The following is a 287,519-nucleotide window of genomic DNA, read 5'->3' as shown; positions in this document are numbered from 1 at the left end:
CGGACTTTCAAAGACAATAGAGTGAATTGGCCCTCTCTGACGGTCTCCCTAAAAGACGTGATTATCTGCAGTGGAGCTGAATGGGCAGGCACTGTCAATGGGAGATCAAATGATGTCTTCAACTCTCTAGCCTGAACAAAGAGCTTCATTCAGAGCCCACAGAATATCTGTATTTTTGTAAAGAGGGAAGCTTTTCCCCCTCGCTTCCACCATTTCTACTCGAACCACAGAGGATTCGTCGTCTTTAATTAAAAAGGAATTCTCCTAGTTTGGTTATTCTCTGAATCTCAGACCTCTGTGCTTGAATGGAGAGTGGCTACATGTTGGGTCAGTGAGGGTTTTAGCAAATGTTTTCTTAATGAAAAGGCATAGAGGACAGGCGTGTGTTTGTGAATAAAAACAATCTACAGCAGCACATCACTAAGGAGAACTGAAGTCAACATGCCCAGCCGCGCACACACACACACACACACACACACACACACACACACACACACACACACACACACACACACACACACACACTGCAAAGTAATTTATTAACTGAAAGGAAGGCTCTTTGTTTTTCTACATTGACCAAACAGGAAGCCACTTCAGCGAGCCTGCGTTTAAGAGGGGAAGTGCCTCCCCGCACTCTCTCTCCAAGCTCCTGCGTTACACCTTATCTCACATCAGCGTTCCTGCCCTAAGACCTCAGTAATAGGCCAGACCTGGATCTGTGCCAGGGACAAATCAGCATCCACACAACAAGAGCATGCCTGCAGTACACCACCAGCATTACACAAGCCCAGCTCAGACTGGGCCCATTGAGAGAGCAAGGCAGAGAGAAGCTTGTGTTGTTGTGTAATACATTACAAATGTTTAATTTACTGTTACCACTTTGTATTTGTTGTATTATGTGTCAGCTGCACCTAGTGAGAGAGTGAGTTTCAGAGCTCACCCTATACCATCTACTCCAAAGCCTAGTACATTAGGTGCCAAAAATCAAAGCACTTATGCTGAGTACCAGATCATAGCCTAGATCCCAAATACACAGAACTAAACCAATCCATCAGCTCCACATCCAACCTTTAGACCATTACTCCACGGATTAGTCATCCCTAAACATGAGTAAATGCACCTGAATGTTGGTGGCATAACCTCTGGCAGAAAGAGACGGCCCCGTGAGAGAGAGAGAGATGGCCCTGCGCATGAGAGAGAGAGAGAGAGGGGTAGAGGGATGACAATAACAAGAAGCCTGCCCTTGCCTTCTGAGTGAATTTGTACGTATGTGGTTTGGTTGTAATTTCTCTTAATTTGCCATTATTGTGTCCTCTGTTTTGTTTTTAAATATACAGTAGATTTGAGATAAAACATGGCTAAGCCGTCTCCTACTTTTAGCCTTCACACCTCAGCAACAGACAGCATAATTCCACAGGAGCAAAACCACCAGTCATAGCTCCAGCCAGCCCCATGATGAGATTATAATACCTGACCACTCCCCAGGTAAAACCCCCAAGCACACAACCTCAATCAAAAACTACTGATCAAAACATGTGGCCCTCCTGTTGGGCCATAGACAACATGTCAAACACACAGAGATGGGATGGGACAGGATTAGAGGGGGAGCAGAGATGCTGTCTGCCTGTCTGGGGCAGGAGGGGCTCCTACCCAACTAAGCATATGCTATAGTCTAGGGATCATACCAAACAATACAGTGTCCTGAAAAAGCCTGCAGCTTCAACAGTATAATGAGGTGAAGTAAACTAGAGGGATTAACATAAACCCAAAAGGAACTCATCAACCCTACGAAGGGCAGTTAATGAGACATCCCACTGGGGAAGAAGAGCACTGTCCATGATCTTAGTAACAGTAATCTAGACCTACAGTAAAACATCACCGTGACAGATACTGGCAACATGTTTTTCAATGCATGAATGTATAACAAAACCACGCTGAAAAGCATGAGAAAAAGGGGTAAATTACATTGCAGCAAATGGTTACAGGAACAGAGAGTGCTTGGGCAAACAACTATTGGCAAAGTGTGAGATATTAGCAGTACGAAAGGAGCATATACTATACATAATATACAGTATATAATATGCCTCAGTTTGATCTGTTAAGCCTCACTTCACCTCACACTATGGTCCTTCAATATGACGGCTTGAAAGGCATTCCTACATGTCTTCTACGATACATGTGCAGTACAGAGGAAACAATGCTTAGCTCTCAGCTCTCTATTGACTCTATAACCAGCAGCACCCAACATCAGCAAACACATCATCTGAGGTCTACAAAGGCCTTGGCCTGAACACAATGAGATGAGAAGAGAAGGCTGCGCATGTCTCAGTCTCACTAAACCCAATGAAATCACTACTTTACCACCCAGCAGTGGATCATGCTCAAGCTACTTTGGCTTTTCAGATGAGATCTTTTAAACTGAGCAATGTCAGGCAGAACCCAGGATGCGCTGGGCTGGATACATTAGTTTGGGGGGTGGGGTGTGGGGGGCGGGGTGGGGTTCGGTGAGCATGTCTGGCCACTGAACCATGGGTTTCCTCATCATGCCAATGTGGCCGAAAAGGGCAAGTAGCGCCAGCTTCTCCAAGTAGCGCCAGCTTCTCCAATTAAAGAGGGACCATTGTTAGTGCCCCTGTTGCTCACTCTTTCTATTTTGGGACAAACTGTTGTTGTTGCTGAGAGGGTATACTGTAATGAATCAATAATAATGTCTAATCATAGCCAGAATAATCACACGTACAGCCAAAGAGATGTATAGCACTCTGTTTCCTACAGTGTATACTGCATTACACACCTTATATTGGACCAATGTATAGCATGTAGTGCATCGTATTATAGCCAACAACACCCTTGTTAGTGCTTTCAATGTGTCATAATGCAGAGGCCTTTTCTGTTCATACAATGTACCGTAATAGTGGCCCATGGGATTAAAAAAAGCAAAAATGTAATTAAAGAAATGTGCAGCTTTTGCACTTCAAAGTAAGGGTATGTGTGTGCACTGTAGAGTGGTGTGATATGTGTGTGTGTTTCTGCGCTAGAGTGGGAGAATGCAGCTGGGATGCAGACAGTATGACAGCTGCTGAGTCGTGCTCTGGCCTCACAGGACTAGAAAGCCTCAAACAGGATGAATAAAATATGAAGTGCACATAGCACTCCAGTCCCAGCTCCAATGAAAGGTCTCTACAGAGAGAGAGGGAGGGAGAGAGAAAGAGGTAAACTATAGTATACCGTAGTAGAGAGAGGAAAGAGAGACAATCATGTAGAGATTGATAGAAAGAGAAGAGCAAAGGAAGGGAATTGGACAGAGTTGTATTAGGCTTTTGGGCTGTTGAAATGTCTTTATCGAGCCCCAATAGTTGCTACAGTATATGGCAACACCAAAATGACTAGTGTTTTAGTTAACATCGTTTTCAGTATGGCTAGGGTGCAGTGTCCTCCCTGAGGGTTATAGAATCATATCCACTTTATCATACTAGCCTACTTGCGGTTATGTTTCCCATGACTAATACATATAAACAGTAGCTACAGTACATAGACTACCATAGCAATAATTCTCCCAGCCAAGGCCTCAGTCTAACCTTGCAGTGAGGCCTCATTTATGTTAGTGATGCTGGGGAGAGATTTCCACCAGAGAGTCAGTGAGGTCCTGAGCGAGAGAGAGAGAGAGAGAGAGAGAGAGAGAGAGAGAGAGAGAGAGAGAGAGAGAGAGAGAGAGAGAGAGAGAGAGCTGAGTCATCGTTGAGGCACCTCTATAAGGAACCTGGCACCACCACAGACTCATTCACCATCACCCCAGAGAGCTGATAAGAGTGGACATGGCATGGCTCCTGCCACGTGGCTGACCAAGCATGGTTCAATGGCTCCATGTGACAAGCCTCACACATCTGAGCAAACCTGGGTGACTGCACTGACAGATGGAGAATATTAGCACTGTGGAGGAACCCTGCACGTGCTTGCCACCAGACTGGAAAGTAAGGTAATACTTAAGACATGCTTAGTGCCTTATCCTATTTGATGCTTCTAGCGCTGGAGTTAACTACGACAATGTGGAACTGTAACAACGGAAGCCCTTACTTAGAGTCTCTTGTAAACAGACACAGCTTGGCTACAGCACCAGAGTACATTACTTAGCCACAATCCTAGTAATTAAGATAATTAAAAAGTATTAAGACAACTGAGGGCTAATCATTTAGCTGATGTATAACTACTTATTCCATGATAATTACCTAGTGGCAATCGGCCTACTTACTATGGAGATTAATTGCAGTTACAGTGGGATGCAACTCTTGATGTTGCCAGGAACTTCACTTCACAGCAATCTGACAAATTTCCCTAGCAGGTTTGACAGCCCAATTAGGGCCAAGTGAGCAGAGAGGAGATCTGAGGTAGCTTCTGACACTCACTGTACATGCTGACAGACCCAGAGGGGGCTCTCCTTCTCACATTCTTTATTGAGATGCTGCATTATGAGGAGAGGGCTTAGACAAATCTCTTGCCATCCTCTTTGATTGAAGCCTGTCTGATTCCTCACAGAGCTGTCTGAATATAAATGTGTGTCCCCACTGTGCATCTACCGCTGCTAAACACAAAAAATTCACCACATATATCTACAAAATCAGCCCTTGAATCAACATTATTGTGAATGGAAGATGTTTCTGAATTGTGTTCATTGTGAATTGAATAGAGAGGAGGTATACTGTACATACTGTATGAATAGCTCATGCTATTTTCTTTCTTCATCAAGCAAGCATATATTTACAACAAGTTCTAAATAGAACCAATATTCATCAGGCAGAAACTCAAAGTCTCAAGACCCAAATAAATCATTAAATGAATGCTGTGTTTATCTTTTTCCCCACATGATCCACTGCTCATCAGCCTAAGAAGCCATTAATTACTTTAATATGGGAATTAATTTGCAGAATGGAGCATAATACCGTGGAAATCGCTAGGCTCAGGAAGTTGTATGTTAAATATCAATGGGGCTTTGGTTTGAGGCTGAGCATTAGCCAAAGATAAATGGCTCAGAGTAACACACTGGCGCCAGTAACAACATCCCTCCGCTCTAAAATTTGGTGAAAGGGGAGCCGGCAAACTAGTCTCTGTTTTAGGGGATGGGTGTTGGCAGGTGGCGCCCTTTTGACAAACCAGGTACTGAAGAGAAAACAGGGTCTGGTAGTTTGACACAGACAAAGGCTTATTTGTGGGTTTGAGTTCAAGAACAAACAAGAGGGTATGCTATGCTAGGTAAGCAATTACAGTTTCCTGATGTGCTAATCCCTATGACCGGCTTTATCTCAAGGTCAGTCATTGACTATGTAGTAGGCAAGCACTGTTCTCTCCTTGTACCCTCTCCACATCTCTATTTCTCTCATGTATCTCTCTCTCTCTCTCTCTCTCTCTCTCTCTCTCTCTTTCTCTCTCTCTCTTTCTCTCTCTCTCTCTCTCACACACATACACACACACACACACACGCACACACACACACACACAAACACACACACACACACACACACACACACACACACACACACACACACACACACACACACACACACAGACAAGCTCAACACACACACAAGCACAAGTGTCAAGCACTCTGACTCCGCTGGGCAGTTAGTGTTAGTCATTCACACTGATGTGAGAGTGAGACTCAATGACACAGTAGACGGCAGGTAGTGGAGTGGAGAGCTGGCGAGACTAAGGGGAGCCAGAGCTGACACCATACCTAGGACCCTGACCAAACCTGACCATCCCTAAAACCCCCAGCACATCTATATCCTGTATGCATTAAGGAAATATACACTACTATATACAGTACAAGTGACCATGAGTAGGTAAGATTTAGATTTTTCTGTGGTGCTCATATTTGTCTGTTTGAGTCAGTGTAAACATGGAGGGATAGAGAGTGATAGTGTTGGTATTGACCAATGATTAGTACTGAATGTCTTCTGAAGTCTTTTGAAGGTCTCACAGTGCCTGTCAGACCCACTTGGAACCTGTTAGTGAACCATTATGTATCTATTAAGCATGAAAGTATCAGAATGGGGACTCATGGGCACCCGTATTATCTACCTCAATTACTCTGCCAGCTGAAAACCTGGTATTAGCTTTAAAATATTAACTGATTGATGAGTTATTTAAATGATGGATATGAGGATAAAGGATATGACCTGTCCTGATGATTGCCCCCATCAAATACTACCTAATAAATAACTAAAATGTCATGGTAATTATCAAATCACCATACCATACTAAATTCAAGGATCCAGAGCCTCCAATGTTTCAGCTCTCAGATTACCACATTACAGTATATCAACAAGGCACCTCTAAACACAGCTCAAGGAGTGGAATAATTGTGTCCCAACACTGGATAGCAGTGTTACAGTAATGACCTTGACTAATCACTGTAATGACGACATAAAGTCTCCTCTCTGTGACAGTGCTGACAGTCCCAGAGTCCCTGCCCTTTCTGTGGTGTTCCGTTACATCCATCGCCGTTGGATGCCTCTACCACAGCTGATCCATCATCCCCCCGTGGTGGATTGACGCCAGCACTAATGGCCAGACGCACTTGGAGATGTTGACAGAAAGGAGTGACAGACTCCACATCACGCAAGAAAACACACTTGTGATACACTAGCAGCTGTATTCCAGTCCACTGGGCCCCACAGCCACAAAAAAAATAAAAAAACACACACCTTCTTCAAACCGTATGCTAGTCACGGGCAGCCCAAAAAACATCCTCGCCCTCAACAGGGTGTCCTGCTCTGTCTGCATCTGTGGGATGATGCCCAGCAGTGAAGCAGGTGTTCTCTGAGTGGGCAGACCTGGGTTCACATCCGTCAGACACGGGTGAGTGAGAACATCTGTCCACAGACCGTTCCTTAAAACTCGGTGCATCCACATTAACATAATAACTATGAGAAAGCTGATGGGGATACAAAGTGAATGAAAAGCACAAGGCACAGACGAGACATATAGCATAGAGAGAGTGAATAAGAGTTCAACAGTTGCACTGATCATATTCATCTGCAAAATTCTTCACCCTGCCTTTTCCATTTCCCAAAGAAAAGACAGAAGGGACAGTCCACACACTCAAATATAACACACATGTGCAAATGTCAAACCTGCTTAAATCCTTTTGTAAGTGAATGGACTTGTAGAAGAGTATGGTAATTTGAGTTTTCCCCATAGCCTGGCCTCTCTCCACACAATATTGCCCCACCACCTGTCCAGGCAGCGATTACTTGAGTATTATTTACTGAAAAAGCCCAGTGTTGCGGATAATCCTGGTCTAAGCTGAAAATCTGGCCAAGATATGCATGCAGCAATGCTAACCCGCTCCTCTGGCCTTCCCTGTAACTAATCAAAGAGTCTTGAAGATTATCCCCACTCCAAAATGATCTTGTCCTTTGAGGAAACATCATTAGGAAAGGAGAGCGTTTCCCTCTGTGCAACTAAGGGGTGCAAAAAGCATTACGTTTAGCTGTTGTTGTAGGATGTTCAGTCAGATTCCCTGTTAGACATGATGCAATTGAGCCTTCCCAATTAAACACTGCCTGCGTCTCTATCTCTTCTGACTATTCATTCAGGTCACACACAATAATTATCTGAGAAATGTGAGGCATGTACATTAGACTTGACTTAAGTCTTTGATTTGAGGGACACGCCTTTTCATTGTTCTGTTTTTTTATTTGGTGTTTGACAGGCCTTAGATTAGATCTGTTGTTTTATCTGTGCCTCCACTGAATCCTGCAGGGTTCTTTGTCTCTAAAGCAGTATTCAATAACGAATACAGAGACAACCATGAACTCCTTCTTTTACTATGGTACTTCACTGAGGCACTGCACTGACAAAACCCAGGAAAAAATGAGGAACTGTTGTCCATATGCCAGAGCTTGTTTAAACACTCCACTGACGGTCTGTCTAAGCTCAGTGTTTATTGCCAGGCTATTTCTGTATTGGATCTAATGAGGATCTTGGCATCCTTTCATGATAATGACATATCGATGGAGAGACACATCATCAAACATACATACTGTACAGCACCATCCCATAATGTGTTTCATTGCTATGACCACCAACTCAAGCATGGATGTTCTAATTCATGTCAGCTCCTCTGGTGATCTTCAAAGACCATGGCTTGGTTATTATGATCCATGAAGAGTCATTGAAAGGTCGCTAGGAGGATAAGGAAGGCACATAAGCTCTGGGGGAGCTCAAAGCTTTCTCACTGTGCTGCTGCTGTCCGTGGCTCCACAAAGGCCTGCATATCTGAGGGGGTACTAAGCCTCCCAGCCAGAAATTCCTCTCAAATTCCAAATGAAATTTTGAAAACCAATTTTTTCAACATTCTTGCAAGCTTGACAGGAACAAGCGTTTGTGTCAGGCAGCTAAGAGGGTAACTCAAATGAATCCCCTTGATGCTCATGGCTTTGATATTGAAGGAGACAAGTGGGATATACAGAATACTTCACCTTTCAACTGTTATCGCCATGGTTAGTGTCCTTATCACAGTTGCTGGGAGCCCCTCCCTTCACTATGTAACTGCAAGGGGAGGGGGGCGAGAAGAATAATATGTAGATATATTGTTGCTGTTTGGCACAGCCTCTGTCAGAATCCAACCCCCTGGGTGTCCCTGTCTGAAGTCTGTCCCCTTCTGCCTCCGGATACAATATGTAGAGGAGAATGTCTGTAGGGCAGGATAGCTACTGTCAGCAAGGGTAAAGCTAGATAATGATTTCATTTGTCAAAGTGAGTGACTAAGAGGAAATTCTTGACACTTATCATATAGAACCTGTCATTATTCCCACTTTTACACCCTTTCTCCAGAGTGTGATGACATACACTACCATGGAAGCACTGAGAACAATGTGGAATATCAATTATTGGGAATTTCAGCAGCCTTGTGTTATTTTAAACTAACATTACATGTTGCGCTACAGCTCTTTTGACTCCAGACCCCAAGTTATTCTATGTGGGAATCTTAGCTTGCCTACAGTCCATATTGAATGAATGTGACTCTGGGGTGCATCTGCTGTTGGCTAATAATTGGTTTGTCACAGAATATTGCCTAATTCAATATTGTTAAGGTTGTCCCAGAGCTGAGTTGCCAAAGGGATAAAAAAAAACCTCACAGGACATCACTAATGATTTGATTAGCTTCAGTAACACACATGGGGGGGGGTGAATGGCGGCAGATTCTCTCTGATCTCTGAGTCGGAGTTGCCAGTCATTCTACTGGTTAAACATTAGCGGGAGGGCTCTCATGAAAGTCCAGCTGCTTCACACTGTTGGTCAATTGGTGAGAGTGACAATGTGTTGGTTCTCAAGGCCACCTTACATCTGAAAAGAACCCTCTAGAACTGAGTAATAATTACATCTTCGCTGACCTAGTGAAAATGATACACACTGAAATTGGAGAGCAGAGGGCACCCTCAAATTTTATGAGCACAAACTGACGAGACAGCTCTGCATGTATCAGAAAGTATTATTATGAGTTCCAGGGAAGCTGAGAATGTTCTATTCACCCTTTCCTCCACTGTCACACACCTCGTGACTATTTAATACCACATAGTATTTAGTGGTGTTTGATTTAATAAATCCCAGAGGAATAATCAAGTGATGTATAGGTTACTATTGTGTAATTATAATATTTAATTTCTAATCAAATAACCAGTCATTTATAAATTGTGCTTCTGAAAAATAAATAGGCCAACTGGATGAATTGAGTCTAATACAACTACTCTTACTGTACAAGTCTCATAGAATGAAAAAACAGGCAGTCTAGCTTAGCCTTAATGACGGGCACACCAAAAAGAAAATATGGTCTGCTATTTGATGACCCTAACCCTAACCCATTTCAATAAGGTATTTCCTCACCTCACCGAACATATAGAAGACTGTATACATAGTTAAATTAATGAATTGATGCTTTAATAGTTAAATCTTATTAGAGTGGCATAAGGAAAGTGAACCTCTGACAGGCAAGTGAACCTCTGAAGACGTTGATAAAGACTCCAATAGGAGAGAGGGGAGGCCAAGTGGAAAAGTGGTGAAGTCGCGACAGTGCTGGGTTTGCTAGATATCACACTGTCTGAACGTCAGAATGTTGTGTAGGCCTTTTTCATTGTATCTCAATTAATGCAGGTATATGCTGATAGAAACACTGACAACATATAGACGAAGATAGACTGATAATGAAAATAAGATCCTAAAGAAGGCCCTATAAACTGGCCTATTAGGAGTGAGTTCTTCAGGTGAACCAATTTTGTTTTACATTGTTCATTAATAGGCCTAATGTGGCAACATTTGCTTATTTTTCTAACAATGTTAACTTCCATAAACTCAGGGATGATTGTTTCCATAACCTACCTCAACTGGAGGTCGTCGGAAAGAGATCGAAAGAAGAGGGGTGCATTACAATCCCGATCCCGCAAATGTGGAAATCTTTGGCCGCACGAGTAGCGGGGAGACGCAACTCTTAAATATGAATTGGTCCGATAACACCTCTCGTGAACAATCTTGGTTCCCTCTGCGTGAAAATCGAGTACAATAACAAAACAATATAATCCAGTGGTAAATATTGATACTGAATAACCGCTTTATGAATTCACAGTGCGTTCTTTGGTCGACTGAGTTTATCAATCCCGTTAGAAATCCGGGTCCAGTTCAATACTGCGTTTAGTGGATGCCGCTGTCGTGTCAGGAAGAATATGGACAAATTAATGTAATCACCGATACATTCATGGAAAGAGATCCTTCACGCTTTTCCCTTCATCTATTTAGGTCAGTCGGTGCTCCGGTTTGATGCAGCCAGCGTGTCGCGGTAAGGCGACCTGTCTATTCTCTCGGTCTACAGACCGCCTGTCAAACAGCCCTGAGGATCGTGCACAATAGGCTACACACACAACCACAGCATCCGAGCTCTGCGCTTTACATAGGCCGACAGCAGTGCCCACAGTATTTAAAGAGACACAACTGACGCGCAAAGCGCAAAAGGGCGCAGTGACTGTGCATTTCACTGTGCGTTTTACAAGGCAAATAACTGCTTCAAGACAACAGTTTTATTTCAAAGAAAGGAATAAAGATGTGTACAATTTTGGTATTAGATCTCAATGTTTGGTCCATTTAAAGAATGGCCTATTTATACCACACTAATTCACACGAGTTTTGTCACACTTGGTAGAGGCAATATTTGAATGCATTATACAGGACAGATAATACTAACCTTGATTAACTTCAGATTAACAGATTAACTTGTGCTGTATAATGTCATAGCAGAGCAACATTCCTAAAGATTTCCCTCCCTGCCTACCTAATTCTGTTTTATGAAAACATAACATCCAAATCCTCATTTGTGGTAAATATTTTCCTTTGAACCAGCATCGATTTCGTACATTGCAACACATCTATAGTTGCCAAAGCAATAATAACCTAATAATGAAAGTCAATGATGTGGTGTGTTTGTTTGTGTGTGAGTGTATGTTTGTCTGTCAATACTTTGTGTGTATGTGTGTGTGTGCGTGCGGGCGTGCGTGTGCAGGTTTGTGAGGTGGTCTGATCGACCTGTGGCTGTGTAGATAACAGGACAGAAGTCTCTCTTATGCAAGCCTATACACAGGTGGGCCATGTAACCTGATCCCCCAATGCTTTCATCACTGCGTGAATCTAAGAGCTGTTAGAAGCCTTCTGGCACTGTATAGGGTAAGGCCAGAGACTTATTGTGATCCTTTATTCTCATCTGTTGAAAAATGTCACATCGCCGTCAACATTAGTCGTCCCTATTTTGAGGGGTGTTCCTACTTTAGATCACAATGACCCAGTTTTTGTCTATTGTTTTACCTTTTTTTTTTCTTCTACCATCTGTCCCCCTGACCACCATTTCAACCACAGGGCACTGACTGTAGATTGGGTAAAGCAGAGACTTTGTTACTGTTGCTCAATTCAGTTGCAGCCACTCAAGAGCACACAGTCCTTGCCTCACCCCTCTCAAATCCAAGTCCAGCTGTTCCACTGCTGCATCCTAAACCATCCTACAGAAGGATCTCTTGCTTTAGAGATGAGGATGATCGTCTGCTCTGCTTACCAACGAATCTCTTTGCGTGTAAAGCATTCTCAACTCACAACTACACCCACACATACTGCACATACACACACACACACACACACACACACACACACACACACAGGCATGCACGCAGACATACATGCAGACATGCATGTGCGCACACACACACATACACACACACAGGCACACACACACACACACAGGCACACATACATGCACACACACACACACACACACACACACAAACACACACACTGTATTCACAGACAAACATACACTCACACACACACAAACATACACACACACACACACACACACACACACACACACACACACACACACACACACACACACACACACACACACACACACACACACAAAGTATTCACACACAAACAAACACACACACACACTATCGGAAATATGCCCCCTGAGCCAATAAGACCAGATAAGCAGAAATGCAGGCTTTGCATGCAAATGTGACATCCACAGCACATGAATATGCAAACAAATAGCTTGTGTAAGCAAGCCTGTTTGTTAATCAGAGCTAAGTGAATAGATATATTGAGCTCCAGAAATAGCTCAATATATTTTCAATTGAGAGGGATAATTCTGTATAAGGAATTATGCTTGTCTATGAGAATTATTATCATTATAATTATTTTTTAATCTATGATGTGTCTTGTTGTCTGTGTTTAAGTAAGTTATCTTTGCATGGCTCAAAACATTGTTTATATATAAATAAACTTCATATCACAGCACCTTGAGATTTCAGGTATCCTCTATGAAGGTCATATTTTGAACATCACAGCAACATCATATCATTTCAATCATATTACATAAAACAATCTTGTTATTCCCGAAATTGAGAAATCACAATCTGCATTCCTGACCTGGCGAACACATTTGGCGTGTTATTGGTCATACATCTGCAGGAGCAGTCTGCTGACACCACAGACATGACACTGCACATTCCAACCGAGTCATTGTAGGGGAGGGGTTTCTCCCTATGCTCTGGCTCCTGGCGCTGTCACCACAGATTAACATCTCCTTCAATGGTGGCGAGAAAGCCTGTGGCCACCCTACAGGGACATTCTTGACCCTGCCATTGAGTCCCAGTGATATTATTCATGCTAAAGCTGGCAGGGTCATGCTACTGTCTTAATGGCTAGATTCTAAAAGTCACTGGGACTGAAGACAACACTACGTTTATGGATATGGTTGTTTGATATTTGAGAAAAGTAAAACATTTTTGTTGTATGAGCCTTCTAGCAGTTCAACTGCAAAGGCCACATAAACCTAGGTGGATCAGCAGAAGGCTGAAAATGCCATATTCTTACTTTCACAGTAAGATGCTGTTAAGATGCAGCACACAACATCCTGTGCTTTTCAGCATGGAGATGTTCCACTCCATATTATGGGGGGGGGGGAACTAATCTGGCTCCAAACCCTGTTTCTGTGAGTAAAATAACAAAAAAACCACTGTGTGCGTGCAAGCGTGCGAACGTGCGTGAGTGTGTGCGTGCGTGCGTGCGTGTGGAGTGTTTGACTCTGTAGCAATAAGGACCTAGGCAAGGTCAGTGCCCATCTCTAGAGGGTCAGGCATACGTCATAAGTCAGTGGTTAAAACATTGTCTACTTTAATGGGTGTGTGCGTGACCCATGGTTTGGCTGCCCCGCAGACACAAAGATAAAAATGTAGAAAAGATCCGCTCTCTCAGCTTAAAATGCAGTTGTGTTGGTAGTGGTGGTAAGATAGGGATGGCTGGAGAGGCTGTTCCTTGATCCTCTCTCTTCCAGAGGCCCAGTGAAAGCTGTGCAGTGTGATTAGCCTTACAATTTTGCCTGATGAAATGGACCACATCAGACCTTCACAGGCAATTACCGTACTTCATTTTTTCGTTTTCTGGTCTGTTCCGGTGGAAATTGGAAAACTATTATCAAGGACAGCAGAAATCACATTCTGTATTCTGTGTGACACGATACACCATTCTGATTTGAATCAGATGTGAAATAGTGCATGTTTATCGTGCAGGACACTGGGGAACATATAGCAACCATGTCTTACAATCAGCCACAACAAGCAGTCAGGGAAAATCATTCAACATGGTGGGTTTCATGGCATTTTGATTCAATCACATGGTTTTCCAGGTTTCCAAAGTTGAGTCATACAGAGTTTCAGTTTTTACTCTCCTCCTCTGTTTTTACATTTTCTTCAGGTGGTGGTCTGAACTGAATATTATGAGCCATAACCTTCCCGTCACACACCATACATCATTCAGAAACAAAAGATGATTCAATGATTTGATGATCATATTTTTTCATGGAGAACTACATTCATATTCGATTGGCATATACAGTACATCCTCTTATATCCATGTAGCTCATACAATACAGTGCATAATAAACTACAGTATGCAGGTACATCTTTCAAACCAATGTCAAATTCTATCAGGGGAGAAAATGATATCTATGCTTTTATTTACCATTAGTATTCAGAGGGAAGTCCCCATCAAGAATCCAGTTCTGCTTTTATCCAGTAAACCTTGGTCTCCTGGGAAATCGGAGTGAGCAGCCATGGTGGAACTCTATACACACAGAATGCAAATGGCTCCCCAATGGCTCCGTGGCCCAGTGTGAAAGAGAAAGGCCACCTCATCTGTCTTTATGCCTTATAGCTTTATAACAGTAAGTATACCACATGACCATTACCCCTGAATAAAGTCCTACCGGTAAGGTATGATCATGGAAATGATTCCTGTGTCTGGCCTACACTCACCGAACACTTTATTAGGAACACCTGTACACCTGCTCATGGTGAAGGTGGTGTAATGGTGTGGGGAATGTTTTCTTGGCACACTTTGGGCCCGTTAATACCAATCAATCATCGTTTGAATGCCACAGCCTATTTGAGTATTGTTGCTGACCATGTGCATCCCTTCATAGCCGCAATTTACCCATCTTCTAATGGCTACTTCCAGCATGATAATGCACCATGTCACAAAGCAAAAGTTATCTCAAACTGGTTTCATGAACATGACAATGAGTTCAGTGTTCTTCAGTGGCCTTCCCAGTCACCAGATCTAAATCTAATAGAACACCTTTGGGATGTGGTAGAACGGGAGATTCACAGCTTGAAAGTGCACCTGAAAAATGTGCAGGAATTGCGTGATGCAATCATGTCATCATGGACCAGAATCTCAAAGGAATGTTTCCAACATCTTGTGGAATCAATGCCACGAAGAATTGAGGCTGTTTTGAGAGCAAAGGGAGGCCCTACCCAGTATTAGCATTGTGTTCCTAATAAAGTGCTCAGTGAGTGTATCTGTCAATATTACATACAAGGCACAAGAGACCTGATATTGATGTAAACATTACAGGCTGGTATCTTGCCGTTTTGGTAGCCCTCACAGAGTGAAAATACTAACAAACCCCTTTACCCTAAACGTCATTGTGAGCAGTAAAATAGAGCAAGTACTATTCACCCCTACTTGTAACCTTATCTTTCAATAACACTATTGTCACGTGAGATCTGGGTAAAGTATACAGTGCCTGTTCCTGAAAGTCTACACCCCCTTTCAAAATGTTCACCTTTTGTTGCCCCAGAGCCTGGAATCGAAATATATAATTATGATTATTTTTTTTCCAATGATCTACACAGCCTACTCGACACTTCCACAGTGATTTTAATATATTTTGATTCTAGGCTCTGGTGAAAATGTTGAAAGGTGGTGTAAACTTTTTAGAGGCACTGTATGTACCATAGTCTTGCATGAGAACTCCACTGTAGCCTGCAGCACCATAGCAACAGTGACATCTCATTCGACCTCCACATATTAAGGGTGGATATGAGTAAGTCTTAAAGTTGTAACACTGCCGCTTTTCTAGAAGGTTTTTTGGCTGTACATACTGTGTATCTCCCAGGAGTCACTAGCTTCTACGCTCCTCCACACGCAACCTCCCCTTTTTTGACAGTACCCTTGAAAAATGTGCTGGTCCTATATAACACTTTCCCACAGAAGGTAAAGAGGCTCCAAGGTCTAGGGACATGTTTTCACTTAATATGTGCTGTTTCCCCATTAATGAAAATCACACACACACACACACACACACACACACACACACACACACACACACACACACACACGCACGCACTCACACACAAACAGTTAGTGTGGGACGACCAGCTATCGTCAAACAGGCAGGGATTATTTACAATGGGGATGTAAGAGGTGCAATCTTCTAATGGATTCCAGGAGGCTGTGGATTTAGGGCCGTGGCCTCCCATCCATAACCCCTCTCTCTTCCCATGTACAGAACATTCACCCAGCACACAAATGAAACAGCTATAGAGGTATACAAAATGTAGGTTACTTTTAAACAACACATTTCATTACAGTAAGAATTTATCTTTCACATGTTTTCACACACCTATCAGTGCAGGATTAACCTATTTTGGCCCAGCACTATAACGTCCCAATTTAACTGGGTTTTTTTTCTGATTCTCCATGATGACACTGTTGACTGCACTTGTCACGCCCAGCTGATAATTAGCTGCCGTGTTTATTGATCAGCTGTAGGTGTGAATGATCATGTGTCTGTTGACCTTTCTCCCTTTGGGCCAATCAGTAACCCTCACTGGGACCTGCTGCAGTAGGCTATGTAACCTCAAGTCAAGTCCAACTCTAATCTACACATTAACTATTTGTCACATCTAGAAGAGGAAACTGTTGCACCATATTTTGTGTTAGGCATTGCAAGTATGGTATTACCTTAGACAGAATATATGTTCATCAGCTATCTTATTTCACTCAGTTCCTTCCTCTCCCAGAATAGCTCAGATTGATTCAAAACAAGGATGATGAGGAAAATTCAATCATCCCCTCTAGTATGATTTGACCTTAAAAACAACCAGAGACCTGCATTGCTTTGCATTTCCATTTGGTAGCATTGTTTAGCAACATGTAAGACAGGCATACAATGTTTTTTAATCATCCATACTTTTACAGTGTAATAATTGCATTGACAAAATAACCCCATATTCCCTGTTTAACCCTTTTCTTTCACCCTCTGGCTCTTGGACAGGTTATGCATTGGCTGCAGGCAGTTAACACTGTTTAATATTAGGCATCAGTTATAGCAAGCAAAAAACAAGCTCAAAATAAAAGCCAATTTACCCCTTGTCCCTGTGGCATGAAGCTGCTGATGTGGTTTCTTATCGTTCTCATCTTGTCAGTGCCCCCTGCAGGGTGAAGAGAACAAGGTGGAAGGAAAGTGATAAACCTGGGCTTCATCCTGAGAGTGTTGTCGGAGGAGGAGCATGGATTTCTCTGTTTACTGTCAATCCAAGCCATGGCACTCTGCATTCCTATAATGGCAATAAACAGAAGCATGTCCAGCGAGAGAGAGAGGCACTGCTGTGCAAGCAGCCATTGTAACAGCTAAAAGGGTTTCAAGTGAAGGAAACTGAAGAAGAAAATCAATTGTTGGATATGTTTGTACATCATTTAAAAAACTCCAGAAAAAACTCCTCAGACCATGAAACACACAAACACATAAAATAGTGTCCAACAACTGTTTCAATACAGATACCATCTCAGTTAGCCAACACTGACAGATTTGTTTTGGGGTTTCACTTTCAACCACTAGTATTCTTTCTCCACATGCAAGAATGTTGATAATCTGTGATGCTTTGTATGGGCAAACTGACTCACTGAGTGATATGCATTGAGCAGCAATGACAATTATAACAGACACAATTTCTTTCATGGCACATCATTAAAGGCTGTGGAGGCAGTGTACAATGCCTTGAGCAGAGTTTTCTGTTAAGAAGCTCTTATTTCCTGAAGAGCAAACACAAATGTGTTGCATTAATGGTTTCTGTCTAAATTGACATAAATTGTTGGAGGGCATGTGTAGTTCAGAGGGATGATCTCTGGTAAAAGCTGACTCAGAAACACACTACATATACAGTAGCACCAAGAAATCCGACCGACACTGTCTATAAAGGTATTGTACATGACAGCAGCATGATATACTGTAGTGGCATCACTTTAATGAAATGCCCACAAATTAGGTAAACTTCCTCTGTAAGCTCAATGGAGACAGAAAAAAACAGTAGGCTACATGTACAGAAGATATATTCATATTTAAAACAGGCTCTGGACTGCTGTTTTACAGTCAGGAGCCCATACTGTAGCTGGAGTAGGAGGAGAAGGTTAACTGAAATAGCAACCCACATTTATTAGACCTGGAGAAGGCTGCTAACATGAATAATTCACCAGGCTCTCTCAGAAAACTACGAAAAATAGACGCTGCATTATTAAAGGGACATGCAGAATTAATTAGCAGAGATATGAATTAATAATGAGATTATCCTAAGCGCTTGACTATAATCCGAGGCTTTAGCACTCCAGCAATCAACAGAAAAATCAGGTATTCGATTTGACTGAAAGTTTCAATGGGGAAAATAAGGTAATGAATTCAACCTTTATTCTTATTCAGGGAGTGTCTATCTGCAATGCACCCTGAACTAACATTTCAGTACATTTTTTGACAAGGCTATTTGGTCACTGAGAAAAATATTAATCATTCAAATGAGTTTCATTTGATCCTTCCTATCTCTCTTCCTTTGGTCTCTCATCAGTATTGTCTGACGCTGAGTGTGATGTTGCGGTAAGTAGCCTCATTTCCTGTGCACTGCTATCACTGAAGCCCTCAATGGTACATCAAAGAGGAGGAAACTAAGAGGTGGGGCTTTTAGCATTTTGGGGTTACGCTGCTAATGGCTAATATCAGAGTGCATTGTGGTATATGGGGTGACTAGGTGCTAAATAGAGGCCAAGGAAAGTGAATGAGAAATGCACAGCAAATGGTCCTCCAATGGACTTTTGTAAAGAAAAGAGCTTGATAACAAGCATATTTTCTTAATAATATCATACAATACATTTGTTTTCAAACTAACTTGACATATATCAAGTTGTTTCAACCTTCCGTTGAGGAGAAATGTGAGTTTGAATGAATGGAGCGTACATGCCTACCAGTAGACAGTGAAGCAGCATGTACGGAATGGTCAAGGAATGTAATAAGAGGGTTGCTAGTCAATAGCAACTTCCGCTAGCGGTTGGTATTACACAATGCTTTATGGAAAATGCTAACAGTGCCCTCTCTTTCCTACTAACTCTCCTTGGCTACATTTAGCCTTGATGGGTTCACTCTCAATGAGAAAGGAAAATGACATGTAAAATGAACTCTAAAAAGCACATGATGTTTTACATGGTTACATCATCATTGATCCATGAATGCTGTAAGACCTTATGTCCTGTGGATGAACCTGAGACTGGGCTGGCTGTAATGGAGTCCATATGGGTGTTGCGGCTCTGGGAGAGAGTGGGGAGTAGAGATACAGCTAACATTACACTAGTAAAACAACAACTCTAGGCCTATCAGCCATAACCATCAGTCCGGGACAGAGTCACCATCAGTAAGATGGGTTTGTAGTCTAGTCTCCCCCAGGCATGTTTGAAGACCCAAGCCCATTAAGGAGAGTGAGTAATCATATAAATCAAGAGGATGGATATGATAATTGCTTGTGAATTCCCTTGTTTCAGCCTTCAAGATGCCTGACCACTCCTCCCCTATACTCCTGAGCAACATTGGTCCTCCATTGCCACTGTAACAATTACAGTGAAGTCAATATAACACAACATAGGACTGGAAAAGGGGGAAATTAAGGGGGAATAACTAAGAGAGAAAGAGATAGAGATTGGGGGAGATATACATACATACATTAGAGATAAAGAGAAGCACCTTGACTCTCTCGTCTACAAATCTTAGGTCAGTGTTTTAAATCATTCGTCTATCCATAGGCTGATTCACAGCATCTTATCTTGGGTCATTTGTTCATGTCCAACAGAAAGCCTCACGATTTTCAACTTCAAAAACAAGGTCTGCTACTCTGCCATACTGTAATGGATATCAAACTAACAATAAGACTCACATATTCATTGACATTTTCATACATTAATTCATCAGGGGCTTTGATGACATTGGACTCAATTCAGTGTAAAATATCTCTCAAGTTTGCCTTTGGGGATAGCAGCTAATATTAAACTGTCTCAAACGGCTATTCAGACAAACAGCTTTTTGTGCAGCTCTATGCTCCCCCCAGGCTTTGTGTCAAGACTTTAAGTTAAATCCAGTTTTGAAAAAGGCTTCCCTTTTTTCCCAACAGTCACATTCAGGTCTCCATTGGTTTGCTTCCCTTCCCGCATATCATTTTTAATGTTCATGACTCAGTCCCAAACAAACAGGGAGGTGCTAAATATGTCTAAAGTGAGAACCAACTTATTATGTCCCAGAACGATGTCCTTATGTATTAAGTGCAACTTGCAACTTGCTCCTGTAACACAAACCTACTCTGATAATTGGAGTTTGTTTCTCTACAGGATATTACACAGTGTAAGTTTGTTTAGCATCATCTAGGGCACCAGCCTGTTAATGATGGTGAAATTTCACTGAAAACCCTAGAGGCCATTTCCAATGCTACTGTTTAATCAACACCTGTCTCTTGGCTGCATTGCAGTTTTATATTGACTTGATTATTCCAAGAAGGCCCAGCCTAGCACCTGAGAAGGCCCAGCCTAGCAAATCAAAAGTGCGTGTACACATTCATACTTTCATGGTATTAGACAGAATAAACCTGAAAAGATGAGTTGAATGAGAGTCATACTCGTACATTATATCCAATCCAATCTCCCAGGATACACTGGGAGGATACATACAGTTCTGGTTCCCTCTCAGGTCATCTTTCCTGACATGTCATCTCAGAGTCCTCGAAATCCAATCAATGAGCATTGTTTTATTAGCGGCCCTCTGTAAATGTCTTGTGAAGAAAAGGCAGCTCTTTGATTGGGCATTCTGATCATGTATAGGGGACAGGGGTATGACTAACTCGGCTCATGGTCAAGTCAGTCTCAGTGACACACTCCTGTACGGTGTCTCCTTCTGTCTCCTCCCACCACCCTCCACCTTTGTCACCCTGGGAGGAGGAAAGCACAGAGAAGGCCAACAGAGCTCACCTGACCAGACTACACAAACACAAACACAAGGAAGCCTGCATCAAACAAACTAGAAAACACATCCACAGCATGACATTGTTCCAACACCCCTGTGTCATTTCTCTTTTTCATACAGTATATACAGTATGTACTATAAACCCGCTTTGTCATTTCGTGTACAGTGATCCCACTTTCAGAGCTGGTATAAATTCACACCCAGACTCAACCAAAGTTCTCATTATTTAGAGACCCATCAATCCTAGGCTCCAGAGTTCATGCATATTCAGCTGCAGACGTCTGCTGCCCTCCCGCCGCATGGCTGCAGGCTCACACAGCCCCTGGCTCCTGCTCAATCAGGGGGAACAAGAAAAACACATTAATCTAGTGGCCTGGAGACTAGACTACTCAGTCACTTTCTGGACTGGTAGGAGTGAACAACCAATCTTATGACACTACATGCATTGGGGGGAAACCTGCCTTTACTGCAATGGCATAGGGAAAATTGGGTAAATCAGCTTAAAAGCTGATCGTCAAAGATATCAAGCATTGATTTCAGATCAGGTACAATCTCTTCTTTGAAACGCCTAGGTATAAACTTGATACTGCATATGGAATGTGCTGACAGTCAAATCCTAGTTTTGTCTAATCCACCTTTCTGTCTTACATACATTTTCACAGGGGATACCATTGTTTGGCACAAATGCATTGGCATGCACTATCTTCAATGGGGTCAATTAGGAATTTACACTACAAAGGAATATGAACACAATTCATATTTGGGAGAAGCACCTACTGATGCCTTGAGCTGTGCCCTCATTACCCAGTAGGAGGTGAGGCTCTATTTTGGGACAGGCTTGTTATGTACTGTATGCACATCCCAAACAGGCTCAAAACAATCACTAAACCCTCATTAGACTAAAGGGAACGTGCTGCTGTAGAAGCTTGCCTTCAAAAGCTCATCGCTGCATATGAATGGCTGGCAAGGTTTGCTTATTAGCATTTTAATAGGTAGAAAATGAAAATATAAATAAACAAATGTGCTTATTTAGAAATGAATGATACAAGCTGTGTTCATGGGAAAGGGAAAGAATACCCAGGGATTTGTGTCAGTGGGATGAGCATACGGTATGCTCCTGGTCCACTGGTTCATCCAGTTATATGAGCCTACAAATGGTTGAGCACAGACCCTTCACTTTGTAAACGCAGGTCTCTGGTGAACACCAGAGCTTTGGTCTAGATGTTTTCTCAGCTAATTGCATTGCGTTGTCTCCTAAAGTAGTTGCCTTCACACACTGCATTGATGCTCACCAAGGAATCTACAGTTAATTGAATATTAAATGCCATAACTCCATTAATTTTCCACCTCCACTGGCTGGCAGGCTGGAAATGTGACATCACAACACAGCCAATGCAGTGACCACTCTGCCAACACATAACAGAGAGAGAGAGGCTGGCATTACCATTGATCCTTTGGCATTAGATATTGTATCTGGGATGTAATTTCCCATTATTGCTGATTTCGTCTTACACAGGCTATGAACCCTCTTGAATACAAACACAGTTGTTATCGAATACCTGCAGGGCTGCAGGGAGCCTAAAGCAGGGCTGATCAGATGGACTGAGAGCGGATGTGCTCAGCCTCTCTGTCAAATGACTTTGCTCCCCACCTCCAACCGTTGTCTGTAGGGAGAGTGTTTGTTTCCACAGGCACTGCAGAGGTCAGCCAAGGCCTGGAACAGCTCTACCAGGGGTCCTGTCTGCTTTGAATTCCCCGCTTTCTCTCCTTACCTCCTCACTCTACCAGAGGTATACATCACACTGTAACTGGCTCTTCCGTTCATGTTGCCCTTGTAGGCAGTCAGACCAATATACCACTGCCCCTCCCTGCAGAGTCATATCATCACACCCTATACCCCCTCCCCTCATCATGTCACACCATCTAGTCCCAGACAGACCTACACTTCCGCCCATCTCTTCAGTCTACATCTTAACTGTCCCTCCTAAAGACCTCTTCATCCCCACTACCCCCATGTACAGTTTCTCTACTATAAATAAATTAAGAAATTAAAAAATTAAAAAAGTAATTCTTCCTTCTTCTAGCATTGTGACTGCCAATGGCCCCTGGTCCTAGCATAGATTACTTTTTCTTATGATGACTGATGGATAGATGATTCACTTACTTAGACATATGTATTTATTGTAAGTCGCTTTGGATAAAGGTGTCTGCTAAATGCCATAAATATATTTTAAAAAAATTAACCTACATACACTGCTGCCCACCCCTGCCTGCCCATTAATTTACTGGCCCGTGGGCTGAAAAGTCTATGGCTATTGATCTAGCATCCCTGCCAGCAGTAATTTAGTGACCCTGATACATTTCTGTCACGATGGGGGCAGGAAGAGGATATCGATTAGAGTACAGACCCCACTCAGGGTGCTACAATACTCCACCATGAGTCTAATTAACTTACCAACCTCCAAACGCACTGCAGTCAAATGTGCTCTGGCTCTGCTCCCCTATGCATGCACACAGAGATCTGTCCCCCCATGGTATGCCTCCAGAGCATGAAAGTTTGTGTGGCCAATGCACTCAGAACAGGTGCGTCAACCAAAATGTACTGTAATAGAACTCCAGAGCATGCAATACAAATGTATCAAATGAATCATGAACATTGATTTGTACTTGAGACAATTATAGTTCACAATAACTAATAGGACATATGAAATACAGAATTGAGTGTGCGTTGGAGTGTTGTCTAAAATCAGGAGGATTATGATTTGAGTTAAAGATATTTTTGTACACAATGTTACTAGTATGATTCAAAACAGTACAGTATTTTGTACTGTTCCTACATAGTTGCATGCTAGACACTTACCTTTAAATGTACAGTGGTCAAAAAAGGTTCTGTTGGTATGGAGGCAATAAGCAGAACATGTCATAGTGGACCATGGTGAGGTACTTAATTCAGCCTCACGGCAAGCAACACAAGGGCCACAAATACAAACCAAAGGTAATGAAAGGGAAATTTGCTACACATGTACTAATGACAACATATCCTATAACAATGAATTATGTTAAGATCTGTCTAAGCTGGCAACAAGCCATACACGTTTCTTATAAGCTTGCATTATCTTCTTATTGTACTGTACTGACACCTAGTGGTATACCATCCTCTTCAAAACATCTGTGGAGCACTGACTACTACTACTGAGAGTTCAGGGCACATATTTGCTAGTATGCATGTTCTTTATTGACACAAATACAATATTGCCAGAAACAAAGGTATGTAAATCACCTTTTCTTGACAATGTTTTTTGTTAAAAAATACTAAAACTAACTAAACTTGAAAAAAATTAGATGAATACATGTGGGAAAGAATAAGTCTTCATGTAAAATACATTTTAAGATTGACAAACTTGATAGCTTAATGCATATATAAGCTTACACATTGCTATCTTTTCCTTAAAAAGCTTAACAAACTAATAATCAATGCAGCACTACTACTATACTTGTGTGTTTTAGGATCTACTGGTATGTTTGCATTAACGGAGAAAATTAAATAAATTACATTTCAAATATTTGCTCTGAATACAAGATACAGATTAAAACTATACAAATGAAGAGACAAAAGCAGTAGGCATGCCCTTGTCAAACAAATCCTAATGATTTAAAAGGCCAACAACAACCAAGAGATTTTTCCAGTACCATGTTATTGGTTTAGAAACATTTTTAACTTGCATTCAAGGGTTTTTACCGGGAGGTTCACTACTCAACAGTATGTCAACTCATATTTGATGTGGCTCTATTGCTAGACGTAAATGAAGTAAATAGTTTACAGTGGAGTAATACAAAATCATACAACAAATGATAAATGATACTGCATAGAAAAACAAAGTCACTTATAGGCATGATTATCTTTTATCCTGAGTGGATCTCTGTGTAGTCTGTGCAATGACTGAAAATCAGAAACAGCACACATTTTTCATTTTGACAATTTGTCATAATTGTAATTGTTCAAAATTTGCAATGCAATATCTACATAGCCCATTGATGCAATTCAAAAGTGATCTTGTTTTTCATCAAAATAATTAATTAAATAAACACTGCTCTACACAGTGTGATTTTGTGTGTTTTTTAAAAAAGGATCCTCTCACATTCAAGCATATAAACAAAAACCCCTGACACAACATGGGACCAGTATATCATCTCTGAACATAATTCATATTTGATTAAAAAAACAAAAACATTATCATATTCATTATAACATAGGGCAATTGAGGTAGGTGGCACACATCTCCACTAAGTCACAAAATATAACAAATATTTTGATTAAAAAAAGGAGAATACATGTGACTCCTCAAGAGACATCCCGTTCATTCATATATATCTAACACATACTAATTTCAAATGGATCTCTCAATGACAAAAGGCACTACTGGTAAAGCTGAGCTTCTATTGTTGTTGTAAACAAGAGGCCCAGATCAAATCAACTAAAAACAGAATTTCAATGTACAGACCCTTATGCATTATAAAATTCGAAGCACGGAAGAGGCCATGGGTAGCACATAACAATTCTTCAACTGACCACAAGGGGGTGATGTTTATTTAGTTATGTATTACCAGTTGCTCAGTAGTCAACAGTGTGCATACAATCTCTATGACTTACCCTCATCTAAACCAAGGAAAACATTTTGTTGTGGGAGTTGATTCTCGGCTCAAGTGGAGAGTACAATCAAATATTTTAGGTCATAGAGAAAGAGGAACTGGTTGAAGACAGTGAACAGAGTTAGAACACGGAGAAAAGACGTCCTTCAGAGTCCACAGTCTCATGACATTTTGATGCTGTCTTTAATCATAGGGATGTTCTACTTCTTTAACATTTTTACCTGGTTTAGCCAAAACACCTTGCAGACACTTATATCCAACTCATATTATGACAGACTCCCTTTTTGAAGAATTTGTCTGCATTACTTTTCTGAAAAGTCACTTTGTTACACTGCAATACCCTTTTGCATGCAAAATGCTGAAGTGGATTATCATATGGGGCCCAAAATATGACTACTCAGTATCTAAGGAAGCAAGTATGTAACTAAAAACTGTCTGGATTAATCAACTACAGCCAAGGCCAGGGCCAAACCAGTAAAACATCTTAAAAAGGTGGACTTAAAGTACCTCATTAAGGTCAATAAAATACCTTAAACTCAAGGAACATTTAATCTCTGTCATGGTGTTTGTTTAGTAGGAGAGGTAAAATGAATTAGAAAAAAACATTTCTCATTTGACATATCTATCTTAGGTGTGGTTCAAAGAATAAATATACAGTAAATACATATAATTTATTTACATAAACTGCCCAGCACCCACACTGCCTTTACCTCTAGTCTACTAAACACCCTTCATTCAAGACACACAAATCCACATATAGTCTCAATGCACATACACACACATACCAGGGACGTGCACAGGGGGGGCAAAAAGGGGGCACTCACAACCCTTGGCCTGCCACTCACAAAGTGCCCTCCTGGATGGTGTTTTTTTGTATAAAAAAATAAGTGCATGGCCCTGACACACACGCACACACACACACAGGTTGTCACGGGGAAGTGATAAACAAGGCCTCAGACTCCGGGATGTCTGCTCTCTGTTTCTCTAGCAGATGGTCAACAGGGTCCATCTCTATGGTCGGAGTCATAGCGGTTTTTATCCTCTGGGGGGCGTAGGGGAGAAAAATAAGAAAGGGTTACACAAGGTGCAATGCATCCTGACAGAGCCTGGACTGCAACTAAGTACAGAAAAATGTGTACCCTTTAATCGTGTGTGTGTGTGTGTGTGTGTGTGTGTGTGTGTGTGTGTGTGTGTGTGTGTGTGTGTGTGTGTGTGTGTGTGTGTGTGTGTGTGTGTGTGTGTGTGTGCGTGCGTGCGCATGCATGCATGCATACCAGTTAAGCTGTATCCAGTTAACCAGTTAAGCTGTTTACCTAAGAATGTGTGTACTGTAATAGTTTGGTTTCCTGTAGTGACGCTCACCTGCAACAGTGAACCCTTGTTGCGGCAGATCTCTTGCAGGGCTCCCAGGGGGATCCACACTATGGAGACCAGAGAGATGCCCCAGCCCACCACCTCTGCCCACACTGGGTATGTGTAATTTTTCCCATAGCGAGCTGGAGTGTACTGGACAATACTGGAGATCAATATGCACTGCAGAGGGAATGGAAGCACACAGTGTCACACCAGTACAGAGTTCAATGTACTAAGAGTTCAATGCACTTTGGTTTTAACTGTGGCAATTATAGAGGCATAAACTAGTATTTCCAACATGAATATACATATGAATGTCTACAAATGCTTGTATGTACCACTATCATACCACAAAGTATGATGACTATAATTCTGTAATATCAGCATGCAGACGTAACTGGGATACTCACCAGGACCAGTATTGGGGAGAACACCATCCAGCAGAGGTGGAAATACATGTTGGGTTCCTTTCCCAGCATCCTTTTCACCATAATGTTGATCCGCCTTAGTCCTGGAGAAAGACCTTGCATTAAGCACTTACCATAGAGACTAAGACAAATACATTCAGAGAGATTCACAACCATGCCTGTTTGTAGGGAGCGTCTCTCATGTACTCATAAAGACCAGACAGAGCAGAACAGAGTCATTATTGGACTCAGTCATCATTAGGTTATACAAGGTGACATGTATCGATGAATTACCAAAGATCCAGCAGATAGCGAGGACTTCAAAGAAGGCCAGGAACATGAGGGAGACCACAGCAGTGTAGTGGTCCATCAGTTGGAACACAAAGATGCCCCCCTGGGAAAGGGGACAGGGCATTAGCTGGTCACCTAGCCCAGACTATACATCACAAGCCTACAGTATATACAGAGCTCTGGAGATCCTGCCTTTACTTGTCTGGGAGAGAGGCATGGGAGAGGCTGGGAGGCTCACTATACAGTGAAATGTGCAGGTCCTGATATTAATATCTGTGGTTATCAAAGAGGGGAGGGTGAAACAGACCCAGTAATAGCGCTTATCTGTAAAGGAAAGACAACAACAATGTTGGTGATTCATAGTTAATGTATAGCTCCCGGGTGAGGAAGTGCATGCCTCATTGCTTTTTTCAATTCCATCTGAAAAGTTAGTTAGCTTTACTGTAATAAACGTATAGCATCTGAGTTTGTAATGAGTTTATTGCTCACACATTGCACATTTATTGCAGTAGTTTTAAATACCACCGGTCTTCACCTCACGAGAGAGGTGTGTGTTTACCTTAACACACATTTAACCCCCTGTTATCTGATCATCATTTACCTTGGTGATGTGAGGAATCCCCAGGAGACAGCCAAAGACACACACAGCCAATACCAGCAGCTCCTGTCTCTTCAGGACACGCAAAACCTTGGGGCCAAAGCCATCCATGATGAATGTCACCGCCACCTCCACCATGGCAAACTGCAGAGCACAGGGGGACAAGTTGAACACTCAGGGTTGTGTTTGAGAAAGGTGCCTGCCTTGTGCTGGACATTCTAATGAAGTAGGTCTGTCATTTACAGTACATGTCTGTAATCTATTAACTAAACCTTCCTTAGCCCAATGATCACCTATTCCATGTACAATCACACGCAGACAGACTCTAGAGGTGTCGTACAGCCTTAGTGTGCTGAATGTTATAACAGTAAATCATTTAGTACCTCAAAAATACAGTGCTGCTTGAAAGTATGTAAACCCCTTGTGCAATTATAGATTTTTTTAGTTTTTACCATGAACTTTAATCAGAACCAGTCTTTTTTTATCTGAAATAACAGGTTTATATTTACCAATTCCATATGTTGGTTTAGAAGAAATCATGTGTGTAGTAGAAAAAAAGGTGAATGCAAAACACACCACGCCCAGAGGAAAGGAGACCTCAGAGGACATCAGGAAGAGGGTTGTGAGAGCACCTGGGGAAGGCTATAAATCATCTCAACAAGATTTGAGCTCCATCAGTCCACTGTGAGGCAAATAATTTACAAATGGAGAGCATTTAACATGACAGAAACTCGGCCTAGTGGATGCCCTTCCAAAATATCCCCAAGAGCCACAAGAAAAGTAATAAATCAGGTAAAAGCCAACCCAAACATAACATCTAGAGATTTGCAGACCTCCCTTACTACATCTCAGGTAACTGTGCATGCTTCAACAATAAGAACACTGAATCGAAATGGCATTCATGGGAGGGTTGCTAGGAAGAAGCCTCTACTGTCAAAAAAGAACCAAACTGCCCGTCTTAACTTTTCCAGAGACCACCTGGACAAGCCTGAAGGTTTCTGGAAGTCTGTTCTCTGGACAGATTAGTCAAAAATTGACCTTTTTGGTCACAATCAAAACCATTAAGTTTGGCGAAAACCCAACACTGCCTACCACCAAAAGAACCTTATCCCAACAGTCAAGCATGGTGGTGGGAATGTCAAGATCTAGGGCTGCTTTTCCTCCTCTGGACCTGGACGACTCCACATCATTAAGGGAACCATGAATTCTGAGGTATACCAGGAGATTCTTGAACAGAACGTCAAGCCACCAATCAAGGAGCTAAAGCTGGGTTGAAAATGGGTCTTCCAACAAGACAATGAACCAAAGCATTCAAGCAAATCTACCAAAGAATGGCTCAGGAGAAAGAAGATGTGTCTTTTGGATTGACCAAGTCAAAATTCTGACCTAAATCCAATCGAGATGCCTGTGGCAGTTCATGCCCTCAAACCTCACTCAACTGGCTGAGTTCTGTAAGGAGGAGTGGGCAAAAATCCCTCAAAACAGATGTCGAAGACTGATTAGTGGCTATACAAGACATTTACTCCAAGTTATTGCTGCTAATGGAGGTGCCACAAGCTATTGACTGAAGAGGTTCACATATTTTTGCACACATGAAATCTGAGTTTTTGTTAAGTAAACAAATGAAAAGTAAATGAAAATATATCATATTTTTTGTTTGTGTCCTTTATTTGGAATTGGGGTTTAGATAAAGATTTTATAAGTTCATTTTAATATTTTATACAAAAATAATGACAATCCCTGTAGGGAAAAAAACATTTCAAATACAACTACAGTAGAAAGTATTGTATATAATCATATATGAAAAACCAAGTACATTAAAGTCAATCAAAGTAAGAGAGAGTGTCTTTATCTTCATATTGTACCATGGCCACAAGCTATATGTATAATACTGTGTTTCTGTCTGTATTCCGTGTTTGTGTGTGTTATGTTTGAATGTGTGTCTCTAACCTGGCTGTCCAGTCCTAGGCAGAGGAGCATAAGGAAGAACAGGGGGGCCCACAGCTGAGATACAGGCATTGTGGAGAAAACCTCAGGGTACACAACAAACACCAAGCCAGGACCTGCAACACAACACACAACTCTGGTGTCAAACATGGAACTGTAACTTGAAAAGAAAGAAGACTCAAGCACACTGGTGTTCAATGCAAAACACCTGGCAAACGGTCTGTTGACCAGATGGTTTGTTTGTTTGTTTTGCTTTAAATACCAGTGCATTTGAGTCTCCTTTCTTTTGAAGTTACTACTGTACTGTAATTTGGTACTTTTAAGCACCACACACACACACACACACACACACACACACACACACACACACACACACACACACAGAAGGGATAACGTGACAACAGCAGATAAATGACACCAGTGGTTATCTTAACCAGAACAAGGAAGCCGAAGTGTTCAAGAACAAAACAAGGAACAGGATACTTTTTCCATCCTCAAAAGTCATCAATAATTGACGTGGTTGACCTAATCGGTACAATGGACCTAAAAAAAACACATTGAAGGGCGTGAAGTAGGCTATGTGTATCAACCCAAGAGTCCAATAGAGGCCTGAAGATGATTGCAATAATTCATTTTACAAACATTACGCTTTTTCTGAGTCTGTTTTATTTTATTGAGAAACTTTAAAATGTTATACCACCCACAGATATAATATTAAAAATGTTCTTATAATTAACATGTTGTTATAATATGCAGTGTTTCCAGTCAACAGATGTTAGTCCTACACAGCCAGTAAGACAGCCAAAGAGGGAGTATCTTGTGACAACACTTGTCTGTTTCAAAGCTGGAATCTAAGCCACAGTTGGCTTGTGGTCAGCCCTGAACAGGTGGTCAGCGATAAAGGTTGGCAAGAGAATGACTTCACAAGGTTCATACTGTGCAAAATGAATACATTTGAAATAACACCTGAGGGCTAGATTTGAGAGGAACATTGTAGTCTAGTCCAAGTGACTCAGGCCATGAGCAATGTCAAGTATTTTGACTCTATAAACCAATAGATCAAATAGATCTAAATGTCCTATTTACTACTCTGACACATTTTTTGTTATTTTAGCTGTTTACCAAAACATATTCAAGTTACAGTTATATAATGAATATGGGCCTAAAGTGCAGACTCTCAGCTTTAATTTGAGGGTATTCACATCCAAATTGGAGGAAGGGTTTAGGAATTACAGCTCGTTAATATGTAGCCCCCTCTTTTTCAAGGGACCAAAAGTAATTGGACAATTGACTCAAAAGCTGTTTCATGGACAGGTGTGGGCTATTCCTTCATTATTTATTTATCAATTAATCAGGTAAAAGTTATGAGTTGATTCCAAGTGTGGCATTTGCCTTTGGAAGCTGTTGCTGTGAAAAACAAAAAAAATCGATCAGAGAGATAGCGGCAACATTAGGAGTGGCCAAATCAACAGTTTGGTACATTCTGAGAAAAAAAGAATGCACTGGTGAGCTCGGCAACACAAAAAGGCCTGGACATCCATGGAAGACAACAGTGGTGGATGATCGCAGGATCCTTCACATGGTAAAGAAAAACCCCTTCACAACATCCAATCAAGTGAAGAACACTCTCCAGGGGGTAGGCATATCATTATCCAAGTCTACCATAAAAAGAAGACTTCACGAGAGCAAATACAGAAGGTTCACCACAAGGTGCAAACCATTCATAAGCCTCAAGAATAGAAAGGCCAGATTAGACTTTGCAAACCCATCTCTTCAGGCTACATCTTAACAGTCCTTCCTAAGACTTCTTCACCCCCACTACCGTCCCTGTACTAACCCTAACTCCAACCCTTGAGACCTCTTCACCCCTGTACAAGTTCTCTACTGTTAATAAATAATATATATATATATTTTTAAATGCCTTCTGGCATTATGACTGCCAATGGCCCCTGGTGTGAGCATTGATTACTGTGTCTTATGATGACTGTTGGATAGATGATTCACTTACTTAAACAAATGTATTTGTTGTAAGTCACTTTGGATAAAGGCATCTGCTAAATGCCATAAATGTAAATGTAAATGTAAACTAAGATCAACCTGTACCAGAATGATGGAAAGAAAAAGGTATGGAGAAGGCTTGGAACGGCTCATGTTCCGAAGCATACCACATCATCTGTAAAACACGGTGGAGGCAGTGTGCATGGGCATGCATGGCTTCCAATGGCACTGGGTCACTAGTGTTTATTGATGATGTGACAGAGGTCAGAAGCAGCCGGATGAATTCTGAAGTGTTTAGGGATATACTGTCTGCTCAGACTCAGCCAAATTCAGCAAAGTTGAACGGGGCTTCACAGTACAGATGGACAATGACCCAAAACATACTGCGAAAGCAACCCAGGAGTTTTTTAAGGCAAAGAAGTGGAATATTCTGCATGGCCGAGTCAATCACCTGATCTCAACCCGATCGAGCATGCATTTCATTTGCTGAAGACAAAACTAAAGGCAGAAAGACCCCCGAACAAACAACAACAACTGAAGACAGCTGCAGTAAAGGCCTGGCAAAGCATCACAAAGGAGGAAACCCAGCATTTGGTGATGTCCATGGGTTCCAGACTCCAGACTTCAATGGATTCTAGACAAAGTATTAAAAATGAACATTTAATTTATGATTATGTTAATTTGTCCAATTACATTTGAGCCCCTGTAAATAGGGGGCAATTCCTAAATGTTTCATATGATATTTTTGTTCAACCCCTTGAATTAAAGCTGAAAGTCTGCACTTCAATTGCATCTCGATTGTTTCATTTCAAATCCATTGTGGTGGCGTACAGAGCCAAAATTATGAAAATTGTGTTACTGTCCAAATATTTCCGGACCTATCTGTATATGTGTAACCTCACCATGGTGTACATTCCAAGTTTAACATATTGTGAATTACTATAATTCACAATATGAATCAACTATGTATGCATAATACTGAGCCAGCAATAAAGACCTGCGATGAGAGAGATCAAGACAAAGAAACAAAAGGGGGGTAGTGAACAAGACGACAAAAATAACAATTTCCTGACCACATCTTGGTTTCAATTACCCAGGGGAGCAATCCTGCTGAGAGACTTTGAAACCGGCTATACCTGTGGCCATGGGGAGACCCCTGCGCATTGCAGTGGGCTGGTGCCAAAAATAATGTTTTCCTATCGAAACCCACTTTAAACAGGCAAACAGCTGAGGAATGGGGCTGGAGAAATGTAACCTCTCTAAAATTAATAGACAGGGCTATGGATGCAAGGACTGATCATCCATGAGATAACATGTTTTAAAAAATATGTTTTGAAGCTTGAGAGTTTTTGTTTACAACTACAGTGTTTACAAACAATGGAGTAAAACAAGCCTATATTTTGGGTTCTAAGGGGTTCATTTAGGCTCATGAGGCATTTATAAGTTATTTTCTTCAAGAATCAATGGCTATATGTTATTAATTTAAAAGAAGAATATGGATGTACTAATCCCAGATTGCCCCTTTAAACTTTGTATTAAAATACTTTACAAGACTGCTTTGGACAGCGATTTCGGTTTCCATTGTGTCCTACTATTATATGTAGTCTTCTCCCTAAGATCAACTTTTGTTTCATAGCCCAAAAGCCACATCTTTATTTCGTATCAAATTAAAGGAACGTGCATGGGTGAGTATGTGAACCCCATGCAGTTCACAAAACCCGCCTCTACTGCGGACCGGGCCAAGGTTGGTGCCACCAATCAGTGCTATGAACGGTATGACAATGCCCCTGGATTCAATGCGCCAATCACATCTCTCATAAGGAATCCATTAGGCGGTCAGTAGTTCACTTCATCCGGTTACAGTATATACAGTATACACTCACCGAAGACTTTATTAGGAACACCTGTACACCTTCTCATGGTGGAGGTGGTGTAATGGTGTGGGGAATGTTTTCTTGGCACACTTCGGGCCTGTTAATACATCGCTTGAATGCCACAGCCTATGAGAGAATTTCAAAGGAATGTTTCCAACATCTTGTGGAATCAATGCTACAAAGAATTGAGGCTGTTTTGAGAGCAAAGAGAGGCCCTACCCAGTATTAGTATAGTGTTCCTAATAAAGTGTTCAGTGAGTGTATATTATCCATGCAATTACCTTACTGAGAAACAATAACCACCAATGACATAACTGACACATGTATACATGTGGTGATATAATTATAGTTCCATGTTGTTCTAGTGTTTATTTTGGAGCTGGGCTGTCACATTTAGACACATGAGCCCTGCCTCACCCCAGCCACCCCCACCCAGAGAGAGTAGGCCACTGTTTCCCAAATGTTGGGTGGTGGGACAGTACTTTATGGGTCACAGCTTCAGATGAGCTATTTGGCTATGTGAACCACGGTGCAGCCCCCTCAGTGGCATTATAACTGGCAGGGTCCCCCAGATCTGTCACTGTGATGCAACCCAACCACATGGACTGTCTCACTCTGAGTGGGAACTCTGTCTGCATCAACAAACTCCACACTGTAGTTTTCCACTGTGGCTCTCCTACAGAGAAGTGCATCTCTGAATTAACCTCTTTGTACCCTTCTCCAAGTCCTTATTTTCCCTTGAGAAGGAGGTGACACCGTGTTGCCAGAAAAGGCTAAAACAAATGTTTGAAGGGACTAAAATGAGCTTTTCAAAAGTAAGAAGTTTAAGTTTAAGGTTCAAATCATGACAAGCCAGAACATAGAAGAAGCTTCACAAGCCTATAAGCCTCCATTGAAAATAGAATACTTACCTACTGAGGAAATGAAAAGGCTTTATGTTAATCATAAGATAAGGAAACCACAAGCAAAACAGCAGGAAATACTTACCATCTGTGGCAATGTTGTCAACAGGGAGGTTGTGGATGTGAGCCATGTACCCAATGGCTGAGAATATCACAAAGCCAGCTAGGATACTGGTGGCCGAGTTAGCTAGGGACACAATCAAAGTGTCCCTGGGGGGAGAAAAAGAAAACAAACACAATAATGGGATTTCTCATGGTCAAGTGGCTGACAAAGAAAAATACTCCAAGGCCTAAAAGTTTCTCTGTGGTGAATCTTTTTGAGAACTAACTGGCCATGGTTGAGCATGTGATGTTTGTTTGCTTCAGAGCAGTTACCAGGCATTTGTGTAGCAACCATTTCTTCTGTAAATTTAAGACATTCCTTCAACACATCTTTTGTAACACCATTGTTGTGTTTTGTGCTATGTCTGTTTGACTGACTGTAGGAACCAGGGTACATGTTTTACCAAGGTCATATGCACAACTCATGTAGGGGTTCAGGGAGAATCGTTCCCCAGGAGAGAGAGTGAGAAATTTGCTTATTGAGAAACATGATAAATACATGTATTGTAGAATTTACCATTTTAATCACAAACATGCCATCTGACCATTTGAACACGCTATAGAAGAAACAGACAGGTCGGACTGGTAATTAACAGTAAACATATCCAGGTGACCTCGTCCCCACAAAACTGTGACTCTCCCCTAGCAATATTAACATTGCTGGCTGTTGCCAAAAATGTGTGGGGTGACTCCAGTTATGTTTCCATTTGCAGTCTATGAGCAGGTGGACTTTCATAGTGTATATGACCAATGATGTATACATTCCCCTATGAAATATATACTGTATATATAATATAATAAAGACAGGGAATACTTCATGACCAATGGTCAATGGTAGTTATAACCCTGACTGACTGTACAAAGTATGATGTACAATTTTTATCTGGATGTGTTGTCTGGTGCTCGTATGAATGTAATCTATTTTGATCCTTAATATTGGGACATGCAGTACACTGCTCTTAATCATCATAGAACACTATGTATGTAATAGTGTTCTGCTGAGACAAAGACAATGTAGTATAGTGGCAGAAAAGACTGTCTAACCTGAGGATGTTGTTATTGAACTTGTTGTAACTGGCCATGGAGATCATGGTGCCGAATCCAATTCCTATGGAGTTGAAGACCTGAGCAGCAGCATTAACCCATACCTGCAGTGAATTGAGAAGAAAAAGAAAATGGAGGGTCATTGCAGACTCCCAAGCACACACAAATGTGTGCCCACACACACACACACAATTCTGTCATACTGTACACACACTATAAAAGAAGACACCAACTGGTTTATTCATCATTCATACTCTACTAGCACACCTGTACTTCGAGCAGCTTGCTCCAGTTGGGTTTCAGGAAGAAGAGGATGCCATTTTTAGCTCCAGGAAGCTGGACATTGTTGATCAGCAAGGCAAACAGAATGAAGTATGGGAACGTGGCTGTGAAATAAACAACCTGTAGCACAGATAGTGAAGAGAAACAATGCATGTGTTTAACAAGAGTGAAAATCTTTAGTACTGTAGATCAAAATATTCTAGAAAATTATATTTACGCAGAACAATTGGTTCGCATTTTAGTTTGACAAAGAGAGGAATTTGATCAAGATCAGTCATACTGCAGTTTAAAATTACACACTCTCAATGTCAAACTCTAATATTATGGAAATTCGAAAACAAGTGAGAACAGGAGCTCTGCATAAATGTACACTGCTGAGTACAGAGATTCTGTGTTGTGATGCTTGGGCTTGTCCTATCCTAACTGTCTCCATACTGTCAGGACTACCCATAAGCAGTGATTGTAAAAAGGGAGAATACGCTCTGACCTTCCCAGTGGATTTGATGCCTTTGAAGATGCAAAAGTAAACAATGACCCAGGCCATGATAAGGAGGCCAAAGAGCTCCCAGCGTAGGCCACCGGCCTCCTCAATGCCATTGGTTATCTCCAGAAGCCTGTGACTGAGAGAAAAATGACAAGATGAACGAAAACAAGGATGAATGGCTCATCATAACAATAAACATCAATCTGCTCTTCAACTTCATCCTTTCATTGTCACTCTCACCATATGATTATGGAGATCTATGCCAGGGTCTCTTTGTCCTGTGACTGCAACCATAATAATGACCAATGGCATCATCAAACATATGATAAATTGAAGATTAGTGGTACTCACTCAAAGAACTGCTGGCTGGCAGATCGTAGGTGGGTGACGTTGCCAGGGAAACCGTTGGAACAATTGCTTACAGCATTCCAGGTATTGTTGCAGGACTGCCAGGGGAGGGAGGCTCCGAAGGAGTGGAAGAAGTAGTAGAGCGCCCAGCTCATGAGGACGTTGTAGTAGGTGCATAGCACAAAGGAGATGACCACTGTGGCCAGCCCCACACCTGCAGAGTGACAGGAAGGGCAGAGGAGGAAAAATCAGACACCTTCCTACTATGGTGCTGGCCCAACAGTAGCTTCTGCACTGCATTGGTGTCTGGTGTGTGTGGACCTCCTTCGGTAGTGTATGTGGATCTGTTAAGGTAGGCCTGTGTTAATCACAATGTTAGCACTCCCATTTCCTATTAGCTGTGGACAAAGTATGGTTCTGACTGTAAGGTACATTTATATCAGAGGTTAAAAGTAAGTCTGCACTAAAGACCAAGGCCTCCAAAGAGCATGAGAACCTGCTACAGTGTGGTGGGTTTTGGACACATAAGCTGCGCCAGTCCAACAAACACTTTCCTGCAAATCCAAGGCTTCATGAAAAGAAGTCCTGGGAGCTTACTACATAATGAAATAAACAGGGTTGACCTGTTCCATGGAAAGGCAAAGCCAGAGGTGGAGTAGAAGGCAGTATTGGCCTAGAACGGGGTCATATATAAGCCTGTTTCTAACTGGAAATTCCACTCTGTTTTTGTGGAAACCAGAGAGGGGTCATATGGCACACCAACCCCTACTGATCATGTACATTCAGTTTATTCTGTGAATATAATGAAGTATTTCATTTAGAAATTTGGAGCAGTGTAATGGCTCATAAAACATCCCTAAGAGTTGACCTCTACATCAATCATTAACAAGAGAGGTTTTCTGAAAGTACTGTAACGAACGGCGGGGTAGAGCAGCTTGCCTTAAGCGGGTATCGAACTCGCAACCTTCCGCTTACAAACCGGCCGCGCTAGCCACAACACCAAGAGAGTTAACTCACTTGGCGGAGCTGCTAACGGGCCTTACACAGGGTCGTTACACTATCCCCTCCGTTCGGGAGAGCGTGCCCTCACGCTTCACTATACAAGTCTCTCACGTGGACACGCCTCTCCGATGGCCTCACGGGCGCCATCCCACTTCTGACACCAATGTAACGAACGGCGGGGTAGAGCAGCTTGCCTTAAGCGGGTATCGAACTCGCAACCTTCCGCTTACAAACCGGCCGCGCTAGCCACAACACCAAGAGAGTTAACTCACTTGGCGGAGCTGCTAACGGGCCTTACACAGGGTCGTTACAGTACTTACTAATCAAATAAGATAAGGTTAGATAACAACGTGTTGGTTTCTCTTCTCACAACAAACTATGAAAAAGTAATGTCATTCTTAAGAATTATGAAGCTTCCACTGGAGCTCTGAATTGAGAGGCTAGATGATGTAGCTACATTCATGTAACCTTAGAAACAAAGGGAATCTTGACAAACAAGTTTGACAAGTTTCAGTGAGGGCAAGCCTTTAAAAATGTAAAAAAAAAGCCTTTAAAAATGCAAGTGCAAGAACTCCAAATGTTCTGCATGCCTGTGAAAGTTTGAAATACGTTTACATTGTGAGTATAGAAAGGATGCCGGAATGCTGTGCTCCACTTAACCCACTGTCCTGACTGACAATATGGAGGGTGGGCCGACTGGAAAACACCTCTGTGTCAACACATTGATGGAGCCCAACCTGGCCACACTGAGCTCTGGGATCAGTTAGAACTACTCCATGTGGTGTGCCTTAAGCCTCCCTTCCTTTGTCGTCCCTGCGCTTGCTGTTTTTCTATATACATCTAATTAGGAGGGTTGTCCGCTCTATTGGTGCACCAAACACACTCAGAGTGGCGTAATGGTGTTAGTGTTCTCTCTGTCACATCATGTTTAATCTGCAGTGTTCAATAACATCCCAGTACAGCTAGGCTGTGAGGTCAGCTTGAACACATTCAGTGGGAGTGGTCCATATCTTGAACTAAAAAGGTTATAAGAATGGCTTCATTATGTGTTTATGTTTTAAGTGAAATTAATTGTGTGAATGGTAAAGGGTAATAAAGTGTGCAGTAAATGTAAAGAGAATGTAAAGATTTTAACAAACTAGCATATGCTTTTCATTTATATTTCACTGTGCTTCTTTTAGTACAGCATCAATATCAAAGCCACAGTCTGTAAGAGTTCCAGTATTTTCAAATATGGTAATGGAATATACCCTTTGATTTTGATAACTTACAAAACTAGTACAACAGTCTTGCCTTGTCATAACCAAAATACTTAGGACGTAATGCTCCATTGTTTACATTTTGTTGTCAGTCATTTGTGAACAGGATTATGAATCTAATCATGATTAAAACATAATGCTGGTCAGTTTTGAGCACTACAAAAACAGCATCAATACGTTTGTGTTTTTGTTGGTGGCCAACATCTTACAGAGTGTGATTTATCCTATATTCAAATATTAACTCATATCTTTGCATGACCATGGTTTCACTGTGTGTGACTCCTACTACTGCACCTGTGAAACTATCATGTTGGCTGAGTCATTGGGCCTGCCTGGCATACCTCTGATACATCCATCATCAAAATAGGCAAATTTTGAATTTAAATAAAAAACTTGCATTCATACTCTATTAACTACTTCAAACAAATGTGAGTGGTACAAATAATCCCAAATGCTTAACAATTAGTATGAGAAGCAATCACACTCAAAGTAGAAGGTACCACATAATTAATTCACATTCAGCAAGTATTAATAGTCTATTGTGTGTTTCAAAGCAAAATGGCTGGCTGAAAACTCGTTAAACAAAAATCAGTAATGTACTGTAGGAGTATTGTCTATACAAATTCACACACAAATATGCAAAGACACTCACACAAAAATTTACTGTATTAACACACACACACACGAGGGAAAAAAGCATACACATATGGGTTTTTTCAGCAGTTGTTAACCATCCATAAGGTACGGTAAGCTGTGCCTCTCTTGTTTGCCCATAGGGAGTCATTATGAATCGGAGTTAACAACCCCACTCAAGCTTTTCCATCACAATCTCCTTGATGGATTAGGAGACGGATTTCAAGGACTTTAGGAGACAATCAAAAACATACAACAGATGATGCCTCTCAAAATATAAATAAAACAATGAAAGCAAAGCTTACTCTATCATGGGACAGTTTGCTCCAAAACCCAGGGGGCATTTATACAAAATAATGCATTCCTTGCAAGAAGAGTAATTGAAGAATGTGTGAAACTAGAAGAACAACCATGAAACATGAAAACTAGCTAGAAAAAAATATTCAGTTCTTTAAAAAGTGAGTTTGATTGATGACCAAATTGATGCATTGAGAAGGTTTGATCGATAACATAAAAATCACCATTACAAAATTAAGCTATTTCAAATATTCAGTACACAACCTATATCATACAATAATAAATATGTAATGATGGGTCAAGGAGAGGAATGGGGAACAGAGTTTTACAATGATAAATTAATTAACTAGGAGTAATTATACTGTAGGACATGAGTCCATAGTGCATACAGTATATTGGTTTGATGAGCAGAGGAAAAACGTATGAGCATTTTGTGGACTGATGACATAAATATCACAGTTACTGTACCATGTGGCATAGTAATATTAATCAAAAGAATATACAGAAAGAACTACCTGCTTTTGGCCCTCGCTTAGCACAGAGCCATAACCAGGCTGAAATGAGCGATAAATCAAGTGACGGACCCATAAGTTTTGACCGGGTAGACTATCTCTGTCTTTGAGGAGATAAAAAACTATGGAGAAAAGTCTTCAGTTAGAACAGGTGAAAGAATGCCTTTTTAATTCAAACCCAAGACAGGTCAATGTATGTTGATGGCTGGGCTCTTGTCTGATAAAACTGCTTCAAATGGAGGAAAGTGACTGCTAGTGTTCTGTAAATCCACACATTTCACCATAAAAAGTAAATGCCAAATGTATTATGTCAACTTATATCTGATCATGCAATAAATGTTGCTATTCTCACAAGCTTTTGGGCCAATTACTGTAAGAGAATGACAACATTCTATAGGAGGGTTTAATTCTCAACCAACTACAAGATAATCCAATTTAAGGACAGGAGTGGTTATGTGTTATTAACTATCTGCGATAGGAGTGGCCTAAAAGTCAGTCGCAGTACACTTGAGTTAATCTGTGCTGTTTCTGAATTCCAGCCTTGGAATGTCCTGCCACTAACAGCCTAGAAACATACCGTTATATCCTCATCCACATGCGATTGTTGAGAAATAGAGCACATTACATTGAAGATATCCGCTGGGAATAGTGATCCACTAACATCATTTGATTTGTCAAAATGATTAGACATTTTGATTCTGAGAGCTTGCAAATATTGTGTGTTTTGATCAAAAGAAATACTGTGGATATCAAGAACACATGCTAAATTACCCATATTATTTGATTTCAAATTTTTATTAGAGTTGGTTTCTTATTCGGAGGGGGGGGTAATCTTTTTTGTCAAAATAATGTTTAATTATTTCAGCCCTGAGTAGTTTTCAATCCAAGCAAAACTTCCAGACAAGCAAGGGCAAAATAATCTGAAGTTAACCTTGTACAAGGTCTCAGCCATCACCAGATCATCTGAAATCATTTGGTTTTATGACAGACAGATTTTATTTCACAAAATAACAGATACAATATACATATACAATACAAATACAATACAAATCATTGATGAAACAAGCAGAAACATGGGGCACTCAGGATCATGTGAGCACCTACTATATTACCACAGTCCAGCAAAATGACAAATGAGTGCTTTCAGAGACACAACCCAAATCATGTCAATCATGTGATGACTGTAACCAACTCACTATCCATCAAACATGATTACCATTGTATTTTAAGGACATATACACTGTAGGAAACACTTCTACTACAGATGAACCATAAGATAATAGACTACACATGCTTTATGATATGATACTAACCAACATCATAAGATCTTCTAGTTAGATACATTTAGTTGTGTATTATAATGCCCTGCTATATCTGATGATATAAAGACTCTAACCGTACATCATTACTACCTCCTCACCCTGTAATTAAGGACTGATTATTAATTTAGTGTACATTCTGACCTAGTCATCTTTGAGCTCTCTATCTTTTGGCATGCCACCTTTTTTTTCTTGCACTTTTGCAAATTAGGCAGACTCTGGGAAGCTTGGATCTTGGTACAGTGCTGTTGGAGCATTAATGTTAAGAAAATGTACATAATCCATTACCGTAGTGTACAGGCAACATTTAATTTCTAGTGTCATACATTATCCCTTCAAATCATTATAAACACAATATCATGAGACGTTATGACCAATGCATGACAGAAAAACTGCCATGAGGTTCCTTCATGTGGATTCTTTAAGAAAAGCTATGAGAGCACAATAATTTCAGACATGAGTCTGAGTTTATATGGGACCAAAGATTAATAGATTAACTATCAAAAGAAAATGCATGGATCTATATGAGAATTTACAACCTTACGTGTGCTAATAAAGATGTCTTGCAATACTTGACAAATATGCCACTAGATTACTAAAGAACATATGTTTGACTCTGAAAACAAGGTGTATTTGAGACCAACTAGGGATGGATATGAGAACTTGAGTAATCGAACGGACGTTGAAACTCGATGTTTAACCAGAGATCATATTTTTCCTGCATTCTAGTGTAAATTCTAAACATGTTTGCTATTGATTTTGCAATGGAGATAAGATAGGTTGCTCTATGTATTGGTTGTGACACAAAGCTCAGTCAGTGGTGACATTAAAATGTGTGTCCCCCTCCATTGTTGGGCTATTAAGAGCAAATATGTTTGCCTCACGCATGTAGGCTAAATCTTTAGAGCGGGTGCACAAACCTTTAGAGTGGGAAATATTTTGTGATGTGCTCATTCCCTAAAAGGATATACTACATACTGTTACCTAATCTAAAAATTATTTGCAGAGAGGAGAGTGACTAACGCAAAGTCGAAAAGTCTAAATGCCTGTCCCTAAAACAAACCCATAGGGCAATTAATGTATTCTCTGTTTGCACCCTTTCATGAAGATTAAACCACAGGGCACACTTGTTTTTCAGGTCTCTCTTGTGAAGAACACTAAAGGTTAATTCATTCTCACAAGTGGTACACTGTGAATAGTTAAGAGTGGGAGTTGATTGAGTGATTTGTATTATTATTTTACAGTAGTGAGTACATCCAGACCTGAAAGCTGTCAAACTGTATGCCTTGTTAAGACTTGAACAACCTGGGCATTTGTGTGTTTATAACTCTACCTCTGCACTGTATTTGCACTCATATTAAAACATTGCCTCTTTGCTGGACTGTTCCAGGTAGACTAAAAACAACAAAACAACTTGAATGAAGCTAAACCAAGCCGGTCCTGCGATTCTGTACCTCATGTGTGAGACCTTGGCATGTGGGTGTGACTCACCTTTTAACAAGGGGCAGATTTTGGCCATGGCATGTACTGGTCCCAGATGGGTGTACTGCCCAATGGCAAACTCCAGGAAGAGCAGAGGGATGCCACACAGAAACAGCATGATTAGGTAGGGAACAAGAAAAGCACCTAAAAAAGGGGCAGGATGGAGAAAAAACTAATTAGTAATAGGAAGAGTTTTGTTTCATTTGCAGTTCATTTACGCTGAGAATCTATGTGGATCTGATGATCTGCTTGTATGCTTGTGAAAAAGATTACCCATACTGATCAACGGGTTAAAGAGGACATACAGTAAATTACCTGGTTAGAATGCACATCAGACGACAAACACGACTGTCAAAGATAAACTCCCTTGGCAGCTGTTACTCTGCATACAGGTAACAATGAACTCTACCATGCCTCAACCCATGGAAATAATATCTCTAAGCAACACTTGATGCCGGTCCACATCAAAGCATAGATCCATGGGCAACTAGTCAAACAGCATCTCTATTTACAAAATAGCGCATTTCAGTAACTGGAGGAGATAGCACAAGCCAGTCAAGCTATTAAATGGAATGGTCATGTGATAAAAAATAAAACACTTTTCATAAAGTAGTTGCTTAAGATGAATATAGGCAATAGAGGCTTTTTTTGTTATGAACAGAAGTTAAACAATTGTTACAAAACAATTATTTTGGAAAACTATAGTTGAATTATATTTGGGGAGAGAAAACAGATTTTGATCCAAATCTGCCCATACTCATGCCTGATCATTAGTCATCAGTGCCTGTTGCTTTCAAGATAAGGTCCTATGGTTGTGTTGATATGTTATCGTTCTATAATGTGTGCTAAATACCTGAGCTAAAGCGAGCAAGTCATGCCACCACATTGGCACAGACTGCTTAGTCATTGTGGTATTTCTTGGGGACAGGCTAAGATATTTGAGACAACCATTATTTCAGTTTCGGCATTAAACATTCTGGTTCCTCTGATCATTTTGTGGTGTGCCAGTTGCATTTACCATGTTTACTGCATACTATACACTGGAAAAATCTATCAAAGAGTGTTAGTTTTTCTCTGCAAGAACAAAATTGACAACACATTATCAAACAGGAAGAAGGTATTGTTCCTCTTTAGCACTAACCAATTCATTTTGTTTAAACAGGTACAGGTATGAGTACATTTCAGCAATGAACCGGTCATGGAGCTTATAGGATCAGAAAAAAAAACATATAATCAACCATCATGGGTCCACAATAATTGAAACTAATAAGTCATCAAATGGGGTGCATAGCGGTATAGATGGGTAGCCAAGTCCCAGAACTTTCAGGGAGTCCAGTTCATAACAATGTCTTATTGTACAACAATGTCATAACAATGTCCTATTCTAAATTAGTTGCCAGTGGATATGCTTTAGGGTATTTGGCTTTCAACCTTTCATTAAAGTAGAATCCACAAGCTCCGGTCATTTTCATTTTGTGGAGACCCTTAAAGGGATACTTCACCATTTTTTAACCTCATAGTCATTATCTCCAGCATCATACCAGTGTCTACATATGTGAAAACTGCGATTTTCTATGTTCTGTTGTCAAAAAGATAAGAGAAAAGGTCCTAAGGAAATTACACCCTATAATGTCATTGGGAATAATTAATTGTTTTATTCAAACTACAATGAGTTTCGAGTCAGGGAGAGTGCGTTTTGGCTGTAGTTTTTGAAAATCATTGAACAAAAAAAAAACATTAGGTCTAAAAATGCGTTATCTGTAGGGCTAAGGTAAAACACTCAACACTGTGAATCAATGAGTGAGGCCATTGTTCTGTCAAAAAAGCATTCATATAAGCATGTGGGACCGCTAGTGGTCTGCAGTCTTCACGTGATGGTGTTTATGCTGTTGGCAAACTTGAATACGATGTGCAATGGGAAGTGTGGTAGTTTCAATGTACATTAAGGTCGGGTCGCATGTGTGCACGAGAAACACAAAACCTCCTACTCGATTTAAATTCTGCTTTAACATTTCCTAACACCATTTAGGCACTATGAAACAAGATTTGGTAAACACACTACAGATACACACTCTGTAGTACACAGCACATTGCGAAATGGACTATGTACTCAGTGAATAAACGCGCTTACCTCCACCGCTCCTGTAGCAGAGGTATGGAAACCTCCAAACGTTGCCAAGTCCCACTGCATACCCCACTGACGCGAGGACAAACTCCAAGCGGCGACTCCAAGTACCCCTTTCTGCTGTGGCTTTCCCAACTTTCTTTGGTATCATACTATCTACGTGTAGGGGTGATTTCAGAGCCACATCTGTCTCCTCTTCGTAGGTTTTATGGTCAATGGAAATATTCGCGGTCGACGCTGTATTTTCGGCCCCTACTCCCATTGTAACGTGTTGGCTAAATATCAAATAGTAGTGTGTGTGTGTGTGTGTGTGTGTGTGTGTGTGTGTGTGTGTGTGTGTGTGTATATCTATATATATATCTATATATATATATATATATAGAGAGAGAGAGAGAGAGAGAGAGAGATATATAGATATATAGATATATATATCGAGAGAGCGATATATATATATATATATATATATATATATATAGGTTATAAGGCCAATATAGCTTGAGATATAGGTTATAAGGCCAATATTAGGTAGCCTACAAAGCGGTATCAGATAACGTTAGAAAAGATGCACCGATTCAAAACGCTTTGTCGAGGAAGGACCGTTATTTTCGGAAACATCACTAATACTGTATCCCGTACATTCTACAAACCCTAAGCATGAAACAGATAATAAACGTGCGTCTATGTCTACACCAATGTCAGAATACAGCGACAATTTAACTTCAACTTCAATAGGCTATCTATGCGCTCGTTCTATAAGGCATCAAGTGAGACCTCATTCAACGACCGCCAGCGTCACATGCAATGCTCTGATCTACAAGTCTGAGTTCAAACAGTCTCACACCCAGCTGCAGCCCCGCTACCCCTTGCGCTGTCCCGTCATACGGCTACTTGCTTATGTACCATCTCGGTTTCCACAAATGTTGGGTAACCCGCCCCCGCATGCCGTAGTGAATTTCCGGTTACACAGTTGTTCAATATCCTTCTGAGTCAAGCTGGAAGCATAGTGACAACACAGCGAGACCCTGCCCCTTATCTAACGTCACTGTCGAAAGAGCATTTGGCGCTCACCTCAAAAGATCAGGAAACACACTTTAGTACCCAGTGGACATCCGTTGAGGTCGTTGAAAATACTTATTTTTGGGTCTCTTTCAACGGTGACATTTCAAACCCATTTCAACATGCTATATTAATTATACTATTAATATATAATTTATTCTAATTTATAGTGTACATGCCCCATACCCATTTCACAGCCTCATTGCCTCTTAGGCTCGCACAGCCTACATAATGTATTGTTTTTTCTATTTTTGCTATTTTGTTAATATTTTGCTTATATATATATATATATATATATATATATATAGTTGTTTTTTATGTCCCATGCGCCAACCTCACCAAGTCAATTTCCTTTATGCGCAAATATACTTGCCAAATAAAACAATTCTGATTCTGAATACATTTTAATTGATCTGTCCAACAATTAGTTAAATATGTAAATCCAGGAAGCCTAAGAATGCATTATTTATTCTGAAAGACCGATCTGTAGGGCTAAGGTAAAACATTCAATATTGAATCAATGAGTGAGGCCATTGTTCTGTCAAAAAGGCATTCATATAAGCATGTGGGACGCTGGTGGACTGCACTCTTCGCGTGACGGTGCTTATGCTGTTGGCAAACTTCAATACAATGTGTTATGGGTGGTGTGTGATGGTTTCAATGTACATTAAGGTTGGGTCGGCTCCACCTTGCCCTCTGATAGGGGAATTTGTCTTACAGTATTTTCTATACCTACAGTATCCAATGTTTCCAGGTATACAGTGTACAGACTAGGCACACACACAGAAGATGAACATGAATGATCAAAATTAAGGGAGGAGGAGGAGGTCTGGGTCTGTGTCCACATTCTATGAGATCCAGTCGAAGTGGCCAGGTGTGGACAATGAAAGCTACTTTCCAACGGAAACTGATCAAAATGGAACACATTTTAAGGCAAGGTTGGACAAAGATCTAGAATCTAAATGCTTGTGGTCCGATCACAGAACCACATTCCTAAGACAGCCAAGGGGTGGGAGAAGAGGAGGGATGGAATGAGGAAGTATCTCTACATACATATTATACCGTGAATTCACCTTCATATCAACAGATCTTCTGATTTACTTCTTTACTACCAATTGTATACCGTTTTCTTTGTTGATCATTCGCATCTTTGTAGGCCTGTGAGACAATGGATCTGATCCAGGACCCAGCTTGTATCATTTAGAACAATTAAATTTAAGATGCTGACTACTGCTTCCCAAACAGGTTAGGTTGGTTGATTGGATGGATGAATGTATAGATGAAAGATAGGATGGATAGATGAGAGAGGGGAGGTATAGAAAGATCAAAACAATTAAGATGTTAATCAGTATGGGTTATACTGAGTGAAGCAATAGTGACTGGTGAAAGGAAGAAAGGATGAACGTTCGATAGATAGAATATTAGATAGATAAGTGGAGTGGGAAGAGAATTGAGAGGTAGAGTTGGTTGGTTAACTAGATGAAAGTTGGATTGGTGTGAATATCTTAAAAGTTGTAGGAGTAGCAGGTGGAAGAATTGGAATAATAATAGCTATCATAGGTCATCAATGAATACTTATTTGTGCCAGTTTGCTTGCTATGCTTCTACCCCAGGAAAGACGCAGGAGTCAAGGTTTGCAATAATCCAAAAACCGTCGGTACTTTACTTGTAAACACAGATACATCCAATGGTGAAGGCTCAAGACAGAACAAATAGAAAAGACAAAGCCATGCTTATAAACTGATGAATCAATTACCTAGGTGCAACCAATTACCCAAACCAAGTGGCACAAGGAACATAACACAAAAAGGGTCCAAAGTGGCCACCAGTGGAGGAAGCAGCAGGTGTAATCCCTTACAAAAACAAGCATTGGAAACAGTTAATGATCAGCACTGGACACCGACTTTATCTGATCAGTGAGTTTACATTACATTTATGGAATTTAGCAGACGCCTTTATCCAAAGCAACGTACATCAATACATTTCTTTATTGGTAGGCTAAAATTTTGCCGCGTCATTCCTGTGATACAGCAAGTAGGCACGTCAGAGATCAAAGACTGACTGCGCTGATGGCTGTGTTACGCGGAAACGTGCTGAAAAACATTTACAGCGCGTCAATCGTTTGATTAACATCAGGAAACAAATGTGAAACTTAAAATGGTAACAGTTGCATTGGGATTTATGAAAAACCCCCTCAGACAGATCCACCGCCCCCAGGGGCGATTCTAGGATTAGAGGTTTAGGGGGACTCAGCCTCCAGAATGCGGCGCTCTGCTCACGCCGAAAGTTGTAATTAATAAATTAATTAACTGATTACAGTATAATTGTCCTTAATTTGACTGGACTGGAAATTTAGTGGGCTTAAGCAAGTCCAACTGTTGTTCTTTGACATGCTTATTATCATTATTCCAATTCTTCCACCTGCTACTCCTCCTACAACTTTTAAGCTATTCACACCAATCCAACTTTAACACGAGATCTAACTCGCATTGTTATAACTTTAGTTTTTGATACCTATTAAACTTTTTAAACGTTACAAACTTGAAAGTGCACTTTTTAACATGGAGGTCTATGGAAACTCAACCAACCAACTCTCTACCCACTCCACTGAAGTACCCCTGGCTCTTCGTATCTAACATTCTATCCATCCAACCAACCAACCAAACCATCTCTAACTTCATCCGCTACCACCAAGACTCTCACTTTCTTTCAACTACCCAGCAAATCTATCAAAACATCTTTAAAGCTTTTCCACTACCAAAATAATACTTTGCAAGCCCACAAAGTTTCTTCTAGAATTTTTTTTGTAGTTATTATTATTATTATTATTATTATTATTATTATTCCAATTCTTCAGATTCTTCGGTATACTACTCCTACAGCTTTTAAGCTATTCACACCATTGCAACTTTCAAACTCATTATATATGTTTTAATATTCAGTTAGCGATTATGTTAACACGAGCCTCGTAGGCATTTCTATGCTGGGGAGAGGGGGTAGAATACATTTAGAGTGTAAAGTGTTTCTTTCATACAAAAGAGTGTATATTTATTTCAGAACCCATAATGGAAGATATCCTCCAGTGAAGTAGCCGCCATCTTGTTGTGAAATTTTTGATCTGTGTTCTATGAGCTCTAATAGTGGAACTCCACCCATCTACTTCCGATCAATATGAATGAGGATTTCTTCAAAATAAAAGCACCCAAGTTAATCTTTATTTTGCATTTAAATATGGTAAATCGGGATCAAGGAACCACAAACAATATGCTAATCAAATATTATATTTCAAAGATGTCAATACATCTCTGGTACCACTCTACTTGGGAGCACTTCTAGAATGCATATCAGGTAAATTTAAATCTAAAGCGATGTAATTGCAAGTGTTGCTGGCTATTTACCGCCCCCCCCCCCCCCCCCCACACACACACACACTCCACTGAACTACCCCAGGCTTATCCTATCTATCTATCTATCTATCTATCTATCTATCTATCTATCTATCTATCTATCTATCTAAAATGCTCTTTCCAATACTTATGGAGGGCAATGTAGTACTGATACTGAGCTCAGCGACAGGGCAAAGTCACTAAGTGTGTGTGTGTGTGTGTGTGTGTGTGTGTGTGTGTGTGTGTGTGTGTGTGTGTGTGTGTGTGTACAATAGTTGGAATGTATAATAGTTCGTATATTCCATGCATGTTTGCATTTCTGAATCATTAATCAGGAATGCCTTTTACACACAATGGTACATCAGTACAACAGTACTGTATGTACGTGACAAGTGCTTTCAACTTCTGAGGAATTCTTGCTTATGCCGAAAGTTACCTCTCCTCTCTCATCTATCCATCCTCTTTTTCGTCTAGTCATTCATCCGTCCAGTCAAACAACCTATCTCACTTTCTTTCAACTACCCAGAAAATCATCATCATCCCTGATAAAGGCTGATATAGCAATATATTTAAAGCTCAAAATTGTATATACTTTCTGGTGGGTAATTTATCATTATTTCAGCAAAAATAAGAGAACATATTGTGATCCCATCACTTTCCATTCATGTTTTAATTCATGTTCTTTTATTTTGAAACCGCGAAAACGGCGATAAGCCAAACCGGAAGTCTTAATGGAGCTAGATTGAGCTTATTGGAGCTCAGAGAACACAGATACATTTTTGTTTGTCCGGCCCCTCCGTCAATTTCATTGGTTTCTTGGCCCAAGATGTCGCCCCGAGACCACAAATGATGTGTCCCTCAATAGTAACGTCTGCTATTCATTACTTTTTTTTTTCATACCATTTATACTTTTTGCCTGAAATCCTATTAGTTACTATGGCTATTTGCTCTGCATAGGGACATTTCAAAATGTATCCACTTTCATATTTTAAGCTTGACACCCCAATTAAACTTTAAAATGTGTAGACTGACTCCACTTAAACAACTTGAATTCAGAGTTTTGATACTATTTGGACTTTTTAAACTTTAAGCCTTTTTAAGTTGCATGAACGAACATAGGGTTCCTATGATACATTCTATCTATACCTAACCCTCTCTAATCTATCCATCCTCTCTTTCAGCTATCCATTCATCCATCCAACCAAACCATCTTCTATCTATCTATCCTTCTCTCATCTATCTATCTTTCCCTCATCTATCTAACTTCATCTGTCTATCTATCTACAGTATCTATCTATTTAACCTACTGTCATCTATCGATCAACAGTATCGATCATCTATCAATTCATCCATCTAACAAACCAACCAACCATCCATCCACCCAACCTCACCAATCAAATCATTTTTAACACTATCCTCGACTAAAACTCTCACTTTCTTTCAATTACCCAGCAAATCTATCTATCGTCCAAACCATCTTTAAACTTTATTCTACTACCAAAATAAGACTTTGCAAGCCCACTGGAACTTCTGGAACTTCTTTTTCTAGTCTATTATTGTGTCTAAATTCTGGTATTGATGCTAATTAAGTTATACGTTGGATCTTGTTGTCAGATTCAGATTAGCAAAACCTATTTGTTTCGAAGCTGTATTAAAGACATTTCACGAAGCACATTACAACACACGATTTATATGTTTTAGCCCTATCTGTGACCAATATTATAAGGGCTATATGTTTCTGATCAACAGTATCTGCACTGACAATTGAGATACTGTAGTAGGCTATCTCAGACATTTCAGGTCACAGAGCTAAATTGACTCTGGATTGAAAGTTCAAAGTCCACGCCTTTGTGCGACTAGTGTGAGATACAGTAAATACTTTTTGGCAGTAGATGGTGCTGCCGTTTCAGTGCAGTGGATATCAGTTGTTGGGCTCTCCTCAATGATTTGCTCCTGTTCCAGGTGTTGCTGTTTGATCCCTTCCGGTCTCCGTACAGGAATTTCAACTGCATGACGTCAGTTATCCTGCCAACAAGAAAAGTTTAGTCAAAACCGAGGATATTTACCCCATGTAGAAAAGTAGACGGAATTATAGTTTACAAGAATTGGGATAGGAAAAAAATCTTTGTTGCGTAGAATGAATAACCCTGAATGTAACCCATCATACTGGATCAGCTTTAGAACTTTCTGAGACAAAAAATATCGACGACGCACTCAGCAATTAGATGGAAGAACTGGAAGGTGAGCAGCCAAACTTTCTCATGTAGCTACACAGTAGTATTCATTGTATCAATTTGTAACATTTCACGCTAACAATATAGCCACATGTTGTAACAATGTTCACTCTCCTTTATGTACGTGTGATGAATGATTCGCGTGAGTGTAGTGCACGATATCGAGTAGGCTGCACGATCTTACAGACTTGATGCGCTACTGCTGTTAGTACAAATAAAAACATTTTATGTCGTAACATGAAAGATTGGATTGAGTTCTGATTAATATGCACATTAACTACATATGAGGTAGTTTGTTCTGCTTTAATCCATTCCTTTTTAAATCATCCCGTTTTCCCATTAGACAACTAATGTCAATTTCTATTGAAGAGTAGAGTGTGCGCTAGATCAAAATATCCTGAAAACAATCAATGGTTTGAAATGAGGTCGGAGATGTAGATGATGGGAAATATTGCGTGTTCATTAATGAAAAAGAGCTGCTTTGGAAAAACTGACGCATAAACTAAAGACCTTTTTTTGCGATGCCAGGGGACCAAATCTGGGTTAGTGAGTGTTGAATATGTAAAAACAATAAAATACATTGTACAGGAAAGATGATGCATTAGTATCTCCCTTCAGGTGCCGAAGGACGCCACTGTGCGGGTTGCGGGGGGGGAATTCAAGACACTTTCCACGTGAAGGTTCTCCAAGACACCTGGCACAACGCTTGTTTTCAGTAAGTCTTATACCCCTGTGGGCTACTGTTGATCTGGGCTACTGTTGATCTGGGCTACTGTTGATCTGGGCTACTATTGATCTGGGTTGTATTTGTTGTTTATTGAAGATCGCACATACCTGTGTGGTACTTGCCAAAGTTCACTAGCTTACATATTTAAATGTGACTACAGGGAAATATGGGCAAATGGTAGGCTCAGAGAGGATGCTCTTTGTTTCCTTTTGACAGGGGAAATGGGCAGCACTGAAATCACTAGAGACAATTGATTGTTCTGTTGGTCTAAATGAAGCTTTTCACTCTTTCAGGCATTCATTGTGGTCAAATGTTAGTGCTCACACATGCTTAGAAATGGAATGGGAATGGGTAGTCCTAGAAATTTCAACCTGTTGGATGCTGATAATTGTGAGCAGGAATCTATCTGTAAGTCAAATAGAGAGTTGATTCACAATCATATTCTGTTTGCTAATACCACCATTGAACAAATGTTCATTCACACTTGAATTTGGATTGTGCCCCGAGACACACAACCATACTCTGTCCCCAGCCATGAGTACTTTGTACCTGGCAGTCTCTTTGCCCTGAGGCTTAATCATTGCCAATATGGACACTGACATGATCTCTCTGGCATGCTCAGGTTACTGGCCTATTGTGAGATGTCTGTGGACCTGGGTTTAACACAGAGGTCAATACAGTTAGTAATATATGAAGAGGATTACACATTAATTGTACATTTACAGACTAGTTCTCTCTGTGAAATAAGACAGAATATATGAATGGGCTAGTCATTGCTGAATGACAATGCACCCAACAGAGTTTTTTTTCATGGCATCTCTGTCATTGAGACAAGGAAAGGGAGTGTGTTTCCGACACTCAGTGCTCATCCAACACACAGGGTTACACAACTTGGGTGAAAGAATCATAGTTGAACCGCTGAATGGGATTGAATAGAGTAGTAATGAAGTCTATATGATGTATGGTGAATTTGGCATCGTAGCATGAGGCATTTCCGAGAATGTCTTGAGAAAAGAAAGGACTTGACGGCCTCTGCAAGTTTTTTCATTTTGTTGGAAATTAGCTCAAGTACTCACATTTTCAAGCAAAGCTTTTATAGCAGCATAATGTCCTTACATAACCCAGGATTCTGGGTCTCTCTTTCTCTTTCTATAATTGGCTGTTTTATAGCACCACTGCACCTCCTGTCAGTTAAAAAGCCAAGTCCTTGATGAAGCTGTGCGGCTCTCCTTCTCTTCCCCCCCCCTCTCTCCCTCTCTCCCTCTCTGACTGTCCCATTCCCCCACTGCTTCATCTGTCTGAAAACACCTCACTAATTTTCTGTGAAATGGATCCTTTAGATGGAGCATCTGCTTTGGAAATGGATTTGACGAAGCCAGACTACTGTACTGACGCTCAGCCAAGTGTGCTGGAGTTCAGCCCTCGGTGGTCAGCCCTCCTGGCCCAAAATCTGCCTTTTCCTTAAAAGTGTGTTAGGCGCTCTCCTGCTTTAGAACTTTAGACTTTCAACTTTTCTCTTATTTTTTGCATTCATTTTATTCATGGATGAAGTAGAACTTCCTTTCACTCACCATGTGACATTGTTAAACTTAAAAGAAACGACAGAGGTTTCCCTTTTCATGTTACCCCCTGTTCAGTTCTATTGTTCATGCAGAACCCCCCACCTGCTCTGTGGTATGCAGCATTGTAAAAGGCTGACGTTATCCCTGCTCCAGTAAACCTGACGATGTCAGTAGGACGTATAGGCTAGGTAACAACTAGATCCACTGTGTTGTGTTTCCCACTGCCGCATTCCTAGACAGCGAATCAGAGTGTTGAGCCCGCCATCTCAGACACTGCACAGGGTTCTTTCTTTTTCCCCCCAAAACTCGATCCTTTGTTGTCCCAATGGAATTTCCTTTTTATGAGTGAATGTCATTCTTCTAAGAGAGGTGAAGCCTTTAAGCTCAGGTCATAGCATAATGATGCACAATACTTTTCTTAATTGTTTGTTGTGTCAAATAATGTATCCTTATGTGTTTTTTTTGTTTCTTTTACTAAATCAGTTACTCTCTTTTCTCACATTGGTCCTTTCGGAGAGAATGTGTTGCTGATGACCCAGTGGTCAGCATTCTCAAGCCATTGTCTTGCTTTGTATACTCCCTTGATGGAAGATGTCAAACCCTGCCTTGACTCAAGCCAGTCACATAACCAGTGCTATTGTGTTCCTGACTTGCTCTTATCAAGTAATCACATATCTAGGTTAATGAACATAGATACTGTAGAGTTTGGATCCAATCCAAACTATGAATAGACAAATTGATTAAAATTGATGCATATATGGCACTTTTCTTTGTTCCTACAATACTGCTTTCCTATTGCATACAGCCTCTGCTTCTTGGGAGAAATAGGTTCAATTCTCTTTCTAATGCAAGGGTCTCTTGAGGCCATGCTGTAGAAAAATGTAACATTGTGCCATTCATTTACTAATTATTATTATTATTATTATTATTATTATTATTATAGCCATATACAGTGTATGTTCTGCAGTGTTATATAGAGCTATGATCATTTGTCTCCCTTTCAGAAACAGGGTAGTGTGTAACATGGGAGCACAACCGACACACACCCTGAGACAAGGACCTGTTAGTGGTGAAAAGGAAAAACCCCCTCCTTAAGTCTCTAAGGCCGGTGTAAGAGCACTGCCTGTGTCTCAGGAGCCTCTAATTCATTCCAACAAAGGAATTCATGTTGGTGTTCCTTTGTTAATGTGGGTTTGAGGAAATTATCATGTTTACCCAATCCTCTCAGAATAAGCAGGTTAGTCCATTGCATTGTATGGAGGACCAGTCCTTCATCCTCCCACCTGAGACATGTTTTTCTTTTCTTTCTTTTTTCACTGACGTTGTTTGCTCTGCTCCTCTGATTGGGAGTAGGATTAGCAGGATGTCAGGTGTTTTTCAGAAGGATAGGTCAGATGATCTTTGTTATGGTCTGTGTGTCTTCAGGGACATAGCTCTATAATCCTCAGTTATTACTTACACTGCAACCCATGATTTCCAGAGATAGGAGTGGACTGTTGTGATATTAAAGAAGGGATGTACAGTGACTCAACAGGGCTCAGCCAAAGTTGCGTTTGCTTTTGAGGTGAAAGTGTTTGTCTCCCTGCACACCTGGAGATCCTGTGTGTCATTCACAGTCTGACACCACATTCTTCACAACTGTCGCACACAAAGGGAAGGTTTTCCATGACTGTTACAAAAAACACACCAGCTTTTGCACACACCAGGGTTTGATGATGTAAGTGTTTCAGAGGGGCTACTCACAAATACACTCATGTAGTGCCGAACAGACACAAATAAAATACTTTGACAACACATACATTATTGCAGTCTACAGATCACATACAGTATGGCATCCCTGAGCATAAGTAGGCTGCTGAGCTTTTGCCTACAGATACCCGCTTGAGTGCAGAGGAGGGAAGGGCTGGTGTTATTCTTAAAATGTAATTCCTTTTTGGTCACTTGTTTTGTCTCGTTCTGCAACCGGAGTGTATGATCTGGTCAAATCAGACAAAAGCCTGAGATTGGGCAGGTTGTCAGGTCTGGCCATTGGGGGGGCATGGTTCCCTGTGCTGTATAGGGCTCCCTTCACTAATGTGATCTTTATCTGACCAGCCTTTCAGCACCACTCTGCTTCTCTAAATCATCCCACTGTGCACAGGAAGGGCCAAAAATCACTATTATTATTATTATTATTATTTTTTACCCTTTTCCTGCTTTACCTTTTTGGATTTGGAGCATTCTCTTCCTCACAGTGTTTTTTTTTAAGAGTTAACTGTTTATGGTAACTACTAATATGTTTTGAATAACAAGTTGAAGAATGAGTCATTGTCAGAGTATTTTCTAACCCTCCTAATCTCCAGGATTGGGGTTTTTGCTCTGGGCAGTTCCGTGTAAGAGGACCAAATGTGAATCAAATTGGGTGTCAAAGAGTATATTTTGGGGAAATGAAGTAATAAATACATTTCTACACCATATTCCATCGTAATAATAATGATAAGCAACGGCTTTGACTTCTGGTCAAAAGCGTCTATGAAAACGTATTTAAAAGTGTTTAGAAAAACATCAAACCTCATCTCATGCTCCAATAAATGGACACTTCATTGTTGACTACAGTGGGAAAAGTAAAGTCAGCAAATCACACAAATGTTGCTCAAATAACTTTCATTGAGAATGATGGCATACATGTTGTACGCTTCTACAAAAAGACAGCAAGGGGATTTGTCATCATTAAAGAGTGAATTGACACACGTGGTGTGGTGTCCCTAAGACAGATTCTTAGGATCATTCCCCCACTGGTTGCAGACAATAAAGAACATTGTCATTTTGAAGAGGCAATTGTATATTTCTACCTTGGTTTCCCTATTTTAGCTAAATCATCATGTACAGAATGACCTTCAAATCCAGAAATGATGCATTTCTGTAAGGGACCCATGCAGTCATTCTGTTACCATCATTTTGTTACCGGATGTAAATCCACTGCACTCACTGTAGCTCAACAACCAAAAGAGATATTTTCAGTTATTATATGATATGTAACACCCCACTCTTTCTGCAGACATATTTGGAGCAGATATTTAAGAGTTTTGGAGAAACGTGCATGGGGTCCTGCCAAAAGACCCAATGTTGCCAGTGCTTGGCCCTTCTAACATATGATTGAGGGCAAATCTACATAAAATCCCCAGAGGGGCAGGTGGTTTGGATATTTGTTAAGTTTATCTTACCTCAGTGCCTGCATAACTAGTGTCCTCCTTATGAATATCTGTGATTTTGCTTCTTTCACAGGAATTTCTCTGTGGGTTGCCAGTTCAGTAACCTGATCTCAGGGAGGTATAGCATTGATTGTGTGCTTGGCAGCTTAACCCAGTGTCACCGTTTTGCATAACCCGTGCAGCCAGTTGAAGGTATGCTCAAAGCCTACAGGTGCTCGCTGATGTCTTGGCAACTTCAGCATTCCTGACTTCAGACATTCCATCTCCATTGTTGAAGTCATAAATTTCCCCTTGATCTGCAAAATCTCATTCCAGTCGAAGATGCGGATCGATCCGCTAGGTCTAAAGAAGTACTTGTGTTTAGCAAACATCATGCAGAAAATGATTCAATCTGCTTGCTAAATATGTCAACAAAAAGCTGTGATCCCTTTTGACTGATCCTTGGACTTTGCCCCTGCCGGTGAAAATGACCAAATTCACCACATTTTTGTTGTTTATCCCAATTCAACAGTCTGTGTATGTGTGTATTTATCCCAATTCAACAGTCTGTGCCACCCGGAACAAAACTGGAACACATTAAAGATGCAAAGAGGGCACTCTTTGGTAGTGGTTAGTGGTATTCAGTACTAGTGTAATCCACCGTCTCTTTAATCACTGTTTGCCCCCGCCCCCCATAGTATAGCCCACCTTTCGTGGCACACAAATGAGTAAAAAAGTAAAATAATAATAATAATTTGGCTTCTGGCATTACGACTGCCAATGGCCCCTGGTGTATGCATTACTTTGTCTTATGATGACTGTTGGATAGATGATTCACTTACTTAAAAAATTGTATTTGTTGTAAGTCGCTTTGGATAAAGGCATCTGCTAAATGCCATAAATGTAAAATGTAAACATGGCTTGTTCCAAAAACAAGCTACTACCTTGACGATCGCTTACAAAAGTACATACGGTCATCCTGAAGAAACGCTCAAAGCAACCGCTGTATTCTAGTGCAACCTAGAGTGATGATTAATGAAGTCTCATTTGACAGGCCCTCTCATTATATCTATCCTTTCACCAGACTCTCTTTGTATCCAGTATTGGTTGTGGGAAAGTGTACAGACAGGTCAACTGCTTGGGCACTGGTTCAACAGTTTTTAATATCACCTGACTGAAATTGTAAAAGTCAGTTTTAGTTTTGGGTCAGGCCCCAGCTTTGTTTGTTTCTCTGGTAGTTTATAGGCAATAAGAGAGAGCTCAGAGACTCTCTGCTATTGTATGAGAGATGTCGAATTGGTGCTCTATGGGTATCAGTCAGAAATCACCCACAAGCCTTTGAAATTGTCAACAGGCCTGAAATCATATACCCAGGATTTGGAGTCTCCTTTGAATCACTTGCTTAAAGTAGATTGAAATAGTTGCGACTGAAAGACTTTGTCTCTTCACTCTTCTTTCTACATTTTCATTGTTCCCAGCAGAAGTGATCAAGTGTGTTTATTTTCTCATGCACAGGTGCTCCGAGTGCTGTGACCACCTGACAAACTGGTACTATGAAAAGGATGGCAAGCTGTACTGCCGTAAACACTACTGGGAGAAGTTTGGGGAGCTTTGTCATGGCTGCTCTCTGCTCATGACTGGACCTGCCATGGTGAGTCTGCTATGTCCCATTCCCCACCTCGAGAGACTGAGGATACGCTCATTGGGCCTCATACAGGAAGCGATAAACTAACAAATATCCTCTTATTTTTGTTAGTATCCACGATTTGTTCTTATTTTGTTAATACCCATAGATTTCTGGGATTCACCAATGTTTTCTTATTTTTGCTCTTCTCTTAGGTAATAGAACATTTTACGAGTAGTCGAGAGCACTCTTACCAAGATAAGAAAAAAACATCTAGTTTTCACAGTCCACAAATTGTTTGTCCAACGCAAAGAAACATAAGTTTAAAATTTGAGGAACATAAAAAAAATGCATGAATATAATAACATTTAGATTATCATATGTTTTAGAGTAATTATAATGATTGGATTATTACATTTGTGGGCTAAAGAAATATTATTGGTCCATTGATCCCAATTAAGACTATAAAAACCCTTGTATGATATTGTGTGCGTTCAGCTTCTAAATGGCTTACATACTGCTCTTAGATGCTTTGGCCATCCAGGCCTTACGCAGAGAACGCGTTTTTAGAGATCACACAGATCTATTGGATGAAACGGATGAATGGCTGCTGAGCTGTTTCAGATTGCCAAGAGCACTGCTTTTAGATTTGTGCAATACTCTGGAGCCTCAACTTAGGCTAAACACACGCCGGTCAAACCCTGTGCCTCCTCACCTGCCCTTATATAGTGTTTAGGAGGCGTTATCAATGCTAATAACAAACAATCTGCCACGCGCCTCCAATGTATGATCAAGTGGGGTTCATCATTCAGCACACCTGGGTAAGAGCAGATTTGGATGGCTAAGAATGTTTGGTGCATCTGGATTTGATGTTGCTGCATGAGGCCCATTATGACAGACTGATCTCCACACTGGAACATTTGTATTGCTGTTCTCTTAGATCTCAAAGATCACAGTATTAGCATTGAGGACATTTCAAAGAAAGCTGAACATCAGGGCAAAGGTGTTATTTTACAAATGAATAATTCCCTGTCAGGGTAACTATTGTGTTCAGAGGTTAAATGTGTTAAATGTGTGCAGCTCAGATAACACCAATGCAGAGTGATTCACTGTTCTTTGAAAGAAGCTCAGAGGGTTGTGCAGTAATAAGATACGTTTTTCTGTACAAATGAGGGTAATGTCAGCTTTGGAGACCTTTCCCTTCTACTCAACAGTAACATTTTTCCTCTTCTCAACTTTCAGCAAAATCCCCAGAGGGGGCCAGAGCCCCCTGTGTAATAACAAACGTTTCGTTCAGGGCAACACTTATCTACATGAGGGGTCATAGGGGTTGGGCTCTGCAGTGATTACCCACATAGTGCATCGATGCTTTACATCTAAGGTAGCTCTGAAAGATGGCAGACGGGGCCTAGACCTCCTCTCTGCATCTTATGTTCACCCCTCACGGCCCCACTCAGCTCTCCTCTGGAGATAAGGTCTCCACAGTTCACTTCCCCAAGCATATAAAGAGAAAGCAGAGAACATGAAGTGGTTTTGGAGCCATTCCAATACCTGATTCAGTCTTTGCGGTGCAAAGGCAATAGATATTACCCACACTGCACCGCCACCACCACCACAGTGTTTATTGGGTATGGTTTTGGAGGATCCAGTGTCTGTTATTAAGGGAGGGTTAGAATGTTTTAGCTTGACTGCATTTGTCAAATCAATATTTATCTTCCAGGATTAGACCATGAGCTCATGGTTATGCTATGGAAGAGTAACTGAAGGCTGGATGTTGGTTATGTTTTTTTGTAACTCCATCAGTGCTATGGAATGCCCATGCATGCGGTTGGAGTGCTGTGCATTTTAATGAAACTTTATTTTAACAGTATTTTGAGTCTAAATACAACAGTAATTGTTTATAGCACTAACAATTGCTGGTCACAATAGGGTCATTTGTCTTTAACTGGACTAATGTGGCCTGAAAGTTTTTTTTAGAACAAAATGTTTGCCAGTAAGCAGAACACATAATGGGCCTTTCTTTTTGGTCTTGGCCACATTGGCTGGGGAAGTGAGCTGCCAAGTATTTTTGGCAGGGTTGAATTGGCAGCCTCTTACCCAGCAGCCAAACCAACACGGCGTAAAATCGTCTGGCCATTGGACTTGCAGGAGGGGGAGAGCAGTGCAGAGCAGCTACTTATGGCTGTTGTCGTATTTGCAGAGCAGGCAATGGCACGAAACACCATTTTGGATTTTAATGAGGAGATTGTGGCAAGCATTTTTTTTATTCCACAGTGTGCCCTCTTTTCACTGACTGCTGGGATGTTTTATAGTTTTGACACAGCTGTAAATCCTCCTAAATTAGACCTTTTGAAGATCCCTCTTTTGTTCCCTTTCTCTTTGTGAGATGGAAAATGAAGAGTGTGAGCAAACTCTAGTGAGTTGTGTAAGTGCAAAGGCATTACCTCAGTAGCCCTGTTGCTGACTCACACACTAGCCCTCCCTCTCTCAGAGCCCATACTGCCACCTATGTACTATGACGCAGCCGTGTCTAGCTAGGGTTGCCGAAGGCTGTTTCTGACTGGGGTCACTGGTAATGTTCCAGCCTGGGGGCAGATAGTCACAACCACAGACTGCTGGGAGCTCTCACTCACTCACACACAAACACGTCTTGCATCACCATTATCTCACTGCACTGGGAAAAAGAAAAGTCCTTTCCCAACACTCTCACTCATAGCCTGGGGAGAATGGAGAAGTTTTACTTTAAACAACACCGGTTTTAATGAATGTATTCACATTCTTTCAAAGTTATCCTAGAGGAGCTTGACTATTGGTATACCATAGCTAGCCACAGTTGAAAGCAAGAGAACACCATGACTCTTTTTTTTACTATCCCAGGCCTAGTCTTTAAGGGACACTTCACCCAGTTTTAATATCACATTCATTTTCTGGCATTTATAAAAAATAAATTAAAAAATAAAATAAAAAAAAAGGTTAAACTCCAGTCTGTTAACACTGGTTTTGATTATCTTCACACACTCTCCAGGCCTCACATATAGGAGCAGATTTAGATGTTTCAGCTGCGAGTTCACATGCAATCACTTCAGATCCTGTGTGTGTGAGAGAGACAGAGACTAAGTAAAAAAACATGCTTAAGGGGTGGATACGTTGTGTCATTTTGCATGCGAGCAAGACCAACAGATTGGGATTGTATGATTTGCAGAAAGGGAAATCAGTCAGTGAGTAAGGCAATGTATGTGTGTGAGAGAAACAGAAGGACCAAGAAGGGGAGCTTGTCTGAGTTAGTGAGGGTGTCAGAGACACAGCGTCAGTGATTGCAAAGGGCAGGGCTTGGGCCCTGGGAGGTGGATGACATCATAGCAGATTCCAGACAGGCTGAGAGTGAAGCAGGTGTTACTGACTGACTGTCGAGAGAGAGAGAAAACTCACAGCAGAACACAGCATAGCTAATGTAGCAGGCTCACCTTCAGGACCTCTCCTCCTCATGCTGGAAAACCATGGAAAAACCATGAAAATCTCTCAACTGTACCTGTGCTTCCAGGTGGCCGGAGAGTACAAGTATCACCCCGAGTGCTTTGTTTGTCTGAGCTGCAAGGTAGTGATCGAGGACCAGGACACCTACGCCTTGGTGGAGCGCTCCAAGCTGTACTGGTGAGAGACATGGACTGATATTTTACATAGAATCATTTTGGTTTATTTGTTTAGATAAGGTATACTCAATGTACAGTACCAGTCAAAGGTTTGGACACACCTTTCTCATTCAATGGTTTTTCTTTATTTTTATTATTTTCTACATTGTAGATTAATATTGAAGACATCAAAACTACGAAGGAACACATATGGAATTATGTAGTAAACAAAAAAGTGTTAAACAAACCAGAATATGTTTTATATTTTAGATTCTTCAAAGTAGCCACCTTTTGCTTTGATGACAGCTTTGCACACTCTTGGCAAGGTGTGTCCAAACTTTTGAATGGTACTGTATGTATGTACATTCACCGAACACTTTATTAGGAACACCTGTACACCTTCTCATGGTGGAGGTGATGTAATGGTATGGGGAATGTTTTCTTGGCACACCTTGGTCCTGTTAATACCAATCAATCATCTTGAAATCATCTTGTGGCTTGAATGCCACAGCCTATTTGAACATTGTTGCTGACCATGTGCATCCCTTCATGGCCATAATTTACCCATCTTCTAATGGCTACTTCCAGCATGATAATGCACCATGTCACAAAGCAATGAGTTCAGTGTTCTTCAGTGGCCTTCCCAGTCACCAGATCTGAAACCAATAGAACACTTTTGGGATGTGGTAGAACGGGAGATTCACAGCTTGAAAGCGCACCTGAAAAATCTGCAGGAATTTCTTGATGCAATCATGTCATCATGGATCAGAATCTCAAAGGAATGTTTCCAACATCTTGTGGAATCAATGCCACAAAGAATTGAGGCTGTTTTGAGAGCGAAGGGAGGCCCTACCCAGTATTTAGTATAGTGTTCCTAATAAAGTGTTCAGTGAGTGTATGTACAGTGCCTTCGGAAAGTATTCAGACCCCTTCACCTTTTCCACATTTTGTTGTGTTATAGACTCAATTTAAAATGGATTAAATTAAAAGAATTTGCTATCACACAATACCCCAGAATGACAAAGCAAAAACATTTCTTTTTAAATTTCTGTAAATTTCTGTAAATTTAAATACCAAAATACCTCATGGACATAAGTATTCAGACCCTTTACTATGACACTCTTAAAATTAGCTAAAATGCAAAAATGTCATCAACAAATCACTCAATAAGTTGAATTTTAGTCCATCTTAATGCAAGGGTAATAGTTCATGTAATTTTGGAATTAATGTCTTTGCATACAAATCAATTACACACTGTGTAGATTAGGATGTGGAAAAAGTGGAGGGGTCTGAATACTTTCCGAAGGCACTGTATGTATGAATACCATTTTGTTAAGGCAGATGTTAACTCAAGGTTCTATGAATGAGATATTTCATTGCAAACAGTCAAAAAATTGTGATATGTAATTGTGATAGTGATGTGCCTGTCATACCTGAGCCCCCTCTGCTGTCAGACTCCCTCAGCCCCCTCCTCTCAGCTGTTCTCCCCTCTCCTGTCTGTTTCCTTACATATGTTTAGAAACAGTCAAATCTTTATTATTCCCAAATGCCAATTTGTTTGCTGCAATTTACTAACATATATATATATAGTTAAGGAAATTAAAAGACATACTGACTTTAGGTGAAAACTGTGAAAAACATTGTACATGATATTATCTCTTATTTCTTGTGTGCAGTGGGAAGTGCTATAAGCAGGTAGTCCTGACACCCATGTTGGAGAAGCGTTCGCCCGACTCGGCCCTAGACTCTCTGCCCCACACAGTCACCCTCATCTCCATGCCCTCCGCCACCAACGGCAAGAGGGGCTTCTCCGTCTCCGTGGTGGGGGATGTGGCCAGCGGCTCAGCCAGCGTGCAAGTCAAAGAGTGAGTGGGTTCATCCATCACAGCGAGTCTGTACACCACTGACTAGTGTCTGAGAGACGGAATGAGTAATGTGTTGCGTAACAGTGATTATGGGTTTGCTTAATAACAGGGCACTAGCCAACGGTGCATATACAGATGTTTGTATCATTGACTAAACTACATAACCTGGATTTTATAGTTAAATCCCACACATCCCGATTTTGAAGGTGTTCCAGTTTGTTCCTGGCTCAGCCAAAGGAATAGGCTCACTGCTGGCTGGTAGATAGGACCAGATGTTCTCTGACAGACCAGAATGCTTCAGTTCATAGTTTGTACTGATGTTCTTGTACAGGTATTTAGACTGATCTATGTGCTGTATTTCTTTCAGGGTTAGAGGGATGCATATCAGCCCGGAGGTTCGGAATGCTATCCATGTTGGTGACAGGATCCTGGAGATCAATGGTCTTCCAGTGGGGACATTGATGGAGGAAGAGGTGATTACATTTGGACAGATGCATATATCATTGTTTCGTTTCAAATCAAGGCAATAACAATAGAGGAAAAAAAAGTCAAACATGTAGAATCTGTTTAGTCGCTAAATGTTTTGTAATTGTGCTCATTACAGTAAAATGTAATGTGACTATTACTCTAAGACAGAAAAGGAACATGTGATCACTGCATTCCATTAATTCCTCCATCATTTACACATTCTTTAGCTGGGAGAGGATTGTATCTGGAAGAACTCCAACACACAATCTCACCACCTCACCCTCAACCATGTGCATTCCAATTGTGCATTCATTCACTGATTTAATTTTCAATTCCCACCTTTCCTGTTTTCCCCAAGGTGCATTCCAATTATAATTCTTCAGCTTCATTCAAGTCACATTGTATAACTCAATTTGAAACCTCTTCGGGTGGTCAGGATCCTGTTATCATTGGAATCCTGCCTACTAATTCCATCCCCTAGTCCTTGTAATAGGCACCGGTCACACTAGTCCGTTGTATTGTTAATTCTAGGTTGAGCCAATGGTTTCTCTATGGGAGTCATTTGTTGTAATCAACGGAGATCACAAGGGTCTGTACGTGTCCAGTTGTCGGGTTTTTTTTACGGACAAAAACGTTTGGAGGAGTTTAATGTTTGACAGTCTGTTCGTCCGTTTAGCCAATTAAAAAAAAATGAAGAAGCGTTGTTGAGTTGTTAGGCTGTTTCAAACATCACGCTGTAATTCCACGGATCAAAACAGATAGTGACTTCATACATATACATTTTGGGCCGTTTTCTGATGGACTACTGTGACAGGGGTAAACCAATACCTCTCTCTTAATTTAATGTTACTGCTTAAGTTACCCCGGCAGAGGAGATGTTGTCCTAGCACATGCTATAATCTGATTGGTGTTTTCAGGTAGATGACCTCATCCAACGGACCAGCCAGACGCTGCAGCTGCTGATAGAGTATGATCCAGTCAGGCAGCGATTGGACAGGCTTAGACTGGGGTCCTCACAGAATCGCCTGGGGGTCCCCGCCACCTCCCGCATGCGTCTATCCTCACCGTCTGGTGCGGTCCTGGAGAGGACGGATGTGGTTGATGATGGCACGCTAAAGAGGAGGTCTCTGAGGTATGTTTTAACTGAGCATTTGTTAAAAAAAATGGAGACACAAAGACAAAAAAAAGAAAATGATGGTTTGTCCCCATAACATTTGATCATGTCTAACTGACTTCTGTCCCTCTCTATCAATCTTAGGCGCAGCAACAGCATATGCAAATCCCCTGGTCCTACCTCCCCTAAGGAGCACCTATTCCTGACACGTGACATCGGGCGCTCCGAATCCCTGCGCTCCTCCAGCAGCTGCTCCCATCGGATCTTCCGCCCCTGTGACCTCATCCACGGAGAGGTGCTGGGGAAGGGCTTCTTCGGCCAGGCTATCAAGGTCAGCCTCACACCCTACCATCAACTCATGCTCTACATGAATCTCAGTGTTCCACATCCACCCCATCCCATTGCTCTAGACAGATCTCTAGCTTTGTTTTGATTCTCTCCACATTGACAGGTGACCCACAAAGCCACTGGTGAGGTGATGGTCATGAAGGAGCTGATTCGCTGTGATGAGGAGACCCAGAAAACCTTCCTAAAGGAGGTCAGTTCTCTAGTCTAGGAGTCCTGTGCTCTCTCCTAGGAAGAATACAATAATGTGGTTCTGCATGGAGCCATGATTTATAATACCCACAAATTCAGAGCTTGCCAAATGTCCCCAGATTTGCCTCTTAGACGGATTGCTTAGGGCCTTGTTATTTTCGAGAAAGGATTTGTGGCAGTCCTCAGAGGAAAAAATAAGCTTGTGATTTTTATACAGATGAAATGTCTTCAATGTGAAAATTGATTGCAGAGATGATATGGATGGCTTGAAAACACAAAGGTGGGCTTAAATCTCTCCCTCCCTCCCTCCCTCCCTCTCTCTCTCCCTCTCCATCTCTCCAGGTCAAAGTAATGAGGAGCCTGGAACATCCCCATGTTTTGAAGTTCATCGGCGTGCTATATAAGGACAAGAGACTGAATTTAATAACCGAGTTTATCGAGGGAGGCACACTGAAGGATTTCATTAGAGACATGGTGCGTTTAGCTAGTTAATTCACTTAACCCTCTCCTTTTGCAATCCCACAGCACCAAAATAGCCTTTGGTGGCCTTAAATCTACTGTTTTCCAAAAGGGGCCTGAGTGGGATAGGGTTGACCTGAGGTAAACTCTGCTCAGTTAAAGGCAGTGGGCTAGTTGGCACGTACACCAAGAGAGAGTTGCAAAGGGAGTAAATGTAGCGAGTGTTTCCAGGTGAAAATTCACAAGGAGTTTATATTCCCCATCTCCCACGGCAGATCATTTGAACAGCAGTCCAACACATGGTCGACAGCAATAAGAGGGAACAGAAGTTACCCTCCCCCTTTTTAAAATGGGCTCAAATTGTCTTGCATCAGCTTTGTGTTGAGTTTTAAAATATTAATTTGCTACTTCACTACTACACTTAGGTTCCAGTGGTAGGTTCAAGTATGTTTTGTATGTACTATGAATCTGCTGCTCTATAAAGAAGTAATTTTTTTTTGTGTCGTGATATTGTGTATAACCATAAAGGCTAGTCAGGGGGCCACCTATTCATGTCGTGTTTTTTGTTTTTCCCCTGGGTTGTGACAGGACCCATTTCCATGGGAGCAGAGGGTCAGCTTCGCTAAGAGCATTGCTTCTGGAATGGTGAGTTGGCCCCTTCCAGAGATATTTACCATTGGTAGAAAAGCACTCCCCATATAGACATTGCCTGCTTTTTGTTCAGCTGGTGCAGCCTTCAGTATGTATGGTGGCCATACGCACTGTGTTTAAAGGCACAGCACTTAGTTTCAGTTTTCGCATAGTGCACTCACTGTTTATTATTCTTACCCCCAAAATGTGTAACTGATTTTGGTGAATGGCTTGGATGTATTATCTCAATCTTGATATCTTTCTAAAAATAATTGTGGCTTACAGCCATATAAATGTACATCTAACTTGGCTCTAACATAATCTTTGGCTTGAATTGAGCCACTTGAGTCGGTCGTACTGGAATCTGATCATCCCTATTCTGGACAGTGACACAGACAAGCCATGTGCTCCAGAGACCATAGTGTGTTTTTGCCAGCAGGCCACCCCGTTTCCCTAGAGATTAGCTCTGTGCTGTCAGTAATCCTCATTGCCATTCCTGAGAACTCACATCGTCCCACTGAAACACTGCTCTGTCCCCTGTGTGATTCCTATTTTTCCCCACTTAAGGCATTGTCAAGTTAGTTTTCCCTCTGCCAAGCTGTGTGTGTGTGTGTGTGTGTGTGTGTGTGTGTGTGTGTGGAGGAAGATTTGGTTTGGTTAATTTCTCTGCTTATTATTTCAGGCCTACCTGCATTCTATGAGCATCATCCACAGAGATCTCAACTCTTACAACTGCCTAGTTAAACTGGTAGGTTAGATACGTATTATGCACCACATACCATGATGCATGCTGATTCACAATAAGGGATTACAGAATACACTGCACAAGACTAGCCAAACATTTGTTTTCCCTATAAGAAATGTAACTCCAGTTTCATTATCTCTCTGTAATCATACATGTTTTTCTCTTAAGTTGGGTTTGTCTCATAAAACTGCAAAACAACATGTACTGCGTATTTGAGATGAGCCTGAACCAGTGTGTTCTAAAACATGTTTTATCCAGTCGGGTGACTGGATGACTTCCCAGCTCCCCTGACTAAGCCCAAGGCAGCCTTGTCTGTACAGGCCAGAGCTATGCTCAACTGTAGCAGAGCACAACTTATAACAACACCTTGTATATGCAGTAACACCATCTCTCCTTTTTGGTTATTTGACCCTTATTTACTGAGTTACTATATGTAGTATAATATTCCTCCCCTGCATGAAACACCTTTCACTGTTACATTGTTTCTATGGTTTCCATATTCCCCTGACCACTTGACCGATTTACCTCTCTCAGGACAACACAGTGGTCGTTGCGGACTTTGGTCTTTCCCGGCTAATAGTGGAGGAGAAGGTTAGACATCCGCCTCCTGATAAACCGAACACTAAGAAAAGGGTGTTCAGACGCATCGATCGCAAGAAGCGCTACACGGTGGTGGGGAACCCCTACTGGATGGCCCCAGAGATGCTGAACGGTGAGCAGGGACACAGAGACTTTACCACAGGGATAGGTAATAGTTTGTGCTCATAGTATGTGCTATTCAGTTCATTAACTCTTCTCATTTATCTCAGGTAAACGTTATGATGAGAAGGTGGATATTTTCTCCTTTGGGATTGTGCTCTGTGAGGTAAGAATGCTGTGATTTAAAGTCCAAGAAATCTTTGGAAATCACCCTCTCAATTTGTACACCATATGAACAATCTATTTATGCATTCAGTAATTATCAGAATGTCCACAGTTTTAGTTATCATCTGCAATCTGCAGTGTTTAACCACTATTAACTCTGTCCTTCATTTCAGATTATTGGTCAGGTCTCTGCAGACCCAGAGTGCCTCCCCAGAACCCTGGACTTTGGCCTGAATGTAGTCAAGTTCATGGAGAAGTTCCTCCCTGAAGACTGCCCGCCAGCTTTCTTTCCATTGGCTGTGGCTTGTTGTGACCTCATACCTGAAAACAGGTGAGTTTGGCCTTTGCAACAGGTTAGTGTGGAGACATAACTGTACAAGCTTACAAAAGGAGGGTTAAAAGTTGCAGTGAGAGCAAGTGGAGAGAGACTAGGGAGGGAAAGAGGAAAGCAGAGAAGGGGTGAGAGATAATCAGAGAGAGTTTGTGGGAGAGTGAGCCAAGTGTTTGCAACAGAGCAAAGGGGCCACATGTGGGAAAACTCTGCACCTCCTCCCAATGAGATTATACCAAGGCTATTCTCTGCCCTCTAGACCCACAGAAGCCAGTGGAAAAACCACACCTTAGATAGCATCTCTGCCTGCTTTCCCAGGGACATGCCTTGCGAGGCAGATTGCTTCCTCATGTTCCCTCACCCTTGCCTGCCTGCCTGGTTATAACCTCTAACCTCCCTCCTTCCCAGACCGAACTTTCAGAAGCTGGAGGACTGTTTCGAGGCCCTGACCTACAACCAGGAGCTGGGCATCCCTCTGCCAGCTGAACTGGAGGAGCTGCACCAGAGCCTGTGTCGACTCCACGGGTCCAAAGACGGCTCTCTGACCCCGAGCACAGTCCCCACGCCATCAGCAGTCTCAGCCCCTACATTAGCCCCCCCAGAGGAGCCCAGCCTGACTGACAACGGCACCTAGCATACACCCTGCCATCCCTCTGGACCCCCAACCCAGCGCTCCAAGACCAGTTTGAACTTCTGCACTAACACAGGTGGAGGAGGAAAGGGGAGGAAAGACTGAACTTGTGCCGTTTGGGAACTGGATGAACGGAGTTGGCTGGACAGAGCTCATCTCTGTGTGGAATGTTGCTGTGATGTGTAGTGGAGGTGTGGACATACATGACAGGACAGAGAATGCCAGGGAACTGAAGTGGAGCTGAGGGAGGAGCCACATTTCAATGAGAAGAGGCTTTTGGGATTTACTTTTCTTTTACCCCCAAATGCGCACACCAGGACATGCAGGGTTTTACACATCTGTTTACCATTTATTACATGAACTTACTTACGTTCTCGGTTTCTATAAAAGGAGGAATCATATTGAAAGAGTAATCTCTCCAGCGTTTAATACCAGTCCTCATGTGAAAGTTGTTTTGTTTTGAGTGGACTGTTTTTATCTCATAGGCTGGGTCTGAAGTTGTTGTCTGCTATGTGAAGAATGTGGAGATCAGTCCTTGCCCATGAGAAGACTCCCTCAGCGGCAGGCTGCAGAGAAAACAGAGCTGTGTGACAGGCGGGGTGATTGACGTCTCAGAGTGAATCGAGGCCAGGACTTTGGAGTGAAGTTTGTTTACCATCAGGCGGACGTGTGAATAGCACAGCCGTGGGGACCAAACACTCTGAGGGGTTGGGTCACATAGGAAGAGGAACATGAACATATTGAGCTTATTGACCATGAAAATCCTTGTTGAACTTTACTTTTACTCAAGTCCCCTAATTATAGAGATTACATTTAAGCATATTTGACCCATTTTACTCACAACTGTTAATTGTATTAAGTGCACTTATCCCTTTGTCTTATCTTGGTTGATGGTCTGTGGGCATTTAACACAATTTAAATTAGTTTCTCTTCACATTTGTTAGGCAGTAAGGCAGTCGTGGTCAATTTAGATTACTTTTGTTAACATTTGCTTATTTAGAGCTGTTGATTTACCGGAGATTGTTATTAGGATGACTAGTTGTCTTTTAGAGACAGCCTGAGCCTTGGTACCTGTCACTTGGGTACACTGAACACCAAGCCCTTTATACGCTCCAGAATCTCAGCTGCTGACCTTCTAGTGTGAAACCGATCTGTGTTCAATGGGGCTGTGCTCTCAAAGGCATTGTATAATTTACTAAAAAGTGATTTGTATACATAAAACTGGATTTATATATTTTTTTGCTGTCTGTGAGAAATGTATAGAAATGTATATATTATGCCTATATCAGATGGCAATTTCTTATGGGAATCAAGGGTTTGTAGATTTTTTGCAGACATTTTGTCGATTTACACAACATTTTTTTTATTTTATTTACTAGCATCATCTTTCTAAGGTACTGACTTGTACAAATTGTAACCACTATCACTTTTAGCAATAGTGTGTCGTGAATAAAAAGTTTGAAAGCAGGTTTTCTTATCTATTTTTACATCAATATACTGCTGTAATTTTTGAGATATCAGGTCCTGAATATCTAATGGAATTACCTCACCTTAATTTGATTTATTGGATGCATAGGCCTACCATGACACTACCCACTCTTTAGTTGGATGGATGCGCATTACCACAAGGGGGCGCTAGTGTATAATTGTCCTCATGGAATGAGGGTATCCTGTCAAAGGAACGCATCTCTCTTTGTTGAGCTTTGGTTTTAACTGGCTTTACTCACTGTCTTTTGTACAGTCATCAGACCTCAGATGTCAATTTATCTATTGCCTATTCATTTGAGCACAGAGATGATGCAGGTACCCTTTTTCTAATTAGTTTTATTTCAGTCAAAGCAGTAAAAATCTGCCAAACATACAAAAACTAAATTTTCAATTGATGAGCAAGAGTACTTTGATGCATTGCACAAGTGAACAAAAACAATATTTACAGAACATACAGTGTACATAATGTAGATGCACCACAATTAAGGAACTACAATGATTGAAAAGCCAACCAGTGATACAGATTCAACAACCATTTGAATAAAAAATAAATCACTGAAGACAAGACCATTTGGAGTGATGCAAGATTGAGTTAGCAGAACTGTAAGCAGAGAGAGAAAACAGTCAATGACTCAGATAACTAACTAACTCTGCCATTATTCTCAGCATCCATCTCAAAACACTCATTGAACAGTTGGATCATTCTGTACACACAATGTTACAGTACCTGTTGGTACTTCAATAAAACCTCAGCAAAACCATAGCCATTGAGAAAACATAGTCAACTCTAAGCTTTGGACTGATATACCATTACACTCATTTGTCCTGAGGCCTGGAGTTCATGATTCAATGGTCTAAATTAAATCAAATTCTTTAGGCTTCAGGACTTCAAAGACTGTTCTGCACAGCGTAATTCAGGATCTCTCTGGTTCTGTCCAGATCCCAGATTGATGTGTTGTATGATGTGCTGCGGCAGTGCTGCTATTGTTTGTCCTCAGGACTGACTGTCTCTCTGATTTACAGTGAAGTCTCTCTTTCCCTGTCACTCTTAACCTGTGGAACCAGAGGGCCTGTCCTGTGTCTTAAGTCAGCCAATGACTGCTGTTGTACCTGCATTGTAGTGCATTGGTCTCTCAGTCACAGCCTTATAAATTTAACACAAAGGTGGTCAGGGGAACAATGAACAAATACATTCAGATGCATCATGCTAAGGCAACATCTGCAGCTTCAGAGGGTTGGAGAGGTTCCCTTGTCTTTGTGGGTCAGCTTTCGTCTGCCTTCAGCCTATTACTGCTGAGGCTGGCTGTTCAAGGAATTAGATATCTTCACATCTGTCCCGTTATCCAAATACTGTCTCTCAAATTCAAAGGGTTAGGGTGAGGGATGTCTTAGAGTGCTGTCCTGTGTATTTAGATTACAGGTTTCCTGCCCTTCCCGTATCTGCCTCAGCACAGCCACAGAGTCAGGGGAAGTGAGTATCACTTTCATCTCCAAGCCCAAACTGGAGCACACTGTCCATTCCTCTGAGAACATACTCAATATGAATAAAAAACAGAACACAAAAAAAGGCTATGAATTTCCCACCTCTTTCCAAACACTGTCTCTTAACCCAGAGCTCCTCAAAATCACACACCATCATTAACATTGATTGATGCACATCCATCCCATTCACAAGACATTCATACAGCTATTACAGGGGGATTGGCCCATGACTATATTTTCTTGGATATCAAATGCGATATTTTTCACAAGCATTCCTGACATGCACTTCTGTACACAATCATCTCCAGATTCACCTGATGGTCTCCACATGGAGGTAAACATCTCCTCCTCCACTACCATTGTGTGTCATCTTTTTCCCCTGTTTGTGACACTCACATGTTAAAACAAGGGAATTAAGGACACAGAGTTCAGTCTTTGGAGCTCAGCCCAACTCCCCTTCTCCTTGTGGGACTTTAAAAAGAGGGGTCAATTTGGGGGCAGACAGGAGTGTTTTGGTCCTCATATTGGTCATGGTCCATTCCCAGGCCTGTGGGGTGGTCCGTCCGTCCTCAGGCTCAGGCTCCTGGGGTACCAGCCTGCTGGCCCATCAGGGGGTCTCCCCCCTCCACGCCCTGGACGGGGGTCTGCTCCTCAGCCATGACGACGATGGTGTTCTCATCCACCAGCTCACAGGTGGGATTGGAGAAGGCCGACAGGGGCAGAGTGATCCTCTGCATCTCCCGCTCATACACACGCTGCTCATGCTGCCTCTTCAGGTCCTGCCCCCTGCAGACAAACAAAACACAGCGTCATTAGACAGTTTATCATATTAGAGTGACACAGACAGTTTAGAAGAAAGACATGTTGTGGAGAGGGATCATCATAATCAGGGGAGATGGTGGTATGGATCATGGTTAAGCAGCATATACTGTATACAAGTAGCATATATTTACTGCAATAAATGATGATTATCCTGTTATGCCTTCAGTATGTACTAAGAAAACAATCCACACCTGTGGAATACACACCTGTTATAAACCTAGAGAGTTGTCTACAGCTATGAGAGTTCTCAGTATATGATTTCTATCTATTACCAAAGTTCATAGACTCAGTGGCAAGTGGTGAGTCTCATTTCACTGGACGAGGGTATTTTTAACAGTAGCCATTAATCTTGTAGTGCAGTAACGACAAGGCCAGTTCGAGGCTGTGTCTGGTCTCTAGCACATGGAGAGGAAACATGGTGATAGAGGGAGATAGCAGATGCCAGTATGCCAGCCAGCGCTATCAGCTGATAGAGAGCCAGCATAAGGAACATGCCATACTGTTGGTCTCCTGCTTGCCTGGCTGTCCGCCTGGCCGTCCGCCTGGCCGTCCACGTGCCTGCCTCTATGCGACACGTTACGCAAATCTCTGCTCCGTTCCACTACCCCCCCCCCCTCTATTTTAGGTACAGGCGAATCCCCTCCCGCTCGCCTCACGTTTTCCCACAACAATTTTTTTTCTAAAAATACTTGTGTGATTGGATCAACTTCCAATCTCACTTGAGTTCATTCAAACTTCCCTCAAAGAGGCCGTTGGCCTTTATACATAATATTCTTTAAATAGATTAAAAAATTATTATGTCATGCATGTTGACTATATAAGCATCACATTACTGAGTGTGATGCCATTGTTCTAAGCAATGCTGCTTCTCTCATTTTGAGCTCCTTAGAATAGGTAACGATGACAGGCCCCAGCTAATCAGATTTGATAACCAAACATAGATCTCCATCTGATGCTGTGCCAGGGGGAATCAGTGTCCCCACACACAAACAACACATACACATACTTCAGCGTTGTGGTAGTCTCTCTGCCTGCTGCACTACTGCAGTGGATTTGCTATCTTCCCCACCTCCCCCCCAGGCCTCTTCCCTGCTTTCAACTCTCACAGAAACATCAAACGAGGGTGCCCAAAATATCCATGCTGCAGGCGTTCTCTTTCCCTCTCTTTCCCTTCAGTTTTGTTGTTGTTGTTGTTGTTGTTTTTGTGGCAGAGGCTTTTGAATGGCCCTCATCATATTAGAGTGACACAGTTGAAAGGATGGATAGGGATGGCAGCCATGCCCTCCGTTCCCTAGTAACATTCTGTGCCCAGTGCCACACATGCCCTTCCTCATCCCACTGACATTCCGCTTGAGTGGTTCCGGGAACTGAGAGCCGACTGTGTCATGGACACAACAAGAGTAAGCTGTGCCAAGCTTGTGCAACACCACATTAGAGTGTCACGACTTCAGAGAAACACTGCATAACCTGCAGCAATGTGTTTTGATGCTGTTTTGATGCATCATCTGTTACCAATAGATCTATGCTACAGTACTCGTACATATTACATGAGGCACATGGAACAGTAGGACAGGACTGGTTGGAGTTATAACCGCCTGTTATAATACCTGGTGAATGCCTGATTTTGAAACTGACCTCTTGTAAAAGTAGCCGAACGTGATCCCCACCCCCAGGAGGATGATGATGGCCATCATGAGGATGCCAATAACATAGCCTGGGAGGAAGGGGAAACACAGTCACTATGGTTACAAAACTGAATTGACAGAGGAAAAATCTATACACTTCAGAATAAGCAGGTAGCCTCACTTGCAATGTAAAGAAAACAACCAAGGGTAGATTATGAAATCATGTTAATCTGAATAAGAATCTTTACATCTGTCCGTCTACATCCTATTCACACTATCACCATGAACAATACTCTACAAGAGGGATGGATGTAATGCCTCTGTAGAGGTATTTCATCTTTAGGACTCATTTTCCTCTATACAGTAGCATCCCTCGAGCCTCAATGAGATCAGGACATACCCAGGGTGCCCAGGTCCTTCTTCTTCTTGGGTCCTGTGCGTACCCGCTGGCTGATGCCCATGACTGGCTGCACAGCAGCACCTTCTCCCTGAGCAGGACCAGTTTTGGCTGGTTCAAATATCTGTGTTTGCGCTGTGGTGGGTGCTAAGGGGAGGGGACCTGCTTCTGCTGCCACAGTGGGAGCTTGGTCTGTGGAGACAATAAAACGATGAACAATTGCCCCCAAATACTAACCCTCATGTATTTGGTTTTGTGTTATATCTACTAACGACACATCATAGTTATTGTGGCTTACATGGCTATGACTGTGATTTAACCTCCCTCTTTGTGTGTTTTTGATTGAAGAGGAAATAGGAGAGGAATCCACATGGTGAATAAGACCACATGGTTTCTAATCACTGCCTTGTCTGGTGCCAATACCATTAAGTGACAGAGGTTATCCTTACATCGACAGGTAGTGCTCTAGGATTACTCTCATGTGTACAAAACAAAATTGAATAAAATGAAAAGTAATATAATATACTAAAAAGAGAAGAACATTTCATTGCAAAATGGGGCCAAAGTACACGTGATTCCACAGTCTCACAGGACTGAAAGCCGTAGCTGCGGATGTCAACATCTGCTCCTAAGCTCAGCTGAGAGTCAGGCCCTACCCCCCTCCAAAAAAAAGTTGTTTACGAACTCTGCTGGAGTTAAAGGGTGTGGGATCATAGCCAGCAGGAGCCAATTATCTGCTGTCTCCATGCAAAGAGTGTCACTCTCTGCCAATTAGGTAAGGAAGAGGGCAAGGCCTACACCTACCCCTAGGCAGTTGCCTCACAAGTTTGCAGTCTCTATGGAGACTAGGCCCTTGTTATTGTTTGACTTGAGCTGCCTTCTCAGACAATAAGGAAGCAGAGGTCAAACCCTAGGAAACAGCCTCCGAATGGATTAAGTGGCCTAGTCCACTCTCAAAGCTTCCAGTGTGGGAATGAAGACCTCCACATGCCCAATAAGCATAAAGAGAACGGCATGATGCTTTGTAAACCTTGCCTTTGATTACTCTAGACACAAACTCATGCAGGTGCTTGTCCTCACGCTTTCCCATTCTGACCATACCACTTCCAGAGCCTCTCACTTTACTGTTAACAATAACATTTACACAACTCGAAAAACTAGTCCTCAAAAGATTTACATTTCATTCACATTACCTCAAAGAGTTAGAGATTTCACAACTAGGGAAAGTTCCCAAGAGCTCCAATGAGAAGAAATATCTAGGGAGGGGCAGGGGGAGATAAAATGAAGTGGGAATTGAACAAACCCTGGTAAAAGGAAAGTGTCTGAAAGTGGAAAAGGCCCATGTGATATCAGTTCATTACCCAAAAGAGACTGATCAGCTCTGGGGTCATAAAAAAGTGAGCAATGGCAGACATAGACATACTCCTTATTTCCATACAGTGATGTTTGTTTCCAAACTAATTTGGATGTTCATACAAAATACATCTTCACTTAACCTGCTATGTATTGTATGAACAGCACTTTGCATACATTCTAACAGTGCAGTGCATTGACCCATCATACATTTATATTTTCCATTCATAGATGTGATACCTTTGCAGGTGTTGATGGTGCAGGATTGTCTCTGGACCTCTCCATCTGGGCTAGAAACATAGCACCAGGGCTTCTCAGAGGAGTCTGGGTTACGGCAGTAATTGTGGTCCCCAACACCTACAGTATAGAGCATAATCACAAATACATATTAATGTCTTAACTGTCCATCACTGGTTCCCTATGGAAGAACTCTATATCTGCATCAGTCCTGGTATCTCTGTGTCAATCCTGGTGTCTCTGTGTTTGTCCTGGTATCTCTGTGTCTGTCCTGGTGTCTGGGCAATCACTGGGCTCATTAATCATTTAATTAATCACGGTAGAATGAATAAAAATCCAGCATGAACACAAAGGCCATCAGAACATCCATGTTATTATGGATGAATAAAGGAAACTGGCAAAAAATAAGTTATAATGTGTGTATAATGATTATGGACATGTGTGACATATCCAAGTGCTGAGAAGCACACTCTGGCTCTTTATTTCTCCAACAATATTCCAATACTTCACCCCTGAACTTAACAGCAGAAAAATATATTTTACCAAATAGACTGTGTTTACAACGACAACAAGCGTGACATTTAAATCCCACAACAGTAGGATGAGGGCTTGAGTGGTATCAAATCAACTTGACAGTGTACTGCATGTGTAATTCTGTCATTAGTACTCCCAGATCCAAAGTAATAGAAAATTAGTTTTACCCATTTGAGAATCTGTGTGGCTTGTAACATCATAGTCCCGGGTTATGTTGGTCCAGTTTAGACAGGTTTGTCCTGTGGAAGAGCTTTGTTGTTCCCCTCTGTACTCCACACCATTGGATCGAATGCAGCCTGTGAAGAGAGTGAGTGATTTAACGGAAAATTCACAAATATAGAATTGAAAATAACAAGGAATTAAATAAATAATGATAACCTTCATTAAAAGTTTAAAGTATGTCTAATACTGTTTTAAAATAGGGGATTATAATTATAACAATTCAGAAAGAGGTTATGGTGATCAAAACACATAGACATTGATAATAATAATCAATATGTAAATTGGATACTCTCCTTAATGAAACAAACACATTTCTGACTCAGTTTTCCATTACAATGAAACTACCATGAAAACCCATTTTTAATACGGCATAATCGTTTTAAACCAAGCCTTAAGATTGATTGTAATACAATTCCACATTGTATCGAATAAAATATAACATAAAATGCTGTGAACAAAAGCATTGCTCTAATACAGTATCATGTTACCTTCAGCATTTGATGTGCTGCTGTCCACAAAAGCCACGCTCAGCAAAACAAAGTGCAGCGAGAAAAACATTTCGTAGAGTTTACGGGATGAATAAAAACTAAAACAAATAATAGTGCACAAAAAAAGTTAAGCAATTATATCTTTAAAAATGTGTTTTGTGAAGAAGAGCCTATGCTGAATAGTTCAGTCAAACTGCTCCCCTCGCTGCAGACCAGCCCTTGTTTTTGTCGAAGCTACGGATCTCAGCTTTCTTCGTAAACAGCCTCTCTCTGGGAGAAGGAACTCCCCTTTGCAGTAGCGGCGGCGCGTTCCATCTTCAAGGTCCTAGAGCCAAATGTGCTCCTTCCAGAGAAACGCTTTCAGTCAATTGGGACCATTGGTTCGGTCGCGTGACACAGAAGTCGGTGGTGACAATGTAAAAATAAAAATGTTGACGCACAGTTGGCCCTGGATGACAATCCGCTGCAGGTTATTCTAGCTAAATATTTTGTAGCAATGTTTTTGGACGACTGTCTTCTTAAACCCATAGTGCTTTTTTTTATTACTATTATTATTAGAGTAGAAGCCTAAATGTAATGCAACATAAATTGGATAACCCACTGTGGTTTGTCCTGAGAATGAGGACAATCTGATTTCTTTACAAACTGTACAGTATGAACAATTCAGTAGCAGTACGGAAATGCACTTCATTGTGTTTATTTTATTTACTTTAACATTGAGCAGACCTGTTTTCTAATAGTATTTTGTGTTGATGAGCCTTGTGTGAGCTCCACCTGTGGCAGCACTAATGTCCTGCCAATCAGATTACACTGCACGATGCACAGGAGACAGGCTGTGTTCTTGCACTCTGTCTAGAGCATATACCGTACTTGGTATAGGCTCTAGATACAATGCAAGAACGCATTTTGGAATACAGTCATACAGTACGTGAAGGGAAATTAAATGCAGAAAAAGATCCTTGTAACACTGAAACTCTTCTTTCTACTCGACCCTTTGTTTGTTCCAGATTTAATAGGGCACACAAGGCCCAGTGGAACACATTACTCAGAAATCATTTGCCCCACTGCCCTAATTTCACCAGCTCCCAAAACAAGATTTTGAAAGTAAAGACTGCCCAGACCCTGTCCAGTCTCTCCAACAGGATCATCCTAAATGACCCACTACAAATCTTTCAGCATTTACAGTAAGTACAAAAACAACAACTTATTTTTAGTTTAACTAACAAACCACCCAAACCCATTTGTGTGTATTTGTCCTAAACACAATTTTCCTGTTTGGGTTATGCTGCTTTCCCTGACAGAAACAGTAACTTTACCATAGCTTTTTAATTGCAGTGGTGTGATCCTATCAAACAAAGACACTGTTTAAGAAATTGTAAAACTCAAAATCCAAGTCAAAATAAAAATTAACTTAAACTGAGCCTTTAATGTACCAGGTGAATTGTATTTACAATCCGACACACTGATTGACACAAGAGGATACAATCAGAAACCGAAACTTTCATACTTGTTCCTCCTAACCTCCCTCCACCACCCATCACCCGACTGGACTTGGTCATTGACCCATGTTGACGTCACTGATAGAACAGAACTTCATAGGGCCATGAGGGGACAGGGCCAATATTAAAAGCTGCCCCCTGTCTGCGCAGGCAGCTGGATGCTCAAAGGAGAGAGGCCCCTGTCATTGTTGGCTGACCCCAACAGAAGGAGGAGGACACAGGCCACTGGCAGTGCATGACTCAGTCGGTGTTCACTCAGCCGCTTTTCAAACAAATGTCACCCTGCTTTCAGACAATTACCAACACAAGCACTCTCTCTCTCTCTCGTACTCTCTGTCCCATTCTACAATGGCTCGTTCTTTCACTACCATGCCAACACAAACACTCTCTCATGCTCTTTTTCTCTCTGGACGTTCATGCAAACACAAATTAAATACCCACCTGCACTCTTTCTCTCTCTCAGATGGTATCCATCGTACTCTTCTCACTATACAAAGACCAGTTATATATGTTCTAGTTTCACACAAGCACAGAGAATTATTGTTCACTTTGTTTGTCCAAATACAGTACATTCCTCCCAGGTTATTAAGAACTGGCAGTGATATGTCAGTGGAAAAGTAGATGATTCTTTGTGACCCCAATGGAAGCCCATAAAAGCCTTGATGTTTACTTGGCCCTCTTCCTCACTGCCTTGGCTAATCATTTCATTAGCTGCAACCCCAGAGGCCGTATCCAGGTAACCCTGCAGTCTCAGGGAATGACAACAAAGCCTGTAATCAGGCCAGATGTTCAGCTTCCAGGTTCATATTAGAACCTCACCACAGTGCAGGAAACATATTTCCCCCACTAGAAATGCCCAACTTTCCTTTTCTTAATTATCTACAGAAAGTTTCCAATGGAGAAACATTTGGCCGTTGCATATGGGTCATAGTTAGAGCCATATGAAGGAAGAACACTGGAATTAAAGAGAGCAAGAGAATGCTGAATTGCTGTTCACAGCTCAACTTTTCAAGTCAATTCAAAATACATTTTTATTGTTTCATTTTGGTATGTTCATACATGCTCAAGGGCAGACATTACAGCAGTATGTAAGTGTGCCTTTGTCTGGAAGTAGTACAAAGTTCAGTTTTCTTTTTTTTCAGTTTGTTTTCAAAGCACTCCCTAAGACCTTAATGGAGGTTTCAGAACTTGCAAGTCACTGGACCTGTTTTTTTGGTTCTGTTCAAGTGCTCTAGTACTAAGTCCCAGATATGAATCATTAATAGAAACTGATGTCATATGATTGGTTACAGTTGTCTAGTTTTGCATTGGGGAACCTTATGTATGTATCATGCCTCCAGGTCAATGAAGGAAAACACTTTAAACTTTTTTTTTAACTTCAAAGCATGGCTTGTAAAAGTAGGTAAATGTTGCATTACAGCAATAGAATGAGGGGCAAATACAAATTGGGCATAGTACGGATCATCTGCTGTGGGAAAATGGTTCTTTAAATCAGTGTTCTGTAATTCAGTAAGATACTACAGACTCTGTTGTCTTCTTATCACTACCGTCTTTGTCCGCTTCACTTCGTATTATGGGGTAACACAATCAGTTCTTCCAAGGGCAACAGAGTCAATCCATCTATGCTGATGGCAGGCAGCATGTTTTGAATTTGTCTCATTACTTTTATCATGTCTGATTTTACAGTGAGTTCGCTTTGCCCTCACACTACAGTACATCACACATGATCAACAGACCTCCAAGTACATCTGCGAGGACACACTGGAAAGGTCACTCAGTCCCAAAGTACACACCATCAACACTTCCAGAATGGTAATGTAGCCGTAGCCTAATATCAAATATTTGCCTGGCGCTAATTGGAGCACCTCTCTAACAAAAAAAGTGGGCTGCTATTTTGACGTAAGACTGCCTTAGTGTGTGGTGTGTTGCGGGGCAACCAATAGCCGCCCTACAGTGCAGTCAATCATCTCTGATGTGGTCTGAAAATGACACTTATCCAGGCAGAAGGCCTCTAATGGAGCATTAAACCTTGTATTCCCCTGCTGTTCACCAACCCTCCTGTCTCTACTGCCGCCGATGGCATTACATCACTGTCTGAGTCCTGCTGCTGCAGATGAAACCCAATAGGACGTGGCTAATGTAGGAAGATGAACAGGAGAGGAGGAAAAGCTATGCTCTGTGAATGAAGGAGGGCGCCTTACTCTGGTTGATGGTGGTATTACAAATATAACAGGAGTGGTGTGAGGCAGTTGGAACCGGCCTGGAGAGTCAAGGCTGTACTGCACATCCACAGAGGGCCTTTGTTAAGAGTCTAGTCCTCTACAACTCTGAAAAGGATTTACATTTGGTCAACAGGTAATACAATATGTCTAAGTATAAAAGGCAACAAGAAGGCAATTCCACTTTAATAGATTATTTAATCTATAAAATTAAAAAACACAATTTTTCAAACAACATTTTAAACATACAAAATATTAATTGCATCTTGGTTGCATCATGATTACACAGACATGCAAATATAAGGACATACAGCTAATAAAACAAAACAAACAACAACATCAATTAAATTGCTCTTTGGGTGTGTCACATGTGACACTTCAATCACAATCATACTCCAATCAGTATAGGCACTCTTAGTTCAGAGCATTGTGGTAGAAGGGAGGCATGTCTCCAACGTCCCCCCACATGTCGATCAATACCCAGCAGGCCTCCCAGCAACAGTAATGTGATCATGCCTTCATCTCGCCACAGTCAGTCAGCTCTTACATAACTCATCTCTGTGAGCCAGCCAGATAATACTGTACTGCAGCATCAGCAGCTGCAGAGAGTCCATTCAAGGCCAGGGTTGTTTGTAGCTGCCTTAGGCATTCATGCAGCACTCATGGATTAATTTACTCTTGTCTTGATCATCAACAATGAATCCTGAGGGGATCTGTTGGGGTGGACAATACTACTCCATGTCTCCATCACACAGACAGGTCGCCTTTCAAAGCAGCTGTGAAGGTAGAGGGTAGCTGGACACCATTCTGACTGAGCAGATGATGAACTTCCTGTATATTCCTGTGTAGGGTCAAGGGGTCACAGATGGGTCGTAGGTCATCAGACACTTCCAGCAGCTGCAGGAGGAAGGCTGCCCTAGCAAACAGGCCACAGAGGGCGCCATGGAAACGGGAGTCCATGAGAAGAGCCAACCAGGCTGTGTCCAAAGTGTCACCTACAATAGTGGAACAGAAATTATCATAACACATACCATTATGCTCACGTAATATCATTACTATTTTAGACAAATGGCTGACAAATGACTGAGCACAGGTCTGTGTGTGTTACCTGGGTGGAGGTCTTTGCAGACCCCAAGGCTCTCCAGAACCTCTGTAACATTCCCCCTAGCCCACACACTCAGGCGCTCTGCCAGAGCTGAGGAGGCTGGGTATTTATCAGCAAGCTGAAGCAGGAATGGCAGCAGACATGCAGACATCACAGAGGGCTCTGCAAACACGTTGGCATCGTCCTGCTCATACAGACTCACACACCTGTGGAAGAAGGAGGTGTAAAACAGCAATAAAGAAAACATGACAATAGGAGAGACAAAGGCAGTATTATGTCTGCATGAGCTCCTTGACTGTCTATGAGGTGACTCACTCAGTTTCCCTGGCCTCCCTCAGTGCAGCCCTCAGGTCAGACTCAGGCAGATGACACAGCAGCACCTCCAGAGTGCCAGGGCTATCCCAACATTCCTCTAGTAGGAGCTCCAGGAGGAAGGGCAGGGCTTGGTTGACCTGCATGAGGTAGACACTCCTTTCCCCTCCTCCTCTCCTAGCATGGCAGAGTGTGGAGGCAAACCCAGCCACTCTCATCCTCACCTGCTGGCTCTCATCCTGCAGCAGGTAGAGCCCTGTGTTGATCAACCTACACAGGAAAACACAAACAATGGACATTATCATATCATCAATTGTACTGTGTTGCACAATGTGTAAGGCACAAACTGCTGACAATTGTGACATGGCCATTATGCAGAGCCTACTTGAATCCTCAACCTACTACCCTGTGTTAGAGCTGTACCTGCTGCTGAGGGCTGAGAGAGGAGTGCGTTCCCTCAGGGCCTGGGTCAGTAAGGGGGCCCCAGCCAGACACAGGGCCCAGGCACAGGCCATCCTGAGAGCCTCAGGGGATTCTGGGGCCCGCTGGACCTCCAAGACACTGCACCAACGTGGGAACAGAGATGACTGAAGGCTGAGATACAGACAGAAGGGAAGAGAATGACGTAGACAGAGAGGTTGATAAAAACAGTAAAAGTTCAAGTTAACTATTGACTTGCTATTGCACAGTAAGATATTTCCAAACTGTAATTAATGAAGGGAATGTGAAGACTGACCTTTGGGAAAGCAGCAGGCTGGCCGAACACAGGGCCTGGGAGAGGAACTCTGGCCCCCCTCTGTGCTCCTCCAAGGGCCTCAGCAGCAGCTCTACACACTCCAGCTGGGCTGGGACCTCCAGGGTGGGGGGCAGAGGGGGCCCCTTGGACACAGCAGGGTCAACTCCAAGAGTCATCACTGTTACCAGGGCTGTCAAATATGTCCTGCTGTACTCCAGACTCTGGTCCAACAGTGCCTCCCTCAGGTTGGCCTGAACACAGAGACCACTGTTAGACGCCTTTCATTCAGTGTGAAATTAAATGGACAATGTGTGATTAGGCCTATGGGTGGTATGTCAAAGAGAAACAAGTTTTTTTTTTTTCCACCTCCTTTGTAAGCTGGAAGTATCATTTCTTATCAGACTATGCTACAGGAAACATTTGAGGGCTGAAGGACCGATCACTATTAGGTCACCACCATGTTATGGAAAGAATGTAGTGTGGTATTAAGTTTGTTGGCATTAATAAAACAAACTCAGTGAACCCATAACAACTTCATAAAACACCATAGAAAAAGTACGGATATCCTTGACTTGACCAGGCACACCCATTTCTTGTAAGGGAGAAAAAAAGGTTCTCAGTCTGACTTCGCCTTCATATAGCATTATACTCAAGCATATCTTTACTGCCTGGATTTCCTCATATTGTGTTTTATCAAAGTCAGACACTTCTTGTTGAAAATGAATTGTTGAAAATCAATGGTCAATGTTGAACAGGGGTCACTTTCCCAGCATGAGATCAAATCTCACCTGCAGTGCCATCTCGATCACCTTCTGCACGCTGGTTCCATGGCACCCACGCCCCTCCGCCACCCAACTAACCAACGACAGCCTTAGGTCAGTGCTCTTGGTGGAGAAATCCCCCCACACCTGCCACGCCCACCTAGGGTCTGCACACAGAAAGTGGATGGCGCTCTGATGGAAGGAGGCGGACCCAACCTGTGTGAAGACCAATGGGAGTGTCATAAGCTTTATGTTTGGTGTGACGGCTGACACAAACACAGCTCTAGGGAGCTACCATATAATGACTGAGTATCAGTGGAGAAGAATGGTGTGTGTCCATGGGAGATGTTTGTGTGTGTGTGTGTGTGTGTGTGTGTGTACCTGGAGCCTGTGATGTGGTGTGTGGAGCTCTGACAGGAGGGCATCGCTCAACTGGTGCAGGAAGCCCTGTGAGCAGAGCCCTCTCAGCAGACCTGCCACACCCAGGTAGGCCCCGCACACCAGAGGGCACTTCTGGGCCCCCGTCACCAGCCACAGCCTGGACTCAACACTTCTCACCACGCCATGCAGGGCATCTGCGGGAGCGCTGAGAAAATAAAAACAACATGAATTTGTAGAACCTAAAAATGCCTCTATTGAATCTTTCACTGTTCCCTTGTGAAATCCCTTCCATACCTGTCTGTACATGGAGCCCTGTCCAGAATGGATCTGATCTGCAGTAGCTGTCCATGCAGGCGATTGTGACAGCAAAGGTCCTGAGACTCTGGCAGCTCTCCTGTCAACCTGTAGAGGATGCTCATGTATTCCGAGGGGGGTGTCATGGCAACCAAGGCTTTGGAGGCCATAACTCTCACACTGTAGATAGGACTGGCAGCCAACTGGAGTAGAGGAGCCAGGAAGTCAGACAGAGCCCTGGGGTATAAGGTTATAGACCAGCGTCAATAGGGAGAGGAATATATGACTGTAAAGGAATATATGGTACTGTTCATAAATACAAATACCTATGATGTGTTTGAGTACACAGGTGCTTAATCATGAAACAGGACCATGCACTTAATTTGCTTCACTGGGCAGATGATGTTGAAATGTAGGGATGATATAGTTCAGGAAACTGCAGGAAACTCCATAATGATATGAAAACAGTAATTACCCTGTTTGGTCTTGGACACCTGGCTGGAGTTTAGCCAGGAGGGTGAGAACAGGGTAGAGCGAGGGGTGCAGGCGCAGTCTGGCTTCCCCAGAGGGACCCTGAAGGTCCCCCGCTGCTCCCCTCAGCTCCCCCAGGAGAAAGGGCTTCAGGGAGGGGTAGTGGGTGAAGAAGGCGGGGGGAGACATGCCATGCTGAGAGGAGCCCTCCTCACCCCCAGACCGCTGTCCCAGCATCCGTGAGCACAGAGAGCCTGCAACCAGGGTTAAGAGGTCAGAGAACACACATAAGTAGTCTAAAAATAGACATAGTCAAATATAAAACATGTATCCCTAAAACATGCCAGAAATTTGATCAGACTTCTACAGTTGGCTTTGTAGATTCCCACCCTGTCAATATAATCTAATTCTGACTCAAGTTTCAGAGGAAATCTAACACATGAGTTTTGAATATGTCCACACTTCACATTATCATCTTACTATAAAGCTGCAGGGCAGCATTCCTCATGGCCCAGCAAGGGGAGCTGAGGAGTGTCAGGGATAGGATGGCAACAGCAGCAGCAAATTGCAGGATAGCTACACCCAGCCCAGAGCCTCGCACCAGGGCCTGCAGAGTGTGGACCGCACACACCTGGAAGAGAAAACAGTTACATGAGTGTATATGACTAATGTGTGTGTGTGTGTGTGTGTGTGTGTGTGTGTGTGTGTGTGTGTGTGTGTCTGAGCATTTCTAATGATGTGCAGCACCTGTGGCAGGTCCAGTGTTTGGTCCCAATTCTGTGGCAGAGGGGATCTGGATGTCTCCAGCAGGGTGTGTATGCTGTGAGCCAGAAGGGGACGGGCTTTACTGGACTCTTCTGCTGACAACACACACAGGATAAGCATGGGCAGCCCTGCTGCCCGCCGTGTCACTGACCTATTGTGAGGGGACTGCAGAACCTGTAAGCCCTGGAGAGAACCACAAGTGTCAGCCAAATTATAATCGCCTTACATGGTTTATTAAAGGGTGAGCCCTTGTTGAGCCATGTCTGGGTGATAGCCTACCTGCTTCAACATGTGGGCTGGGATCTGCCTGAGCTCTGGCTCACAGCTGCTCAGGAGGGAGGCGCAGAACTTTGTGAAGCCCACACAGCAGCCCTCTACTGCCCCCTGGTAAAGAAAAACAACAAACACGGCAGGACTGAAGATGAGACTCAAAGGGAGGTTTGAATTGACGACTTAGGATGGATGTGTCATTGTCCTTACCCAGTGACGACATTTGAGAAGAATGTCCTTGAACACTTTTGATGCTCTGGTCAGGTTCTCCACAGTTAGAGAGGATTGTTTCTGTCTGGAATCAGCTAAAATTCTCTCAACAAGTAAGCCTAAAAAAATGCCTATTTCCTGGTGAGGTAAACAAAACAATACAGGTTAAAGAATAAGCAACATATGCAGGAAAGGAATGCCTCGTGATAATTTCTTACCATTAACTATTAATATGCCTTCAACAGTACCTTGAGGGACACCCAGCAGCAGGTGAGGACCAGGCTGTGTTCCTCAGACAGCAGCACACACTCCTCCTCCTCCTCTTCCTGATCCTCTCCAGATCCCTGAGCTTTCAGAGAGCGGATGGCATTCCCAATATCGCAGAGAGATGGGGGCACATCTATAAACAAAACAGAGAGGTTCAGAGAAGTTTGAGACAACAATTCCACACATGAAATCTTCCCTCATCCCCCTTCTCTCGTGGTTGGTAGTGGTGGTACCTTTCTTATCAGAATACATATCCTGATCTCCATACATCACACCCAACAGGAGCAGAGTGATCTTTTCCAGCAGAGCCAGTATCTCTTTGGTCACTGTGCTGTTGACCACATCACTCAGGGTGCTTGGTACCTCAAGCACACATCTCTCAAGAGCACTCAAAATACCTGAAACAAATTAATCATTAAAATGAAGGTTGTAACTTCATCTGAAGCTATACTCTCATACTCTGAGATGGGCCAAAATGGACTAGCAGTAGGGTAATACTCACTGTGTATGGGTTTGGTCCTTGAAGCCAGCATCATATCAGCCTTAGCTGTCAGGTAATGCTGCTCCAGCTCCTTAAGTAGGTATCTGACCAGGGTGGAGGCATTGGAGTTGCCAAAACTGCTATGGTTGACACTACTGTCCAACCAGGGGACCTGAGACTGGCCTCCAGACCTGCAGAGAGAGGAGCAGGGGAGGGTTTTCCACACTGAATAAGAGTACCAGAACTCTGGTTAAGAGGTGTGGATGGAAGTATTGCTTACTTTTGGAGGAGGACCTTCATCATTAGAGCACCCATCTGAGCCTCCTGCACACGAGGACAACAGAGAAGCTGCTGCGCTTGGCCAAACAATACAGAGGATATGTCATCCGGAAAATAAGGTGGAAAAAATCTCACCAGTAACCCTGCAGAGAGCTCCCGAATCTAGAAGGAAGAAAATTAAGTAGGAACATCCTCCTAAAATCATTGTAAAATGCTGAAAAATGAATCAGAGGATAGTAACAGACAGTTCTACCTCATTGGTGGAATCCTCTAAACAGCCAATGAGTACCAGCTGTTTCGATCTAGAGAAGAAATCCCACTGTCCTTTCTGTCTTGCCCAGTTGATCAAAGCAGCCATGTTGACTATAAAATGGGAACACAAATCACACAAAGAATTTCACATAAGCTAGATCAGTGACCACATCTCCCTAAGACCAGCTTTCCTATGAGAATGAAACACAAAACAAAATAAATTAATATCAATGTGTAAATTCAGTATAAATATTGACTGGTGGTTTAGAGTAGCCCAAACACCTCACCATGTTCCCTGACTGACCTGGCGGCTGGCCCTTCTTCTTCTCTGGGCTCCATGTATCTGTGCAGGTCTCCAATACAGCAGACAGCAGCAGCAGGACAGTCTTCTTCCGCTGGTAACTGTGTCCTGGTGCCAGATAGGAGAATGGCAGTTGAGCCAGCCAGTCCACAAACCCTGCAATGATCAGCATTAACATAATATGTGCCATTTAGCTGATGCTTTTATCCAAAGCAACTTACATTGCAGTGAGTACATACATTTTTCAGTATATGCGCCATGGATGTTTCAACTGCACCATCTGGAACATGTTCTGGGTCGCTGCAGACAATAACATGAATGAATACACTAATTCTGTCACTGCTAAAAGCATGGACCACCGCATTTAACTCCAGGGAATAAAAACAATCCAGATACGACCTACGAAAAGCTATCAGAGACGCCAAGAGGAAATACAGGGACAAGATAGAATCACAATACCAAGGCACTGACGTGAGAGGTATGTGGTGTGGGCAGCAGACGATTACGGACTATAAGGGGAGACCTGGCAGTTTGTGCACTGATGTTTCGCTTGCTGACGAGCTCAACTCCTTTTACGCTAGGTTTGAGGGAAGCAACAAGGAGACCCCCACACAGGCTCCCACTACCCACAAGGACAGTTATATTGTTTACTATTATTATATTGTATTGTTGTTTGATGCATTGTTGAGGAGCTAGCTTGCCCTAAGCATTTCATCGTCTACAGCTGTACTCTATATATATGATAAATAAACTTATTTTTTTTCCCAGCGGGAATCGAACCCACAACCTTAGTGTTGTTAGCACCATGGTCTACCAACTGAGCCATAGAGCCTAATGTTAACCTAATGATTTACTGGACAGGTAGATGAGACGCTCACTTGAGTGATAGGGCAAACATTAAATTCTCTCACCTACTCCCTGAACAAGTGCCATCTCTGCCTCCTCTGAGAGACTCATGTCTCTGTCCTTTTTGCCCTTCCGTCCTCTGAGGTGGGCCCGGCAGCTGTCTCTGATACGGACCAGAAACCTCTTCACCCCCGACTGGAGATGCTGGCGAAAGGGTGACGACTCACTGTTGAGGTTCTGAGGAATGAAAGCCCTCATTGTGGACAGCTCCTCAGGTGTTGGAGCCTCCCTGGTCTTTGGGCTGCAGCACAGGAGGTTGAGGGCAGCCAGACGGACTTTATCATCCACAGAGCCCAGGACCATCTGGAGGGTCTCCAGGGCTGAGCCACTCTCCAGGGCCCAGGGGGAGCCACCAGATGTGGCCCGCTGAGCACTCATGACACAGGCCCAGGCATGGAGGTGCCCTGGGATGGTAGGGTCCAAAGGGGCCAGCAGAGGCTCCACAGCGGAGGGGAAGACACGCAGAGTCCAGGGCAACAGGTAGCTGGAGCTGTTATTCTGAAGAAGGGTCACGTCTGATGTCATAGCCTCCAGGAGAGTTGGCTGCCAACGCCTGGCCCACTGATTGGCCAGATCCAGCTCCAAGGGAAGGGCATCCTGGGCTACACCCTCACACAGTTCCCACCTCTGCTGCTGGATCAGAGTCTTGTAAAGGTCTGCAGCACATGGTGACAGGTGATTGTTTGACAGGCACTTCAGGAGATGATTGGGAAGCTCAGAGTACTGCTCCAGCACCTGAAAGGTTAAGGAAATATGCACTGTCATCTCCATTCCCACAACTGAAGATATACATCTGAGGTATTCACAAGTTGATATGACTGTAAAACCTTACCATGTCAGTGCCCACATACGGGAGAAGGGCAGAGAGAGGGGAGTATTTGGCCTTGGCCTCCCAGGGAAGTTTGGTTATGCGGTGCAGTAAGGAAACATGAAGGCTCTTCTGTGTGTCTCCGAAATGCTGGCAGTCCATCTCATAGATCTCCAGCAGCAAACAGAACGCACTGCGTACAAACTCTGACACACCCTCTACCTGCAAATGTTTAAAGAGAAAAAACATCTTGTTAAAACATTATAACAATATCATCACTAACTCTTACTCAAATAAGGAAGACATGTCATACTCACAGGACTCTCAGCATTGTTCCAGGTGACCTGGATGAGTTGGTGTCGCAGGCTTGAGTCTTCAGACAGCAGGGGAGCATTGGTCACTTCCCAGATCTCAGCCAAGTTCTCTTTAACACTCTTCAGCCACAGTGTTAACACTGCCATCAGACATACAGTGTGTTGGAACATACAGGTCTCTGTCATAACAGATGCACTTACATACACAAATATTTCTTACCTTCAAAGATGTAGTAGTGACAGTCAAGCTTCTCCTCACACAGAGCAGAGACTACAGGAAACAAACCCTCCAGGAGAAGGCAGGTCTGAAACATAGATAGAGGGGCATGAAATAGGAAAGATAAGGGTTTACAAAATTGCCGGTGGAAAGCAAAATAGACTGAAATAAAACACACTCTCCTCCAAAATCATAGAGAAATAGACGACAGAATATAGTGAATAAAGATACTGTATCAATTGGAAGAAGAAGAAGCATCAAACTCAATGAACCATACATGTTTGGTGTCAGTATGACTGATGAGGATGTCCCTTCTGCAGCAGGTCAGCAGGCCTCTGCTAACAGCCAGTCTGTCTACACCGTCCTGCCCTCGGGGGCTGCAGCGCACCTGGAGCCCACCCACAGTCAACAGCCATGGCTCTGATAAATACAATCATTCTGTGGCATTAATGAACACACTTTATCATCACTATCCTTAAATCCTAAATATTAGAGGAGATATGGACCTCATGCAAAAGAAGAGAAAACTAGAGGGTGGCTGGTAACTCTGACCTGGGAAAGGTCACAATGCAGCTAATTAGTTCTAAGACGATTGTTCTAATAGTGTTGTTGTGTACCTGAGTGAGTGACCTGTAGCAGACTCCAGGCAGCTGCTGGTCCCCCAGCCCCTTCCTCTGGTGCTGTGTTGATCAGCATGACCACTGTGGTGCCTGCCAGGAGACGGGTGTCCCGGTTGGAGCACTGCACATAGACAGAAGAGAGGATGAGCATGAGATGGAAAGATAGACAGATGAATGGAAGGATGGATGCATAGATTACAATGGCCAATGTGACATAGATGAGTGAAAACCAACCTGCCCCAGGATGATGTCCATGAGAGACTGCAGGATACTCTGCACTGCAAGGCTCCCCTGGAGACTCTTCCATACAAGAGGGGCCACCTCACTAGGTAACAGCTGGAACATCTGCAAACACACCTGCAGAGGGGACAGGTCCCAGATCAGTTAGACATCAGGTGACTTGCATACAAGTTCAAAACATTATCTAAACAACACTTACAATTGAACACTTTCTCACTGAATAAGGATTGTTAAACCCTAATAAAGACTATAATGACTTCTGCCGTAGATTGAAGACCCATCTCTTCAGGCTACATCTTCACTGTCCCTCCTAAAGACCTCTTCATCCCCACTACCCCCCTGTGCAAGTGTCTCTCCTGTAAATTAATTAAAAATAAATAAATAAAAAATGATTTCTTTCTTCTAGCATTGTGACTGCCAATAGCCCCTGGTCCTAGCATACATTATTTGTTCTTATGATGACTGATGGATAGATGATTCACTTACTTAGTCAAATGTATTTGTTGTAAGTCGCTTTGGATAAAGGCGTCTGCTAAATGCCATAAATGTAATGTAAATGTAACTATAATTACCTTTACAGCTAAGTAACATAGTGGCCCATTTCTCAAACCCTCCTGCTCCAGTATGACAGGGAAGAACTCAGCCACTTTACCCAACAAGGACGGACAGGCTTCTCGCCACACTTCACGGCCAATGGAGCTGTCCTCCAAGAACATGCAGGCTGAAAACAGGAAAGCCAATGGGTAGATGTTGACAAACAAACCACTCATAATATAATTGATATATTATGTATATCAATTATATTATTAGTATATTAATTAATAATATGATTTCAATTCAAGCTAACCTCTCTGGAGGTCCCCAATTGATAATGTCTGAAAAGGAAAGATGTTGAAAAATTAATGCAGTGCTGTGATGACATTCCTCTAACTATGGATCATTTTTAGATCAATGGCTACCTGATCCGTGTCCACTATAGTGCGCAAACAGCGCTGGATCTCTCCAGAAACCAGTGGATGGTTCACTTCTGCCAGATGTTGCAACATCTGTAATGGTAAGATGCAAAACATACTCAGGATGGTTTTGAGCTCTTTGATAGTTTGCCAATTAGTAAACCTAAGTCTTATAAGTGATCTGACCTGGTCTAACTTGCGATTGGCAGTGGAGATGTTCACCATCTGTAACTGCATGGCGATGAGGAGCTTGACAAGTGGCAGGAGATGCTTCTCCTCCAAGGACTGAAGCTGCCTCACTGGGATCTTCCTCAACAGCTGGGCTGCTTCCCCGAGACAATGCTCTTTGCATCTTTTTACACCGCTCCTGTTCACAAACATCATAATTGCTGTGTCAAAGCACTGTCACAACATCAGGTGTGATAACATGATAATTGTCCTGAATTTCAATTAATCATACTCAATTATGAGAAATGGGTATATCATGAATTGAAATGACCATTGTACTGCAGTAGCCTGCCTACATCCCAGAATGTAAGCTTGTTTTACTCCATTGTTTGTAAATATGTAATTGCAAACAAACACTTTATTGCTTCAAAACATGGTAAAACTATGTAATCTCGTGGATGGACAGTCCTTGCAGCCATAGCTCCCTCTATGAAGTTGAGAGTGGTTACATTTCTACAGCCCCATCCCTCATCTTTTTACCCCCAAAAGTGGCGGGAAGACCGCGTTGTTGTTGTTTGAATCCCAGATTGCCCCTTTAACGAACCTACGTGTACATGTCACACAGAGCACTGGGCTTCCCTTTGAGATTTACCTTGAACATTCATCAAGTTTGTTAACGAAAAGCTTCAGAGTAGTGCTGACATCTGTGGGTATATTGTCCTCAGTGATCATATAATCTAGTACAGCTTTCATCTGATCTTCGACCGATTCGACGGGAACCATTGTTAAACTGTATTATTCCAAAGGTGTACTGTATTTCAAGCTTCCTCGTGTTGTTCTTACCATACTGTAATTCTATGTCGACAACTGCTTGAACAACTACAAAACAACCTAAGGACGGCGAATTGCTGCCATCTGGTGCATAGGAGTATCATTACGGGACAGAGAAAATACCTATTTACAAAGTTAATATTTTTTGTTCAATTATTAGGGAATCCAAATTCATTATCTAAATAGTCATCACCAGACTTAAATTTAAATATGTTCTTATGCATAATGCCTAGCGGGATTGGGTAATACAGTATACACCCCCATCCATAAGCGTCGCTGTTGGCCGTATAAACACAGCAGCATGCCCTGTTGGAGCATAAGAGCCTAACTGTGATTGGTTAATGTTTCGTTGCCATAGACATCTCTACAACAGTTAGTAAATATGGCGATTCCCTGAGTGAATAGATGTTTTTAGTAATGGCTAAAATAGTTTCTGCATCATATGGATCTATTTTCTGTCGATGTGCATGCATAATTCTTGTAATTTTGCTTTCGGATGCTAAGAGCAATGTCGGTAAGTGATTCAATACCAGCTAAATTGATGGAAGAGCATTAGGCCTACTGTAAATCAGAATTAATCTGCTGTGACAAAAAATAAATAACTTCTTACAGTTTTTCAGCCGGCGTCATATCTTGTCGCATCTAGACCTACACTGTCGGCGTTCTTGCTTGGAAACACAACTGGCATATCTTTGATCCTGAGGACAATATCCCCTTCCAATTCCACAGGTAAGAGTCAGTTAAACTTAAGATTGTTAATTGTAAATACGGTGAAGTCCATAGTTTTTGAAGCAATAGCATGTTTATTCATACAAGTTTGTTCCTTATGACAGGTCGCCTTCCACCACCATCATGCTCAGATGATCCGACACAGTGGGTTATCACACGAGAGATGGTGGGAAAGGTAATTTATGCCTAAAAGCCTGTTTATAGCCCTATATCTTGTTGGAACCAAATACCCAAGCTACACTTTACCAAAGACAAGAACAATATACCACGAGGAAACTACGTAGTCATGATGTTTGACATTGAACACTGAACACATAACATTCAGGTCTTCCTGTAATCTCTCTTCCTCCCTGTGTTTCAGACAATAATGCGAGTGCATCTGAGTTTGAACCGCAGCCTGCACCTGTGTGGTAACAATGATACAGAAACAGACTGCTGCCCTGCACCATTATGTGTGCTGGAGACTCTCCGTGTGTCCGCCTGTCTAGGAGACTTACCTCAGGCCACACTGCTCATCCAGGCTAAGATCTATGCCCAGTTACTTCCAACTGGCCCCGTATCGGGTGAGTCTTGCTCTCTCATGTAAGGAGAACAGATTAGTAAATGCCCTCACTGCAGACCCCTATACACAGCATTGCAGTCTCATATGTAATATGTATAGACTTTCTTTGCGGTGCAGGTAAGGGCCATTTTAGTACTGACCGCATCCTAACACATGTAGGCTACTTATACATGTTTATCCCCGTTTTTAACATTACTCAATCATTTTTTCAGACAATAAAACAGTCATTCCCAACCAAGTGTATCAACCCCTGGGCCCTTGTCCTTGTGACCTCACCGTAGGAGCCTGTGATATCCGCTGCTGTTGTGACATGGTATTTTCTTTGATGAGAGCCATATTCAGATTTGACATTTTTAATCGGTTATTTATGACTGTCCATCTGGTAATGGTGTTTGTCATTCGCCTCACTCCCCCAGGAATGCTCCCCTGAAGCCATGAAGCTGTTTGAGTCCCAGTGTCTACGTGGGCCCTTTGGAGGGAATGTCTCTTCCACTGCTGATTACCAGTGTTCTACACAGTCCTATGAAAATGCCCCAGATTGGTTTCCATTTCTCTGTGTCATCTCCCCACCTGACAACAACCCTTTCCTTGGACTCTTTTACCAAGGAGAAAGAATGTGAGACACATTCTATTTCTGCCTGATTTTTTTGTGTTTGAGGATCCCATCTCCTTTATGGTTGTACCTCTGACCTCTGTTAACCCTTTTACCTGCTCCAGCACACCGAAGCCCAGTCCATCTTTCGCAAGCCCAGTGTTGTCAGCTCCACTTTCCACCAATGACTACCGCCAAGGGGGTCCCATTTTCACCACAAGTGATCAGTACTTCACAATTCCTCAGGTGTGTGTGTGTGTGAGTGTGTGTGTGTGTGTGTGTGTGTGTGTGTGTGTGTGTGTGTGTGTGTGTGTGTGTGTGTGTGTGTGTGTGTGTGTGTGTGTGGCCGTGTGTGTGTGAGGTGAGCGTGGGCGTGAGCGTACTCGTGAACAATCAGACCTCTCTCAGGGGCATAACTCTTATGTCTACTTTGTCCCCTCATTTGTCTTCTATATCTCTTTCTCCCTCAGAACTCATTGGCTGGCCAGTGCATAGATAATGCCCCTGTGGCATTTTTGGAAAATTTCCTCACACAGTGTGTTACTCTTCTACTGTCCTGCCCAAATGGACCCCCCTTACAAACAACAACAACTAGTCTGAGAGTGCAAGTGATGGATGGCCAAGGGGGTATGTCTCACTCCATATCATTTAGGCCTACTGTTTACTTGACTTTGTGTCTTGTGGCTTTTGTAAATCTTAATTTGTGTGTGCTTGTTTGATAAATGTCCCAGGTGTGGTCACAGTGGATGTAATAGATGAAATGGCTGTTGACCTGATTCCCTTTGTATCAAGTCCAGCTCAAGTGGTAGCACTTGATCCCGCAGCCCCCCTTGTCTCTCCAGGTAAGGAGATAAAAAATGCTAAAGAAACACACTATTTCATTCATTAATGGACTGCACATTTTACTTTAACTTCTCTTGATCCCAGTTCCTCATGTATTTATTATGTTGTTCTTTAAATCACAGAACATGTGGCTGAAGATAAGAGACAGCTGTGTGAAAATGTGACTCTGGCCTTGGATTACAAATTCTTCTGGAGAGGGAACAGCCTCACAAACATCACATTGACGCGCACGGTTGGGAATGTCCCTTTGGATACCAGTGGTAGGAGCCCCTATCATTTACTGTTACCCTACCTATCTGGGTACCATTAAAACTGTTATGTCATGTTTCATCTTTTGTGTTCATTTTTTCTCTTGCTCCAACAGTGGCGTTGACATCCAGGTATTCAGCTGTGTTTCTGAACGGAGATGCTACAGCTGAGCCCAGGTCAGGGAATCCAGGTTAGTGCAACTCAACCCACCTCTTGTGCTTGAGAATAACTATCTTTGTGTATTCCACTTATAGAGACCTTGGGACTGATTTCACTGATTTATGGATACAACTTGTTTGTTGCTTCTCAGGGTATCAGGTAGGCAGGCCTGTGATTGGTGGGATTGTGGACACTATGGAAAATAACACAGTGGCCTTACAGAGGACCTCAATCAATCTTTGGAAGCCAGGTAATAGCTGTCTGTGCACCATGAATACACTGGAAAATAGGTGACATTGTCAACTTTATGTCTATTCAACCTTTTCTATTTCTGTCATCAGTAAGCGATGGGTTCTGTGACTCTGCTGATATGAGGCCAGTTCTGTTTGGGGAAAACTCAACAGCAGGTTGTCTCTTACCAGTGAACCTACAGAACCTGACCCAATGCAGCCAGCTCAGGTGGGTCACCTCACATTGAGAAAAAGCATAACTGAAGTTTGAAAATGACAGTTTCTGCATGCAAATAGCTCCATCTTTTGTCTCTGTTAGAGAGACTGTTTACTCCCTTCAGGCTGCACTAGTCACAACAACTCACGTAGCCAGGAGTGGAGACCCAGATTTCCTAAACCTGGCTGACTGGCTGAACATCACCTGTGAGTATAGATCATTCTACATTTTTGGATTAGATATATTAGAGATATCACACTTCAGTTCACATTATTATTCTGTTTTTGTTGCATTTACCCAATCCCCTTCTGTGTCCCTTTCACTGAATAATCCACAGTTGTGACTCTGAACTCAAGTCAGCCTGGAGGGGGCACTACTGGATCATGTTTTGGGGTTCCCTCCTACCTGCACATCCATGTTAGGAGCATTGTGACTGGAGTGGTGGAAGGGATGCCTCAGCGGGAGATCCAAGCCCTGGAAGTCAGGTAATTGGTAACATGCAACACTTTCAGTTGTCATCCCTAGACTCAAACAAATAAAGTATTTTAATCTCCAGTGCAAGGGCCTTTTTCTGAATGCTGTCGTTGATGAGCGTGTCATTCCTCTTCAGTTACAGTGTGTCCACATGGAGGTTGGAGTGTGGAGGGGGTGACCCAACCCCCTGTCTGAACCCAATGGTGACTCAGTCTTTCCCTGTCACTTCCTCTATCACCTTCACTGACATCCCCACGTACACAGGACCACCCAAAACCAGGTGATCCCCTCATATATTACAGCCATTAGAATTTAGATTGCAGTTACTTGAGTCTTGAAGTTATAGCCTCCATATAGGTCATAATGGTTTGTGTCTACAGTTTGGCAAGACTATAAATAAAACATTCTGATTGTGATTGTGTCGTGCAGGTTCCAGATTAACTTTACAGAGTATGACTGTGACAGGAACGATGTGTGCTGGCCCCAGCTTGCCTTCCCCCTCACCAGGTATTACACAGGTGAGACTCTTTTCTGTCACAGAATGAGACTGTATTGACAATATGCTTAAAGGTAACAACATATTTGATGGTGGATGGCAGTAGCATTAACATCTCCCCTCCATCTCCAGGTGAACCATACTCCCAGTCTCTGGCCAAGGGTCTCATCTTGGTGTTTTGTTTCATTGCTGCCTCCATTCTTGGGACTCCATGGAAACAAATCAGACAGGCATGGAGCAGCGCTTCTCTCTAAAACCAGGAACCTGAGAAAGAATGAAGCAGAGTCACACTTCACAGACTTGGTTTGAATCGCTTGATCCTGATTTGTGGGGAAAAAGTGTCTGAACACTGTTAAATGGGTCTTGTATAGGATATCTTGAGATCCTTCTAAGGGTATTTTCAACAGATATCTTAATGGTTTGTAAGAATGTAAATTTTGACATTGATTGATTTTGTATTTTTTATAAAGTTTTTTCTTTATTATGAATGTTCTGTTCTTTAATTCCATTCTGCCTGTAATGTGTGTCAATTTGAATTTGCTTTTGGTAATCCAAGAACACAAAAAAAACTTGGGGATAATTTACGGTTGTCCATGCATGCACGTCAAAGATTATGCACGCACACTAAAGTTGACTGAATGCTGAAATGACGTGGAACCAGCGTACTCGATATAGCTGTATGACTACGAGAATATTTAGCAAGCAAGTTAAGTCTACTAGTTAAATAGTAGCTATTCTGTTATCAAGCCGTTGTTTCACGCTAGCTATACTAGTTACATCTTGGATTGAGAAGAGAGAACAGTTCTTGAGCGAGCCTACCCTAGCGAGTGGTGGGCAAAGGCACCTGGACTGACTCGCTCCCCACTGCAACACACAAGCTAGCTTGCTTGCTACAAGAAGCACATCTAGCTTGTTAGTTACCGTAACAACATGACTTTTTCACTAGAAACGTCTTGAAACTCGGTAAGAGATGTGTCACAGATAAGCCAATGATTGACACGGTGGTAAAATGAAGGATCACCACCACCACTACACACAGCGATAATTTGTCTGCTAGTTTATTGCTAGTAGTACTTTTAGCTAGGTAGCTTGTTACACTCCCGAAGAAACAGCCAGCCGGTGAGACTTCGTCAGCTGAGTGAGTTTACACGGCTCAGTCGATTTGGGCTCGTTACAAACACAGACAAACTGAGTTTTCGCGTGCTTCTACTATTGGAATAATAGAAGAGACGAGCTGTCAAGATGGGCTCGTTGTTCAGAAGTGAGGAGATGTGTTTGGCCCAGCTGTTCCTGCAGTCCGGCTCAGCATACGACTGTATCATCGAACTGGGAGAAATGGGTCTCGTAGAATTCAGAGACGTAAGTACCTACTGATAATAATACACAATCATCTATGTTATACTACAGGATGGTGTAACTTGTATATGTTGTCAAAGTTGTCAGCTAGCCATACGCCTGCTCTACTCAGTCATATGTATGGCTGTCAGCCATACCAACTCTGTTACACAGGCATGATGATTAATGTCCTCCCTGGCCTTGTGGGCCCTTAGCCTGTCACTGACACAGATTAACAAGTCTTGTCTGACTATGCCAGAACAACATATTAAAGCCTTGGCTTCTTGCTTCTCACGGTTCATACGCTGATGGGAAAGTTAACTACAAAGACAAAGTGAGTAGGAACACTCACAAAACGTGGTGTGCTTGCACTAGTTTTTTCATTTGGTGACAAAAAGCCACTCACAAGGTCCCAGCTATGGTAGCAGCATGGCCCTGCTCTTTCAAACCAAGTTGTGGTCCACAGAAGGCACTGCAATATTCACATGTTATGGAAATAATTGGCATATCACTTCAGACAGTGGTGTATGCTTGTGATGATATTAACAGTGCTTCTCTCTGCTCCCTCTAATTCAGCTCAACCCCAGCGTCAACTCCTTCCAGCGCAAATTTGTCAGTGAGATCAAAAGGTGTGAAGAGATGGAGAGGATTCTTGGTAAGTGTACACTGTTTGGATTTACATTGATAATAGGCCTAAAGAGTGACAGGACTTGATTCACTCATCATCTCACCTTCACATAGTTGTTGTGCAAATCATAGTCCTCTGACCACTTTATGGTCCAGATGTACACTGTGCCCTGGGCTGTGAGTCTTATACGAGGAACTAAGGCTCTGGCTTAATTGGAGGCCTACGCTAGGAGATTACATTTTAGCCCCAAAAAAGTTGTTGCTTTTCTCAGAGGAATGTGAGTTCCTGAGAGAAGATAAAAATGATCAGTGAGAGCCTTTGACTCATAGATTTAGAGATCACACAAGTCAGTGTAAAACATTTTTGAACGACAACGGATAAGGCTTTAATTGACAATAGCTGTTGACTATTTGTAGCTGCACCATGACTTTGTAAGGCTCAGCTAATATAGGCCAATATGTGGTCAATTGGAAAAAACAGTTAGCAATACCAGGTCTAACTTACAATAATTGGACATTTCCCAGCACAAGGAATGCAGTCATGCTTCTCTTGACTAGCATGGATAGACCTCATCAAGTGTTTACTTGTAAATTGATGGATTGCCATTCTTTTCTGTTGTCGCACCATGCCCTTGAAAGTGGATTGTTTTGGAAACAGTGCCCATGTTTGTGTTTGTGTATAAAGTGTGCATTGATGTGTTATAAGACTACACTGCATCTCCAACAGGGTACCTTCTGAGGGAAATTAAGAGAGCTGACATCCCACTACCAGAGGGAGAAGTGAACCCAGTTGCTCCCCTGCCAAAGCATGTCCTGGTTATAATGGTTAGATACCTTAATCTGTCTTTCTTCTGTCTGTTTCTCCTTGTCTGTCTCTTTTCTGTGTAACTTAGTTGAAGTGATAAACTCAGTTGAAGTAGTAAACACACTCCTCAAATTGAAATGCCCCCACCAACGCCATCAAATTGCTAGCTTTTCAGTGGCATAGCTGGTTAACATTGGGTGTTTCAGAGGGAAGTCACATGTTTGAAATACAGAGGACACAAGATCGAGAGGCGTTTGAGGTTGTGAGTGAGGAAGCAATACTGTTTCACGCCAGCGTAATGCCTGTGACATCTGCAAGAATTTTAACCCTTGTGTTGTCTGTTCATGATGCATCTTTTACATTGACTATGACTGTGTGGTATAATGAGAAGAAATAATTTAACATTATATAACAAACCAGACAGTCAACACTTTGATCGAAAGAATTTGTAACAGAAATCCTGTAGCATCTCTTTAAAGGGATAGTTAACTTTTTGTGTTAAAGTTTTTCTTGGCCCGTGGACTACTTTCAGGGTAAGGAAACATCTGACGATAAGCTGTAAAAAAAAAAAAAAAAAAATGTAACTATCACTTTAACCAGTTGATTTCTCACATTAAATCATCAAAAGTAATAAAACTCAACATCAGTTATGTTTCTCTCCAGGAGCAGCTGCAGAGGCTGGAGGTGGAGCTGAGTGAGGTGACGAGGAACAAGGAGAAGCTGCAGAAGAACCTCCTGGAGCTGACAGAGTACACACACATGCTGCGCATCACACGCAAGTTTGTGCACCGCAGCGCAGAGGTAGGTCCAACAACTGAAGCAGTGTAAACACAAAGCAATGCATGACCCACTGACTGGACAATGCTCTGCCACTCTGAGGACCTTGACTGCAAGGGACTTTCTCTGGCTTGATCAAATGCTTGCTGAAAAGCAGGAGTAAGGGACTTGCCAATGTATGTGTCCTTGTCCTGATTGTGTCCTGTCTCTATTTTCCAGTGTGAGCCCCTGCAGGTCCAGTATGAGGAGTTCCCCTTCCTGGAGAAGGACCCCATGATGGACTACACCAGCATGCAGCGGCTAGGGGCCAAACTGGGGTAAGGGGCAATCAGCAGTCAAAATCGGCATTGTATAGATTTGTATGTGTGTCCTAACACCATTCCTCTCACCTTGCCCTGCAGGTTTATTTCAGGACTGATTCAGAGGGTAAAGATAGAAGCCTTTGAGCGCATGCTGTGGAGAGTGTGTAAGGGCTACACCATCCTCAGCTACTCAGAGATTGACGAGTATCTGGAGGACCCTGACACGGTGGGTTAATGTAGTTTTCTCCCATACAGCATACAATCTGCCTGAGAGACAGGCTCCTTGGCCTTTACCCTCCTATCACATTTGAACTGAAACCTGTTTGTTGCTAGGTATGTGTGACAGTCAACTCAAAGGTGAAAATAAAATGTATTGCTAACCACATTTCTCAACTTCTGTGACAGGGATGGGCCTGTGTAAAGAGAAACAGCTCGCCTCAAACTTAATGTAGGTTTACAACACTTCCTGCTGTTTGGTTTTGCAGGGTGAGCCAACTAAAAGCGTGGTGTTCCTCATCTCCTACTGGGGGGAGCAGATCGGCCAGAAGGTTAAGAAGATCTGTGACTGGTAATAATAATAATAAATAAATAATAATAAAACCCCTTCAAATGACTTCTTGTTGTTCCACACTTTACACTTCTTGTTGCAATCTACTACCATGACAATAACCTTTTGATTGAGATTGAAAAAGACAGCTCCCCTCCCAGCCCCTTATTTAATAAGCACTGAAGAGATTAGCGTCCTGAGTGATAGCATTGTGTTAATCTTTTTGTCCCCCAGCTACCACTGTCACCTGTATCCATACCCCAACAGCAATGAGGAGAGGAATGATGTTGTGGAGGGACTCAAAACTCGCATCCAGGACCTAAACACTGTAAGCTCTCCTTGTCACCTACTACATACGTCTGTGTTTGTTTTAGTTGAACTTATGCATTCTTTGACCGGTTGGTTGACTCCAGAGAGATCTTTTAACTTGTCAGTTAAAAAGTAAACTGTAAGCCTTGAGGTTTTCCTGCTGCTGGATTTAGCTATAGAAAATTAATGTTTTATGAAGAATGTTATCAAAGGAGGATGTAGCAAGTTTTTGGAAGCATGTTATTGCGATCAGGAAAAAAAAAAAAAAGCTTTAGTACAACATTATTGGAGATTTTTTCACAATGGACCGTATGCTGCTGTTTTTTTAGGAGCCTAGAGAGAGAATCAGAGCTCACTAGGTTACCCAAGCTCACGGTCTGTCCTCTTTGGTCTCTTGACTTAATGTAGATTGTGCCTCACTGACTGGAGACTGGTCTGTGAAGTCTTTTTGGAAATTTTACCCCTGAGAAAAAAAGTAGTTGCATTAACCTCTTGTCCCAGGCAGCACATGATCCACATGAGGTCTCAGCTGAAGGCATGCTCTCTTTTTCTTCTTTCTTTCTCACATTCACTCGCTGCTCTCTTTCTCTCTCTCTCTCTCTCTCCCCCCTTCCTTCCCCCTCTCCTTGCACAAGAATACACACACATTTTCCATCCCATGTGTACACTATAGCCCTCTCTGAACAGCATCATATTTCTACACCCCATTGATATTCCAAATGGATGGGAATCCCTCCAATTATGTAAGATGTGATACCCTTGGTTTCCCCAGGTTCTCTACAGGACTGAGGACTACCTGAGACAGGTGCTGAACAAGGCCTCTGAGTCCATCTACACCTGGGTCATCCAGGTCAAGAAGATGAAGGCCATCTACCACATCCTCAACCTGTGCAGCTTTGACGTCACCAACAAGTGTCTCATCGCCGAGGTGTGGTGCCCTGTCAACGACCTGCCCACCCTGAGGAGGGCGCTAGAGGAAGGCTCGGTGAGTGAGGACCCTGTCATGATGGCTATACTGCAGCTCACTGTTGTCCCAAGTTCTGAGTGCTCCTCATTTCGCTCTGTTAAAACACATCCCGACATCCAGGTTGCCATTTCACCCAATGCAAAATGTATTTGAACAAAGCAAACTAGCTGTTGAATAATAGGTGAGGTTTTTGCATCTAATATTTTTGAAATGGGTGATTCTTGCAGTGTCTCAGTTGATTGTTGCCCCTCAAATAACCTTCATGCAACCCTTTTATAGACTCTCTTTTCATTGTAATTGTCATGGTCTCCAAAGCCTGCCTGTCTGATATATTTGACTCTGCCTTCACAGAGGAAAAGTGGAGCCACAGTGCCTTCTTTTGTCAACCGTATCCCCAGTAACGACACTCCACCCACCTTAATAAGGACCAATAAGTTCACCTCAGGCTTCCAGAACATTGTGGAGGCCTATGGGGTGGGCAACTACAGAGAGGTTAACCCAGGTAAGGCCTTGCTAGTGAAGGACAACATACCCTGAAGCCTGGGAGGTTATAACTTTTTCAATTTGTCAGGAATTTGTGGGAGATGTACATGGCTATGTATCATCAGTATGAGCCTCCAGGGGTCAGTGTTATTCCATGATGGGGTTTTTTTCTCTGCTATGTTTTACAGCTCCTTACACAATCATCACCTTCCCCTTTCTGTTTGCTGTGATGTTTGGAGACCTGGGCCATGGTGTGATCATGGCGCTATTTGCCCTCTGGATGGTGCTATATGAGAACAACCCCAAACTGAAGCGCACCAGGAATGAGGTGAGCAGGCCAGGACAAAAACTTAACTGATATTCTTAATCCCAGAAAGCCATAAAATATCCATAGAACCATTTGACAAACCATCATGTGAATCTGTGACATGGATCTGTCTTGGTCAGCCTTGTTGCTCTGTGTGTTTATATGCTCAGATCTGGAACGTATTCTTTGAGGGTCGTTACATCATCCTGATGATGGGCCTGTTCTCAGTCTACACGGGCCTCATCTACAACGACTGCTTCTCCAAGTCTCTCAACATCTTTGGCTCAGGCTGGAGTGTCAAAGCCATGTTTAAAGAAGGGAAATGGACGTGAGTTCTGCAACCTCATTAGTGTGTATTGATTCAGAAAACACTGTTGACAGCCACGGATGGTCAAATAGCTGTAACATTTGGGACTCCTTCCAGTTGACATCACTTGACAGCATGTCCTTGTGTACTCATTTGGTGTTTCCTTTAAAGCGATGCCATACGGAGTTCGAATGCGATGCTAACCCTTGATCCCAACACCACCGGGGTCTTTAATGGACCCTACCCTTTTGGCATTGACCCGGTAAGTGTTTGACTTTATGGTCATAGTCTGCATAGTCTGTCTCACACACACAAATACCTCAGTTGAATACGGCCTTCCTTCTTCATACTCACTAACATTTCACCAACCAAAAAAGTAAACCTTTGATCATTATTGTCATAACAAAAGTCTTATGTTGCTGTCCAAAAGTCTGTCCATACCTCAATCTCACTGCTCTTTCTCTTGTATTTTCCTTTGTAGATTTGGAACTTGGCATCAAATCGTCTGACTTTTCTGAACTCTTATAAGATGAAGATGTCAGTTATCATGGGTATTGTACACATGAGCTTCGGAGTCATCCTTGGTGTCTTCAACCACCTGTGAGTAATGACACACTCCACCCAGGATACTAGCACTGGGGTGGATACATTTGTGAAAAAGTCCAAATTAAACCTGCAAAATGTCTTCTTCCCAATCTTGAAATCTCTGTTTGTCTGTCTGCGTAGGCACTTTAGGAAGAAGTTCAACCTCTACTTGGTATTCCTCCCTGAGCTCCTGTTCCTGCTGTGTCTTTTTGGCTACCTGGTCTTCATGATCGTTTACAAGTGGCTGGCCTTCTCTGCACGTGACTCCCAATTCGCCCCCAGTATCCTCATCCACTTCATCAACATGTTCCTCATGCAGGGGGATGGAGTGCAGCCCCTCTACCCAGGACAGGTGAGAGAGGCCTGACACAGTGTGCATATGTGTAATTCTATAGATGTGTGTGTTCACAAACATGTACAGGGTATTATACACTTAGACTACTTTAGACATGAATACAATCCAACCTCCTGGAAAGCTACTCCAGGTCACTGTGACAGAGAGAGACCTGCAGAGATTGTGTTGTGGCTAGCTGACCTCTGTCTTTTTCCCTCTCCTAGGCTGGTCTGCAGATATTCCTTGTGGTCATTGCGCTGCTCTCTGTGCCTGTCTTGCTCCTGGGGAAACCAGTCTACCTTTACTGGCTGCACAATGGAGGCAACCGCATGGGATTAGGAATGTACAGGGTAAGGCTTTGAATGCATATGTTTTTAACCGTGTGCGCATGCGCTTGTTTTTGTGCTCTGGTTGTAACATGCAGGGCCTGTGGTGTGTCTCTCCCCAGGGTTATGAGCGTGTGCGACGCAACAGTGAAGAGGAGCTCTCCCTCATGAGGGCTCAGGACATGGAGGAGGGTAGTAGTCACAGTGACCTCTCCACCAGCAGAGAGCACCAGACAGAGGAGGTAAGCTCAAAGCAACACCATCCCCATCACCCACTCGTCTCTCATTTCTGTTTGTGAATTAATAGTGTGTGAATGCATGGTTGTACAGTTTCCACTTAGTAATGGGTAATTCTGTACTCTCACTCTCTTGGGGGTTACAGTTTGACTTTGCAGACGAATTCCTGCACCAGTCCATTCACACCATAGAGTACTGCCTGGGCTGCATCTCCAACACCGCCTCCTACCTGCGGCTCTGGGCTCTGAGCCTGGCACATGCCCGTGAGTATGATATACAGGATATTCCCCAATTCCCAAATATTTGTTTTGAATGAATCTCTCGGGTAGTTATTGTCAGATACTGTATGATCTGACTGTGTTTGTGACTTTGTGTCTGCTTACAGAGCTTTCGGAGGTATTGTGGGCCATGGTGATGCGTGTGCCACTGAAGATGGACCCCAGTGTTGGGATCTTGTTTCTGGTGCCAGTGTTTGGGCTGTTTGCTGTTCTCACTGTGTCTATCCTCCTGGTGATGGAGGGACTATCAGCCTTCCTCCATGCCCTCAGGCTGCACTGGTTAGTTACTCACAATACTTGCAGCATTCATTGTGTAAATGAAAGGGGGGAACAAAGACTAGGTGCTGAAATTGAGCGTATTGCCCTTGTGCCTTTATCATGCTGAATGATCTCTGCTTGTCTCCATAGGGTGGAGTTCCAAAATAAGTTCTACAGCGGGACTGGAATCAAGTTTATTCCTTTTGCCTTCTCCCTTCTGCCCTCCAGCTTTGAGCATGATGGCTTGCTGTGAATAGGACACACTGTTCTCCCACCCAGAGGCAAACAGCCACAATGTGCCAGCAGGATCTAGTGCTATTGAGCCTCATCCATGTACAGTTCAGTTTCATAGTTTTTTTTCTACTATTTGCTGCACTGACTGCCTTACACAAGTACAACCAAATGTCAGCATATCATGCTCTATTTTCAATGTATTGATATTCTGGGTTACCAAAACATTGCAAAGAAAATGGTCTTGGGTCAGCCTTGTAAAGTATTTTTTGATGAATGCAGGAGAAAGATGTAAATGTACTTTTATAGAGCGTCAATTTTCAGTTGAATGTATGCATACTGTGATGTGCTGAATGCTGACAAAATGTCCAAACACATGTTGCCTATGCCTCCATCGCTTTGTGGGAGAACTCTCCTTAACTGCACATTCCATTGATGGAATTGAAACATTTAACTGAAGACATCCTTTCACAGAAATAGTCCTGCTGGTCAAGGGGTAATTTAATTAGGCAAACAATTGTTGTTTAGGAATAAGGCAGGAAAAGCAGGTACTGGACCAGTGCAGAGAGAGAAATTCCCTCTGATGCCTTTTCCTATATTCTCATCCTAGTTAGTCAGTCTGTATTTTACTATAGCAGGAGAATGTAGTTTATTCTTAGCATAATGGTATTTTACATCCTGAAGAAAAAAAACAAGACCATTATATTATTTGTATTGATGTTGGAATTATGTCTATTGGATATTAAATCCTTCTAAGAAGAGGAGGGCTGATTTGATTTTTAATTGAGATTTGATCAAATTTACATATTATGGGGAGCTTGGCCTTATTGAAAAACACAGCAAAGTCTTATCAAAAAGCAAGGTGCTGCTTATTGATGCAAGACTTTCCTAAATCAGGACTGTATGGGTAATGCTGTGATGTTGAGACAAGAAAATGTAAAAATAGTGGCTAGTAAAAGACGTCTATTACTGACAACCACTAATTGTAAGCTGTAGTATGTGATGAGTAACTGGGTCAACTTTCTTGTCATCTAATCATTGATAACACTAAAATGTGAGTGATTGGTTAAAGCGTTGTTGTAAATGTATGTTCTTCTAATGCAGTCCTTGTCAGATTTTTTTAAATCTTATTTATTTTTAAAGAATTATATAACTTAGATTATTTTTGCTTTTCTCATTAAAACAACTCCATACTGCTTATTATGGTGTCCATACATTCCTCTGTTTTCACTTTGCAGATTAATTTGTATCTGGGTTGAACGTGTTTTCAAAATATTACATTGTGATGTTAATAAACTGATTATTTGATTTGATTTGTTAATTGCCCTTTTAATAACCCCTCGACCTGCATGGCACCACCAATATTGGTCCTGTATGCCTATTGTACTGAAGACTATGCTTGAGAGCTGCATAACAACAGCACAGGACACAGGAAAAAGTAGGTGACACAAAAACAGATTAATTGAAATCCATTCATCATTCATGTCACCTCTACTTATTCCTGTGTCCAGTGTTGTTAAGCAGCTGTCTGAAACGAAGCATTTAGCGCACTGAGTGAGGTCTGTAGCCGTGACACTCCATGGAATTCGAATGTGCTACATTTATTTTAGGGTCGCGTGAACCTGCCACTCCACGGCCAGTGAACTACAGGCCCGAGGCAACTCGATTTTTTGGGAGAACAGCGCGTGGGCTCACGGAAGCTCAGGGGAAAGTTGATCTGTTACCATAGCAACATGATACTGTTGGTTGTAAAAGTAGTTTCATTAAACGTCGAAGTTTGAATGATTTGGATGTGATGTTTGAGGCAGACCTCAAAGCAAATGTTTGTCCTTCGTTGTAAACTAAATTGAGCGAATATGTCACTCGATGATCCACGAGTAGAGTGGATACGAAACCGCGTATATTCCTGTTTTTATTTGCCGGAGCCAGGCTGTTTCGAGGAGCTGCTGAGCCGGGGAGATGGGGAGGAAGAGCAGAATATAATCCGATTTTTAAATGAAGTCACTGAGGAAGAGTCAGCGTCGACACTGCTGTTTTTTAAAGGCATCAGAGAGGAAGAGATTGAAACCGAAATTCCCATTGGTAACGTTATGTGAATATTCTTGTCGGGCAGCTAACACCCCACAACCAGCTAACATTAGGTTGCTATATTAGGCACTCTTAAGAGTTAGCTTTGCTAGTTACCAAAATAAGTGAAAGTACATTTCTGTAGAATAATAGTCATGGTTTGAGTTTTGGCTTTGAGATAGAGTTGAAGTTCACTGTTGTCACTGTTGTTACAATTTCGTAGATATGACTTCTCACAATCTCACTTTACCTGTGTGTGTGTGTGTGTGTGTGTGTGTGTGTGTGTTTGTGTGTTTTGATTCTCTCAGATTCCTCGGAGTTGGAGGATGAGGATGGGGGCAGCCTGGCAGAGTCAGCCAAACCCACTTGTGAAACACCTGCCTCTGAGAGGAAGAAGTCCCCTGGAGAGAGTCAGTAAACCCACTTTGATTGCTTTAACAGAGATTATCTATGTTATAAGCATTGATTTACAAAAAAAATAATCTTCCTTTCAGAAACAGCTAGCCTACATACTAAAATCAATTTACTCTAATAAAACCAAGGTGAAATCTTATCCTGAGGATGTCTACTAACAGAAGCTTAAGTCTAGTTAGAAAAGCGTTATATAGGGATAGTGGCTGGGGGTTAATAAAACAGACCCTAAATGACATCATAGGGGGTCATTTCCTTTAGCCCTTTTCTTCTTATGTTTTTGACTACAGAATGTAGAAAATCGCTGTTTTCAGATACTGTATGTAGACACTGGTATGGTGCTGGAGATAATGAATATGAGGTTGAAAATGGTGGTGTCCCTTTAATGCTTCTGTTTACAAGAGCTTTCCTATGACTACAGAAAGAAAGAAGGGGAGAGATTCAGGGGCCTCCAAAAGGGAATCTCCACTCCCTGCAGATGACTCCCAGCCCCCTGCCACAGGAACTGAGGGCACATCTGAGACAGAGGACAGGGATGAGCCTCCCCTCACTGTAAGATTAACCCTCTGTGTGGATCTACACAGCTTCAGTTTCATTTATACTTTAACAGTACCAGGTATTTATACTGTACCTTTTGTTAGTAACAAAATAATCTGGTGAGTCAAATGGTGTCATACTGGAATAGGTATAAAATGAAGGTGAGGGAGACACTTCTGTTGTTCCATATAAAATTGGAAAGTAGCCTCCTGACACCTGGAAAAAATGAAGGTGGTGGAGCCAGGGGGATTGAAAGGAATACATAGAGACATTTAGGCAAAATAGTAATCTTAACTATATGAATTCTACCCATAATAGAAATAGGCATTGTTGTCCACCTGTTCACAGATTATGTTACACTCACAATGTAACATAATTGGACCTGCTGCTTTACCTCCCTTCATGTTAACAATAGATATTTCATTAGATATTTCATCTACATCCAGTTTCTTTTCTAAACCTAGTTTTGCATCTTCTGAAGTAGAAGGAATGTCCAGTCCATTCAAAAAAACTTGACTGAATGGCTAAATCATCTGGGGATTCCAAATTGTATTGTGTATTGTAGTATGAAGCAAATACTTGATTTATTTCAACAGGGTCTGTAGATAATTTTCCTTCTTCATTCTGAATAGTGTTAATGGCTCTGTTAGAATTTAACGTCTTAATACGTCAAGCCAGTAATTTGCCCGGTTTTTCACCTTAAAAAAAGCCTTGTTAAGCTGTTTAGGGACTTTGATGAAGAAAGTTCTTCATATTGAGCTTTGAGAGTAAACAATTCTTGACTTACTGTCTCTGAATTATCCAAAAAAGCCTCCCTCTCCAGGAGACACTGCAATTAACTGCATGATTGTGTGTTATTTTTCAGAGGATTGAGGTTCGAGTTGTATATCACATAGAGCTCTATGTTGCCGTGAACAATGTCCCAGAGAGGTTCATGAAATCCAACATCCTTTACTTTCTCAGGAACACCAAAGGTGGGTGAGATAATGGCATTTAAGTTAAAAAAGTATCTGATATTTGTTTGATCTTGTGAGATGTGTCATAGAGCAAGCATGATTAAGGCCATTTTTAAAATTATGATTATGACATCTTTGAAAACCAAACCTATAATAGCTTTGTTATCAATTTTAATTTCCACATTTTTATAGAGACCATAATTGAACCTGTTGACATAAACGAAGCCAACAATCTGATGCCCAAGCTGCTGGAGATTGGAATGTTGAATGGACACTCACTACTGATGTTGAAGGACATACTCAACCATGTGTGTAGACAAACAATACCTACCAAAGCACTGTTCAAACATCAAGTGACAGAATAAGGCACTTGTGTCAGATTCTCTTAATGCAGGACTTGGATAGTGTTTATTTGTTTCATTCTAACCCATTCGTTGCTCTTCTTGTCATCACAGGTTTACATCCCAATGCTCTCTGTCAACCAGCTGATGCTTACTGATGGAGGCTACCAGCTGGGGGCAGTAGCCTCCAGGGATAAGGAGGCCAGAGGTGATGGAAAGGAAGAGAAAGATGAGAGGCCAGTGGAGTCCCGTGGGGTGCTTATGATTCGTGATGAGTTGCTCAACAGCACCCACAAGTTTTTGGGTCACATCGACAGGACCCTCCAACAGCTGGAAGGTTTGTGTGTGTGTCTGTGTGGTACCCCATCAATGAGTGAAGTTCATGCTAATTAGCTAATCCAAGACCAAACCACCAACAGGAAGTTATCCAACCATAGACTGTAAGCCTACAGTGTGTGAATGAATGTATGCATAGACAAGCACAATTGAGAAGTTGAATGTTATAAGTCACTGAATGATCCCCCTGTTGTGCTACAGTATGTCTGAAAGTTGATATGGCCTCTTAATTGCAGGTGAGATAAAACTACACATCCCTGAGCTGGACCTGGAGCCTAAGGTAGATGTGCTGCTTTCCACTCCAGAGGTAGTGGAGAAGCTGGAACAGTGTGTGATGAACTGGCAGACTCAGATCACTATTGTTATTGAGGAGCAGCAGAAGAAGAAGCCACAGGTGAGAGAGACATTTCCTTCTCAGTGCTTTTATGGTTCCAATTGGAGTTAAGTAAAAATGTATTTGTACTGCTTGGTTATTTTACACTCATTCTCATAATTATACTCCTCCGCTCCATAGGCTCCAGGCCCAATGGCAGAGATAGATTTCTGGAGGGAGCGCACTGCTATTCTAAGTGCTCTGAGTGAGCAGCTCAAACTGTCTGTGGTGAAGAAGATCCTAGAGGTGATGACCAAAGCTGACCCGGTCACTGTCCAGAACCTGGACCTGACCGTGACTGAGCTCAGCAAGTACCACGTGGAGTCTGTAGAGAATGTTCGCTTCCTCAGCACACTAGAGCGACACTTTAAGGTGGGCTAAAACTCCTTAGGAAAAGCCCCAGTTTTCTGAGGTCTGACAAAGCAGCTTACTGGTATATGTATTGTGCTGCAACAGTCTATTTACAGTATTATTGAATGAATATTCATTAAAGTGCTGCTGCATTATGACCTTTTCTGTTCCAGAACCTGGCCACAGGAACAGACTTTAGTGTGATCCTGGACACCATTCCTCTGATGATGAATGGCCTGCGTATGGTGTGGATCATCTCCAGCCATTACAACAAAGACGAGCGCATGGTTCCGCTCATGGAGCGTATAGCATGGGAATTGTCTGAGCGTGTGGCTCGTGTTGTCAATGTCCGCATGCTCTTCAAGTGAGTGATCCCTAAACTGGAACTCCAATCTTTAAATATAATTTTAACTTGATCCCATTAGTAGTGCTTTGTTTTTACAGTGATGATTTGTATGTATTTTATTTTCAAGTAGCATACATAACACTGATTTGCATTATATTTGTTATGTATTTTATAATAAACAGAGACAAGAGGGAGGTAGCGAAGGTCAAAGCTGAGGATGGTAAGCAGGTGCTGGACCAGTGGAAAGCTTGTTACTTTGAGGTGCGGGCCAAGATTGAGACATCAGGCAGGGACCCACGCTGGGAGTTTGACCGAAAGAAGCTGTTTGAGAAGACTGACTATATGGCCTCCATCTGCCAAGACTTGTACAACATCTTACAGGTTAGTTATACTTGCCTGAGTGAAACAAACCTCAATGTCTTCTCAATCCAAGCTTAAACGACTGGCTACACCCTCATCTTACTGATCCATTCAACATTAATACATATGTCAAATAACTTCTTACACCTTCTGCTCTCTGTGAATGTATAAAAACACCAAGGCATTATGAAAACCAACAATAGAGCATATTTTGATTACAAAACTTTTTCTTTGCTTTGTGTTTTGCAGATTCTGGAGGAGTTCTATAACATCTTTGGTCCAGAACTGAAAGCAGTGACAGGTGATCCTAAGCGCATTGATGATGTGCTGCGCTGGGTGGACAGCCTGGTGGTCCCTATCGAGGAGCTCAGCTTTGACCCCTTCAACATTCGCAAGATGGGCAGCTGGAAGATGGTCATGCAGGACTTCAAGGCCAAGGTTCAGGTGAGAGCAGGATATCCTGGTGGCCATTTTGGAATGCCTGTTCAGTCATCACACAGCAACCCCTTACTCAAGCTACACTGCTGTCTACCCAGGCTATTGAAGGAGAGGCCATCAATTTCATTGACCAATCCTTCAAGACACTACGCTCTGCATCAGCTGCCTTTGACATGCTGCTGAAGTTCAAACACATCCGCTCTAGAGAAGCCATCAACAACCAAATGATGAAGAAGTTCAACGACATCCTGGCACAATACTGCAAAGAGGTAGGTGCTAGTCAAAACTGCCACAAACACTACTCAAAACAACCAAATTGTGTCCATAAGATTTGTGATGCATTAAGCTCCAGTTGTTAAGGTGCACTATGAGTCATCTTTGTCTTTTCATATTATCTGTATTAACTGTATGGCCTAATGGTCATGGTGTATTGTCTCTGATGTTGAATAGGTGGACATCATAAATGGGATATTTGTGAAGCACAAGGACAACCCTCCCCTGAATAAGAACCAACCCCCTGTGGCTGGAGCCATTTACTGGGAGCGCTCTCTCTTCCACCGCATCAAACACACCATCATCCGCTTCCTGGAGGTGCAGGAGATGCTGGAGAGTGAACAGGGCAAAGCGGTGAGAGCCCCTAGACATTACAACCTTGCTAAATCAAAGGTAATCAGAGGTTTTTACAGTACTATTCTCCCTCTCCTTCTGTTCTTACCCAGGCCAAGGCTAAGTACCTGGAGGTGGGGATGCGCATGAAGGACTACGAGGTGAAGAAGTACGAGCGTTGGCGTGAGGAGACCGAGCAGAGCCTGCCTCTGCTGATGAAGAGGACCCTGCTGGTCATAGTCAACAGCTCAGGGGTCATCACTGGCGACCTGGCCCTGCTAGACATGGTCAGTACCATTGGTACAGTAGATGCTTAGAAAAAGAGGGGTCACCATGATTATTCAAATGATTAATGATCATCATCAACTGGGCTTTAATATATATATATACACTCACCGGCCACTTTATTAGGTACACCTTGCTAGCACCGTGTTGGACCAATCTTCCAATCTTCTATTGTCCAATTTTGGTGAGCCCGTGCGAATTGTAGCCTCAGTTTCCCGTTCTTAGCTGAAAGGAGTGGCACCCAGTGTGGTCTTCTGCTGCCCATCTGCTTCAAGGTTCGACGTGTTGTGCGTTCAGAGATGGTCTTCTGCATACCTTGGTTGTAACGAGGTTATTTGAGTTACTGTTGCCTTTCTATCATTTCGAACGAGTCTGGCCATTATATTGTATTGCTTACTGTATTGTATATTCTTCCTCTTATAGTTTGTCATCTCTGTCCGCATACTCTCTCTCTCACTCAGACGGCCCCAATGACTGAACTTGACATTGAGAGGGCTGTGCGTTATATCGTGAACTTTGCCCCCGAGCTCAAGGAGATAATTTCAGAGACCAAGTACTTGGAGCAACTTGGCTACTCTGTGCCTGAACTCGCCCGAAATGTGGCTCTGCAGGAGGACAAATTCCTCAGGTGATGATACTCCCACACAACTAATACTGAGTCCATGCAAACTAAATCACAAACCCACAAATTCTATGTGTAGACATTACCTCACAGTTGGCTTGACCTGTTTTAACACTTGAAAGATATGTGGATGGCCTGAAGAACCTTGTGAACCGCTACCACTCTCTGATGGACAGTCTGAACGATGCAGAGTTCCTCCTGCTAGCTGAGCAGATCCATGAGCTGAGGAGGGTGATGCGCTCGGGCTACAAGAGGCTCAACTGGAACGCCCTGGGTACATATGCTCTTACACAGTCATAATGAGATGAAAATGCAGATGAAGTTTTCATGTTGACTAATAATGTTGTTGGTGCCCCAAAGTGAAAACATGCCACGTTCCTCAGACATATCTGTCTTGTTTTAGGCATCTCTGAGTTCATCAGTCGAGGCACCCAGGCTGTATCCAAGTTTGAGTCGCTTGTGAATCAAATTCAGAAGAATGAGAGGGACATTGATGCCAAGCTGCAGTCCATGGAGACGGCCAATTTGTTCAAATTTCCAGCCCCAGACAAATCTGATGACCTACCTGGTAGGAGTAAACAGATTTCAATACTAAAAGACCTTATATCTCAATGCTCAATATACTGATAATCAGGCATGTTCAATCTTTTTGACTTCAAGTTAGCAAATCTATTGTTTTAGGAGTAAAGGAGTTCTGTGAGCTGATTGAGCGAGAGAGGGTGAAGGATGTAAATCTGCTGAGTAGGAAGTACACAGCCATTGGCCCCCTTCTCACCAAGATGGAGAGCCTGATCATGCAGACCAACAGCGGCAAAGCCAAACGCATGGCACAGTACTACACCTACTGGGAACGGAAGGTCTTCGACTCCCTCACCAAGATGGTGCTAAGGTGCAGCCATTTTGACTTGAGCTTTTTGTAGAAAAAATATCTACAATAGCATTTGTAATAGTAATGTTTAATATGATTCACCTAGAATGTGTGGACTTGACAGTGTGTTATTATCTTCTTCCTTGTTCACTCACTGTTGTAGGAACCTCCAGATCTTTAACATGGCCATGATGGGCAACACCCCACTTTTCCAAATTGAAACCATCTTGTCAGCCCCTGAGATTGTGCTGCACCCCAAGAATAGCGAGGTGTACAAGCTCATCATGCAGTGTGTCAGAGACTGTGTTGAGAGCACCAAGGTGGGACATGTGACTCAGGCTTTCTGTTTGCCAACCAATAGCAACATCCCTTTGGTGCAGTGAATGACAATTTAAAGTGACTGTGCCACTCCTCTCTTCCCTCACTAGAGGTTTGTGCGTTGGATGCATGGGACCTGCATTGAGTGTCCTCCGCAGCGCGTGGATGGAGAGGACGAGCCGGTGGTGTTCAGTTTCTACAGCGAGGTATGTCAGCAACCCCAGGTCAACGAACGAGCCATGGCCGTTTCCCTGCACATCCAGCGTCTCCTCAGCTCTGTAGGCCGCTACCTGAACCGATGGAAACGCTACCGCCCACTCTGGAAGCTGGACAAAGCCATCGTCATGGAAAAGTTTGCAGCTAAGAGGCCTTCCTATGTCATGTATGACGAGAAGCTGCAGTTCTATGCCCGTGTGAGTGAGGAGGTAGCGCTGCAGCCACTGGTGAAGGATGAGCACATCATACGGCTGAACCTGGAGCCTCTGGCCCGCACTGTGCAGGAGAACGCCCAGGCCTGGGTCAACTCACTAGGCAGACTGCTCAACGAGTCTGCCCGCGAAGACCTCTTCAGCCTGCGTGATGATCTACTGGTACTGCATTGCTACTTTTATACCATACTGTGCATATATGCTGCACTCCTCAACCCTCTAATTTCTACTTAACAACCTCTCCTGTTTGTTTGTGTTTATGAACAGCAACTCTCTGAAAACCTGAAGAGGAGCCCAAACACCTTGGAGGACCTGAAGTTTGTTCTTGGCACCATTTCAGACATCCGGGACATGTCTCTGACTGTGGAGATGAGGTTCACTGATATCCAGGAGAGATACAGGACCCTGGGGATGTATAAAGTGGAGGTGAGGTTGCATTGGGAGAATAGCATTTGTAACACGTTTTCTCTCTGTAGGAGAATATCTCTGTGCATACACTGTGTCTCCTGTTGAGTGTCTTGGATTGCTGTCCCTGTGTGTAGGCCATGGAGGAGGAGCTGGAGCTGTCGGGCAGTATCAGCCAGCTATGGAGTGACCTGTTTGCGGAGTCCAGAGTGGTGGACCGCAGCCTGGGCCGGGTCAAGAAGACCTTCACTGAGGTGAGATGCTACAGCACTGTCACCACCAATGTCTACCTTTACTCTCTCGCCCACATCTATCATTAGAACTTTCATCACCAACATTGTGTTCTCTGTCTTTCCTGTCTCATAGATTACAAAGGAGCAGATCGAGGGGTATAAGCAAGAGCTGGGCATCTTTGCAGAGAGCTTCAATATGCATGGACCTGGAGCCGTGGGAGACGATCTGGAGAGAGGTATGAGTTAAACCTTCTACGGTACCCTACCTGCAACTTATTTATCACAGGTCACAGGATTTGATGTAATTTTTTGCTAACATATGGTCCCCTGTCTGTACTTTTGTATAGGAGTGACAGTGATGGGAACCTATGAGACAGAGCTAGCCCGGATAGAGGCAGGACGCCAAGAGCTTGCCAATGCAGAGAAACTTTTTGACCTGCCAATCACAATGTACTCTGAGCTGCTCAATGTACAAAAGGAGATGAAGGGCTTGCGACAGATCTATGAGATCTATAAGGCGCAGAAGGTTAGTTTGTGGGATGTGTGTGTGTGTGTGTGTGTGTGTGTGTGTGTGTGTGTGTGTGTGTGTGTGTGTGTGTGTGTGTGTGTGTGTGTGTGTGTGTGTGTGTGTGTCAAACACTGGCTCTTCCCTAGAGTGTTGTGTTTATTGCCTTATGTGTGTGCCTTCCAGGTGGCTAAAACAGAGTGGTCTCAGACACTGTGGGTGAACCTGAATATCCAGCTGCTGCAGGAGGGCATAGAGAGTTTTATTAAGAGCTTGAGGAAGCTGCCCAAAGATGTGCGTGCCCTGCCTGTGGCCTTCTTTCTAGAAGGACGTATGAAGGAGTTCAAGGAGTCCCTGCCTCTTCTACTAGACCTGAAGAATGAAGCCCTCAGAGACAGGCAGGCCAATGGATCACCCACTAGAATAGACACTAAATTTGAGTTCAGAAGAGCCTGATACCAATACACCAGACATCTTATGACCTATTAAATACCTTTTGAGAAACCTAGAGACCAATGCTATCAATGTTGTACTGAATGTGTGATGTAGGGCATCGCTATTTAGCGGAAGGAAAATGTGAATGTTTGTTTGACCTTCTCCTGATCCCCTCAGACACTGGAGGGAGCTGATGCTGAGGACTAACACCAGCTTTGAGATGAATCCTGACACATTCACCCTGGAAAACATGTTTGCCATGGAACTGCACAAATATGGCAATGTCATTGGTGATATTGTTACTTCTGCTGTCAAAGAGCTCAGTATTGAAAAGGTAAGCAACATCTTGAATTATACAAAGCTGGGCTTCTGTAATTCTCTTGGTGGTGTATCTATAATTGACCTATTATCCAACTTGCTCTCTATGTGTGTGTACAGGGAGTAAAGGAGGTGGTGGAGACCTGGGAGAATATGAAGTTCAGTGTGCAGCGCTACTTCAAAGGCACCCAGGAACGTGGATCTGTCCTGGGAACAGTTGATGAGATCCTCCAGAACTTAGACGACAACGCCATGAATTTGCAAAGCATGGCAGGCAGCCGCTTCGTTGGGCCTTTCCTGGCCACCGTACAACAGTGGGAGAAGAGCCTGTCTCTCATCAGCGAGGTCATAGAGGTCAGTCATAGATGTCTTCCGAGTCACAGGTCATCAGTTGGATAAATGCTATCGTGTTAATTTCTAATCACATGCTTATAGTCATTTGAAACCACATTTATGTGTGAATGGTAACCATCCATTTCATCTCCTCAGGTTTGGATGCTGGTGCAACGCAAGTGGATGTACCTCGAGAGCATCTTCATTGGAGGGGACATCCGCTCTCAATTACCTGAGGAGGCCAAGAAATTTGATAACATTGACAAAATGTTTAAAAAGGTGAGTGCTGCTGGAAGACAGTCACACATAAAAAAGTCAAACATAAACCTAACAAAGTCATGCCTTTGGGAGTGATTTGGAAGTACAATTTTTGTGATAATATTTTGATTTGTATTTTCATAAAGTATACATTCAAGGCAAGACAAGACCAGACAACAAAGGAACATAAGACATAACCAAACCCATAACCAAGCACATTCCAGCACAGTAGTGTAATGCTAGTCATAATTCCATTTTAAGAGACACATGAACTGGCAATGGACAACTAAAGTGCTATTGTTTATTATTAATCTGCACAGAGGTCCTGTCTCTCCCCCCCAAATACCACATAAATCCCCAGTAAACCTACAACCACAGACAGACATAACACACAGCTCATAACATGGACACAAAGACACACACACACACACACACACACACACATATACTCACTCACTCACTCTTCTTACTTGATTGTCTGTCTGCTTTGGTGATCTAGATCATGACAGACACGGTGAAGGACCCTGGCATTAAGAAGTGCTGCCTGGTGCCCAATCGGCTGACAGACCTGCAGAGCCTGAGTGACGGACTGGAGAAGTGCCAGAAGAGTCTCAACGACTACCTGGACTCCAAACGTAACGCCTTCCCTCGCTTCTTCTTCATCTCAGACGACGAATTGCTCAGCATCCTTGGGAGCAGTGACCCAGCATGTGTCCAGGAACACATAATCAAGGTAATATGTCACTGCAGACCAATTAGAAGTTAAATAATCTTCTTTAAAGCTGCTCCGTCCAGGTTGTAGCAATCCTTGGGGTGCAGAGGGGAAGAGACAGATGGTTGTAGACTTTCTCTTTCCCTTTGTTGAAATAGCAGTTTCTAGAGGAGCTAGACTTCACTTCTCTCTCTCTCTGCTATTCCCCCACACACAGATGTATGACAACATAGCATCTCTGCGGTTTGACATGGGGAGTAATGGGGAGACAGTGGCTGGGGCCTTGGTGTCTGCAGAGGGGGAGGTGATGGACTTGAAGCAGCCGGTGCCAGCAGAGGGCAGAGTGGAGGACTGGATGACTGGAGTACTGCTGGAGATGAGGAGGACCAACAGACTCCTTACCAAGGAGGCCATCTTCCGCTACTGTGAAGACAGGAGCAGGTCGGTGTGTATGGCTGTGTGTGAGTGTACCAGTGTCCTATCAAGTAGTGCTATTGAATTACATGTGAAAGTTATTAAAGTGCATTACGTTATATTTGTTTTGTAAAATGCTCCTCTGTGTTTCCATCAGGGTGGACTGGATGTTGCTGTACCAGGGCATGGTAGTGCTGGCTGGGAACCAGGTGTGGTGGACCTGGGAGGTGGAAGATATCTTCCAGAAAGTCAAGAAGGGAGAGAAGCAAGCGCTGAAGATATACGCCACCAAAATGCACAAGCAGATCAACGAGCTGGTGACACGCATTACGCAGCCCATGAAGAAAAACGACAGACGCAAGATTAACACTGTCCTCATCATTGATGTCCATGCTAGGGACATTGTTGACAACTTTGTCAGGGACAGGTAGGAGTCATTATGGTTTGTGACTACAGAGACAGTACTCCATGTTATGTCCATAGATATGATTGAGGATCAATTAGATGAGCCTCATCCTCATATTTTCCTGTTGTCCTTAGTATAATGGACGCCCGTGAGTTTGAGTGGGAGAGCCAGCTGAGGTTTTACTGGGACCGGGAACCTGATGATCTGTTTGTGCGCCAGTGCAGTGCTTCATTTTCCTATGGTTATGAGTATATGGGGCTGAATGGGCGTCTGGTTATCACCCCTCTGACTGACCGCATCTACCTCACTCTTACACAGGTAATCTACACACACACACACACACTCTAGCTATATGCATATAATAGAGTGGACAACACTAGGATAATTTCACCATATCGAAAGAGTGTGTATTGTAGTGTTTGATTATGGTCTTATTGTGATTGATTCAGGCCCTCTCCATGTACCTGGGGGGAGCCCCTGCCGGGCCGGCTGGTACAGGGAAGACAGAGTCCACCAAAGACCTTGCCAAGGCATTGGGCCTGCTTTGTGTGGTCACCAACTGTGGAGAGGGCATGGACTACATGGTAAGAGGCCTCCTCCTAACCAACAACAACCAAAGATGTCTTCTTTACTTACACATTCATCATCCTATTTTTATAATCCTCTATATATCCTCCCTCTATTTCCCCTCTGTGTGTCCAGGCTGTGGGGAAGATCCTATCTGGCCTGGCCCAGTGTGGAGCCTGGGGTTGCTTTGATGAGTTCAACCGTATCGACGCCTCTGTGTTGTCAGTCATCTCCTCCCAGATCCAGACCATCAGGAACGCACTCATTCTGCACCTCAAAAGGTTCCATGTGAGTTATGGCATCTTGTCAACTGTTGTCAGGAGACTGCCTTGACAGTCCTGGAATGGAACAGGGTATTAAAATGAACATTGATCATGAAAGAAAATTTAAGTCCAAGAGTATTTGCCTAAAAACATGTCACTTGGCACTCAGCATTCTATTCTGTCTGTCAGTTTGAGGGCCAGGAGATCAGTATGGATGCCCGTATGGGGATCTTCATCACTATGAACCCTGGGTATGCAGGCCGCACAGAGCTGCCTGAGTCTGTCAAAGCCCTTTTCAGACCTGTGGTGGTCATTGTGCCTGACCTGCAGCAGATCTGTGAAATCATGCTCTTCTCAGAGGGCTTCCTCTTGGCTAAGGTGAGTAGCACATCTTCTCATGAGCAAGCACACACACACACACACACACACACACACACACACACACACACACACACACACACACACACACACACACAAACACACATTGAAATATTGTAACTCATCTTCAATCTCACTTATTCAATTATTGATCTGTTTTGTGTTATTTCTATATCCAGATTCTGGCTAAGAAGATGACAGTGCTGTATAAGCTGGCAAGGGAGCAGCTATCTAAGCAGTTCCATTATGACTTTGGCCTGCGGGCTCTCAAATCTGTGTTAGTGATGGCAGGAGAAATGAAGAGAGGCTCACCAGACCTCAATGAGGTGAAGACCAAAGTGCTTTTTTGGAAACTCTGTGATGCACCCTAATTGTCTTAGTTGTAAGAAAATATAGAGAAACCTATCGTACTTGGCTTACATACAGTGAGGGAACAAAGGGAGCATTGACGAATATCTGGAAACAGTTTACCTTTTCCCTCTGGGTTTTGACCATCTCTCTCTCTCTCTCTCTCTCTTTCTATCTCTCTCCCTCCCTCTCCATTGTCCTCCCTCTCTCTCAGGATGTTGTGTTGATGCGTGCTCTTCGTGACATGAACCTGCCCAAGTTTGTATTTGAGGATGTGCCACTATTCCTGGGACTGATCTCAGACCTATTCCCTGGGTTAGACTGTCCCCGTGTGCGCTACCCCAGCTATAACGATGCTGTGGAGCAGACCCTGCAGGAGAACAAATACGTCATGCTGCCCAACCAGGTGCCCTGGTCCCCTCACTGTCTTACCTTTTTAAGTCTTTGGACATTTCGACAATTATATATATATATATTGTATGGACTTATGTTACATCATTTGACCACATGGATTACAGTGTAGAAGTGTTGATTGGTCAGTGTTCCTAATGCTGCCTGTGGTTCTAGGTGGACAAAGTGGTGCAGATGTATGAGACCATGATGACGAGACACACCACAATGGTGGTGGGCCCTACGGGTGGAGGCAAGTCTGTGGTCATCAGCACATTGTGCCAGGCCCAGACCAGGTTAGTGCCATTTGTTCTGTACCATTGTCACAGCTTCTCAAAACCATGAAGACCAAGTCCATTGAGAGTACTTATGGGGTAGCCCTCATGATTATGGTTGTTGCCTCACCCACAGGTTAGGACTGTTGACCAAGCTGTACTCGTTGAACCCCAAAGCCATGAGTGTCATTGAGCTCTATGGCATTCTGGACCCTGTCACCCGAGACTGGACAGATGGGATCCTGTCCAACATATTCCGTGACATCAACAGACCCACTGACAAAAAGGAGAGGAGGTAAAGGCCTTCTTGCCAATACCAATGCTAACCCCTTTTATAATCAAGCCTAACGATTTTGGTGTATTTAATTTGCGTTTTTATGTGAAGCTTTGAATATGCATCTTGCAAAACTGGTATATGTTTAGATTTTTTTGTTAAGACATGAACCCTCACTTTGACAGGTACATCCTGTTTGATGGGGACGTAGATGCTCTGTGGGTGGAAAACATGAACTCTGTAATGGACGACAACAAGCTCCTCACCCTGGCCAATGGGGAGAGGATCCGGCTGCAGAACCACTGTGCTTTGCTGTTCGAGGTTTGTCACTATAACTAGGGTGTCATCAGACCACTCCTCATGTGTGCAGTTGTTAACAATGTCTGGAGCTTTATTATAAGGCAAAATCACATGTTTTGTAGGTTGGAGATCTGCAATATGCCTCCCCTGCTACAGTCTCACGTTGTGGGATGGTGTTTGTGGACCCCAAGAATCTCCGATATACCCCCTACTGGCAGAAATGGATCAGCAGCAGACCTCCCAAGGTATTCAAAGGTCATAGCATCCTCAATAATATGCATTTAGGTTTTATCTTCTGAGCGCTATAGGAGTATGGTGTTGAAAATTCTCATATCTCATCATCATCTGCTTGTCTTCTCCTGGGCAGGAACAACCAGAGCTGAACAAGCTGTTTGAGAAGTATGTGCCCAGCACTATTGACATGATTGTTGATGGTATCGTTGATGGCAAACAGGGAGAAAAACTGAAGACTATCGTCCCTCAGACGGATTTAAACATGGTTGGTCCAGCCTGAACCTCTCATGTGTTTTAGTACACCACTAATGCTGTGTAACCCACACAAGATTTGATCCAGCAAACCTCTAGTTTCACTGTCTATACTGTATCTGTAATGCCCCTTTATAACTCCTGTCTTGTGTTTCTGTGTTGTGTGTTCAGGTGATGCAGTTGTCCATGATGCTGGATGCTCTGCTGGAGACTGAGGGGCTGTGTGCTGATACTCTGGAGTGCTTCTTCCTGGAGGCTCTGTGCTGCTCTCTGGGAGCCACCCTGCTGGACAATGCAAGGGGCAAATTTGACGACTTCATTAAGAAACTGTCCAGCTTGACCACTGTCCATGATGAGAAGGCCCTCGCCGGGCCTGGTGAGATTCCAGGTGAGAGAGAAGAACTATCCCTTGACAGATACAGTAACTAGTATCTTATGTTTGTTATTGGTTTACATTAGTGAAATATAGCTGTACCTTTAATAATTAGCGCCTCTACACAGAATTAACTGAAGGGATGTCCATCCATACAGGTTACTTGCCCACTCTGTACGATTTCCATTTTGATGGAACCAAGAACAAGTGGGTTCCCTGGAGCTCCCTGGTAACCAAATACATCCACAGCCCTGAAGTGAAGTTCATCGATATCCTAGGTAAAGCTTTATCACCAGAAAAGTGACAAAAATGTATATATTGGATCCTGTGTATAGCAAAGTACCCCCCCCCCCCACCCACACACACACACACACCCACACACACTTTCTCTCTCCTCCAACTGTGTCTCTTTCTCAGTCCCAACGGTGGACACCACACGAGCCACCTGGCTGCTGGAGCAGATGGTCAAGATAAAGAGGCCTGTAGTTCTCGTGGGAGAGTCTGGCACCTCCAAGACAGCCACCACTCAGAACTTCCTGAAGAACCTCAACATGGACACCACTGTGAGTTTACTAAAAATAATGTTTCATACAGATACACAGAAGTCTATGAGCCCATGTGTACACCATCAGTGTTTAAAAGTCCCTTAATCTTCTTTCCATCTGTTTCCAGATCATGCTGACCATTAACTTCTCATCACGGACCACATCTATGGACCTCCAGAGGAACCTGGAGGCCAGTGTGGAGAAGAGGACCAAGGAGACGTATGGCCCTCCCATGGGGAAGAGACTGTTGGTCTTTATGGACGACCTCAACATGCCCAGGGTAGCTGCTTCACCTCTCCCTCGTCCACCACTCCATCTCTTCCTCAATGTCTTTTGCCGTTGTTTGCGTGTTTGAATGTATTTCCACCTGTTCTCTCTTAGTTGGATGACTATGGAACCCAGCAGCCTATCGCGCTACTAAAGCTGCTGTTGGATCGGGGAGGCATGTATGACAGAGGGAAGGAACTGAACTACAAAATTCTGAAAGACCTTGGCTTCATTGCAGCCATGGGGAAGGCAGGTGGTGGGAGGAACGAGGTAGACCCCCGCTTCATCTCCCTCTTCAGTGTCTTCAACATCCCGTTCCCTGAAGAGGAGTCCCTCCACCTCATCTACTCCTCCATCCTCAAAGGCCACACCAAAGTGAGCAACATAATAGTAAAGCCATTATCAAACAGTAGTACTCATGAAATAATGTGTGAAATGTTTTGCAGTGTATTTAAATTACATGTTTATCCATTTATATACTTAGCCGTTTGAGGAATGCATACAGAAGATCTGTGACAAGCTGACCTTCTGCACACTGGAGCTATACAAGAACATCATTAGAGATCTACCGCCCACGCCCTCTAAGTTTCACTACATCTTCAACCTCAGGGACCTGTCCAGGGTCTACAACGGACTGACCCTGACCAACGCTGAGAGGTCAAATTAATTACCCTTAACTTACTGAAGTGAATGTTAATCCACAGCTACTGTAGAAGCTCATGTTATTAAGTGTCTTGTGTTATGAACGTTTCCTTCCGCAGGTTTCTCACGGTCACCCAGTTTGTGCGTGTGTGGCGGAACGAGTGTCTCAGGGTGTTCCATGACAGGCTCATCAATGAAATTGACAAAGCACTGGTAAGTACGTTTTTGGTTTTGGTTTGTTAAACTATCTTGTTTTAACAGTGACATAAGTCATAGAAAGTCAGTATTTGAAAAGAATTTTCGAAGAACCGTACTTATACTCTACCATGTATTGTGCTCTCAGGTCCAGGGCCATATAAAGAACCTGATTGATGAGCACTTTAAGTCAGAACTGGAGTCAGCCATGAGGGACCCCATCCTCTTTGGAGATTACAGGACCGCCCTCAATGAGTCTGAGCCACGGGTCTATGAGGACATACAGGACTACGATGCTTCGAAAGCTTTGTTCCAGGTACTCTGAAGTTAGGATGATGAGTTTCTTTCAAATGCTATTACAGTAACATGGATTGCTATATGTATATTGCTTACAATCCGTCAGTATCCCATTGTCAATATGGTGAAGATGTCAAAAAGTAAGTGTTTGTACTGTCTGAAGCATTTCCTTCATCTTGTATGACACCACCCTCTCACTGCTCTGTAGGAGATCCTGGAGGAGTACAATGAAAACAAGTCCCGAATGAATCTGGTTCTGTTTAACGATGCTCTGGAGCACCTGACCCGAGTTCACCGCATCATTAGAATGGACCGCGGCCACGCCCTGCTGGTGGGGGTGGGCGGCTCTGGCAAGCAGTCCCTCACCAAGCTGGCCGCATTCACCGCAGGCTGTGAGGTGAGGCATCACTTCTACTAGTAGGCAGAGACCTCTAGAGAGACAGCAGAGGGAGATGTCCTGATTGTATTTACCTTTGCTCTTCCAGGTGTTTGAGATAACACTGAGCAGAGGCTACGCAGAGACCAACTTCCGTGAGGACCTGAAGATCTTGTACCTGAAGCTGGGCATCGAGGACAAAAAGACAGTGTTCCTCTTTACCGATGCCCACGTGGCAGAGGAGGGCTTCCTGGAGCTCATCAACAACATGCTTACTTCAGGTAAATAGTGCAGCACACATCAGCTCACAGCTCACATGCCTTTCTCTCTAGCCCTATCTGTAGCAGTGTCTGCAGTCTGACCCTCTGTGTTTGCAGGCATAGTACCTGCTCTTTTCCCAGATGATGAGAAGGAGTCTGTTCTGAACCAGCTTCGTGATGAGGCCATGAAGATGGGCTCTGGCCCATCCAAAGAGGGTGTGTGGCAGTATTTTGTCAACAAGAGTGCCAACAATCTGCACATTGTCCTGGGCATGTCCCCTGTGGGAGATACCCTGAGGACACGCTGCAGGAACTTCCCAGGTACAGTAAGGCACCAGGGTCTGCTGATGTCTAGTTGTTTAATTTAATAAAAATGTTTAGAGGAAATTGAATTTTCTGGGGTCCTTATCTGTAATGGTGATGTTTCATGTTTGTGTCTCAGGGCTGGTGAACAACACTGGGATTGACTGGTTCCTTCCATGGCCTCCTCAGGCTCTTCATGCTGTGGCACAGTCCTTCCTGGGTGTGTAATAGTCTTATTACTTCCATCACTGCCTCTATCCTGAAGTAGACTGGACTTCAAAGTAGCTGTTAGCAGAATTATATGTTGTATTAATTAACCCATCTGTGTTCTACAACAGGTGAGAGCCCCATGATCCCAGAGTGGCACTGTGCATCAGTCATTGCTCACGTGTGTATGGTGCATGGCTCTGTGGGAGAGTATAGCAAGCTCTTTCTGCAGAAGCTCAGACGCAGCAACTACGTCACCCCCAAGAACTACCTGGACTTCATCAACACCTATGCCAACCTGCTGGAGGACAAGGACCAGTACATCCTGGGTGAGAATAAACACAATGTGGGCTGTCCATCAACCCTGATGGAAAAGCTCTGATCAGTTCTTTGGTGATATCCTGTATGTGATGATATTTGTGTTTTTGTGCCTACTGTATATAAGTGTTTGTGTTTGAGGGAGTAAAGTTGTCTCCCCCTGTCCATTATGTGGTGTCCCAGCTCAGTGTAAGCGTCTGGAGGGAGGTCTGGATAAGCTGAAGGAGGCCAGTGGGCAGCTGGCTGAGCTCAACATCAAGCTGGCAGAGCAGAAGGTGGTCTTGGCAGAGAAATCCTCCGCCTGTGAGATCCTGCTGCAGGAGATCTCCACCAACACTATCGTGGGTAAGTGTGCAGACACAGCATGTGTCATGTTCAATGAATCTACTGTACTGTATGCCATTTTAATCTTATCCACAGGACAGCCCAAGTAAATACAACCTCTCCTCTCTCTGCCTCTCATCTAGCTGAGGAGAAGAAGAAGCTGGCAGAGGACAAAGCCAAAGAGATAGAGGAGCAGAACAAGGTGATCGCTGTGGAGAAGAAGGATGCTGAGAGCTCTCTGGCTGAGGCCCTACCTGCTCTGGAGGGTGCCCGCATGGCCCTCCAAGACCTGGAGAAGTCTGACGTCACTGAGATCAGGTGCCCCTTCCATCTACCCCAAAAAGACCAGTGTTTTCATGGAGTCCTCAGTCCTGGTCCTGATGATGTATACTGTGATGGTGTCACCTGGCTCTGGCCCCCTGAAAAATTACAAAATGTAGTCTCAGTGCGGATCCCTAACCCTAACCCTTGCAGTGCTGTGTTAAAAAAAACATTTTCTAGTTAAGATATATTTCACACCTGATACATTTAACATGTCGTATTACCCTAGACCTCCATTAATTAATGATTATTATTATGTTTATTTTTCTCTCTTTGTTTTTGTGTCTGGTTGTATGAATGCCCATGCCTGTGCAGATCATTCGCCAAGCCACCCAAGCAGGTGCAGATGGTGTGTGAGTGCATCCTGGTGATGCGCGGCCACAAGGAGATCAGCTGGAAGTCAGCCAAGGGCATGATGTCGGAGGCCAACTTCCTGCGCTCACTCATGGAGATGGACTGTGATGCCATCAATGCTGGTCAGGTCAAAACAGTCAGAGGTAAGTCACTCCTATTGTCATCATGGCACTAACCACTATTGTTGGATAACCAGGGGCTTATACAAAGACACGCCATAAACAGATCTTCATTAATTGCAATTTGAGTGCACAAATGGCAACTATGCCATTTTACATTTGTCTCATTTTTGGTCACTGTATTTCCCTCCTCTTCCCCTGGCCAGGCTTCCTGAAGAACCTCAACACTAGCTTTGAGGAGATGCAGTCCATCAGTAAGGCTGGCTCTGGGATGCTGAAGTTTGTGGAAGCAGTCATGGGCTACTGTGATGTGGCCAGGGAGATCAAGCCCAAGAGAGAGAAGGTAATGTGACAATAGAGGCAATATCATAGCGATACAGTACACCTGACAGACATGACACCAAACCACATGTCACTTGTATGGCACAAGCCAATGAGAGTGAGCAGTGTTGTGTTTGTGTCTGTTGCAGGTAGCTCGCCTGGAGAAAAACTTCTTCCAGAGCAAGCGGGAGCTGGAGCGTATCCAGAATGAGCTGGGGACCATCCAGAAGGAGCTGAAGGCGCTGGGGGACAAGTACGACGCTGCTATGGGGGAGAAGCAGCTGCTGCAGGAAGAGGCTGAGGTCATGGAGAGGAGACTGATTGCTGCTGACAAGCTTATCTCAGGCCTGGGCTCAGAGAACGAGCGGTGAGAGAGCACAGTCTATAATGTATAGCACTGCACACTCATTATGACTCAACACTGGGAAGCTGTGGCCTAATGTGTACCATATCCTTCCTACCTCCTCATCCTCTTCCTCCTGTCAGCTGGACAGATGACCTGGAGGAGCTGAAGCAGCGGCGAGTGCGTCTCCTCGGCGACTGCCTGATCTGTGCGTCCTTCCTGAGCTATGAGGGAGCATTCAGCTGTGACTTCAGGAATGACATGGTGTATGATGTGTGGGAGAAGGACGTGCTTGAGAGAGGCATCCCTGTGAGCCAGCCCTTCAGAGTGGAGAGCCTACTGACCGACGAGGTGGAGATCAGCAGGTGAGTGAAAGTGGAGGGCAGTGCTCAGTGTGTGTGGACTGCTGAACACACTGTTTCTCTGTGTATTTGTGTGAGAGGGATAGAGGGAGTTGAACACACCTCTGTTTTAGATGGGGATCAGAGGGCTTGCCTCCAGATGAGCTGTCAGTCCAGAACGGGATCCTAACCACCAGGGCCAGCCGCTTCCCCATGTGCATCGACCCCCAGCAGCAAGCCCTCAACTGGATCAAGAAGAAGGAGGAGAAGAGCAACCTCAAGGTACAGCTATTATAAACACATTTGAGATCAGTTAACTGATATTCTCTTACATTCTTGTTTAGTTGGAAGAATATATTTTTTATATGGTATTATACCATTTCCTTAGATCTCCTCCTTCAACGACCCAGACTTCTTGAAGCAGCTAGAGATGGCCATCAAGTATGGCTTCCCCTTCCTGTTCCAAGATGTGGATGAGTACATTGACCCTGTCATTGACAACGTTCTGGAGAAGAACATAAAAGGAGCTGAGGGCCGGCAGGTCATAGTGCTGGGGGATAAGGAGGTGGACTATGACCCCAACTTCAAACTCTACCTCAACACCAAGCTGGCCAACCCCAAGTATTCCCCCTCTGTGTTTGGAAAGGCCATGGTCATCAACTACACTGGTAGGAAATATCTTCATGCCAGCACACGTTTGTCTCTGTATGGTATATGTTGTCTGTGTGTGGTAACTAGTGTGTGTGTTCTGTGCGTTTGTGTGTGTGTGTGGGTGGGTGCGTGCCCATGTGTGTCTTTCTCAGTGACCCTGAAGGGGCTGGAGGACCAACTGCTGAGTGTAATTGTGGGCTTTGAGAGGAAGGAGCTGGAAGAGCAGCGAGAGAGACTGATTCAGGAGACCAGTGAGAACAAGAAGTTGCTGAAAGACCTGGAGGACTCTCTCCTGAGAGAGCTGGCCACATCCACAGGGAACATGCTGGACAATGTGGAGCTGGTCCTCACTCTGGAGGAGACCAAGTCCAAGGCCAGCGAGGTCAGTCTGGAGACAGAGATGTATTTACTCTCAGGGGGGACTGAAACAAACAGCATAATGCTTTGAGGCTTGTTAGAGCTTTCCTAATGCATTTTCTGTGTTTGTAACATAAACCCCCAGGTTTTTGAGAAGCTGACACTGGCAGAGAAGACATCAGTGGACATTGATAAGCTGCGAGATGGGTACCGTCCCGCTGCCAAGCGTGGTGCCATTCTGTTCTTTGTGTTGGCGGAGATGGCCCTGGTTAACAGCATGTACCAGTACTCACTGGCCTCCTACCTGGATGTGTTTGACTTCTCCCTGCGCAAGTCCCTGCCTGACTCCATCCTGGCCAAGAGGCTGAAAAACATCATGGACACCCTGACGCACAACGTCTACAACTACGGCTGCACAGGTGACAGGGTGGCAGGGGCAGGCCCAAGACTGCAGGCCAGTGGCTTCAGTCTGGTTTTGACCAGTGGTCTGTGGTCACACTTGTGTCCACAGCTGCAGTCTTTGGATAGGAAGCTCATCAAGGTTTTAAAGAATGGTAGTTTTGATAGCAGCTATAAACTAACCGACCAGTGTTGACTCCTCAGGTCTGTTTGAGAGACACAAGCTGCTCTTCTCCTTCAACATGACCATTAAGATTGAGCAGCCAGAAGGGAAGGCGCCCCAAGGAGAGCTTGAGTTCTTCCTTAAGGGTGAGGTACCTCACATGACACCCACCACAGGGACTCTGAAACACTCACAAGAACACGCAAATACATACAACAACACAATCTCAAACAATAACAGGGAGAAACACATGCGTACAATACATAAACACACTCACTTAGTGCCATTTAGACTCAATTCTCTGTTTATATGTGCCCCCAATACAGGAAACCTGTCCCTGGAGAAGAGCAAGCGGAAGAAGCCATGTGTCTGGCTCCCGGACCAGGGCTGGGAGGACATCATACGACTGGCTGAGGTTTTCCCTGGTGAGTTTGGAACTCTACCAGATGACGTGGAGAAGAACCCTGCTGAGTGGAAGACTGTGAGTAACACCATCTCTGAGTGTGACATAGTAAAAATGAAATACCTCTTTTGAATTAATTATTGTTAACCCTTTCGCTTGTTTGTCCTCTCAGTGGTATGACCTGGATAGTCCAGAGCAGGCTCCCTTCCCCATGAAGTATAAAGAGAACCTGACAGCCTTCCAGAAGCTTCTTTTGCTGCGCTGTTTCCGCCTGGACAGAGTTTACCGGGCTGTCACTGACTATGTCACCATCACCATGAGTGAGAAGTGAGAGACTATTCACCTACTTGTGCTATTGTACTCTATTATATCATTACTCTGTGGAAGCACACACTAATTTAACACATTTACTTGTTTCTCTTTATTGTCCTCACAATGTCTTCCTTCTTTCCTTCCCCTCTTAGATATGTGCAGCCTCCTGTGATTAGTTTTGAGGCCATCTATGAGCAGAGCACACCAAACTCCCCTATTGTGTTCATCTTGAGTCCTGGTTCTGACCCAGCCAGTGACCTCATGAAGCTGGCTGAGAGGTCTGGCTTTGGTGGCAGCAGACTCAAGTTTCTGGCCATGGGGCAAGGCCAGGAAAAGGTACGAGAGAACATTCACTCACAAGAATTATAACAATGGGGTTACTAATCCAATCAAATGTAATGTTGATGCTCAATGAAACAGGCAAAAGAGTTGTGGTATGAACTTGAAAATCCTGTACTTGTTCTTGTATATTCTATAGGTGGCACTACAACTACTTGAGACAGCAGTGTCTCGAGGCCAGTGGCTGATGCTGCAGAACTGTCACCTGATGGTGAAGTGGCTGAAGGATCTGGAGAAGTCACTGGAGAGGATCACCAAGCCCCACCCTGACTTTCGCCTGTGGCTCACCACTGACCCCATCAAAGACTTCCCCATCGGCATCCTACAGAAGTCTCTCAAGGTTAGAGAGAGCTCTACCTGCTGCCTATTGTATTACCGCAGTTCACCCCACAAACCATTAAGAGCCAATAGCTGGGTATAAGAAGCAAGTCCTCTTTCTGTGCCTAGGTGGTGACGGAGCCTCCCAATGGGCTGAAACTGAACATGAGGGCCACCTTCTTTAAGATCGCCCACGAGACGCTGATGACCTGCCCTCACCCAGCCTACCGCAGCTTGGTCTATGTGCTATCCTTCTTCCACGCTGTGGTGCAGGAGAGACGCAAGTACGGCAAGATCGGCTGGAACGTGCCCTACGACTTTAACGAGTCTGACTTTCTTGTGAGTTGGAAATGTGCAGCATCTTTATTATGGCTTCCACCAATGATCTAATTGATCTAAATGTTTTCCATTAACTATTGTTACTTGGTCAATGGAAATGACATGTTTATCTTAATTGTTTGGGCATGCTTTTGAGGATGTTCCTGTGTTCCACAGGTGTGTATGGAGATCCTGGACACCTACCTAACCAAAGCCCATACTCAAGGAGACACTAAGATCCCCTGGGGGAGTCTCAAATACCTTATAGGAGAGGTCAGGCTACACTCATTACAGTGGTACTGTATGATAGTACTCCTGGCTTCAGATGTGGCTATGTGAGTGCCAGTATATCACTAGTTCAACTGTGTGTGTGTGTGTGTGTGTGTGTGTGTGTGTGTGTGTGTGTGTGTGTGTGTGTGTGTGTGTGTGTGTGTGTGTGTGTGCATGTGTGTGTTTGCATATTCTACCCCTCTCAGGTGATGTATGGAGGCAGATGCATTGACAGCTATGACCGCAGGATCTTGACAGTCTACATGGACGAGTACCTGGGAGACTTCATCTTTGACACCTTCCAGCCCTTCCACTTCTTCCACAACAAGGAGGTAGACTACAAGATCCCTGTGGATGGGCCCAAGGATAACTATGTTGGTGAGGTTTTTTGTGGTTTTCAAATGACAAGGCAGAGTCATACAATTTCTGTACAGCTATTTTAATCATGCATCTCTCTGACTGACTTGCCATGTTTCACAGGGGAGATAGAGACCCTGCCCCTGGCCAACACACCAGAGGTGTTTGGTCTGCACCCCAATGCTGAGATTGGCTACTACACACAGGCAGCCCGCGACATGTGGACCCATCTGATAGAACTGCAGCCTCAGACTGGTAATACAAATTCCACATGCACACACACACACACACACACACACACACACACACACACACACACACAGACTGAGCATCATTTAGTTTCCCCTCCTTTATGTTACGATCTTCCTCTGCTCTGGTAATCAGGTGAGTCTGGTGGAGGCATCAGCAGAGATGAGTACATCAGCCAGGTGGCCAGGGACATCCAGAACAAGCTACCTCAGGTGTTTGACCTGGACCTGATCCGTAAGAAGTTTGGCCTCGAGATCTCCCCCACCTCTGTGGTGCTGCTGCAGGAGATGGAGCGCTGGAACAAACTGGTGCTCAGGATGGGACGCTCACTGGCTGAACTGCAGAGGGTGAGAGAGAGGGGGGGTATAGCCAGAGTGAAGGGTAGAGAGAGAGAGAATTTGAGAATTCAGAGAAAGACTGTTTGAAGAGTCATAATTCTTTCTAACTACAAGGGTCAGTATGATTTATTGTTTTTATTATTACTGTAGTTGCCTCTATTATATCAAACTTGGAGTAATGCCACACAGATAGTTTGATGTGAACAGGATGTGATGTGAACTTTGTGCCATAGGCTCTGGCTGGTGAGGTGGGCATGAGTAGTGAGCTGGATGAGGTGGCACGCGCCCTCTTTAACGGCACGCTCCCTGCCATCTGGAGGAAGTTGGCACCAGATACGCTCAAGTCCCTGGGCAACTGGATGATCCACTTCAAGAGGCGCTATGAGCAGTACAGCTACTGGGTGAGGCTCCCCTACCCTCTCTAACATACACATCTCGAGTATCGCATCGTCCTTGAACAATATTTGTGGAACCTACTGTTATATAGTGTACCGTTATTGTTGTGCTACATATGCTATTACGTGATCTACTGTACATATGGTCTACATTACCTACTGTATGAGTGTGCGTGCTAGTCTATGTGTTAATATGCTGTATCTACTGTATATGTTCCCTTACAGGTAGAGGAAGGAGAGCCTAATGTGATGTGGTTGTCAGGGCTGCAGATCCCAGAGTCATACCTGACTGCGCTGGTTCAGGCCACATGCAGGAGGAATGGTTGGCCTCTGGATCGCTCGACACTCTACACACAGGTCACCCACTATAACACTGAAGAGGAGGTCAATGAGAGACCTGGACAGGGTGAGAGTCCACACACACACACACACACACACACACACACACACACACACACAAACACTAATGCTGTAATACTGAGAGTGCTGGTTGTGTTCCCACAGGCTGCTTTGTGTCAGGCCTGTATCTGGAGGGAGCAGACTGGGACATAGAGAAGAGCTGTCTGGTGAGGAGTAAGCCCAAAGTACTGGTGGTCCAGCTGCCCATCCTCAAGGTCATCCCCATAGAGGCACATCGCCTCAAATTACAGGTAGGCAGGGACAACCAATCACCACATTATCTTACCAACGTTATCTTGTTTAAGTGTAAATTTAGCTGTTTTGTGTGCATGCTAAGTGTGTGTATGTCTTTGTGTTTGTCTTGCAGAACACTCTACAGACGCCAGTGTACACCACCTCCATGCGGAGGAATGCTATGGGTGTGGGGCTGGTGTTTGAGGCAGACCTGTTCACCACCAAGCATATCTCTCACTGGGTGTTGCAGGGCGTCTGCCTGTGCCTCAACTCTGACTGAAGGCGGGCTCTGACTCACTGGACTAACTAGCTGTCAAACTAAATCAGTTTATGTGTGAATGGTCATGCTTTCCTGTTACTAAGTAAAGGTTGTCTTATCATTTCAGAAGAGATGTAATTTATAGAAATTGCTCACTTAAATGTCTGTATTTTTATTATCACTACAATACAAATAAATGTTTAAAAACTATTACCTCAATTATTGCCTCGTATGACTGAAAGGGGTCACCAGTATCTGGTGCCATTTATGCATTTATTTTTAATTTAACAATACATGCTGGTTTCTGATAAACAACAGTAACATTTTGAGAACGGTTTATGTTCTGTACTGAATTCAGTTTGAGAGCTATTTACACATACACTGGTGAATACAAGGAAGATGAGATGAGAAAGTATGAGATGGTTGCTCTTAGCACAGCCCCACAGTAGGTGGCAGCAAACTACAGTAGTGAGTGGTCCCAGCCAGGGCAGCGGAGCTCTACAGTGGAACTCCTGTCTCCAGTCAGTCTTCTGGAGAGGTGCCAGTGGATCTCAGGGCCTCTCTAGCCCCAACCCCTGCTATGTTTAATCTCCGAAGACAGATCGCTTTATTAAGTCCTCTGTCTGTTCTATTCCCTGTGACATTTCTAACACCCAGCATCTCTGAACTGGTCGCCCTGACAGAATGAGGGGCAGATAAATCTTTGGGGAGAATAAAGTCTGCTTTGTTTTCGGTTTAATTAAAATCTTAACATTAGTTCTCCAGGTTATATTTCATTCCTCCTCCTCCATGGCTACATAGAGCTGCTGTGTTGGAGGAGGTTCTCAATGAAAAAGTGTACGTCAGACTGCGGACATTTTTATCCTATCTACAGATTTAATGTTGACGTTCTGAATTCGATCATACAGGTCAGATGTATATGTGCTGACTACATGTGTTTGCACTTGAATTCAAACATATTTCTTTTTTTTTTCATACATAATCCAAATGTCTAAAAAGGAATTCAGTCCATTTTTAGTCCATATATTTTCGGCCTATGGAGGCTGAGAATGGATCATAGCTGTCATATAGGGAGAACCAGGAGTCGGTGGAAAATGTCTGAGTCAAACATTGACCAAAGTGCACAGTGCCAAACGTCTGGACTTTTGAAAATAATTGTATTAAACAAATAAGTAAACAAATAATATAACCTTTGTCTTTGTTATCTGCTTTAAAGCTACTCTGAATGAGCAGATCCTCACCAACATTGACTAATCTCAGGTGTTCAGGACAGGTGAGCTGTTTGGGCTTCCTCCAGCACTGCACTGTGACAGTGGTCTGGGTCTGGGTTAGAGGGGCAGTGGTGTGACCATGAGGTCAACATATACAGCACATGCATAGGCTGTTCTGCCTGGAATTAGCTGGCTCTAAATCACCCATACATGTAGGCCTATAGCATAATCCCAAAGTGAGTAGCGTGACTGCGGTCATGACAGTAAGGGGAAACAGTAGGAGAGGGTGGGACAGGCCAGTGAGCACTGGTAACTTTCACTGGTACCGCTGCCATGAAGCAGACTGTGGAGAGGAATGGGAGACACTTTTATGAGCATACACAGGCAGGGGGGAGGTTGTAAAAAGTCTGTGTTGCCGCTCATAGAATAGAACGGAAAGAAAGGTCTACTTTTGTCTGAACGCACATAACTAATTATTCAAAGGAACTTCAGTAATGCATAACCAGAGAGACAATAGGTAAATGAGCTCAGTGCACAGTGGAGAGAAGAAAAAAGGGGGAGGAAAAAGAGTGAAAAGACAAGAAAGGAGAAAAAACTCCTCAATGAAAACGACCCCCACATCCCCCTTCAGAGGCCAAGATTATTTTCAGCTGCCAGAGACTGAAGGGATTTACATTAACCCTAAACTTCTCCAGTTCCTGCTTGGCACCAATTTGCACCTTCTGCTTCATAAAATGCCAAAGGTGCCCTGAAACAAAAAATACTGACACATCACTTACCACCCCATCCCCCCCTCCCAGCTTTCTCAAGCAGTTTCCGTTTGGTGTGATTGAGAGCAGGTGGGTCTCAGAGGGAGCAGTTCAGACCTTAGCTCCCAACCGCCTGCTGGGAGGAGAGTCCTGCTACAGTGTATACCTGTCTATGTCAGGTCTCTACCATTACCCTACTAATGCCATACTGTATCATACTGTGTAGACTTAGCCACCTGAGAGTTAAGGGTTAAGGGTTGCCTAATCCCATCTCCAATGCAGCAGTGACACGAATCAAACCACCTCACAACATACTGAGTGCCCTAAGAACAGAATGCCAATATCATGTTTTCTTAGAGGAGAGGTATAGATACATAAAAATCTACTTTGAATTTGAACTCTCTGTTTCTCTGTTGAGTTGTACTAAGTTTGTATCAGGATGAATCATGCACTCTCTCCCTCTCCAGCATGTCTGCGGCTGGTGGACCTACAGTGTTGCCCATGAAGAGACCTGAGAAGTTTAGTCACAGGTATAGATATAGATTGCTGGGCTCCAGCCTCCTGATTGCAGTGCTAGGTGTTTAGCTTGGAGCCTGCCCACAGCCCTGTGGTTAAAGGCTGTTTGGAGAGAAACACTCCAGATCCCACCTTCAATGGGCACAAGAGAGGTTACTGAAACCCCAACTCCCCAGCTCTCTGTCTGTTTGTCTGTTTGTCTGGACACTGCCCAACACCAAGTCGACTTAAAGACATTCTGTAGTTTGACAATGACAACAATAAGGCTTGGAGCAGGGCAAAGATTAGGAGAGGAGGAAGAATAAAATGAAGGAGCCATACATCTGATCATCTACCTGTGATGATATTGTTATAAATTGATCATAAACCAGATTATGCTGTGTGCATATGTGTGTCTGACATAATGGTGTTTAAGCCCAATGGTCCAGCAAAATAATTAAATCAATAGATTTAAGATTAAATCAATATATAATAAATATAGAGTTGCAATTAGCAAAACCATAATGGTCTATAATAGTATGTTTTTATTTTATTGTATTAACGTCAGCTTGTTTTTTTATTAGTGTGCATTCCACTTCATTTCAAAATAATTGTTTGAATTCCCTCTGCATTCCAAGAATTTCGAAATTTCAGTGAATTCAGAAAGTATCAGTCACCCCGAGGTAGTTCAGTGGTGATCAATCATGACGACACGACAGATGCGTAAAGAGAATCAGTGTTGCAAGCGTGCCGTGTCCTCGGTGAAAGGTTGAAACGGGGAATGGGCAGGGTACAAGACTCAGCGGGCTGTGGTTTTAAAAGACTAGAGGAGACTATAAAAGTAGTTTCTTACCCATTGTGCGAGGCTCGGCTTGAAATATGCACAGGCGAAGGAGGTAGAACTGATGGTGAAGAGAGAGCGGGCATTCACTATTCTGTACCAATTCCGTTAGATTTGTCTCTGGCGGAACACTGCCCACAGATTTGGGCATGCTGGGGAACTTTCAGTGAAGTCGGTGAAGAGTTCGTGCGACATAACGGTGTGTCACTTTGATTTTACCTTTTGTTTTGTGACATTTCAAAGGCAAACAGGGTTTTCAATCTTTTAAAATAACCAGTTAAAGTGGTGATATATTTATATATATATATATATATATTATTATTTGTTTATATCAGTTTGGTTGATGTGGGGATGCGCTTCTCAGTGAACCCTCAACGTGGCTTTTGACGCATATCTTTCCCGAACTGGACAGAGACACACTTACCGGCACCGCTTCCCGACGGGATACGCTTTTTAGGAACTTTTCAGGCTGTGCTCTTTTGACGCCACGGAAATGGGATCGTGTCAACGGGACTCGGTGTCCGCGCTTTGCCGAAAAAGTTTCCGTTGGATTGTGTTGCTGCTGTGGCTGACCTCCGAGGCTCACGGGACTTGGAGAACAGGGCTTTACAAATATTCAACTGAGACTCAACTCAACCACGACCAGTCTCAAACCTCTGTCTATCAAAAAAGGTAGGCTATTGTAGTATTAAATTATCGTTATTATTTGCTAAGATGTAATTTATTACAATAAAATTAAGCTACTTTCTTTGATGTAATTTCAGATATGTATTGATAACCTATTATTAGTCCACACTTTTGCATGAAAACATAAAGGTGAGTTGCACATACAGAGGTGCATCCTCTGTCTATTCTGAACTGCTGTTCACTGTATTAGTGTATGCTATTAATGCTACCTGACCATCTATATCCATCCCACTTCATGAAGATTGCCAATCTTTTTCATAGAATGATGTTAACGAAATAAATTATTGACAGCTTTCTATTGTTTTTGTTGAATATGAATTGATATGCCTTTTTGGTAGCTATACATTTGATTAATATCTCTACCTATGATTACCGAAGTCCATGAATTGTTTATAAATAATTCAGATAACCATCCATTGTTATCAATGTCCATCCATCTTCAAAGCCTCTCTTGTTATCTGCCTGTTTATGCAACCAATTTAGTAGCATACAGAGCTATTCCCATTCCTATCCATCTAGCAGTTCTCATTGTCTGCCTGACACTTGGTTTCCTCTTTCCTGTTCAGGCAGCCCACCGTGCTGTGCACTCCCATCCTCATTGTTGTCCTTGCATGCCCACCGTCTCACTGTGTGGCTCTTTGACTCCTGTTAGAGCTCTGCTCTCTCTGAGCTCTTTTCTGTTTGGCCGGCAGCACCCTCCAACATCTGCTGTCTCTCAGCTGTCCAGGATCTTACCAGACTCCTCAGAGGCTCTCCCACTAATCCCCACATGCATCCTTAAGACAGACACAAACCACCAACTTTTAGCCGTCTGATCTGCCACCATAAATCCGGCTCTTGTTTGGGCTCTCATGAACAGAGGGGTGCTTCTTGAGCGGGTTGTGAATGAAGATCAGTGCTTTGGTTTTTACAATATGTATGAAATAATTAATATGAATAACAGTTAAAAAAGGTGCGAAATGGCCTGATCTCAGTTTACAATTTTGGAGGCTCTTGTTGTCCTTCAACTGTCTGATCCTCCCTGTTCTCCTCAGAGGCAAATATTCAGTATGACAGCAGAGTTGTTGATGAGGGTGGCTCTGAGAGCAGAGCCCACAAACTAAACACAAAGGGGAAAACACCAGCCCCCGTGCTTCCCTTCTGGACAAAGCCCACAAAGCGTCACACAAATATTTACCCTCTCAGGTTGGGTGTGACGGGGAGGCTGTGGAGGGAGGATGCGCCTCTTGGTTGAAGACTCTGTTGGAAGTGTCCAGGTGGTTTGGAGAGGTCTTGGCCTTGGTCTACTGATTCACCCCCCCGCCTCCTCTATCTCAGTGGGTTGGTGGACATGTTTACTCAACACATACAGCTGGGACTCCTTTGCATCTGGGCTTGTTTTGGGAGAGTAGAAGAGTTTACAATTTACTCAGTTTACTCAGTTTGCCGGTGTTTGAAGGTTTGGGTGGAGAGGTAGGGGTGTGTGTATGTGTGTGTGTGATAGGTAGTTAGGTACTACAGTATGATAAACATTTATTTAATGGTGGATATGTTGGTTAAAGAGGAAGGAACTAAAAAGTGTATAAACATTGGGCATAAATAGATAATATCCAGTCTAATATTTGAAAGTACTCTGACATCAGGCAAACCTAACTTTAGATTTGACACTACACAGACACAGTTAGAACAACCGTTATGAAAGAGAGGTGCATACTTCCAACCCCCTACACACACAATCATGCATACAGGTGTTCAAGCCACACATGTTCCTCTTGCACATAGCTGGATGAGGGTACTGTCAGGGAATCACTTAGAATCACTTGGCCAAACCCTTCAAAGCCTCATTTGGGTGCTTTGATGATCTGTAGGTGTTTTCTTTGGGAGTTCACTGACCCAGAGCAGGGACATTTACCTGGTAAGGACAGCACTCTGGCTGGGTCTGCTTAGAGGGCTGTGCCCCCCTCTACTCTTTCATCACGTCCCCTGATGAACCCCCCAGGACAATGTCCACCTATTAGCCACTCAGTCAACAGCCCTTCTATACCCCTCTAGTTATACAATCCAACTCAGAACACTCTTTTGTAAATCCAATTCTCCTCATATACAGTATCTCTCTGTTCAAATTTCCTGCATATCCTCAAGTATTCACTTCTTCCAACTTCAAGCTCCCTCTGTCTTTCTCACAGGCTGCATGGAATGTGTGATCCTTTTCTCTTCATTAATGTCATTGTATCTCTCTCTCTTTTGTTGCACCACATTTATCTCTTGCCTCATCCTTGTGTCCTGGGAGCCACAGTGCATCCTAATTGGACAATCCTCTGCTCCTTGTCTGTCCCATAGGGAGCCTCCTTGTGTGACCCCTATGGTAAAATGACCTCCTCCTCCGTCTCCTTCGCTCCTCTCCTCTGGCTGTTTGCCACATCTGTCTTTTGTCCTTTGTTCTCTTCAAGAATTTTTCCCACAGCCAGAAATCTAGAGAAATTCCTTCAGATTTTTATCACACTAAGATTCATTTTTTGAGTATTATACCCTCCTCCCACCATGTGGGAGTGGAGGAGGACAGAGGAGGGTGAAGGGGGGTTGGATGTCCCAAAGGCAAAGAGTTATTGAGAGGGAAAGAGACTTACAGGAAGCGCAGCAGGGAGTGCACCTGGACGTTATTCACCATAACCTCTCCCCGCCCTTTGAGACTCCATCCTCTCAGTTCTTCAGTCTCAGAGGCCCGGGCTCTCTGAGGTTTAGCGTATTACCTAACTCAATATACAGTACATTTGCATGCTCAAGACCCATCCTTTATGCAAGTCCCCAGCCACACTGGAGTGAGGGGACAGCAGCAGCATTTCTTTTTCATAACGGTTTCATGAGCTCTCCATCAGCATTATTCATTTGGGGCGCTGCACGCTTTTGTTTCCCCTATGTTTTACTGTCTTGGCATCAGTGATGGTGGCGAACACATGGGCCAAAGCTGTGATCTTTCTTTCAAAACATTTTCCCTCTAAACACTGGCTGTGATCTGTGTGACTGCTTGTGATTTCTGATGATTTATTTGGTTTTGGGCCCAGCATTCTGAGGGAGGGAGAGGTGTTTGCAGAGAGACCTGATACTCACTGAGGGATTTCCTGGTGCCAGTGCCAGTTAAATGGTGTGGTGCTGTTGGGTTTCACACCTTGTAGCTCAGGGGACACATCGACCCTGGGGAAGGTGTGGACTTTGTGAGAGAGATTGTGAGAGTGAGGCGAAGCAGGCATGCACACACACACACACACACACACACACACACACACACACACACACACACACACACACACACACACACAGATGCAATCACTAATTTAAGATTCATTCCATCTGACTGTATCACTTTGATGCACAACGGCCACCATTTCTAAAACACTACCTTCTCTCTTAGCAAGTAGACTCTTTCCCTGTGTAAGCCTACTGTAAGTGAAGACTGGAGTGGTTCCAGATGAGGTAGGACCCTGTAGAACTGACATGGGGATAATGGTCTTAAGTGGTGTTACCTCTGCTCAGCTGGTACAGTTATTTATGAGCCCCTGGGCTGAGGGTGGATGAAAGCTGGGATCAATCTCAGACATGCCTTTTTAGTGGAGAGGATGTGGGCCATTTCTCTCACAAAGGGTCTCATTATCTATTATCTGCTGATGAATCCATCTCATGGTTTTGTAGGGGTTTAAATCAGTGCTTCATACAAGGTTAGTAGCTATGGTTCACAGTTACTGTATAAGATGAATCTCCATCAATTTGTGGTAAAAAAAAAAAAAGTGGAAGAAGAGGAAAGACAATTGCAGAGTGAAGACCCCCTCTACCTCTCCTGGCTACCCACAGGTGACATGCTTAGCTGCTCAAGAGTGGAAGTTCCCCCATGTAGTCTGGGAACTCTGATGTTTATCTGTTGGTTCCAGAGGCTAAGAGGAGGGGAGGAGACAGGGCCTTTTATTCATCCCCCACAACCTAACCTGACCGCAGTGCTGTCTGGGTGGGGGTAGTAATCATTCCCCTAGTTTGTTAAAAGGGGGAATGGGACAGAGGCTGTTTTCTTAGCTTGGCAGATGGATATATGAGGAAACGTCAGGACAGGATTGGAGGACCTGTTCACAAACAGTATAACCATTAGAAGGTGTAATTTCATCCCATCCTCCTCTTTGTACTTGCGACAACAGGGAAGCTGCATTCGGAATGTTAATCCCTCGGAAATTGCTCTAATATTTTTAACTGGTTCTAACAGGGTATGTGTGCAGGCATCAAAACATCTTTTTTGTGATCGGCCCTTGGCAGTGTCCAACACAGTGTACACACACACACACACACACACACACACACACACACACACACACACACACACACACACACACACACACACAGTCACAGTCACAGTCTCATATATTGATATACACTTATTGGTTCAAACAACTTATCCAAACACATGACATATATTTCAAATGCAACTGAATGGCACACAATGCATCGCTATGAAGCACACAAAAATTATGTTCCCGTGTTTCCTCTACATACTAAACATAAGAAGTATGGTAATTGTTTTCCATGTTCCACCCTCTCTATACAGTCCCAGCCATATGAGGGTAATCAGGGTATGTGTACACTTCTCTGTTAATAAAAGACTGCTAACACATGTTGGCTCTAATAGCCTCCGTATGTTTCCCATACATTAGGTTTCTCTAAGTACCACTCCATGTCTCCTTGATTTATGTTTGCCGACTTGAGGGGATGAAGAGAAGTTGAGAAGTATACAATACAGATACAATAGTCAATAGCCTTTTTTCAGTGTTAAACCTCTCCTCAGTATGCTATCTATATTCCTTTTCCAACCCATTGGAAAACCCTTTACAGGCTTTATTGTTGATTTACTGGGTTTTTAGTTTTTCTTAAATTGTTCCTCATCTGGTCTGTATTGCCAATGGCTCTCTATGAGAGGGTCCCAATTTATGTAGGACAAGTATAATGAATACCATGGCAAGGTTTTTCCCTGATTTCAATGAGCATTGTTTCCCTTGTTAGCATTTTCTTCCAACCAATAATGCAGTGATTGAAACCATACCATGCTACTCTCCTAATCAGGATCAGATATCTCCCTACAATGCAAAGTCAAGCAGTGAGATCTGGTCTGAGTTTGGACTGAAATGGACAAGACTTGGTCCAGGCTAATCCAGTCCGACAATGGGACCCTAGAGCACTGACACTTTCCTCTCGCTTTGACAACATAAAGAAAGCTCAAAACAAATAACAAGAGCTCTTTAAAGTAGTGAACATAATGAATTGTGCCTCTAGAGGCCTCATATAAAACTGTGAGGTAAATGTAAGATAAACATTCAGATTAATAATGTCCTTACTATCAGATTTTGACCTGTGGCCTATACATAAGCTGTTTTCCTGGCATGGCAGCTCACTCCCTAACCCCTCCAGCTGTGCAGAGCACGTCCTGTGCACATCCTGATAACGTCTTGTGAAAGAGTGGTTTTGGAAAGGGAGTGGGCCTGCGACCCAGCATTAGCCTGTGTCTAAAAACTCACTAATCTCTGTGTAGACGCTCCCCTCTCCATTCCCTCCTCAGTGACTCTCCTGAGACCAAAGGAGAGAAAAAGCCAGCGGATGTGTATTGATGGGGGAGACACCACAATGTAAACACAGCCTACAATGCACTCCCTCAAGTCTCACGGCCGATTGAACTCGTGTAAACACCATAAAGGAGTTTCAAAAGAAAGAGGGGGGGTGGATTGGAAAAGATCAAAAACCATGGGTAGAGACAGGCTTATGAAGTACGATGGCATGGCTAAATTCCCCTTTGTTTGTGTGTGTGTGTGTGTGTGTGTGTGTGTGTGTGTGTGTGTGTGTGTGTGTGTGTGTGTGTGTGTGTGTGTGTGTGTGTGTGTGTGTGTGTGTGTGGGTGTTTCTGGGTGTGTGAGAGAGAGAGACAGAGAGAAAAAGAGAGAGTGGGTTTTGGTGTTTAAGTCAAGTAACTGTAGATCACCTGTGACTTGTAGTTTTGTAGCAGGTGTGGCTCCTATCCTCCCTTTTGACTTTAAACTCAAACTGCTTTGTGGATATATTATTTTTCTCTCTCAGGAACTGGTGTCCCCACACGGTGACTAAGACGGTGACATGCCAGGTACAGAATGGGACAGTCCTGCAGCGTGTTTACCAGACATGTCGTTGGCCACAAGGCTGCACAGGTGGCAGGTGAGTCTGGGACCTGTTTCCCCAAAATGAACCCTGTCCCTGTGAAACACCACATCTACTGATCACATTTACAGTGCATTGGCGATATGATACAAGCACAGTTGTCCCTGCCCGCTGTGTTTGTGACAGCAGCGTGTGTGTGTGTGTGTTTTTGCATGTGTGTGTGCGCGTTTGTGTGTGTGTGTGTGTATGTGTGTGTGTGTGTGTGTGTGTGTGTGTGTGTGTGTGTGTGTGTGTGTCTGTGTGTGTCTGTGTGTGTTCCCCAGCTACCGGACAGTGGTTAGGCCCTCCTACAAGGTGGTGTATCGCACCATCACCTCCCTGGAGTGGAAGTGCTGCCCAGGATTCAGCGGCACTGCCTGTGAGGAAGGTAAGAGGGCAACAGACAAACACACACTGGAACACGTCTCTGTAAACAGTCATCCTCTGTAAACAGTCATCCTCTGCAAACAGTCATCCTCTGCAAACAGTCATCCTCTGTAAACAGTCATCCTTCATTCAGTACTTCAGTTGAGGTTGCCTTTGAATCCCAGAATGCCTTTCTCTTCTCTCTTTGTGTCTCTCATCTCCCTCTCACTTTCTCTCTGCTCCTCTGCTTGACTGGCATTGCTCAAAAATGAAAACACATGAAATGAAAGATGATGACATGGCGTTTTGGTGAGGATGGAGAACAGATAACAGTGGAGGTTGTGAATCCTGTGGATTTCCTCTGTGTTTGGCTTTGTGCCAGCTCCTCAGCCGTGGCAGGAGAAACCGTGACGATGACGTGGCTGCCAGGACTGCCTTGGCTCTCCCCACCACTTCCTCCCTCTCCACACTCTCTCTTGCTTTCTTTCCATTTTCATACTCACTCTCATTCTCTCTTTCCTCTCTCTCTCTTTCTTTCACTTATCTCAAGTTCTCAAGTGTACGCCATCATCTCTCTGTATTGCTTTCTGTCATCATCTCTCTACTTTTCTCTCTGTGTTATCCTGTATTCCAAGTTCTCCTCCTCTGTGTCAGCACTAATGTATGAGTAATATGTTGACAGAGCAGTAATTTCCACTAAGATACACTGTTTTCCTGCATCAAAACAAGCTACAGACTCCCTCTCAAATGATCTGAAGAAAGCTCACATCAGCATCTTTCGGTACAGCCTACAGCCTCCAGTGTATTAATCTTCTAGTTTTTTATGTGTCCAATTCTACAGTCATTGAGGCACGTAGGTCGATTATTTTGTGTGGTTTTGAGTTTTATGGTCCAGCTGCAAGTATGTTGTCATCCTCTTAAAGTGCCATGCTAACACTCTGTTATTGCTATCGCGACCATTTAAACTACAGTAGCTCCCTGCCCCACCCACCCCCCACTCTCCTACTTAACTCCCCCCCCACCCACCTCCCACCCAGCCTGAATTGATTTACCCTGGCCGTGGCCCCCTGTCTCAGCAGTCTGGGACGGTGGAGCGGGTGCTTGCTCCGGGACCCAGGGCCGCTGTGGGTGTAACCATAAATCTTAGGGCTTTGTGACACCAATTATAATAACTCTTTGCTTTGTTGAGCGTTCAGTTCTCAGTGGTGTTGAAAAGAGAGTGCTGTTTTCCTCCCCCGTATGCCCACTCCTCCTAGGTGAGCTAACAGCCACTCTGAGGCCTCCCTAGGGCCTGCTGTGTGTTGTAATGGGGCCTAATTTGGGAGAAATTACTCTACTTTTCCCACCAGTACACCCTGCACACATGTATAAACACACGTGTCAACACTGCAGAAACCCCACACATGCATACACAGAAACAGACTAAACAGACAGCCGAGATACTACACACTCACGCACGCACACACACACACACACACACACACACACACACACACAATTAAGCTGTGCTAGGGGAGATTCCCCCCTAGTTGTCGTGGAGGGCTGTGTTTTGGTTCTAGCAGCAGGGAGGGGGGCTCTATAGGGATGCTGGGATTAGGCACTTATCTGAGCGTCGTTCCGGTGGCTCAGATCACAGGCAGCGTTGAGTGGAAGTGACAGATCCCATTCAAAGGGCCCTGCGCTCCAGCACGGTGGATGGCATCCAGGGCCGCCAGCGCTTTGTTCTGCCTCTGCCTCCCCTGCCTCGTGAGGAAAGGCCCCTGCCAGCACAGAACCTGATACCTCTCCCCACTGCCGCACTGCCCCATCCCCTGCTTTAAGGAGAAATAAAAACCAGCGACACGGGGATGGCTGGAAATCGGACAGTATATGCACGGTCTTTATGGTCTTCTCTCTTAAATTGTTGTCATGGTGTTGCCAAGGAAAGTCAGAGCTTTAGTCACAGGTTCATTGAGTGCAAGCTCCAATATCTGTGTGTGTGTGTCTGTATGTGTGTGTGTGTGTGTGTGTGTGTGTGTGTGTGTGTGTGTCTGTGTGTGTCTGTGTGTGTGTGTGTGTGTGTGTGTGTGTGTGTGTGTGTGTGTGTGTGTGTGTTTGTGTGTGTCGCTTTGTGTGTCTGTTTTTGAGTGGATACACTTCCTGAGTTTATAGCACCTGTGTGATGTTATTGAGTTACATGGTCATGAAGTCATGCTTTTTCGACCATTTGTGACCATTTGTGACTACAATAAGGACCTTTTCAAAATTCCAGCTTGCGGTAGGGTAGTTTCAGGTATACCTTCCCTGACTCCCTCTGTCCAGCCCCCCACCTCAACCCCTTTCTGTCTGCCTGCTGTCTGCCTCTCACAGACTGTGGAAAATGTGCATGATCCACTGATTTACTCCCCTCCCATACCTCTACCACCACCATACCTCCCTTAGCCCCTGGCCGTGTCTGACTCCCAGGGCTGGTCTGCATTACAGCAGCCCTCCCCTCACCGCTGCATAGGCCAGCTGCAGTCTGAGACTGGGACTTTATGACTAGGAGGGGGGACCACGGAGGTGAGGCTGAATGATAGCAATCCTTCTCACAGAGGATGGAAAGAGCAGAGTGGTCCGCTGGTCCGTAGTGTAGTAGGTCTGTAAAGTGATAGAAATTACTTGATCGTCACTTGTATGCACATTCCTGGTCTATGTGAAAACCTTGTTCTCCCTTTCGTCCAACCACCCTGTCTACATCCTCTGACATACTGTGGCCCCATCTGGGGTCTGTTAGTCTGTAGTCCCCCCCTGCAGTCTGCCCATGCTGCTCCACTGCTTGCTCTCAGAGTGGCTGACATGGGTCCCGTCTGCTCTGTCTGACCCAGAGATAACTTGTCTTGTTGTTAGCTGAAGACCATGATGTGTTTTCATAAACCCTTATGACCCCGGGAGCAGAGTGCAGAGACCCAGGATGAGTGAAAAAACCCTATTGGAGGGATCCAGGTCAGTCTGGCACCTGAAAGACTCTCGTCCAATTAGAGGCTCTCGTGGGATCTTTGGCCTGTTGGCTCCACCACATCCAGCTCATGGGCTCCAAAAGCAAAACATTACATCACACACAAGCTGATAACAGACAAACCCTCTGTCAGAGTAAATGTAGAGTAAGATAACACAGCATTAACACTGCTCATGTTCACTCTCTGTTTCTCAGGCCCCCACCACAATTTCAACCCTTGGCTGAAATTCCAGACCAGTGCTGTAATTACTGGGTCCTAATTGTTTTCTATGAGGTTTGGAAGATATTGTCTTACTCCAGGACCTGGAACAATGGCCTTTATCATTGATTGAGCTTGGGAAAAAAAGGTCTAAGTATTTGCAGATGGAGGCACTTTCATAGCCTGCCAGAAAACCGGGATATAATGTATGCTCAGATCGCTTCGGTTCTCCAAGTAACTAAACTCTTGTTCTCAGTGGGGATATCCCAACTTATCCCAACAGTACATCAAATACCTGTAGTAATATCCAAATTATACACCATTTAGATTGCAATTTTGTTATAAGAGAATACAAATATAGAAGTCTGTGATATTTTTTATTTGTCCCTCAGGTGTGATGTTGGACTATTGCCCTCTCCTCCCTGCTGTTATGGGTTATGATAAAGTCTTAACTCTGTGAGGATTACACTAAGAGACGACAGTTGATATCATGGATGTTACATGATTTATTGAGGCAGGCACTTGAAAGGAACAGAACCATAGCTTATATCAGGAGGGGGGCTGTAGCACAGTGAAACATTAGGGGGGAGGTTTGGCTGAATTAGCACGGCTGTCGGAGCTCCGCCGGCGGGGTCCCCATCAAGCCATGTCTCGCAGCCAAGCGGAGGCCGCGGTTTCTGGGACGCAATTATGCCGTGGCCGGGAGGCAGAGGCGCGGCGTCTGCAATAAGCCGCAGAAATGTAATCTGTGTTTTCACAGCTCAGCACGGCTTATCAGAGGCCTACACTCTAAGCTCCTTGCTTTAAACATCACCGGGCTGCAGCTTGCCATTAGCAAGGGAAGAGTGGGTGTGCGTGGGTGCCGGTGTGTGTGTGTCTCTGTATGAGTGTGTGTGTGGGTGGGAGAATGAGGTGTTGAGGATTTGTATAATGAAGGATGCAGGTGTTCAGCATGATTAGCAGCTTTAATGTCTGTAGTTTTTAGTAGCTGTAAGTGGAAAGACCCCAGTGTGAGGTCAGGGAGGGGACTGCATGAGACCAGTTCCTCTCTCTCTGAGTGGTGACCCCCACTCCCACTCTGCTTGGACCACACAAAGGAGTGCTGTCAAAAACTAAATTATGCTGACCTAACATAAAGCCACCATTTTGCAGAGCTGTCATTGAAGTGGCCCTTCTCTCTCTTCTCAGTCATATACCTGGAGTCCCACAGACCCCTCAATTGCATTAACAGTTTATAAATCCACTGCCACATTCCCTCTCTCTCTCCCTCTCTCTCTCTCTCTCTCTCTCTCTCTCTCTCTCTCTCACACACACAGACACACACACACACCCGCAAAAACACAATTCACTGCACACAGCAAATGTTCACATACACCCACACAATGTGCACACACACATTTACAGTCAGACTGAAACACATACAGTATTTACACACATAACCACAAAGTCAGCCTATATAAAGACACACACACAGGCATGCCCCTAGCACTGCAGCATGCAGACAGGCCTGTGCTGCTGAGATTCATAGCCGTGTAAATGGCGAGCGACAGCAGCACAAGTGCTGAGCCCAAATTGGAAGCAGCTGAAGTTGAGGCGAGCCGAGGGCCCCAGAAGAGATTAGAGACGGGAGCATCCGCCCCCCCCCCCCTTCACCCTACGCTTTACCACTCTGGGGGGAATTGTCACAACAGCCATTAATTAACATATGACACCATTCAATTTATTAGTGTATCCAGCCACCAAATTACTAAACCAAACAGTAGAGGGACGTTTTTTCTCTCTGCTTCTCTTGCACGCTCCTCTGTTTATCTGGGGTTTTTTCATGTGTTAGGACGGAAATGGTACTGGGGTTGTTTTAAACTATTTCGAAGTATACTTTGGAGGAAATCCTCTAATGTCAGTGTTGAAATTCCCTCTTGTGCGTGCAGGTCAGTTTATTTCTCATTTCCCTGACCTGCATCCGTACTCCTCAGGGGAAGTAGACACACACACACACACACACACACACACACACACACACACACACACACACACACACACACACACACACACACACACACACACACACACACACACACACTTGCTCATGGCAGCCACTCCACTCCTCTGTCCCCAATAAAGCAAAGGCATTTCCTCTCACCCTGCAGTTTAACTGGACCTGTGAGCTGAGTGACCCATAAACCCAAAGGAACTGTGCAACCCAGGGCCCTGCAGGGAGAAGGACTATCAATGGGGGACCAGAGAGTTAGAGAGGGAGAGGGAGATGGAGAGAGTGTGAGGAAAAGAAAGGAAAACTTTACTCTCTGTACTCTTTAGGTGTCTCTGCTCTACATAGTGAACAATGTCATTAAAGGTGCACTGCCCCTGTATGCTGTCCCTCAACTCGACTGATCTTAAACCAATTACCATCTCTCAATTCACTCAGGCATCATTCTCATAGGTGCAGAGTGACATGCAGTAGTTGTATCGCATAACAAAAAAATAAAATAAATAGATTTTGGGTGGATTTTGACAAGGTAATGAGGCATATTCTCAATGTTTTGACGTTGACGCAGAGACAAAGCCTGTATTGATGGAGCTATGTGCTGCTGGTGGTTCTATCCAGCTCTGATGAGTTCACCTGGCCTGGTGCTGGGTCCCTATGGGACAGCCGTCGATGGATCTCTTTCACAGGCCTACCTCCACTCAACTCTCCTTTCTTTACCTATGCCATCTCTCCTCTCCTCCCTTATACTGTACCTTTCCTTCTATTTTTCCTCTGTCCTCGTTCCGTCTCTCTCTCTCTCTCTCTCTCTCTCTCTCTCTCTCTCTCTCTCTCTCTCTCTCTCTCTCTCTCTCTCTCCCCCCAGACACTTATCCCTATTATTGTGTTATTAGAGCCCCAGGAAGCCGCAGATTTCAACGGGTAAAATTTAATAACGTCCTCCCTCCTCCCCTCGGCTCCTTTTCCCTCCCTCCAGCAGTTGTGTCTTGAAAGGCAGAATGTTTAGTATGAAAGCAGAAAGGAAAGAATGCTAGTGGTTGCTATGCTGTTGCTGTGTGTGTATACTATTTATTTGCCGTATTTGTTTGATGTTCTGTGTACTCCCAAAAGTCTTGATTGTCTGGTTGCATATTCATCATAAACATATACAATGCCACATGAGAGAGACACAAGTTTTTTTTGGTCCAATGGGCGGGGATTGAGGAAAAAGTTTATCTCACATGCTGTGCCTCTCCCCACCACCAACACCCTCCTCTCTTCACCCAAACCACAGACAGACAGCCACAACAGAGGGATTAGTCTGTGGTAAGCGGTGATGACATAATTTACTGCTCTTCATGTCAGAGACCTCCCAAAAGCCTGCTGGATGTATGAGTGGGTTCAATAGCAACACTCTCACCCTCTAAAATCTAAATCGGACTCTCAGACTGTTGCTTATGTGGTGCAGAGTCCTTTCAGACAGCCAGGAGGCCTGGTGATGGTTGTGATTAGTTCTGGTTTGAGGACTGGAGAAGGGGTTTTGGACGAACTGCACTTGCACACTGTTTAATTAGACCCATGCCTGGCTCTGCTCCGTGCAGGAAGCAAACAGAGAGGACAACGCTTCCCTCTTGGGCCAGTGGAACCAATCGCCTTGACTCTGGAGAAGTGACTTCACCTCATTGGGTGGAACAAGGAACAATGGAGGGTATAGGAACAAGTGTGTCTCTCTAGATCAGATGTCTGATATATGAGACCAGATTAAATAGTGTGTCTGGCAGAGAGAGGCAGTACATTTACAGTAGGGCGTAGAAACAGGGAAAGTGTGAAGAATAAAGGCACTGATAAGATTTTCACAACTCCTAAGAGACCCATCATGGCAATTTCTAACCTGACTGTTAGTGTTGTGTGTGTGGGTGAATATGTCTGTCAACATGTAAGACAGTGGCAGTTCTCCTCAGTACAGAGACTCTGTATCAGGCACTTAAAGAGAGTGTGTGTGTTTGTGTGTGTGTGTGTGTGTGTGTGTGTGTGTGTGTGTGTGTGTGTGTGTGTGTGTGTGTGTGTGTGAGTTATTGAGCATGCGTCAGACAGATGAGGAGCACAGTGCTGTTTACCCAGCACTAATGGAGCGTGTAAGACATGCGTCATTTAGGAGAGAGCTCATATCTCCTCCACTGTCCCGAGTCCTCCACTGTCACGGCTCAGAGACTGGAATCATACTGCCACACACAGACACAGGCTCCTCTCTCTTCTCCTTCTTCAGACGTTGAATGACAGGTTTTTTAGGGAGTCAGGGACTTTAGATGCATCACATGAATTTGATGTGTCTCATCCTTTATGATGGGAGATAGGAATATGATCATCATGCTGCCCAATATGCTGTTTTGACAGTAGAATTTAGAAGAAGCTTTTTTCATTCGCCTTCTTCCTGATTAAAGAGGGGATGTGTCGGTAAAGAGGTGTAGCTTAGTAGAACAGAACCTTCTGAGTGATGAGCATGGATATGTGGTGTGCTCCTACTGTATGGGCTGGGTCATTGGTTCAGGGCTGGAGGAAGAGGAGGTGGGATACTGGGTCAGGGCTGTGAGCCAGAGAGGCCCTGCAGGGTGAGCTCATTAACAACAGGACGTACCCCTGGACCTCCAAACCCAGGCCTGCATTCCGCCCGCCCGCTGCCCCCGGGGACTCATCCAGGGGGGCTTAACGGCCCTGGTGTTATGGTTGGACTCCCGCCACGGCCAGAGCCGTGGCCAGAGCAGAGAGTGGAGTGCTCTGTCCCCCTCCGTCAGTAACATAAATACACCCTAATGAGCCAGGCTGTGTGTTCCTGCCTCCTCAGGTGTTTATGACTCTCTCACTCCTTCACACTGAGCTCACAGCCAGAGCCTGGCAACAATACACACACACACACACACACACACACACACACACACACACACACACACACACACACACACACACACACACACATACACACACACACACACACACACACACACATATAGTGATTACAACAATTAAACAAACCACAATCCCAATAACAGACACACACCTGCTCAAAGACAGACACATGTATGCTCCGTGGCAACACACAAAGGCATTTATATATATTTACATATAGTATTTCACTAATGCACACCTGCTCAGACAGACACAGTAATAAACACTACACTCTTTCACATAGTGATTTGTCTGCTCTATGACAGACAGGCAGACAGGGACAGTAAATTAGTATGCTGGGTGTTGAGCTGTGACGTGAGGAGAGAGAGTGGAAGGAGTTTGGATGCACTGTCACTGCACCGTTCTGCCTCCAGTCAGAGCCCTATCTGCTGCTGTTATTGGTGTGAGGCAGGGAGGAGGCAGGGTGCTCTTCAGCACTGGGTGATGTCATGGCTGTATTATTTCTGTTGGCTTGCCTCCACGGTGTCTATCTGAAGGGCTCACACACACTCACCTGATGGAGATGGCAGGCATATGATTCACTGGCTGTCTGGGTCTCGAGAGCTAGTGGCTGATGCAATTGAGAGAAGTAGGTCCCTGAGAACGACCATTATGCAAGTTATTGTGTAGTTTGTTGTCTTGGGATAGATGGTTTCTTCTCATCTGACAGAGCAGGCTGAAGTAATGCACTGATTCTCAACCGTCTATTCAGTGTGTTCCTGCCTTTGTTCAGCTCTCCTTGTTGTCCTCTTCAAGAGGTTTTCCTCTCTGGACATCACCCCATCATTACATCCTATTCACAAAAGAACTAAAGGATTATTCCCAGCTAATGCGTTTTATATGAAACTTCCACTTTGGCTGTGTAAACCTAGCCGCTCATGTAAACAGAAACCCATTGAGGCTGAGTTACTGAATCTGCAGCCAGACGGGTTCTCAACCTCAGACTCTGTTTAGAAGTGCTGAAAGTCCCAGCTCATTTCAGACCCCTGTTCCCCTCCCTGCCCCTTCCTTCCCTCTCTCAGACGGGTAATACTGTAATCTATTCACTCCATTGTAGATGGAGAAAGAGATAGCGATGAAAAAGGAGAGTGTCTGAACGAGTGAGCGGGTGGCTCAGCTCCAAAGACACACGTTGCCCTAAGTGCTGCCAGGTAGAGAGAGCAGAGAGAAGAGGGAGAGAGACAAAGAGGAAGGAGAAAGGGATGTCCTCTCTTCCGACATCTTTCATTGTTAGGGCTGACACTTGGCAGGGACATCACAGGGTTTGGATGTCTTTTTTCTGCCAGCAGTGAGGAAAATAAGGTCATTGTAGGGAATAAAGGGATGAGAAAACAAATATTTGTATCCTGATTGAAATGAATGTTGAAGGTTGGTGGCATTATCCTGCGGTGGAGAGGACAGAATACTGACTGGACTGACTGAAGTATTTCTATTTAACTGTTATTTAACTACCAAGTCCCATTGAAACAAAGAATATCTGTTCTCTGTGGGACCCATGCACTGGTACCTCGCTGGGTGTGGGTGGGTGGGTAAGGAGGGGTACAGGGTTGGACCAGCTGTAGAAGAATAGCATGAATTGTTCCTTTGCTACTGTACCCACAACACTATCGCAGGAAACCCTTCAACATGGACTCATTTTCATACATATCACACTCCAAACCCCCAAAGGTGTATGTTCTAACCATGTCATACCACTAAGGACAATGTCCCTCCGTGCATTTAGCGAGTCATGAAGAGGATCGTGATTGTGAAGGAAGCATCTCAAATGTAACATAGCATTACATAACATAAGCATTACATTACATAACATTTCCTCAGCATTCAGCAGTCAGATATGGAGGTGAAGGTGTAAGATAGCCAGACATAGTTCTATCAGCCTTGTAGTACACTCACTCCCCATTTGGTTCTCCTCTCTCTCTCTCTCTCTCTCTCTCTCTCTCTCTCTCTCTCTCTCTCTTTCATTTCCCCTCCACTCTCCCTCATTCATTGCCAGTCCGGAATGCTGTGGTTACTATGGACACCTGCCAGAGGTACAGAGATTCCTGAGGCGTTTATGAGGGACAGACAGTCCAGTCCTGGCCTGGCCTGGTTCTGACACTCTCCTACTCTCTCTCTGTATTTGTAAAACCGTGATGCAGGCCTCACACACTCTGATCCACCTAGGGGTGGGAGAGTACATGCTGGGAGATGAATTACAAACCCTGGTTAGAATCACTCATCATACTGAGGAGCTCCTTTGCAAACTGGAATTCCTTTCTCCTGGCTGCACCTGACAGAGCAGAAACCTGAACCATCTAGTACAGCCAGGTTCCACTACGCAGCTTAGTGTTTCACAGTGTAGCGTAGTGCTCCACAGTGTTGCAGGAGGGTCTGAGACGTAGACAGGCCATGTCAGCACCAGGCAGTGTCCCTGCTCTGTGGATCTGTCTGAAGGACAGAGGGAGGGGAGGGCTATCATCACCTAACATCAACACCCATCGTGTCTCCTGTGCCTCTCCTGTGTCTTCTTTTGGCGTGCCTTTGATAGAATGTTGAGGTGAAATCGCCCGTTGAAGGCGAAGGTGTTGATAGAGAATGGCAGAACATGGTACAGTGTGTTAGAGCTGGAATGCAGAGAGTGAAGCAGCATGGGGTGATTTGACAACAGGAGGGTGCAGTCAACCCAGGGATGGCAGAAAGAGAGAAAATAGATTTGTGGACTACTCCAATCCATTGATAATATATAAATAACTGGATGAAGTGAACTACTGACTGCCCAATGAATTCCTATGAGAGCAATATATGATTGGTGGCACCAACCTTGGCACACATGCTTCTGACGTGGCACAGGGAGAAGACTACATATAATAGTAGCAAATAATAGAAACCAAAATCGCAGTCCAAAACTGTCTTATTTGGCACCAGCCATTGTGATGCCCTACTGTTCTCCCCATGGCCACATGGGATAGCTGGCTTCAAAATCTCTCACCAGGATTGCTCCCCTGCCCTAATCAATGCCCACAGGACCCATGATATTGTAGTTCTGGAAGGAGCAAATGAAACTTAGCATTTGATGTCTATGGGATTGGAAGTGGACCGTTTAATAGAGTTTGACTATTTGGATTGATAATTTAGTGACGCTGTGATATGGCCCTTTTGAATACTATTTCATGTTGAGTAAGGACTTGTATAGGAGTGTGTGTGTATGTGTGTGTGTATGTGTTTGTGTATGCCTGTGCATTTATGCACGCTTCACAGACTCTCAGACTGATATGGTCGTCTATATTATTCCATGAGTCAGCCATGGCAGAGATAGGGATTATTATTAAACCTTGTCACTATGGAAGCAGCGGAGGAGCCTGAGGGTCTATCTCACATCCCAATTATGATAACCGCCCCTCTCCTCTCTCTCCCCTTTCCACCCTCATTCCCCCACAGAAATATGGTGAAAGGCTTTAGTGCACAAAATTACTTTCATTTTCCACTTGCTTCAGCATGTCATCATCTCACCACCAAGTGATGTCATATGTAATTATAATACTTTTATAAAGCTTTCATAAAGCTTTTAAATTAAATACTTTTATGATGGCTTTGTATAAAGACCATTTTTATGTAGATAGGTCCGTAATGGGTTTAAAAGACTTCTTTTAACACTGATTGTCCAAAATTGTGACTTGTGATTTTTACAGCTTTCATGAGTAGTTTTAACAGGCTGCTGATAAAACATAAATGGTCATAGACTTTGTTCTTCAATTTGTCCTGGGTGGGCGGGCTTAGAAACTTCCACAATAGTCCACAATTATCATATTCATATTATGTTGTGCTCTAGATAAAGGTTCTGTTAAAACAGCACAACATAATTGTGACCAGGTTATCACATAAGAGTTCACAATTAATGCATAGTTAGCGATGCGTACATTAGACTTGAGTCATCGGCATCAGGTATTGAACCAACTAAAGCATGGTAATAGCATATGTCACACAGGGATGAGCAAATCATTAGCAATCATTATTAATCATAACATTTCTTTTGGAGTCAGATATAACGTAATGTTAACTTGTGTTAGTTTGTCATCTGACCCCTAGTGTGTAGAGTCCGCTTTATCATGTCCATAACCGTCTGAGGTTTACTGGGGAATAAATGTATGTTCTTCATTCTAATCCCGTCCGGTCCTTCTCACACTTTTCAATAATCCTTAGTTTTTTTACCACTTCTTCAGTAGTCTTCCTCTCAGATGACACTACTGGATTGTTTGAGTTGGGGTTACTGTTGATGATTTTGTATGACAGTTATATCCAGTAATATCTCATCACTCAACTTACACATGCACATGCTCACACCCTTATCCACATTCACACACCTTGTCCTACTTACCATATCAAACATATGATATCTCATTCTCTCACTCTGAGACACACACACACACACACACACACACACACACACACACACACACACACACATTTAACCTCATACACTCTGTCTCTCTCTTTACCTTTGGATGCCACAATTTGATTTATCTAGCCTTGTCTCAGCCATTCATGGGCCTGGAGTCAGGCTGAGGGATAGGACACATCCATCCCTCTTTACTACACTACCATATGCCTAGGGAGCTCCAGTCCCTCTCAGCCAAGGCCTTTGGGCCACCTCCAGAACACAACTCACACAGCCAGACATCAGGGAGGGAGAGGGACACACACACACACACACACACACACACACACACACACACACACACACGCAAGGGAGATGCAGCAGACAGAGAGATTGGCTGGATGTTTTATAATGTCTCTGTACGTGTGTGTCACAGTGCTGCACTTCATCTGGCTGTAGTGTTAATCTCTGGAGCTCCACGCTCGGCAGGCTTCCACTGACTGCCGTGACTGGGACCACTCAGATAAATCACACCCCGGTGACCATGGGGGGTCCCGCCTGCACATGATTTACAACTTAAACACAGTTAACAGCCAGAAAGGACCCCTTTAACTAGTCATAAATGCAGTGGATATTCTCTTGTGGCCATCTTTGTTTCCTATGAAACGTGGTAATGAAACTATATCCTGTCATCATCGCCAATGGTGTGGTACTGTAGTATCGCATGACTGAACTCAGTGATATGTTTTATTCTTCAATGTGAATACGTGTAGATAAAGCATGAATGAGTCATTCATATTTGTGTAAGTCTGTGTTAAGGGGGGTGGTTGTGTTCCTTTGAAATGAAATGTTGAGATAGGGTTCCAGTTCAACACGCCCTCCCCCTGCTGGGGCCCCGCGGGGTCAGCTGACCCCCGTTGACCTCGAGCTGTGATCACACAGTCTGTTTTATTAGCTGACGAGAGGACATGATTTATGGCTCAGTATTACTTTTTTTTATTTCTCTCTGTTGTTATTTTCTACAGTAAAGCCAGTGATGGATCTGGCATTTTACTCCTTTTGTGTTTTAAACTGCCTCTGTTGTCCCTCTCCCCTGATCCTATAATCCTCTCCCACAACCCTGCATGGGAACCTCTTGTGTGTGTGTGTGTGTGTGTGTGTGTGTGTATGTGTGTGTGTGTATGTGTGTGTGTGTGTGTGTGTGTGTGTGTGTGTGTGTGTGCGTGTGTGTGTGTGTATGTGTTAATCCTTGTGTGTGCATGTCTTCACTCACACAGCTCTGTCTGTGGGCATGTTCTGTTCAAGTGCCTTTCAGAGATAAGACCCTCATTTTCTGGCTGGGAAAATGAGGGAGCAAGAAGGGGGCAAAAACACCATGAATAGAATCCTCCCTCATTCTATCTAACTCCTTCTTTCATTATTTGTTTATTTCTTACCTCTGTCTTTACGTCACTCCCATTCAGTTTACCTGCCTTCATCTCTTTCTTTCGCTTCCTGCGGGTGACTTACAGTGTTAAGGTTGTACAATGCAGTCAGAGAGCCGACATGTTTTTCCATCATAATGTCAGTGAGCCCTCTAGTCTGAGTCTGAGCCCTGCCTGGGCCTGAGTCTGAGCCCTGCCTGGGCCTGAGTCTGAGCCCTCTAGTCTGAGTCTGAGCCCTGCCTGGGCCTGAGTCTGAGCCCTGCCTGGGCCTGAGTCTGAGCCCTCTAGCCTGAGTCTGAGCCCTGCCTGGGCCTGAGTCTGAGCCCTGCCTGGGCCTGAGTCTGAGCCCTCTAGCCTGAGTCTGAGCCCTGCCTGGGCCTGAGTCTGAGCCCTCTAGCCTGAGTCTGAGCCCTCTAGCCTGAGTCTGAGCCCTGCCTGGGCCTGAGTCTGAGCCCTCTAGCCTGAGTCTGAGCCCTCTAGCCTGAGTCTGAGCCCTGCCTGGGCCTGAGTCTGAGCCCTGCCTGGGCCTGAGTCTGAGCCCTGCCTGGGCCTGAGTCTGAGCCCTGCCTGGGCCTGAGAGAGGATGTCACAGGAAGGCTACAGCACTTCATCACTAGAGCAGCGTCTCCTCATCCTTGGCTGAGAGTCGGGGGAGAGAGAGTTGGAAGGAGAGGCTGTCTCTAGGGGCCTCCCTGACTGTGTCCTCCACTGGCTGCAGTGTATTTGGGCCAAGACTTTCGAGAAAGGCCAAACCCCCACGTCTGCAGTACGACTCTGAGTGCTCTCATCACACGCTTAATAAATCCGGCCTTTAAAAGAAACTACTCCCTCTTTTAGCCACAGTAAAACAATAACGATGGGGAGGGGTGCATTTGAGCAGGGGCTGTGTATGTCTGTGAATGCATGCATGCATGCGTTTGTTCGTTGGTTCGTTTGAGTGGCTTGTTAAGATTGACTGGTGTCTGCGCCTTGTTTTATTTGCCCTTGTAGAATGCAGAGCGGTACAGGCCCCTAGATGCAGAAATGTCATTACACACACACACACACACACACACACACACACACACACACACACACACACACACACACACACACACAGACACACACACAGACACAGCTCTGGCTCTTTTCTTTCAAACCACTTAAGCGTCCACACTGGAGCCTGCGACTGAGTAAACATTCCATGACCCTGATCTGGAGACTTACGTACCTCTGAGGAAGGCCTCATGTTGGGCTGCATGGCCCCTGGCCTAAGCCCTCTATCCTGAACTGCTGGCCCCTGCTGCCCCCTCCCCTCTTCTCCCCCAGCCCTGCTCTGTCATGCTCCTGGCACCTGTCCTCTTCTTATCATCCATTTGTGAGCTGCACAGAGCAGAGCTGCACAGAGCATGCACACTTATCTCCAATGGTGCAAAACACAAACAGCCCGCATGAGGGCTCACTTTATTTCTGTCTGTCAAAGGGACCAGATGAGAGACAGACCCACACGTCTCTGTAACACTGCCTGGACCCAGACCCAGTTCCTGGCTGCTGTGTGCAGGAGAAGGGGGAGCTGGGGTGGATGGTTCAGATGAGGGTGAGATAGGTGTAGATCTTCTGCACCTGTGTAGATGAGAGGGCAGCTCACCTGGGCTGATAGCAGGAAGAGAAGAGCAGCTCTTCACATTCAGAAAAGATAACACTATACAAAGATGGGGAGTGGCAGTTCACACACACACACACACACACGCACACACACACACACACACACACACACACACACACACACACACACACACACACACACACACACACACACACACACACACACATAGTTGGAGCATATTTGTCTTGGCTAACCTATTCATTAAATGCCAGGGGGAGTTTCACTCCTGCCCGGTCCCGCTTGCATTGTGCTGAAAGCTTAGGTCCTCAAAAGGTCACTTCTTTTATTATTTATTTTCATATTGCCAATAGATTAATTAAAGCTTACAGGAATATGACATACTGTACTGTATGCATTTATGTAATAGACAAAAAACTATTTCATACTGTAAGTGTGAATATGTCTGTGCTGGAGTATTGTGGGCTCTGCAGAGGCCTGCCATTCAGTCACATGGTCCGTCCGTGTCCAGGGCTATGGCTGTAACGTTGTTCTTTTATAACCCTGCAACTATTTCAATGGTTTCTCTCCTGTCTGTGTGTAGCTGTATAACTGAAGAAGTGCGTGTTTGTCACATTGTGTTTAATTTAGGTTGAGATGGCGATGCTCCGGATATCCAAGGCTATACACGGATTAGCCATTGAAATTCCTGCACGCAAAGAGAGCAGTGGTGTGTGTATGTACAGTATGTGTGTGTATGTATGTGTATGAGCTCTGGTGTGTGGGTGTTTTTCCTCTGTGTATATGGACACACTCAATTGGCATTTAGCATGTGTTTTGAGGGGGGCTGTGGGCGGCAGGCGCAAAGCAGGTTTATTTTCAGAGTGTGCCTAGGAGGGCCTCATAAAACCATGTTAATCCTCCTCTTGTATGTGCCGGAAGACAAGAGTGATGTGGCTGAGACGTCTGCCATCTCAGCTTCTATGTGACCTGTTTGTTTTCATAAACACTGATTTACTTTCATGTTTCCTTTGTGGAATAAACTATCAAGAATGATGCTCTCTCTAGGAGTGTGATAGTCATGTGGCTCTACCTGGGTAAAGGCCAAGCAACGGCCATTTTGTCTATTTGTTCAACTGTTTTGAGGTCAGTTAAGCCATTCATCTACATTGTGCAATGATGAGATCTGTCCAAGTGTTTGTTTGGTCTTTCTTCTGTTTCGTTGGATGATTGTTAATCCCTGACAGAGAGAGAGGCAGATACCAGGCATCAGTGTGGAGGTAGAGCAGTGTTACAATACGTTGACAAAGTCATGTGTTAGTCATCATGACTTTCCGAGACCCAGATTGTGGCTGACCTCTGTTCTCTCTCTCATTGTACAAGGGTGTCTTTCATCCATAATCATCTCCATCAATGACTCCTCCTGTGTAGTAGATCATATGACAGAGCAAATTGAATCATTTCTGATTTGTGTTCCTTGCTTGTGTAACCTCCATGAACTGAAGACCAGAATACCTCAGTTGTTGTTGAGGTTTGAGCCCATATCCAGAGCCTCCTAAGGCCCAGCCATCAGTCAGCACAGCATGGGTTAGCATTGACATGGATTATTGCAGGTTTGACCCCCACCATGGGTGTGTGACCTATGTGACCGTCTCATGTCTCTGCCATGGAGTCATGTTCCTGCTCCCTCATTGTGAGGCTCACCTGAGTATGGGCTCAGTGTTCCACACGCCACCACCCTGGACCCTAAAGCCCAATCAGCTTTGATCCCGCCCCGCAGCCCCTGGAAGTAAGTGGGGTCTAATCCCCAGAAAGTCCTAAAAAGACACAGGAATGCCTGGCACACAGGAGACCATTGAAGCAGGGATTAGACTGAAAGCAGCTCAGTCTCATACAGCCATTACCCCTGTGTGTGTATGTGTGTGTGTGTGTGTGTGTGTGTGTGTGTGTGTGTGTGTGTGTGTGTGTGTGTGTGTGTGTGCGTGCCGGTGTGTGTGTTTGCGTGCAAGCATGCCGGGTCTGTGTCCTCAAGAATCAGTGACCACGCTTTTCTAGCAATAACTTCAATCCCCAATGAACCCTTCATGCAACTGAACCCATGATAGTGACAGATAGTGTCTCCATCCGCCTCCTGAGTCCCATAGTTCAGCCAAACATGCTGTGCCTGTTAAAACCCAAAGCAGCTGTAGAGTAAATGTTGAGGGAACCTTGAGTAGGGTTTATGTGCATCCTTAGCCCAGAAGGGGAAAGCAGCCATTGCACTCTCAAGCACTGGTTTTCAGTCACTCTCCACCATTGAACGAGGTCACAGGTCTTGGACACTGAAGTATATTGTGGATTGATGGTTTCACTGTGGATATGCCTGGTTTATGGGTGTCCATAGCTTGGTGCTGCATCTGTTTGTGAGTACAGTACTGTGAGATTGGTCACAGTAGATCTGGCTGATTTGAGAGAGTGGTATTTGTACTGATGTTACAGATGCACAGGAACTAGCGTTTCCAAGTCTCTTCCTGTAGAGTGCTGTGCTGTTAAGGGAGGAAGCCGTAGCAGGAGGGAGGCACTCTGTTCCTCAACTGCCCTACAGCCACAGACAGCTCTCCCCTGACCTCTGCATGAGATGGCTTACTGGGAAAATTGTGTGTGTGTGTGTGTGTGTGTGTGTGTGTGTGTGTGTGTGTGCGTGCGTGCGTGCGTGCGTGCGTGCGTGCGTGCGTGCGTGCGTGCGTGCGTGCGTGCGTGCGTGCGTGCGTGCGTGTGTGTGTGTTGTAAATGATCGCGTTGGGAGAGGATCCAACTTCATAGAAAATCTGAAAACTGTTTTTGTTGTGTGTGTGTGTGTCAGGCTCACAGTCGCACATGTGTGTATGGTTGTGTGAAGATTGATGTTCAGATTTTGCAGAGCTGATGGATAAAACAATGAGGCAGCAATCTGGGCCTGAACCATCAATCTGGACTTGAACCATGAGTGTGGAAGGAGTTATGTTGCTCCTGGCTGAGAGCCATAGCATTGAGAGTTTGTCCATGTGTGTATGTTTGTTTGTCTATGGATGATGCAGTAAATGTTCACTGATAGGGGGGCTTCATATATCATCTAGTGGAAGAGATTTGTGTCTTTTCAGTTCGTTTATGTGTAAAGGACTAGACTATTTTTTAACATGCAGCTCTTTCTTTTGTGTGTTTTTATGTGTAAAGGTTTTATAGTCGTTCCAAATCGATAGTGACATTTGTATCTGTGGATAGTACTGTATATGAGTCTTCTAAATCAAGGCCTTTGAGAACCAGCTGTGTGTGTGTGTGTGTGTGTGTGTGTGTGTGTGGGAGCTTCTTCTGTTAACATGCGTCCTGGCAGGCAGACACAGCACTGTAATCATCTAATGTTCCATGTCTACATCCTCTGCCAGGGAAGGAACCTAGAGCACAGGCGTCATAACACAGCCCCATATGAGTTGTGTTTTATCTGTAAAAGAGGTGCCATCCCAGCCTAAATACCACGCAGCCAGACTTTTATGTTGGTGTTATATCGATAATAACTGATGAGTATGACTTTTTTTACAAGAATAACGTGAATAACGTGAATAACTAGAGATCTTACAGACCAATGAGTAATGTAACTGGCAAGGTCTGGGCAATCTGCTCCAGTCTTAACTTCAGAGAAGGAATGTTGAGAAGTAGTTGTGTTTAGATTTTTCACAATGCTTGCGGTTTTTTCCTTGAAAGGGCAGAGTTTCTGTGGAAACTCTCATTCATGGATGAATGTCTGAGTGAAATCATCCAAGCAACAAAAAATAAAAAAGGCAGGCGCAATGTGGGTGCCTTTAGAGAGATCCCTTTGAATGATGACACATCAAATAATAGCTTATAGACAATGTTCTGTAAAAGGAGTTGAATTCTGAGGAAAATTCAAACAAGGGAAATGGAAAGCTTGGTCCTTCTCTCAGCACACATCTTTGGTGCTCTGAGTTCATTTATAGCCCAGCGGATTGAGGCAGGTTTACGGTTTGCTGTTGAAGCAGAATATCGCCGCGAGGGGAGTTGGAATGGCTACATCTGGCAACGGCTGCCTGGCTTGGGAGCTGTGTGTACTCACTATCATATAGTCATTGAATTCAAACTTTTTGTGTTTGGTTGCCATGGTCATTGTTACACAGTTGTCATAGGGGAGCCCTGATTGTTTTGGTTGTTTAGGCGGGTGGTGACGGGAGGGTGGGGGAGGTTTAAGCCTTTTTTTAATAAACCTTAACCTCATGGGCTCTCACATACACAGATCAGATCTCAGTAAGGAAAACACAGTTCTATGGTTATGTTGGGCAACCATAGACCTCAAAGCTATAATGAGTGTTCAAACCAACCTCTGAATTCTTCTGAGACATAAACTATGCGTGTTGGAGTGGACATGTCCTTCAAACATTTAGGACACAGGATTTAGCCCCGCAGCACCAACTGTATATAGCATAGGATGCAGGACGCAGGATGTTTAGAAGAGAGCCTGTGGATTGGCCTGGATTCTGCTCAACTGCAGTTGTGGGCAGAGTGTGCTGGAGTTCATGTCAACCCCCCTATGGTAATGAACAGGGGCAGAGTACAGGGTTCACTGGCCAAGAATTCCACCAGCATGTTTTTGCAGGGAGCTAACCACAGAGTGTAAAATAGCCCTCACCATGGTTTTTACATGGGTTTGTAGATTCAATCACTGTTCTTAGCTTTGGAAAACATTGTCATATTTCTCTGATCACAGTTTTCCTGCTGCACTCAAGCCAAGAGTGCAATACAATACCTGCCTTAACAGTATTCCTAATTTCAGGTTTGATATGATATGAAAATTCAGCTTTCCCCTTCCTAAACTTTGAGAATAAGAATTGTGTATTATGTATTATGATCCTGTGTTTAATATCTCATAGAAGATTAACTCTTGAGAAGTAGGTTTTACTTAGCTTCTCAGTACATCATGTCTCCAACCTGTCCAACAGTCAACGAGACAAAAGCTGTGGCTCTGCTCTGTTTGTTAGTGTGTGTGTGTGTGTGTGTGTGTGTGTGTGTGTGTGTGTGTGTGTGTGTGTGTGTGTGTGTGTGTGTGTGTGTGTGTGTGCGCGTGTGCGTGCGTGCGTGCATGTGTGTGTGCCTGCATTAGTGCCTGAGTGCGTCAGCGCATGCCTGCATGCGTCTGTGCTTGGCTGATTGTGTGTGTGTGTGTGTGTGTGTGTGTGTGTGTGTGTGTGTGTGTGTGTGTGTGTGTGTGGAGGCTATTGAGCAAGCTTATTCCAGGGCCCAATTGTTTTTGGAGCACTTAATTGTGGGCCACTTGTGGCAAAGTATTGGCTGAGAGGAGGAGAGGCGTTTTAATTACTGTGGTGTGATGGGAGTGTATTATGTGGAGAGGTCACAGACAGTCCCCTCCCTCCCTGCCACACTAAAGAAACAGAAGAATTACGTGTGGTTTCACCCGACATTGGTAGTAGCGCTGCACTCTGGTGACCACAGGACAGGCCTGGGGAGGAGGAAGAGGAGGGAGGGGGGGAATACTAAGACACATCACAGGACACCACTCCACTTGGGTTCAGAGAGAGAGAGAGAGAGAGAGAGAGAGAGAGAGAGAGAGAGAGAGTTGGAGAAAGAGTCGGGTGGAGAAAGAGTGGAGGTGTCCATGCAGGTCAAATGGGGTCAAGAGGACATGAAAGGAGTGGGTTTTTTATCAGGTTTCTGTGTTATTGTGTCTCTCTTCATAAAAGTGGTTCTGGGTGTGAGTCAGTAACGTCAGCCTCTGCCTTGCGCTTTTATTACACATCTGTTGCTTTCAAGCCAAGGAAATGTTTCAAAACCGTGACTTTGTGGTGCATCCCAACTGCATGCCGTCTCAAACCCAGCATGCTTCACTTCCCCAGATGTGCCCGCTGCTAATTTTAGCCACTTTACACACACCACAGTATTGTTTGTTTTTGCGGCACCAAGAAGATTGTTTCCATTTTGCCATTCACTAACAATCTCTAGGTTGTTTTTTTTTTGGGGGGGGGGACATGGGGTTAATGTGTTTCCACTTTTTAAAAAAATAATTCTTGAACCTGTTTAGCCTTGAATTTTCTCATTTGTTTGTTGGAATATCGCATTCCACAATGGTTTATTTTCTGTGGCTGTGTCTTTGAACACACACTGATCCAGTTGTTGTTGTTATTGCTGTTGTGGGCATCGAGGGCATCGTGTGGTGGAGATGTATCTAGAAGGTCCCATAGGGTGACGAGTGAGGGAGAAAGATATTTGGAGACTGGAACAAAGAAAGTGGTCAACAACAGAGGGAGGTATCAAAGGTGGGAGTGGGAGGGGGGCTAAGGCTGAGAGGTTATAAAACAGAGCTCTTTGTTATTGTATTGTAGTTATTGTTTATGAGGATGCCTTGGAGCGATTCTTAGCAGTCCAGACTGTCAGGTGGGCCAGGGAGCTGCACTCCTCCTGAGTGGTACCTACCAGTAGACTTGACCTTTAGGACATGCAATAAGCAGGGGTTTGAGGGGAGTGTAAGGGGAGGGAGATCAGTGTAAGTGCTGCACCCTTTGGAGAAGGGTCCATCCTCTCCTGTCTGTCTGTGCCTATAGAGGTTCCAGGTTCAGTCTCCCAGGGTTCCAGTAGAAGCAGATGTGTTTGGCCCACAGCAGCAGCAAACAGCACAGCCAGGCCCTGCTCTGTAATTACATATCACTGCCTGCCGGGGGGGAGGCGGAGGGGGGGGGGGGGGGGGGGGGCAGCCAGACCCCACAGAGCCGTCTGGGACATGGTCCCTCCCTGTGCCATCAGCCTCACCACAGGCATGGAGGAGAGAGGGGGGGAGTAGAAGAGGGAAGGAGGAGAGAAAGATGAAGGGAGGGGGGAGGGAGATGTAGGGAGTAGCAGCCTATGTCTGGGACAGGGAGGTGGGAGGCGAGGCAAGAAAACCCCTTTTCCTGTGTAAGATTAGAGGCTCTGTCCGTCTGCATGCACATCTGGATTGGCTAGATGAGTTGACAAGGCTGATCTGAGAACAGAGGCCAGGCCCAGCGCTGCACTGTGTTTGTGTGTGTGTGTGTGTGTGTGTGTGTGTGTGTGTGTGTGTGTGTGTGTGTGTATGTGTGTGTGTGTGTGTGTGTGTGTGTGTGTGTGTGTGTGTGTATGTGTGTGTGTGTGTGTGTGTGTGTGTGTGTGTGTGTGTGTGTGTGTGTGTGTGGTGTGTGTGTGTGTGTGTGTGGTGTGTGTGGTGTGTGTGTTTGGGCTTTGCTCCATATGTGGGGCCACCTTGGCATGCCACACTCTGCGGAGGAGCTGATGTGGTTATATGCAACCATGCTGGGTCTGTCTCTACCTGCACTGAGGAGGCCAGTTAACAGCTCATCTAGTAACCGAACTCTGAGTAGTTGCACTAAGAGGAAAGCAGTTCCGCAGCCTCCCAGACACCTCTGAGTGGCCAGGCCAAGTGTGTGTTAAGTTCCCATGCAGTCTGCTCTCAGAGCCATTAGTGATGGAGGTCTAGGTGGTGGTGGAGGGAGGAGTATGTGGTTGCCAGGCAGAGCTCTCCTGTCTGAGTGTCTGCCTGTGTTGACTGATGAAGTGAGATGTGTCTGTAGCAGGTGAGAGCCCCTCACGCCCTCTCTCTGACCCCCACCACCCTCAACTTAGGGTCCAAATGTCTGGTTTCATTTGGAGTTTGGCTGTCCCAACACCCCTGCAAGTCTGCTTTCAAGAACAGCCATTGCTGTGTGTGTGTGTGTGTGTGTGTGTGTGTGTGTGTGTGTGTGTGTGTGTGTGTGTGTGTGTGTGTGCTTGTGCACGCATACCTGTGTGTGTGTGTTTGTAAAGAGCAAGGGCTTTCTCAGTTTAACTTACTGTTTCCTTGAGTTCTGGATATACAGTAGGCCTAGTACATTTCTGTCTCAGGACCACCCTCCTACCCCTAGCCCTAATTATAGAGTCCCAGGTAAACCAATTGGGCACTGCAGTATGAGAACTGAATATGGGCTGTTGCACTGAGAGCTGAGGTGGGGGGTCGCAATGGGAGTGGCCGCTCCACTACAGAGGAAGGAAATGAGAAAGGCTGTCCCTCCCTCTCAGCCAATCACCTAATAAAAGCAAAGCTGGAATCCTGGGAAAGCACAATAAATGGCAGGGTCCAGGACAGGTTTGTGTTGGCCCACAGAGGGTGAGCCCTAGGCCGTGATGACGGCACCACAGTCCCTGTGCAGACTAGGAGATGGAAGCCATGTGTGCTCAGAGAGAGAGAGTGGCAGGTGGGTAGGGAGGGAGAGAGGGAGAGGGAGAGAGAGAGACATAACTTGAAGAGCATCACTCCAGTTAGTACTAAGAATAAATATTTGCAGAGTGTTCTTTAACAGTGTTTGTCCATGTATTTGTCCATACGCAGCAGCGGTCTTTACTCTTCCTGAAGCGTGGGGAAGGCAGAGATTAAACACCTCCCCTGGCTGGTCATCAGCACCTGGTCACTAATGGTGTAGGAGCGCTGAGCGCAGCTCTTTGACCAGACAGAGATGGATCATGGATCAGGACTCCTCCCTCCTATGCTGTGTTGAATGGAGTTTGTGTCCACAGCTGCTCCCAGCTCTCCCAAACCCTGTATACTCCCTATGGAAACCTCCACGGCTGAGGTAAACCAGCCTTATGAAACCCAAGCTAAAGAAGGGGGGTATACACACTTACACAGCCCCCAAGTCAGTCCAATGTGATGGAGTTCATTCTCAGGTCTGACCTGTGGTGAAATCACATAGTTTCAGTTAACACCTCATTGTTGTTTAAACTCTCCAAAGTCACCAAGGCATTGAGATGAGTGTGAGCTTGCATATAATCACCCACCTACCATTGCAGACCATGTGTGTGTGGATAACCAAAGAGAGGCTTGAGGCATAAACATACTGTACCCCTTTAACACATACTGTACTCCTTTTACCATCTGGTAGAAACCTCCACAGGACTGTGTCTTTCTGCACAGTGCTACATCTTTATAAAAAGGAATAAATAAACCATGAACAAATAATGAGCTCAGAAGAGGGACCAGTGAGAGTGAGTGTGTGACCATGTGCTCTCTCTCTCTCTCTCTCCCTCTCTCTCTCTCTCTCTCCCTCTCTCTCTCTCTCTCTCTGGTCTGGTTTATTTTCACTGGGAGAGTAACACTGAAGGACTGACCTTGGCCCATTAATATTGTTGCAAGGGGGGGGGAGACGACAAAAAGAGCCTGTGAAAATGACTATGCGCGCACACAAACACACACACAAACACACACACACACGCACACACACGCACATACACACACACACACACACACACACACACACACACACACACACACACACACACATACACACACACACACACACACACACACACACACAGGTTGGTGAGACTCCACCACTCTGTCTGATAGCTCCCAGAGCCCACTCTCCCTCTTACCCTGTGCTGGCAGGGGCCTCCCCCGGACCCCTGGACTGCCATGGAAGACCCTCAAGGGCATGGTTAAAGGTTGATGGTGGGGGCTTATTTGGGTAACCCGTGTCAAAGTGAGGGAAGGTGTTTTGCTTTTTAGAAGCTTGTCAGCAGGACTGCCAGAATGCAGCTTTTACAGAGTAATTGACTGTACTTTTCAAGTGAAGACAGCACCTTGTCTTAAACGCTACCCCCCCTGAACGGGAATATAAGTGAAACTAAACACACCATACTGCCACTATATTACCACTCATCATACAGATCATACAGATGTGGCTGTTTTGCTGTTAACTATGGCAGTCAGGGAGGGATTCAGGGATTTACATTGACACTAGTGTACTTACTGAGTGAGGAACTGTACATAGAACCTCGTGTACATAGAAAGTGCTGAACAAATATAGCAAAGCTACGTACTATACACATTCCTCCACCGCACATACTGTAAACACACACTCAGAGCTCTGGATAACTCTGGAATGAGGTTTTAGATGACCCTGTCACTGCGGCAGGGTCACCTTCTCCCGCCAACCATTGAGAGGATTGCACCAGTGGGGAGGAAGTGACTCGGCAGTGTGTTTGTAAACAGTGGAAAAATCCCCTCAGTGCTGTATGTCCCATCTGATCAGCCCCCTGACCAGAGCAATGAACCAGAGCCTGAGCTGATGTCAGGACAGAATCTGGACCCCTCCACTCTCCACAGGGGACTCCTCTAATGAAGAGCGCTGATTCAATCACTGATTAGGGCCCAGAGCAACTCAGGGTCAAAGGTCAAAAGCATTCCCTTGACCCACCCCAACAGGGCAATTATCCAAGTGTGAACATAGAGAGTGGAGACACTGAACCATGTCCGTCAGGGAGCGTTCATTAGCTGTTATGTTATTACTGTTGGCCCAGATGAATATATCACACTCAGCACATCCAAGTCATCCCTCATACACACTTTATTTCTTATACAAACACACACACACACACACACACACACACACACACACACACACACACACACACCCACACACACACACACACACAGCCCCCATGCTTCTAGGACGCTGTCACTGGGGATAGGGAAAGAGAGTAGTCTTGTTAACCTGTACATCTTTGAAGAGAGAGAGAGAATGAAAGAAAGAGAATGAAAGTCGGGGGGGTTGGAGTGCTTGGGGGATACTTGTCTGAGTGCCAAAGCCGGCTGAATGTTTAAGACAATGTGTTTGAGTGTGGGTGGAGGGATCTTGGCATTTGAAAGTTCTATAGTCTAGAGAGAAAAGAGGTGCTGTTGAAAAGGGAGGCTGGGTTGGATGTGCTTAGTGCTGTAATAGGGGTATATTTTCAATCCCGAACCCATTTGAAATCGGACACAACCATCAATATGGGCCTGGCTCCATAGGAAACTTCCACTGAGTTGCGCACACACACACACACACACACACACACACACACACACACACACACACACACACACACACACACACACACACACACACAGACACACACAGACACACACACACTAGACAGACGGACATGGAGCAGAACAAAGAGCGTGTTCACTCCCAGTACGAGGTTGACCGCAAATTTGCACATTCTTACTGAAATGTAGAAAGACAGGTTTTTCTTTTAGTAGTATTTCTTTACACATTCCTCAATACATGCCATTTCTTAACATTCTCAGCACTAATGCTGTTCAATTTCCACATGCACTAGTAACCCCCTGAGGAAGCCTATAATACAAAACATTAGAAATCAAGGTCTAGGGCAAGTTACTGGAGCAGTCTCAATTTACACAACGCCAAGTGTTCTGTGTCCTTTTCACACTGCTCTTTGACCCTCTCTGTGGGCACTCTCTCTCTAGCACTTTCCTTTGTTCTAACACTGCCTCGACCCATCTTGCCTTTCACTCACTCCCACTCTCTTTCCGCCCTTGAAAATGAACTCTCTACATCTCTGTCTGGGCTGTCACTGTCAGGTCTTGTGCATAAGACATATGTTACAGTAAGTGTGGCTGTAAGTGTAGGAGAGAGATTGAGTGAGCTTCTTTAGCAGTATAATGGTCTTGTCTTCCAGCCTCTCTGTAAAGGCTGCAGGTGCCATTTCATGTCTGCTTTGGCTAGCGACTTGTTTTTGGCTACAGCCACGCTGAGTGGACATGCTGCCTGGCCTCTAATGAGGTTCTGAACCCCGGCCTCTTGTTAGTGTCAGGAGCACCTGGCTAGGCCCAACAGAACCAGACCACCACAGACAAAGGAGTCAGTCTCAGAGCTCCACAAATGTCTGTCCATTCAAAACATCCCAAACCCAGCAACACAAACTCCCACACTTCATAAAATGAAGGCAAGACAGAAAGAGAGCTGAAACTGCCCATTCTCCTCACAATACAAGGAAGCTATTGTTTGCTTACAAACTCCCTCTCCCAGGCATCTCATTTTAATATTCAATAAAAACCAGCCTAAATGAAAAGAGGCTTGGCAAAATCCAGCTTTTGTTTTGTGTGATTTTGATACAAATGCAAAGTTTTATGATATTTATGGATGGGGCTCAGGGAGGCAGGCTGCATGCTGTGTGCACTCCATACAGAGCAGAGACAAAAGGCCTGTCTGGCACCATCACCCTCCACCCCTGTGTTTCTCCCCAGTACCCTGCCCTGGCCTGCCCTTACCTGCTGGGTCTCTGCCCACCAGGGCTGGGGGGGTCTGTGATGTCACCTGGTGGTGGAAAACAGCCCCATGTCTCTCTGCAGACACTGGGCATCAGGGAGTTTATTGTCCACATCTTTCAGAGCAGAACTCTCCCAAGCAGTGAAACTAGACTTTCACAGTGTGTAAACATATTCATAATGCCAAATCATTTGAATAATGACAATCGAATGAAATACATTTCCTGTGTTGCCTGAATGCCTGACTGCTCATCAGGGCCATGTTCTCTGGCATCACTGGCTTTGTACACAGTACCGGAATGACATCTGTGTGACCTCCATGTGTGGTCCTCTGATCTGATTCCTCTTCACCTTCCTCTTCCTCTTCAGAGTCAGGGAACCAGCTGGGGGCTCAGGAGGCGGTGAGGAAGCCGTCTACACTCCGCCGACCGCCGGCTCGCACAGGGGAGCAGCTCTCCAGTAAGAACCATGCTCCTATCACTGTCTCTCCTAATGGGACCACATGTCTCGTTAGATAATGTTTTGACACTCTGGCCCTATCTCATCCATATTCACAGTTATTGGAACAACAATTGTAGTTATCCATACACCGAGAGTCCACAAATCTGTCTGTTTCTGTTCTCTAGGTTGCCTGAACTGCAGTCGAATCATAGCCATGACAGAGCGACTCAGCTCACTGGAGGCAAAGGTATACACTCATGGACTTTGTCAATCGCATTTTCACACAAATTGCTTTCTCTGGAGATGCCTTTGATGTCGATTTCTCTTCTGTAATTTTCTGTTTCATTCCATCAGGTCCAGCTGCTGGCCGCTCCTGCCTCTACACCTCATCGGCATCTACAGGGCAAAGGGGTAACTGCTACAGACTCCTCCACTCAGATGGGGGCTACACCAGCCAAAGGAGCCCCTGGTGAGCAGGGACCCGTAGGTAGGCTCACATCTATTCCACCCGTGTATGGCCAGGTTTATGCCCAATGTATGCTTATTTAATTTTGTCAAGTGCAGTGGTTCGCAATTTAGAAGTGAGCGAGAAATCACTCTTCACAGCTCTCTCCATGTGCAGTTATTATTTCTGCATTGACTCTCTATCTGCTCTCCTTCCCTCGTATCCTATTTCCTCTGTTACACACACACTCACACACACACACACACACACACACACACACACAGACACACAGACACACACACACACACACACACACACACACACACAGACACACACACACACACAGACACACACACAGACACACACACACACACACACACACACACACACAGACACACAGACACACACACACACACACACACACACACACAGACACACACACACACACAGACACACACACAGACACACACACACACACACACACACACACACACACACACACACACACACTAATTTCCTCTAACCTAGTCCGAGTTCAGTTGTCTGTGCTGTTCACTTTCAGGGTTCTGTGGGTGTGTGGAAAGTGAACACTTCAGGGCATAAAAGCCCGCTCCTTCCCTGGAGCTGAGCCCAGCCTTGGCTTCAGCTAAAAAGAGAGTGCTCTACTGCACTTTCAAAAGCCTTTTCAATAGGGTATCAATTTCCATCCAATTACATTCAAATCTGTTTTAGCCAATACCTCTCCCAGGTTAAGATCATCCCTGGCAGCATTGTGAGGCCAATTGAAGAATGCATACTTCACTGGTGCAGTATGCATTGAAAAAGTACTGAATGTGAACTCCATCAGCAAACCTTTTGGGGTGAGAGAGATGTTTTTGATTTAAGTAGAAGAGAAGTTGGTCAAAATCGAACAAATGGTTTAAGACAGAGCCTGTGTTTATGCTAAGGAAAAGCTTTACCTCATACGTGACATTGGGGTTGTAATCTCCCATGCACCCGTGTAATCCCAATTAACATCTCAGTGCTGTCTGTCAGCAAGGCCTAGTCCACAGCGGAGCTGAGCTGCCCTCCCACTGCTGGTGACCCCTCACCTCTGGAATCACTCAACCTGTTGTCCACTTATAATGAAGTTCCCTCTCTCTCCCCCTGGTCCTCTTACTGTCATACCTATGTTTCCTCCTCACACACAGGACCACAGGGCGAGAGGGGTACAGATGGTAACCCTGGTCAAGATGGTAAGCCTGAATAGCCAAGTCCCCTGCCATTGCATGGATGTTTAACACACTGTCATATTGGGTGTATCAGTGTGGCAGCATGTGTACTCATGACTGTGCCTTCTTTGCTCAGGGAAGACTGGGTTACGGGGGCTGCCAGGTCCCAGTGGGCCCAGTGGGCCTAGGGGCGAGGCTGGGGTGAGGGGCCCCTATGGGACACCAGGATCTAAGGGAACCTCAGGACCAGCGGGTAAGATACTGCAAATCGGCCAGGGCTCCCTTGAAAAAGAGGTCTCGTCATCTCAATGGGACTCCCCTTGTAAAATAAAGGTTAAATAAAAAATAAAATAAAAAAATAACTAGATGATAACCCAGTTTAGCATTGATTTAATTGTGTAAGGCTGTTTAAGCCCCAAATATAGTGAATGTTTTTGTATTTGGCTGCAATATGAGAAGAACAGATAGAAGTGCAGTTCATAGTAGGAATCACAGGTATTTCATAATGATCATATGCATGCTATGCCTTGTTGACAGTTGATTGTGCTGTTTGCATTGTCAAACATGCACCTTGTCTTACAAGACGTTGATACAGTTTGTCAAAATAGTCGTAAAGATCAGTGTGGGGACAGGGAGATTGTTTGTATGCCCACGCACTTAATTCATTGTGTCTGAGACACAAAGATGACAATACTCTCCCCAGAGCAAAGAACCTTTTACGTCCTATTTACCAAGGACCTGAAACAATGGTGGAAAAGTAAATGCGATTTATCACTACAAACTGACTCATGACACCAGAGTCTTTCTGTAAAACCACTCGGCCATTCCACAAACCCATGTGTAGTCCATGAACAACCCACCAGCTCCCTCAGAGGACAGAGTGGTGATAACTTACAGGAATGTATGTTTTTTTCTTTGTGTTGACTTTTCAACCATGACAGTTACTAAATGTGGAGTTTGCTGATTCAGCACTGGTTTCCAGCAAGCTGCCAAAATATTTGTCCTCAGACTACACAAAACTCCCCTATGGCTCACAATATATGCTGTTGTTCTTGCTGACCAACCAGAGTCGTTCAAGAACATAAAGTTAAGCATAAATCTGTTGCTTATATTCTATGGTCAATGGTTACAGACAAATAATAAATAATAGTTGGAAAACAACAAATCCCCAGGCAGTTATGACTTAAATTATAATCAAATAAATAGTAATATAAGTTTGTCATAACATCTGTTCCAGCTGCAGGCTGAGGTTCCTCTCTTTATGGAACATGCAGTGAATGCCCCTCCCACTGAAAGTGACATATGACCCCTGCTCTGCGCCTGCTGCTGGGTAGAAATGAGATTTAGAGCCAAAGTTAAACTACAAACCCACATTCTGAGAAGCACCATGTGAATCCAATCTGAAATGAACATGAGCTATGTATACAAGCCCTAGGTCCTTATGCCTTCCATATGTCTGTGGTGTTATTGTTTTTCCTATCTTCATTATTTCATGTGGATTCAAAGAGGGGCACTATGGTATCCCAAACTATGTTCTTCCCATATGTCACATTTTAGTTTTTTTTCCACTGCCCAAAAGAGAAACATTAACATTGACTATTAATCCTGAGCATGTTTGGTGGCCAGAGTTCCAGTTCGGGGGTACGAGGAGAGTAGTAATGAGCTCAAGAGTTGTGAAAATGTAGTCAAAGACAAATTCATTCAAGCGTCAAGGGGTGACTGAGTCACACACACACACACACACACACACACACACACACACACGCACACACACACACACACACATGTATAGGGGCTGCCACTTTTCCAGCAGGGAAGCAGTGTGAGGTTCGGGAAGGAGCTTGTCCAGTTGCACAGTAATGTGTTTTGGGTTGTTTTTCCCTGAATCAGCGCAGAGAGAGGACATATGTTTCCTGTACAGAAGAACCAGGACTCTCTGACACACATGAGCACACACGCACACACACACACACACACACACACACACATACACACACACACACACACACACACACACACAAACCCTGCAAGAGGTTCCCATGCAGGGTTTTATTTTTTTTATTCACACCTTGATGCTGTGGCTCACAGCTGCTCTAAGGCCACATTATTCTGGAAGAAAAATAAAGAGTTGTTTGAAAGTAAAGTCATACTAGCATACAGACTCTGCAGAGCCACTTTGACTGCTCAGCTGTCCCACTGTGCTTCAGGTGGGATTGAGCCAAAGCAGAACCAAAACACAGTTAATTATGCTGCAATATTTACCAAAGCAAAGTGAAAATTAATCAGCGAAGTGTCATATCCAATCAGTTCTGTAAAAACATTACACATTATTTTGCCAAGTTATTCATAGTTGCTAATTCAATCATTGTAACACAGTGAAAGTAACAGTATTGTCGGTTGCATCACGCTTTATAGAGTGTTATTAGAGGTGAAGATTGAAATAGATGGATGAATGTGTGCATGTGTGTGCATGTGTGTGCATGTGTGTGCATGTGTGTGCGCACGCGGGGTGAGGCGGTATTTTGAGCAAAGCATTACCTCAGGAAAGTGCAAACAATGAGGTCAGATATTGCAGTGGTGGGGAGGTGAGGCACTTTGTTTGGGTTTCTGGACTATCCAGCTGGGACACTGGAACAAGTCACATTTGAGCTTTTCTTTCTTCTTTTTAACATTAAGAGAAATCAGTGTGGGTGTGAGAGGGGAACACTCTTGCTGGCTTGTGGAGACAGGTTATGCACACACATCGGCTCCTTCAGACCCAGGCTATATTTAATTTATTACACGCCAGTGCTGCTAATATGCTCCGGCGTTTAATGGTGTTTATTTGAGTTTTCCCAGGTCCCCCTTTGAGCTCCCAGCACACGGCCATTAAGCGCCCTCCTCCTGTTAATTACAGGGGAACACAGTTTCCCAACCTGTACACCCCCCTCTCCCGTTGCCTGCCTCACACAACGGCCAAGCACTGAAACTTAATACACCATGCAGCACTCTCTCTTTCTCTCTCTCCCCCACTCTCCCTCCCTTTCCATTCTCTATTATATGTCTCCATACCTCGCACCACACAAACACCTTGCCTAAGTCGACCGTGCCATTGGTAAACATGCCAGACAAGGGATTCTCTCGATCACAGCTCCATCTCAGAAGTAGAACACAATAGTACAATGAGGTACATAGAATACAAAAGTTGGTAAAAAATAAGGTGTTGGTGAAGAAGATCAGAGTATCTCATGGCCTTATCTGGACTTTTAAATCATGAGTACCCAATCATATAACAACCAAGATGTCTCTAGATGTCTCTTCACCAATACCGGTCTTTACATGGAGTTGTAAAGCATAACAATGTGGTCTATCCCCCCCCCCCCCCCCAGGCCCCCGTGGTCCCCCAGGTCTCCCAGGAGAGAGGGGTTCATCTGGCCTTCCTGGACCTCCAGGACCCCCCGGACCCCCAGCCCCAGCTAGTGCTCGCATCCCTGACTCAGACCATGGTAAGACAAGCACCACCACAACATGCACCACCATGCCCAGCGCACCACACTAGTTACATTAGATAGATAGAAGCACAACCACATGCTTAAATTGTTTGCTTGCAATTAGAATGTCTTTTGAACCAGTGTGTGTGTTGCAGCACTAATTGCTCCTTGTGTCTATTGTTCATGCTGGTTCGGGTCAATTTTCCATTCACTGGATTTGTTTGGAAATGGTGAACCATTCTTTGGCTGTTCGTGAGTTTTCACACCCCAATGTTATGAACTTGGAAATGTCCCAAAGGTGAAAATTCAGATGGATAGTCCATCCTTGTGAGACAGCCACCCAACCTCCCCCCTCACAATAGGTGGTCTTTTTCTGGGCCAAACCAGAGGAAGTGACCTCAGTCCACACAGAATCAATTTGCCATGATTCCATGTGAATCCAGTGAAGCTGCAGAGACAGTAGTTTACTGAAGGTGTGAGCTGAGAAGAGTGATGTTAGGAATATTAATACTGTTTAATGCCCCCACTAGTGCTCTTATTTCTTATTTTCTTATTTCCCTGTCAATTAAAAAAAAAAGAAAAAAAAAAGTGTGTTTTATGTTGTGGCAGTTGTTGTTGATCTTTTCTATTTCAATTTGAGGATAGAGAGTAAAAGAAGGAGAGGCATAAAGAATAGTCGTAAGGTTATTACAAAGAGTCAAATGCATGCTGTGTGTTTTAATGGGCACTCCCACTCCCCTGTCTACCTGCCAAAAAGGACTGAAGTGAAGGTCATTTAGTCAGGGTAGAGAGGGTCGTGAGTCTGGGGAGAGAGGGGCTAGTCTCAAAGGCTAGGCTCAAACGTCACATGCTGGGATAAGGACCTGTCTGCTGCTGATGTCACTCAACCACTTCCAGATGTGCACAGCTCCAACAGCTGAGGGGGAGAGGAGGGTGAGGGGCTCATACAGCCTTATTCAAGGTTAGAGTATGCATAGGCAGTGCAATGATATGTGGGAAGCTAGACATAGAGAAAGAGGGGGGCTTTGAGTGTACAGATGTGCAGGTTGTAGGTTGACAGATGGAGAGTCCTAGCTGCAGGGAAATCAAGGTTGACACTTAGAATTCTGAGATTCTGATCCATTTCTCACACATCAAAGTGAAAGGAACAGAAGCAGGGGTTCTGTGTTGAGCTTCCTTAGGAAAACACTGGCTTATTGGCTTTTCCGTCTGGATCTGGAGGCTGAAATACCCTGCAGCATAATGGGACGCAGCCCTCCTGCCTTCAGACAGGGCAGAGTCACGACAAGTAGAGAGGAGAGCACTTAAGAGCCTCGTTCTGTTGGATGATGATAATGTACTCAATCAGTTCTGAACAAATGTGGGGCTACTGAGTCATCTGATGTATCTGATAGGGATCTCAGAGCCCTCTAACAGCATTGGTTTTAACTTGGAAGGACATAATGGTTGGAAAGGGCCTGGGAGAGATGGAGACAAGTAGTCAATGAGTGTTGTAGTGGAGGAGTTGGAGATGTAGAGAGAGTGTTTCTGTGGAGACAGACAGACAGACAGACAGACAGCGAGAGAGGGGGTGGCTTGTATGTCTTCTCTCCTCTTGAGCTATTGTTAGTCGTGGGGTACAGGGATCAGAGGCAGTGTGGCAGCTGGAGGATGAGTCTTGATGACAGGCCTTCTCCATCAGTCCATCAGCACAGCAACAGGTTGGTAACAGTGAGCTACTGTCAGCCTGAGACAACTGAAAAACCTCACACTTCCATTATCACTCACACACTTCCTACACACTGCCCTCTTCCTCTCTCTTTTCCCACAGATATAGCTCAGCTCAGAAGTGCCCTGTCAGCACTATATGTCAATGGAGGTCATTCTTAAAAGACAAAAATACTGTAGCAACCACGTTTCGCAACAGGATATGAAGTAAACATGTTTAACTATATACTAAATATTTGATGAATATGATACTTACTGTAAAATATTTTTTCTGCTGCATAAACACAATGTATATACCATCTTCACCAAAACCCAAATGCAACCCAGTTTCAGCTCTAAATCTCATATGTTTAACCCTTAGAAAAGACAGTTTAAACTGAATTGTTTGATACTGTATATTGTTTGGTACATTACTTGAACATTTATGTGAGAGCATCTCCCCCTGCAGGTACTTTGCAGTAATGTAGTGAAGACGGTCTGTGCTCTTCTCATCACTATTTTGACCCACTCACCCATAGAATACCTGTTCTCTTTGCTATAGGTCAGAGGAAAGACCTGTACCTGTCCAACACCTTCCCTGACCCACGAGGGTCCCCTGTTCCTGGGCCTCAGGGCCCCGCTGGTCCTGTTGGTGAGTATGGCTGTCTCTTAGCATGTGTGTGTTAGTGTCTCTGTCAGTGTCTGTCTCTGTGTCTCTAACGGTGTCTGTCTGTGTCTCTGTCAGTGTCTCTGTCAGTTTCTGTCTCTCAGTGGTCTCCAGCAGTCACCATAATAATTTCAAAGTCTCGTCATTTTAGTGAGAATCAATCATGTATCAATCTTTTTATGTTTCTTTTTCAGTTATTTGCAGAGTTATTAATCATTGTCTCTATCACTGTTACATATCCCATCTCTTGAGGAATTAGAATTTGCTCCTAGTTCTCTTCTGTTGGATTGAATTCTCATATTCCTCTCCCAGTTCCCTCAATTTGCATCAACAGTGTTCAATCTGATTATGCCTCAAGATGAGTCCGTCCCATTTCCATGTTTTGTTTGCCATAACTATTGCTCAGAGAGAGCAATGATAGGAGTGAGCTTGGGTCGGCTCTTGATCTGCCTTACGATAAGACCTAAAGATGAAAGTCATTTAAATATTCACCTTTACTTATTATTTCCATACTCTTTCACAGTGGTTGATGTCACATTCCACATATCTTTGCATAATCCAGTTGTCTCACTTTACAGCTGTTCCAAAACACACAAGTAATATGAAACTCCTAAGCATCAATCTCCATTATTTTATCCACTTTTCTCTCCTCTATTTTGTCTCCCCTTTCAGTTTCAATTTGCCTTTCTTCCAACACATTTGAACTCTTGGCCTGTGTGAAGGCAGCCCAACCTAAATGGTTTTTTTATAGCTCAATGCTCACAGTTGTCCTCTGTCCCATCATGCAGGTCCCCCAGGTCCTAAAGGCCCAGTAGGACCCGCTGGCCCATCAGGACAGAATGTAAGCGCTCTCTTTGGACTATAATGGGCTGTAAAAGTGTAAATGATACAACAGTAAAGATGATCATTGGAACCAGATACACTCTATGATCTTCATGAGAGACAGATTTCTTCAGATGTGTTATGAATGTGTTTGAACCTTTTCTGTTTGTCAACAGGGGAGGCCTGGGGCTCCTGGGATAATGGGCCCCGTGGGGCCAAAAGGAGAACGCGGGGAGAGAGTGAGTATGATGTACAGGGCTAAGTCACACCTAATGTCATCCCTCAGACAAAGAGATGAATCTCCCTCTAACTTGACTTTGGCTCTCTAGGGTCCTCTGGGTCATCCAGGAGAGAGGGGGTTCAGAGGAGAGTCGGTAAGCCACCTACTTCCTGTTGTGCTGTGGCCCTTACGGCCAAAATAAACGTGTGTGGGAAAAATGAACACATGTCACACCTGATTGACCACAGTAAACTATACAAAACAAACCAGTGACATTACAACCTCAGAGAATGGGCTCTGTTTATGTCTGCTGTTGCACTATGAAGTGTTTTCATAGGCAGTACAGTATTTCCATGCAAAGTGATAACACTGGTTTCCAATTGTTCTGGTGTCTGTGCTTGTCGACAGGGAACACCAGGGACTAAGGGGGAGCCAGGACAGAAAGGCCTGCCGGTAAGACTGCCAGAGCTGGGGCCTTAGCTGACCCTGTGACTGTGCCTCACACTCTCACTGGACTTTATAGGACCATGGGGATAATCCACACCTAGACTGAAAAATTCAACCCTTAAATTTCCCCACAATATACTGTAAATGCTGTGTTGATGTAGACATTTATTCTTATGTCTGTCTAACCACTGCCTTTCCTTTGCCTCCTTCACATTTTTCAAGAACAATCTAAATGTAAGGGATTTTAATCATGTTATCTTGACATCACATGACGCCAAATCAATGCTTGGTCATTGTTATGATCTGTTTCCAATCACCACAATTACATATTTATGTTTGTGATTTTTCTTTCATAAGATGAATGTCCAATTATTTGAGGTTTTGTCCTGCACATTATCTTGTACTTGTTTCAATGATCTTGTAGATTCATTACTTGTATGTGACCATTTTGTTGCATGTGGAAGTCTGATTACTGCTCTTTGAATGTGTGTGTGTTATTTTTGATGGTGATGATGTGGTTGTTGTGGTGTTTTTGGTCCTTGGGGTATGCTCTGGACTGCTGCCCCTTGTTTAAAAACTGTCCTGTCCGACCCCTAAAGCTGTCTGACTCCCTCTGCAAGCTACTGTCTCCATGGCTACCTCTCACAGTCACATTCTCAGCATCTGACTTTGGCATATACATACACACGCATGCCTGCTGTTACTACCTCACGTCACGCGTGCTGAGTCATTTGCTGTCTGACTAAGAGATAGAGAGTGAAATCTCTAAGAATCTGTTGAATGACATGTAATACAGTATTTCTAACAATATTTTGGTCAAGCTCCCTTAATGGTAGTTTCATGTGTTGAAAGTTAGTCCCAACTTATGTAAACCACAGATTAAATGCACATAGTATGAAAGTCCATTAGTAGATATTTCCTATGACTATATAATATAGTTGAGTATTTCTATAATAGTAATCTTATATGAACCATTTTATCATTATCATAGGATCTCAACTATGAGTAATTCGATATATCAGTCTTGTCATTGAATAATCAGTAATTATGTGTGGAATGTATATGCCAAATGACTCCATGTATAGTTGTGGGAACGTTTTGGTGATGGTTAGTGCTGGGTGTGTGGGTTGGGGTTGGAGATGTGAGTGGATACAGCTATCCTTTAGTGTCCCACAATGCATGGCTGCATGGTCCCATCCGTTGTTGCAGCACTGTTTATGATTTCACGCTTGCTTGCTAAACTGACATGCAAACTGACATGTTTTACACAGCGTACAAATACACCAACAACACAGTAACCAGGCAAGGTTGCTCCAAATTGTATCTCAAACCAAAAGAGCAAATGCCTCTCCGCAGTGCTATAACAATAGCCCTGTTGTCTGTTATGCTCCTAACTCCTGGGTGCATAGCAGATGCTCCTGAATATTCCTCATTAATCATCCATGGACCAGTAGAGCTGGTTATTGTAGCTGTTTCTGATCTACAACCTGAACAAACATAAATACACTGGACATAAGTCATTGATATGAAACCTTGCCTTTTATACTGTTAAGGTATGACCTTTACTTGTTAGTCATTGCATTTCTTGATTCGAGAAAATTACTCTCTCAGGCACCAACTCTAACATCGTCTGTCCTGTGCATGCATTTCAAATGAACCCTCACTAACATGATTGCTTGTGACAGTGTTTCTCTGTTTGTATTTTTAGTGTGTCATGTTTATTCCTTAGGGGATGATGACTCACAAAGCCAGTAGACCAATCATAATGACCAGATATTGATCTGTTTCTCATTTTAAAAAGAAATGATAGAAGGAGTAAACAATTACTGGCTTCATCCTGTGAGCATCTTTCAATAAAGTGAGAGACAGATTGGCAGCTATTATGACCACAGCTGTATTAAAGGTGTAGCTCTTTATTTCACGGTACTGTTCCACTGGTATCTATCTACCTGGTAGTTACTTGGTAATTGAGTGGTAACTACTGTATGGAACCCCTGTTAAAAACTTGCCTTAAATACTTGCCTGGTTGAATAGCTGCTCATTTTGTTTAAGTCCAAATGGAATGTGATTGGCATGATCAAATCTAAAGGCTTGGACAGCCCACTCCACTTTTGTTTTGTCAACAACGTGGTGCTGTCCTGTGATGTGCATGCTGTTTTTGCCCAGCATGGCAAAGACCGGCCTGGTATGGTAGCATGGCCTGAGAACGAGGGTGAAAGAGAGATGTAGGGGAGGGATAAAGTATAGGGGTGCAGGGTGGGTGCGTGGACTGGTTTTAACCTGCTAACTGCCTTAATGGATTGATGAAAATGACTTGCACCGTGGCGAGCAATTTGTATGGCTTGTGCTCCTTACCTTGACGGCTGTATCTATGTTCACAGGGGGACGGGATACATCAGATCAGAGAAGCACTGAAGATCTTAGCCGAGAGGGTTTTAATCCTCGAGACTATGATTGGTATTCATGGTGAGTAGGAGGCCTGAGGCAGGGTCAGCTTTAGGCAGGGGTCAGGTGAGGCTGAGTTTCATCCCCAACCTCCTCCACTCCTGGGACAGGGGACAGGGGATGTGGACAGTAGCAGGCAGGAGGCAGCCCCAGAACCAAGCCTGCTGTATCCACCTCCCAACCCTCACCCAGCCCCCTTGTCACTGTTCTCTGATAGGATATTAGCTTGCAGATGTTCCAAGACTTGCAGGCAGACCTGGAGCTTCTGGCTCGCAGGGTGACTCTGCTGGAGGCTATCATCTGGCCAGGTAACACTGGTAACCATCCTCAACCCCTGGTCTCTATTGGCCCTCTGCCACTCTAGCTATAGTGCTCCTGTCCATAGGCTAGAGCACAGTGGCTACTGAGAGGACCATTAGGCTTACAGGGATAACATTAAATGTTGTTCTTGTAGACTTATTTTCATTAAATAACTGATGATTGAAACAATGTATTCGAATAGCTATACTATTTGAAATCATATTGAGGCAGGATGATGAACATCTCACCAGCCACTCATTGCAACTCCATATAAATGTTTAGTTAATTAATAATGTAATAATAAGTAGTTAATGTTTGTCTCAGTGGTTCATTTGTGTTTGCAGACTTTGATCGATAGGGTAGCATGGCCCAAACTATTTGTTTCTTCAACAGAGCCTGATCTAGGGTCTGGAGATGGTCCGTTCGGCACAGCGTCCCCTGGTTTCTACAGGGATAAGCGGGCAGGAGTCCTTCCTTATCGACTCATCTCCCCTCCTCTGTCTTCGGACACCAAGGTTCGGGGAAAGTAGCCCCCAGCTGCCTCTGAGGGTCACAGGCTGTGTCTAACTGCTCCCCTCCCTTTGGTCTCTCTGGTGCTCCACTGATCCAGACATTATCTGTACAGATATTATTATCTGTACCATCAGAGGAAAGGTGGGGGACACCTCAGGGAAGCTCCACTGGTGCTCTGGAGTCTGCCCACATCCATTGGGAACCAGTACTATCCACCTCTACCCCAACACACACCTCCCCGTAGACCCAGAGGCTCCCTCAGTGTTTCATCCCTGTGGCTTTGCTAGGATGTTTAAAGAAACTATCCTAGGGGCCTCAGGAAAATAAGCACAAAAAAAAGATTCACTAATGATAAAAGGAAAACCAATATAAAAAGCTTCAAATCTTTAATGGTGCTCATCAACTGAAAACAATTCGGGACTATAAGGGTCATTAAATGAGAGTAATTAAAGGAGGAACCAGGTGTGAAAGAAAAGAGGCTGGCTCTGAGAATTTGTTTTGACAATGTCAGGAATCTCAGAGGTATACTTATTTAAGAGCATGTACTGTACAGTATGCAGGATACAAATACACAAACAAACCTCTCATATTATTTTTGTTTTAACTCTATAATATTGTTTTACTCCATATTATGTAGTGCACTATAATGATGAAGACATTACACGCCTTTCTCACTGAAATGTCAGTTTCTAACAGTGGTATGTTATGAAAAGTCAAGCATACCCCCCCCCCCCCCCAACACACACACCCCCACCCCACCGCATGCACACACACACACACACACACACACACACACACACACACACACACACACACTTGAATCAAACAACCTATAAAATATTTGTGTTTGTTTGTTTTACATTCTACAGCACAGGAAATTGCACTAAGGGGTGCAGATTCATTGTCATATACCTTTTCTGTTTAGACAGAATATGCTATCAACAGTTTGTTGTCTTTTATGAAACATCTCACATTTCTACATCAACAGTCAATAACAGACCCCTCCCATTTACTTACCCCTAAGCTTTGTATTTGAAAGTAATTTCATCTCTCCCATAGCAGCTTCAGTCCCAAGCACACAAGCACACAAGCACACAAGACCATTAGGTGTAGAGAAACTGTTGAAGTCATTTTGTACCACTATTACATTCTTATATTTAGACTGATTCCTCTGTCACAATAAAAAAAAAATGCTTAATTGATCGTTTGTTTCTTATCTTATATTAAAAAAAAATGTTGTGAATTATTTAAAAATAATTATCAATAGCAGTTTTTCGTTTTGTATGCTGATATGTGTAAAGTCATGTGTTTTCCATTTTGGGCCTCTTCAAATTGCTTGGAAATTTGTGTTATTGTTATTGTAAGAATCTTCTAGCTGGTTGGTACAATAAATAATTGTTTTGTGTTTTTTAACAGGTCAATTGTCCTCATTCTTTTCACTATGATATTTATTCAAACACCACTATAACCAAAACATATTTTCGGGCAGAATAAATGTAATGACAATATGTTATAACTTATACACAAAACATATTACATACAAGCTCTACACATAGATTATACACCATGTGAATGGCATAGGATTATGTACACTGCTTCTTTTGAGTGGGCTCACTATTGAGTGAGAAGATTCCAGTCCTCTCTCCCCTTATTCACAGCTGCTATGATAGTGCCATATACAGATCTATCTTATTCCCTAAAGCCCACAGTGTACGTTTTAATCCAAGTTTAGCTCAGCAAAACCCAAGCATATAACTACATCATGATGCAAGATCACATTTTTTTGTCCCAGGGTCCCAGTCTCCTAGGTGGCAGAAGGGTCTTCGCCTTTGATGTCACCACAGCCTCCTCTCCAACCCTGTCATCAATGAGCAGAGAGATGGCGCCATCTAGCTGTTTAGAGGCTGCCAGTGCCACCACAGCTTTCTCAGTAGGGAACCCCATCTTCTCAAGTTGCTGTAACCTGAGAGGGAAAAGTAACACTTTGTTAACTCACAAATGGTACTTTATTTGAATGTGGACCAAAGGCCATTTGATTTGACTGACCTGAGAGAGGATACTGAGGATTTGGCTACTTCCACTTTGACCCCTGGGTCCTGTGGGGCATCATGTAAGGAGGCCAATATGCCAGCCCTCAACATCTGCTCCTCCAATAACTGTGCCTCTGACACTGCTGCAGTCATGTCAAACAACCACTGTGTCAAAGGCTCTGGCCCAGGCTGTGGGTTCAAGGGTTGCGGATCCTCCATAGGGGGTCTGTTTGGGGGAACTGCCTGCCCTATTAGGATAGACTGGGAAAGCGACCCAGATCTGTAATGAACAACAAAAGGTTTAATGGGGCAACACTCAAGAGTTAGATATCATTCAACCAACTCTTGGCTTGTAAGCACTGAATCAGAATTGGCTATGACACTGAGACCATTTATGAGATGTTCTCACTCACCTCTGTGAGGTACAATAAGTGGGCAGCCTGAACTTGGAGGAGGAGGGAACATAGACCCAACATGGGAGGAAGTTGAAAATTCCAATAACCTCTATTTGCTGCAAAACTCCAATAACGGATAGGTTATCTTTGAACAATGTTAAGGTAAATAATGAAAAAATGGAAGAGGGGACAAGTGCAGGGACCAAGAACAACAATTTCAGTAATTTTCCAATAATTTGTTGTGAGAAAAATAGTCGTAAAGGATACAATTGTGCCCTATGCATATGGCACAGAAGTGAAGCAATGCAGGCGTACTGGGAAGCAACACCAGACTGAGTAGTAACAGAAGCCAGGGCAGAAACCAAACTGGCACACATCTGAGCAGCTTCCTCTGTGTCACCTGACGGCACTGGGCTGTAAAGAGTGCCAGTTGGGTGGCTGAGTAGCCACAGATCCGACTAGCCTCATCCCCACCAACAAAAAGGAGAAGGGCATACAGTGGAGGCAGGAGGGCCATTGACAGGATTGAGAGGGCAAGGAAAGCCACAGTGCCCCAGCGTCGCTCCTGGCAAGGTCCAAGCAATAGCAGGAGAACAGCATTGTAGAGGAGAGAGGGCAGCTCCTCGTGGCAGAAGGCATAGAGTGACAGATCTGTGTGAGAGAAGGGAGTGCTATTTAAGTCTCAAATTCATCAGCAAATATGATCTATTTTTAACTCGAAGTAACACCAAATGCCATATTTGTATTTCAGAGGGTTATCTAACAGATTACCTCGGCATCCTGGGAACTGTCCACCTGGGCCTAAACTGAGACTGGCCTGAACGCCACCAAGCCACATCAGTACCATTACAGTAAACAGACACGTTGTTCCAAGGAAGAAACCAGGACGATTTGATCCAAACCAAAACCATATTGAGCATATACGATCAATCATTGTAATTTAGCGCTTGTACTGATTGTGGTTAAATGGTTTTCCCATAATGTGTTACTATGTTTAAAACGGTTTGTTCACCTGATACCTACATAGCTGAAATGTTTTACAGTACTGGTTTTATTTTACCAATATCGGTACTGTACTTCCTGTTTACGTTCTTGGACAAGTTCATTTAAAATGTTGTTTTTTTTATTTTAAAAAAGACCCTTCGTCGTGACAAATCTAATTTCTACCACTTGATATATTTATTAATTGAATTTAGTGTGCTTTATTGCATGGTATATCCACTAAATGTGTATACAACAGACGTTTATACGTTTTGTATACCCCCAAAGGAAAGACAGCATTGGTTTATTCATCCACCCGTTGGCGCATGCGTAGTTATTCCAGACGAGCGAGAAGAATCGAAGATGGCGTCTGCTCCCGGTTGGTACAGTTTTTCATTATATTGTATTTCTAAATTGGACATACAAGCGCAATCGTGTGTCCGGTTAAAGAAACACATATTTAGTTATTGATATCCATATTGGCGATATGCATTAGAATCGTACAGCTAAACCAAATGAATATTCATCTAAATAGGTTACGGCTAGCTTTCTAGCTACCGTAGCAACTACTAGCTTATGCATAATGTAGCCGCCAGGGCCGTCACGTTGTGAACACATCTGAGAACAGGCGCGGATCGGCCATGATCACGACACAAGTTGGTGCATGCAATGTAGCTACAACAACCGAACCGGCCACGTGTCCTTTGTTTTAAGTCGTTTCGATGTACGCTGCTGTGGCTTTACTATAATATAAATTCAATATGCCGTATATGTCTTGTTATTTGTGAACTGTTTGGTAACGATAGCTACCGTATACGGCCAGGGCTGTGTACCGTCATAACTGAGTATACCCGCCTCTGAGAAGGCCTATAATTGCGGCCCTTGCTAGAGCGAGCAGCAGGAATGCTTTGTTTTTTCGAGGTCTGTGGAGTTTGAAAAACTGTCCATTATATCGTTTCCGACACTGCCAGAGGTTTACACAAGGTCATTGCCAGCTGGATAGCAGTCCCCTCTCATGAGCCTGTAGCTGAATTTCATAGTTCAAATTTGGAGTTTGCACCCTCCTTCCCATGCATACTTGAATGAGACAACTCAATTGTAAGTGAAAGTCGGTTATTTCTTTATCTTTTTTTCACAGATTACAGTGCATACAATCAGACCAGTGCCCAGCAGGGGTAAGTCTTTCTACATTGGATTGCATAGCATATGTCTATAATCTCAGAATAGGCCTATATTAATGTTGCAGTTAGGGACAATCATTCAAAATAGGGCTATGATTTTAAAAGCCCCTTTGTCTCTGCAGGTATGGCTCCTATGCTGCCCAACCCACACAGGGCTATGGACAGTCTGCACAGGTGAGGGTTTTGAAGGACCTCCTGGAAACTGTTTATTTTTTTGTCTATAGTTGAGTGAATTGATGGTCATCATTGACCCACAATACTGATCCCCTACCAAGTTGGCACAAAGATTAGGAAAACCCACCTGCTGTCTTGCCCACAGTTTTTAATGATTGACAGAACACCAATGCCCCTTTGTTTTTCAGCAGAGTTATGGCCAGCAAGGATATGGGTCCTATGCCCAACCTGCTGCGGCTGAGACTGGTTACTCCCAGGCTGCACCCGCTGCTGGTGGCTATGCACAGCAGCAACAGCCGTATGGATCCACCTATGGCCAACAAGCATCAGGTCAGTTCACCTAGACCAAATGACTATTCAACATGTATTTGTGTGTGTGTGTGTGTGGGGGGGGGGGGGTCTGGTAGACTTGTGCCGGTATCAGAATTTTCAAACTGGTATACCTTCCCACCGAAATAACTGCTGCACCGGTAACCGAAACCCAAGGTAGAATTATGTTTTGAAAAGCTTTTTTACCTAACATTTGCTAACACACAATTGGCTACACACACAACCAGCTATTGGTGCACAACGCATATATATACACACTCATATTGTGACATTATAGGGCCCTACCTTTGTCGTCTGGTTTAAATCCAAAACGCTGCAATACTGGGACAGGTGTGTTTTTTGTTTTGTTTTACACCAAATCCTCTGCCATGATCCAATTCAACAGGTGTCTTCATAATAGTTTACTGCCTGCTAGCTTCAGAGCAATTCTTTTCTCTCTCTTTGACGACTGTAGCAGGCAAAACATTTTCCACAGTGTCACTGATCACGCATTGCAATGCCATTTTATTCATTTAATAAACATCAGCTCCTGCGCTTGATCAGTGTAATGGAAAAATAACTGTATGGGTGGCGGGAATTACACTAGTATGTCTTCTACACCGTATGCTACCTGTAAAACCTTCCACCAGCCAATCTCTAGGGGGTGGTGATAGAACTGTCCATCAAATGTCTCTAACCAAAGGTGACTGTACATGAAATGTCATACCTGTCCTTTACATGTTAACTTTTATTGATTGCAATTGTGCCATTTGGAACCTCAAAGAACCATTTTCAACCCGTAGTTAAATTTTTCTTTTTTTCTCTTATGCTATCACGGTCCAGCGGGAAATAAAACAGGTTCGATACACATTTTCCATTGCATGCATCTCCATCCATTTCATGAAATTTAAGTCTCTTATAATTCTTAAGTGACTTGATGGGCAGATCCATGTAATAACTGTAGAATTGTGTATAGATATTGTGAGCCGAGAAGTCGAACACGATATGTAGAATTTCTTTGGTGTTCGAGAGCACGTCTCTTGACTCATGCTTGTAATGTACATATTATAGTAAGACAATGGGAAACTTTTCATAAAAGAACAGGAGAAAAGAGGGCCACTATTTGGTATTACTAATATTATTCAGCTATATCATATTATTCACTGTCTTCTTATTAGAGCCTAGCACTGTAGATCACTGCAGATTGATACATTTGTAATGTTTAGTGAGTCTCCTCACTAAAATCCCAACTATACATCTGACCCTTTCCTATCTGGAGTAAGAGGCAGTGATTGTAACAGTCTTAAGACTGTTAGTATATATGCTAAGTTATTGACATCTGATTTTCTCCATTGGGCCTTCTGTATCCTCAGCTGGTTACCCTGCTGCCCAATCCAATGCCCATGGCTACTCCCAGCCTGCCCAGGGCTATGGAGCCAGTGGATATGAGAGCGCCCCCGCTGCTGCTCCAGCTGCCTCCCAGTCCTCCTACGGCTCCCAGCCAGGCTACGCGGCCCAGTCTGCCTACCCTGGCTACAGCCAGCAGCCTGCCTCCACTGCTCCGCAGAGGTAACTCCCATAGTGACTAGGGTGGGGATAGAAGTTAGAATGCATATATAAAAGCCCACAATAACTTCAATTGCATAGAAATCCTGCATGATCCGTTCTGTCCGTGCCTGTCTCTCATCATCTCAGTTATAATGCCAGCAGCCAACCCTCTGGCTACAACCAGAGCAACTACCCCCAGCAAGGGGGGTATGGCCAGCAGCAGAGTGGATACCAGGCCCAGCAGGGAGCCTATGGGCAGCAGCAGGGCAGCTACCAGCAGCAGCCCCCACCACAGCAGCAGCAACAGACTCCTGCCGCTGCCTACCCCCCTCCGGCCTCAGGCTCCTATGGGCAGCCTGCACCCAGCCAGTATGGACAACAGAGTGGACCTCAGAGTGGTTACAGCCAGTCAAGCCATTACAGTAAGAGCATCAGTCTCCTGTGTTTTACACACTCCAACTCATACACACCATTATTGTAATATGTCTACCTACTCATTGCTAATGTGAAGACTGATCCCTTAAATATCATCTCTTCTCACATAAGAACCTTTCCTCTAATGGCCTTGTTGTTGTTGTGTAGATAACTACAGACAGGAGGGCTCAGGCAGCGCTGGCTACTCTGGCTCAGAGCCTGCAGGGTTCCCAGGTGCAGGGGAGAGCCGTGGGCCTGGCAGGGATGGCTATGACAGAGGTGGCATGATGCATGGTAGCAGGGGACGTGGAGGCATGAGCCGTGGAGGCATGGGGTAAGTGCCTCTCCTCGTCATTCACCTTTACCCCTCTACTCACTCACAGGTGCTGCGGCCAAGATGAGCAGGGCTGACTTTTAATATCCCCTCAAACAATCAAATCAATCACATTTTATTTGTATGGGGCTTTTTAAAAATAATTTATACCAAAATCTTTAGTGGTTAACACACCATTTATTTGTATTCAACCTTTGTTTTACCTGGTTAGACTCACTGAGAGTCAAAATCTCTTTTATAAGAGAGGCTTGGATTGGGTCATGATTTATTACCCCCCTGAAGAGAAACAGACATGTTAATTTTGAAAATCAACTATTTCAAAGATCGGCTAATCAGTGGTTTGACTTATTCCTAAATGGGGTACCATGAGAGACCCTTTCACTAGTAGTTTTGAACTCTCAGCCCTGCCTTAGAATGGCCAAAGGTAAGAAAGGATTGTGTTATTATGACAAAGAACCGTGGTTCACTTAATGAACAGAAAGCTGGGCTTAAAAAGTATTAACTTGGATATCCCTTGGTGCTGTACCCCAGCTTTACATGTATATTATTTATATCACTGATTATGGTCCATATCCTCACAAGGCTTCAGGGTCTCTGCTTGTTTCAGTGATTTAAGAGGGCACACACCTATTTAATGATTGCCCTCACTCAATATGATTAAGAACGAGGCTAAATCATTTGTAGTGGTTTTGAATGGACCTAGGATTTGAGTGAATATCAGATTATCCAATATAAAAGTCAGGTTAATGTAACTTTAGAGAGCAATATTAATGTTGTCTATATGACACGGGTTTGCCTGCGCTTGAATACCAAGTTGAGGTCAATGCACATCTGGGACTCTTACTCGGACTTATCCTGGAGTTGAAACCAATAATGTACATGTCCTCTGGGCATACCCAAGCAGAACTCACCTTATCAGCCTGATATCTTTTCAGGAAAGTAGCATTCTCACCACCTGTGTAGTCTTGCATGTTTCCCATCCACTGCTGAGCTTGATGTGTTTTCATTGAGATTGAGTCACGGTTGATTCCATAAGCAATATTCCTACAGAGATAACAGTAAAATGTCCCAGTATTTTTTGTCTGACATACATTTACACAGGCCTTGATTTACCATGATTTACCTGGGTCACCCCGTTTAAACACATCAGTGCAATGCAGGTAAAGTGGGAGAGGAGGGATGGGTGGAGGGAGTTAGGGTGGGTGGGACACAGGACAAAGTGGAATTCAATGCAAATGAGCATACCTGCATTTAACCTAATTTGACTGGTAAAATGACTAGGTCTGGAGCAGGACCAGTTTTAGTGGTATGCCCTGCCCCAGCTCAGTTTACACAGACAACAGTACCGGGAAATTACTGGGAAATGCCTCTGTGTAAACAGGGTTATAGAGTTAGAGGCAGCTCATGATAATATCCCAGTAACAAGAAACTCATCTGCTCATGCTCTTGGTGTTCTGTCCAGTATAATATATGAATATATATGCCTGAGTGTGTTTAGCCTGTAAGGGATGATCAAAGTTGTTGTTCTTTTCCTCAACAAAAACAATTATTTGTTTTACTCTTTACATTTGAAATATTTAGTTCTCAAAATTAGATAATGTTATTGAGTTTGGCCTGCTTAGAACGTTGAAAGTATTTCACTAATGTTAAACAATTTTTCAGTTAAATTAAAAAAAGAAAAAGAGGTAATATCATCTTTGAATGATTTGTTGATTTGGTAAGGAGAAGGAAAAAAAAGTGATGGTATGGGACTTTTACTTTCACACAGGATAGTTTTAGGGGTGTATAATGTCATTTTGATGTGTATTTGTTTTGTGGTTTGGATAACAAATGTTATGTTTAATCGTATTTTTTTGAACACTTTTTTAACATGCTTTGTCACATTTATACGCTACAGGTAACAGTGAGAGCCATGTAAACCCACCTATACTCTAAAAAGTACCTGTACTCAGTACAGAGCCGGCAGCTTAAACAACAGGAGGGGAACTTAAACAGAGATTCGGGTTCTGCCTTAAATCCAAGAGATGAGGATGGTGGTGTCAAAAGCGTGATGGGGAAACTTTTTAAAACAACACTGTTATGTCTCTTACTTTGGTGAACATTGTAACATGGTCCAATTCAATTTTGTATTTATTAGAATTGTGTAACTTGAACTCATGTCTTTGTAAATAATGTACATGGTGTCTTTTTAATTTCAAAGGTATATGATGTAATCACCTGTTTTATTTGTAAAATTTCAGATGCATTCCATTTGAAAAATGATAACTTCAGTTTCCTTACTCCTTGTTTGCAACTGTAGAATATGTTTTTACTTTGATTGCTAGCCATATGTAATCTATTATTGTAATTAAAACCTCTTGTCTATATGTAACTTAAACCAGCTTTAGAGTATCTAAGACCTACATATGGAATGCATCTGCAATCTATTTATTTTGTTACAAATATCTGGGTTTCTGTCCCATACTCTCTAAATGTAATGATTACCCCTCAGTTAAAGGTAGACTCTGGGATATGACGGCATAACAAAAACGAGCGGATTACCCTGCCAGAGACTTTCAAAAACGCGGGTGCAACAGACTAGAGTATAGAGTGTGTTGAGCCCATGACAACAGACTAGAGTATAGAGTGTGTTGAGCCCATGACAACAGACTAGAGTATAGAGTGTGTTGAGCCCATGACAACAGACTAGAGTATAGAGTGTGTTGAGCCCATGACAACAGACTAGAGTATAGAGTGTGTTGAGCCCATGACAACAGACTAGAGTATAGAGTGTGTTGAGCCCATGACAACAGACTAGAGTATAGAGTGTGTTGAGGCCATGACAACAGACTAGAGTATAGAGTGTGTTGAGCCCATGACAACAGACTAGAGTATAGAGTGTGTTGAGCCCATGACAACAGACTAGAGTATAGAGTGTGTTGAGCCCATGACAACAGACTAGAGTATAGAGTGTGTTGAGGCCATGACAACAGACTAGAGTATAGAGTGTGTTGAGCCCATGACAACAGACTAGAGTATAGAGTGTGTTGAGCCCATGACAACAGACTAGAGTATAGAGTGTGTTGAGCCCATGACAACAGACTAGAGTATAGAGTGTGTTGAGCCCATGCATCAAAAGTGTTATTGTGCAGTTCTGAGCATCTCCAGTAGAATTCTAATATCTTTGGTTCTCATCCAGGCAGCTGTTTACTTTAGGCTACTCTTCTGATCAATGTAACCAAAAAAGAAGAAACCGAGGGACATGGAAAGAAAGAAAGTGAAGGGCAGTAACACAAGTGGACGCTCTTGTTCACTACAATATATTTGGTAAAAGTTGCGCTGTTTTCACGGGCGAGTCGTCATATCCCAGAGTCTACCTTTTTAAGCTCCAAACATTCAGGCAGTATCATCTATTGAATACTGTCGTTGAGAAGCTGTGGCCAGCTAGTAAAGTAATACCACATAGTTGCTGTTAATACCCCCATTCCCCATGAATTGGATTGCATAAACTGTATACACATTTTGGGGGTTGTTAAGAAGCTAGGTTAGTCAGAACTGTGTCCATCACCCCATCCCCAAACGAGCCACGGGGCTCGAGGCATGGAAGTGGCTGTTAAAAGGGAAATCGCCTTCATATCTCCATTTATTCCCCCATAGCATCGCTGGAGACAGAGGTGGCTTCATTAAGCCCGGTGGTAAGTTAACGAGTATTACACTGGCTAGTCCACTCCAGACCTTTAACCCACTACTAGAGCATGTACGCTCCGAGTATTTACTTTTAAGCCCTTACATTGGTGTGTGCAGACTTCTTTTATTTGGTAACCAATTATACTGTTTGCTATTACGATGGGGGGAAGACATAGGGGGATCCAGTTTAGATGTCTGAGACATCTGTTTCTCAAAGGGGTACTTTTGAATCCTTTTGGTTTATCAGTCACTGCCTAAGGTAACCTTGAAATGCAAGGTACTCTTATTTCACAATTAGTGACAAACGGCTGCTGCCTAGAAACGTGTGTCGGTTTTGAAAAATGGTTTTTCATGGAGTTGAACCCCCTGGTATTTTTGGGATTATTATCTGTGGTTTCATAGGAACTTTTCTTATGGCACACATTTTTATACAAAAGGGTCTGAGGTATTTATTTATCACACACACTCAATATATCTTCCAAAGTGGTCTACCATTTACATTTTTTCCAAAATGTCTTGACGGTGTTCAGTGTGTCTGGGTTATCAATTCAAATACTCTTAAGCAGTTTTGCAGTAGACTTGAGTGGCACACACTGACACTGCTTTACCTCTTTTCTCTCCCTCGCTTGATGGACAACAGGACCCATGAACAACGGGGCTGAGCGTGACATGGGTAAGCAGATGAATGATCCCCGTACCACAGAACAGAGATTGAGGGATGGATTGCTAACCTGTTTGCATTTAACTAATTGTTGTGGCTTTGTTGCAGCAATCTTGGTACACAATCTTGGTTTGATTGCTCACACTATGAAACCAACCATAGATTCTGGTGAACGTGGCTGTTTTTAATTAATGATTAATTATCTCTCTAGGACGCCCTGAGGAGCAGGATGATTCTGAGAACAGCACCATCTACATCACTGGGCTCACTGAGGCAGCCACCCTGGAGGAGATGGCCATCTTCTTTAAGCACAGCGGACCAATTAGGGTGAGAACAGGCCCCTTCCATAGTCTGAAATGGGGGTTAGAAATACTCTGACTTGCAACTGTGGTGGTCAATGATGTGTTTTTTTTAATTTATTTATTTATTTTTCTCAGATGAATCGAAGGTTGGGACAGCCTGCCATCAACATCTACACAGACAAGGATTCAGGGAAGCCAAAGGGAGATGCCACTCTGTCCTACGAGGAGCCCTTCTGTGCCAAAGCAGCTGTGGAATATTTTGATGGTAGGTTCCATTGGCCCTGCATGTGGTCTGAAAGAACCACAATAAACAATTTTTTAAATCTTACTGCTGAATAGCCTTTCACATTGCACAAGGAGAAAGTGCAAGATGCGTGGCTTTCACATTTGACAACTTCACTGTAGAACTTCGGCACAATGGGTACAATCAAATATCAAACCTGTTCTGATATTGATCAGGAGGTGGCCGATCATTGCAGAGCCCATCAAACGTTTGGAGAACCTTTCATATTACCCGAATTTGTATCACAGATAAGTCCTGAACTTCTAACAAAGTTCATTCGGCATGTATCAAGGAATTTGTGGTGAATATCGTGTAATGTCAAAGCAGGTTAACAAAAGTTCAACTCTTTTAAACTCTTCTCGTATTTTTTTCTCTCTGAGATCTGTTACGAAAACTGATGAAGTTTGACATTTTGTATTTTTTTCCAATTTTTACCACTTTTACCAACATGTTTTGGTTAGGGATTTTAGTTATTATTTCATTTTACTCCTCTAGTAGATCACAAATGTACTTTTCTATACCAGTAACACTCACTCTCTCATTTTGTCAATGACCACCTCAGGGAAGGAGTACCAGGGCAGGAGGCTGAAGGTGTCTATGGCCCGTCGTAAGCCCATGATGGGAGGGATGAGAGGGGGCATGCCCATGCGAGGAGATGGCATGATGGGTCGTGGAGGTAAATAAGTCAGCTATGTTTTTTTAGAATGACTCCCCAATGTTTTAACTGCAGAATAAAATAAATGTCTGTGTTATCAGGCATGATGGGGCGTGGAGGAGAGCGTGGGGGGTTTGTCCCACGAGGTGGCCCACGTGGCATGGGCAGAGGTGGACCCTCAGGGGGCAACATGCAGCAGAGAGCTGGTGACTGGGAGTGCCCCAACCAGTATGTACCTCAATTAATGGAGTTTTCTCTCTGTTTTTAGTGTAACATAAAGCAAGTGTTTTTGTGCAACACCTATTTGACTGTCTTCCTTCTCAGGGGCTGTGGCAACCAGAACTTTGCCTGGAGGATGGAGTGTAACCAGTGCAAAGCTCCCAGACCGGAGGGCTTTGGTTCCCCTCCGTTCTCTCCCTCAGGTACGGCTCTCACACAGTTACACTAGGAGTAGCCTGGTTAATGGCTATATTCAAAAACTACAACTATGTATTGCTAGATGGCCAACTGTCCATTTGACAGGCCATGGCCAACTGTCCATTTGCTCAGCAGCCACATTGGGTTCTACTTAGAAAGAACCCACTTTGGGAAACATGAAATCATCCATGTGGAGCAGTCAGCTTAATTGAAACTTTGGCATTGGATGAGGCTGCTCTGTGTGCACTGGAAATACCACTTACCAGTCTAATCGTCTGTTTCCCTCCCTCTGAAGTTCAAAGTGTTCTTTTATGTTGGGTTTTCTCTTTTTCCAGCACCTAACATTATGTTGAAAGCAACATACACACTCTGCAGCAAACTCTGTTGCTTGTATATGTATTTTGTCTGTATAGTGGTGATAAGATGTAGTTCTGTTTGTTTTCAGGTGGTGAGCGTGGCAGAGGTGGCATGGGCATGCGTGGAGGCAGAGGGATGGACCGCGGTGGGCCAGGAGGGCCTGGTGGACCCGGAGGCCCTGGTGGCCCTGGAGGCTTCCGTGGAGGATGGGGTGGTGACCGTGGTGGTGGATTCAGAGGGGGTCGTGGTGGAATGGACAGAGGGGGATTCCGAGGGGCTAGCCGAGGAGGACCACCTATGGACCCAATGGGTGGCAGAGGCAGGAGAGGAATGGGGCCCCCAGGCAAGATGGATATGAGGTAAGGGAAAGCATTCAATGTTCAGTGCAATTCTGTATGAACTCTACATTGATCAATTAGTTAATACATTGATTAATTGGTTGTTGTATCTTAAATTACGTTTTTTCCTATTCCATAGGGACCATCGTCAGGAACGCAGGGACCGACCCTATTGAAGAACAATTTGAATTTTCCATTTGATGCAGGATTTGTTTTTTAAAACAGTTTTTTAATTTATAATTCCATATTTATAAATGGTTATAGAACTGCTTTGGAGTACTCTAGTGCAGTTTCATTCAACGCGTAGTTAAATGTTTTTAGTTATTTTTTTATTTTACCCTTGGTTCAGTTATGATTTTGATTGCAAGTTTCTTTTGCATTACATGTACAGAACGACTTTGGGCAGTGTATTGTAACACGTTTTTTCTTTTTTAAATTGTAATAGCCTCCCCCTTCCTACAACTGTGTAATGAACAATTTTGAAATAAAATGTCCACTCGGATTTAATGCTAAGGGATGTCATGTTTTAATCTTTCAGTCATGAAAGGTATTATATGTTTGTTTCACTTTACAGCCCTGCACTATTTTACTCAATTGTCCACAAGGAGGCACTGTGAAGTACAGTAAGTGCGGCATTAAAACAACACAGGCATGATGGATACATTTTCCCAACCACTTTACTTGAGATATAGCAGCTGTTATCAGAGCATGACTAAGCCTGTAAAGTTGAGGACTTTCTCTATAGAATATAACTATTATCTTCATTGTACCGTGTTGATTTAATTGCAATCATGAAAGCAATGAACATGATTCAGCTCTACTTTGTCAGAGGAGTTAGGACAGAGTAAAGCTATGCACACATTTGCCAATGAGCAGAACTTTGAACACCCTTGGTTGTTTTCACCATTGAGTTGTTTGTTAGTGTGGGATGGGCAACATCTGATATGTGGATATTGGTGTATGTCCTAATCTGTTAAATGTATACCCAAGAGGCTGGGGACATTTTTTATTTTGAAAGGCCTCTGCATTGCTATTGTCAGCTTCAGCAGTATTAGCCTACTCACCACACTGGGTAAAGTAATTGTGGGCAGCAACAAACAGTAAATAAACTGAGATGTTTAAAAAAGGGAAGTTAATTGTCTGATACTAGTTAGGTCTCCTCTTCCTAAATTATAATCCATCTGTTTCTGTTCCACTTGCACAGCTGTATAGTTGTGGCAGTGAGATGTGTGCCTGTGATATCATATGCTCCAGCCAAACTTAGAACTGAAGAGTTCTCTGGAAGAAGCACAATCACAGCTGACGCCTTGAGGACTGCCATTTGTTCTTGAGTGCTGAAGCTGTGTGAGTCAAACAGAAAAGCTGATTCATCCAGGCCTAGAAAATGATCTCATCCAACGTCTCTTTCTCTCATTCTCTTGTTCTGTCTTCCCTCTCTCCCTCTCTTAAAGAAACAGACATATTTTTTTAAATATAAACAAGGGACCTAATTTTGGCCATGCTGAAATTCAAATGATAACACGTTCAGAGCATGTGCAGGTCCAACCGCATGGTATGGCTGCAGCCCCATCTGTCATTGTCTGAAAACTAGTTGGGAAGGCATTGGAATTCCAAAAAGGAGAGATTAATATGTAGCCAACTATTTAGACACTAAAAGTGATATGTATTTTTATATTATATTTAACAGGGTCTACAGCAGAGGTAGGCCTGCCCCGTATATTGACAGGCATAGCGATATGAAAATGTCAACTTCATGATGACAGTTTGGTCTGACTCCTAAGGATATAATCTCACTGATTTCCCCATCATGACAGGAACGCACATGCTCGTTTAAAGTTCAGGTTAAAAGCACTATTGTCAAGGATGGAGGAGCGTTTTTAGGGTCTATAGTTTTGCCTGCAGCGCTTTCATGTCTTCAGAAAAATAATTTGCGTAAGAATCCAAATGTAACCGCTTTCACCTCCCACCACAATGACCCCCTGTGCCACGCGCAACGCTATGCCAGCTGTGATACTTTGTTTCAAACTAAGGGTAGCCTGTTGTAACTGTTGCTGCCCATCTTTGAAGTTAAACGTGTGTAACTTGCTTCTCCTCCACAGTTAAACTACATTCTGTACTACGTAGCTCATGTTGGTGTTAACATGTGGATATTCTGAAGGTAGGATCAGTTTGTTTAAATAAAATGGGCATGTCTCAATTTGCCTCTGTCAGTCTTCGGATGTGAGAGCTTGTTGACGATGTTTGCCAGTTGTTTTTGCTTGTCTGTTTAGGCTACAATTTTTCTTTCCCTGGCTTGTGTCTTTTAGGCTAGACGTGTTCGAACACGACAGACAGCGATCAGAGAGACTAAAAAAGTGAGGAAGGGTGTGTGGAAACGACAAGGCTGCTAGGTTCGACTTTTTAACTGCTCCTTTTGTTCTGAGGTCCGTTTCGATTTATACTCTGCCGACAAACCGTTCCTCGAGATACATTTTAACGGTCTGTCGAGTTCGGCATAGCTACCTGCATGAGCCACTTCACCTTAACATTTATGCTGTCAGAACACCTGACAGCATAAATGTTCGGGTGAAGTGGCCCTCACGTAAGCGACTGTGAATGTAAACATTGAGATGAAAACCATTTTATCACACAAACAATTGTGTTCACGAGTTGATAACAGTACAGCAGGTAATGCAGTAACCTCTGCGTAATATATGCCCGGGTCGCGCGCCAGGTGATCAAGTGATCAATCAAGTGATGTGAGTACCGGTGTTCGCGCGTAGGGCCATTGGGCATAGATAGATTTTTAGGCCAAACAATAATCTCCAATGTTGGACCTGCAACTTCAATTGCATATTCATAATTTACATGCCTATGATTCAATCCCAGTGTTCACTCAAGTGGTATGGGGTTAGGCAGTATAAGGGTTAAGTTTTTTTTTCTACCGGCGCTTATCCCTTCATAATGGGATGTGCCACTGAATCGCTCTGCTAGTCTAAGCTAGCAGGTCAGCATGTTAAGAGCAGGAGGCGGTGGAATATGGGCCAAAGCAATAATGAGGGGGAACGACGTTGAACGGCTGTGAATTGTGAAGTCTATAGCCTACTGGTCAGTATGGTGGTCGGTGGTTTTAAAGCTGCGTTTTGTACCGTTCAGTGAAATTTAGTTTAGCATATGAGTATGACGATCTTGGGTAGGCTACCGGGAGGAATTATAACGTGGGTGTGTATCTCGATGGCTATCCAATAACCATTCCGGTTTCTCTCTCCCGCAGTTGGAATTCCGTGAGAAACAGCGATGCGCGCATTAAAGGAAACGGGTATCGCGCAGACATCCGGAAAACGCATCCACGCGCCACGGCTGCCTCGCATGTCAATATGCTCCTTTGACAATACAAAGGATTTCTTCAGGGACTTCGATTGAGATACCACACATGCAACTTGTCATGGGTGCGTCGACAAGGTTATTTCGCTCTGCTCCATACGGTTTTGGAGAGCGCTTATGCAATGAGACAATCGGGTAGCCTAATATTAAGTAGCCTGCATTGATACATATTCCGACAATATGGCTGATCAGAGTAACATCCAGTCTGCCGCCTCCAAAAGCATCAGGCCGTTCAAGTCCAGTGAGGAATACCTGTATGCCATGAAGGAGGACCTGGCTGAGTGGTTGAACACGCTATATGACCTGGATACATCGGCGGACACCTTTATGGAAGGGTTGGAGACTGGCTGTGCCCTCTGTCGGCATGCCAACAACGTGAATCGTGCTGCGCTGGACTTCCAGTTGGAGTACCCGGAGGCTGCACAGTCATTGAGGATGCCCAGCAAGGATGTGGTCTTTCAGTCGCGCAACGTTGTTCCCGGCTCTTTTTTGGCCCGGGACAACGTGTCAAATTTCATCGGCTGGTGTCGACAGGAGCTGTGGATCAAGGATGTTCTGATGTTCGAGACCAACGACCTGGTGGAGAGATGCAACGAGAAGAACTTGGTGCTCTGCCTGTTGGAGGTGGCGCGTCGCGGGGCCAAGTTTGGTATGTTGGCCCCAATGCTTATCCAACTGGAGGAGGAGATAGAAGAAGAGATCCGGGACCAGCAGAACCTGCGGGATCCGGGCGAGTCAGGGGAGCCGGAGATCGAGCCAAGCCCCCCGAGCAGGTGTTTCAGTCGGAAGGAGAGCGTGGATGAACCCGTTCCTCCACCTTTTGCCCATTGGCAACAGAAAAGGGTTCTGTGTGATATGCGGAACTTGGATGAGTTGGTAAGCTAACACCATAGATATATTAACTTGCTGATAAATGCTGCAAAAATAATACATGCTAATAAATGGCGAGGAGAAAGGTAGGCTGTGCATTTCAGTGCACGTAATTCTCATTATTTGCTAACCAATGTCCATAGGTTTGCAGATATAGCCTATTTGACATCTTAAATACATTATTCCATGTTGTACAATACATGAGATCCCACACAGCAATAGTATTATAATTTTGTAATTGTAGGCATATAATGAACTAACATCGTGATCAAATCAAATGGCTGGACTTTTATTGAATTAGTCAGATTGTTTCGCTGCAAATCATTTAATAACCTTAACTGCATTGCTCATTAGGATGATCTAATATCATGGGTTATTGATGCACCCCTGTGCCCTTGCAGAGAAGTAAACAACAACTGAAGGAGCAGCAGGTCTAACCTGTATAACCTCCCTGAGTTAAGAACTGTGTCAAAAGTAAAGACCCTCTCTGCAACACTCCTCTCCGTGCCATGACAGTGTCATAAGCCCTGCTCCTCTGAGTGTGTTAAAGATGAATGCTGCCTCACAGATCAGGGCCAGTGTGTATTTGGCTCCTAATTCTACACATTCTCTCACACCCTGGCACAGAAAGGTTAGAGGCAGCCAGTGACATTTGTCATGGATTCTTCCGGGGGTAAAATGACAGGGCCTACAAGGTAGTTTGCAAAGGAGCCTACTGAAAGTCTTTGTGGGGCGATTCAGTATTTTAAACATTTTAATATACAATGTAGTCGATGGACACAACTAACAGTGTTATATATAACATATTACCCATGATATAGCTTGATGTTACCACTTGGCCATTACATTTAAAGGGTATATATCATCTTAGCCCTTGGGTCTTAAGCAAGGTCTCCAACCACTGGAATTTGAATCCACAACCCCCTGGGTTGTCCAGCTCCACTGGCTGTTCCACTTATCACTGCTAGAAATATTGTTAGTAACACCGTGACTAACGGGCAGACATGGGCCAGTTAAACACGTGCTTGGGTTATGAGTGGAGAGGAGTTAATATTTTTGTGCGGATGAGCGGAGGGAGGACAATGGCAGCCTTTCACACCAGAGTTGGGAGGCACAAGGGGAGGAAGAGGGGGGAGAGACAGTCAGCAGTCATACTCATGCACACTTGCCCTATATAGTCCTCCTCAGACAGTCAAGCAACACATGCTGGATGACACCCATGTACTGTCGTATGAGAGTGTATGAGGGAGGTTTTACACTACGTATCACCACTACGTATCACCACTATGTATCACCACTACGCGCCTCTGATCTAAAAGTGCCCAGACACTCACTCATTACTGGTAGCGCACACTATTATATGTTACTATTAACAGTCTGAATCAGAACAGTATGACTCACTGTGCATGCTGAGTGAACAACACACATTTCAGCCTCCTTTAAAGCCTCCCTGTCCACCTGAACCGAATGCCTGTGTGCTGGAAAGAACTGCTTGCATCAGCAACATGAGGCTCTCAGAGCAAGAAACCAGGAGGGCACGAAAAAGAGGAGGGAGGCAGCGTTATAAGTCACAAGTCCTAGTATCAAAGAGTATAGCATTACAGCACTGCCCTGTTCTTGTTGAGGGGCCAAAGCATCCTGTTCAAATGATTGCAGCTCTTTGAAATCCATTTGTGGTCTATGGATCGGTAGAAAGAGTATTTGATTTCTCCTCTTTTCAGAATTGACCTTGGATCATTCCCCCTCTCTCTAATGACACTAAAGGCAGTAAATGCCACACAATTTCCGGACTTTGTGGACCAGTAAATTAACTGAAATCCTACTTCTATACGACGGGATGGGTTTTGATTTAATAACAATCAATAAACCCAGCCACTGAATCACCCCTACCCTGCCATTGTGCGTCATCCACAACCTCAGTCACCAGTAATGCATTGCACTTGCCTGTGTAATTACTGGAAACCCCATTGCCTCTAGTCATGAGAGATGGAGAGGGAGGGAGAGTAAGAAAGTTGAAGGGCTTGATAATTTGATTGGTCCACCGCTGTGACACTAGCCCTGTTTCCAGTGTGTAGGGCAGTCAGTCATGCGGGCAGGGCTTTTTACCTGCATCATGCTGAGGTTGTGGCATGTCAGGATGTTTAAACTCTCTCTCTTGCTCTCTCTCTCTCTCTCTCTCTCTCTCTCTCTCTCTCTCTCTCTCTCTCTCTCTCGAAGGAAGATAAACAGAAGAGTCCTTAGGAAAGTGACATTTGTTTTTTAGCTATAAATCTCTGGGTTAGAAGGTCCCTTCGAAATCGGTTACCATCGTCTAACCATATTGATAAAATGTCTATCCTGAAGACATTGGTTCAAGGGTTTATCATAAGTAATGATCAATCAATTACAATCCAGTGTCTCTATTCATTCTTGAGTCCTGGTATTATGCACATTCATTATTAAAGCCCTGTAGTGTAGTTTAATGGCAGACAAAGCAGAGAGCAGGAGCCTATTTGTCTGGTGATCAGGATGCAGTCTGGGTGTGAACTAACTAGTCTTGTTCTCAGATGATATTCTACAGTGCAATGATCATAGCAAGTTTGTATCACCAGGGTTATAACACTTTTTCACCACCTTCTCCCAATGCTCCTTTAAGTCTTGTCTCTCAACTATCGCATACAAATGTTTGTGTGATTACTATTTTAATGTATGACAACCGTCAAATTATATATAGGACTTACAGGTGAGAAGCATAACTCAGGGGCCTGACATCTAACAGGTGTTTCAGTTTGTGCGCTCACACACCCAGACCAGGTAGCATGTCTAGGAGGTGCGATGACGCCCCAGATAGGTGTCATATCTCAGAATCAAGTTGTGTCTGGTGGTTGGAGTTAGCCCAGTACCTCTGTTTGTTTCCCATGTTACAACACAGCCCTCATGTAAATACTAACTGGCTCCCACTACCCTGTCTCTCAGCTCTTAATCATCACAGACACTACGTGACGTGACATTTCCACTCAAGGTTGAGGAAGTGACAGGCGTCATGCCATCCTAAGAACACTCATCTACCCACCCCCAGTTCCTACCTCATTCCGCCTATTGAATACACATTCTGAGATAAGCAGACATGGAGTGTTTCATTTTCCTGAGTGTTTCATTTTCCCTCTCCTGTAGAGGTGTCTACAATGATATAGGTAACAGCTGGCATGTGTATAGACAATGTTTATCATTTATATTAGAGGATTTTCTCAACTATCCCATAGTTTCTCTACCTCCAGCATAGTGATAGGAGACTGGTAGATAGGTCCTACATCCACCTACATACCAAGAGCTATGAAAAATGCAAAACTAACTACACAAACACCCTTTCTGTGTGTTTTCTTGGCCTTGCAGCATGTTGTTCTCTCAACTGTGGCCTTGGAGAGCACTCAAGCCCTAGGGTTAGTGGCCTACATACAATATAAACACTGATACAGTCTTGTATACAGTACATATACAATAACACCTACATTGAACATACTCAGCCATTGATGCATATACCAGCCATATTATACATGCTTTACACACATGCATGCACAGATATTGCAGGCCAGCATGCGGCATCAAAGACAACAACTGCAGCCCCTGGGAGCGATCTGAAAGGATGCTTTTGTATGCTTTTTTCGCCCTCTCTATCTCTCTTTCTGTCTGCCTCATGTGTCTTCTCCTTACCCTCAGGCTTCAGCATTCAGTCTCTGTTTAGTTCATAAACGCACAACAACCCCCCGCCCATCCACAGCCCCCATCCCATCCCCCACCTACTTCCCTTGGTACCGATAAGGCAAAGAACAGTATGCTTTGTTGGTGGCAGGGGAGAGGAGAGGGGAAGAGGCTGCCAGCGCTGCCAATGCTGTAATCTATGGCTGTCATCTCCCACTGAGATAGACGGATGGGCCTTGATGGTCTTGGAGGTAAACAGGAAGAGAGGAAGGCACCAGTGGAAAGAGAGAGAGAGAGAGAGAGACAAGGTGACATGGGAAATATGTCTTTAAGACCACTCTGCTCCATTAGCCTCATGGTCCAATTCATGCATTCAGAAAAAAGAGAGAAAGACCACAACAGATAGTCTGCCTCGAGTGTCTTTACTGTACACTCCGGTAAACCCGACTGTAATGGATTTTACAAAGAGGGAGGGTGTGACTGAGCACTAGAGAGAGTGTGTGTCTATGTGTGAGAGAGCAGAAAAGTAGGTCATCATGGCTTGCAGTGGGTCAGGCTCATAGACTTTGCCCTTGCATGTCTCAGTGTTTCTGTTTGCCGCATCACACACACACACACACACACACACACACACACACACACACACACACACACACACACACTCTCTCCCTGAAAATGTTTTAAACATGAGATCAGTGCATACTGGCTAAGTGTTTTAGCATTTTAATGGTGATTTATTAGTGCCATTTATTAGATTCCAAAGTATGTATCTATCTCTCCCCCACATATCATCATTCAGCAGGACACAGTAAAGAGCTGACTCCACAGATTGTTAAGTTGTATGTTGTATTTCATCATTGCAGAGTCTAACAACATTACAGTGAAATCAGCATTTTGGTCTGTGTTTTGTGCACCTCATAGCTGAGCCCATGGAATCTCAGGTGCAGCCTGACAGAATCAGAACAGGAGTCACTATAGCCATCAACTCATTTAACACTGGGCTGGCAACAGCACTACGGTATTCTGTATAACTGGTATTGAGTCTCACCAGGGTGGATAGAGTAACTCACCAGTTTAAACAAACACCCCATATTTGACCTGGAATTGACCACTGATGTGTTTCTTACAGATCTGAGAACAGCTGATCCTCCCAATAGATAGATCAGATACTGTAGATATCCCCATCTCTGTACTTTGTTTCAGTCTAGTTGAATAAACGTTTCAGAATTTGAATAGTATAGTAGCCAGTTACAAAATGCAAATCTGTCACTGAACTGTGTCCTGTTTGCATGGCAGTGAGATGCATTATGACGGAGTGCAGTGCAGTCAGCATTCTCACGGCCTGTTTACCTCTGGTTTACCTGTGTTCAACCTGAGTCCTCTCCCAGTCCCATTCAAAGCTCTGGGCTGCCTCTTGTTTTTCAGTTAGCAGGCTGGTCGTCATGTGGTCAGAGGATAGACTGGGATTTTCATTAAAACAATACCATCTTAAAACCTTGATAGAGCTCTTTGCTGTTTTCCCTTGAGCAAAGATGTTAACTTATTTCTCCATGGTAGGCAACAGCTGTATCTTGTCTAAAATCTTGGACGTCTTTTGAAAGGTTCCATCAATGACCAAGTAAAGAAATTAAATTATGATTATACACTTTATTTCCAGGCAGTAGACATTCTGTCCATATTCCTAAGGGACTGATTTGAACACACATTCATAACCTCACCGTCCTCAGCTGGTCTAGCCTGTCTGGTTAGAACACTATAGGGAGTGTTTGTACTTGTACCCACATGATCACTCCAACGGTGCTTCGCCCCAGGATGTTTGTTCAACTGTGTCCTTTTTTCTACATAAACGAAAGACATTTAAGAGGTATCTCTTTCTACCAACTTCAGCTATGCATGCCATTTGTGTAACCTGAGTCCCTCATAATACAGGTTACTAAGATAACTGGAACTGTTTCTCTGTGTGGGGTTCTGATGGAGGCCAGCTCAATATGTTTGGATTGGACCCAGAGTTGCATGAGAGGCTGGAGGTGTAATCTCCCCTGAAGTTCCAAAAATGCTCCTCCCTGCCAAGCACTCCCTCGATCCTAGATTCACTTCCAAGTATCTGAGATTCCAATGCTCATCTGATGGCCCGGTTTGTGTTGGAAAAAGTCTAATCTTTTCTAAAGACACCCAATAGAAAGGATTTACAGAAACGACTGGAATGTCTCTCCTGTTCTGCTGTTTCATGTAATTTGTTAGAGAGCTGCTCATTACGTTAGATAATAGATAATCTAATCAGTCCTTCATCCCTCAGGATTTCATCTTTCTGGGACAGGAATCAACCCCCCAAAATACCTGGGATGTGAAATCCCCTTTTGTGAGGTGTTGCATCACTCAGTTGGATTGTTGAAGTTGGAGCATTATCCTGTCTTTATTGAAAATGTGTACAAGCAAAAGCTTATCAGCATGTCTGTGGTAATTTCAGCTGTACAGAACCATATCAAAGCATTGAGGCTGAAAGATCAATAAATCAGCATAGCACTTCACAGCTTTTAAGGTTCTGTCAACATGCCCATGACACTCCTCCACTCCATAGTCTGTTGAATAGTTTACTGCAGCTGAGGAATGATCCTTGACATACAATCTCAACCCCTCTCTTCCCCCGCTCCCATTCCCTCTGTGTATCCCCTGGGGATGGACAAGCCACACCCTTCGACTTATCTCTTCCACGGACTACCCTCTGACTGTTTGTGGGACAGGAAGGAAGGGAATAAAGAGTTGATTGCCTCAAACTGAGTTGAGTATCAGAGACCACATATATGGGGTGGCCTCAGTTATCTGAAGAAAAACAAAACATCTATCCTGCATATACACCCTGCTTGGAAACAGATCCAGAAACACTGATTAATATGACTTTCATCACACTATCGTTGCTGAGAGATGACCAAAGGAGAGTGTGGGTTTCAGAACATTCTCCAGATGATCTTGAGAATATTGCAGTGCATTCCTATTGTTGGAATCAGATTGTTGGGTTGAGGCTGCAGATGTAGACCTTGTTTTTTTTCTGTCTCAAACATCTGCAGCTCTGGGCCGGTACGTTCCCCATGTGACCGGCATCCATCCATAATTCATCCCCAAGCTTTTGCTGTGCTCCAGTTCCACTTCCGCATGCTTCTTGCGTGACCTTGCCTTTCTCCTCCCCTAGCACTGTTCAAAATCTGTGTTTAGTCTCACGCTTGTGTGTGTGTGTCTGTGTGTGTGTGTGTGTGTGTGTGTGTGTGTGCATTTGCTCATTATTGACTTATTGACAAGGGAATATGCACCATTTTCACAGAGGTGATGCAATTACATTCCACAAAATGAATACTTGGCCAAGCAGGATAAGTGATATTTAAACAGATACAGAGCTCAATGCTGTTATAGATAATGTTAACATAAGCCCTGTAAGCTTAGTCTCGGGCCGTATGTTTGAATGACATTTTCATAACAGGGTTGATATCACTGTATATTTACAACCCTCAAGTCTTGTAACCTCCCTCTTCCTTTGGAGGAAAATGTATGACCTCAGCCAAAAGGTTTTGTGGGAGGTGTCCTTTTGGGGGACTGGAGAGGACTGAAAGGCTGTACTAAAGAAAGAAAAAGAAAACAAACTGTTCTGCTAGAAAAGGAAGGGTAAGGCTGTGTGTGTCTGTTGCCACGGTGATCTTTCCATTAACTCACTGGCTGGATGTTTTCCAAACAGGGCTTGTCCACCGACTGACAGAAAGACTGAGAGACTGAAGGAGACTCAACGAGGCAGTGAGAGCAAGCAGAAGAGAAACGGCAGTCAGAGAAAGAGAGAGCAGAGGAGACATGGAGAAGCTCAGTGAGAGACTGAGGTACAGAAAGAGGGACTGATAGACAGTCAATAGAGAGGGCAAGTGGGAGAGATAAAAGAGGAAGGAAACTGGTGGAGAGAGAGGAGAACAGGGGGAGGCTGAGGATTAGCATGTAGCCAGAGAGAAGCAGGTGAGATGTTGAGACTTAGCACTGATTCCACCCTCACTTTAATTAGTATGAGGAATAAAGACAGCTATTTTGGGAAAATAACAAGGTCTCTCCCTAATCTCTTGAATAAGCCATAATCTGGAAAATGAGCCCTTCGCCACAGTGAGCACACCCACTGTGGAGGCAAGCCATAACCTAAACGGCTGCTGCTGCTTCTTGCGACAGTAAATGTACAATACAGTATATGGATGGTAACTGTATTCCACAACCTCATTCACTCTTTCCTGATCTGAATTGCTTTGTCTCAGTGCACCTCATTGCTTTGCATTGTAACCTTTCTCCTTTGTGTGTTAGTGTTTACAAGTACAGTACATGAGTCTACACACACAGAAGTGTTCCATTGTCCTTGTTTTGTTTGCCTGTCTTTGTCCTCTGTGACGTTGATGGTCTCTCTCTCTTTCTCTCCTTCTCTTTCTCTCTCAGCTCAGTCTCTCACTCTTAGTTGACAAGTGTGCACACGCCTTTGTCTGAGAGAGATGCCAAGAATAACTTCAAAGCTGGCCACTCCCGGGAGAGCCAGAGCCCATGTAACACAGGCCTCTCTTACCCCACCCTAGAGTTCTGTCTGACTTCAGTGCTTAATAAGCACCCCCAGCCACACACAGCACAGCCCCAGCGCTGTCCCTCTCAACTCAAAACACATCTGGAACCACATTGATGTCATCCCCTCCCTCTGGCTTTAGTTACTTACAGCCTCACCTGATTGCCTATCAAAGGACCGTGTGGTCAGGAGGTTGCCAGGGCTATGTGTGTGTGTGTGTGTGTGTGTGTGTGTGTGTGTGTGTGTGTGTGTGTATGTGTATGTGTATGTGTATGTGTATGTGTGTGTGTGTGCGCACTTTGTTTTGAGTTTCGTTTGGCTCAGCGTGTGTGCTTTTAGGACTTTTTGCACTGCAGCAATGAACTCCATTAAGTGTTTCAGGCAGATGAGGCGAACCTTGCCGTGGGTAGAGGGATGGGTGGGGCTTCCATTACACAGCAGGTACTCAGAGGAACCTCTGCAGGAAGCATAGACACACACACACACACACACACACACACACACACACACACACACAGCCAAGGCAGGCCATGTCTCATCATTGTGTAGTAGAGTCATAGGGCTATTGACACACAGAGCTCAGGACCACAGAGGCTTTGGTCATGATGATGGAAGTGACTAAGCATGATCTCGTAGGAGGAGGTGAAATGGAGAACCGGGAAGGTTTTAAAGAATGAGCTGTTTGTGCCACTGCAGTTCTTTGTTCTGTAGTTCTGTAAATATGACGTCTCATGTTTCCTTTGCATTAGGTGATAAACTGGTCTCTGTTCCTTCTCTCTCCAGGTGCGTGAGATTCTGGGCCGCTGCTCCTGCCCAGCCCAGTTCCCCATGACCAAGGTATCAGAGGGGAAGTACAAAGTGGGAGACTCCAGTGCTCTGATCTTCATCAGGGTACGACCTGACCACCAACCCCACCCTGTCTGTCTGCCTGTGTGTCTGTCTGTCTACATGAGTAATCTGACTTCAGCAGGTCATACCTTAACACAGGCAGTTCAAGAGTCCATGGGAAGGTTTAGTGTGATCATCACAGCTCATAGTCATGCCTCTGTAGATTATATTTTATTGTTGTAAGGGGAGCAGTTCAACCGTTAAATATGTTTTGCATAGATGTAAATAGTAGACTAGAGCATTGTAGCAGTTTCATTTGGAGTGTCAAATGTGTTCTTCTGCTTCTTTAATTTTTTGGAACATTATATTGATTGATGTACATGAAAATGCAGTATGGCAAAACAATAGTTTTTGTGTTCTTCTACTTGTATGATGGCTGCTTATGTTATTGCACAGGCATGCTCTGTATACATGATATACAAATCAACTGCCAAATTATCTAGCTGGTTGATTTAATCAAAGCACACTGAACTATATACAGTACTATGGTCTCTCTCTGCCCCAGTCAGCATGGTGTTTATAATCTCTACTGATCTGACCTATGACCAGTGCACTACTCCCATCCACCCTGGCCCAGAGAGACAGAAATAGAGCTTTGGGTAATTTCCTGTGCGGGCCCTTATCTTGCCTGCTGCTTGTTTCTGCTGGATTGTGTCTCGGTCTCAGCCGAAAGAGTCGCCAATGCAACTCTATCTCACCCTGTGGACCTCTGCAGGAAGGCTGGCTGTGGTTGATAGATCGATTCTGTTTCACTTACCTTCCATGTACCCCCGCTGAGTTAATGGGCTCAACCGATACCTTTCCAAATCATATCCTTTTCCAGGATATGTCTACCTTACTGTCAATGCTATCAATATTCCCTCACACTTTGTTTTGAAAGTCTATCTTAGATCCCCCAAGTCTAAACCAGAGAGTCATGCAGGTGCTATAGAAGCATAGTGTGTATGTTAACATGTATGGTGTGCTGTTACACCTCAGGGAGGTGGCTCTGATAAAGCCTGTCATGTGGACTCACTTGTGTGTGTTTAGCTATCTGGTATGCAGTGGATTTCCAGTGTTAGAAGTGTCTTTAATGTGTAGTATGTTGAACCTGAGTGTAGTGGCTTTTCTAGAAGCAGGTCAGGTGTTTACCTTCAGTATAGTGGCTGTGTTAAAAGCGTGCTGCACTTATTAGTCTAAAGCCTGTCTGGAGATTGAGTCTATGTGTAAGAAAGCCTTTTGCCTGTCAGATTAACCCTCTTCCACACGGTCTCCGCCCACTTCGATGAGGATGGCAGTGATTATGCATATCCCCTAGCAGCCACTAGTGGAGCCAACACGCTTCCCTATTCATGTGGAGGGAGGAAGCTAGCTTGCTGGCAGCCACCATCAAAGCCAACAGGCCCCTATTCAGCTGCCAGGGCCTGACAAGGGACTCGAGGAGGCTAGAGGAGGAGAGGGAGGAAAGGAAGGAAGTGAGGGAGAAAACGGTAGATAAATGGAGGAGAGCGAATGAGGCGGGCATCCCCAGGGAGGTTGTCCCGTACAAGGGAGGAGTGGATTGAGTTGTGGTACAATATCAATTGTGATTACAAGTAGTCTCTGTTCGCTGTTGCCATAGAAACACGGGTTGGTTCTTTACAGTTGTAGAGAGTGGGATCCCCATGGCTGGTTGGGAAACAGAGCTTCACCGGTCCCAGAGAATCAAGTCACCCTTATCTTCCCTCTCCCAGTTAGTCCATGTCAGGCACTTCACTGGTGGACCAGCTATAGACAATAGACCTGACAGTAGAACATTAGCAGTTTACCATCACAGGACTGACAGTTTAGATAGGGACTGGGGAACAGTAAAGGACTAAATATTGAAAAAGGGGTTAGGCAGAGGAGGACAGAAGTCTGACAGCGGATTGGTGTATGAGGACAGGCGCTGGAGCATCAGTGTAGGACTAGAAGCCGACATACGGTACTGCTGCTGATCCCTAGAGTCTGTGGTGCCTGTCTCTCCAGGGCTGTGTCCTGTGGAAGAGAGGCCTTGGCACAGCATGGCATGTGACTTGGTGCAGACAGGCTCCCTGCCAACCTACACAGATGCACCCTTATGGCCCTGCCTTCCCTGCCCTCAGATACACTGGCACAGCCCCTGAAACATGTGGCTGGCAGAACTGGTTATACAACCCAGAGAAGAGGCCACAGCCACGGGACAGTCACATCAGGCTAAATATACTGGCTCTACTCAAACTGCATCTGTCTGAAGGGAGAGAGACTCTGTGGGCCTCATACTCTGGGTCTGTGTGTGCCTCAGTGAACAGAGGAGCGTAGGAGGTAGATACACCAACCCCCATAGCACTCCGCTCCTCTCCTCTCCTCTAGCTGAAATCACAGCAAAGAGGGGGGGCGGGGTGAGTTGTTACCATGCTAATTCACCCCCCTTCTCTCTGAAAGCATGGGGAAGCCAGCTGAGAGGGGGAGAGAAAGAGAGAGAGAGAGAGAGAGAGAGAGAGAGAGAGAGAAAAAAAAGAGTGCCTTTCATAGCAGTATGGCTCTTTATTATTCTCCCCTCTCCTTTTAATTGTGTGTTGGCATGGCGATGAACTGTGCTCATAATGGCAGCCGCTGGGGGTCATGTGGGAGAAGGGGGAGATATGGGGGGGGGAGGGGAGGGGACGCAGGCAGGCGATGCAGGCAGGGGTACATGGGAGTGTTATGTAACTTTGGGGGCAGGAGGAAGGGATTCATGGCAACCGCTCAGCATGCTGCCCCACTTGTAGGATTTGCATATCTATTGACTAGATCTGCAGTCTGTGTGGCATTGCAGTGTGTCAATAGATTTCCCCATCACTTCTGTTTTGAAGCAGTGTGTGTGTGTGTGTGTGTGTGTGTGTGTGTGTGTGTGTGTGTGTGTGTGTGTGTGTGTGTGTGTGTGTGTCTTCATTATGATGGTGCATGTGTTGCTGGAGGCCAAGTTTGTGCATGTCTTAAAGCCTTATCGTCTCCTCTGTCTCTCCTCAGGTCCTTCGTACCCATGTGATGGTGCGTGTTGGCGGGGGCTGGGACACGTTAGAACACTACCTGGATAAGCATGACCCCTGCCGCTGTGCTGCCTTCGGTGAGGTCACTTCTTGTTCCCACCTAGCTTGTTCCAAAACAGGCTCATTGTACACTATCTCATTCTGGGCAACCTCATAGCTAACTCAACTTGTCTTACGATTGTATCCATTTGAACAACGCAGTTATATCTGATATAATTGAAGTCAGGAATGGTGCTGAATCACACAGTGTAATGCTTACACATCCCTGTTGTTATAATAAGACCAGTTCCTTATGCTCTACAGTTCATTGTCCCAGTCTTCATACTGCAATTGTACCTAATTCATGTCAATGGCCTGTCAGATTATGACCGCAAAGCCCACATTACAGCCTCATAAACTTGACATGACACCTGTCATAACCATACATATCAGTTAATGTTTACCCTATCTCAATAGGCCATACTGAAATACTGCCCAGTGTCAGGGCTTTGAAGCCTCAGGGTAGGAACATCTCATCTTTATCCATGAGTCCACACGGCTGCCAAAGTGATGATGTCAGTGGCCTTGTGTCTAGACAGCTGACGCTGAAGTAATGCTTGGTGTTGCATTTCGAGCCCATAAGAGGTCACAAGCAATATAGATGTAACAGGTTTTCCAGATCTTCAGCGTTGCAAAACTGCACACCAAAAGTCAAGATCAGTCTTTCAGCTTATCTTTCATCTAATTGCATCGGTTAGACAATAAGGGTTTATTTCCCTACTGGAGAGATGTCAGAAGACATGCATATCCTCTGTCTCTAGCAATGTAGCAATGCTGTTGCTAAGTACTATGATCCCCTGTGCGTCTATTTCTACACTGATTGATGTCTGTTGTCTTTTCTGATACCCTGGCTGTTTGGACAGTCGCTCTGGTTATCTTTGGCGTCTGTCCCCCTAACCATGTGTTTGTCTGTGTCTGGTCCCTGCAGCTCACCGCTACCACCAGGCCAAAGCCAGCGGTGCCCACAGCAAGTCTTCCAGCGCCCACTCCTCCCGCTCCACCAGCCCCGGCCCACACTGGCGCAACGAGGGCATTGCTCCCTACAAGCCTCCTGACAGGCGCTCCCTGGAACCTCCTTGTGCCCCATGTGCTCCCTCTTCAGCCACCCGGCCTGGGCGCTCCCACCACCCCTCTCTCTCTACTGAGCTAGACTCCAGTGTTGGACGCACCCCCACCCTGCTCCCACGTCCACCACGGGACCGTTCTGAACCCCGCCACTTCAACCCTCTCAGGTGAGTGTGTATGTGTTGTATGATGATTATGAATTAGTCTCCACCAACTGATCCTTCTTTCACGACCAACTGTCATTTAATCTCTCACTCTTTCACTCACACACACACACACACACACACACACACACACACACACACACACACACACACACACACACACACACACACACACACACACAATAGAGCCAGGAAGCGACAGATTACACCAGGAAGATTTATTTAATCTCAGGTGACATTCCCCTGGCACAGCCAAGCCTACCCAGCTATCCCACTCTGCCTCCTGGTGGCCTGATGGAGCCCAGACACCTTGGGTGAGGGTGCTGCTGTCCCCCCTCCCTCCCTCTCTCCCCCTCCCCCCTCTCTTCTGCTATGGCTGGGTTAATTACGCTAATGACTGCCTGAACTTGGACGAGATTCAACATTGTTGCTGTTGATGTTTCTCTTCTCTCTTTCCAAGGCACTGAGCTGATGGAATGAATTCGGCTTTTCTCTACAGGGAAGGAAAACACATTGTTCTCTCTGCTGATGTGTCCCTCCCCTGTAGTGTCAGGACAGTCAGCATATTGGCATGTTATGGCCCATAAAATGTGTAGCTGGATTGTAAAGGGGTTAAAAGTCCTCTGCTCTCCTCATAATGTCCGTTGAGTGTTGAGCTGGTCTCACAACACATACCTCCCTCATACGTCAGTGTGTGTGGAGGCGCCATTGTTTAACACAATTAGGATCTGAGGGCTTGTTTACTTTGGCTCCTGGCCAATGAGTGGTTCAGTTTCCGGACTGAGTGATGGCTCAGGCTTGGCGTCAGGCGAGAGGCCTGCTGGTTAACCCCTTCAGGGTGGCTCAGTACCTTCAAGTGCACCAGACTAGATAAGGCCTAATCTGACCCTCACACCCCCCCCACTCCCCTTCCCAGATCTCCCAGTGATGGAAGTAGGTCAACAGGTGGGCTAATCTGGGAGAGAAAACACCATGTGGTCTCATGTGTCCAAACTTGACATGAGAATGCATCAGTATTTCACTGTTAACTAACTTTGCTGCCCTTGATATGTTATTGTGTTGCACCAAAGCCTCCAATGTCTCCAAAGTCTTATTTTTGTTTACTATGGCCCCACAGTGTGTTTTAGGAAGAAGACAATGTTAATTAAAACATTTCAATAAAGTGTGGGGATATAATACAGAATAATATCACTACTCTTGACAAATACATCTACACTCACTCAACACTTTATTAGGAACACCTGTACACCTTCTCATGGTGGAGGTGGTGTAATGGTGTGGGGAATGTTTTCTTGGCACACTTTGGGCCTGTTAATATCAATCAATCATCGCTTGATTACCACAGCCTATTTGAGTATTGTTGCTGACCATGTGCATCCCTTCATGGGCACAATTTACCCATCTTCTGATGGCTACTTCCAGCATGATGCCACGAAGAATTTAGGCTATTTTGAGAGCAAAGGGAGGCCCTACCCAGCATTAGTATAGTGTTCTTAATAAAGTGTTCAGTGAGTGTATGTGGTTCATATTATGGCCACTGCTAAAGAGCTCTATGGATAGTGTTAGACTTGTAGTAAGAGTAAGTTATGAAGTGTAGCTGTGTGAGATGGTTGGTTGTCCAGAGGGGCTCACTGCTGCGTGACAGTGGAGTGGAGTGGTGTGGTGCGCTCTGGGAGGGCAGCACAGTGTGTGGGGTCAGTAAATCCACAGGCCCTATAATCCTGCCCCCACTTGCTCTCATCTTCCCTGTAATCCCTCAGCCTGATACAGACCACTGTTCCGAGAAGCACCCAGCTCTACCATACGCGTGAGTCAGTAAGTCTGTGTAGCAGCAGGCAGGGGGGAGATTCCTCATGACCCCTGAATGTCGCAGGTAAAAGGTCACGTCATGGATTGGAGGTAGACTGTGTTTAGTTCCAGGGTAGTGGGTGGAGTTGAGGCAGAGACAGAGGCAGTGCCGAGGTGTTAACACTGACATACAGTATTACTATGGGACTTGATGGTGGGTTCAGTTATCAAGTTGGTTTTCTCACACTGAGGATTGTTCACATATTCAAAAAGGTAACAGGAAAACACATACAATGTATTCTGCATGTATAAAAAAGTATATGTTAGTAACTTCTCTCTTCCTCTGTATGATGTAGATCGAAGGAATCATTGTTGCCAGTGACAAGACGCCTATCAGGGGACAGTGACTCCTCTACAACCTCCTCTAAGGGAGGAGGAGGAGGAGGTCGTATATCTCTCGGGGGCACCAGGCGCTCTGGAGAGGAGGTGGTTCTACTAGTCAACCGCAAGGAGGGGAGGCATGTGATAGAGAGGACCGGAGCAGAAGGTCAGATCCCAGCCCTGCGCCCCCCAATGCCTCGTGCACGCAGCCATTCCAGAGAACGCCCTGTCCCCATACTCAAACCTAGCCCACCACAGGGTCCCTCTGACGGGCCCAGGGCCACCCGCGGAGACAGGGGCCGATCTCTGGGGCCCGAGGGACCAAGGAGACTCCAGGCCCCTCGCTCACATAGCCAGGGTAAAGTGCCCAGCAGGAGTCGACCCAATGACGCCAGCCCTGGGCCCTCTCCTCGGCACAGGGACCCTCAGCCTCCACCTTCTGACAGACGAGAGGACCTGAGAGCCAAACAACCGCCCCCCGCTTCCCCCAGAATCGGTGGAGGTTTCTCCAGGAGGCAGTCCTCCTCCTGCTCCAGCTCACCTCTCAAAGGGCTTCAGAGCAGCAGCCCCAGTAAGAAGGCCACAGTGACTCCCAGACCACCCGCTCCACGCTCCCCCTCTGTGGGGAAGGGCAGACTTCTGCCCCCCGTCTCCCAGGCAGGCCGACGCTCTCCTCACGCGTCCCCCCGCTCTTCTTATCACCATGGTCCCCGTTCCCCCCGGACCTCCCACGGCCCTCGGTCCACTGGGCGGGGCCACAGGGGGTGGGCTGGCCCTGAGTGCCAGGAGGTTGAGGGAGAGGCGCTGGGCTTTGGCTTCCAGATGCTTCCCAACCTGGACCCCCAGAAGGAGCAGGACCTCTACCGAAGCTTTGAGGCTGAGTTCCTGGCCAACACGCAGCATGTCAGAGGAGGGCCCAGTAGAGCCCCAGGAGGGTCCCCTCTGCAGCTGCCTGTCTCCTCACACCCACAGCAGGGGACCCTCACAGCCCCTGCATCCGTTGACCTTAACGTCACTGACTCTGCCTACTCCTCCTCCAACTCCTCCTCCAACTCCACCTCTTCCCTCAAAGTGGGAGCTCTGCCTAACCTCCGGGAGTCCAAGAGAACTAACCCACACCACTGCTCTCTGGAGGACACCCTGGCCCCACTGCATGGCCACAACCCAGGCGGACTACCCAATGGTGGGCACACAGAGCCGGAGCGCTGGGTAGGGCGTAGTGGAAGTCTCAGGAAGCTCCCTGCCATCTCCAGCTCCATGGAGGAAGGGGAGCCCCTGTCCTCCCTGCCTGGCCCGAGAGACTCAGAGCTCAGTAGCACACTGAGCCATCCCCCCTCACATCCCCCTTTCCACACTAGGAACATGAATGGAGGCCTTCCATCTGAGATGTTGATGGAGAGCCAGCAGGATCAGCTGGGCTGGGGTTCAGGGCCTGAGGGAGATGTCCCTCTGGAGGATCACCAACCAAGCTTTCCCTATGACCTGGAAGATGGAGACCCCAACGACGATCTGCCACCCCCAGAGTCTTGTCCCTCACCCCTGCCTCTGCCCCCATCTGAGGACTGCTCCTTCCAAGAGGACTCCTCCAGTGAGAGCTCCTCCATGTGCTTCAGCCTGAGTGATCCACGCTCTGAGGGCTCCTCTCCTCCACCTCCACCTCCACCCCAGGCAAATGGGGATGCAGATGGGGGTGTGGTCCTTCGGCAGAAGAGGGGGCAGAAGAAGTCTGAAAGGGTGCCCTCCATCTACAAGCTCAAGCTAAGGCCCAGGATCAGACCCCGCACTGACAACCGGCCAGAGAACAGCCCGTCACGCATCCCTACCCCAGTCAGCTACAGAGATCTGCAGGCACACGGCAATCTCTCACCCCTCCACACCCCACCACAGTCCCCTCAGAGCTCCCATTCAAATGGCCACCCAGCCTCACACAAGGCCCTTCACCAGGCTTTCGCTGACCTAATCCATCCCCAGCCACGCTCTCCTGCCATGGGCAACAGGGAACGCTCCTACTCTGTAGAGTCAGGGAGCCTGGACACTGAGGCCTGGATGTAGCAGAAAACTGATGATGATAATGATGACACAGTATGGTCTGTTGTCATTGGAAAACTGACTACTGTCAAAAAACACTGGAGTTTGGGCAACAGACTGTTTTTAGAGCATGGCGCATATGCCCTATTTTTATCACGTAGCCTGGCCCATCTCCATCTTTAATTGTAGGGGTTTCAGTATCCCATTGTATTATTTGCACTGTAAGCCTAATTATTTATTACCAAAGGATCAATCCAGAATTTTAGACTTTTATTTTAGTGTGATGGCTTTATTGTTAGTATGGGTATGCTTTGGTCAATCATAAGGTGTCTAATATATAAGACATTGTTGTGAAAACCCCATGTTTGCTGCCACCATAGAGAGAGAGCATATGTGCTGTCATATGCATGGCTGAGGGGCACGGTGAAGTGCCAGGGCTATGAGGAGAGAACCCCAGGAGCAGTGATGTGAACACTGTCATGGAGTCAACTGCATGGAGTCAGTCCCTCTTGTGGACAGAGTATGCTATAGCATCTCTGTTTGCCTTGATTGTCAAAATACCAGTAGGAAAAGTGCACCGTTAGAATTACTCTCTCTCTCATTCTCCATACAGTCAATCAACCCTCTGCTGTTACTCTCCTTTTGTCAATATCTTTACAGATCTTATATGTATTATACTCAAACACAGATACAATATTCTTCATAGACAATGGATACAGTACACACTACATAATCCACTATGTGCACTACTACTCATCGTTCCCCACCAACCCCCCTACATCCTGAATTGTGCATTGCCATAAATGTTTGTATGATTTCACTTTTTCTCAGCCAATCCATGTGGCCCTGATTAAGTGATGTTTGCTGATTTATTTGTAAGCTTTTAGTGTGAAAATGTATTATGTAAGATTTTAACATTATTTTCGATGTTTGAACAGCAGTCTGGGATAAGAGTAAGATTATATGAATCTGAATGCTTATATAATGTGTCATTGTCACTGAAACAGCAACGTTGAGTTCTTCCAATGACCAATGTCTTATCCTGAAAGTCGACACTAAAATATGTGTACAAAAGATGAATGTGTAAATTTGTGTACATGTGTATATAGTATACATGTATGTGTATACTTTCAAAAAAATGTGGGTATAGTGTATATACAGGTATTGAATATAAAATGTGTATATATTCGATGTATGGATTTCTATGCTGCCTTAGCTATGCAATATTGCTGTTGGAAATGCCTTGACAATTCCCTTTGCCTTAAAAGTGTGTGCGTGTGCGTGTGCGTGTGCGTCTGCGTGTGCGTCTGCGTGTGTGTACGTGTGCGTGCGTGCATGCATGCGTGTGTGTGTGTGTGGGGTATACAAGTTTGAGAACATTAGTGCCCAACACCCATTAGCTCTATTGAGTGTAACTTCATTGCCATTACGACCAGTTTCTCAAAATGTAGAATTGTTCAATGTAAGTGGATGCACCCAGTTAGATGAATGCTCTACTCTTGTCTAAATGGAATGAGGGAACCTTTGCCAATAATGAACATTACTGTTCAAATGTGACAAAGATACTTTATCACCTATGGCTCCCAGTGAGACTTCACATTAATAGCAGTCAAAAGCCACAGATTCCCATACCCAAATAAGGAGAGATTGATTAAAAAGCATCATTCTTTGATTTCAGTCGACTCTATAATGAATACATTGAACATATTCGTCAACCATGTCTCTCATGCAATAATCTGCAGTGACATCTAGTGGTTGAATTTGTTATTTTTATTTGTTTATTTATGTTGTAAATGTATCCTGGATTGATGGGGGAGTAGATGATTATGATGTTATGCAGGAGACATTTTGATGGCTTACCGATATGGCTAGGTTTTGCTTGAGTGGTTGTATGTGTAATAGCACATAAATAATGGATAATGTCCCAAGTTTAGACCCTTGCCTAATAGATCATTTCAATAACAAAGTGGGACAGGGTTGCGATGCTTCTCCTGTGGTGGTTGCACTTTAACAGGGCTGTAGAGCTTGTAAACACAGTGGAAAGGCAAGGACTGTGCTGCAGTGAATGGATGGCATCAGTAGAGTGGAAAGAGTTTGTGTGTGCGTGTGTGTCTTTCAGTGAAGTACATTTCAGTGGAAACTCTTTAGGTTTTTGGACCAGGTGTCCAGTTTGGGAAGGTAGTGTTGAAGATAAGAAGGGAGTGATGTTGGTCATATTTATTTATTTATTTATGAATCGAAGCCTTTTTGGTCTCGAGTGACAGCTGTAGCTCTAAGTGGAACTGAATGGGCTCTATGTAGAGAAAAGGGAGTGAGAAGGGCCCAAAATAGATTTACAAAAATGACAAATGACGAGGCTCACTACAACCATTGGACTGTGCATGTGTGGTGATCTCCTATTTTTTAGTGATGCACAAGGTTCAAGAGACCTTACCAATCTCTGCAGACACAGAGACCAGGGGGTATACACTAAACTCTGCTTTTGAACATATTTCTCATACAGTGTATCTCTTTCCGTTGGCTTGAGAACAAGAAAGATTGCTTTTATGATTTTACGTGTTATCATGCCAATTCATTTCCACCCATCAACCAAATAGTTACAATACACCAGATGCCGTTATCTGCTTCTATGATAACCTGATTACTCCATTTTTGCCTCGTACTATGTAAAGGGAGCACTCTTGAAAGGAAAATAGCCTGTTCAACTGCAAATGATTAGCCAACTTGTATTACTTCTACACGTTAAAGAGACGCCTCAACACATACATAGTACACTGCCTAGCCTTTAAATTGCTCAAAGATACCACTTCATTTTTATGTTGAACCTTCATTGCCATAAATAGGCTCTAATGTTAGCATTTTCCATTACTAGCCATGATTAATTTGAATTCTCCCCTGACAGAGCTATATACTGTATCTGTGGCTCTGCTCTGAGCTTCTGACCCTATGAGAAGTTTAACCATTTAATTGAATTGCTTTTACATGTAAGTGTCTGTTTAAAATATTATTTGTTTTCAAGTTTTTTAATGATGGAATATTTTTTGAATATTGAAACATATGCATGATGGTCAGAGGGGTGTCAGAAAAAGGTTGTATCAGTAGTGTGAGCTTTTGTTGACTACATTGAAGCAAATCATGGTGTAATGGGTATGTCATTTCAGATTTGATTGCAAATCTTGTTAAACTTTCTCAGAAGGGTGCAAAGTTGCATGTCAGCTCTTTTGTATTCTTGGTTTTTGTTCACCCAACGCTACTTTGTGAATGTCATGACTCACCCACTTGTCTCTTTATCTCTCTTTTCTCTTTGAAAATTGTATCTAAATGGCATAATAAAAAGTATCTAAATGAAACTGAGCTTCACATTACATTTGAATGTCCATCAGAATTGATTTCATTGTTGTTTAAGCGTTATTATGTTATCTTCTCTTATACAATGACAGTTAAATGTACTGACGAGTGCTTGGCATTGTGGAATTTGTCTGTATTAAATAGCAATACTGCAATACCAAGACTTCACTGTTCCTTGAAAATGAATCGCTGTCAAGTTGTTCTTGTAATAAATATGTTCCTCAGTTTTTTTTGATTTTTTTTAGTTTTTTGTATGGTCTCTTATCACTTATTACTTTTCTTCATTTGAAGTAACTTTTAGGGTTGTGTGAAAAATGTAATGAACCTTTGCCCAGCTGGTCTGGAACTATGGAAGAACTACTATAGTCTAGATGCTGGTGACTTTATGGTAACGTCAATCCGTTTATGCACTATATTTGAAACACCATTTGACATGATTACATAGCATAGGATGGGACAGGACAGGATAGCATAGGATAGAATATCACACTTAATTTTCTTTTGATGCAGAGGTTTCTTACGTTTTTAGATAAATAGACAAAGTTTTCATCTATCTTGTACAACTTCTAGTTTTGGATAGGCCGATAACTTGTGTTTATTCTCAAAATACATGACATGTATATTCATATAAAAAATAAGAATTTCTAAAACAGGCTGTGGTTATAAGTCAATAAATCTCCACAGCCTAGGGTAGATATCATTTATCAAACATTTCTGATCTACATTAGAATGATCACACTTATAAAATATATTATTCTCACAAAATTAACATTTTTAATTTTTAGAAATAATGGGTAGCCTACTCTGTCTGCTTTTACCACCTAAAATTCGAGTACACTGGTCAAATTGCCTTAGTGCGGAAGTCGGAAGTAAAATCATATGATGATGACAGCTATTCAGTGGGAGGGAACGAAGGCCAAATTAAACACACACATCGCTAGCTACGGTAAGCTGTCCTGACGGTTTTCTCTTCGATTTCATTGTGTGTAGTGTCTTTTTTTAACTTCAGTAGGTACGTTAATTCTGTTGGGTTGGATTTAAAAATAGGTCGATAGATTAAGAGCTTAACTATCCCGGCAAATGCTTCCTTAAGCCTCTACTTAGAAGGTCATGTCTTACTAGCTACTATGAAGGCATAGCGTCAGCTAACAGTTAGCTAGCTAGCTAGTGAAGCAAACAGTTCTTGTTGAACAGCAGATTCATTCATCAAGCGCAATCATGGAATGGGCTAATCAATTATGCGTGAGTGATCAATCATCAGCCGCAGAAAATCGTGTTTCTTTGAAGCCTAATGTGTTAAATTTATATTTGATATAAAATAGCTTTGACTGAATGATAGACTTGCTCTAAATGCCTAGCTAGCTACCATTCGGGCTAGTGTCAGTCAGTGGTAGAAGTTAGCAACATGGCTAGCTAGCCGCCTTGCCATGACGGAAGTGTAGAGTGTAGTAGGTAGTTAGCTACATTACTGTGTTATAGCTTATATCTAAATTAGTTAGATAAAAGTCACAGTTGCTAGGTATCCATCCAAATATTGTGTGATTGTCCTTATTGCAACCTATGTTATTAAGCTAGCTAGCCAGCTAATTGCCTTGTTGTTGATCCTTTTAGCTTGTTGTGATTTTGACAGCTGTCAAATTGTGCGGCTTAATTTGTCTAATCGATGCCAATCAATGACTATAGCTAGCAAGGCCAGTTCCCCTCCAATGCAAGCCTCCTCATAATCTTGTTGATCTGCATACAATCATGCTTTATTTTTTATCAAAAGAAAACAGCTAATATTTTGTTCACGCAAAGTCAGCGTTTACATTTGCACTTGACAGGTGCCAGGTGGACAACTTGACTTGTACCCCACCACCACAACATAGCAATTGAACACGCATCCAAGTCCACTCTGATTACTGGTATCATAGTCTGTGACAACTGTTTAAGAATATCTGGATTGGCAATTATCTGGCAATTTGCAATTAATGGTTATGGTGCACTCTGCAGTATCACTGTTGGGGCAAGAGGTTGCATTCTTTCTTTCTTTTTTATTGTGACTTGCTTTGATATTTTTTCTTTGCAGTCATAGTTTGGATTATGTGCCTCATGAACTGTTGGACTGAATTGGGTTACTGTTAATGTTTGGTGGAAATATTAGACAATGAAGTCACAGAAAGAGACTGCCATCATTACATCATTGTCTTCATCATGTTATTAAACCCATAATTATCCAAACCCATTGTTTTTGTTATGAAGTTGTGGGAAGTTAATCCAGTGAAATAAATGCCGATGCAATTGAATTACTGGGGCTTCGTTACATTTAAAGATAGCTACATTGCAGTGTTGCTTTTAGTGTTGAGAGGAATCTGTTTTTGAATCTGAGTGGAAGACCTTTCACAGAGAGGTAATAGTGGATCAAGTGTGGAATTCAACAACAGGAAATGGATATTGCTGTGTGCTGCAGGTCTGCAGACTGCGATTCTGTGGTATGGTCCCCAGAGGACAGATACAGTCAGTCAGGCTGATTGAGTATGTGCTGACTAACAGGGTTTTAAAAGTTGTTTTATTGGTCAACCTATGTGCTTTTACTGTCTCCATTGTGTTATCCATAGAAAAAAAATCGCAGCAAACTGTCCAAGTGATGAAGACAGGACTTCCTCCTTTTCTGCCTGCACTTGCACTTCTGGTGTTTCCTGTCTCCTTGGTAGATCCCTCTCCTCAGAGGTTGTTTTTCTCTGTTTCATCCTCTTTCTGTCTCTCTTGCAGGAGAACCGACAGTTTGGATCCAAGATGACGGACTCCAAGTATTTCACCACTACCAAGAAAGGTTGGATATAGCCTAGCATACCTATTTACATTTGGTCCTCAGATAACATTTTTGCAATGTCAAAAAGTTTGAGTAATCACTTGTAATGTAATAGTCAGCCATTCAAAGCTCTTTCTTTTCAATTGTCAACATGCCAGGCATGACTTGCTTTCTGAAAGCAAGTCCTGCCTTTGTAACCCAACTGAGAGACAGAGCAACCATGTGGTGTCTTTGATAGTGATTGTCACTTCACCCAGCCACAAACTGTCAGTAGCTACTGGAAAAGCTAGAAACTTCACTTTTCCTGTCAGGTTTTGGGTGTGAATGTTTCCAGATGAAAACCTCCCCATATAAAATGGCGACCAAGAAAAAAACAACAGAAAAACAAGAAAGCAGGGCACAGGACCCTGGCTGTGTGTGGCTGATGAAACCAGGAATAGAACAGCTGATGTTGTCCTCTAAATGAGATTAGGCACCTCAGGCATTAGCACTCTTTAAGTTAGCCCTCCTGCTGTCTACCCAGTCTGAGTCTCAGTGCACCCTCTCTCACAGTGTCCTCAAACAGCCAATCACTAACATTCAAATTGACAGTGCTTATGAAGGAGTCAGACCTTCTATGTTTAATTGTCCAGTGCATTTGCCGCAACCACTGTCTTTGTGTAGGTGCAAGTGTTAACTGGATTTTCTACAGAGAAGTCAGACTGAAGGTTAAGCCAACATACGTTAGTGTTTGTGAGTGCAAACACTCCTAGCCATGCGCAGAGAGCAGCTGGACTGATCTGTAGTGTAACCTGAGGACAAGCTGCTCTTAGAAGAGATTCAAGTGCAGCTTCTATGTTTGACTTTGCACAGAGGCCCGATAAATCGAGCTAGGCTGTTACCCTCTATCAGAGATGTGCTATGCTGTTTAAGCAGGCTTCATCCAGTGTTTCAGAAATTCTAGGTCACCCCTGTCTTAACAACAATAAACATGTCTTCATGTTATAAAATTAGATGGAAAAAAGTAACTGCACTGTGTAAATCCTTCTGTGATGCTGGCTTGTAATTTATCCAGTCTCTCTCTGAGGATCTATGCACAACTCCTGATGCACATTCTGATCTATGTTTATGTGTTTGTTCTGTTTACTTGTGTGCAGGGGAGATCTTTGAGCTGAAAGCAGAGCTGAACAGCGATAAGAAGGAGAAGAAGAAGGAGGCTGTGAAGAAGGTCATCGCCTCCATGACAGTTGGGAAAGATGTCAGGTTAGTCACTTTCTGACAGGGTCTAATATATCACGAGATAAAACAGGGTTGATTCCCATGCTGCCAGAATGGAGTGGCATTCATTCATATTTTATTCATATTACATCCTGACACTGCCTCCCTCCAGTGCCCTGTTTCCAGACGTGGTGAACTGCATGCAGACTGATAACCTGGAGCTGAAGAAGCTGGTCTACCTGTACCTGATGAACTACGCCAAGAGCCAGCCTGACATGGCCATCATGGCTGTCAACACCTTTGTCAAGGTACAGTATCAAGCTAACTTGAAGGCAGAGACATTTTTCACTGTCTGTGAAGAGTACAGATCTCCACTCCTCAGTGTTTGAATACATACCTTGGAACTTTTCAACCCCCACCAGGACTGTGAGGACCCTAACCCTCTGATCCGTGCCCTGGCTGTGCGCACCATGGGCTGCATCCGCGTGGACAAGATCACTGAGTACCTGTGTGAGCCATTGAGGAAGTGCCTAAAGGACGAGGACCCCTATGTGAGGAAGACAGCGGCTGTGTGTGTGGCCAAGCTCCATGACATCAACGCCCAGCTGGTGGAAGACCAGGGCTTTCTGGACACCCTCAAGGATCTAATTTCTGACTCAAACCCCATGGTGAGGCTCCCAATGCCAGCTGACCAACATACCTGGGATAGATTATTGGCTGTAGGCCATCGTCCTGGTATTCAAAAACAGGGTTTTATACTGTATAATGTATCAGCCAAGTAATCAGATTTGTATTGCTGTAATTAGATCTGTATTAGTTTGGTGTATCTCATGGTCGACTACGTCAGGGTAAGTGTTCTTGCAGTCTAACCTCATCCCATTCTCTCACTTAGGTGGTAGCGAATGCAGTGGCTGCCCTGTCTGAGATAGCAGAGTCCCACCCCAACAGCAACCTGCTGGACCTGAACCCACAGTCCATCAACAAGCTGCTAACAGCCCTCAACGAGTGCACTGAGTGGGGTCAGATCTTCATCCTGGACTGCCTGGCCAACTACACCCCTCGTGACGACCGCGAGTCTCAGAGGTCAGAGACCACTGCCCACATCTGGTTCACCTCAACCACTGTCTCTCTGACATGCTAATTCTTCCCGTCCTGTGTCCACATTTCTTGTATGAAAAGTGTCCGTTCCCCCTGCTTTTCCCCCTTTTGTTTTCTGTAATCTGTGCTCACTCCTGTTGCCCCCTTCTCTCCTGCTGTAGCATCTGTGAGCGGGTGACCCCCCGCCTGTCCCATGCCAACTCTGCGGTGGTGCTGTCAGCGGTCAAGGTGTTGATGAAGTTTATGGAGATGCTGCCTAAGGACCTGGACTACTACGGCACCCTGCTGAAGAAGCTGGCCCCCCCGCTGGTCACCTTGCTGTCAGCAGAGCCTGAGCTGCAGTATGTGGCCCTGAGGAACATCAACCTCATCGTCCAGAAACGGTAGGAAACACCCAGAAACTGCTGGGAACAGCAGGAGAACAGGGCCAACAGAGATTGTAGCTCATTGTATTCAGTCATCTAGGCTTGCGTTGCTTAGCATTTCAAATGGTACGCTACATAGACATTCAGTTTTACCTGAGTGAGAAACACATGTTATGACAGACAATACCAATCATGCTAATTTGTCTCTGCAGCCCAGAGATCCTGAAGCATGAGATGAAAGTTTTCTTTGTGAAGTATAATGACCCCATCTACGTCAAGCTGGAGAAACTGGACATCATGATCCGCCTGGCATCCCAAGCCAACATTGCCCAGGTGACCAACCCACGCGGACACCATTAGATTAACACATTGCCTCAAAGTGAACAGGGAAAGATGTTTTTACAGTTGGAATCTTCAAATGGAAGAACTATTGAACTTTGTTTATAGAACTAGATTTTCAACATGGATAAGCATTTTGTCAAGGTATCTAGTTGTTACATATGATGTCTACATAGTATAAAACCTGGTAGTAGTGACACCCTGGTGACTGTGTTTCTTAGGTGCTGGCGGAGCTGAAGGAGTATGCCACTGAGGTAGACGTGGACTTTGTGCGCAAGGCAGTCCGAGCCATTGGCCGCTGTGCCATCAAAGTGGAGGTGAGGGGGGATGATATACATAGTGACTTATCTCATGTATACAACAAGCCCGCACGTTAACTGTGGTATATGGTTGGACGATTGTCTACATGATCCTATCATTGAGGGGAGGGGGGGGATATGCCTCATGAGACCTATTTCATGACTCTGGGTCTCCTAAAAATGAAATGCAGGTTACATTCCGAAAGTCAGCCTGCTAAAATAGGCTATACCACTATAACACTTCAAGGAAAGGGGAGAGCAGAGGGCTGAGGTGGCGATTGTTTACTTCAGAAACACAGCTCTTAAATGTGGCATAAAAGGTCATTTTCTCCTGTTTTTAATGGCCCAAAAATCGACAACGGAATCTCTGTAGATTCGAACCATAGATGATCCCTGATGCAATTGCCCAACCCTACTGTGGTATATGACTGCAAGTCCCATGACCATTTTATGGTCATGGGTTTATATACAGTATAACAAGATACAGTTAAGACTTGTTTTTTTGCCTGTTTAACTGTTAATCGTTACTGGCAGCCTGAGTAAAGCACTGTTACAGTTCCATGATGCACAGTAGGGGGCTCTGTTTGGCTGACAGCATCTCTCTCATCTGTCTCCAGCCATCTGCAGAGCGCTGTGTCAGCACCCTGCTGGACCTCATCCAGACCAAGGTCAACTACGTGGTGCAGGAGGCCATCGTGGTCATCAAGGACATCTTCCGCAAGTACCCCAACAGGTAGGTCACCCGTTTGGGCCAAGCCTGGCAATAAGCAAATTCAACAGTTAGATGGACCAGTCATCAGTGAGGAGAGATCCTGATACAGTTAGAGTATTTGGTTCTCCCCCTCACAGTGCTTAAACACCACACGCTTCTGATTCAGAGCCACGCCTCACTGTGATTCACTGAAATCAAATAATTACAAATATTTCATTCCGTAAATTCCACTAAGGCTAGGTTTCAGTCGTTGTTATTCCAGGCTTATATGCAATAGCCTGGGGACGAGGTTAGGTGTTGCTGGTAAACCTGTCCATCAATCAAAAAAAAATTGTCTGTTCAATCTCAGCTGCAGTATCTCAGTGGCAATCAAGGCAACCAGCCGTAGAGGTCGTAGAGCAGTACAATCAACCAACCAGAGACATTTGTGATGGAATTGAATCTTCAAGCAGTCATGGATGTTTTCTTACATTACTGCAGAGCGGGACATGCTTGTTAAAATGGCCCATGCTCCTAGCACAAGCACAAGGGACACACACACACACATGCATTTATACCAGCACATATGTACACACACACACATGTCCTGTAGCCCTCCTGTCTGTTCCGCCTCACTGACCCCCAAATCACATTTCTTGGTCTGAAAGAAGCAGAGAAAAAGCTCATTACCCTGACACAAAGTGTGTTCTGCTTGACTTTCATCGTGAAAGGCATGAAAATTAGCTTTTGGGCGAGTAATGCTGCCTCTAACCTCACACACACGTATAAGATATGCACAGTGTCCGCAGTGCGTAGCGCTGGAACCCTTCCCTGACAACGCTCCATGAAAGGGCAGGCCGATGCAGTCAGAGCATGACTCCTGCTCTGAGCCTAGCAGAGTGTGGATCCATATGCCATGACAGAACCCTGCCCCAAAAACACTGCAACTTGTTTTTGAATTAGAAGTCAGTTAGCTGAACAGTAACACAGCAGTATTGCTGTGCTGGCATTGTCCGTATGAAATGTACATGTATGTTAAGTGTTGAATGAGTTTGTCATGTTTATTTATTAAGAAGACATTGCTTTCCCTCTGTGTCTTAGTATTCATCAGCAAAAGGGGAATAGAACAGTTTGGTCATCCAGCATGGAGTTTGGTAATTCTGCTGTAAAGAGGGCACACAAAACATTTTATTATGGGCACTCAAGTAGATATCAAGGGACACACAATAGAATTGTGCTGTAATGTGTTTTGAACTTTCATTACAACTTTCATTTCATTACATCAAAGGCTGAGATCTCCTTTATTGTTAGATTAGTTTAATTAGTTTAGTCTCACTCGGCACACTGAATGAGATCTGTCGCCTTGCCTTTGCATAACTGCTTCAGGATGCCTTGTTCAGATGTTGTGTAGGCCTTTATGCCCCAGTACCATTCAGAAGAGGAATGCTGCACCAGAGGCTATAAAAAAGACAACAAAAAAAACAATCACATGGCATATTCAAGGACTGACAACAATAATAAAAATAAAAAAAAGATGGTAATATGATAACTTAATAAATTTGTTTCCTTTGACTGATTCTAATGACATTTTTGTCCCCTTTTTGAATGTGTTTGCCTTTCTATTTAGCACAGATGCAGCACTATAATAGTAATTATGCTGAGTGATTCATTGCTAACTGTGGTTGTTGTCAGGTATGAGGGTGTGATCGCCACGCTTTGTGAGAACCTGGACTCCCTGGACGAGCCAGAAGCGCGGGCGGCCATGATTTGGATCGTGGGGGAGTATGCAGAGCGCATCGACAACGCTGATGAGCTGCTGGAGAGCTTCCTGGAGGGCTTCCATGATGAGAGCACTCAGGTCCGTCTGACTCTCACTCTACCCTCTCCCCTCTCTAATTCAGCTGTTCATGGGGGTGGGGTGGTGGGGTTCATCACTTTACAGAGTTAAGAGCACTGAGGTCACTCAACTCAACTCAAAAAAACAAGACACACTCTGCAAGGGCATCAAAGGTGCTCTGCCCTGTTTATCCTTGGTACAGTATTCATTCAGAGTTCATTTAGAAATCAATGTGGGCCATAAAAAGAACACTGTTTGACTGTCTTCAAACTTCTGGTTTGGCTACTTATTGATTGCCTTTTGAAGAGAGGAAAGAACAGGTCGTTAGGGAACCTGATTAGAAGTAAGATATGACAAAGCACTCTTGGGGCCACAGCATTGATTAGATTTATCTTGGGAAAAGTAACACTTATTTGTAATAAAGACAAGATAGATGAAAGAATGTTTTTTTTCATCTTCACAAAAGGCAAAGCACTCCAGAGACATGTCCTGGTAATGGAAAAACATAAGGCTTTAATGGGAACACTTCAATAGCAATTTAAATCTGTAGTGTTTCATCCTTGGAGCAGTTAGAGTTCATTTCCAGACCCGGCTCTGAGGCTCAGTCTGTCACTCAGTCGCTACATACAGAAGAACACAGTCTTTAGCCCAGCAGTATTCAGCACACGGTGTGTTTTGGGATTAGCTCTGTCTGTCTAGAGAGCTCAGGCTGAGCTATACAGTAATTCAGGCATTAATGTGCTGAAAATAATTTTGTCCAGACTATTGAGTAATTTTATGGAATGACATGCTACATTCTAAATGCGTGTGCAGTAGACAGGCTGTTTGACTCCCAAGTTGATGTATGTGAAAAACTGGTACTTCAAGTATTTTGTAGTACACAGTCATAGTACTGTGTCATATTTAAGAGCACTTCACAGAATGTCTTTTAGGAGAGCCACAGCAAGGGGGGATTAATACTTTTGTTTTTGTTGTCAAAAAGGAAATCCCCTTTTCTACGGCACTGTACCTTAGGTGGTATCTTGTGTGAGTTTGACTGTGGTTTCCTGTGCGCTTGGCTCCTACAGGTGCAGCTGCAGCTCCTGACAGCCATTGTGAAGCTGTTCTTGAAGAAGCCCACTGAGACCCAGGAGCTGGTGCAGCAGGTGCTCAGTTTGGCCACGCAGGTGAGTGCCCTGAGGAACGCACACCCTTTGGAATTGAGCTATTGATTTAATACGCAAAGGAAACATTTATTACACCTTAATGGCATTGGGGTACACTGGGTGTTTGAAATAGTATTGATCCTGGAATCTCTCTGCAGCTGCCTGACTCTGATGACAGCACCAAGCTCACTCACATGCATGCATATGGTGTGCGTGTAGGCACACACACACACACACACACACACACACGGCCTATACTGACAGTCTAGTCTTTCAACACTCACTCAGGCAGTCCATAGCAAGTGTGGGAAAGTTTTCCGCTAAATAAGCAGCCACGCATCACAGCAGGGAGAAAGCAAGTTTGTATGTAAAAAGGAGAAAAAGATGGATTGGGTTCTGTGCCAAAGCTCAAAGGGAGAAAGAAGCCTGCTTTAAACACAGTGTGGTCTTGGAGGGGTAGTGTTTAAATACTGGTTAGCCATTATGGCTAATTGCCTCCTAATGATATCCTTGACTAAACCTGACAACAAGACCACATTGAATTTACTGTGCTAGCTTCCCTGTCTTGTAGCCAGCATGACGTGACATCTTTTGGTCTTTAAAGGGGTGGCTTGCAGAGGAGCAATTGAAACGGCCACCTTCATTTGTCTCTCCCCCTCCTACAACTAATGCAGTGACGCATTCATCTGGGGCATGTGGCTGAGGACTGGCCTCGGCTCCTCTGGATACTATTGAAGCTATCTGATTAATAGACTGAGAATCTCATATTAAAATTCATCAAGCATGACACAGCAACACTGTACCCTGCTGCTGCAGTCTCTGATGAGATGTAGATGACTTTCAAACTAAGAGATGCATGGGTGAGTGTGTGTGTCCATATGTCTGTTGTTGGACTTGGTGTGTCTGTTATTTATGGAGTGTGTTTTAGAAGTAGTGCAAATCTTTGTCTGCAGATTCTCTCCTAAGACTGTTAGTTTTTGCTGTTTTTGAAGGTTAAAGCTCAAAGCTGCCAGGATTCAGTGGTCTGGGGTGGTCCAGTAGTCTAGCACCATGGCCTAAGGTGTGCCCATATGCCCATGTCGGCATGGGTTTGAATCAGGCCCATGCCCTGCTGACATGCCCTCTCCTCCTTACTTTCCTGTCTATCAATCACTGTCTCTGTCCAATAAAAATAACAAATATAAGAGTGGGACTGCCCTATCTAAAAACATTTCTTTTTTTTTTTAAAAAGCTGCAAGGATTCTGTCAGTCCCAATCATATTAGTTTAAGTTTGATGTCCTTGTTTCAAGCCCTCATGTCTTACTTCAAAACCTTTTTGATATTCAAATCTCCCCTAGGATTGTCCCATTGTTGCGTGTAAGGAAGCTGTGGACACTGTACAGCTTCCTTAGTTCTCGCTGAACCCACTCAGGGAAGTCTTAACCTGATTCTTGGAATTTGTAGATTTTCTAAGTCTGTGATGTCAGGGAGAAGTCTGAGAAGTCTGTGTAGCATCAATTATTCATTATACACCACATCAATCACCCACTTCATCTCCACCCCTCCATCTCTGTCTCCAGGACTCTGACAACCCAGACCTGCGAGACCGTGGCTACATCTACTGGCGTCTGCTCTCCACCGACCCTGTGGCTGCCAAGGAGGTGGTGCTGGCTGAGAAGCCCCTCATCTCTGAGGAGACGGACCTGATTGAGCCCACCTTGCTGGAGGAGCTGATCTGCCACATCGGCACGCTGGCGTCTGTCTACCACAAGCCCCCCAGCGCCTTCGTGGAGGGCAGCCGAGGCGTGATGCACAAGAGGCTCCCTGCCCGCACTGGATCGTGAGTCACACACACACCAAACACCCTTTTTTACACCCGAGTAATATTTACTATGACTTATTCAGTAATACTTATGTCTTTATTACTCTGGAGCAAACCTGGTCTCTCTACTTGTTTTAGTCAAATTAGGTCCATTATTGTGCTGGCATTCCTTCTGAGATCTGCAGTCATGGGGCATTCAAATGTGTCCTGCAAAGCAGTTTTCCTAGACATTAGATTGAACACACTGCACCTAGTTAATGTAATTTGCCATTGATTTAAATGGTGCCAGTGGTGTTCCCTGGAAATTTAAAGTAGGATGAATATCAAAGGAGAGCTCTATTGAATTAGAATTCTACAGTATGCAGCCTAATGTTAGCTTGGCTAATTGAAATCAGGTTCCCTGGTTGACTAAGAACAGAGGGGAGGCAGAATATCAATGTTTACCGTTTTAGCAGAGCATTGAACGGAGCATTTAGCTCAAATAAAGAACATTTTACTTTGTTAGTCTCAAGTCCTATCTTTCTTTCTCTCTCTCACCGCCACCCAGAGGGGAGAGTGCAGAGAGCCCAGATGCAGGTGTTGCTGCTGTGGGCTCTGTCACCGAAGCTCCCCCTGCTGTCATCCCCTCCCAGGGAGACCTTCTGGGGGACCTGCTCAACCTGGACCTGGCGCCCCCCACCACCAGCGGCCCCCCACCCTCCTCCATGCAGATGGGGGCTATGGACCTCCTGGGTGGGGGTCTGGACAGCCTGGTAGGTGACCTCTATGTACTGTACCACACAACATGTCTCCCACTGCCTCACATGGAACATGTCTCAAGATCAGAGGCAATATCCTGATTGCACCAAATTGTGTTGCAAATTGAAATTGAGCTTTTCTGGCAATTGCTAAACACGAGTGGCTTTTAGTAGATGTGTTCTCTCTGCTCCTGCCTCTATCTCTGTTTCTTATTTCCTTTTGACATGTTTTTTCCTCCTCTTTGTTCAATGCGACACCGGCAGATGGGGGATGAGTCTGAACCGGTAACTACATTGGGGGGAGAGTGCATAGAGACAAATACAAATCACATCATTAGAAGGAGTAGCTCACTACATTTACAAGTATATACTAAACCTAGACTGTATATACTGTCCTGTATTCACCTCTTTAACATGATTGGTCTGTGCTTCGGTCATACCTTCATCTGTCTGTTACATCTCAATACATTGATCATGGCAGTGGCCACCCTATTGTAGCCATTATCCGTTTGCGTCCCCCACATCCCTATGAGGGCCTCCTGAGCCCCACAGTCCTCCTTCCCCTACTCTTATCACTGGGATCTATGGTGTCTCATCAGCGGACGGATACTCCCCAGTCACCCCAGCTCCCGCCTCGGCCCCCATCGCCAGAGTACACCCATAGTGAGGTTGGTTCAGGGGGCATCAGTAGAGGCTGTGGGTCAATCTAAAGAGTCCCCTCCCCCCTCACAATCCCCTTTGCACTGCTGTGACCTCTCACCTCTCACCATCTCCAGCAGTATCACTACTGTATGTCTGTTGTAGTCGTCTAGGGAGAGATTCATCGTATCGTCTCCTATCTCTCGATGGGCCCTTTGTTAGTTCCAACAGGCCCCTGAGAATCCTCTTCTTGTTGTGTTAGTTGTTACCAAGGTGTTAGGTTACTGTAGCTGTATCAGGCTCCTGCACTTAAAGGAGATCATTCTAGTCATTCTACTAATCCAGCACACCTCTCTACTATAGACTTCTAGGCCCCACTCTTTGTTGCTGCACTAGTATCATCTCACCCTCCAGTAGCTCTCACCTTTTCCATTAAAAAAAAAATTGCTTTTCATCAATCATAGTTGTCTTAGCAACCCCTCATCACACCCACCTCCATAAGTCTTCTTCTACCATCTCCCTCAAGAGGCGAATAAAGTGTAACTTTGAAATGATGTATAAGCTGAAGCCCTCTTCCTCTCTCCTCAGCTTGGAGGAGATATTGGAGGGAGTCCTGCAGTAAGTAACTAGAGGTTTTTAAAAAAAATATTCATTCTGAAGGTGACTTCTGGAGTGCACAGTGTGTTGAAAATGAGTGTTGTTTAAAGTGATGTTCTCTGATCCACAGATGGGGGCTAGTTTTGGGGCGGCCCCTGCTGTGATGCCAGCCTCTCTCAACGCCCCTGTCGGGGGCGGCCTAGGGGACCTGTTTGACCTTGGAGGTGGAGTTGGAATGCCCATGGGTGCCTACATTCCTACCAAAACAGTGAGTCTCTTGATACACCATGATTGTAGATGTGTGGATATGTACAGTTGTTGTAGCAGTATGAAGAATGTAATAATTTTTCAGTTGATATGATCCCCTTTTACATAAGTGGGTGAATGTTCTAACGCTAAAGAGATGTTGAGGCAATGTCCTAATCATTGCGTCTGTCCTCAGGTGTGGCTACCAGCCATGAAGGCCAAGGGTCTGGAGATTTCCGGCACCTTCGCCCGCCGTGCTGGAGTCATCCAGATGGAGATAACCCTCACCAACAAGGCCATGAGCGTCATGACAGACTTCGCCATCCAGTTTAACAGGAACAGGTCAGGGGTCACCACTGTTTACTAATGTGTGCTCACAGTCGTCTCAGTCATTGTCATTGAATAGAATATGATGAGTTTATTGTCCACAAGGGAAACTCTTTCCACAGACTTGTTACTTGAATGCAGAAACCATCAGTCTCTGTTGTGAGCTTATTTTGGTTGTTTGTATCTAGACTCCTCTCTCTCTCTCTCTCCTGTCTGTAGTTTTGGCTTGGCCCCTGCTGGTCCACTCCAGGTCCTCACTCCTCTCAGCCCAAACCAGACAATCGAAGTTAGCCTCCCCCTTAGCAATGTGGGGCCTGTCATGAAGATGGAACCCCTCAACAACCTGCAGGTAACCTTCCCACAACGTTGCTTTTACAGTAGGATTTAAGAGGTTCTCCGAGTATTAAGTGTAAGGTTAGCATGTACGGCATGGGATATCAGTGTAAGCCTTGTAATTATGCAGTACTGTAATTATCCAGTCGATTTTTTTTTCAGCTCATGAAAGTCTAAGCTTTGACTTTCAAATACCGTCAGGTTATTCAATTACGTTAGGAGCAAAGGAATGAAATATGACATGAGAGACTCAGGAACTTTTGTGATTAGTTCAAAAAAAGCGGTGGCCTCTTTCAAGCCCTCTTTTAGATTAGGGCTGTTCTCCAATGACTCGGGGATGGCAGGACGGAACAGTGTGCAGCTGCTGAGAGGAGATAAGAGGGTCCAGTGGAGACGAGGGATGTGGGGGAAAGTCATTAGTGGTCACTGTGGTAGTGCTTTGTTTCTTTTGGCCCTAGCACTCCTCTTCAACCTAGTCTCCAGCTATCCGTACCAGCTAATGCTCGACGTCTAGAAATAATGAATCCAGCTTTTGAGGAGAGAGAAAAAAAATCTTCCGGGGGGGGGTCTTCTACAGACACACCTCTACCGACCAACCACGAGTTGTAGGTGGAAACTGTGCTCTCTATAAAATCTAAATAAATCTCTATAGCTAATGCAGACAGCTAACATCGGCAAACCTCTAGAAGTTGGCGACTCAATTTGTGTTCGGGGGAGAGGTTGACGATGAGGCACAGACAGATTTGGATGAAATAAAGATAGGCGGATTTCCTGCGTGTACATGTCCCTCCCCATCCATCTACAGGAGTTGGAAGACTACTCCTCCAGATGGTATGCTGGCAGCATATGCAATTCATGGGAGGCAAAACGTCTGGCACCGCAAGCCTATCTTCTACCCATCCATTCCCAGAGGGATGGGATAATCAATGTATTGGGATGGGAGGATTACCTGCTGCCTGTTACTATGCCAACCATTAACTAACTAGTCATTAAGCCCTGTAAACTTTACCTCCACTGCTTATGTTGGTGTGTAGCCTACCGTAACACTACAAGGACTTGTGTAGTGCTGCTTAGAGAGAGAGAGGGAGGGAGAGAGGGCCCCACTTCCCCTGCGGTACAGACAGCCTGGCACTCCACCCAGGACTAAGACACCCCCATGAATTATTCACACAGAGTTTCTCCTGTCATCCTCCTCAGGCTGAACTCATTGTCCTCATCAGTCTTGTATAGAGAGCATTCAGATGGATACTACACCCGGCTTGTGACCACTCCTCAGAGTTCTTAAAAAGTAGATCCAGGTTTCAATCAATACTAATTTGAATGGCTACTATCCTATAAGCCCAAGGACAAATATTGTACCCGTAGTTTTAACTTCGTTCTCGCTCTCAGAGGAAAACGGATGGACTGAAACAAAAAGAGTGGGCAATAAAGGCTGCTTCCTTTACAAACAGGCCTAATGGAGGGAGTTGCCAGAGAAAGGGAGGGAGAGAAGGAGGGGGAGAGAAGGTTGAGGTACGCGGTAGAATATGGAGTGTTTCCGAGGCTTTCAGATGTCTGTGTCATTTCCGCTGGACAGTAAGCCCTCTTGTTCAATGCACTGTCCGCGTGTATCCTTTCAAGGCATTTGAAATAGAATGACTCATATAATTGCTCCTCATCTCCCTCACAGGTGGCTGTAAAGAACAACATTGACGTCTTCTACTTCAGCTGCCAGTACCCCATCAGCATGCTGTTTGTGGAGGATGGGAAGATGGGTGAGCGTGTGTGCGCGTGTGTGTGTGCATGCTTGTTTGTGTGTGTGTCATGCATTTGCTCACAGATCACACACTACTGTTGTTGTGGCCAATTTGCCCCCTCCTCTTGTTCCATATTTGGTTGATTCAATCTGAGAGAATGTGGGTGAGCAGCAGGAAGGCAGCTGGAGGCTGGGAGCTAATACTCCGAATCCTAAAGCACAGCAGGAACCACTATGTTCAGCACAGCAACAAAATGTTTACCCTTAATTCGTTTTTTATTTCCTCTTGCCCTCGCTTTCTCACTCACATTCTATTTTCTCTCTCTTGGCTTCTTTCTCTTTTTATCGTTCTAACTCTCTGTCTCCTTTTTTTCTTTCTTTCTCCCCCCCCCCACAGAGCGACAGGTGTTCCTGGCCACATGGAAAGACATTCCTAATGACAATGAGTCCCAGTTCCAGATCAAAGACTGTCATCTCAACTCAGGTGAGAGAGAGAGGGGGATGGGCAGATGTAACCAGAGAGATGGAGGAGATTGTACCTACCTACCTTCCAGCTGCTTTGTGTGTATTACAGCATGTAACCTGACACTAGGAGCTGAGGGAGTAGTCTGAACAGTAGGTCTCTGACAGAGTCGGTCCTGTATCAATAATGTTTGTTATTTGATGATAACTCGTGGTGCTTTGCAGTCCTAATTTACATGATGATAATTGGTTTTACACAAGCTTAAGAACAGCTGGACTAAAGCTAAATGACTAATGACAGCGTTTGGAGTTTTCCCCTTAACAGATTACATTTCCATATGAATGAAGATGGAGGGTTTAGGCATTACCGCTGTGAGACAGAGAGAGTAGGGAGGTTAATGATGAATTTCTGAGTTTATCTTTGCTATGCAGGTAGACAAAATTGAGTCTCAGATATTGAACGTTGTGTAATGACTCTGAGGGAGAAGCAGTATCATCAGCGCTTTCTCAGATGAGTCGTAGACCATGAAAGGAGAGTTAGGCTAACGTGCCTCAGAAAGATGGCAAGTGTTCAGAGAGAAAGAAAGTTAGCTAGCGATTTTAGAAAGAGAAATAATGTCCTGTATGTGAAGTATTTGGTTATAACTGACTGGTTCTGAATTATACATTTTTTGCTCCCCACAGACTCAGCCACCAACAAGCTGCAGGGCAGTAACATCTTCACCATAGCCAAGCGCACGGTGGAGGGCCAGGACATGCTCTACCAGTCCATCAAACTGTCCAATGGCATCTGGGTGCTAGCTGAGCTCAGGGTGCAGGCAGGAAACCCCAACTACACGGTGAGAACAGTCAGAGGGGAGGGGAGGGGCTGACGCAGCTAGACTGATGAATAGACCTGAGGAGGATAGATTGTTAGAATGGAGAAGGAGAGTGACGGGCATGAATGCTGATTGGGCTGAATGATAGAAGGTTTGCGTTTGAGCTGTTGTTGGAGGGGTGGGTTGGTGGAGGAAGAGTATAGAGGGATAATGAGGAGAGAACGGTAGATTGCATAGTGATTGGAGTATGGATAATTAATAGTGATTGGAGTATGTATAATTAATAGTGATTTGGATGAGTCATCACTGACTCTTCTGTTAATTAATTCTGAGCTCAGTCCATCTCCCCTGAGATGTGTAAGCGTGTGCTGTGTGTGTGTGTGTGTGTGTATAATGATATTTGTACTGTATGTAGTACATTCTGTCATTGTGCTGTTGTCTCCTCACTTGATTAATTGCAGTAGCCCAAAAAATTCTGCCTGCCTTGTGCTGAACAGTGACCTTGATGTGACTCCCTCTCATCTCATTACCCAGGGTGCTTTTGGATAATGTTTTTATTCATAAGGTGGCATTTGACTGTCCTCTTTTTTTCCCCCCAGTCTGGATGATTCCATTTGTCAGTCACTCTAGTATCTCAGTCCATCTGCCTCAATTAGCATTTTAAGTTGAATTCCTGCACAGTTCATTATTGGGGAACTTAACCCGGCTGTGGTAGAAGCTTCTAGACTTGTTAATGGTTATATTCATTCAGGAGAACGATTCTCACATAGAAAATGAGAATGGACAGCACTCCAAAGAATACCATTTGATTCACTTAATGTATCTAACATAAAATGACTGAGACATTAGACGAACCCCTTTTTGTCCAGCCATCTGTACCTGCCTGTAGTAATGTTTTGTTGATGACGTATTTTATGCCCTTTTTGATTTTTTTTCCTCGTGTTTTGTTGTCTCTCGTTTTCCCGTCTCTGCCTCCACTTGTGCTGTTGCCTCATGCAGGATCTGGAGGTTGGTTGGGTTTTTCCTCATGTTTTATTTTTTCCCTCAGCGTGAACTGTCTCAATTCGCTGTGTGTGTGTGTGTGTTGCTTTTTCCTCTTCTGCCCCTGTCTTTCCTTTGGTCTGGCTCATCCCTCAGGATGTGTGGGTGTTTTCTTCAGAAAGCCATATTTAAGAGCCTCTTACTTAAGAGGCTGTTCTCCTCCCTACAGATGGTCTCTTTCCTGAACTAAAGTTGCTAACATGGTTGCATGTGTGCGGCATGCACTCTCACTCCTCTGTGTTCCTGCATGCGTCTAATGCTGTCTCAGTACAGACGATGAAAACCAACCTGTCACACCCTTCTGTGAGCAACTATTTTTAGGCTGAGGAAGGGAAGCTACTACGCATGTTCCTTTATCATTCAGCCTTTGGGTAGATTCCTGTGTTATTTTTTTAGATGGGTGAAATAATCTACATGAGCAGAGAAATATGCTAGTTTGACTGTGCTGCTGACCCGTAGACGTCTGGGTCGAACCTCACATTGCTTAGCCGAACCCTCTGACATCACACCACTTAATTGGTCCCAGCTCTCCCATGATGCCCTGCTACTTATCGCTACCTTTTGAAGTCGAACGGAGGGCCTCGTCTCTCGTCCCCTGTCCCCATGGCAACCATGTGACCAATGGCATGGGCTGGTTCACTCTCCCTGCCCCCTGAGTGGCTAATTGCAGGGGTTTGTATGACAATGCCACAGTACGTCCTGGCAGAGAAGCCTTCACAACCGTGCCACCACACCTTCTATTTATTACTCTTTCATCTTGATCTGATCTTTCTGACTGTTATTGTCTCTTCTGTTCTGTTCTGTTCTATTTTGTTCTTTAAAAAAAAATATATATATATTTCACTCTACATAAGTTTGGGTGAAACAAGGTCTTTGTCTCACCCAAACTCCTGCACAGCCCTAGCAGTTCCACATCCACCACCCTCCTGCGTAATTTACACAAAAATTCCTATTCTTAGCAAATTATCTCTCTCCCTTCTGTCTTTCATTTCCTGTACTTTCTCCCCCACACAACACCCTCATGTTGACTCACAGGCTGATTATTCAGCATCATAAAGCCTTGGCAGAATACCCACATACCATTTTACCCCAAACTGATCACAGACCATTATTACAAGCCGGCTTAATAACCGGATTCAAACTCCAGCAAGAGTGTCCTCATTTCTTAACATCCAGCTCCTTGCTGACAGGACTGTGTGTCTAATCATAGCCAGCAGCTCTATGCATTAGTTAAGAGCCCTGGATACACTGAGGCAAAACTCAAGGAGATGTGCGATGTTCCCACCCCGCTAGAGCAGCTCTGTGGAATGTACCAACACAGTGCTGGGGGACATCCCCACTGCCATGGAGCTTAGGTGTGATCTAATATCCAATTGGTCAGAGAGGGACCTGGTATGAACCCTTCTCTGATCAGACTTCAAATGCCACTGGGGAGTTCGTGGTAACTGTGATAATCATAACTGTTTGTAAACGTGCCAACCGGCGCCCTCTTTAGGGTGACCACGCCATCGGCCCTCTTGCATACACGGCGAAAGCTGTCCTGTGTTTCGTATGAAGAGCCTGTGCTCCTAGGCTATGCTTTTCCAGCGTGAGCCCTGATGAAAAGGAAGCAGCCTCCGAGAGCTGCATCAGATCCTTCAGCAACGCAGACTCTGAAAACTTCAAAAGCAAAAGGGGGAGGAGAGGGGGGGGTATGGGGAAGAGAGAGAATGAGAAACCCTTTTTTATTTTTTTGCTCTATGCTGATAAGATGGAATAAAAGGCAGCATTTACAATGATAATGAATTCTCCCCTGCAAATAAAATGAAATGAAATGCCTCAGCTAAAACTGAGGGGAAATGGGTGAGGGGGGGAGGAGGGGTTATTATGTTATTTACCCTACATGCATGAGGAGGTAAAGCTGCTGAAATAATTGCAACACTTATTAAACAGACAACGCTTTAAGCCATCCCATTACAGTTCCATTGCACTAGCATATCAAAAGGAGATTTCCTTGAACGAAGCGAGAGTCTCAAGTCACTTCAGCCCTGTCCACATTGCTTTCTTCATTATTGTGACAGTTGTCATTATTAAAAGGTTATTCAGTCAAATTACGATTAGAGAAAATGTGATTCAGTTCTGTTTCTCACTATAGTTAATTCCTCAAAAGGCTTGACATCATGGCCAGGCCGAAGGACTGCTAAGGCCCACAGTAACTCCATATGAAAGATACTGAGGATGAAGAAATTGCTTTTAAAAATATGTTTACCGCATACCTAGCTGGTTGTTGTCTGTCTAAAACTAACATGCTCCCTGGCATGTTATGCTGGCTGTAAAACCTATTTTTTGTGTTTGATGTACATCTGTACTAGTCTTTTCTAACCTGGACATCTCAACCTAATTCCTAGCTAACAAAAAGTGATCACACCCAAACCCTGTTGTGACTCTCCCTCTCTCTCCTCAGATCTCTCTGAAATGCAGAGCCCCAGAGGTGTCCCAGTGTGTGTTCCAGTGCTACGAGGCAGTACTGAAGAACTGAACACCTCACAGACTGGAGCGGCATGAGGAGTGACCCTGGCTGGAACACCTCAAGGCCCCAAACCTACCTTGATCCTGGCCCTGTCCCTTGACGCCCTCTTCCCGACCCACTGGCTCTTTGAAGACCCTTCTCCCAGTAGAATCTTCAACCCTGCTCTCTGTGTGCCCCGGGGAATGTGCTTTCTGTTCTCTATCACCCAACATTTCCCCTCCTCAACTATGGGTTACACGTCCTTATTTGGTTCATACTCTGCAGTCTTAGAAATAGAGATGGACAGAAGTCTCTGACCCATATGGTCCCAAAGCTTTGTAGACCGGTCTTCAGCTTCTAAATGGTTCAGTTTTGGATGTGTCTGCTGTATCTTCAACTTGAGTGTGTTTTTGGAGTGTTTTTGTTTCCCATACCCCTATGTTACCCAGTTTAATCTCCCCTGCATGAGGGTTTTACTCTAGTCTAACCACTTTAGATCTGACTTTTCCACCCACCTCCCTTCAGCCTCTCTTCGGCCTGTAAGGTATTTTCAGCCAGTGCTGTTAAAGGAGAGGCTGTGTGATGGACTCCTGACTCTATCTCTGCATCTCCTTGTGATGCCACTTCTATCTGTCCTGACTCTATCTCGTCATCTTGCATTTCTGCAAATTGGTAACTAAATATAGAGTAGGTAATCAGCAGTTGAATTTCCACTGTCAGCATAACTTAATTTGGAGTGCTTCAAATTAAAATGTGGCAGTGAAGCCCTGTGTTATCTCACATCCTGGGCTGTGAAACCGCTGGGTGTTTTGTGTTGTCACCTCAGCGCTCCGTCTTTCACACTCTCAAATGTTCTTTCTCAAATGTTTTCCTCCATTCTTCCCAATAGGGATTGGATGTCCCAGCTAATAACAGACACTAAATGTTTTGGAGTTCACCATGTCTATCTCCGTCCTTCCTGATGGAATGTCCCTGTGTGTTTAGTTTGTTGTTTGCTCATATCCTTGATGTGCCCTCTGGGGTTAGTCTTTTTTTGTTTGAAGTACAGGACCTCTGCTGTCTGAGGGCAGGGCAGTGTCTCACGGTGAGTGCATGAATTTGTGAGTCGGTGGGTATGTTTTCTTTTAATAATATCAAGAAAGAGAGGGTTGATGCGACATTATACATGCCTCACTTCCCAAATGCCTTGCGCCTTCCCTCTCCTCCCTAAAATCATTCCACTGTGTGTTCCTTGGTTTGTGTTTGTAGTGTGATTTAGAGTGTAAAGGTGGGTGGGTGGGTGGGTGAGGGCCACAGATATTGGGGATGTTGATTTTCTGTGCTCTTTGTCAATCAGGAGTGCTTGGGCTCTCTGCCTGTTAGCTTTTTTTTCTTCTCTCCTTCTCTTCTCTTAGCTGGTCAAGTACCTCTGCTGCCACCTCATAACAAGAGGCTTATAGGTAACCTGTATGTTACATACTGTACCTGTATAGGTAACTCTAACTGTATAGATAGATAGTACAGATCATGAAACCTTTGTATAAATCGAATCAGAACAAGTTTTACCATTCTGTTTTACCGACAGTATGGGGGTAAAAAAATTCATTGGATATTTGAACTTTTCAGTCATTGAATCAGAATCCTCTTGACCAACTTCAGAGTGTATTCACTCACTCTTTCAGCATTTGGCTATGAGAATGGATTTAGCCTGTGTGTGTGGTGAAAGCTGACTCGTGTGTATGTGATGAAAAGCTGTCAAAAAAAGCTGGTGAAGGAGAAATCAGATGTTTTTTTGGATTGACTGTTTAATGTGTGTACATCATTTGAAACAGAACTATTAAAAAATTCTGATATATTCATAAGTGCCTCATATTCATTCTTTTTGGAAATCAACACAGAATGTTTAAGCTTAAAGGGACAATCTGAGATTCAAACAACAAAAGATTCACCCGCCAATGTTTTTTGATAAGCATTTGAGGGATGGGGCTGGAGTAACCACTCAATTTCATATGTGCTATGGATGCAAGGACTGACCATCCATAAGATCAAAGTTATAACCATGTTTTGAAGCTATACAGTATTTGTTTACAATTGCACTGTTTACAAACAATGGCAGAGAAACAATCTTATATTTTGGGTTCTGACGGACAATTGAACTAAGCTCATGAGGCATAAATTATGTTATTGAAGAGTCCAATAGCTATAAATCATGAAATAACTACTTTTGTTGCATTTTTCACGACAGTTTATAATCTTTAGAGCGACCTTTGGACTGTCCTCTCTCGGCATCGTGAGCCGTCACACATTTTTACAGGATCGTTGAGCAGCCTTCAACCGCTGAGCTTTGAATACTAATCTAGCCCTCCTATCCATGCAGCCATGAACCCAGCGGGGTCTGAGTGATCCAGAAAAGGATGCTTTAGACTGTACAGTACAGTATTCCCCTGACTGACTGTAACCTACAGTACAAGATCAACGTTGACAGGTTTTGAAGGGAGAGTAGCATTGATAACAAATTTCAATAATTTGCTTTGAGCTGTGTCAATCTAGCAGCTACTGCAAACCAAGTAAAACAGTGATTTTTGGGGGTTCACTGGATTCTGGAACCCTCTTTTACCAGAGCTCTTTTTTTGAATAACTTTGACCTGCATATCCATATTCCTCAGTGCCTTACATACAGCAGCGTTCATGGAGATGTCTTGTTTGAGAGGGTTTCTGGCCGTGGGGTTTTGTTATGCAAGAGATACTGAACTGGCTTCATATTAATTAGAACTAAATTGAATGTTATGATAATTACAAGTATTGAATCCTTGTAGACCTTTACTTTGCCATTATGCATTGAGCAGCCTGTAATAATGGATGTCTCACAGTGACATAGCGATAGATGGCCTGGCTTCACTGAGTTATCGTAGGAGTGCAGCTGGAGCTGTGGTTCTAATTATGAGCTGCTCCTGTGTCTGCGTTGATCACTGTTTCATTCTCTTGACGGCAGATGGCTGAAGAATTGATCAGAAATATTGACTCAAGACTCTTCCCAGAGTTGTCTCATAAACGTTATCCTCGTCAAATTGTGTGTGCCTAAACTCAAAGCTGGTGATGTTAACAAATACAAGCAACAATAATGCCCTCTCCCCTGTCTGCAATGAGATATCATCTTATTATCCAAAATGTGGTTCTCTTACAGTCTACAAATTATTTAATATGAATTATTCCCTCAGTTAAACCATGTCTGATGGAATTAGCTAACGCTAACCAATGCGATGCAACAAATACAATAATTATTTACATCCAACAGCTTGGCCGGTATCAACACAAAGCGATGATGCCCAAATAATGATATTGTACTGTGACCCACCAATGGGCTTGGAGGTTTTCCTTTTTTTTGGTGAGACCAATTGTCCCAGTCATGACTGTTTAGGTGTGACCCAAAATACCTATCACTACCAAACACTAATCTTTAGTAGGTTGACTGAGGCTTGACCAACAGGGGGTGCTGACAACTAATGAAAGAAAGTAATGTAAGCCTTGTTTTATATATCAACGCACTGATGCATGTACCGTAGCAGTAACCCTGTGCCCATAGGCAAAGAACAATGCCTTAATTGAGGTCATGTTTTGAAATGTGTACAGGTATGTGTACAGCCTGTGAATTAGGCCTACCAAGTTATTCATTCTCATTCCAACAGCATTGTAATTGCATGAACTCTTTTAGCAAGCCATTCGGTGACGTTTGATACTATTCTGTGGAGGCTGACCGATCATTTCTCGCCTTTGATATTGAAGGAAAGTGTAGAATATTATTTATTTTTTACCCTTTATTATATTATATATTTTTAAGTGTAATAATGCATGTGTTTTTCAAATTGTGTAATGATAGGGACACTTGCCTCATTCCTTGCTTTAGGACCCCAATCGATCAGTCGTGCTAAACAGTGTCACCTTTGCGCTACAATGGAAATGTTGAGCCCAATGCAGCATATGTCCCCTCCCGAGAACATAATTTTAGGTTTTTGTGTTCAGGAAAGAAAATCGTAAATATGGGGTATACTAGAAACCTTTCGGTATACATCCAATTGGAAGTCTTTACCCTCTAAATTGAAGCACATTACACTCTACACGACCGTCGACCTAAAGGCATTTGGCAACTCGAACGTAAATGAACGCCACAGACGTTTTAATAGCGCGCATACAGAAACACACACGGCACGCGCACGCGTACCGTCAGACATAGTGCGCAGGGGAGATACATTCACTTGATGCCCATGCAGCAGCAGCTCGCTGCCTATTTTTTTGGGATCTCACCTGAATCATTAGTAGAAGATATGATTTCTGTCATCGTAAAGAGCAGATAATGCTCATTCGAGAACACGTGGGAATATAACGGTACGGAGCTGGTGGATTAGTGTGCGTCCAAAGCTTTGGAGAGGTTAGGCTATCCGTCGTATTGGTGCATCGGCTGGTGATAAGGTTCGGATATAATAATTGTAGACACTGAGAGATCCATCAGAAAAACAAGAATGGGATCGTTTGCATATAGACAAGTTATACAGTGACTGAGATGATGTCCATGAGGAAATTACGAGGACGGACTTTGCGCTCCCTCATAGGGGACGAAAGCGCGGGGGGATGTCCTCAGAAGATTAGCGAACAGAGTTTCTCCCTCTCCCTATGGAATGCGGAGACGTCGCGAAAATCCCCTCCCCTGTATTGAATGATGGAGTGATTGATTTTCTTGGGACTAGTAGCAAAATTCATGGAATGTTTTCCTTTCGACGAGAGAGATGGATAACAGCAAAATGAACATTGAAGACGCACGGATGACTTAGAGCTCGACTAACAACAACCTTTATCCGGTCTAAGTAATTGACAATTTTAGTTTGCAGCAGTGAAAAAAGTGTTTGAGGTAAAAGAGTAGTCTTTAGATCCGCTGCAACATTTCAGCGTAGGCTACCCTATAGCAGCAATATAGGCTGTGGCCATAAAAGATCGACTGTCTGACGGTTTGCAAATAGGTTTGTGGTAGCTGTCCATGGTACTGATGTTCCAGGAATGGTGGAGACGCTAAGTATCGCTGTTATCGGTGCTCCCGGAGTAGGGAAAACTTCGATAATTCGTCAATTTATTTATAATGACTTCTCAGAGGTTTACACTCCTACCAGAACTAGATATGTGTACAGACCCTCTGTCATTTTAAACGGTAACATGTACGACCTGAAGATTTTGGATATCCCGCCAATTTCGTCTTTCCCGTCCAGTTCAAGCCAGGTAAGGATAGAAACTTTCTATGACTTTATGTTTTGGTTTCGAAATGGTCAACTCGGCAAGAAAATACGTTATTGCATTTCAAAATGCACATCATTGTATGATTTCATATGCGCAAAGCATGTTGTCTTTATCTTGACCCTTTCATAGGTTTTCATAGATGTTCACACGTCCACAATCACGTAGACTAGAATTTCACTAACACAGTTTACTCCAACATAAAATAATTCGACTCAAGAATAGTTCGCGCAGCCACATTCTATCTATATATGCACGGTGATGCGCGCGCATTGAATCCCTCAAAGTGAAGACATCCATTAGATTGTTTTCTCTCTATTCGATACCCCTTATAAGAGTAGTTGCTATGGAGACCTGATTTATGACTTGAGCCTCTGCAAGCTTATACTTTGGCGTTTAAAAACTCTAGTTAATCTCTCTCTCTCTCTCTCTCTCTCTCTCGTTCCCTCTTTCCCTCTTTCCCTCTCTCTTACTGGCCTCCATTCCATTATAGAATGACCACCCTCAGGCAAGAAGGGTGTTTATGTAACATTGAATTGCTGTATGTGTTCTACCTCTACCAAATTGCAACTCCATAAGTAAGTAATTATTGGCCATTTGCCTCTGCTGAGATCCCCTATCTCAGCGCACACAGCTACAGTACCCAGTCCCAGGGCAGGTGGATGTAGTCCAGGCCTGGTTCCTGACTGGCCCCAGGGGAGTGCTTTGTGGTCTAATCAGAAAATAGAACTCATAATTATTTGGCTTTGTTGAATCTGGTCTCCTGATTCAAAGCAACTTAATATCCTTCAAGTCAGTTGTGTTGCAGGCAGTATAATTACACATCCCCACTGAACTGATGGGAAATGGTAACACACTGCTGCTTTATTCATTGACACAGTTCATGCTTATCATTAGTTCAAGTCAGTGATGAATCATAGTAAAATAAATGGGATGGGAATCGAATGTTACTATTACAGCCCAGACTGTTCCACTATTATTTGTAATGTTCTTACCTTTAAACCACAGGAAGCCTAGAGGAGTATGTTTGTAGCCTGCCTTCAGACACTCTAAAGTAAAGATTGTGGAGTGGAGCTGTTCTTAGTGACCTTAGTGTTAAGCCCCTGGCAAGAGAAGTGGTTCTCAAGAGTTTTCTTTTACTGACATTTTAGTGTGTGTGTGTGTGTGTGTGTGTGTGTGTGTGTGTGTGTGTGTGTGTGTGTGTGTGTGTGTGTGTGTGTATGTATTACTGAATAGCAACAGCACATTCCACACCTCTTTTGACCTTCTTACTGGTGTTAAGAAAGCCTCTCCATTACCACCTGTCTAGAGCAGCTGTGAGGCTGTCTAGATGGGAATCTCCAAGGTCACTATGGAGCCGTTTCCTGAAAATCACTGATGCTGCTGATAGTTGCCAGGCTTTTTGTTATTTGCTGAGGGAATGGCATCACCTCCAAAGCAACAACTGTGTCTATCTACACAGGGGAGCTGCCACTGAGAAAATAAGATCAGGCCATGGAGAGGAGATAGTGCAGCTGAACAAGAGGCCTCCTGAAGTGGGTATGCACTGTATACTCTGTAAACACAGTGTAAACACCCAGATGAGCAGGCTGCAGTGATCCCACACTGCAGAGCCTGGAGACCAGCCGCAAATTAAGGATTCTAGTAGTGTCCAGGACAAATAACAAAAATGTGCATATGACAGCAATCTCTTAGAATGTGTTAAGAGGTCTGCACTCCGCAGTGTGTATTATTGTCTACCATCCGCAGAGGGCCTGAACACAATCTGATTTAGTTTGCTCTTTATTCTGCTAAATGGTGCTTAACCGCCATTAGAGTACAGTCTGGCAAGTGTCAAGAGCAGGGAGAAGACTGAATGGAACACATTATAAGAGGTGCGCGTGTGTTTTTGCTTTATTTCACACATTACTAATAGAAATCTTATTTTCACAGATTTGTCAGGCAAGAGTTCAATCAGACAAGAGTATCTCAGCCAGCTCTTTCTCTAAGGTATAACTAGAGAAAAGCATTATTTCACTGTAACAAGAGCACTTTTATCAGACAGATTGATGGTGCTCATTTCCTGTGGGATGGCTGAGAGAGGAGCCCTAGCCTGTCTCCTGTCCTGTGTGGTCTGCAGGCTGGGCTCTGACCGACCGTGGCTGGTGATCCTCTACTAGCTGTGACAGGAGTGGTGAGGCATCCCTCGTCTCCCCACAGAGAGAGAGCGCCTCTGTCCTTCCATATTTAATAACCCAGCAGCAGGCTCCTGCCTTGGGCTGTTCTGCAGAGAGAGAGAGACCCTGGGTCAGAGTTACAGGACAGAGAGGGACTGGAGCAGCACCAGAACACATAGAGGAACCTGATTGAAATGAACTTTTATTTCTAGCTGATTGGATTAAAGTGCAGTGGCCTGCAGACGGACTGGAGGGAATAACAGACTAATAGACATGAGAGCAAAGCTGCTGCAGGCTATTAGAGAGGTTACAGGGAGTTTAATGGGCACCATGAAAAGTAGGGTTTACTAAATGACCTTTCACCTCTCCTGTATGATACCTGAGGAGTACAGTAGGATGTGGATCTGAGTCACTACTGTACACCTCCATGCTAATGCAATGTAGCTGGTTTTGGTTAAAGTCTAGCACTCTACTTGTAAATAACCTTGTTGTTCTGTGGTACTTTTAGCCCTCTTCCATCACTCTGAGGATGTGCTGGTTTTGGTCTCTTAGGGAGGGAGGGCAGACGCCATTCCATTAGTCTGGGATTCTGATAGAAATAATCATGTATTAGCTAGCGGTGTGGCTGTCTGTGTTAATGTGTTGCTGTTTTCATGAGGAGAGCATCTGTCACAGTTTGTCGATAGGATGCGATGACAGATGGACGTAAGCCTGACTGTGGATCCATTTCAGGATTTGTTTCCAGTTCTTTTTTCGTTCTTCTGATAATGTATCACCATGACTGCCTCCCACGCATGATGTGCTCCCTCCCTCTACATGATGTTCTCTGTCTCTGTTCTCTGTTCCCCTGTTTGCATACCTTTATCTTATCTTATCTTTATTATACATTGCATCAGGTGGAACTCTTTCTTTCTGTCTTTATTTATGTGTTCTCTTGGCTGTATGTCTGTGTCCTTCCCACCTGTGTGTGTGTGTGTGTGTGTGTGTGTGTGTGTGTGTGTGCGTGCGTCCGTGCGTGCGTGCGTGCGTGCGTGCGTGTGTGCGTGCGTGCGTGCGTGCGAGAGATTCCAGGATCAATGCCACCTCAACACCCAGTGTAACCCCAATGTTAAAAAACCCTGCACACATTCACAGGTGTAACACGTGTTTCCCTGGTGTATTACATCAATAGATCATGAGACGCTCAATCCCAAAGGACAGAAGATGGTTTATGGGCATTGGGAGAGATGTCTCTTACCATTATCCATTGCCCTTCATGGCCCTGTTTCCCACTGTTGGATATGGGTATCGATCCATCACCATTTACCCTTCTATCATTGTCAGCAGTGTCCCCACTTTGTGTCAGCTTCATCATAGCCTGGTAAACAATGACTGAGGACATGTGTTTCCAAGGAAACCTGCTCTGCTTGGCACTTGAAGGGAGAGGGGTGGGATGCTCTTTTTAACAAAGGTTTCAAAGGGCCAACTGGAAGACATACTGGCACTTCACGCACACACATTTACGCATTAATCTATTTCAGGTGCTATTATTATTGTTCTACGCCTCTACCTTTAAACCTTTGCTCCACTCTCCTTTTCTCTCTCTCTTTTGTTCTCCTACACCTCTTTAAGGTGTGAGAAGGCGGTAGATTGAGTTTACAAGCTATGGTGTTGCTATCGTTCCTGTGTACAGAGCTCCACCTCCACATTCAAAGGAAGCCTTTGATGACAAAGAGATATGAGTTGAGGATGCAAGGCTCTATTTTTAGCCCACATAGAGTGAGATGGGAGTGCATCCAAAGTGCATGGAGGGATGTGACTATGTATACCACACAATGTCTACCATGGCCAAATCCTGAATCAAGGATGACAAGGGATCCAGTTCATAGCGTTAGTTTTAACACAACTTTTTATTTTTATTTAACAATTTATTAAGCATATTGCACTAGAAATTGGTATGGTAGATAAACTGATTATTTTTATTGAATGAATGATGAATGCATTATAATGCATAGGCCATGTCCTCTACAGTACTTATACATAAGTCAAAACAAACCTACAGTACACAAAGACACACAACACACACACACACACACACACACACACACACACACACACACACACACACACACACACACACACACACACACACACACACACACAGGTCATTGGGAGCACTGTACTGTGGAACTTTGACAATAAGAAGATGTAGCATTTACAAGGACATGGGAATTGGTAAGGGGGTGGGGGGAGTACAGTGGGAGGGAAGAAAACCTAGTTGGAGAAAGAGAAGAGAGGAATGCTGATGATCTCTCTCCTCTCCTCCCACCCCCCTGAAATACCATTTAATCAGTCTGTGGTGAGAGAGAGAAATTAAAGGAGCAGAAATGTATAGAATTTCTACACATGCTCGTTTTGACCATTATTTTTTCTTTCTCACTTGCTCTCCCTCTCCTCCTCCTCACTCTCCCACTCTGTCCCACCTTTGTGTATAATGATCTCAGTGCCACAGTGTTTGTCTCCATGCCTGATCGCCCTCATTATCTCTCTGCCTACAGTGTGTGTGAGACTCTCTCTCTCTTGTCTCCTTCACACAACCAAACACAAACACACTGGTGCCGCAGATCCCTCTAAATTAGATGAAGGCAATTATTCCCTGTCGACATGGACACGTTACCATTGTCATCATTAGAGTTTACATTGATCATCATCTGTGCTCATATTCCTACCTACTGCTGCCTCAGGTTCCCAACCAAAATGACACATTGGCAGACTCACTGTTTTCGACTTAAGACTAAGCTATAAAACAATGTTTTTTTATGTACAGAGGATCCTCTCTCAATCTGGAGATTGGATCCATTCAGGTTCCATCACTCAGCCAGTGGTATTCTGTTAATACTCGTTCATGCAGTGACATTCAGACGCCTTGCCTTATTGATTTGTCACGGTCAGGTTTTGTAAGCTGGGTTTGAGGTGGATAAATAATGAGGGATGTCAGAGAGCCACCTCGCCCAGCACTGGGGTACACGCCCTGGCTGGGAGTGTGGTTGGGTCCCAGCCAAGGGTTATGTTCACACATCCTGCTTGTCTATCGCTCTTCCCTTCCCCTGATGCTCTTTAATTTGTGCCTCTCTGAGAGAACCCCCCCCCCCCCCCCCTCCCATGTCTCTCTCCCTCCCCCTCTCTTTCACTTTCCCCCAGCCTCCTCAGCGAGCAAAAACACTTATAGATTCAGCTCACACATGTAGAGCTGGTGACAGGGAGGGAGAGAGAGAGAGAGAGAAAGAGAGAGACAGACGACGGCAGAGGGGGCGGGGGGGAGGGGCGGCGGGGGAGGGGTGGGGTCAGGTCACTGTGTCATGCTTGAAGCAATTGTCTCACTGGCCATAGCAAATGTCTCCAATCGCCCTGCGTGTTTTAATTATTGTTAGCAAATCATTACTAGCTTGCTGCTGTTTTCCCCCATCAGCATGTGTAACAAGGCTGGAGAGTGTAGTGATGCAGGTCCAGCATGTTCCTAGTGTTTGGCTTGACAGGAGAATGCCCTTTTCCCTGCTATGCCAGAGAGCTCTTCCTCTGTCCCTGGGCCACGTGTGTTCAGAGCGCAGCTTGCATTATGCATAAGGCAAACAGCATGTTTTATGACTTCAGTCTGGTTTACTCCAGGGTTGTCTGACTCTCTAAAGCAGTGCTGTCTTTCTTATCCTAAAACTTTATTCTAGGAAAAGTGGCGTAAGAAGAGAGCAAAACATCCTGAGATCTCTTGAATTATTTAGTATCATCATAGCTACAGTACCACTGCTCAAGTCAAGGTCTCCTTATACTGTAGTAGCTAGAAACATAAAGCCTTTCCTCAAATGCCTCACCATTCAGGGGGAGGTTGTAGAAGCAGAGCTTGCCATTGGAGGATTCAATCTTGGTCTAGAGAGGTGCTTGTCTCTATAACTACTTTATAAATATCTGTCTTACTTGTCAACTCAGCTAAACGAACAGCTGTTTTCACTCTCATTCCCATTTCTTATTGTGTACTGTTGTGTATTAGAGGTGTACAGTATTTGTGTCATACAGTACACTGTGCCCACATGTTCCTCTCTCTCTCTCTCTCTCTCTCTCTCTCTCTCTCTCTCTCTCTCTCTCTCTCTCTCCCTGGTAGGAGTGGCTGGACCTGCGCTGCAGAGGAGTACGCAATGCCAATGCCTACATCCTGGTATATGACATCTGCTGTGTGGAGAGCTTTGAATACGTCAAGATGATCCGGCAGCAGATAGTGGAGCACAGGTAGGGCACGGCCCAGTCTGGTAACACACCCTCAGAGGGCAGGTCTGGTAACACACCCTCAGAGGGCAGGTCTGGTAACACACCCTCAGAGGGCAGGTCTGGTAACACACCCTCAGAGGGCAGGTCTGGTAACACACCCTCAGGGGGCAGGTCTACTGAGGGTAGACTGCAGGTCTACCCTCAGTAGACCTGCAGTCATGTGTCAACATTAACACCAAGCTTATTTGCTCCCATTGCTGTGTGCAGACATCTCAGAGTGACCCCATCAATGACAGCATGCAATCACACAGTGCCACACATTTGTACTTTCACACATTCAATCTCTGTGACAGTGACTGATAGCCCACATTGCATTTGGGACAATCCCCCTCCCTGATATTTTGACAGTTCAGTAATGAGGTGACATTTGATTCTGGCATTGATGGGCGAGTTACCAGGCGAGTACTGCACTGGCCCATTCTGATGTAAAAGGACAAAAGACATCTCCTGTCCTGTCATTGCTGCACCTGCATACATTTGCATATTGATAGGCAAAATGAGTGGTCCTCATCTGCTGAGCTCTAAAGAGATTCACCTCTGCTGCTGAGTGACGTGACTGGCCTTGGACTGCAGTGCGCCTTCTCCTCCACACATGTGCCTCCCAGGCTCCAGGTGTAGCAGGCTGGGTCTGCTCTGAGTTCGCTCTCTGGGTCACTGTCTGGGCTCTGGCACAGCTGTCTGTGTAAAGCCCATGCCAGAACATGTTGTGTCTACAGCAGAGGGGGATATAACGTGGAGATAACCTCTGAATGGAGAGAAAAGGAGGGTGAGAGAGGGACATGATGGAGTGAGATGGGAGAGACAGATAGAAAGGCAAGAGGGATGAGAGGGAGGAAGGCAGACAGATGTGATGGGGGAGATAGAGGGATGGATGGATGAGTTGCCTGTTGAATAAATCTGAATAATGGGGGAGATGACACCCACACGTAGGTTTTTGGAATTTGTGTGGGTTTGAAGGGCGGGATGTCAGCAGGCCAAAGAGGAATTGGTTGTGTCTTTCTTCTGCTGCTCACCCAACCCACACCTACACACACACACACACACAAACACACACACACAAGCACAAACAAACACAAAAACACAAACACACACACACACTCCACTATCTACACAATCCTCATCTACTGCAAACATTCTCACACCCACAAACAACCTTCCTCACCCAGAATAATCCTGCCTGCCTTGTCAGTTCTCTTGTTCTGTTGCCCAAAAGCCCCTAGCTGCCTTTGATATGATGAAGACTCTGACAACACACGCACTCTCTCTCTCTCTCTCTCACACACCCACACACACTCACACACCACACGGGCACACACACACACACACACACACACACACACACACACACACACACACACACACACACACACACACACACACACACACACACACACACACACCCACACACACACACACACACACACACACACACAAATCCTTCCGTCTAAACTGCTCCCCCCTGAGACCTTCAGGCCTGAGTGGTTATATGAGAGCATATTTTTCTCACATCTGTCAATTGCCTGTGCAGATGCCAGCTTACAGTACCTACACAAATACCTATTGTGAAAGGATTATTGGGATGCTTTTTCATAACTCCACAACCTGTACTTCTAAAAGCCACAAGAAATTACCTAATTTCTGTCAGGGTTTATCTCAACAGAAGGCATTCCGAAGACAATTGAACATTCATGGTACTGAAGGTGCTTCAGTGTTGTTAACCTTGTCTTTATGTTTAGAGTTAGGGTTAAGATAATAACAGGGTTTCTGTTGTGTGTATTTGCATGTATAAATCATGTATTATCAAAATGTAAAAGGTATTTGCATGTTAGGGAAAGAGGGACTGTTTGTTTGCTGTCTATATTCCTTCATCCATCACATCATTTTTGCCACAGAACATGCAAAGCTGAAGCAATTAAAGCTGGAAGCAAGGTCTTAGCTTATTTATAGTTAATAATTAGACAATAGTCTTAATGTCAGCTTCACTTGAGTCATCACAGCTTTATCCCAGCCCTCAGGCTGCCACACATCTCCACAATCCAATGTGCTGTGAGAAACATTCCCTCCATATTTAGTCTCCGTCGATACAGAGTATGGAGGGAGGCCCCCAGGGCCCTAAAGCTCTGATCCACCCCCACACGCCTCCAAACCAGGCAGAGGAAACACACATACATATCACACTCTATAGTGGCATTTACTCACACACACACACACACACACACACACACACACATGTGAGGATACATTGCAGCTCACCATAGCCACTACAAAAGCCAACACACACATCTTGTAGCAATCCTCACACAAATCTTTTTCACACACACACACCACACACACCTACACACACACATATGACCACTGAAAGAAGGTGGATTTAAATTCTACTAGAAGACTCTTCATCTCTATGCAGTCACCTTTACATTCGTATATCCCCTGGGTTTGTGTGGAGAATTGGGTTTATGTGATTTTGATTAGATTTAGGATTGTTGCTCTGTGTTTGTTTGTAATCCCAATATGCCTGTTTGATTGCAACTCCATCTTTTCCTTCCCATCTCTCCATTTCTTGCACCCCTCTCTCTGTCTTCCCTCGGTCTCTCCATCCCTCTACCTGCCCCTGTAGGGAGGGCAGCAGTAGTGAGGTGCCCATTCTGGTGGTTGGCAGTAAGAGGGACCTGCAGCGCCAGCGCTTCACCCCTCGCAGGGCCGTCTCAGTGCTGGTGAAGAAGACCTGGAAGTGTGGCTACGTGGAATGCTCTGCCAAGTTCAACTGGCATGTGGTTCTACTCTTCAAAGAGCTGCTGGGCATCGCTGTGTCGCGAGGCATGCGCCAGAACCACACCTCCATTCGTCTGCAGGGGGCGCTGCAGAGAAACCGCTGCACTGTCATGTGACCCAGCGAGCTCCCCCCTCTGGCCTATGTCAGCCCCATAAGAGCCTGACCTAAGGGGGAGTGTGGGGATGTATGGATCAGAGGACTTCTATCTAAATGGCTGGAAAACACACTGAGGCCTCCTGCTTTACTGAGCTGATTTTCATATGAGGTTTATTTTATTTGACTCCTGGGCTGTAGGACACTGGCTTTTAGCCCTGTACACTTATCATCTCACACATCCCCCAAATTGTCAGATGTTCCTATTGAGAGAGGGTAGGAAGAGGAAGGAGGAGAGGGACTAACAATGGATACACAGCTCTGGTTAAAGGTTACTTACACATCAACTCTCACTTTAGGTGTGACGTTGTGCTCCCTAGATCACATGGCAATGGCTAGTGATAGTCCATTGGGTTCAATAGGGATTTGACAGTGTGGGAGCTGTGCGTGTAGTGGACAGTGGTATCACTAATACTGATATAAATTGATCTGTACAGTATTCATGACAGTCCAGAGAATGCAATTTCGTGAAGTCTTCCTTTTTGAAAATGTTAAGTGTCATGTAAAGTAAGGTACATGTGTCCTGTCACACTTGAAATCACTACATCATAATGACTAAACCACTCACTAAACGTACTAAGGGAGGGAGTGGTAAATTTAGACAAATAAACAAGACAGGTTTATCTGCCTATATTTCATTTTGGTCTAATAATGTTTGAGGTCAGATAACCCTGTGCTCATCCTCTTTTAGTCGTACAGTAGCTGCATCCAAAAATCCCTTCAGATGACATAATCAACACAATCCACCCTAAATTGTAACAATTGTATTTCTGGGATGTGTCTTAGTTTACTGTAAGCATTGTCTTGTGCTTCGGTGTTGGTTTAAAGCTCCAGTCTCTCTTCTTGTATAATGCTATTGTGGTTCTCTTGCAGCAGAAAAACACTGCAGTTTCTATCTTGATGAAGGACTTTAATCCGCTCCCTCCCCTCTTTCCCTGTCTGTGTTTCTGATGAATACATTAAATCCAGAGCTCCCTGGTAGCTGCAGAGACTAGATGTAGATTGGCTATACCACCCTAAAGAGGCAGAAGCACAGTGTAAGAGGCAGTGACAATATACCGTAGGACGGGGAAAGGAGGTACTTGGTGATATTGAAATGCATAAGCACACAATGACGTCCAGAGTAGGTCATTGGTCAAGAAATTGAGAGATGGGGAACAGTAAAGGAAGAAGAAAGAGGCAGATGCTGTGTTACAAAGAGTGGCGCAATAAAACCAGCTATCTCTAACATTAAGTGCATAAAAATCCTTCCTTGTAAATTCAAAACAAGCATTCAAACCACACTCAAGGGGAAAAACATGCACATAGCCTAATTACTCCTCTACCGAAACACACACATGCACACATCCCTTGAGTGAAACAGAGAGTACTATGGTATTTCTGATCAGTGTCTGCGAGTTATTTCTAATGTTGAGAATGTGGTGAAATTAAATTGTGAATTTTTCATATACCAACTCAGACACCCTGTGACATTGTTTGCACTGAAAATTAGTACTACAGTAGAGTATATGAAAGAGTGCATCATTGATTTGCATGCTTTTGTTGGCCAAGCCAGCAGGTCAGGGTTTAATTGCACTTGTGTGATTATGTGTTATTCAAGTTATTGTATTTTATTTACTTGTACAAAATGATTATCAGAAACTACCAGGAGCAGCTATGTGCTGTGTGTGTATGTGTGCACCTCAAAAGCTGCATGTGTAGGCATAGGTTCAATTTTACTAGAAAGCGTAGAGTTGTAGCCTTATATCAGGATTGGCCGCAAAAGGTGAGCTGATATGTAGCATCCGGATTGAATCACTAGAGAGCAATGGTCTGTAGCATGAGTGTCAATCCATTTAAGTTTAAAATGGGAGTGTGCGTGCGTGCGTGCGTGCGTGCGTGTGTGTGTGCGCGCGCACGATGTGTTCCAAAATAAAAAGGGCTAATTTTTCTATCAGAATTCACTAGTATGTATTTTTACTAGTAGGTGTTAGATGTTTTGTTTTTGACACTGGATAAATTAAATACATTTGTGAACAATGATCTTTCTCTGTCAGTATTTATCATCCATTGGTTGTATGTGCACTATACACACCGACTCTCACCGCTACAATGTGACAATATCGCCACCGTGTGTTAATAGATTGTCGTTATTATCCGGCACAGCCCATAAAATGTATTCAGCTTTTGAAAAATATATTATCTTTTGCTCCCTAATTTGCTATGTCATCATCTGTTTAATTAGATTCTGGTATGTGGTGAGTAGGCCAATCATGAGGAGAATTAGTGAGTATGAAAATGTTGATAATTGATAATAACGTTAAACAAAATGCTGGAATTCAATCGAACCCGCAAGAACAATGATTTCGGTGTGCTTGTTTACAATGAGGCAGCTGATGGGAGCTGCATGGAAATGATGGAGGCACGTGCCAGAAGTTGCGCATCTTGTCATCATATAATTTGATGGCCTATATTAATTTAGAGTAGGCATGGGCTACTGGGGCTATTGTGGCTACAGTACTCAAAACTATTCTATTTTCTTTGACCATGGGAAAAGAGCGTACCGGTAATGCGTGTTCGATTGAGTGAATCCCAGTCAGGGTTTCTTTATGCCAGCTAAATCAAGGAGAACGTCTTAGCTTTTGATATTTTCCATATTAAAATTCAGCAGCCCTGTCACATGCCTAGCAATGTCGATAAGGAATTCCTCATAGAAACGTCACATGGAAGAGTGTTCCTCCTTCGCATCAGTTTTCATCGTTCCTCCAGTTTCCAGCGTCATGTGAAAGGGGTGCGTAGTGTTTATCTCGCTCTAGTCCCGGACCCTCCCCCGTCGAGTTCACTCGTCGGCGGTGAGTGCATGGGGAGAGCGACCGCTCTCTGTGGTGGCTCCGGTCGGATAGTGTCAATCCTTTCTGCGGTCCCCTGTTTATCCTGCACACCCCAACGACGTACGTCGGAGCGGAGAATGAGCGACCAGGGGAAGGGCTCGGCGTCCAATTCTGCTGCCGGGGCCCCAGCACCGGGGTCGGATACTTATAAAGGATGGCTTTTTAAATGGACTAACTATTTGAAAGGGTATCAACGCCGATGGTTTGTCCTCAGCAATGGACTTCTGTCATATTACAGGTAATTATGCAGACACTAATGCACAGTCTGATCCAAATAAACGACCATGTCTGCTAGCTAGCTAGCCAGCCATTGATGTGACACTGGAGATGAGTGTTGAAAGTAAGCATGCTAATGTTAGCTAGCTAACCTGTCAGTTTGCTTGTACTGTCTTTCCTGACATGTGATGTAGCAAAGCACGTACAGTACCAACACAGGACTATCGGCTTGCATTTTCCTGTGTGGTCTTGCAAGTCTCTGTCAAACACACACTTGATGTCACTACTGGCTGTGCAGCTAGCGACAACTTCTTGACAAACCTCAGAAGCTGTCAAAATGAATGTGACTGACACCAGCTGGCGAGATATCTATAACTGGATAACCAGTTTTGTGTACTGTAGCTAAACGTGTCAGATGCATAGGTGAGCTAGTCAGATACTGCAAAACAATTGTCTAGCCAGCAGGTGAGTCAGCTTACCAACCTTGCCTAGTAGTACCCACACCCATCTGACCCTTCCTGTGTGTGGATGAGTGCATTTGCTTTTGAGCAGCAACATCCACAACAGTATTATTATCTCCACTGTGACTGCAAAGACAGGTGCCACCTGTGTGCTATACTAATAACACCTGTGGCTCAGGTGCTTCCTGAATAGGAGTCATGTTTCCTCAGGGTAACTTTATGATCAGTAGAGACAATGGAAGAGGAGGCTGGGGGATCACATGTAACAACAGTTGTTCACAAGACCCAACTCGGTTTTCTGTGCTTAATTAATTGGTTCGTGACAGAATGTAGGACTCTTCCTTTGAGTTCTGCAAATGGTGCCATCCGCAGCATCATGGTAAAAATGTTTGACATTGGCTGCTAATGAAAGGATCCTGAAACCAGCTTAGGCTTATTAAGCCACTCAGCTGATGTTTCGTGTCAACAAGTTTTGGCAAATGGCAGAGACGGCTCATGTCATAAAGCCACAATTAATGAATGAAAATATATGACACAGCCTTCAATGTAATTTCAGTAATAAATATTTTCTACGGCTGAAAACTATTTTGCAGTAGCTTTGCAAGTGTGTTAGAACACACAGTCCTCTCCAGGAAAATGTGCATGACTTATTTGGAGGGCAAAATGCCAAAACACTGCTTGTTAGATTTACAGACTCATTTCTGTCAGCTAGCCCACCTGTCTGTTTCTCTCATACCAAACCCATCACATGCCATGCTATAGGATACACCACACTACTACCACACCTTTGCGCACAAAGAGCCTTGTTGTCCTTTTGCTAGTGAGGGGTTAGTGGAAACTGAGACAGGGGAGCCAAAGTCCCATTCTTGTTTGTGCTGATGGTGAAAGGAAAGAACCCTGTCCTCTCCCCTCTATTAATAGTCCATTATGTTGGAAGGTGACTGCTGTCCCTGATGGAAAGGTAGCCTGTCGACATCTGAGCACTGAGGCAGTGGACCGCACACGTTCCCACAAAGGAGAGCCTGAGTAATGCCCCCTCCCCTCCTCCTCTCTGCTTGGCAGACCTCTGTGTGTGTCTGCCTGGAGCTTTTGTGTGTGCCTGCATTTGTCTGCTTGGGTCTATCAGAATTTTTAAGTGGGTTAAAAATTAAACCCGTAACCCTAGCCTGACAATTTCTCCTCACCTTTAGAGGTTTTCCCAACTATGTCACACTTTGATTATAAAACCTCATTTGTCACAGCAGTACTGAGGAAGAGTCGATGTGTGTATCAGTATTAGGCCTACTATATCTGCTACATATACACTGTTCTACTCTCCACACATCCCCCTCCCCCCTTTTCATCATGATTAAAGAGCAAAGTGTTGCTCTGTGTCAATGTTACAGTACTGTAGCTTACAGCTGTGTGTCACGCTCTGGTTTAGAGTGATGCTTACTGAACTGCTGGACAAGTTGTGCCTTACGCCTATTGACTAGAAGAGAAACATCCACTCCATCTACAGCAGTCTGTATTTTTTATTGTTTGTGTTATGATTAAATCACTCCAAAGTATGACATGTTTGTGTACAGTAGTATAATATTCCAGCACTGATTAAATGCCATCATGAACGGATGCTAGTTTAGCCCAAATGGCTCAGATTCCATGCATCACAGCATGCATCAATCAGTTGGTGTATGCTTTGCAATCTATTTGGTTGCTGTTTTCAAAAGCCAATCTTTTAAAAAAAAAATGAAATATGTTTTTAGGGCATTTCTGCTTTTATTGGGATAGAGACAGTAGAGATTGACAGGAAGGATGGGAGAGAGAGGAGGGATGACATGCAAGATAGGTCTAGGGTCGGAATCGAACCAGGAACCTTGCGATTACATGGTAAGCGCATTAGTGTGCTACGCCACTAAGCGCCCCCCAAAAGCCAGTCTTTTATTTATGCCTGAAGGTGTGAGTTGATAGCGACTGACCCCGGACATTTGACCCCAATGAGAACCTCAGTTCCCAGGCCAAGTTATTTTTATAGGGACTACTGTAGGAGAAGTCAGGCTTGATTGGAGAAGCGGATACTTAGGCTTAGGCAGTCAAAGGGCAGTAGTAGACTCTAATCTGCTATCTGCAGCAGAGCTGACATACTCAGCACTTGAGCCAGTTAAAATGTAATGGACTTCATGGAGATGCAACGTTGCACTTGCTCCATTGACTCCTGTTTTGCTCTGACACTGCATCTCTGCGTCTGTCTTTTACTCCACGTCAGCCTCCTGCTTCACAATCCCCCCTTTCCTGTTTTCTATTTTCAATTTTTCACTTAGAGAGGCCCTTTACACTGCACATATGAAGGATTATCTTGCTGGAATGTGTGACAAGGTCTTTTCTCTCCTCTCCTCTACCTCTTTTTTATTCTTAATTTCTTAATTGACTTTTCCTTACAGCTCTAATGCTCTCAGCACCGCTTACTCACCTCTGAGAGGAAATCCTGAGCGCTTTAGTAAAGATTACAGTGCATTAAAGTCTTGAGCCCTATGAGAGCCCTGGTATCACTGCTTCTTATACACTCCCGTTTAAATGCTCTCGTTCTGCTGCCCCAGGGTCTGAGACCGGGGTAACTAGGGTTTGAGACAGTAACTGAATTAGTGGCGGTCCTGCATCATAACTCTCTGAGAGTCAGGTTTTTGTCCCGCTGGTACACTCTGTCCTTGGCTAAGGTAGGGAAAGAAGAGTTGTGAGCACACACACAACTCAGCTGGAGGGTAAGGCCTACTCAGCCCTGGGCTCGGAGCCTTGGACACAAGATGGGGCTGGGGAGGGGGAGAGGAGCGGAGGGAAGTTGGGATCTAATCACATTAATGGGCTCCTCCTTGGACTCAGCACTGTGTGTGAGCGAGCGGGAGAGAGAGAGACATGAGAGAAAGACTGTAGAATAGAGACAATTGGCAGCCTTTAGTGATATCCTCTGTCTCACTCTCTCTCAGCAGGTCATCTCATACAGTACGTTCCACAGTATCTTTGCCCTGGTTTGCTTGCTTTGTCTCATGGTTTCATTTATGTTTCCCTATCCTAAGGCACTGAGTGTTTTCTTTTCTCTTTTATCTCGTGCTCTCTCTCTGTGTACTCTGTGATATGCCTGTGATGTATGTTTCTATCTTTATTCCCATGCTGGGTGTTCCTTTATGGCCCGTCTCTGTGTGTCCTGTGTGTTCTGCTCATGCCTGCAGCAATCTCCTCTCCTCTGTGTGTTGAGATCATGCTGCTGTTCTGTTTCATTACACGCCCCAGATCGGTGGATTTGTGTTTTGTGAGGATGTGTGCTCAGGGGAACGACAGGTAAAATCCCACAGTAATGCTCCCATCAGCACAGCAAAACATGCCGAACTCCCTCACTATCTCCCCCTCCCACTCTCGCTCTCTATCCCTCACTCTCCTCCTCCCTCTCTTTCAGGCTCCCTCCCCCTGCTCTTCCGTCCTTATCTCTCTTTCTCAGCTTTTGCTTTCCTTGGCTGTGATTCCCGGGCCCTTGCATGGCCTTGCCTCCCCACTGACCAGAGGGATCAGCATGGATCTCATCTTACTCATCGCCTCACTCACAGTTGCGTGACCCAGTTGGGGCCGGCGCTCGGCTAGCTGGAGCTGGGCTGTGGAGGAACCCTTCTCTCACCGTGGCCTCGCATGGTTGTGTTCCTCCTACTTCAGTTGCCCAAGTCAGTACGAGGAGCCATGTTAAGAATTGCATCCCAAAAGTGCTTGTTCAGGATGGTCTTTCCCTATGCCCTACGTACCAGAATGAGCAGTGAGACAGACGTGGTCCTGACTGAGGCTAGAGCTTAGAGTCAGACTCTGCTCTGAGCTAAATCGTGTGTTGGCTTCGGGTCCCCCCACTGTCCGTTTGTCTGTCCATCCCACCACCCCAACCCTAGTGGACCCTCTCCTCCAGCCCCCCCTGCTCCTCTGTCACCTCAGGCTGTGGCTGGCCAATCCTGGCTTAGACCGATGTGTCAGGCCACTGGTGTGGCAGGCCTTATACAAACACACACACATACACATACACATACACACACTCACACTCCCATCCAACTGGCCTTGGAAACTAAGCACTGTCCTGGCTCAACTTTTTCAACCTCACACCAGGCAGCTCATTGAGTTCTTGGAAGTCTGGCCATTTCAGGACAGCCCCTAGTACACTATTGAGCACAACAGAGTGTGTTATTTCTGGAAATTAGCCTGCTAATGTGTCCGTGCGTGTCCTGCTGCTCTGTGCTGAATATGTAGTTGTGCTGGTGTGATTGGCAGAGTAGTGCTGGGTGACAGCAAGTCCTGACTGTGAGGAAAGGGGGTCAATGAGGATGTATGATGACACACACACACACACACACACACACACAGGATGCTTGACCTTTGTTGTTCTTACTGTGACAGGAGGTCAGAGATCTGACATTTCACTAGGAAGCTGTAATGGATACTCAATAACTTATGTCTGGGATTTGGAAAAATGTGTGCATGCAAGCACACAACACAAGCACTCTCTCCTTCTCTCTTTGTATTTCTCTTTCTCTTTCTAACACACACCATCAGCCTTCTGCCCTATGGATATGGCTTTTGTTGTTCTGTGAGTCATTGAGATCTTCCCTATTGGACTGTGTATAAAGTGAGCTGTGACTTAACTCCTGCACACAAGCCTGCCCTCAGAGACGGACGGGGGGGAGCCATGCGGAGGAGGATTCACTAAGGACTTAGGCTACTCTGAGAAACACATTACCATCAGCTTAAACTAATTGGCTGAACATTAGATGTTTGTGTCTCCTCTCTTTAATGACAGTTACCTCAGGTCATTCTGAGTATTTTAAGGATTTTTTATTTTATTTTATAATTTTTTTTACTTTTGTTTTCTGACAATAGGCCAGAGGCGGAGCTGTCGTTAGCTCATACTTTGATGAAGGAAACCAGTTGGTCTCTAGTCATTTTGACTCTTCCCCCCCCCCCTTCTTTCTGTATTTCTCTCTCTTGCTCGCTCTCTCTCTGTCTTTGTCTCTCTCTCTCTCTCTCTGTCTCTTTCTCACAACCTCACTCTGTGTTCTCTCTTTGTCCTCGCTGTTGTTATTCATTGTTTGGTTTTGTCTACTATGGAGGCTTGGAGCCACACAATAGCCTTGTTATCTAGCATTCTGTGGCCCACTGAATGTGCAACACTAGGTCCTGACTCCTGGTATACCCGCACACACACACACACACACACACACACACACACACACACACACACACACACACACAGAACAGCAACAAGAATATGTTAAGTGATTGATGAAACAGACATTCAAGCTCTTCTGTGTGTCCACACGTGTACTGGTGAGTGTGTAGCCTATGTTTGTGTGTGCCCACCTCTTACACTGGATAATGGTCTGAAGTAATCTAAGGACGGCTCTTGACTGTTATATTAATTTAAAACTACTACCTTCTAACTTCCCCATTGCATGGCTGTTCTGTCTCTGTCCTTGACTCTGGTCTTGCCTCCGTCCTGCTGCCCTGCTTCAGCTTCTGCTACAGTAGGACACAGCAAACGACCTCCTTCTACTGTTCCCTGTACCTGACCCATCACCAAACCACATCCCACGTCTCAAATAGGCCACAGTGTTTTATGAGTGGTTTTAGAGAGGCTACGTGTGGGTGACTTCATACCCTGAGCACAGTTAAGCACTAGTCGTCAGACCAGTCACCTTGCTGATACAGTATTTAACCACTAATCAGCTCCTGTGTGTTTGTGTCTGCGTCCTCTGTCTCTGTCTCTGTCTCTGTGTCTGTGTGTGTCCGTGTCCCCCTACAGGACACAGGCAGAGATGGCTCATACGTGTCGCGGCACCATCAACCTGGCTACTGCGCACATCGACACTGAGGACGCCTGCAACATTGTCCTGAGCAGCGGCGGCCGCACCTACCACCTGAAGGCCAGCACAGAGGTGGAGCGCCAAAGATGGGTCACGGCGTTGGAGCTGGCCAAGGCCAAAGCCATCCGCATGATGAACGATCAGTCCGGTAAGAGCAGCCGTGCGCTGGATTAACGGAGTACACCTTGATGGAAGAGTACTCATTTTCTGCTGCAAATTTTGAAATGTCTGTCTGGTAAAAACCTATGGCAGTGGATCCTTGATTTAGGCCGTTGTTGCCATAGATTTGTTCCCAATGACTTACCTGGCTAAACAAAAGTGTAATAGATACAGGAGAGGAAGGAGTGGCCGGTTGCATATCTGCTGTCAGAGTGTACTGAGGCGTTGCATATTGTGTGTCTTGCCTAAAGGTATGGTTGTTTGGTTGTACAAATGCCCATGAGGTAAAAAGTGTGTCACATCGTGTTTCAGCATGTTCACTATGTCACTGTGCCCAGTCCAGCTTTATTTTTAATACGGCCTCTGGTCTCCCCCGGCATTTGTGGCTCAGCATAGCTGACGTTTCACTCAACACTCTTTCTAGAAAACCCTGCTACACTAGGTCTTCGACATGGTCAGAAGAGGGCAGTGTGGTCCCCCCCAGCCAGGTCGGACACAGACTACTGTATGCTACCGTTACCATGAGACCCAGCCGTTCATTCAGACTCTTGACAACAGAACTCTCTCCTTTCCAAAGGGGCTCATTCTTGTAGGTTCTGATTGGTGTCTGTGGTCAAAAGGCTGTGGGAAAAGCCTGGGAGGGCCTTTCTTCTTCACGTTTCACCCTGGCAACAGCCCAAACCCTGCCTGCTCTGGTCCGGTCTGCAGTACACAGTGTCCCCTCTAAGAGACATGCTGCTATATATTTCCCCTGGCCTCCATTTAAAAGACAGCTCCCTAAATTTAGTGTGAGGGAGTGAGAGAATGTGAATCTAGCTCAACTCACCACTTACATTAAAGTGGTTATCAGAAAGGCTTTGTCTGTGTGGTGTGTGTTAAAGCAACGTTAGGCCCTACTTGAGTCTATGTGCAGAGACGAGAGTGCGTGCGTGCGTGCTCAGACAGACCCACATCTGACTGTGTGTCGAGTGTGTGGGTGTTAGGTCCCCTCTGTCCCAGGCCTGGTAATTGAGCCATCTCTCATGTCTCTCTGACCTCTGTGTGGGTGGGGAGTGGACACCACACCAGTGCTCCCCTGGTGGACTCATTATCCTAGCAGGGGCGGAGAGCCAGGTGGCTGACAGACACACTGGGCTGGAGCTCACAGAGAATGGAGTTGGTCTGGATCATTGCTGATTCATTAGGACACAATAGGAGGAGAGACTGATAGGACCAGAAGAGCGATGGTACGATGGGTATATCATGTCAACAACTTGGGTGGGCATGAGTGGTCGAGGACTCAAACAGATGTTAAAGCTAGATCTTTAAACAGAGATCACTGTTCTTTCTTTTTTTTTATTTTTTTATCGCTACTGTAAATTCGGGCCATACTGACTGATCTGATCAGAGTCACAATTAGCTGGCTATTGAATACTGTAGGCCCAAACCTTTTTCTCAGCTCTCTGTGAGTATGCCTCTCCTCTCCTCTGCTCTCCTCTGCTCTCAGCCTGTGGGCGAACACTCAGATGACACATCTTTGTTTCTCCTGCCTCCCGACAGAGTCAGCCGTAACTCTAAAGTTGATTGTGCTTCTGACTAGTTTGACTCACTAACCAGTGTCTGTTCTGGTTGGGTTTAGTAGCTTCAGTAGCTTATGTTAGGCTACAAATAAGGCAAATGAGTTCTCTGTTTGTTTGATAGACTCCCGTATTTGGCTGATGATTTGGCTGATGGCTGATTTCTTCATAATGTGCTTGAGATTGCCTCTGGTGTCAACCGTAGAGTACTGCTCATGTCTCTTGATATCGGAGTGGGAGGCAGATCTCCATCCAACACCTGAGGAGAGGAACACACAGCATGTTTTCACAGTACCGTAACTCACTGTGTGGAATTGAATTGAGTGGATTGAGAAATGTGTCTGATTTAAGTTTTGCCACATGAGAGAGAGAACTCTTCATCAACAGCAGATTTAAGACATGCCTGGTGACAGTGTTTTGTCACATTGTATTGCGTATATCATTTCCCCCACCACCTCCCTCCGTCTCCCAGTTCAGAAGCACGGCTGTCACCTCATCTCCACCTCTTATTGATCTCCTGAGGGAGGTGGAGGAAATGTAGGTCACGTCTCACGTCGATATGGAGACGATAAAACTCTTCCTCACAGTGACTGGTTGTTGTGCCTTGTTCTCAGCACCGGCTGTTTTCCCTGTTTATTTTGGTCCCATTTCTCCTCAGAGCAGCAGTATATTTTTAAGACTGCGCTCCACAGCCTCCGTCCTGTACTGTGTGTCTCTGTCAGTATTTGGTCCATGGTCCACCTTTGAACAATAAGCCTCGAACAGGAAAAAGACTGACCGCAGCTCCTGTGTGAGAAAGTCAATTCCCCTTCACTTGATTCATTTGTAATTAGTGACAGACTTGCTCACATCCATACATATTATTTATTCATGATAAGAAGCAGTGTTTTTATGGTTGAACAGCATTAATTCCCAGGACCTTCATTGCCCTCTGTACATTATGGCTAATACTGTTCGCTGTGTGTGCAGCCTATTCAAATGGCCACCAGGTGGCATTGTTTCCCCTTTGCCACCACCTCTGTCGGTGTGTTTTCCTACTTTTTGTTTATAGTTTGATGATAAATGACCTTTATAAATGTAGGCTAGCAAGAAAATGTGTAACTTGTAGTTGAAGTAGTTAACCAGCTGAAATACAAATTGAAAAGAAATTGCGCTGCAATAGGTACCTAAGGAAAATTGTCTTCCAGTGTAAATGAAGGGACATTTAGAGCGGTGTTGTGTGGACATCAAAGCAGCTCCTGGCCAGGGAGGGGCCTCTCCATGCAGCTCCTATCAGCTCTTCAGACAGTGAATCAGACTAATGGAGGAGCTAATCGATTAGCTCAGGTGGGGTGAGAGAGAGGAGAGAGAGAGAGAGACACACACACACACAGAGAAAGAGACACAACACAACACCACAAGCTTTCCATCCATGTCTGACCTGCTCAGCCTGTGACCAGCCTTTTTAGCTCACAGTTAAAGCCATGCATCCATATGTTGATGAGCCTGTGAGTGAACTCTTCTATATGTGATGTGTGCGTGTGCGTGTCTGCGCGTGCGCCCGCTCTGACTACGCTACACTGGCCTCAGCTCTAGGCCACGCCTGTTTGTTTCCTCTCCCCCCTAACGGTGGTCACCGAGGAATAGGATGCACCTTTTCCATCCGCCACACAATTTCCTCACACGCTCTCATCTGTCACCTTTCCTCTGCTTTCATCCTCTCCCCCCACCCCACCCCACCCACCCACCCACCCACTCTCTGTGGAGGCTGAGTGGGTCACGGAGGGTGATTCTCTGTCCATGGTACTGAAACATACAACATACCAGTGTGGGGATTGATTAGGAATGTCTCTTGGAGCATGTTTCACTGCTTCCTTCTGCTTCACCCCACCCTCTCTCTCTCGCTCCCGCTCCGTCGCTTTCTCCTCTCCCTCTTGCTCCTTTTGCCGGCTGTCTCCCTTGCTTTCTTTCCCCACACTCGCTCTTTCACTCTCTCTCCCTTGCTCGCTCACTCCCTCGCTCGTTCTCTTGCTGGCTCTGTGTTCCTCTCTCACTCTTCCACCCTCTCTCTCTCTCCCCCTCTCTCTCTCTCTCTCTCTCTCTCCCCCCCCCCCCTCTCTCTCTCTCTCTCAGTAAGCTATTTACTGTGCTTTTCATTCAGAAGGGTTCAGTCCTGAATGGAATGACCTTCTTCTGCTTTTTCCAACTCATGCTCCATACCTCTTCCCATTCCTAAAGAATTCCTCTCTTCTACGGACTGGACTGGGAGCAAGGCAGAGGCAAGAACAGGCACATTTACCCCTGTGAGTAAGTACAGAGCTTTTTCTCCATTCATCTTTTGCTCAGAGGTGAGGGGTAGTTGAAAGTATCGGGGGGTGTCCGTGTGCGTGTGCGTGTGTGTGTTTTAGTGGGCTGTGTCTCCCTTCTGGTTGGTTTGTTGTGGAGTAGTTGAGGTAAGGGTGAGTCGATCCTGCTCTCTCTGCTCACATTGGCTATGTTTGGACACAGGTTGCTGTTAGTATTCCCAATCTCTCATGATTCTGACATTAAAGATGCTCTAGTTCATCCATTTATTCATGTTTGGGTTCTGTTAGGTGTTGTACACTGACCTTGCTTGTGTAAATTTGTTGTTTGCTATTTTGAACCATTTGCACCGCTATTTCTTAGCATTTTAAGTGCTCACATTCCAATGTGCTCTAGAATGACCTGAAAATGGGGGGGGGGGGGGGGGGGGGGGATGTGTTTTTTCTGTTAGTCAGTCAGTTTGTATGTCGTGTTCATGCATGAGTGTGTCTGTGTTTTGTCTTGTTGGTTTTGTCCTGGATGTGCAAGCTTGGGCAGACAAACACAGGCTGGTTTGAAGCGCAAGCCCCAAGTCTCTAATGAAGCTGAACAAAGCCTGTCCTAGGGGAGGGGAGGGGAGGGGAGGGGAGGAGAGGAGAGGAGAGGAGAGGAGAGACAAACATCCCTTACTCCTCAGAGAAACCTTTGAGATCAAGTCCAGTTACTCTGATACTGTACTAACATGAAACAACCTTACCCAACAGGATACGTATTTGTCCTCTTCCACTCCCTGTCTCACTACCCTCTCCCTCTCCCTCTCCTACTCAGCCAGTTGCTGTTCTGTCCCTGTGAGAGGAGGGCAGCTCATAACCCCCATCCCATCGCCTCCATGTCCTTGGTCATGTGTCGGCCTATCGCACTATGCTTTGCCTGCTGGAATAGTGAACTGAACTGCCTGTATTACGTATTCTACCTTCACTCCTTTCTCTCTCACATTTCTCTGTCACCTTTTTTCTCTCTCCTCTCTCTCTCTCTCTCTCTCTCCCCCCTCTCTATCTCTGGACTTGGCTGTCTCTGCTGGCATCTGTACTCTCAGGAGGGTGCCTCTCTGTGAGTTTGAAGCTCTACTGTCACATACTGAGTCTGACCTTTTTGAACTCACAAATTCCCGAGATGAACAGCAGAGAACTCCAGGGCCCATGAAATGCCGCCCACTTCACCGCCATGCCAACAGATCAGTCTTTCTCTCCTATACCTCCTCTCTCTCCTTTCTCTCTATCCCACTAACAATCCCCCCTCTCACCCCTTCTCTCTCTCTCTCTCCACTCTAGTTTCCCACTCCCATCATTCTCTCGCTCTCTGTTTTCCTCCCACTTACATTCTCTCACATACTTCCCTCTTTCCCTCTCCTTCTTTCCATATCTTTCTCATTGTCCCTTGTTTTTTCTCTCTCTGTCTTCCTCTCTCTGTCTCTCTCTCTCTGTCTCTCTCTCTCATTTGATCCCATTCACAGGAGACAGGGCAGGCAGTGTCCCAGATCTTTAGCACAAGTGTTTTGAATGGTCTTTAGATGCCCCCCACCCCTCTCCAGGGGAAAGAACAGCCTGGACTGGACGGATGCCGTTTCAGTCCCTCCCCTTCCATGTCACGCAGGCAGAAGTCTGGAGCGCTAAAGACAAGACACTGCATCGCTCTCTCTGTTCCTGTTACATTTGACACTGAAGTGCGTTAGGGTAGGGTGAGTCTGACACTGTTCTCCCAGTGTGTGTGTGTGTGTGTGTGTGTGTAGTGTGCTGCATATATCAGTCACTCAATTACACCAACCAGTCTCAGTTTTATGGGTCCGTAGTAAACTATGTTAATCACTAAAAAAACTGTCAAGGCACAATGGCTGTACTTTGTGAAGGCGATGTGACGTTCCAGAACACACTACACTGCTGGTATTGTGTGCGGTTTTGCTGTACTGGGATTAGTGTCCTGTCCTCTCCATGGCTCGAGTGTGTCCAATGAGGATCTGTATGCTGCTTGAAAGACAAATCCATTGTTATGCAGAATTAAGTTTATGTATCCCAGCCAACACACACACACACACACTAACCTCTCAATCCACACTATCCTCTCAAGGACTTGTGATTACTGGAAAGTGCGCACTCAAAAGGGAGGTGGTTTTTCTCTGAAAACAGTGTATTAAACTTGGAGGGATAGAGGTTTTTGATATTCCAGCTTGCTCCGGTTTCCTCCTAATTGGATTGCAGTCCCATGGCTTATCTAGATCAGTTGTCATCTGCAGCTGATTACCCTCCCCCCTCCCCCCTCCCCCCTCCCCACAGTGGGCTTAGATGGGTTTAGTACAACGGTAATACACAGCAGCCCGGGAGCATGTGTTCTCTCCTGTAAACTCTGCTGGGCTTAATCACAGCAGATCACTGACACGGTCAAGTGGATAATGATGAAGGAGTGTCTGGCTGTGGCAGAGAAAGGTGTCTGTGTGTTTGTGTACGTGTTTGTGCACCTTGTTTATGTGCGTTTTACATGTTGAGCTGTATGTTCACTCGTGAAATAGAGTTGGGTGTTACTGTACTTGATGACACCATTCATCCTCTCATCTCCTCCTCCTCCAGTCCAGTCCCTCTCCTCCTGTGTCTCCATACCACCCACCCACAGTTGTTTCCAAGCTCATTGGCAGGCCAGCGGCAGGGCACAGAGCAGGCAGCAGCTTACCCTGACCCACCTGGCAGGCATCCTGGCATCAGCCGGCCTGGGCCTTCACACACACACACACACACACTATGGAACCAAAGATCAGGGATGGTAGAGTGGGCCCCTCTCCTTTGTCCCTATGGCTTGAAGCCCTTGCTCTCAGTGGTTGGAGCCAGAGCACCTCCCAGGAGTTTCTGTCCCACTACTATAGTCTTTCTTCAGTGTCATCTTGTGTTTTCTCATGTAGGTATTGGAAGACAGTATATTTGCCGGTTAGGGTTACGCTTACGTCCTCTGTTTGGTTCAGGATCACTCTGCCAATTGGGTTTATGCCAAGCCTGGCAGGATGGGAGGAGGGGAGGGGGATGAAGAGTCTCCATACTGGTGGGAACAGCAGGGGGTGGAATAGTAAAGCAGCTGTATTGTTGTCTGGTGGATAACGTTTGCTTACCCCTCAGCACAAGGTGGTGTCAGACCCCGTACCAGGCATTCAGTGGCTGGGGTCTAGCCTGTCACCTTCCCTGTCTGTGGTCAGCTCTGTTAGCTACCTCCTCTGTCTCCCTTCCCTGTGGTCAGTTCAGCTAGTTTTCCTTCTAGACCAGTTCTATTGGTTGTTTTGTGAAATGATGATCTTAGGTTAGACTATTCTAGACTATTCTCAGTTGCTCACTGTCAGTGATTTGTGTGTGATTTGCCATGGGATGGAATGTATACCTCAGTGCTGAAAAAATGCAGAATGAAAGTGTGCATTTGTGTGTGACTGTATGTGCTCCCAGTTGCTGGGATGACTCATAGCCCTGGTGTAAGGACAGGCAGCTGTTATTGCGCTCTGCTGCGTAGGGCATAAATATGAAGTGTTGTGTCAGCCTGTAATTGCCAAATCATCAAGTCAATGCAAACCCCCCCCAGACTGCAATAAACCATGTGAGACGCAGGCAGGAAGCAATCACTCTTAGCTCCTCAACCTCCTCAAGATCCTCAACCTCCTTTTGATGATGAGTTATTATCACCATAGGATGAATATCTGCCCATTGAGAGAGAAATAAAATTGATTGTATTTCATCAGAAATCATGATGGTAATTTGTATTTTTTCCTGGTATCCTGTAAGGACATCTTGTATGCCTTGTAAGGACATGTTCTAAAGCATTGCTTCTTGGGAAAATAATTACCTTCCGAAGAAAGTCATACTGCCTTTCCTTTTACACAAGTCAATCTCTGTCTATTCATGCTAACCATCGTTCCTAATCATCTTTGAAATTGGCCATTGCCCACAGAAAGTGTCCTTTAGAAAGTCATCTTTCTCGTTAAAATCTTGCTCCTTTCCTTTGAACTCCCCACTCCAGTGGGTTTGGAACTAATGAGCAAAGAGCTTTTTGATTCGGGCTGTGAGGAATGTCTGGGGTTTTATTTTCTAATGCAGTAATTGGTCTAATGAGAATGATATTTCTACAGTTGAAATGTCCTCACTCCTCTTGGTCTGTGTAGTGTGGTGTGTGATGTCTGGTGTAGTGTGGTGTGTGATGTCTGGTGTAGTGGTCCCTGTTACTGAACTGTGATTTATGACTAGTTATGGGACTGAGTGGCTTAAAGGGCAATATTACTGTACACTCAATTGATGTCCATGTGTTTACAGAAGTAATGTAATGTTGGGTAATGTAGTGTTACAACAATAATTGGTGCACTGGCTGTCGTAATAATATGTGGTTAATGTGGTTGTGGTTAGGCCTAAATTACCTGATGAAAGGTATTGCATTCAGAGACGATTGCTAGAAATCACCAATCCCCAGCCCCTCCCCCAGACAGACATACACAAACAACATACACAGTCACACATACTGTACACACAGCTTATCCACAAGTAAACCAATTTCATCTTGCACTGCGCTTCTACCCACTCTCTGTTAAAAAGTAAGTATGATATGAATCTCAAACACCGTGCACTCTCTCAAACACAGAAAATAACTGCCACTTCTTTCTTTTAGTTTTCTTCAAGCCAACAGTCCAAAAATCACTAGCAGCCTCGGTACACTACAACTCTTATGCCCTCTTCCTCTGGGACGGATTGATGTTGTGTGAAACATCGGAGCCAGAAGATATCCAATACCAATATGCATGCTTGTGTGAACTGTTTCCACCCTTACACCCTCTCTCCCTGTCTCTAAGCACAAAGAGCATCATGTTGCATTCAGGGTGATATCAATCTAACGGAGTGTAAAACACAGTTTGCCACTCCAACCTTACACACTGAGATCTACTTCATAGCTCAATGTAGCAGGGTAGAAACCATCCAGACAGCTGTTCTTCAGTAAGCGGTATGTGTGCACAAGTGACACACGAGAGATGCTTATCTTTGTGTCTTACAGGATTCAGCTCGCATGTCTTTTAATATCAATTTTACAGCCGTTGTTTATGAAGGTATTATGTTATGTTTAATGAGGTCTCATATTGCTGCAGTCAATAGTACTCTTCGTGGTGTGCCCTCCCCCCTGGACAGAAAAAGCAGCAGCGGCTTGAACAGAATTAAAATAGATCATGATTACCATGAATAAACTGTTATTGCGATGCTTGTTTGCAATGCTAAACATCATAGCTACTTTGGGCCAATGACAGTGGCTGCTGTGAGGAGGGGAACCCAGCTAGGACGGTTGTAGGACAGCCAATCTGGTGTGTGAACATGTTTCCTATATTATTGTGTGCACACACACACACACACACACACACTGAGCGTAAACGGAGAAAGCTGTGTTGTGGCCAAGGTCACCTTGGAATGCAGCACACTGCATGTACAGTACCTTGGTAGCAGTATTGAAATGATCACCCCCCCGACACCCACCTTGGAACACCAGGGAGCAGTGCATGCTGGTTAGGCGCCATCTACAGTACAGTAGGAACAGTGTCCTATTTCTACTGTTACATCTCTGCATTGACCTTGCCCTTTCCAAAGGGGTCAGTATTGCGCAGTGGCCTGATAGCGGCCATTTGTCTCTCAGATGAAGCTCTGCAGGCAGAGGTTCAGGGAGGATGACAGAGGAGTAATGTGCTGGGGAAAGGAAATACCTTGTATTGCAGAATGCAGAAAGAATGTATTGTTTGACCCCTATGTCCTTTGTTGTTGTTACCACATTGGGTTAATACACTGATATCCTATAGGCAAGCCTATGCTGCATCATATTCACCTGCACAAGCTCACTGTATTACTGTGGGTTCTGTGAAGCCGTGTCCCTGTTCTCACTCTGATCTGTGCAGCAGCACTTTCCTCAAGCAGTTAACTATTGACTTATGCTGTCAAGCAAGGAAGGCAGTGGGAGGGGGGCGAGGGCAGTGAGGAAGAAGCAGTGCATTCTGGTCTAGGTTCTATGGATGACTGCTGGCTGCCGAGTCCTATCTCCTCTCTGCCTCCCTCTCTCTCTCCCACCCTCCCTCTCTCCCTCCCTCCCTCCCTCCCTCCTTTCTTCCTTTCCACTCCCTGCACTGCATTGAGAGAAGCATGTGGAGGAGAATTGTAAATGTGCTGTGCTGTGTGTGTGTGTATGTGTGTGTGTGTGTGTGTGTGTGTGTGTGCAGCGTGTGTGTTTCCTAGAGGAAGAGGCACAGAGCAGGAGAGGGAGAACGTGAATGCAAGAGACGAGGGAGTGCCTGCCTCGCTCCCCTCGTCATTGTGTGAGTGTGTGTGTGTGTGTGTGTGTGTGTGTGTGTGTGTGTGAGCGGTGTGTTTGCATGAGCAGTGTGTGTGTGCTCTGGGATGCTGAATAAGGAGAATCGTTGCCTCCGCCCCCCCCTTGGCGGGATGATGTAGCGGCCCAGGGGCAGTGTGTCGTGTCTGGGAGCGTCAGGCCTGCAGAGAGGGGGATGAAGGGCCGGGGGTGCTGGGAGCCAGGGACGGTCCGCTCCTTCTGCAACTCGGGCTGCCTGAGTAAACTGAGCCAGGGTCAGTACCGCTACAGAACAGGAGCAGGGAGCCTCCACACTCCTCTCCCTCCACATCCACCCCGGAGGAGAGCATCCTCATCCTGCCATCTCCTCCAACTCGTATGCCTCAGAGGTAGCCGTCCATTTCGCCATCCATCTCTCTCTCTCTCTCTCTCTCTCTCTCTCTCGCTAGCTCTCTTTTGTCGCTATCCAACGCTGCTTAAGTTGCTGCTGCCTGGACCCTCTCTGGACCCTCCTTTTCCGCCTTAGCATCAGAAGAACGGTGCACCCGCACTCTTTCTATTTCTCTTCTCTCCTTTCCCTCCTACTCTCTCTCTCTCTCTCATTCTCTCTCTCTGTAATCCGGCTGTTCCACCTTTGTTTTACATAAAGAAGTGATGCGGTACTGTACGTTGTAATATGTTGCCGTAGCAAGTTTGTGTGTGCGTGCGCATAGTAGGTGTGTGTATCATGTGCTAGTGGCACACATTGTGTTTATGACATTGGTGACTGTAAAGTAAGATACAGGGGCCTGTGGGTCCCAGGGTCTTAGTGCCCCTCAGAGCAATTTCATAGAGATGACCACACTTCTTTGTCCAATGCAGTGTATAGTACTGCTGTGTATGGAGGAATCGTCTGTCCTATTCAAACAAAACAAATATGCTTAGGAGCCGGAGGCATTTAGTTTCAAGTGTATGTGTGATGGTCAGTGCAGGCCTGTGAAATCCTTTCATGTCCCACATTATGAGATTACACATTCTGGTATTAGGATTTAGATTCTGTGCCTTTATGTGTTTTGTACTGTTATGTCAGTTAAAGTCATGTTTGATTTTGTCATACAGTAGTGTGCTCCTCTTTTGTTTGGTCCCAGCCCCATGCAGTGTCTTTGCACCAATGACCATTTAGCTTTTCTTCCTCTCCCCCTCCCTACATCCCTCTCTCCCCCTGGCGGGGTTAGTCAGTTCTCAGTAGGACAGCTGAGTTCTCCTGCCCTGGGCTCTATGCTCACTCTGTCCTTTATTTGTCCACTAGGGTTTGACTTTGGGAGGTCAAGCCATGTTAGGACTCACTATGGCAGCCTCACCACACACACACACGCGCACACACACACACACACACACACACACACACACACACACACACATATCCTGTGTACCCTCAGATGCAGTACATCGATACTGGAAAATGTCTGAAGCCTCATCCTCTGATGAATGTTGTCAACTCGTGACTGTTCTTCCTCCGGATCTAGCTGCGTAACTTTCTCTTTACAAGTGAATCCATCATCAGTTCCCCAGGATATGAAGTTGTTTCTGCCAGTTTCCCCTATAACCTTAGTCCCGTCAGTCCCATCTCCCCAACCACTCTCCACCACAGTGCTGGACCATACAGACACAGAAGACAACTCAATAGTGAGAATTGTTTTATGAAGCGTGTTTGTGTTATGTAAGCCCACATCTGGACCGCTACATTCTGTTGTGTAGCTTAAGTGTTATTTATTTGGCTAGCTTCCATTTGAACAGTAACATCACCCGATTGGTTGTTTTGTGTTCCTCAACAACATTTCTAATGCTAACTTGGATCACACAGTCATGATTTTTAGAATCTATGTTGTGACTGTTGGTCTTTTCCTTCCCAGTTCTCAGCTACACTGATGGCAATTAATGGAAATGAAAATGCTGTGTTTTTCTCGCCGCCGCCTCTCTCTTTCTCACTCTCACCTTCATTCTTACCACCTCTCCATCCCTCTCAGCGCCTGCATGGTCCTTCTTCCTCCTTTAGAGCCTGTGTCTGAGAGACCCTCGTGTGTGTGTGTGTGTGTGTGTGTACGTGTGCGTGTGCGTGTGCGTGCGCGTTTATCAGGCGCCCACTATGTCTGAACTTGAATTAAAGAGCCTCTGGGGATCTCTAATGAGTGAGAGAGAGATGCTAACACACACTACACTACCCAGTATCTGGGGGTTCAGCAGACACTGGGATTCATCCATATTCAAAGAGCCTGCTTCTCCAAGATGTGGAAAATGTCTGACATGCACATTTTGGTGTACGATATGTTCAGAAGAAGATTCTCTCTTCAATGGCTACAATTCAGGTGTTTCTGTGCTATTAGTGATGGAACAGTGTGATTTATATGCAGTCCATGATGACAAGACAGTAGTATATTCAATAACTGGGCTGTACGGCTATGTAACCTAACCACACGTTCAGGTAAAGCCGAAAACCAAATCAACAATGCAGAGCTCAGTGCGGACTGCAGACTGTTTCAGTCCAATGGTCATTTGCAGTCAAATTAATTTCCTCTTCCAACGTCTTTATTGGCTGGCTCTCATTGGCTATGTCATCATGCAGCAGGCTTCCACCACTCTGGGTCACCAGTCCAGTCCTCCCACGTCTCCCCAGCGAGCGTTCTCTCCAGGACAGGGTGCCACAGAGCTGCTGAACTAGCATTGGCAGGGGGAACGCTAATTAGTGTGGCCGCCTCTAGAGCGTAGGAGGGAAAGTGAGAGGCCAATCACGCCAGGCTTTCTGAGTGGACTGTGTGTGGATCCATCCACTCACTGGAGCTCAACCAAAATATCACCAAGCCTGAACGCTGCTACACTTTCCCAGTCAGGAACTGGTTGTTGGTTTGGATGTTGTCCCACAGTCTTAGAAATATGTTGCCAGTGCACTCTTACAGTATGGTAAATGTGCTATCCTTACAGTATGGTAAATGTGCTATCCTTACAGTATGGTAAATGTGCTATCCTTACAGTATGGTAAATGTTCTATCCTTTGTGCGTCTGTCTGCTCTTGAGTATTCAATACTCTGCTGGTACTGAACTGTACTGCAGAGGTTGGGGAGGGGGGGGGGGGAGCAGTGATGGGTTGTTCTGCACAGTTCCATATTTGCTTGTGGAGGGACTGGTGCCGTGTTACTGGGTTTAACCTGTCCTCTCCTCCATTTGTCTTCTATTGATGCATCTCAGGGGAGCCCAGCAGCAATTACTGCCTAGGATTATTCTGGCTCTCCTCGGCAGGCTTACGACACACTCCTCCTGTGTTCTCTCTCCACTCTCATCTCTTCACTCTGACTCCCTCTATCCATCTCATCTCTATCTCCTCTCCCTCTCACTGACTCTCATCTCCCAGTCTCTCTCTTCTCTGCCAGGGGTGTGATGAATCTGGCATGCTCCATCCGGACAGACACACACAGGTACAAGCTCTCTGTACTAAAAATAACTTGCTCTCCAGATTGCATGGGTATGTGTTACCAAAGTACATTTTCCATCCACTGCCTTCTGTAACCTCTGGTCGAGGGGTGAAAGTTTGGAAAGTGAGTCAAGGGTGTCCAGATGAGATAGATAGAGTGCAATCAGTGAATCTGGCGATTGTATTTAAATTACCCTTTGATGAGCATATCATACTAGATTTGTTGTTATCTCAATATTCATAATTTTGAATAATGATCATTATTATCTCATTGGGAAAATGTCCCACTTTGTGTATATCAGTGTGTGAATGTCAGAGAGTTAACACACAGAGACAGTTTTCCCCCATGACTCCCGGCCTGTTCATGGGGCTCCATGCTAGTGGATGTATACTGAGACTGGCTCCCCTGATCTGACAGCATATCCTCAGGGAGGCCTGGAGACTGGTTCTGGGTGATGGCACAGCTCTCCCAATTACACAGCCATGGATCTCCTCCTCCTCCTCCTTCTTCTTCTTCTTCTTCTTCCTCTTCCTCTTCTTCCTCTCTCATCAAACCAGAGATGGACAGACCCTTTTTTTCAGAGAGCGTGAGCTGTCTAGATTATTTTACTGAAACAACCAGCGAAACATGGGGTGAGATGGAGACATAAAAGCACAGAAATCAAGCCAGTCTTGTATTTCTGTCAGTGTAGGTGTTTTCTGAGGTGGGAGGGAGGATGACACTCCACCCTTGAGGCATGACTCGTGTGGTAATCGACTCTTGCTCGGATCATGTCGTTGACCTTGCTAAGGGGAGCCATCCATCCACATTCTTGTCCTGGTGTTGGTGGGGGGAGGCGCTGAGCAGGGACACTGTATCACTGCAGAGATACTAGTTACCTGCAGGGGCTTAACATTAAGCCCCTGTAAAGCCAGACTTTGGTGGCCATGCCATGTGTGTGTTGTACCTCCTGAAGGGTTCACTAATCAAGTCCTCATATCTATTATGCTGTTGGAGTTTTGTGTGCTGCCTTTAGTGCCATTTCTGCATTTGATATTACATTGAATTTCTACACAGCAGGTGTTTTATGGATGACAGTTAAGGATAGTTATGTAGCCAGGAGGATAATGAAATGCTCTGGTGCACTTCCAAACCAAATAGCCTTAGTTCTGTACAGTGTGCACA

General features: G+C 44.2%; 14 protein-coding genes across 24 annotated transcripts in view; 10 read left to right on the top strand and 4 right to left on the bottom strand.

Annotated features, from left to right (window-relative positions):
• Window positions 1-24,376: 24,376 nt before the first annotated feature.
• Window positions 24,377-46,351, bottom strand: LOC310807440 (sodium- and chloride-dependent GABA transporter ine). Of its 2 annotated transcripts, none has more exons than XM_083673939.1 (13): window positions 46,064-46,351; window positions 43,942-44,076; window positions 37,432-37,642; window positions 37,084-37,216; window positions 36,582-36,716; window positions 36,315-36,418; window positions 35,254-35,378; window positions 30,398-30,510; window positions 28,451-28,591; window positions 27,853-27,952; window positions 27,562-27,662; window positions 27,161-27,331; window positions 24,377-26,840 (listed from the first exon to the last, which is right to left on the bottom strand). In XM_083673939.1, the coding sequence occupies exons 1-13, from the start codon at window positions 46,317-46,319 to the stop codon at window positions 26,727-26,729; spliced, it is 1,839 nt and encodes a 612-aa protein (XP_083530065.1). In that variant the 5' UTR covers window positions 46,320-46,351; the 3' UTR covers window positions 24,377-26,726. The 2 variants fall into 2 exon arrangements, with proteins under 2 accessions (XP_083530065.1, XP_083530066.1); XM_083673940.1 differs by lacking the exon at window positions 46,064-46,351 and adding an exon at window positions 41,135-41,253 and having other exon boundaries at window positions 43,942-44,068.
• A 6,181-nt stretch (window positions 46,352-52,532) lies between these two features.
• Window positions 52,533-72,556, top strand: limk2 (LIM domain kinase 2). Of its 2 annotated transcripts, none has more exons than XM_083673346.1 (16): window positions 52,533-52,740; window positions 53,352-53,448; window positions 59,708-59,843; window positions 63,358-63,467; window positions 65,122-65,310; window positions 65,678-65,783; window positions 66,696-66,901; window positions 67,037-67,223; window positions 67,344-67,430; window positions 67,772-67,903; window positions 68,477-68,533; window positions 69,201-69,266; window positions 69,798-69,975; window positions 70,073-70,128; window positions 70,301-70,458; window positions 70,867-72,556. In XM_083673346.1, exons 1-16 carry the CDS (start codon window positions 52,725-52,727, stop codon window positions 71,090-71,092), a joined length of 2,007 nt encoding a protein of 668 aa, XP_083529472.1. In that variant the 5' UTR covers window positions 52,533-52,724; the 3' UTR covers window positions 71,093-72,556. The 2 variants fall into 2 exon arrangements, with proteins under 2 accessions (XP_083529472.1, XP_083529471.1); XM_083673345.1 differs by having other exon boundaries at window positions 66,696-66,910.
• An 801-nt stretch (window positions 72,557-73,357) lies between these two features.
• On the bottom strand, window positions 73,358-80,051 carry pik3ip1 (phosphoinositide-3-kinase interacting protein 1). The gene is made up of 6 exons (XM_083673347.1): window positions 79,738-80,051; window positions 79,195-79,323; window positions 78,497-78,613; window positions 76,907-77,095; window positions 76,517-76,595; window positions 73,358-74,845 (listed from the first exon to the last, which is right to left on the bottom strand). Exons 1-6 carry the CDS (start codon window positions 79,805-79,807, stop codon window positions 74,635-74,637), a joined length of 795 nt encoding a protein of 264 aa, XP_083529473.1. The 5' UTR covers window positions 79,808-80,051; the 3' UTR covers window positions 73,358-74,634.
• Window positions 80,052-83,639: 3,588 nt separating this feature from the next.
• On the bottom strand, window positions 83,640-95,334 carry LOC310806732 (tRNA (32-2'-O)-methyltransferase regulator THADA). Its single transcript, XM_083672935.1, has 31 exons — window positions 95,219-95,334; window positions 94,585-94,765; window positions 94,405-94,491; window positions 94,293-94,320; window positions 94,018-94,166; window positions 93,440-93,562; window positions 93,203-93,326; window positions 92,863-93,005; window positions 92,589-92,673; window positions 92,372-92,508; window positions 92,079-92,276; window positions 91,252-91,981; window positions 90,344-90,496; window positions 90,041-90,150; window positions 89,789-89,949; window positions 89,530-89,699; window positions 89,261-89,425; window positions 89,009-89,160; window positions 88,761-88,898; window positions 88,560-88,664; window positions 88,263-88,463; window positions 87,996-88,146; window positions 87,520-87,769; window positions 87,045-87,281; window positions 86,751-86,955; window positions 86,397-86,585; window positions 85,609-85,859; window positions 85,296-85,466; window positions 84,876-85,142; window positions 84,564-84,766; window positions 83,640-84,450 (listed from the first exon to the last, which is right to left on the bottom strand). The coding sequence occupies exons 1-31, from the start codon at window positions 95,317-95,319 to the stop codon at window positions 84,203-84,205; spliced, it is 5,613 nt and encodes a 1,870-aa protein (XP_083529061.1). The 5' UTR covers window positions 95,320-95,334; the 3' UTR covers window positions 83,640-84,202.
• A 443-nt stretch (window positions 95,335-95,777) lies between these two features.
• Window positions 95,778-100,384, top strand: tctn2 (tectonic family member 2). 2 transcript variants are annotated; one of them, XM_083672670.1, is made up of 18 exons: window positions 95,778-95,911; window positions 96,010-96,126; window positions 96,231-96,301; window positions 96,488-96,689; window positions 96,901-97,001; window positions 97,105-97,304; window positions 97,406-97,526; window positions 97,751-97,907; window positions 98,012-98,122; window positions 98,246-98,383; window positions 98,488-98,562; window positions 98,683-98,781; window positions 98,873-98,990; window positions 99,081-99,184; window positions 99,316-99,463; window positions 99,589-99,732; window positions 99,882-99,970; window positions 100,081-100,384. In XM_083672670.1, exons 1-18 carry the CDS (start codon window positions 95,803-95,805, stop codon window positions 100,200-100,202), a joined length of 2,226 nt encoding a protein of 741 aa, XP_083528796.1. In that variant the 5' UTR covers window positions 95,778-95,802; the 3' UTR covers window positions 100,203-100,384. The 2 variants fall into 2 exon arrangements, with proteins under 2 accessions (XP_083528796.1, XP_083528797.1); XM_083672671.1 differs by having other exon boundaries at window positions 99,882-99,959; window positions 100,081-100,180.
• Window positions 100,385-100,595: 211 nt separating this feature from the next.
• On the top strand, window positions 100,596-110,163 carry atp6v0a2b (ATPase H+ transporting V0 subunit a2b). Its single transcript, XM_083673899.1, has 20 exons — window positions 100,596-101,307; window positions 101,860-101,938; window positions 102,638-102,735; window positions 103,379-103,516; window positions 103,712-103,809; window positions 103,894-104,020; window positions 104,280-104,362; window positions 104,576-104,669; window positions 105,423-105,635; window positions 105,969-106,119; window positions 106,289-106,428; window positions 106,578-106,735; window positions 106,886-106,976; window positions 107,196-107,314; window positions 107,441-107,651; window positions 107,858-107,983; window positions 108,082-108,201; window positions 108,342-108,459; window positions 108,582-108,753; window positions 108,883-110,163. The coding sequence occupies exons 1-20, from the start codon at window positions 101,191-101,193 to the stop codon at window positions 108,983-108,985; spliced, it is 2,556 nt and encodes an 851-aa protein (XP_083530025.1). The 5' UTR covers window positions 100,596-101,190; the 3' UTR covers window positions 108,986-110,163.
• A 656-nt stretch (window positions 110,164-110,819) lies between these two features.
• On the top strand, window positions 110,820-137,594 carry dnah10 (dynein axonemal heavy chain 10; the record flags this gene model as incomplete). Its single annotated transcript, XM_083673307.1, has 79 exons — window positions 110,820-111,045; window positions 111,339-111,440; window positions 111,920-111,993; window positions 112,844-112,952; window positions 113,127-113,242; window positions 113,390-113,612; window positions 113,848-114,005; window positions 114,126-114,356; window positions 114,509-114,699; window positions 114,864-115,062; window positions 115,291-115,485; window positions 115,578-115,748; window positions 115,930-116,106; window positions 116,199-116,372; window positions 116,832-116,998; window positions 117,115-117,266; window positions 117,396-117,560; window positions 117,674-117,881; window positions 118,024-118,180; window positions 118,289-118,768; window positions 118,874-119,032; window positions 119,149-119,265; window positions 119,378-119,480; window positions 119,592-119,770; window positions 119,936-120,147; window positions 120,362-120,518; window positions 120,623-120,856; window positions 120,992-121,114; window positions 121,593-121,826; window positions 122,023-122,246; window positions 122,377-122,646; window positions 122,760-122,943; window positions 123,075-123,209; window positions 123,328-123,480; window positions 123,645-123,833; window positions 124,013-124,159; window positions 124,396-124,587; window positions 124,749-124,867; window positions 124,983-125,141; window positions 125,306-125,441; window positions 125,543-125,665; window positions 125,788-125,919; window positions 126,078-126,294; window positions 126,438-126,557; window positions 126,697-126,842; window positions 126,952-127,104; window positions 127,206-127,466; window positions 127,576-127,748; window positions 127,853-127,946; window positions 128,077-128,244; window positions 128,434-128,622; window positions 128,711-128,882; window positions 128,979-129,182; window positions 129,304-129,384; window positions 129,503-129,700; window positions 129,873-130,034; window positions 130,157-130,331; window positions 130,650-130,831; window positions 131,014-131,150; window positions 131,278-131,495; window positions 131,615-131,836; window positions 131,947-132,094; window positions 132,201-132,480; window positions 132,616-132,845; window positions 132,966-133,239; window positions 133,424-133,528; window positions 133,709-133,863; window positions 133,958-134,112; window positions 134,250-134,433; window positions 134,576-134,776; window positions 134,884-135,093; window positions 135,250-135,345; window positions 135,549-135,720; window positions 135,823-135,954; window positions 136,084-136,295; window positions 136,520-136,687; window positions 136,907-137,087; window positions 137,186-137,331; window positions 137,448-137,594. The coding sequence occupies 79 exons, from the start codon at window positions 110,820-110,822 to the stop codon at window positions 137,592-137,594; spliced, it is 13,824 nt and encodes a 4,607-aa protein (XP_083529433.1).
• Window positions 137,595-141,362: 3,768 nt separating this feature from the next.
• Window positions 141,363-189,056, top strand: emid1 (EMI domain containing 1; the record flags this gene model as incomplete). The annotated part of the gene is made up of 16 exons (XM_083673766.1): window positions 141,363-141,541; window positions 147,638-147,751; window positions 148,018-148,121; window positions 176,011-176,100; window positions 176,268-176,329; window positions 176,437-176,569; window positions 177,718-177,762; window positions 177,875-177,991; window positions 181,107-181,223; window positions 183,457-183,546; window positions 184,350-184,402; window positions 184,560-184,622; window positions 184,713-184,757; window positions 185,012-185,056; window positions 187,713-187,803; window positions 188,189-189,056. 16 exons carry the CDS (start codon window positions 141,363-141,365, stop codon window positions 188,323-188,325), a joined length of 1,485 nt encoding a protein of 494 aa, XP_083529892.1. The 3' UTR covers window positions 188,326-189,056.
• A 43-nt stretch (window positions 189,057-189,099) lies between these two features.
• rhbdd3 (rhomboid domain containing 3) lies at window positions 189,100-191,782 on the bottom strand. The gene is made up of 5 exons (XM_083672965.1): window positions 191,505-191,782; window positions 191,001-191,384; window positions 190,752-190,878; window positions 190,355-190,618; window positions 189,100-190,271 (listed from the first exon to the last, which is right to left on the bottom strand). The coding sequence occupies exons 1-5, from the start codon at window positions 191,665-191,667 to the stop codon at window positions 190,082-190,084; spliced, it is 1,128 nt and encodes a 375-aa protein (XP_083529091.1). The 5' UTR covers window positions 191,668-191,782; the 3' UTR covers window positions 189,100-190,081.
• A 285-nt stretch (window positions 191,783-192,067) lies between these two features.
• ewsr1b (EWS RNA-binding protein 1b) lies at window positions 192,068-202,866 on the top strand. 7 transcript variants are annotated; one of them, XM_083673651.1, is made up of 17 exons: window positions 192,068-192,093; window positions 192,853-192,889; window positions 193,018-193,069; window positions 193,258-193,399; window positions 194,222-194,236; window positions 194,752-194,947; window positions 195,089-195,348; window positions 195,509-195,674; window positions 199,311-199,348; window positions 199,981-200,013; window positions 200,213-200,328; window positions 200,439-200,568; window positions 201,149-201,262; window positions 201,343-201,469; window positions 201,566-201,663; window positions 202,104-202,374; window positions 202,493-202,866. In XM_083673651.1, the coding sequence occupies exons 1-17, from the start codon at window positions 192,078-192,080 to the stop codon at window positions 202,527-202,529; spliced, it is 1,848 nt and encodes a 615-aa protein (XP_083529777.1). In that variant the 5' UTR covers window positions 192,068-192,077; the 3' UTR covers window positions 202,530-202,866. The 7 variants fall into 7 exon arrangements, with proteins under 7 accessions (XP_083529777.1, XP_083529775.1, XP_083529773.1 ...); XM_083673649.1 differs by having other exon boundaries at window positions 195,086-195,348; XM_083673647.1 differs by having other exon boundaries at window positions 195,074-195,348.
• Window positions 202,867-205,346: 2,480 nt separating this feature from the next.
• On the top strand, window positions 205,347-227,778 carry gas2l1 (growth arrest-specific 2 like 1). 2 transcript variants are annotated; one of them, XM_083673874.1, is made up of 6 exons: window positions 205,347-205,440; window positions 205,607-206,592; window positions 215,618-215,725; window positions 218,711-218,807; window positions 219,698-220,001; window positions 222,143-227,778. In XM_083673874.1, the coding sequence occupies exons 2-6, from the start codon at window positions 205,897-205,899 to the stop codon at window positions 224,217-224,219; spliced, it is 3,282 nt and encodes a 1,093-aa protein (XP_083530000.1). In that variant the 5' UTR covers window positions 205,347-205,440; window positions 205,607-205,896; the 3' UTR covers window positions 224,220-227,778. The 2 variants fall into 2 exon arrangements, with proteins under 2 accessions (XP_083530000.1, XP_083529999.1); XM_083673873.1 differs by lacking the exon at window positions 205,347-205,440 and having other exon boundaries at window positions 205,551-206,592.
• Window positions 227,779-228,451: 673 nt separating this feature from the next.
• On the top strand, window positions 228,452-250,371 carry ap1b1 (adaptor related protein complex 1 subunit beta 1). The gene is made up of 22 exons (XM_083674101.1): window positions 228,452-228,489; window positions 230,295-230,355; window positions 231,471-231,576; window positions 231,704-231,839; window positions 231,954-232,199; window positions 232,424-232,614; window positions 232,791-233,012; window positions 233,207-233,327; window positions 233,555-233,650; window positions 234,250-234,365; window positions 236,016-236,181; window positions 237,228-237,326; window positions 238,866-239,125; window positions 239,655-239,859; window positions 241,072-241,101; window positions 241,211-241,348; window positions 241,523-241,668; window positions 241,873-242,002; window positions 243,656-243,740; window positions 244,119-244,205; window positions 244,868-245,022; window positions 248,486-250,371. The coding sequence occupies exons 2-22, from the start codon at window positions 230,319-230,321 to the stop codon at window positions 248,558-248,560; spliced, it is 2,847 nt and encodes a 948-aa protein (XP_083530227.1). The 5' UTR covers window positions 228,452-228,489; window positions 230,295-230,318; the 3' UTR covers window positions 248,561-250,371.
• Window positions 250,372-253,558: 3,187 nt separating this feature from the next.
• On the top strand, window positions 253,559-263,129 carry rasl10a (RAS-like, family 10, member A; the record flags this gene model as incomplete). Its single annotated transcript, XM_083672957.1, has 3 exons — window positions 253,559-253,774; window positions 260,078-260,202; window positions 262,859-263,129. The coding sequence occupies 3 exons, from the start codon at window positions 253,559-253,561 to the stop codon at window positions 263,127-263,129; spliced, it is 612 nt and encodes a 203-aa protein (XP_083529083.1).
• A 2,877-nt stretch (window positions 263,130-266,006) lies between these two features.
• Window positions 266,007-287,519, top strand: part of osbp2b (oxysterol binding protein 2b) — a gene marked incomplete at its 5' end in the record, with an annotated part of 39,466 nt that continues 17,953 nt past the window's right edge. Inside the window, 2 exons of the mRNA XM_083674102.1 lie at window positions 266,007-266,275; window positions 272,518-272,726. Coding sequence (XP_083530228.1) covers window positions 266,007-266,275; window positions 272,518-272,726 — 478 coding nt within the window. The remainder of the gene's footprint in view (window positions 266,276-272,517; window positions 272,727-287,519) is intronic.

This window comes from Argentina silus (genome assembly GCF_951799395.1).
Source record: "Argentina silus genome assembly, chromosome: 7".
In the NCBI taxonomy this organism is placed as follows: Eukaryota; Metazoa; Chordata; class Actinopteri; order Argentiniformes; family Argentinidae; genus Argentina; species Argentina silus.
Note: the sequence above shows the minus strand (reverse complement) of the source record. Positions and strands in the feature narration are given on the sequence as shown.

Bases quoted from the DNA above. Each gene is read 5' to 3' on its own strand.
- LOC310807440 (XM_083673939.1), bottom strand. From the start codon at position 46,319: ATGGGAGTAGGGGCCGAAAATACAGCGTCGACCGCGAATATTTCCATT. The intron at 28,592-30,397 runs GTTAGAGACACA...TGTGCTCTGCAG, and splicing joins GCCTAGGACTGGACAGCCAG to TTTGCCATGGTGGAGGTGGC. The intron at 27,953-28,450 runs GTAAATGATGAT...CCCCTTTCCCAG, and splicing joins GGATTCCTCACATCACCAAG to GGGGGCATCTTTGTGTTCCA.
- LOC310806732 (XM_083672935.1), bottom strand. From the start codon at position 95,319: ATGAAAGCTGTACTAGATTATATGATCACTGAGGACAATATACCCACA. The intron at 91,982-92,078 runs GTAAGGTTTTAC...TTAACCTTTCAG, and splicing joins CGTATGTGGGCACTGACATG to GTGCTGGAGCAGTACTCTGA. The intron at 88,665-88,760 runs GTAAGGACAATG...TTTCTTTACCAG, and splicing joins TTCTCAAATGTCGTCACTGG to GGGGCAGTAGAGGGCTGCTG.
- atp6v0a2b (XM_083673899.1), top strand. From the start codon at position 101,191: ATGGGCTCGTTGTTCAGAAGTGAGGAGATGTGTTTGGCCCAGCTGTTC. The intron at 101,308-101,859 runs GTAAGTACCTAC...CCTCTAATTCAG, and splicing joins GTCTCGTAGAATTCAGAGAC to CTCAACCCCAGCGTCAACTC. The intron at 107,652-107,857 runs GTGAGAGAGGCC...TCCCTCTCCTAG, and splicing joins AGCCCCTCTACCCAGGACAG to GCTGGTCTGCAGATATTCCT.
- ap1b1 (XM_083674101.1), top strand. From the start codon at position 230,319: ATGACGGACTCCAAGTATTTCACCACTACCAAGAAAG. The intron at 233,651-234,249 runs GTGAGGGGGGAT...ATCTGTCTCCAG, and splicing joins GCTGTGCCATCAAAGTGGAG to CCATCTGCAGAGCGCTGTGT. The intron at 241,102-241,210 runs GTAAGTAACTAG...TCTGATCCACAG, and splicing joins ATATTGGAGGGAGTCCTGCA to ATGGGGGCTAGTTTTGGGGC.
- ewsr1b (XM_083673647.1), top strand. The intron at 194,948-195,073 runs GTAACTCCCATA...TCATCATCTCAG, and splicing joins GCCTCCACTGCTCCGCAGAG to TTATAATGCCAGCAGCCAAC. The intron at 200,569-201,148 runs GTAGGTTCCATT...TGACCACCTCAG, and splicing joins AGCTGTGGAATATTTTGATG to GGAAGGAGTACCAGGGCAGG.
- gas2l1 (XM_083673874.1), top strand. From the start codon at position 205,897: ATGGCTGATCAGAGTAACATCCAGTCTGCCGCCTCCAAAAGCATCAGG. The intron at 206,593-215,617 runs GTAAGCTAACAC...TTCTCTCTCCAG, and splicing joins TGCGGAACTTGGATGAGTTG to GTGCGTGAGATTCTGGGCCG. The intron at 215,726-218,710 runs GTACGACCTGAC...GTCTCTCCTCAG, and splicing joins GTGCTCTGATCTTCATCAGG to GTCCTTCGTACCCATGTGAT.
- pik3ip1 (XM_083673347.1), bottom strand. From the start codon at position 79,807: ATGTTTTTCTCGCTGCACTTTGTTTTGCTGAGCGTGGCTTTTGTGGAC. The intron at 79,324-79,737 runs GTAACATGATAC...CTCTCTTCACAG, and splicing joins CAGCACATCAAATGCTGAAG to GCTGCATTCGATCCAATGGT. The intron at 78,614-79,194 runs GTAAAACTAATT...TCTATACTGTAG, and splicing joins CCACACAGATTCTCAAATGG to GTGTTGGGGACCACAATTAC.
- tctn2 (XM_083672670.1), top strand. From the start codon at position 95,803: ATGTTTTTAGTAATGGCTAAAATAGTTTCTGCATCATATGGATCTATT. The intron at 98,123-98,245 runs GTAAGGAGATAA...TTTAAATCACAG, and splicing joins AGCCCCCCTTGTCTCTCCAG to AACATGTGGCTGAAGATAAG. The intron at 98,563-98,682 runs GTTAGTGCAACT...GTTGCTTCTCAG, and splicing joins GCCCAGGTCAGGGAATCCAG to GGTATCAGGTAGGCAGGCCT.
- limk2 (XM_083673345.1), top strand. The intron at 66,911-67,036 runs GTATGTTTTAAC...TATCAATCTTAG, and splicing joins CTAAAGAGGAGGTCTCTGAG to GCGCAGCAACAGCATATGCA. The intron at 69,267-69,797 runs GTAGGTTAGATA...TACCTCTCTCAG, and splicing joins ACAACTGCCTAGTTAAACTG to GACAACACAGTGGTCGTTGC.
- rhbdd3 (XM_083672965.1), bottom strand. From the start codon at position 191,667: ATGATTGATCGTATATGCTCAATATGGTTTTGGTTTGGATCAAATCGT. The intron at 191,385-191,504 runs GTAATCTGTTAG...TCTCTCACACAG, and splicing joins ACAGTTCCCAGGATGCCGAG to ATCTGTCACTCTATGCCTTC. The intron at 190,619-190,751 runs GTGAGTGAGAAC...TGTTCATTACAG, and splicing joins ACTTATTGTACCTCACAGAG to ATCTGGGTCGCTTTCCCAGT.